At 40.9% G+C, this 211662-nt stretch overlaps 10 protein-coding genes across 18 annotated transcripts in view; 3 read left to right on the forward strand and 7 right to left on the reverse strand.

Moving 5' to 3' along the window:
* Positions 1 to 314: 314 nt before the first annotated feature.
* On the forward strand, positions 315 to 67030 carry phactr3b (phosphatase and actin regulator 3b). The gene is made up of 13 exons (XM_059328506.1): positions 315 to 531; positions 31373 to 31531; positions 31692 to 31766; positions 31917 to 32057; positions 34368 to 34592; positions 34674 to 34881; positions 35719 to 35909; positions 37630 to 37783; positions 61850 to 61905; positions 64473 to 64534; positions 64681 to 64821; positions 65994 to 66070; positions 66524 to 67030. The coding sequence occupies exons 1-13, from the start codon at positions 423 to 425 to the stop codon at positions 66537 to 66539; spliced, it is 1614 nt and encodes a 537-aa protein (XP_059184489.1). The 5' UTR covers positions 315 to 422; the 3' UTR covers positions 66540 to 67030.
* A 6619-nt stretch (positions 67031 to 73649) lies between these two features.
* Positions 73650 to 74841, reverse strand: ppp1r3db (protein phosphatase 1, regulatory subunit 3Db). The gene has a single exon (XM_059330029.1). It carries the CDS (start codon positions 74839 to 74841, stop codon positions 73945 to 73947), a length of 897 nt encoding a protein of 298 aa, XP_059186012.1. The 3' UTR covers positions 73650 to 73944.
* Positions 74842 to 81794: 6953 nt separating this feature from the next.
* Positions 81795 to 92913, forward strand: LOC131968342 (solute carrier family 41 member 3-like). 2 transcript variants are annotated; one of them, XM_059329174.1, is made up of 10 exons: positions 81795 to 82360; positions 82668 to 82775; positions 83522 to 83593; positions 84742 to 84886; positions 85030 to 85176; positions 85985 to 86129; positions 86253 to 86332; positions 89116 to 89250; positions 90667 to 90815; positions 90944 to 92913. In XM_059329174.1, the coding sequence occupies exons 1-10, from the start codon at positions 82166 to 82168 to the stop codon at positions 91121 to 91123; spliced, it is 1356 nt and encodes a 451-aa protein (XP_059185157.1). In that variant the 5' UTR covers positions 81795 to 82165; the 3' UTR covers positions 91124 to 92913. The 2 variants fall into 2 exon arrangements, with proteins under 2 accessions (XP_059185157.1, XP_059185158.1); XM_059329175.1 differs by lacking the exon at positions 83522 to 83593 and having other exon boundaries at positions 81796 to 82360.
* A 469-nt stretch (positions 92914 to 93382) lies between these two features.
* LOC131968344 (carbohydrate sulfotransferase 11-like) lies at positions 93383 to 115469 on the reverse strand. Its single transcript, XM_059329176.1, has 3 exons — positions 114989 to 115469; positions 102340 to 102419; positions 93383 to 94843 (listed from the first exon to the last, which is right to left on the reverse strand). The coding sequence occupies exons 1-3, from the start codon at positions 115080 to 115082 to the stop codon at positions 93998 to 94000; spliced, it is 1020 nt and encodes a 339-aa protein (XP_059185159.1). The 5' UTR covers positions 115083 to 115469; the 3' UTR covers positions 93383 to 93997.
* A 13910-nt stretch (positions 115470 to 129379) lies between these two features.
* khk (ketohexokinase) lies at positions 129380 to 141346 on the forward strand. Of its 2 annotated transcripts, none has more exons than XM_059328674.1 (8): positions 129380 to 129508; positions 129917 to 130033; positions 130682 to 130816; positions 134823 to 134895; positions 135929 to 136075; positions 136347 to 136435; positions 136637 to 136794; positions 140954 to 141346. In XM_059328674.1, the coding sequence occupies exons 1-8, from the start codon at positions 129414 to 129416 to the stop codon at positions 141043 to 141045; spliced, it is 906 nt and encodes a 301-aa protein (XP_059184657.1). In that variant the 5' UTR covers positions 129380 to 129413; the 3' UTR covers positions 141046 to 141346. The 2 variants fall into 2 exon arrangements, with proteins under 2 accessions (XP_059184657.1, XP_059184665.1); XM_059328682.1 differs by lacking the exons at positions 129380 to 129508; positions 130682 to 130816 and adding exons at positions 129510 to 129543; positions 130445 to 130502.
* On the reverse strand, positions 137365 to 138854 carry LOC131967743 (uncharacterized). Its single transcript, XM_059328687.1, has 2 exons — positions 138312 to 138854; positions 137365 to 137767 (listed from the first exon to the last, which is right to left on the reverse strand). Exons 1-2 carry the CDS (start codon positions 138672 to 138674, stop codon positions 137501 to 137503), a joined length of 630 nt encoding a protein of 209 aa, XP_059184670.1. The 5' UTR covers positions 138675 to 138854; the 3' UTR covers positions 137365 to 137500.
* A 1745-nt stretch (positions 141347 to 143091) lies between the features above and the next one.
* On the reverse strand, positions 143092 to 154756 carry pltp (phospholipid transfer protein). Of its 2 annotated transcripts, none has more exons than XM_059328664.1 (15): positions 154714 to 154756; positions 151880 to 152009; positions 151597 to 151696; positions 151387 to 151515; positions 151151 to 151306; positions 150437 to 150500; positions 149778 to 149933; positions 149527 to 149703; positions 148491 to 148550; positions 148131 to 148295; positions 147803 to 147870; positions 147585 to 147627; positions 147305 to 147368; positions 144207 to 144283; positions 143092 to 144105 (listed from the first exon to the last, which is right to left on the reverse strand). In XM_059328664.1, the coding sequence occupies exons 2-15, from the start codon at positions 151986 to 151988 to the stop codon at positions 144007 to 144009; spliced, it is 1467 nt and encodes a 488-aa protein (XP_059184647.1). In that variant the 5' UTR covers positions 151989 to 152009; positions 154714 to 154756; the 3' UTR covers positions 143092 to 144006. The 2 variants fall into 2 exon arrangements, with proteins under 2 accessions (XP_059184647.1, XP_059184650.1); XM_059328667.1 differs by having other exon boundaries at positions 154609 to 154742.
* A 3094-nt stretch (positions 154757 to 157850) lies between these two features.
* Positions 157851 to 168033, reverse strand: ddx27 (DEAD (Asp-Glu-Ala-Asp) box polypeptide 27). Of its 2 annotated transcripts, none has more exons than XM_059330273.1 (20): positions 167528 to 168033; positions 166689 to 166835; positions 166515 to 166574; positions 165651 to 165819; positions 164959 to 165011; positions 164788 to 164874; positions 164302 to 164407; positions 164039 to 164212; positions 163786 to 163936; positions 163602 to 163701; positions 163375 to 163516; positions 163132 to 163285; positions 162940 to 163021; positions 162531 to 162708; positions 161664 to 161770; positions 161253 to 161349; positions 161087 to 161178; positions 160834 to 160957; positions 158275 to 158368; positions 157851 to 158189 (listed from the first exon to the last, which is right to left on the reverse strand). In XM_059330273.1, the coding sequence occupies exons 1-20, from the start codon at positions 167609 to 167611 to the stop codon at positions 158126 to 158128; spliced, it is 2265 nt and encodes a 754-aa protein (XP_059186256.1). In that variant the 5' UTR covers positions 167612 to 168033; the 3' UTR covers positions 157851 to 158125. The 2 variants fall into 2 exon arrangements, with proteins under 2 accessions (XP_059186256.1, XP_059186254.1); XM_059330271.1 differs by having other exon boundaries at positions 157852 to 158189; positions 158275 to 158371.
* Positions 168034 to 172013: 3980 nt separating this feature from the next.
* On the reverse strand, positions 172014 to 194522 carry LOC131968158 (potassium voltage-gated channel subfamily KQT member 2-like). 3 transcript variants are annotated; one of them, XM_059328905.1, is made up of 19 exons: positions 193589 to 194522; positions 191512 to 191662; positions 190831 to 190921; positions 189719 to 189845; positions 188267 to 188442; positions 187862 to 187987; positions 187669 to 187779; positions 187157 to 187252; positions 186974 to 187068; positions 186803 to 186871; positions 186611 to 186640; positions 186294 to 186373; positions 183289 to 183501; positions 178715 to 178762; positions 177459 to 177564; positions 175771 to 175902; positions 175480 to 175600; positions 175224 to 175399; positions 172014 to 174492 (listed from the first exon to the last, which is right to left on the reverse strand). In XM_059328905.1, exons 1-19 carry the CDS (start codon positions 193719 to 193721, stop codon positions 173880 to 173882), a joined length of 2694 nt encoding a protein of 897 aa, XP_059184888.1. In that variant the 5' UTR covers positions 193722 to 194522; the 3' UTR covers positions 172014 to 173879. The 3 variants fall into 3 exon arrangements, with proteins under 3 accessions (XP_059184888.1, XP_059184890.1, XP_059184889.1); XM_059328907.1 differs by lacking the exon at positions 193589 to 194522 and adding an exon at positions 192595 to 192712; XM_059328906.1 differs by lacking the exon at positions 178715 to 178762.
* Positions 194523 to 209010: 14488 nt separating this feature from the next.
* ctsa (cathepsin A) overlaps positions 209011 to 211662 on the reverse strand; it is a 7274-nt gene continuing 4622 nt past the window's right edge. For 2 of the 3 annotated variants that reach the window (XM_059330275.1, XM_059330274.1), the window contains exons 8-14: positions 210515 to 210606; positions 210356 to 210434; positions 210128 to 210276; positions 209875 to 209950; positions 209580 to 209669; positions 209369 to 209470; positions 209011 to 209298 (exon numbers count right to left, since the gene is read on the reverse strand). In XM_059330275.1, coding sequence (XP_059186258.1) covers positions 209215 to 209298; positions 209369 to 209470; positions 209580 to 209669; positions 209875 to 209950; positions 210128 to 210276; positions 210356 to 210434; positions 210515 to 210606 — 672 coding nt within the window. In that variant the 3' untranslated portion in view covers positions 209011 to 209214. The remainder of the gene's footprint in view (positions 209299 to 209368; positions 209471 to 209579; positions 209670 to 209874; positions 209951 to 210127; positions 210277 to 210355; positions 210435 to 210514; positions 210607 to 211662) is intronic. The other variant, XM_059330276.1, reaches the window with a different exon arrangement.

Raw genomic sequence — 211662 nt, forward strand, 5'->3', positions numbered from 1 at the left:
ATATATATATATATATATATATATATATATATATATATATATATATATATATATATAAATATATATATGTCATCAGATTTTTTGTAATTCTAATACCAGATATTATTGATGTATATTTTACTCTGCCACACATATAACTGCTGTTTAATTGGCTGTTACACACTGACTGACAATTTCTTTCTTTTCTTTTTTTACCAAAAGAAAAGTGAAATCGAGAAAATGTTCGGGGTTTACGAGCAGCACTTGAAGGAGGCATGATGCTGCGCGCGTAATGGATTTCCCCAGCACTGCTGCTTATCGGGGAACAGAAGCTGCAGCTGCAGCAGTCCATCCACATTAAATCTGCTCCCCCACTTGATGCTGGTGACCTTGGCTAACGGTGATTCCTCCTCTCACTCTTTTATTTTGCTTTGCTTTTCACCATGGCATCATCGGACGGGCTGGACGAGGATTGCGTGTTGCAGCGGGGAAGATCTCAGAGTGACCCGAGCAGCATCACCGAGGTCCGCCTGGGTGAAGCGCACAGAGCAGGTAAGAGGAGAGTGAGCGAGGGAGGAGGGAGGTGGCCTTAACGCATGTTGGACGTCTGTCATCTGCTCATTAGTGCGCTTTTTGCCAGGTGGTTGGATAGGAATCACATCACGATGTCGGGGCTCACCTGCGGCCGATCACATCCGCGGTGATCCCTTAGAATTTGTATGCAACAGACGTAGGTTGTGTTGTAATCGTGCGTCATTTACTACATACACTCACTGCTGTGCTGTAGGCCTTGTATGTTAAATTGCTGTAATGATAATGTGAATAAATGAGGGGAAATTGTGTCATGCAACATGAGATGTTGTCCAACTGGTGTCACACCAGTTAAGTCAGTGTGTTGTCTTTTTATTGATTAATGTTTTGTAGACCCATATTCTTACTGGCAGTGGTGTATTACCTCATGTACCCCAGTTTATTCATCATTAAGCCGAATGCGAACCCTCATCAAACATAACTACCTTCAATAACCTGCAGTTGATGCCATTATTGCTATTAAATGAAATGCGTTTTTATTTGCAGCATGGAAAGATAGGATGTACAACCTGCCATCACACATGGACTGCAGTATGTTGAGTTGAAGCTGATGAGGTTGTGTATTTGGTTGTTTCCATGGTGATCCAAATGGCAGAAGGCAGCACTTGGCTCTCCAACTGTGAGTCGACATGGTGTTTGTCTGCTCCACTTACTGATCTTTTTCTTTTTTTTTGATGTAAAAGCAGCCAGCCATTCAAAGTGAAATGCCACTTAGACTGTGAATCGTGTTTATTTGCGAGATGGGATTCACATTTCCACTGGGAATCGCTGGGCAGCCGCTCACTGTTGCTCAACAGCTTCCCAACAGCAGTCGTTAAATATACTGTTCTGAAAGGTATTGAGCAGTGGAATCGATATGAAAGCGTGATAAATTACTCATTTTAACTTGCAGGCCCTTGACGCTGCTGTTTGGCAGCAGTCATCCCCCATGTACTGTAGATTTAACCGGACAGAGAAGTTTATACTGTATCTGTACAAATAAGGGGCTCATTTACTGAGAGTACATAGTGTACATAGACGTGTGGATGTTGCAGTCTAATGTATGAGACAGCTTGATATTATAGCACAGCTATACTTTGATTTCCACTTGTGTGTGATGTTACAGTCTGTTTGAACATCAGAGCATTTGACAGGGCTGGCTATCTTTAGATATGAGGGCCACAGCGATACCGCAGAAGGTTCTTCAAGTTCTCTTGCCAACGGCAGATATTGTTGTGTTCATGCCCTCCGTTTCGAATCCAGTGCTTGTCACGTTGTCGTGGTTGTTATGGTTACGTAACAGCGTTGGTGTATGTGCAACTCTGAGACAAACACTTGCAGGATTGTCCTGTGATATATATACAGTTCATTGCTGTTTGAAACAAAATTCACCCAGATCCCTCCCTACAGCGCCGCAGCAATTTTCAATGCAAAGCTGACTTTTCCTGTGCAGCGTCAGGCAGACAGGGCTCGGGCAATGCAGCAGTGGAAACCCGCCTGCCCTCCCCCACCCCTACATCCCCTCTTTCCTTGGTGCTAACCCTTTCGTAGCCCTGGCACCCCTACTGCGGCTCTGAGCCTGGCACTTAAAGACCGAACTCCAGTAAAAAGAGGAGAGAAAGGGGGAGTGACAGGTCTCTGATGGAGGCATTATCATGGCACCCAGCTGGGCAATGTCACAGTGAATCAGCTGCACAATAGACTGGACTTGCGATACAAATGATTTCCATCGTGATCCTTTGATAATAATGTAGGGAGAAAATTAAACATTTTTTCTACGGTTACAACCAAAACAGCAAAATCGCTTGTCATTTGTGCTGAGACTGAGAACTCACTTAATGCTTTCAAATTAGATTCTCATGCTGCTCATTTCAGTGCCATATAAAGCACACAGAGAACACTGAGGACTCTGATTTAACCTGAATACGTTTCGCAGAACTACCCGCCGGGTTGACAGTCTTTGCTGTACCAGCTAGAAATAGCAGACTGAGAAGAAACCAACATGCTACGGATTAAAATAAAATACTTGTGTAGTTTCATTTGGAGCCTGTGATAAGCAGGCACCTTGTTCAGCGCATGCAGGTTACATCACTAGCTATGTTAGAGATGATGCAGAACAGCTAGTGCAGCCAAAACATTTCAGCCCAAAGGTGGAACTCGTGCTGCATTCAAATCTTGGCAGTTGGCAAACTGGATATTTATTAAATTCATCAGAAGAGAGACGGCGCAGGTGCAATGTGACACTTAACGTGTCTTTAAACAGAACTTGGCAGACTTACTGAAACTTCTTCTGCTGGCAGTGAAGAAAAGTGTGATTTTTTTAAAAATGAAGCCAAAGTGAAGCCAAGTATAATCTTGGACCAACTTTGAAACTAAACTTAAAACTGCAATCAATATTTTTAATTTTACTTGTGATGTGAAATGGGTGGCTCTTGATGAAGTCACAGAACCATCACACAATTCTGCAGTCCCCACTCAACAGTTGTTGTTTTTTAACTTGTCTTGGTTTTATGACATAGGTATTGCTCTCATTTGCATTGTTCCCAACCACAGCAGTAAGCTGTTTTCAGTAAAACTGAACTACATTATTTGCCCAGCACCTAGGATTGTCACAATACCAAAAATGTAGTAGTTGATACCAATAAATTCCACAGTTCTCAACACCTAATTTGATACCACAGTAAAAAAAACAATGAAATATATCTTTATTCTTTCCAAACACCAGAGACGGTCTGAAATGTATGACAATGAAATCTGGCTGTCATTCAGAATTCATAGAACTTAAGTTACATCCGTAACCATTCAAGTCAGCACTGCAGCCACTGTAGAAAAACTAGTACCGTAGCATTTTCAGAATTTAGGCATCAACTTAGAACTCAAGTATCGGTTCTTGTCCCTACCAGCACCAAACAACAGACACAGTGCGTTTGAGTTAATTGTAACATTTTAGGTGGTTAAAAAGTCTTGTTTAGCATTCTGTTGGACGAAAAGACACTCTAAGCTGTTCATTTTGATTTTCAGAGACACCTTGCAACAAAGCTAGCGCTAGCATTAGCTGATAGCATAGCGTCCTTCCAGCTTCCAAATCTGTTCTGTGCATGTGCTGCTTCCATAAACCCAACATGGCCACGGCCAAAATGCTAATCTCCCTACAATGATAAAATAAACTGACTTACCTTTTGGCTATTTTACAACATGTATCATCAGCTGACTGCTCTTGTTTTTTGTCCTGTCAGACATTGTTGTAGTGACATCACCATGTTCCAGATCTGAACATTTGATAGGTGAGTAAGATGCTATCATAATCAGTAGAAATCATGGCCAAAACAACTACAAAATCAACTACTTAGTAGTTACTAGTAATTTGCCTTTCAAATTAATAGTACACATAGTATAATAGATGTGTTGTTATTGCCCTAATTATCTATTTATGGCACTTAAAAGTAGGCTTCCACAGTAACGTTATGGTGCTGACATACATCTTGGTGATGTTAGAGAGTTGCAAGAACACAGCATCAAACTGTGGGTATTTTTTATGATGCACATTAATAGAAAGGATGGAGGTGCCTGCAGGAGTCTCTTCTCTTCCTTCACTCATCTCCCTATTCGAGCTGGTGCTGTGGTACTAATCTGACATGCTGCTCTAACATGAAAGGCTTTCTCCACTGTCCTCAGACCGCTGCACCCCCCTGCCCCACCCGCACCTCTCAGCTACTGATAGGCCTCAGTTTAGTCCTCTTATTCAGTCGGAGGAGGCAGAAGGGGCCTGATGAGGAGATTAGGATTCCTTTTATTTGAAGGGTGCCTCATGTTTTATTAATCAGGAAGCCTATACATAAGCCAGTTTGTCTCATTCCATATTCAGAGCTGTGATTGAAGAGAGAGAATAGCAAACCTGGCACCTGGCAGCTCACTCCAACATGCATGTTCAGCCCAATATGGAACAAGTGCTAAATCTCTTCACAGCCACATGAGTCATTTCACAGCAACTGCAGTTAGAGATGAGATGGCTGAAGGGTGTGCATAACTGGTAATAGAAAAATAATAAAACAATGTCACTTCTATTGTACATGGTTTTCTTTATGGAAATGTCAGCTGAAAAGCATTTGGCTATCCGCCATGTCACAATGTTTACTAAATCCACAGCATAAACTGAGCTCACTGTAAATTTATTCTACTCATCCTTACAGTTTTTTTGCAGCCTTGCAGTGTCTGAAAGCACTGTGACAGAAGTGGTATGAAGCTAGAGATTTGAACCTGGGATACCTCAGAAATACAGAGAAAGGTCTAACTGCAGATATTTGTTAAAAAGTAGGATCCACATGCAGAAAGCGCGTTACTTGCTTTAGTGAAGCGATGTTCAAGTTTGTAGGATTTACAAGTTTAAAAGCTCATATGCAAACATGCTGATGCTAAGCAGGTAAAATGTTATTTATGTTCACCATCTTAGTTAAGACTGTAAGTATGCTAGCATTTGCAATGTAGCACCATCACCATTTTATCTGACGGTCAAATGAAAAGTCAAGAGGAGAACAAAGGGTTTGCAAGTCATCCTAAGATTGTCCGTACAAAATGCCATTTCATTCCATCCAATATACAGTCTTTCACTAAAAACTGTGTGAACCTCATGGTGGCACTGTGGGAGTCAGGGGATCACCTAAGTTAGAAATATTCATCTTTAGGGGAACATTAATGTCTGCCAGTTTTATTGCAATCCTTCCGATAGTTGAGATATTTCAGTTTGGAAGTGGTGGACTAAGTGTGGTTGATGTGATTTCCACCCACAAAGCAATGCTGGCTCAAATATGCTGCAGGTTAAATCAAAACCCAACCTGTAAGAAAACTGCACAGAAATGTAATGCTATTACTGGTAAAATATAACTTTATCTTCAGTTACAGTGAGTGTAAAAAAATAAACATAGGATCAAGCTTAATGCTAACATTAAACATCAGCTAATGTGCTGTTAAGGATTACTGTCTTATATAACTTTAAAGTAATATCAAGTGGCAACATCTGGCTCTGCAAAGTGAAGTCAATGGAAGTGCCTTAAACCTGTATTCTTTCTCATGGCCAGCAGGGGGCAACTCAACTCCAAAAGAAGTCTGATTTTACAAAAGTCTATGAGAAAATTACAGTACTCACTTGATTTATTACCTCAGTAAATATTTCTTCTCATGACTTTATGGTCTCAATCTCCACAGTAGTTTCAAATCATCTTCAATAGAGCATGCTGTTTGGTAAATTATGATCCCATTTGGAGTAAAATAGACAGGGAGGTTAACATCGCCTGCACTTTACCTAACAACAACCAAATTGGGCGGTATAAAAGTGTTACAGTATACCAGGGTATTTAGAAAGCCCAATAGGTAGACCACTTGAAAATGAAGGCGACTTATAGGACTATTATAACTACAATGCCTCTGTCCCTGTTTGGGGGCATTTTAGGTTTAGTCCTGATGATAAAGGTGAACTGGTCAACAAGGACCAAGGTATTTTGGGTGATTTTTTTCACTTTATTTTGCAAGTTTAATGGACGACCTCTGAAGAAGGAGAGAGAGCCACAACATCGCATTTCAGCGGACAGCTGATCAGCTGGCAACCAGGGTACAGCAGAGAAAGACAGCGGGGGTCCAAATCAGAGTTGGTGCTTATTTGAAAAGCACTTAGTTTGTTGGAAAAGAGAAAAATCAATTCATATGGTGTATGTTTGCATTTCTTTTTTTCAGTAAGTTAAAATTGGTGTAAGAATGTTTCCCTTATTCACAAAAAAGAAGAGTTGCATCGTTGCTAACTTGTCGCCACTTGAACACATCTCTGAGCTGATAAATACTGTCATAGCAGGGACGTCCCTCTCTACCTTTATAAAACTCCTGAAGACCCAGCTCTTCAGAGAGTACCTTCTCTTCTAGCACCACAACACAACTCTACTCCTTAAAGAATCCTCACTAGCACTTATTGCTGCACTAATGGCTCTTATTGCACTGTACCTTAATTGTTTCCCTTTTTCTGTAAGTCGCTTTGGATAAAAGCGTCTGCTAAATGTAAATGTACATATACAGTATACCATGGTGTCAGGAAGGTATGACTGTATGGAAAAACAGATATAGCCCAAGCTTATTAGGTAATTTAGTGTAGTATTTCTTTTGCACCCAGCACTACTACAAGAAAGCTGCTGTTATTTCATCTGAAACAGCATTACATTAAAGCTACTGGAGAAACTGTGAAGATCAGATAAAAGCCATGGAAGTGACCCTCCTGAAAACAGCAAGCAGAGTGAGACTGGAGATTTGTTGAAAGGCATCTTAAACACCTGCCCGGTAGAAGAGGTCTATAAATGCTGCTAAGTGGGATCAAGAGCAGTTGAAAGTGAATCAGTAGGTGAAACTGCCACAAGAGGGCTCTGCTTGTCACATAGATAAATGTTGCATAAATGAGGTAAGCTGTCACTGTCACAATGAATGCAGTGACTGCAGTCACCAGACCTCTCACATAGAATAGGGACAAATGGTCTGTCCAAGGTCGTGCTGCATATACAGCGGACACAGGATTACTCAGCACTTTATTGCAAGGTTTAAGATGAGTCGGAAAGTCTTACATTGAGATGTGCTTTAAATGAATAGTCACATTATGTTAAATCAACCTCAGACTGTGAGGCAGGGATGAACACTGTGCAGGCAGCAGCAGAATAAGCTTATAAATCTTGTGAAATTCAGTCACTCAGGAGGTTAAAATGGAAAAACTCCACATAGAAAATACAAACTCTCAACTTCATGGCCTTTTGTTGGTATTTTTAGAGCTGATACAACTCCTCATAGTGTTTTTGGATCTCACATCGCCTCATTTAAAAAATGGAGCATATGAAAGCAGTGATGAAGGATTAAGCATAGGCAGCATGGTGATGATTAATGTGGAGCATTGCAGAAGTGATGTGGCTAATCTAGGTCTATAGATGAAAATGTGACTTTGCTGAGACGGTATTAGGTTGTTCCATCACTGAGTTTTACCCTTGGCTCTTTGGTGCAACATTGATTCTTTTTTATTAGCTGGGCAAGACTCAGTGGTACAGTGGTTAATTCAAACACCCTTATTTTTTTGTGCCAAGTCATCTCACATGGCATTATGCACTAGGCTGAGATGTCCCTGGGTCCCACTGACTACAGGGCCCTGGGGAGCAGCGCAGAGGCAGGACAAAACATGACATCACCCTCCACCAATGTAATGAAAGGACACAAACACCACTATAGGGGACTCTAGTACTGTGGATACCGGGCTGTAGCAAGAATTTTAGAAATGCTGAGGTAACAAGTCCAAATTCTCCCAATGGAACCCATCAATCTTTTTTATAATTTTGCTTTTTTAATAATCACAAACGAAAATCTGAAAATCTAATTTATTAATTACTACAGATCTTTTTGTTTTTAGTTGGACAGTTAAGAATTATTAATTCTCCAGACCACTAGAAGGCAGCAAAGATAAGATAAGATATTCCTTTATTGATCCCCATGGGGGGAAATTCAGGTGTTGCAGTACAAAGTAAAACAGATTAAGATAATAACAATAGAATAGTTTAATAAAATAAGATAAGATAAAATAAAGATACAATAAAAATAAATAGTATAAAATAAAAATATAAATTATAACTATAAAACATAAACAAACAACAAAGACACTGCTTCCACTAGTGGTATGCCAAAGCTATAGTGCAAACATATGAAAGTGGCAGTGAAGTATAATAATATACAGTATATGTGCAAAAACTAGCGTTACTCCCTGTCAGCTGCAGTTGTATTGACTAGACTCTAGGCTTCAGTAAAAGGAGACCCAAAAAGATGCTATACATGCTAACCTCTCTCTCTCTCTCTCTCTCTCTCTCTCTCTCTCTCTCTCTCTCTCTCTCTCTCTCTCTCTCTGTATGTAATGTCAATGTCTCTCGCCCCTACCTGGTTGATGTGGATCAGAGTGCTGCACAGCAGCAACAGCTGAGAAACACAGCTACTGACACTACTGTAACTGACGTTACACTGGAATGTCCCAATCACAAAATTTTTTGTTCCTGATCCGGATCTGAGTAATTTAATTTGGAGTATCTCCAGATACCAAGTCCTGAACCGACAATCCTTGATAATACAGCTGCACTGTGCACATTTCAAGTGGGCCTACATTAAAATTATTAAAATCATCCAATGTAATATCCTCTGCTTTGCAATAAGAAAGAAATCCCTACATCTAAGACAATGTTTTGTCCCTATTTAATTCTTTTTTTCTTTTTTTTTTACAAAATAACAAGTAATCAGTTACTATCCCATTTAAATTTCAGTAATTGTGATTGCATCATTATTTTGAAGATTAGTTATATTTCTGAGCGATGTCACTTGAGTCAGCGTCAGTTGGGGCCATAGACTTATATAAATAATGGACATACAAACTTTCATGAAATGAAAATTGGATATTTGAAAGATTGCAGGCTTAAGGCACTTATCGGTTTGCTTCACTGTTCAGACTAGAAGGTTGCCACCTAGTTGGGGCTGAAAGCTACAGGTTTAAAAGTGGAACTACTGAGAAAAACGTGACTCTGTAGCTGCTTAATGCTACACTATGTTCAGCAGCTAGTCGGCAATTGTCTGTCTATAGTTTTACGTGTTTGAGTTTGATGACATCGGAGAGTAGCATGGGATTCTGAGAGTTGTTGTCTTCACCATCATGCAGCTTCTACCAGTTAGGAATCGTAATGTGGTCATAGTTTTGGAGTTTTTTTCTGGCAGCTGAATTATCAGCAGATGTCTCCTCCTCTTCAAAACAAACGAGCTGGGTGTAAAAGAAAATATCAGTAAATAAAGTCAAGTCAAATTTATTTATACAGCACATAAAACTTAAGTTGACCAAAGTAATGTACAGACAAGAACTGGTAGTTCAAGTTCAACAAAGCACTTTCACGTAAAACATTTGTGCTTGTCTGATGATTAAAATCCTTCATGCAGTCTAAACATATTAAATATGACAAACATAAAAAAAAAATGTGGCTAAAATTGGATTAAAAGTATGTTTACGACAGCGATGATGCATGTGCAAAGTGGATGATGGTGATGTCATTCAAGTTCAAGTTGATTGCCATTCCTTACAGTTTGTGCAAAAAGCAGGAAGGAAATACAGCATTCAGATTTTTAGTTTGGAATTGAAATCCTTAGAAACAGTTGCACTTTTCAAATAATGGCATTCGGCTAATAGGCTGGTACCAAAGCGTCCACAAAATGCTTTTTTTCAAAGCTCTGCAGTGATTTTGCCATCTGCAAGAATCAAGAATAAATTGTCTAAAATTATGGGATGCAATTAGCATCAAAGGAGTAAAGTGTACTAATATATTCATTCTTTCTCGAGGCGAATTTCCCTTTCAGAGAACTGATTAATATAGATAGTCTTTGTCTCCATGTGCAGACTTGATTGAACAACGGCACAAACAGAAATGGTGAACTGTACCCCCTCCCCCGCTACACACAAACAAACACACACACCGCCTCCCCTCCCCCAACAACCAAACAATCTGGGAAAAACAAGCATGTCAGTAGGACTTTAAAAACTGATGCTCTGCTGAGTTCAACTTCTCCACAATACAGGCAGATTAAAAAGAGAGTGGTGATGAAGCCATGGCCAAAGAGATGAAATGCTTGTGTTTACTCTTTTGCATGTTTTCCACAGCCAACTAGTTTTCTCTCCCAGCAGACCTTTGTGCTTTTATGCTCCATTGTGCTCTCTGTGTCCATGATTTGTACGTTAGTATTGCCTCTATGGAATTTAATTCATGTTGATATGCATGTCATGTTCATAGTAAATCCTGAAGGAGGGTGTGCACACACACAAAAAAGGCTGAGATCTACCCAGCGACTGGGCTAAGCATGTTGGGAAGAGCTACTTGACTTAAGCTGTCGGCCATTTACACATAATGTATCTTTTATGAATGTTTCATGTGCTGACCTAATTCCTTTCAGAGCCGAGTAAAAGCAATATGCTGCACACGAGAACACAGCGGAGCATCCAGCTGATCCTCATCCCACAACAAGGGCCAGGCAAATAGAAACAGAGTTGTGATATGATCACTTGGATGCCCTGGAAGAGCAGGAATAAAAAGGCTCTAGACCACCCCGGCTGAGTTATTTTCAGTTATTGAGTTATTTGGGTTTTTTTTTTTTACAAAATCTTCACTACATCCCAAAAAGATAGGGAATAGAAACAGCCTAGTGAAAGCTTTATCACAAAAAGAGATACTTTGCCCTCTGTGGCAGATGTAATTAAAGCAAACACTTAAGCCCAGAGTAGGAATGGAGAGCCTGATCACTGACAGACTTGAATCGCTCAGCAGTGTGGGAGGGGTGGGGTGGTGGGGGGCAGCAGCTGCAAAAATCTGCTCAAACTGGTTGCTGGATTTGAAGCTCTTAAAAGTAAAAATGAAAGCTACTAATCAGCAGCGGACTGCTGTTCTGATGTGACTTGAGCTAACCCAGCGAAATACATGCAATTAAAAAAGTATGGCAGTTTAGAAGGAGCCAAAACACAGACACAGGCCAGTTAGTTCTGCAAATAGACTGCTTATTCTCTAGTTTCCTTTCAACCCGCCTCAGTTGTTGTAAGGACTGGTACTACTACATGCTCATTTTCAGGAGCCAAGCGTGCCACTGTTGGAACCATAAACTGTATATAAAGATGGATGATGGGTCTCTACTTCCTCCTACTACACAAAAGTGAAGCCAAAGAATACGGCTGCTGCCATAATACACTGGTGGTGCTTTTGGAGCCTGAATCATCTGCACTGTAGTGGTCAGGCCATGCAGTGGCAGTATAGAGGTCCCATACACCTGCTAGACCAATCGTGAGTCAGTCACAGCTGTCAATCATGATAATACACCGATTTGTATGTCAAAATAACTACTTAAAGACTCAGGTTTAGGTTAGGGTCAATTCTATGTCATCTTACCCTGCTCTATTTGACAGTTTTCATTAAAGTATTTTAATTTTTGTTCTTCGGCAAATGCTTTATAAAAGCCATGTAAAGTATGTTTGTGAAGTCTTTTGATGTACTGTAACATAAGAAACCTCAGAAATATTGCCCGTCCATCCATCTCCCTTTCAGCTGCTGAAACCCCCACCCATGATTTCATCACATCCAGACTCAACTACTGCAATATTCTACTCTATTCTACTACTGAAGTTCTTTATAAAATCCAAAAATGGTTATCGCAATGGCATTGGCCATGAGTAGGAGTTAATTATAGATAATTGGTATCAAAAAAATCCATATCATACATTCATTCATTGTCCTTAACCGATTATCGATCCCAGCTGACATTGGGCGAGAGGCAGGGTAGCCAGGTCACCAGACTATTACAGGGCTGACACAGAAGCCCCTTTCATAGTGCGGTCCCGCAAATGTCCCGCTATATTGCCGGAAAGATCTGTGCCGGCTTTTCGCCTTAGGACGTTCATAGTGATCCCGTGAAGGCGTGATATTCATGCCCTTTCATAGTGCAGTCCAGCGTCACGTAACGAGGTGGAGGATAGTGGGAGGAGATGATAGGGACTTGCGACAGAGCAGCAGCAGTGCGGCACAGTAGCGCAGTGCTAATAGGCTAAACAGTTCACTCTGTAGCAGTACAGTGTGTATGTGCTGCAGCAGCATGTGTCCACTAGCGACCGCCGTTTACAACAAGCACCAGACACTGTACACAGTAAGCGATGCCAGTTTGTTTACAATAACTGCCGGGCGCCGTGCTAAGTTAGCGACTGCGGCTAAGTTAGCAACTGCGGCTGCAGTGAACAGTGATTCGATGACTGTCAGACCAAATGGGAGGTGTGTGTTAGACGTCACGCACAACGTCAAATATTCCGGTTTGCCGGGACAGCCCGTTCATAGTGTTCCCGCTTCCAGCAGTCCCACCTATTTTCCGCCTCTGTGACCTCTGGAGGCGGAAAATCGGTGGGATCATTTGATCCTAGAATCCCGCTTCGGGCTCGTTCATAGTGGAGGCGAGACGTTGCAGAGCCGTAAATGTCCCGGCATGAAACGGCTCTATGAAAAGGGCAATAGCTACAGACAATCACTCTCTCATTCACACCTACAAACAATTCAGAGTCACCAATTACACCTAAGTGCATGTTTTTGGACTGTGGGAGGAAGCCTGGTGAGAACCCACACTGACATGGCGAGAACATGCAAACTAACCCTCCACACAGAAGAGGCACAGGCCGGTGTCGAACCGGCGACCCACTTGCTGTGTGGCAAGAGTGTTAACCACTAATTAAATATTTCAAATGTGAGTATTTGCTGCCTTTTTCTGTTTTATGAATGTGTATGAATGTGTTTGTCTGTTTGGTATTTTTTAAAGGATATTCTGACATTCACATCAGCAGTGTATGCTCCTGCTATGTCGTGGCAGCACCAAGTCGGACCTGAGAAACCGGCCCTTCTCCCAACCTTGAAACATCCCCTCCAGAGGAATCCCACAGACTACTTTGTTTGCATCTCACACACACAGTTGAGGCAGTGTCTTCCCCACTGCTTCAGTCCCCTATCTGTCACTGTGACACAGCATTGGCTCGTAGGATGCTCAGGCTGTGGCTGTGCCTGATGAATGATTCAACAGATTTAAAGGGGAACAGTACTGAAGTGGAGCAGCTTCAGGGTTTTATGAACGTAAAAATTATGTTCTTAAACTGGCAGCACTGTCGCAATGCAATGCCTGCTTAGGAGTTAAATGTCAAACTCGTCATGAAAACACAGTCGCTCTCCCACTTGCTGCCTGTGGAGTGGCTCCGAGCCTTATGAGACATCCTAGGCTATACTTTTTTTTCTGACATAACAGAGTGCTCTGGCAAGAATAAAGGAGGAGGCATGTGCTTCATGGTGAATAATGTACCAGCTGAGGGAGCTGACGGGATTCCATTTCACTGTAGTTGTACCTTATACAGTTTCATGCGACAAATAAAATTGATTTATTGATTATAAATGTCTTTTGGCTGCTTGTGACTTACACTTGTTAGAAAAATTGCATGAGGAAACCTTGAAAATTGATAATCTGTCACCGACAGAAAAAACCTCACCATTTTTCTGCGCATTCTTTGATGGGGAAATGAAGAGCTGGAGACGTCCAAGTTTCTCAGTTTAACAAAAGTTTTATTACAATACGTCAAAAAATGTGCACTTTACAGAGATCTCCGGGTTCAAAATTAACTCATGTCCCTGAATACAAACAGACGTGTTTTCAGTTCGTGAAGTCTGAACCCCGTCTCCCTCCCTGGAACCCATTAAAATAACCTTACAATTGTTTACAAAACATGCTGGTTGATTTCTTCCAGGAAGTCCCGCCTTCCTGATCCGCTCATTCGCCAGTCTTCTTTCATACCGTCACACATCAGGCCACCTGGGCAATACAATCACTGCTACCCAGGACAAGGCCTTTTGGCCTGCTAACAAACTTGTTAGCACAAACATTTTTCCTTGTTATGACTTACAGACATTTTCACACGGGACTTTCACTTGGCCTTCTGTGGCCCTCCTCTCCAGACACACATACACACACAGCAAAAACTCTGCATCAATATATCTGGATGTCATTCTTTGTGAGTTATAGAATCTTAATCAGTTTAAGCAAATGGAATATATGTAATTAAAGTAATCATAGTTTTCTACATCAATATTAACACACAAACACAATCAGTGTATCAAATCATATTGTCTGACTTAATATAAATGCATAGAGATATTTATTACAGTCAAGGTTTGACCTTTGATAGTGACCTGCGTCAGAACAGAGAACAGAGACAGAGAACAGAGAAATAAAGCATAAAATCACATACCAATATAGAAAATAATCAATTATTTTAACAATTCCCTCTTTTGGCCTAACATTCATTAGGCCAACTCAAACAAAATTATGAATAGTAGCAATATCAGTGAGCAGCAAAGCATTTCAGAGTGGATTAATGTCATTTGATATGGGGAAAGGGTTTTACCTTGGTTACCATGGAGATGCAAAACACAGACAGAACAGATATGAGAAATACACACAACACACAACACCACTATGCTTGTGTCATCAATATGTCAATTTCTGTACATAATATAGTAATATTACCACCGTCCACTCTCCCCCTCGGCTCCAGGTGACACAGAACAGGAAGCACTATAAACAGAGATAGCAGAGCCAAACAGAACAACACAGCCGTACCCAAAACAATCTTTCTGTACCCATTTATCAAAAAAAAAATTTTGCAGTATATAATGTCAAAAACAATTGATTATATGAATATGATTTTTTTCATGAATGTATGATTCTCACAGCTCTTTTTTAACCTGATATGGACTTGCCCAACGTGGTTCTGTCCACTTCCTGTTGATGACCTTCAGCCACACACACTCAGAGAGTCTTACACTCTTACCCGAGCTTTTCTCTGTCTGGAGCTGTCATGTCTCCTGGACCTGTGTAGACAGGAGGCTTCCAGTGCAGTTAATGTACAGCAAAAGGACACATGATCCAACTGTGGTAAATCCAGGGGCACCCCCCTTTCACCCACAGTGGCTGGTCCTTTAAAACATTTACTGTAGAATAGTGAAGCACACTCAGTGGAAATGAAACCAAAATGTAACAAAATATCTCAGTACACTGATAACTGAATCAGTATCGGAGAATAAATTGCAAGAAATGTTGGGGCAAGAATATAAATTCAGGCAGATTGTGAGTTCAAACATCCAAAAAAAAAAATTTTTTTTTAAATTACATACAGTTCGTAGCAAGCAAGTTGCCCTTTTCTTTTCTTTTCTTTTCTTCTCTTGTCAACACATACTAATACCTTCTTTTTTGTCTCTCTTCCCTTACGTACTCTTTTCCATCTATTACACTCACTTGATTTCAACCACCTGTCATCTATCTTTTAGCAAGACATCACATCAACTTACACAGGAAGTTGAGCAACTTGCGTTAACAATCTATATCAGTTCCAAAACATAACTTTGACCAATGGGGTAAAAACAGACTGCATTTAAAACGGCTGCAATTTACTATATAAATATATATTTGCAATATAATGAATGGGCAAAATTTAAATATGCTGACGGGACTTCTGATAAATCCCCCCTCTTTTATTTTTTAATTTTTAATTTTTTTAACTGGCCTTCAAGACAAGTTTCACTCTGTCTTTTATAATTTTGTCACCAACGTCAAGGCCAAAATGTTGTGATATTTTTAACAGCTGCTTTTTTGTGCAGAAAGCCAATAAGCTCCACTGAAAGGAGAAATAAAAAATAAAGAACAAAATAAAAATAAAAAATAACTCATCAACACTTGTCATACTTGGGTGTGTGCAAAAAATCAATACACAACCAGCCAAACACTATGGCCTAGACAGTAAACAATGCTCCCCTCTAGCTGACTACCTGACCATTACTATCTAGCTAATCTCAACCCTAGTCTTCATGTGGATGACCAGCGGTGGGTATTTAAACACTGAAACTCATGGCGAGGTGAAGCAACCAGAACTGGCCACTTCCCCTTGACCATGATGTGCTCCCGAGACAAATGCTCTAACCAGAGCCACCACAGCACTAGTAAAACAAAAAATATGACGAAACCCAAAGGGGTAACGCCACTTGGCCTCACAGGGGAACATTTGTTTACATTACAATAACATTCTGCACACCAGTAAATTACAATTATACTACGCTTCCACACAGAGCAGGAAAAAAACAACCAAAAAAAAACCTCCTCCACCCAAAACATAACTCATAAAGGGGAAAAAAACATAAACCAAAGATAAAAGTCAGAATAGGTAAGTGAGTGTAACTGTTAATTTGAAAAGAAAAATGTTATGTCTCCATAAACAAAACAATCAGGCCTGAAGGAGAGAACACCAGGCAACCTTGGAGCCTCTGTCTCTCTGCCTGCTTCTCTCTTTTCTCTCTCCACACTGAAAATAACTCAAAAGATTTACTTAAAAAATATATTGTCAGTATTTGCACACAAATGATTTCAGTAAAATGTAATGCTGCAATATCAAGTAACACTCACTTGCAAGTATCAAGTAAATTTTACATTCCATAAAACATAACAGTTCTGAAGATATTAAGTAACATTTACTTAATTCCATCCAAGTTTAAGTTATATTTATTTAACCAAATTAAGTAAAGTCTATTTGTTTTTTCATAAACAAGAACATCATTTTACTCAAAAATGTAAGAACACTTTATATATCTGTACATTGTAAAAACAAAAAACAATAGCTACTCAATAAAAAATGAGGCAACAGTTTGCACGCAAGGAAGTGCCTGTCAATTAGAAACAGACAAAATTCTCTTGATTTAGAATTACATACACATAAAGATTATATTTAATATGATCAAAAATAAGTAGAATACTTCTCAAACATTTTTATATTTAAAGTTACTTAAACAACTGCCTCAAAATCAAGGACACATTTATATTGAATACATTTTATCAAATATATTAAGTAAAACAAAGTGACTACAGAACAAGTCAATCAATCACCTTTGACTTTGTAAAAATAAAATACAATAAAAACTGAGCAGGTAAAATTTTAACCAAAATAGAAACTGGCAAAGCTGTTTTACTGGACATAAATATTTCATTAGATTGTGCAGGTGTCCCAATTATTTTGTACTTATTACAGATCTGGAATAGTACTTTTTAAATATGTAGTGAAAACTTATCACCCTCTTTCAACATTCATTACAGAAATCACACACTCAGACACGCTCAAAAACGTTTCACTCACACAGACATGCTCAAAACAACTTCTGGGGGAAGGTCAAGACAGAAACAGTCTCTTAAACTTTGAGCAGTGGTGTAAGGATTATTCATACCCTTATTTAAATGGAAAAACAACCAAACAAACAAACAAAAACATTTTTTTTTTTTTTACACGTACTGCATTAAAATTTGTACTAACAGTAAATTAAAGATGTATCTCCAGCAAAAGGAATTTAAAGTAAGACTTAGTATATTTTTAAAAGAAAAATATCCAAATTTTAAGTACAAGCAGGGTAGTGACTGGCCTTGACCAGTGTGTGGATACTTCCACCTATATTTTTGTATGTATAACACATAGTAATGTAGTATTTAAACTTATTATCACCATTATTAACCTACACCACCTGATACCATCCCCCACACACACACCCACGCAGCACACACTTTTCATCTCACACACCTATTTTCATCCCTATATTGAGTGAAGACATGCTCTTTAAATTTGACTTTGAAGTGTTTAATTCTTCACACATCCCATTCCAAATTTTTACTCCACTGAATGAAATGCAGAACCTTTTTTTCTATGATATATATGTTCAGATAAATGACTTTGCAACCCATGCTGAGTCAGAGATTGTATTGGACGCATTGCCCCGTGTTATGAACCAGACTGAGAAGCTTCTACAACATTTAAAAGAAATGTTGCGCTCAGACACTTGGAGTTAACTCAGTTCGCACACAGTTTTAAATACAATCTTGACAGAGTCATCAATTATTAAAACAAACCTCCCACAATACCAACAGACAATTCTCAGAGTAGACACACAAGACGTGTAATCTTTAAATTCACTCTATGAGAAAAGACCCAGCCCATACATTTCAACCCTTCATTAATCACTCTGATTGATTATTATATAAACACACATGTTAATAAAACTTCTTGATTAGAACAGTCTTAATTCAAACATTTTGATTGGAATATTGATTGGAGAAATACAGCGAGACACTTTGCCTCCTGATTTTTGGCCGGATTTTCTAAAAAGAAAATCCCCCTTTAAAATCAACACAGAGAACCGTATTCTCTGTCTTCAGGCTGGATTAAAATCACGTAATCCACCTTTTCTGCAGTTTATACAGCGGACTCCAACCGCGGATCCCTGTTTTCGGCGAGACACCCCGGTCCCCCTTTACATCAAAAAGGCCTTACAGCGGGACCGTTATCCCCTGTCTTCGAGCTGGACAGTCGTATGCCCCCTCTTTCTTCTATTTTTATTTTATTCTATTTTAATTTTTAATTAAAATAAAATGTTTTATTTGTTTTATTTATTTTTTTATTATTTTTATTATTTTTTATAAGTCAATAAATCTTCTTGACGTATTGTATTTCTAACTATGACATCTGTTTTCTATTGACAACAACTCAATTTTGCAATTAGGCCAATTTGCACAGATTTTATTAAAAAGGTTTGTGCTCACCTTCCTTTTTTAGGGTACCCTGCTGTTGTCAACAAAGTCTGGATGTCAGTGGTATCAGCAATAATTCAGGCTGTTATCTATTTCCAAAGAGAATTACAGGTTAAATTTCAGATCAAGCATATATAAAAAATTAATTTTAATACTCACGTCCTCCAGCTTCCATTCCCCATCACGTCGGGGTCACCATTTGTTAGAAAAATTGCATGAGGAAACCTTGAAAATTGATAATCTGTCACCGACAGAAAAAACCTCACCATTTTTCTGCGCATTCTTTGATGGGGAAATGAAGAGCTGGAGACGTCCAAGTTTCTCAGTTTAACAAAAGTTTTATTACAATACGTCAAAAAATGTGCACTTTACAGAGATCTCCGGGTTCAAAATTAACTCATGTCCCTGAATACAAACAGACGTGTTTTCAGTTCGTGAAGTCTGAACCCCGTCTCCCTCCCTGGAACCCATTAAAATAACCTTACAATTGTTTACAAAACATGCTGGTTGATTTCTTCCAGGAAGTCCCGCCTTCCTGATCCGCTCATTCGCCAGTCTTCTTTCATACCGTCACACATCAGGCCACCTGGGCAATACAATCACTGCTACCCAGGACAAGGCCTTTTGGCCTGCTAACAAACTTGTTAGCACAAACATTTTTCCTTGTTATGACTTACAGACATTTTCACACGGGACTTTCACTTGGCCTTCTGTGGCCCTCCTCTCCAGACACACATACACACACAGCAAAAACTCTGCATCAATATATCTGGATGTCATTCTTTGTGAGTTATAGAATCTTAATCAGTTTAAGCAAATGGAATATATGTAATTAAAGTAATCATAGTTTTCTACATCAATATTAACACACAAACACAATCAGTGTATCAAATCATATTGTCTGACTTAATATAAATGCATAGAGATATTTATTACAGTCAAGGTTTGACCTTTGATAGTGACCTGCGTCAGAACAGAGAACAGAGACAGAGAACAGAGAAATAAAGCATAAAATCACATACCAATATAGAAAATAATCAATTATTTTAACACACTGTACTGTAAGCTTACTGATGATGTGATATTACCCCTCTATAACTGCCCCTCTGCGTCAGATATGGAAGATGTAGGTTCCCCTTTAGCGTGATAATGAAACGCATCAGGCTTTCCATTAAGGCCAATATTAAAACATCCCTGTTATTATTAGATGGTCATAGCATTGGACGTAGCTTAAAGAGCACGAAGGTGCTTTCAGGATGAGGAAAGTGGTCAAACACACCCTGGACAACAAGATCTCCAACCCAAACAACAGAATAAACGTTTGTCAATACCACCCATAACGACAAATGAGTAGACTACAAAACCACTGACCTAAGTTTAGGGCAAAAGACAGTTTAAACAGTAAATAAATGTACATAAATGCTAGTAGTGAAGTAGTTATGAGGGTGATGTGAGCTATGCAAGTTATGTAAAAACCGTAAGTTACGTACAAAACCGTAAGTTACGTACAAAACCGTAAGTTACGTAAAAAGTAAATCACACGGTACACAAACCCCATTCTCCTCTGTGAAAGTCCACCATTTGTTCGACATTTTTGAGGGGAGACCAGACTCCCCTGGACCCTAAACCCGTTGGTGTGTAACATGGGAAACTAAAAGTTTTGTTATTATTATTTTTTTTAATCAAAACTGTAAATGAACTTCCATAAGTAGTTACGTAACATTTTAAATTGTGTTATTTAAATATGGAAGTTTTAAAGCCCAACCCAGTTCCTTTTTCTTAACCTTAACGTTATACTAGGATTTTCCTTAAAAACACTGACTCATACTAAAGTAATCCCTCTCAATCATCACTTCTGACCCACTGGAAGTGTGTGCTGGCGTCTCGATCAGCAGAGATCCTGTCCTCTGCTTGGATTGCCTCTTTTGCTGTGTCCAGTGTTTTTCTAGGCATCACTCTCTGGGCATGAAATACGAAAATAGTGGAGACAGCACAGAAAAAAATGCCAAAATACTTTGCCGAAACTCCAGGCAGACAATGCTTGTTCTAAAACAAGAGTGACATTGGAATTATTTTTTTTTGAGCTGGGGAGGGGGCTAAGTTTAAATAAAGTGTTTCCAAAAAAACTGCATCGTATGCCTTTAACCAATAGTTTTATTGTCTAAATGTAACCATTTCCTGTTGAATGCAAATTGACATGCCATGTAGACTCGCTAAAGGGGTGGGGTCCTGACCAAATGTCCAAGTGTGACTAAGTTTAGATGCTCAGTATCTCAGAACATGATAATTACAAGCAGTGCTTTATGTGGCTTTTGATAGGTTTGACATAATGTGTATGGACATTTTCTGTATCTCACCTTTCTTTTATTAATGCATAGGACTGCAATTTGAACCACTTAGTTATACGTCTAATATTTATGAAGCATCTGCAAAGGAATTCCAGACTAAATGTTCAGTCATTATAACAGTTTTTGTTCACTCTGAACATTATGTCAGGCTATCAATAACTGCCTCTGATTCAGTTACTCTGTGGCTAATCTGAGAAACACAGAGGCTCTCTCTGCCATCACTGAGAATGTGACTACTTTGCGGTTGAGGTTTGCAATCAATTGTAAAGTGCTTTGGTGCAAATTGTCCCACAAATGGACACTCCATAACTGCAGGTTTGAGCTGTTTTACTGCTGATGGAAAGCATGTTTCTCAGTTTCCAGCGTCTCCCTTGTGACTGCACAACACTTAAATACCCCCACCCCTCATCCCTCATCTCCCCAGCCTTAGCACAAAGCTCACATTCCTGTATGTACATTGAAAGTGTTATTAGTTGCCTGTTGTTCCTCCTGTCCAAACTGGCCATAAAGAAAGCCCTTCTTTTTCCAAATATAATAGGGACTGCAGTCAGAGTTCATATAATTAAAGTGACTTAGATTCAGGTCAGTCATTTGTGACCAGGCCACCATGTTTCTTTTTGCTCGAAAGCGGTACAACACCCAAACTGTGTCACTCAGTGTTACTTCACACGTTTCACTGCTCTGATTGGTTGTGAGTCACATTTTGTTGCTCTAGTTGGTTGTGGGTTGCGTTTCGTTGTTATTATCGGTTGTAGGTTATGTTTTGCTGCTCTGACTGGTTGTTGGTCAGATTTTGTTGCTCTTTGAAGGGTTGTTAGTTGTAGGTAGGTCTGATAACTGACTGCTAATACCGCTATTTGCGAATCGCATGCAATGCATTTCTGAATTATTCTGGGGATGCCAGGCTACTGCTTAATGAGACTGTTGTACAAAACTCCCTATATGTTATCTGTACACTGTCAAATGTGCATACAATAGACTATCCATGGCCTGTACAGTACCTTTAGATAAAGATCCCACAGTGTGATACATTTATCCAATGTTGACAGAAAATGAAAAACAGGAAAGCCTCCTTTTTTCCAACTAGGAGCTTAATAGTTCAAGCCATTGTGAGCATTGTTGTCACTTGTCACATGATTTCATTTGAATTCACTGCAAACTGTTATGTATTACTGCAATGGCTTGTTGGTTAGCCTCAGGTCATGTGTCAGGGCTTTTATTAAGTGATTACAGTTTGTGTGCACACCCTTTTGGCATGCCCTCCATCATCTGCCATATTAGAGGAAGTCTTGTAAATTTTGAATGAGATCCATGTCCAGTGAGTAGCCTACACCACTGTTTACATTCTTTGCTTACTGCTTGTGTGTCCCTGAGGAGAAATCCAGCCGCTGACTTTTATTATCTCTGATGTAGCTCAGCCCTTCCTGCTGTGTGTGTGAGTGGCCCTCTAGATAATCGATCTGAAACCACAAAGACTTTGTTTACAGACCATGTGATGCTGTCTGAATTATTAATAATTACTCTCCTGTACCGATGAGTGTGTGCAATTAAAGGACAAATATATAAGAAAAAAACTACATTGAACCGTATAGAAATTGAAAGCAGTATTGCTGTATTATTGCAAGTGTATTAATGCTATATATGCATGCCTACCCTGAGTTGGTGAGTATGTCTTTTATCACTTGTGGCATTTTTTGTGTTATAATTTTCTGACCTAAAATAGCTGTCTGATATTTTCATATTAACATGCTCAGATATTTTCAGCCACCTTAGCAGAATGGCTGTATTAGTGCCAATAGCGGTCTACACTGAAAAATTTCAACAACTTTCGGATGGATTGCCTTTGACTTTGGTGATCTGCACTTTTCTTGAGTGCCCCTGAACTCGGCATCCTGGATTTTAGTGAAATGTCTCAACAAATATTGGATGGATTACCAGGAAATGTGGTACAGACATTCATATCCTCCCCAGTGCCATCAACAGGGCAAATGTAAACATGCCCAATACTTTAGTTTATGTCTAAATACCTGAAAAGCTAATGACACTCCATCATCCTCAGTTGCACTTTGTGTTTCGTGCTAATTAGCAAACATTTGTGTGCTTAAATAACGTGGTTAACATGGTTAACATACGTTCTATACATCAACATGTTAAATTAATTAATTATGTTATTTTCAATCTCATTGTTGTTGTTCATTGTTGTGTTGTGTTGGGAAGTTTAAACAATGGGCTGATTAATCAGTTAGTCAAATAACAAAAAAATAACTGGCAACTGCTTCCATCGCCTTCTCAAATGTGAAAATGATCTGCCTTGCTTTTTCTTATGTGAAAGTAAATTACAAATAATTGGGTTGCGTACAGTTGGATGTATACCATGATATAAAGATATCATCTTGGGTAACTGATTAGCTTTTTTCCATTAGGGTAGAAAGTGGGCACGCCCTCTCATGGACACATGGACCCCATTCAATGAAGAAAGCATTGTTTTTTACATTACATTACATGTCATTTAGCTGACGCTTTTGTCCAAAGCGACTTACAATAAGTGCATTCAACATGAAGGTACTAGACTTAGACCACAGGAATCAAATAAGTACATAACTTTAAGAGCCAACTGTAATCGTTAAAGGAGTGCTATATGTTAGAAGAAAAGAAGAGAAAAGAAGAAGAGCATTTTTTTTTTTTTAAATATGTATGTTAGGTGACCATGACTTAACCGAGGTATTGTTGGAAGAGATAGGTCTTCGGCCTGCGGCAGAAGTTACTATAATCACAGGAAAAAAAGTGCTGGAGCATGATGAACATGATGCCCCCTCATATATGCCTGCCTAGAACCGTCCCCGGGCAGGGTGTTGTTTTAAAAAAAAAGATACCTTAAAGAAATATTGATACCCATAAGATCCTTCATTCAATACCCATCATAGATGGAAGCATTCACTTGTGTAAAATGCTACCACCATCCCTCCCCATCCACACGTCCGTTGAGCTCCGCCCCGAATTGCACACTGCAGTCAGGGGTACTTGGTCGGTTTCTGTGGCCTCCTCCTCCTCCTCCTCCTCCTCCTCTTCCTCCCGGCCGGAGGGGCGGGGTCCACATGGCACATCAACACTAGCAGCCAGCGGCAGATGAAACCCTGCTGTCCGCTCACACTTTGTTTCCGCTCACTCGGAGCGCCGTTATATCAGCATTTTACATCTTTCTGAACAAGGCGCTGTTCAAGTTTTTTCATCCGTCTGTTTATTTTCTTAAACACACCGCGGCTGAGAAAGCACCAGTCTCCGTCAGCTGGAGCCTGTCGCCGGGAAACATGATGTAAACACCGAGAGCTGGAGGACGACTGGACAGCTGTGTGTCATATGATATGTACGTATGTGTTATTTGGCTCACTAATACAGTGATTTATTGTCAATTTGCCGCGAAGCTTCCTACGTATTTACCCTAAACATAAAAGTGTTGATGTAACGTGCCTGCTGGGACTTGTAGTGTTTCACTTTATGACCAAATGGTACTTAGTGGTGCTGTTTCCGCCTGTGATATCAATATCATTTACCCAAAGTGACTCGTGGCGCTCAGCAGCGAGTTTGTAGTGAAGAATACTTGAATGATACTTGATACTTGAATTTATTTTTTATATCACTGTGAGAACTTTCAACATGGACATGATGTTTTTTTCTTTAAAACTTTTCCTGGTTATATTAACTATTTCGTTTCAAAAACACTCAGGAGCAATAGCCATGGCGATGCCTGCCACAACATTTTATTTGCATTATCGATTAATCTACCGATTATTTTCGCAATTAATTGATTAATCGTTTGGTCTGCAAAATGTAAAATAAATAAAAATAGTCTGCCTTTTTTGAAAAACAAAAATTGTTTGTTTGAAAAGATGAGACAATTATGAAAAAAAACATGTTCATCCTAGTTTGTCCAAGTCCAAGGTGATGTCTTTGAATGTCTTGTTTTTTTTGTTGTTTTTTTTGCAAACCCCCAAAATATTCAGTTTAATATGATACAAAACAAAAAATCCAAAGAAATTTGAGAGGCTGACAACAAAATTTATGCCATTTTTTGTATTACAAAAATTACTGTAGATAATTAATCATGGGGCCACGTCCCATCCCACTTTTCAAGTCCAAGTTCATGTCTTTAAATGCTCACACGCTATCACCTGAATAAATATTTCAACATAACGTTCAAATTAAATATATAGTGGCTCCCTGACTTACATTATGCATTGTTACATGCTGGGCCGTGATTGGCTGCAGCCCTCCGTCTCTCTGTGTGGCAACAGCCTTCCCATCCACCCAGCAACTCCCTATTCCTCATGCTGTGGTGATTTTCTGCCTCCGAGGGCCTTTTCTGCAGCATCCAGAGTGGTAACCATGGCAACGGCAGCCTGACCCTGGGTGTGCTGCTACAGTTACTACAAGCTTGACCTGGATTCGTCATCCAAGGCAGGCACACACAACTGGGGCAACTGACCTGCTTCTCATTGTTGCCAGTCAAGCAGCTTCTAGTGTCAGTGAAAGCCAAGGCGTCAATAAGCTGCTGTTCCTGGATCAGTAATGATTGGCCTTGTGTTGTTAATGGAGTCTGTCTATGTTTTTAATGTTATCTCTTGTTCTTCAGTCACAGGTCTTTGTTGAGGTTATGTTGATTGGTATTAGTTGTAGCTTCTGTAGGCAGATGAGCTGGAACTTGCAACTTACTAGGTTCCATGAAGGTTTGTCTTGTGTCAAATGTTTAAGCAAAAATGCGAAAAATGCTCAGTTTTTACCTTCTCCAGTGTGAGGGAGGCCTAGGGTTGCAAAGGGGAAGTTAAGTTTGGGTTTTTCAGAAATATAATTTTTCATTGAACAACAAAAATATGAATGTTGAATTAAATATTACTTATCTTAGTTCGCTAAAGAATAGCCTTTCACTTCAGTCGGCTGCATTAACACTTGAAACAACATAAAAGTGGAGTTCATATATGAAGATGATCCTGCTGAACAAAACTTGTAAGCATTAGAAACGTGTGTTTGCCACAGAGCTTATTTTCTGCAATGATCCAAAATCCTATGCAAAAATCCCATTGGCAAATTGTCATAGACCCCATGAAGATGCTACTTCCAGGTTGGCCTTTAAAAATACATTGTCTTGTTTGCTTTGTAAAGTCTTGTGCTCTGGGCTCAAAAGTGTGGTAGGTGTTCTAGAAATCATCCGTGCACGTGATGGAGGAATGCACCGTGCGTGTAGGGGGCGTGGCCTGAGTAGCCCTGCAGTAAGCAGTGTGCTGTGTGCATGTGTTTGAGGGATAGCATAGATATTTAATGTACTTGCATGAAATCGGGTTGTTTCAGTCTATATATATGTAATATATTTCCACAACTATATTTGAGTTCCCTGTTAAGGGCCAGTATCATAAATTCCTCTTAATTCCAATGGAAAGTTTCCGACTTTGAAAATTCCCAGAATTTTGCAACCCTAGGGATGACTGCTTTTGTTAGCTTATTATGTGCTAGTTTGGGTTTTATATTTTTGGTCAGACAAAACATTCATAAACAACAATTTGGGCTTCAGTAAGTTGTGTATGAATAGGTTTATTGACTAAACCATTAATGGATTAATTGAGAAAATAGTTGGCAGATCATTTCATACTAAAAGTTATGTTTACTTCCAACACTGAACACTGTTCTTTTTATGTGTGATGATTACAAAAAACACTATTATGTTAAAGCGCCAAAACTCTTAACTACAAGACACTTTCTCCCCCAAAATAGGTTTTTCCAAAAACAGTGTAATACATTCTGTACCCAAATGACAAATGCAGAACAAAAGAGGACACAACAAACAAGACATGAAGACGCAGCAGGACGCTCTGAAAAATAGCAGTCTGTCAGCAGCAGCATGTAAGATTTGTTCAATTCTGCCACTATCCTCTGATGTGCTGTAGTTTTCTCTGCACTTCACCAAGAAAAGGATGCAGCCTAAAATAGTGGAAAAAATTGGGGACAAAAAAAAGATACCTTAAAGAAATATTGATACCAATAAGATACTTCATCCAATTCCCTTCATGAATGGAAGCATTCAGTTGTGTAATATGCTACCACCATTCCTCCCCATCCAAACGAGTTTTACATGAATACATTACACTAGGAGTGTCAGGATCTGATCTCAGTATCAATTACAGCAACTGATCGGTAGGGGCTGTTGAGCCATATTGAGCCCATCTGATCCTTTGTCATTACTTAGGATTTGTATTATTTTGTGTGATTTAGCATCCCTAATTCACTGATACACCACTGACCTACATATAAACAGCTGTACATGTGCATTTGTTATGATAACAATACTTGGGTAAAAAAACTACTAGATAGCTTTGCCAACACAGCCAAACATTAAGCAAGTGCAGCAAAATAAGACATAACAAGCCAGCTAATATTACCTACTAACATTTTATTTTTTATAAGGCCATTCTGAGATTTTCTCTTGAAATAGTTTTTTTATTTGATGAATATGAGCGCTGATAAGTGAAAAGAAATGAATTCAGTTTTGTTTCTATTATTAGAAAAGATGAGGTGCAGTGGGAGAGTAATGTATGTAATGTGTTTGCAATTTATTATGTAGGAAGATAATCGTGTCGGATTGGGTTTGTTTGGCAGATACTCAGTATTAAATGACTTCAAATACACTCCCCTTGACTTCACCACACCACACACTGCAGGGGCTGTAGCTGCTCCGGTAGTGGGCCAATCACATGTGGCATTAAACTGAAGAATACTTGAAGTGATCAGCTACGGGCAAATATTTTCTTGATAATGATATAATATCGCAATATAACATGTTCTCCAGTAAATACATCAATAAATAATTCATTTAAAAAACACACGGTAAAGCCTATTTCTGTACATTCCACACTAAATCAAAACAGAGCAAAACAGAATATTTTTTTTAATGCAGTTGAGGCAGTCGTGCTGAAGCTGATTTAATTTATTGTCTGTGTCTCTCTCTCTTTTTTTTTTTTTTTTTACAGCATTCTCTCATCTGCATTTTTGGGACCAGGAAGGCCTGGTTGCTCATCTGTGAACTTTTTGATGTCAAATGTGAATGGATACAGTGATGGCTTGCATCTGCACTGGGAGTGTTTAAATGTACCTAAAAGTTTGATTTTTACCTTTTTTTTGTCACATCATGATAATGTTGCTCTTTTTCTTTGGTTGCTGTTGAGTTGGCCGCCTTCCTCATGCTGGCACCACCATTACTAAATCCCTGCCAAACCCATCCTTACCTGTGGCATATCTCAGTGTGAATCACAACATGCTTCCTTTTGTCCTCTTATTATGTGACTGGGGTCTGTAATAAGTGTATGTAATTCAATTCTTAAGGGATATAAATGAGCAGATGTTGTGGATTTAGACACAGAAAATGAATGTGTTCATGGAGCGATCCCTGCACAGCCCACGGCTCAGCTGTAGGCTCCCTGAGGTGTCAGCTTTTTGTCGGAGCCAGACTGTGTAGGAGTGCCTATTTCTGTCCTTTCTCCAAGGAACCGCTCTCTCTCTCTCTGTCGCTGTCTGTCTCTTTCTCAGCCACTCGATGCAGAAGTCAGCTCAGTCAGCCTCTGTGCTTCTGTCTGTCTGTCAACGTTGTGATCCCTCCTCTGCAGCTTAGCCTGCAGACTTAAGAGCCCTTCAGAGTAGCACGTTGTACACGTTAAGTCCAGTAATTGATTCGTTAATCAATATTTGAGTCATTTGTCAAGCAACAAATGGGATTTGCCACTGTTCATTTTACTGACCAAACAGGTAATCAAGACAATAGCCTGAAGATGAATTTATAATAAAAACACTTGTGTTAAAGCTTTTGGTCATGCAGACCTTGGTTCCAGCCAAATGGCAACTTCCGGGCCTGAACAGTGACACCAATGTGTAGTACCTTAAACTCACATCATTTCTAATGACCAGCAGGGGGCGTCTCCACTGGTTGCAAAAAGAAGTTATATTGTATATAAATCAATAGAAATATGACCCTACTTCTCACTCGATGCATTACTTAATTAACATTTGCTTAATGAGTTTTTAATTATGGTCTTATTGAAAGTAAAATTGACAATAAAGCATGGCATGCTTTAGAGCGGGGCTACCTTATAACTGACAGTGCACTGTGTGTTTTCATCTTTGACCCTCTCACAGTATGTTTTCACGATATCAAAGGTAGCTGGAACATTATGATTGCTTATAAATGTCTTTTTCTGTGTTTGGTTGGACTTAAAGACACTCTAAGGAGTTCGCTGTTTATTAGGAATAACGATTGTCCCTTGCTAGCTATTGACTAAGCAAGGCCGATAGATAGATAGATAGAGAGAGAGAGAGAGAGAGAGAGAGAGAGAGATGCAAGCCACGAACAGGTGTTTCTACAGACCTTCCCTTGCTGATTCATTCATAAATTCACGTGCTACATTCTGATGTGAGTCCTCTATGAGCTTAGAACGCTGACATAAATCGCAGACACTCATAATGAGACCTGCACGCGCATATTGTTTTTTCGAGAGCTTTCAAGTAACTCACGAGCTATTATGTATCCTGCATCTCTGCTTCCTAGAGCAATATTGTTGCCTGCAAGGAGAAAAACACGCTTTGCGTGAACAGTCTGCTCGCAAAACTTTCACCTGCTCGCGAGAGTGTGTTTTTTTAGTGGGCGGTTTTTGTCAGTAAGGGGGTCTGGGGGGGCATGCCAATCACCATTGTCCCAAATATAATTGGTTGAGCGACTTCACTGATTAGACGAGCAAGCTGCTTGTGAGCGAGCAGAGGAAAGTTTTGTGAGCGGACTCTGCGCACACAAAGTGTGTTTTTCTCCTCGCAGGCTACAATATTGCTCTAGAAAGCAGAGATGCAGGATGCAAAATAGCTCGCGAGTGACAACATGAGTGTGCGCAGGTCTCATTACGAGTGTGTGATTTATGTCAGCGTTCTAATCCCATAGTGCACTGTTTAATAAATGTGTCCTTTGAGTTTTAAACGGTATCCTTATGTTGTTATTATTTAGACTTTTGAGGCCAAGGTGTTTCAATGGTCCCATACATTTGGGAAATGCAACTTAATCTACCATGGTGATTTATTTATGCACTAAGAAGACTGTCTGGAAGCACATTTATTTTTTAACAGTAATATTAGTTATATCTATACCAAAATACACTAAACATCATGACTTGTTGTCCGAAACCATAGATTAGTTGATAAAAAAATAATCGCCAAGTAATTTGACAATCGGGGAGCTGTTTGTCATTTTTAATGCAAAAATGTCAGGAAATCCTCTGTCCAGCTTTTCAGATGTCAGATTTCTTGCTTATATATTTATATTATAATAAGCAAAATATTTGTGGTTTCTGATTACATAAAAAGACATAACCTTGGACTTCGAGAGACTGGGACAGACATTCTTCATTATTTCTGACATTTTATAGACCGGGCGATTAATCTATTTATCTATAGAAGATACTTTGACTGTGAGATTGGCAGTCAAATCAGGCTCCTTAGATCCAATCATGGATCAATCAGCTCTTTGATGTCACTTCTAACATGGGTAAAAAAATGTCAGTTGCAGCCCTAGATTAAAACAGTTTGTTCCAACACTCACAGATGATAGTGTTAAAGCTGTCAGAGTCAAATACAGACAACACAGATTAACAATGAGCACATGGAGACGCAGCAGGATGCTCTGACTAATAGCAGTCTGTCAGCAGCAGCATGTACGATTTATGCAGTTCTGTCACCACTGTATGATGACAGATTGTGCGGTAGATGCTTGTGTACCTAACTGAGAAAAGGACGCAGCATATAGTAGTGTAAAAACATTTGGGATTACATGCTTGCAGATGTCAGCACTGACATCAGAAAAGGCAGCTGTGCTGAAGCTGATTTCTGTATTCTCTGTGTGTCTTTAAAAGCGCTCTATTGTCTGTTTTTGGGGCCAGGAAGGTCTGGCTGCCCTGCAACCATGTGAGTCACTCACAAACAATGCAATTCTGTGTCTTCGCCCCACCGCTCGCTTCTCCTCAGAAATTAGACCGGAATCAATAAGGCATTTACAGCCAGTGACCCACATTTCTCTCACATGATGATGACGGGTGTCCGTAGTGTTCAGCCAATTGTGTTAGAAGTGATTAAGGAAATACCTTCAGTCCTCACCACGTCTGATTGATGTCACTAACATGTGCGTTGCCAATGGTTTGCAGGCTTGCAGCCTGTTTAAGGCGGTTTGCTTTGTGTTGTAGATGTGATGGACCAGCAGAGGGCTCTACATTCAGGTTGCCTGGTCTCAGGGGTTCGTACGCCTCCCGTCCGCCGCAACAGCAAGCTGGCCAGCCTGGGACGCATCTTCAAGCCCTGGAAATGGAGGAAAAAGAAAAACGAGAAGCTGAAGCCCCCTGCAAGTAAGTAACTTGCTTCAATCAGTGGCGGTGACTGCTAGCTACTTCAGAATCCCTTCGGGAATAGGAACATGCAGGCTCTATTTTTGATATAAGCTGTTTCACAGGTTTTTAATGTTTGTGCAATCAGTGGAAAAGTTTCATTAATGTTTGTGTTGTTTAGCGGTGGAGAAGAAGGCAGCTGTTCGACAGAAGAGAGATGACCTCGTCAGGAGGAACCCGGGGGAGACGGAAACAGGTGCACAACGAGAGATGAACACACACACACACACACACACACACACACATGCACGCATATGACTCCAAGCTGTCACAGTTCACTTATTTCGCCACATGATGCCCAACAGCAGACTCATTCCTGTCCTCTTCCACTGTGCAACGTATGCAGAGTCAGATCTTGCTTGTGGGGGGAACAGTGAAGATCCAGACACCCCGACTCACTCTGATGCAGAGGACAGAGACGAGGAACCTGTGGCACCTCTGGCCAGCACTAATGAAGACCTGGGCAGCGATTTAGAGGCCTCAACAGGTAAAGTACAGTACTGTGGTCTGAAAATACACACAAATCACTTGATGTTATTTATGTTTAATGGGAAGTTAAGTTTTTATCCAGTGCAATTATATTCAAAGTCAATGCAAAGATGTCAACCATTCGGAATCCTGCAACGCAATTGACGCTAAGATGTGTGTTAAAATATTTCAATGTGGATGAAAAATTTGCTTGTGACAGGGTGTTGCGATATCCTATTAGCATTGAGATTCTCTGTTCAGAAAAGAAGCATTTTAAAAGTTGTTTGCTTGTCATCTTGCAGACAGAAGTGGCAAAGCATGAATTCAGACTTATTATACATTAACATCATGTTGTAGTTATTTCGGCATTGGTGGTGTAACAGTAAAGCAAACCCAAAAGTGCCTTAAGCCTGCAGACTTTCAAAATCAACAGGGGTTGCAGAAGAACTCCACTCCTATCTATCTCAATACAAAATGAGACTACTTCTCACTTAAAATATTACCTCAGAAAAAATCTTGTGGCAACATTAGGTTGCAATCACTAGTTTCAAGTCTTCTTCAAGACAATATGATGTTAATTGTGTAAATAATGGCCCCATTTAGAAGAAAAAAGATGATTAAGCAGGGTATGATTTGGTGCCTGGCTACCTTGTGATTGACAGGTCACTAACATAGCGAGCCATCATCAGGATAGAACCAAAACAATGTTTATCAACGGGACTGTGTTGATCTAAACAGCCGTGAAACTGTTTGCCGTGTTTTCGTCTCAGAACTTTGACCCTTTCAGCATGTGTTTTGATCTCATGAGAGTTTATTTGAATATTTTGTTCGTTTAAAGTTTCTTGTTCAGATTTCGGTTGTACTAAAAGACACTCCAAAGAGTCTGCAGTTAAATTAAATTTACTCAAGTACTGTACCCGAGGCATGTCTACTTAACTTGCATATTTCCATTTATAGAACTTTATTCTTTTACTTCACTACATTTTAGAGGCAAATATCGGATTTTTTTACTCCACTACATTTAGCTGACATTTTTAATTACTTTTCACATCAGGATTTCACATAAATAATGTGATTAAACATTTTTATAAATTAAACCACATAATAGTAAATTAAGTGTTTGGTGCTACCTTGTTGACAGTAAAATACTGCTTACATAAATGCATCAAAAATAATTATCCAACAGTATATATAGAAAATATATAAAAATCAAAGTGGGATCATTCTGCATAAAAAGTACTTTTGTTACTTTAAGTACATTTTGTTGTTGGTACTTGAGTTGACGCCACTATGTCATGAAGTAGGAATGTTGCCATTGTCGCAATATGCATTTTTCTTAATCATATATTATCATGAACGATATTATATGGCACACCCTTAATACCAAGAGTCTATAATTATGGTGCATGTGTGAAAAATAAAATATACATACTGTTATTCATAACAAATATCTATAGTAGTTAGTATTAACTCCTGTTTCTGCTGTCAACTCATATTGACAGCAGTTACCAGTGAAACTAAAGTACATGTGTTTGCACTGTGGGAGGAAGTCCAAGCAAACATGTGGAGAACATTCAAACAGCAGCTAGATTCAAACCACCTTGTTGCTTGTTGCTGCTATGAGGCACCAGTGCTAACCACTACACAACTATGCTGCAAAATGTTCAGTGAGAATTAGAGCACCCTGTATCGTGAACTGTAATTGTTCCATGGTGCATGATTTAAAAAAAGTGTTCCACCAAAGCTCACTGAGAGCTAACTTCCATCTTGCATTCAGCAGAATGGAAATACGATCAATTTGAAGTTATATCCTTTCTCTTTTTGTGTCAATTTCTTATCAGAGACCATGAAATGCTAGTTTTGCCATTTTTCCAATTTTATTTATTTTGTGTTTGAATGGCTAGAAAAAAGATTAAAATAAGTAAAAGTCTCAAATAAAGCGGTGTTTAAACACAACAACAATAACAATAAAACAACAATAAAATGATGAAAGTATTTGTGGCTGACAGCTTGTACATGCGTTTCATCAGTTGATGCTTTATATTTCAGAGGATATATTGTTCCTGTCAGAGAATCCATGCTTTTATTTTTCAACTAGCCCACGAATAAGGCTAAAATTCAACTTTTCCCTTTAAATGGGGAAGGGTTTCATTTAAGTTGATAAAATGATTGATAATTAGTAACAAAAAGGGTTATTTCGGTTGATTATAATAGCAAAACTTTTAGCTTTTGTTTGAAATGCCATGTATCTGATTGTCCACTAGGTGGAGACAGAGACTATCCAAACAAACAAAACCTTTGCCTCAACACTGCTTCTGTTTCATTTCAGTCCAAGACGTGACTGAAGATTCAAAGACAGGGGGAGACCCCGACCAGAGTGAAGATGGAGGAGATGAAAGCACCTCACTGAGCGAGCCCAGTGACGAGCAGTCCATGGGGAAGGTGGAGGCTGTTGAAGGGAAACAGGAGGTGACAGCGGCCCAGCCCAGAGCCAGCACCTCTCCTCCACCCAACCTGCAAGTCAAACTGCTCACCAGACTGGGCAGCCTAGACTGTGAGTGTACTGGGAGAGGCCTGATCAAACGCTGGCCTGCTGGTTTGCTGTAGTGTCTCATGTTGATGATTTCTGTCCCAGGTGCTCCTTCAGTGCCAGTTAAGAAGTCCCCAGCCACCTTACCCAGGAACTTCACTCTTCCCAAAGACCCTCATGGCTCCCTGTTGAGAGGCAGGATGTCCACACCTACTGGGTCCCCCCACCTGGGGGCACTACACTCACAACTGCCCCCTAGCTGCATTATTGAGGAACTGCACCGTGCTCTGGCCACCAAACACAGACAGGACAGGTCAGTGTTCAGTGCAGCACTTCTGATGCATGGACTTAAAATATTAAGTTGCCTTTGTTTGCATAGTTTCTGTTTTGCTATGAAAGCTATGACGTATGCAGAGTTTTTTTTACAAAATGAAAAACAAATCTATTAATAAAGGATATGATATTATTCCTGAAATTATCCCTGATTTCTTTTATAATTTATTTTACAAAAATTGAAATAGAATGTAATCTTAATGTACATTTTTTCCAAAATTTCTCAAACGTGTAACCACTATTGGAATAAAATCGGGAGCTTCATTTGCTAAACATATTGGACAACCTCTACTTCCAACCTCTCTTGTCCTCTGCTCTCTGCTCTGTGTAAACAACACGCAGTTCAGTTTCACTTAGTTTGTCACATGACTATTGGTCTCAGTCGTGGCCTCACAGAAGCGCAAAATTCAATGTTTTTTACAGGATCTGGTTAGTGCAAATAATTTATTTTTGGCAACAATTTAAAAAGAGACATGAAAAATAGAAAAAGAAAATGTCCCTAAAACTAAGTTTTTCATCTTTAGAATTTCATTAACTCACTGCTCACCCTTAAACGGCAGCAGAATCTGTTTTCAAAATGTGTGGTTTTATTTATTTTTATTTATTTATTATGAATGAAAATTCATGAGGAAATACACAAATAACCCTGGCACCTATAGCTCTTTTGCTCAAATTCACATTTTCTGTTTTTACCTGCAGTTTAATTGTGGCACATTATTTTAAGACTGCAAATTCCTCCAGCCAGTCAGAATTGAACACTCTCCACGATATCATAAAGTTGTTATTGACTGGCTTGTCTTGTTATGTGTGAGTTCAGTTTCCAGACAAAGGAGGCTCGCTCGTCTCTGAAGCGCCGGCTGGATGGTCGTCTGTCCCGCACGTCTAGCACAGAGAAGGAGCCTGCTGGGGAGACAGAGAGCAAGAAGGAGTCTGATGAGAACAAAGAGAACTGGCGTCTGGACGAGTACTTGAGTGACCAGGACAGCTGGAACGATTCTGTCATCTCTGGTAGGTGTGCTGACAGGAGACACGCGGTGTAATATTAACTCTATCTTTATCTGCTTAATGTACAAAGCCCACTAAATCTGGGTCCCTGTCAGTGGATAATGAAGCAGTATAATCTCTGCTGATGTTTGTTTACAGTCAGAGCATAACAGACAGATTTACAGCGTGACCAACGGCAGACTTACTGGTGTTAAGTTTCAGCAGACCGTCAACATCTGCTCTGGTGGCCTAAATCTGGGCCATTCATGTGGGTCATTGGTGCACAACTGCCTGCGGCGAACATGTCTGTGACCCTGCGGGGGAAATATAAAAATGATAAGACTTTCGAGTTATGATGGACATGATAGACGAGCTCACCAGCAGTACGCAGGTTACATGATGCAAATATCTGATGATATCCTGTAGAGAACGGCAATGTGATGCCAGTAGAAAAAAAGAGTTTCGACACATTTCTAAAGTTTGTTTATCCGTCAAAAATTTGCAAAATGAATTATTTAATTTAGTCGTGATTTTGTATACAAACCATGAAAAGGTCCTGTGGTGTAAATATATATGTATGATTCATGAATAACAGTAACCACTTACCATTGACCGAGATAGCCGGTCAGCAGTAGATGCCACATAAATCGTCTGAAATATAAGATTAATATGAGAAGCTCAGCAGAAATACAAACTTAATAAAGTAATTAATACAAATGGTGTATTATAGCTTACAACACTATGGTGAATATGAAGGCTATTCCCATGTGCACATATGTTTTATAACTTTTTGCAGTCATTTTGGGCTGATACCATTTGTTACACACATTTTGTGCTTAATTTTTACCCCCAAAAATTCCTCCAAAATACCACATAAAGACAATAAAGAAAAAACCCATGCTTGCAGATTTCTGCAAAAATTGCATTTTTCAGCAATTATACCTGGGATAGCCACACATCCCCTGAATGGACCTCTAGGTCTCTAGTTTGTGGTTGTAAAGTTTCGCAAGGCTGTGATTATCCTAGAGGTCACAGCAGCTCATTTAATATAGCGACTTTCCAAATTGAAAAAAATTCTCTCATTGCACTGAAATGCTACTAATGTCATCAAACATGAATATGATTGGGCTCATTGAATCCACAAGAGTCTCAGGTTTCCAGTCATACCCAATTTATGCAATTTCAAGACTGTTTGGTACCCCAGTATGCAGAAATGTTCAATTACAGTAGGTGAAAATCACACATCTGTAATACATGAAGAATACTGCATGGTTTATAGTATGCCCCAAACTGCATAAAGTGGGGTTAGCAAAAAGAGGGCACGTCTGTAAAGGGGAGGGTTCATTCAGATTGTGGGTTCATTCATTCAGATATCTTGAGGTCAGAGGTCAAGGGACCCCTTTTTTTCCCCTTCCTGATCAGATATCGCGACATGCTGGGGTCTTCTAGTTTTATTTAACACCGTTATGTACTTTATGTAGCATTAAGACTCAGTCTGCTACAGCCTCTGGAAAAGTCTGCTGGCATCCAAACTTAAAGAAGTTGAACACATTATGTAAGTAAGCTACAAGTATAACACTTAGTGCATACTTTAACATCTTAAAATAAGTATGTAGACTTGATTTGATTAGCAAGCTGTTAGGTCTTATGAGAAAGCACTGTGTGGTGATTAGCATCAATCAGCAGGTTGAGCTGGAAAACCACTGTGCCCTCATTGACCTTAATTTGTGCATGACCACGACAGGGACCCTGCCCCGCAGGATGAGGAAGGAGCTGCTGGCTGTGAAGCTTCGGAACCGTCCCAGCAAGCAGGAGCTGGAGGACCGCAACATCTTCCCCGTCCGCAGCGACCAGGAGCGGCAGGAGATCCGCCAGCAGATAGAGCTGAAGCTGGCCAAGTGAGTCGCTCTGTGCCGACCAAGATCAACCTGCCATCAACTCCCCCCCCCCACCCTCCTCTGCCCCATGTATGTCTGTTTCATCACTCAACATCACTGTTGTCCACACTATGGCTGCTTGTGTTTCCCTTCCACCATCCTGTGACAAATGCTCAGTCCTGAAACATGTCACAGAGATGCTCAGTTCAGGCTGAAGCTTTGGAATATAAATAAGTTGAAGTATATTCTGATGTGCAGAGATGCAGTGGAGGGTAAACCCACATAAACCCAGAAATTAATTGAATAGATCAACTGATACATGATCCAACTATTTCAATCAGTATCGACTCAATATCCCATCCCTGTAACACTGATGTTGTACAGCCTGTCCACCTGTGATAAATAGTCATTTTTTTCTTAGAAAAGTTTGTAACCTGGTGAAATGACCCAGGAGTATCTACCGTAAGTGGCAGCCATGGAAAGAGCTGGTCAAAGTCTCTAAAGGAACAGAGTTTCAGTGCTTCCTTATATACTGAACCATTCTTTACTAAAGAAAAGGAGATAATGCCGTCCCACAATTCTTTGCAGCAGCAGCAACATTTGAAGTGATGGATCCTTCAACTGTTACAGAAAACATGTTATGCCTATTTTTCAATCATATAACAGTTATTTTCATAAAATAATACTAATTTGGCTTCACATTGTTAAATTTGAGTGGACAGCCGAGTGGAAGTGCAGTCGTTGTCTTCTAGTCCTTATCAGCTGTCATTCGCATCATCCCTTGACTACATGAGGTTTTCAATTGAGGTCAAGGAAAACTTGTTAGGAAAGGATGAATTTATTTCTTTTAGACCTTTTCAACTGCAGCCAGTTTATGCTTCAAGCTCATAGAAAAAAATAAACTTTGCAAATGCTTAATGAGAAAGACATGCATTAAACACAATGCGTTTTAGAAATGGTAAACATAACTTTTGTTTGTTTACAAAGTCCACAGGGCACCTTTAATCAGTGAATATTGATTCAGTCTGTATTCTCGTTGTGCTGTTGAAATGTATTGCATTATAGTGATGCAGGATAAAGCACACCTAATCGCTGTATGGTAAAGTACATTGCAAGTAAGCAGTCACAGTGATGGTAATGTTACAAAGCATCATTGGGTCCTTACTATGACTTCTGTATCAGCTCACTGTGTGCATTATATCAGCCTCTGTCTCCCACACTTCATCTTGTCATCTTTAAACTCTCCATGCCTGACATGTAGCTTTCTCTCTTTCTCTCTTGATGCATCTCATCTAAATGCAATCACATGTTAACAACAGCCTTGAGTAATTTGTGGAATACTGCTGAAAATGTTACCTTGAATCAATGTAAATTGTCACAACAAAGGTTGTTTTTTTTTTTAATCAATAGTAGTTCCTCTCTGTTCCTTGGACGTAGCTTTTCTGGGTCAACTGGTCTACTTTTTGGAGTGTAGAACAGGATTTTCTGAAAGGCAGAGGAGGAATGCAACAGAGAACATAATCGCATTTGTCGTGTTATGTAAAAGGCCATAGGCTGTTATTATGGTGACTTTAATAGGATTAACAGTCAAATCAGGTTTGTTTTTGAGTGAATGATACAGTGACAGGGTGTGCTGGTAGGCTTATGAAGTGCTCAGGGTGGGAGGACAGTTCGTATTGTTTGGACATACAGTGATTTTATACAAAAATAATATGGCTGCCCTCTAATAGATGGCAAGTGTTGGTGTATTGGGCAGTATACCAGCAGCTCTGCTTATAATGAATTTACTTCTTGAACTTGAAAGTTGCAGCTGCTTTTGTCTAAATTTGAACTCCCCCCCTCTATTAACACATTTAGTTGTTTTTCATACCTTTGTTTAAACAGGCAGCTGTGATAGTAACCCGTTAGTGAAATGTCACACTTCACTGTGTGCCAAATATTGCTGAGTACTTTAATCTGAGCTCAACCTGCTTTCAGCTGTGAGTATTGCTTGAAAACAAACCACAAACTTCTCATCAGCGTTTTCAAATGCATCATTGACTTAAATGACACTAAGCTCAAAATAGCAGGTCGAACTTTTCACTGGATTCAGCTTGTTGAAAAGATATTGGCCAGAAGTTATCACAGTGGTAACATCTGTTTATATGCCAAGTTATATCAAAAGAATGTTATAAACACGTTATAATGTCACCATCATGTTAGTTCGTTGAAGTGTACCATGAACCTGTTTGTATGCTGTACATATGATTGTTACTATTGTGCTCCAAAAAATTGTTGCAATAGTTGGTAGATGGCAGCATCTTCCTTTGTTGTGGGTTTAACTATAGTGATGCTTGTTGTTAGATACTATTTGAGTTTTGCATTTTGGCCGTTGCCATCTTGGTTTAATGGAGCCAGAGGTGACCATATTTGGATGAGAGGTTGGAGCTGCAGAAAAGAATGTGAAGTCAGCTCATGCTAGCTTGGTAAGCAAGTGCACGTGTAATTCAAAATGAATAATCGCAGACTCCTTAAAGTGCCTTTCAGTTTAACCAAACGATGTATAAGACATTTCTAGGTGACTAAAAAGTTACAGTTTAATGAAGTGAAAACACACTGCCTATGGTTCAAATTTCTAAGATAAAAACACACAGTATACTGTGATAGCGTTTTGCCAATCACAATGTAGCCCCACCCTAAATGATACCCTGCTTTATTGTCTATTTTACTCAAAATGGGAACATAATTTACATAATAACCACTTGCTGTATTAAGGAAGACTTGAAACAAACAGTTGAGACCATAAACTCATTAAGAAAATATTTACTGAGGTAATAATCAAGTGAGGAATAGGATAATTTTCTCATAGACCTTCTATGCAATCAGACATGTTTTGATTTTTTTTTGACCAGTGGTTTTAGACCATTAGAAAGAATGTAGGTCTAAGGTTATTCCGCATTGGCTTCATTTTTCAGACCTGGAGGAGAATTATCACCCTACTCTGAAGTCCCCCTTAACATTTTTTTGAGTGTTTCAGTGTATTTCAGCTTATTGTTTTTAGTTTTACGGCCACTCGGGTTCAGTGAAAAGGTCCTAAAAGCTAAATAAAACAACCTGTATACTACCTGTCCAGCACCAGGCGGAGATATTTGAGCATTTTGAACATTGAACATAGTTGCCTAGTCTCTGCTTTATGTCCCCTGGAAATCAAATTTTTCGGATTCAACAATTGTGTCTTTTTTTGGTGTCTTCCATCGACTCTTAGGCCAGAGATATATTTGCATTTTGCTGGTAAAGCCAACTGTTTTTCTCTGGAGTTGGTGGAGACCAAAACAGAACTAAAATGAAAGTAAATATTGGTCTTGCATTTGCCAGGTGGCCTGACACCAAATTAATGTTAATTGTTCTGTGCGTGCTGATTGTGTAGTTCAGCCACTGTTTGCTTATAAGATTGTCATTATCTATTTTTTCAAGAAATAATATAGCTTCTTGCACTGCCCCCAGGTGGCCAAAAACATTAAAGACTGAAGGTTTAAGTTGGCTGCACATTGAAAACAATAAATAGTCAGCTACAGCATTACTTGTTTGCAGTATTTAAGCATTAGTAACTAACATAACTTGAAAAAGCATCCAGCATTTCAGCCACCTAAAGTGATTGCAGGCTCGTTTTCTCTGCTCAGGACCAGACCAGGCTTTAAAGGAAGACCATGTGCTGATGTTTACAATAGAGTCCGCCTGTGAACCAAATGCACCCACTGACTTGTGTAGTGTATTTGTAGTGCTAGTATGCAACAGTGGATGTCACTGAGAAATCAAAATCATTTAATTATAAAACAAGCATTCGTCACTTCGTATTTCATCAACCATGGAAAAGCTCCAGAAAGTGACTTAACACCACAGATGGTTTCCTTCATGCTCACACATATGTATTTTACTTTCAAGCTAAATTAAGAATGTCTGTAGAGTTGTAGTAGAACAAAAAGTACAGTGAAGTATGAGAACCTCATAACTCTGATTGAGAACTGTACTACAGTACAGTTGATGTAGTTAGTTTCTTTGAACCACTACATACAAGTAAAGTATCTTCAGGTTATAAGGTGTAAATATTCAATTTATGAATTGTAGAGCCCAACTAAATATGGTGGAAGATATCATGAATGTTTTTGCTGGAATGAAAACCCTTATCTTTAATTCTGAAACTGAACAGAGAAAATACAAAATAAAACACATAACTAAACATCACCGTCCAGTATCAGTCAGTTGCTGACCGTTTAAATGAAGAATAAATAAAAATACACGAATCAGCTAAATAAACATCAGTATGTTCAGCATCATAGTCCTAAATCACCTCGAGCATCGTTTTCTGCATGATAGTTTTCATAATGGCGCATATCAGAAAACATATGTGCTGTTACTGAGAGATAAAGAAATGTCGGGGAAACATGTCCAACAATATCGGCCAACTGATAAATCAATTGGGCTCTAATACATTTTATGATTCTTGTGTTATTCCACAAAAAAGTTGTTTCAATTAAATTTCAAGTTTAAAAATTAAGAATTGACTTAAATCAAATTTAAGTGTATGCAAATTTAGTTTATTAATTAATTTATAAATGTATCATAATTGAGCACAGTTAACCTGTGAATATTCTAATGGCAAACCCCAGGCTATAAAGTGTCGTCATCCTCTTCTACAGTTGAAATTTGAGAATTGTTGAGAATAAGAGGAGAGGAAGAGGAAACTAAACATGAGGATGTAAACAGGATGTAGTTTTATAACTACAAGCAGCTTCATTTTGGTATATTAATATCAGGAATAATATTCCCGAAGAAATAACTATTACATAATTTTTAACTCCAGGGAGTTGGTACCCCTGTGTGTTCTGGGTGTGGTGTCATTACATACCCGGTGACATCACAGGTCAAAGCAGTTAATTAGAGAGATGAAGGCTGAGAGAGAACAAGAACTGGCCCGACCACACTGAGAGAGCAGGGCAGTGAGTGTTTGATGAGGTCTAATTATTTAAAGCTAAGCCTTTCACTCCCCACTTTGTATCTGAACTGTGAGCGATGAGTAAGGCAGGGTGACATTCAGAGAGACTAAATAAATACTGTTCATGAGCTTCTTTGAGCCTGGCATCACGCTTCCCCATGTGTCTTTTTCCTACGCCCTCAACCAAGGCATTTCACAGCTGCGTGTCAATCTGGATAGTCAGAGTTGCTTTGCGTGTGTCTGATGTATGTGACGTTATCATAAACCAAGGCTGTTGCAAACACACCTCTCTCCACGTGAGCTTCTCTATGTGCACATGGACAAATTCCAGCAAGTAGTTGCAGAATGCAAAAGGCATAATGCAGCATGAACATAATTACTAAACTTGTGTTCAGAGAAAATGGTGGAAGCACTTTGGCCTGCAGTCTGCAGGGGGCATTATAATGGAACAAAGCTTCATCCCAAACACTACAAACTGCTTATGTAAACTGAACCCCTGACTAGGCTTGCATAATAACAACAGGAAGTGATCAATTATGTGTCATAAGGGGGGAAGTGTGACAGTGGGATGCTGGGTTAGGACAGTTTGTACACAGTGCTAGTTAAAGACAGAGGTCAGTGCAGAAGGTCTGATGTGAGCCTGGTTCCCTGCTGGTCATACGGTTCACTCAATGTGTGTTAACTTACTGCACTAATGAATTCTCTGACCAGAGCATCAATGCCAAACTGCACTTCAGTAATGAGATATCAATTAGAACTGCACGGCATTATCGAATGAGATGGACGCACAAGATCATATATTCTTCGAACAAATGCCATGAGAGGACCAAAGCCAACAATAAATGCATCTGACTAAAATGTACTGTGGGTATATCACAGCCTGATATTTATCAGTCCTCTATTGTTGTCCACAAACTTTAAAAACACAAAAGTGAGCCAAGCTGTTGGTCAGGGTGACATGTTGAATCATTACTGTAGCTAATTTTCACACACTGACACATACAGTGTTGCTCCAAATAAACTTTAGAGCACCAAATGTGTATTAATCTACCGCTGAAAATAGTCCTCAACTAAAAAAAGAGATCTCTGCCATGCTCAACATAGCTCTGATCCATCAGAAATCTGCTCAGAAAACAAGCATTTTAAAAGTTGTTTTTTTGTCGCCTTGCAGACAGACCTGATAAAAGCATGAATTCAGACTTTTTTCACATCATCATGTTTTGCCATGGTTTGATTCAGTTACTTGTAGTTAAATCACAGCAAAATCAGTTTATTTTGGGTACATACTGATGTGTTAGCACCATACCGGCAGTCATCCAGACACAGTTCCTAGGGAAGGCGAAGAAACCCACTGAGGTGTGTGTACCACCAGATGATGTTAATAACCTAGATTGATTTTCTGAAGTATTTGGGACTTCAACATGGGGTACAAAGCAGCAGTAGTGGTTATATATTGGCCATGGTTAATGACGGAATGTTACATTAATGGCGATGGTGTTTACACTGCTGCATGAGTGACATGAGTAATCACAAATGTTGAACTGAAAGCATGTACTACAAATGCACTGCACAAACACTGTATAGGCCAAAATGTAGCCTACAGGAGGTTGTTTTTAGCTTATTTGATTGCTGGAAATGCCTTTGCCATGTAACTGAAGCAGATGTTGATGACTTGTGGCCCATACTGGCCGGAGGAGTGAAGAGTCGGTTAAGAGTAGTGGGTAGTCAGCAGCCATGGATGATATAAATCAATCAATAGAACCTCTGCAACCATGAGAGGTTCTTCAGCAGACAGCCATAAATGTGAGGCTGATTGGTGCAGAAGTATGAGAGATTAGCTGCCAACATACAGACAGAAGGACGGAGTCATGCATAGTTTTTCCTTTTTTGGGCATTCAAAAAAAATCTTAGTAGGACTACTCTGGACCACTCATTAAACAAAAAGGTGAACCCAAAAAAAGCAATGGGTACTAACAAAATAAGAACAACTTGCTGATATGAACAAAAGTAAGAGTGCATTTGTATGAATATCACTTATGAGGCCCATTATGTGACAGAGAGGCACATGCACAGAGCAGTTTTATGTTAGTTTTTTTGCGTTTTACAAGAAAAACATCTCTTACGTTTTGCTTTCTCTTGTGAGAAGCAACCAGAGGAATTCACCTACATTTTCAGATAGTTGAATGAGTACATGTTTCTGTGCAACAAGTGCTCAAGGCTTTGGACATTTTTTTTGTGAAGGTCAGCTTAGGGCCAGGTCCTGGTCAGACGCTGTGTTTGCAGCCTGGCTCCGCTCTCCCAGGTGCTGCAGCTCTCAGCTCTGTCTGTGACTGACGGCAGGCATGGCTGGTCAACGAGAGTCCTGGAGATGAACAGACTGAGTTGCGGACAGCTGAGGCATGCTATTGTTTGGGGTGACGACACCATGTGCTCGTCTGCCAGCGTCTCTGTCCTGTTGACCACATGGTCAACAACAAAAGCTGAAGGGACTCTCCTCTCCCATGGCTGCTCTGAACATCCATCCTGTACCAGCGATTGTATACATGCTGAATGAATCATACTGAATCTGTCTCATTGAATAGGACGTGCTGAATGGAACAGAGCATTGTTTGTGGAGATGGTTAGCACGCTGTGTCCTGTCTGAAGCTTCTGTGGCAGTGTTTGAGTGCTGCAGGGGCCTTGGGCAGCGCAACTGTTTATACATCATGAGGAACAGAACAGCCGTCATCACAGACAGAGAACAATCAGTGTTTTCCACCTTAATGGAGAGCAGAAAACGTGCCAGGTGACATGATGCCGAGGCATTAGTCTGGAATCATTCAAAAACTGGAATGAATTACTTTCAAAAGCTTTTTACATTCTAAACTTTAATTTAAAGTAAAAAGTAAAAACCTTTACATGCATTACAGTGTTTTACACAGGTGCTTTTATTGTTGTTTTGAGACAGCAAAAATTGGGAAAACACACAATGTGTTTAACATCATAAAATGAAACATGATACATACTAAAATGAAGTATGTAATGTGTTTCAGCTGCTCAGTAAGTGGATTTTGCGTTCTCAAGAAATAACTTACTGGACATACTCAACTGTAGGGTTAAACAATTAATCAGATTATTATTGAAATTGCAATGTAGACCAGTGCAATATCCAAACTGCAAAAGGCGCAATATTTGTTAAAGTGGCTGAACATGGAATTTAGAGAATAACGATTGTCTGCACACGGCTCTCAACATGGTATTGGCTGAGCCAGCGGATATGCTAACAGTGCTAACACCACCGCAAACTGAACTAAAGTCAGAGAGTGAGTACAGAACTAACTGTAACCTAAGGGGATACACACAGAGGGAGCAGGACATTCTCTGGCCAGAACACCATTACTCCGCTACATCTTTACATAGTGAAGAGTTGGTTACTGCTGAATGTCAGGTACTGGCCCTTTGAAGACAAAATTTGTGTCAAATTACATATTGAAGTATGAAGGACTGCAGTGATCATATTCTACAGACCTTTAGTACAAATCATCATTAAAAAAAATGACACCAAGATCATTTTTGTTATATATTTCTTCAACAGAAGTCGTAAATAGACTCATTTTATAGACTTTTTTTTTTTTAACAGAATTATATTTTATGTTTAAATGTTTAGATTTTCAAAATCCCACATCAAATAACTAAATCAATAATACAAATAAATAAAATCTCTTCAAATAAACTCTCATCTGTTTCTAGTTTGGAATTTACAGCATATCAACATTTTCAGGCAGAAGCAGAGATCTCTGCACATTCAACCCTATTGGCTGTGAGCAAGCTAATCTTAGCTACTCGTTAGCAAGCTAATGCTAGCTGTCTGTTAGCAAGCTAATGTTAGCTAATATCCACTTTTGTCCTCTTAAAAGTTAATTTTTTCGGTTTGTCAGATTTTAAAATTTTGTTAATAGTACATTTCATCACACAGCAGCTTTTAGACATTATTCTGTTTGCTAGAGACGGAGGCTCCTTCTTTCAATACATAGCTTACAGACAACGATGGTTGTTTTCCCCTCCGGTGGGCTGAAACGCTCAAGTATAATAAAAAGTAGATTACACCCTGTGCTGTTGAAAAAGGGTATCACGATTTATATTTCATCTGAACCGAATTAAATCATCACACATTTGTATCGATTTTTAACTGTCCCTACTAAACAATCACACTCACACAGCAATGGTGCAGCACTATGAGACGGTTTAAATAGTTAACTGTTGGATAAAATAATTAGAATGATGGTGAGTGAAGTTTGGGAACTCACATATAATATACTTGAAAAATTAAACAGAATTAATAATGATAATACAAATTATTAAATAATAATGGAAATATTATCTTGAAATGAAGAGTGAATGTTGATTTGTGATAAACACATTTTAATTGATACAATCATGTGATAGAAGACATGAAGTCACTGGTAATGGCATACGAAATTCTTAATTAAGTATACATATAAGTTGTTTAGTATGCATACTAAAGTTAAATGCATACTAAATTTACTCAGTTATTAATATAGCAGTGTGCTGTGCATACTGATTGAGCTCCTGCATTGAGTCTTACTAATGTACATTTCTGCATTGCTGCATTGCAGTGACATTATTTGTATTGCATGGAATACACATCTAAAGTCCATTGGACACATAGATACAGAAGAGAAGGGAACATTAACCTTTATAAATTAAATAATAAGTTTAATGATTTAATCTAATGCAAGTAAAAACAATTTTCCCTTTCAATTTTGGTTAACCAGTTTTTCATGTTTTTGGATAGATTTGAATTTGTTACAAAATTATGTATTGTATTTTACACAGTCAGTACATGTAAACATTATTGTGCAGTGCTCTTTCCATTTGTGCTGTGATGCAACACATCCACTCATATATATTAAAGAACACATTGATTTGCATTGCTTAAGCGCAGTACTCTGCAGCAGAATGCAGAACAGTGGGCAGGCCCAGGCTAGCAGAAGGGAACCCTCTGTTTCTAAATATAGCTCTCATCGGCGAAAATGCTGCAGCGGTAGCCATAATCAATGGTCCATGTACGTCACAGAGCAGCTTCCCTTCGCCTGGCTGATGGAGAGATCACATTTTCTCTCCCCCGCTCCCCCGCGGGGCTTTTCTGGAGAGCAGGACACAGTTTACTGAAACAATCTCCATCCCTGTCCTCTGTTCCAGGCTGTTATGCAGACTTCCCCAGCTCGTCCCCTCAGCTGAGGACACAGTTATGTAAAAATGACAATGTGAAGACCTTCCTTTATAACACTGTGTAGAATTCGCAGCAGCCCGCCTGATCCTCTGTGAAGTTGTGAGAGGGTAGGGATCATGCATCTGATGACTTTGGATACATGCCTGAAGCATCAATGCTCTAAATTCCCAGTAGAAACATGTGGCTTCTATTTTCAGAATCCATTGCTTGTTACCTTCTACCTGTCATGTGATGGTCAGTAATATAAAAGGAGAATAGGCAGAAGGATATATTCTTTAATAGCCTTTCTGAGTAAATTGGAGGTTTAGCTCTCACTGCATGAATAGCCAACAAAACACCTAAAGGGGTAGTTTGGATTTTTTGTAGTGGGGTTGAATGAAAGACTTAATCACAGACAATTTACCTGTATTGGATTATGGTCTACGAGTTCCAAATTTGGAGAACCAGGAAACAAATGAATGTATTGCTGCAGATGGGGACTGACATAAAATATATTTTGTGTCAATCCCAGACACGAAATACAGTACAGTGAAATCAATGTGTCTTTGTGAAGTATTCTGGCGGGGCTAGTTGGTGAGCTGCTGTAGCTTATGGGCTAACCGGCTAGGCCAGGGATACTCAACTTGGTTTAACTTGGGCCACATTTGCAAAATGACAAGAGGTCAAAGGCCAGTTAACCATTCTGACCTTAGGGGTTTTAGTAGGAGATAGCACGTCAACAGTAGAAGCCACATAGAAATGGTGTAAACTATCTGAAAGCTGGGAACCTGAAGATTAATTTGAGATGCAGCTCAGCACTGTGTCAAGTTGTTTCACACCTGAATCTCTAATATTAATTAATTCATAAATCAATCAATCAATCAATCCATTTCATGACTAAAATGTATAAGGGTTTACAACGTTATAATATGAGTAGTCCATTTCCATGCTAAAGTATGTCTCATATGGTGTTGCAGCAATTTTTGGGTTGATACCATTTGTTACACAACATGGTCATAAATCCCTCCAATAGGTCACATCAAGACACCAAGATCTTGAGGAACACCATAGAAAACCCATGTTGTAATTTCTATGTAATGTTTAAAAAACTTTTGACGCTTCTGAAACAATTGCATTTTTTGGCGATTGGATGCCGAGCACTTGGTACCCACCTTGAAACTGTATCGATTGTACAAATCTTATATGCTGTTGGGTTTAACGTATGCCTAAATCATCCATTTTTCGGATTTTGAAGGTTCTTTGAAACAACGTCCATATCAGTAAGCATTATTTACTGGCTTCATATGAGTCTGGACAGACATGGATGTAAACTGCAACTTGGGTGGTTGGTGGAGGCAAACACACATTTATTAATTAGACTGATACCATTTCTACAATTTTCTTTCACTTACATTTCTACTACAGCTCTTTGCAATTCCAATTAGCTGTTAGCTTCCACTGTTAGCTAGTAGTTAGTTAACAAGACTTAAACTCCAGTAAGCAGTTAGTGACAGCAGCAATGGTGAAGGAAGAGGAAGAGACACCCAGCACTGATGGCGATGATGTCAGGAGCCTACTCAGCCATGGAGGAACCAATAATTAGATATTTGTGGCACATAGACCAATTTCTGCTGACACCACAACTCACTGTGTGATACAGGACAGAACAACCAACCTCATGCTAATATTGCCGTCTTGCAGTCAGCTGCTGTTGCAAGTTATTTATAGCAGTCGTAGACAGCAGCTGACTGCAAGGCGGCAATATTAGCATCTAGAAATCCCAATGGTTGGTCTTTAAGTCCAGCTTATTGCTGCAGTTTCAGTGGAGTGTTTGATCATTTCTTCAAAGTGTCGTTGAGGCCTGATCTTTAATCCCTTTGTATTCACTTTCCTTTAAAATTATATTTCTATGAACTGTATTCGACACAATAGCAGTTTCCAGGCAACCAGGGCTGGCAGATGGCAGCTGGCTGCTCTTCTTCATGGAACTGAAGCAAATATTTTCTGTTTTATAATCCCTTTCACCCGCGATAAAATATTAATGCATGCTCTGTTCGGGTACCCCCCCGCCCCCGAGTTAAAAAACTCAGCTAGGCTTGTGATCGCTCTGATAAAATCCAGAAATGTCTGAGTGCTCAGCTTCCATAACAGTCATGTGTGATGCAACAAAGACTTGGCCTACTTGGAGCAGTAAATTGAATTAATGAATGAATGTGTTTCAAGCTGAAAAAAAGGACAGACAGTGCCATCAGTTTCAGACCAGAAGTCTAAACTGTGCCACCTTGGCATTGGCAAGAAGAGTGACTTCAGCATCTTAGTAATAGTTTTAGCTGCTACCATTTTGACCCCTGCTTTTTTATTTTATGTAATGCTGTTTGCATGTTCCTGTATTTGAGTGTTTGTTTGACCTACAAGGGTTTTGTTAACTGGAGCATATTTTCTGCTGAGTGGTGCAGAGAGTCATCGGGTATCCTCTGCCCCCGCGGTTACTTTGGAGGCAAAAGAAAGATGGTAAACTACAGAAGTAGGTAGCTGCCACCATGACAAAAACTGCCTGGTTTCTTATTAATATATAACAGTTCACTGCAAAACAAGACAATATTCCTAACTTAACATATTTTTATGTACAAAATGATTCTGTTTTAACAAGAAACTTATCTTGTGATAGCAACAAATCAATATCTTGCCATATCACAAGAGACTTCTCATAATAGCAATATACTGAAGTTTGGGTCTTTTTGAAGTGTTGTTGTATGAGCTCAGTGTATTACCTACAGTAGATGGCTATCAGCACACCCCCAGTTTGGAGGAGTAGGCAGGGATACCAGCAGGGATGCTAAGTACTGTCATGCTGTGGACAGGGGTAGCAGCGCAATATATTTACACACAGAAAGAAAAAAAACAATATCAGTTAAAGTGAAGGCTATAATGTGTATTTAGAATATGTTCACAGCTTTACCTTGCTTTCAGAAAGCCCTGTTTAAGTTTATGGAGAACTGAAGCTGTTCTATGCTCACATCAAAGTTACCAAAATTATATTTATTATATTTAATTACTTAATTTGAGTAAAGTTTGTCAAATTGATTATGGTTATTATTGTTTAAAATGTATTTTTTTTGTTTATTATTGTTGTTATAATTCTTCTTCTAATTTCATTTTGTTTATGCTAACAGGTCTTATGTGAAGATTCCTACACACAAAAACAGCAGCATTAAAAAAAAGACTGCATTTATTGCCTAAAGTTGTTGTATCTTTTAAAACCCCAAAACAAAAATCAATATATCTGTAAGTCTGAACTGTTCCTGTTACTATTTCTTCTCTTTTTTATGGTTAGCCTAGTTTTATAGATGTGGTCCAACATTGACTGCCCCTCTCCCAGAATCTGCAGCCTACTAAATGTGAATCAGTGTGTTTGTGAGTCACAAGCTATTTATTTTAGCATGTAGATATTCAATAATTTGTATTTTGCACAGGCACCAATGATTGTCACAGCAGGATGCAGTTTTTTTAAACAAATGTAGCAATAAGTCCCTCTCATTTTCTCACTTTTACACCCCGACCACCCACACGCTTCCACCCACTGCTCTAGTTGGGAATGCATCTGAAGTCAGCTGAGGGTTAAAATAATGAAGACAGTGTGTAGTTTTCGTCTCTGTGGTTGCACATGAGGACGTTTCTCCCAGAATGTGCCTCTTCGCTTTCTATTTGTGCCTTTATAGCAGGCAGCATCACAGCCAGGCATCAATCCAATTACAGGACTTGAGTTGGCAGATATTGTGAAGCAGTTGGAGGGACGTAAGCACCGGATGTCACAGCCTGCACATATATGGCATGAAGTGAAATCTTCAGATTACATGTTGTCACCACTGTAGACCATCCCTGTCCCACACGTAGTAATTAGCGTTCTACAATGGCTTTTTTTCTCGGGATCTGGCTGTGACTACCCTCTAATTGAAATGTCAAAAGTCTTAAAGCCTCAGCACCCACTCACTGAACAATGGTTGTTTTTCCCTCCTTTCTAACCCCATGCCAAGACAGGGTTAGATCATCTGTGATCAGGAGACGTGACCCATGTTATATGTGACTTGATGTGTTTGCTTTTCACCCACTGCTACATTTGTCAGTCTATAAATAAAAACATATAATGGGTTGTGCATTTGCTCTCCCAGACTGGCACTGGTCCATTTCCACTGCTGATTTTGGCGTCCCAGTCGACAATAAGAGTGTTCGTTATGCAAACAGAATCAGAAATTGATTTTCAAATACGTTATATCTGCAATGTTGGCTAATGGATGTCCATTGTTGAAGGGAATCGATGTTTGTTCAGTTGTTTTAGGACAATTACTGTAATTTAAACAGATAGGAAACTCAACTCAGACTGTGCCATGCCAGTGTTGGTCTGTCCATGACATTTGGTAGTAGGCATGACATTAATTTTCCCCAGAATATGAATAGTGATGACTCTGTAGTATTGAGGAAAAGTCACCAATCATGACATTCACATTTTAGGTTATGGGTGAAATATCTTCAATACTGAATAGATTGCCATGACATTTGTAACATACCTTCATAATCACTTTAAGATAATTTTCAATTTGACAAGAATGGATGGATGGACTACCAGCAGGTCAACATTTTTGTCCAAAGATCAAATGTTTGCTTATCTAGTTGTACAGTCAGGTCCGGAAATATTTGGACAGTGACACAATTTTCATAATTGTGTCCCTGTACGCTACCACACAGATATTGAAATGAAATAATTGAGATGCAATTGAAGTGCAGAATTTCAGCTTTCATTTGAGAGTATTTACAGCAAAATTGGAGGAAGGGTTTAGGAAATGCAACAATTTTCATACATAGACCGCTCATTTCAAGGGACCTAAAGTAATTGGACAATTAACTCAAAGCGTTCTCATGAGCAGGTGTGGGCTATTCCCTCGTTATTTCATCATCAATTAAGCAGGCAAAAGGCCTGGAGTTGATTTCATGTGTGGCATTGTCATTTGGAAGTGTTTGCTGCGAATCCACAACATGCGGTCAAAGGAGCTCTCAATGCAAGTGAAACAGGCCATCCTCAGGCTGAGAAAAAAGAAGAAATCCATCAGAGAGATAGCAGAAACATTACGAGTGGCCAAATCAACAGTTTGGTACATTCTGAGAAAAAAGGAACGCACTGGTGAGCTCGGCAACCCAAAAAGGCCCGGACGTCCACGGAAGACAACAGCGGTTGATGACCGCAGGATCGTTTCAATGGTAAAGAAGAACCCCTTCACAACATCTACTGAGGTGAGACAGACTCTCCAGGAAGTTGGCGTATCATTATCCAAGTCTACCATAAAGAGAAGACTTCACAAGAGCAAATACAGAGGGTTCACAACAAGGTGCAAACCATTCATAAGCCTCAAGAATAGAAAGGCCAGATTAGAGTTCGCCAAAACACATCTAAAAAAGCCAGCCCAGTTCTGGAACAGTATTCTTTGGACAGATGAAACTAAGATCAACCTGTACCAGAATGATGGGAAGAGAAAAGTATGGAGAAGGCTTGGAACGGCTCATGAACCGAAGCACACCACATCATCTGTAAAACATGGTGGAGGCAGTGTGATGGCTTGGGCATGCATGGCTTTTAATGGCACTGGGTCATCAGTGTTTATTGATGATGTGACAGCAGACGGAAGCAGCCTCATGAATTCTGAAGTCTATAGGAACATTCTGTCTGCTCACATTCAGCCAAATTCAGCAAAGTTGATTGGACGGCGCTTCACCATACAGATGGACAATGACCCAAAACATACTACGAAAGCAACCCAGGAGTTTTACAAGGCAAAGAAGTGGAATATTCTACAATGGCCGAGTCAATCCGATCGAGAATGCATTCCACTTGCTTAAGACAAAACTTAAGGCAGAAAGACCTGCAAACAAACAACAACTGAAGACAGCTGCAGTCAAGGCCTGGGAAAGCATCACAAAGGAGGAAACCCGGCGTTTGGTGATGTCCATGGGTTCCAGACTTCAGGCAGTCATCGCCTGCAAAGGATTCTCAACAAAGTATTAAGAATGAACATTTTATTTATGATTATATTCATTTGTCCAATTACTTTAGGTCCTTTAAAATGAGGGGATTATGTTTGAAAATTGTTGCAATTCCTAAACCCTTCCTTCAATTTTGTTGTGAATACCCTCAAATTAAAGCTGGAATTCTGCACTTCAATTGCATCTCGATTATTTCATTTCAAATCCATTGTGGTAGGGTACAGAACCAAAATTATGAAAATTGTGTCACTGTCCAAATATTTCCGGACCTGACTGTATATAGAGACTATAAAGTCTGATGTCACACATAGGTTTCTATGAGCCATTGTGAAGCTCAGTGTGGTGGCTCTGACTGTCACATGTTTGGCAGTACCTGTCCCCACCTAAATCCCAGCTAATCAAAAAAATGGGCAAAGAGAGTGATGCAGGGGTCAGTTTACTTGGGGTGAATGAAGCCTCCTTGCTGAAACATTCCACCTGTGATAGCAGCCGCCTGTCACTCAAAGCGGCCATAACCTTAAGTATGCATAACTTCAGCCCTTAATTCAATTGAAATGGGTGACTTATATAAAAATGTTCCTCTGTATAGTTGTCATAATTGGGGAAATTAATTATAGACACTGAACCTGTTTTTTGTACCAGGCTGTAAACATATTTATTTCTGCTGTAGAGTTGGGAATTTTAACATGGGGGTCTACGGGGTTGCTGCATACAACCTGATCTCACAAAATTAGGTTAAATGACCACGACTCTTTAACACCCAATCCATGCTGGTAGCACGTAATGGGTGAAAATGACATGAAACAAAGGAGCGTTATAAAAATAGCATACACATCATTATACATACACATACTGTTTGCGGCTGTAAGAAGGCTGCAGTTTCTGTGAATTTAGGCTACAAAACCGCTGTCCTAGGTTTAGGGCAAAACACTTCCTGGTAAGGCATTAAAGACAGTTTAAAAAGTAAATAAATATACCGGAAATGCCGAAAGAGAAGCCACAGACGTTACGTAAAAATGGAAGTTATGCAAAAAAAAACATGATTTACAAACAGTGAGCCACAGAAGTTACGTAAAAAGTCGTTTACTTTTGTTTTCACACAGGACACGAACCCCGTTCTCCTGAGAGTCTGCCCTTTGTTTGGTCATCCTGCCCGAGTGTGATATCCATCATTTGAGCTCTGCATCATCGTCAATCACTACTACTTCCTCACTGAGTGAAGTTGTTAAACCAGAGAATATGTGTGCCCAGCATGAGAAAGGATCCCCATTGACTTTATATCGGCATTGTTTGCAAGCTGTTTTGTGCTAATTTATAAATATTAGCTTGCTAAAATGCTGAGTTAAGTTGGTGAACATGGTAAACTTTATACTTGCTTTACATCAGTATGTTAGCGTTGTCACTGTGAGCATGTTTGTATTCCAACATTTACTTCAAAGCATTGTAAGCTGAGTACAGCTTCACAGAGCTAGTGCTAGTGCTAGCATGGTTGTAAACTCTTGTGCTGTGTTCCAATACCCATACTTCCATGAGTACACTTAAACGCAGTACACTATCTGCACATACTAAGTACGCAGATTTCCGCAGGTGAGTGTTGTTCCAAATCTAATACTCCGTGGTGCACTTACCGGAAATTACGCAGCCGCTTCCGGCTTTGAATGGTGAAAAAATTACCCTTTCTGTTGTTTAATCTTTACTTATACAATCCGGCAATATGGCTCCATTAACGCAGCAAATGTGGAGAATGCGCCGGCGTCGTCAGCAACGTTACCTACCGCTCCGCTGTTGTTTTGGCCGCCATTACAAAAACATTTTTAGAGCTGAGCGGCTCTGCCTGGCTCCGCCTCTTCCTCAACGCAGACAAGATGGCGGCCGTTGAGTGCGTATACTGTACATCGTTCCACACTCAGCGTTTTGACAGTTATGAGGGCAACATCCAGGTCCTTTAGGTACACCTCTTTTCGCCGCGATCGGAATCGGAACACCCTGCGTACTCAAACTAAGTATGGTAAGTACAGGAAGTATGGGTATTGGAACACAGCGTTGGTCTGGTTTTATTGTTGGCAGGCTTGAATTCAAAACTCTGCACAGAATGGTGCACAGATTCTGGGGTTCTGGGGTCCAAACTGAATGTTGTGTAAACAGCAAGTGACAGTTCCTGCATAGAATGCCTTCAACAAATTGTAACCCCTATAGTGTCCAAAGCGTGATCATGCTATTTGAAGTTGCCTTTTCCACACTGTGCTCCCAGCTGGATGTTCAAGAGCCAGACATGATCCCCCGCTTGATCTGTAGACCTGCGCTACAGGGCAAAACCTCAGAGACAAACAACTGGCCAGATGAAGAACAGATTCTTGGTTTCATGTCAGAGTCTTTGAATGTGTCCCATTCATCTATCATCAATAGCACAGCAAGCTCTTGAACAGAGGGAGTTTTAAAGGGCAGTTGAGTGAGATACTGACTTTTTTCATAGCTTGAAATTAAGAAATGGGTGCAGTAGAGTGTTAGGTGATGTTGGAAAATATCCAAACAGCATTTTCCTCAAAGCCAGAGTCTTTTATATTCATGTGACCTAGTAACAGTGGGAGACATCCAGGTCAACACTTAAACACAACAAGTCATGAACCAAGTTACATAAATGCCAAGCTTCTGGTAGGCTACGATTAAAGAGGGTTCATATAATTATTCCTGGCAACTACCCCCCCTGTGCCCCCCGGGCGTCCCGGACTCACTCAGTCTCCACATCCGACCGTAGCTCTCCTGTCCTCGGGCTCTGCCACTGAGGGGAAGAGGCGCGGGATTAGGACACACCTCAGTGGGCAGTAGCAGGCCGCCGCCCGGCCCGTGGCGCCTGACTCATCCCATTCTCCTCCACTTTCCATGGGCTGACATTCCCATCAGCACCTGCTCTTACATGCAGCTCATTGCTTTGACATGCTGGTGAGTTCTCCAACAAACGAGGAACTTTTACCTCTGACCAAGAAGAGTGGGTGAGCACTTGTGAAGCACACATCGCTGCAGGAGGCTGTGAGTAAAGGCCCGTTAGGATTGTTTGGCAGAATATAAACAGGCTGACTCACTCTGGCTTTTAAGGTATTAGGTTTTTGTTTTTGTGTTCCACAGCACCTAAACTGTCTAATGTAACACACACACGATGCATCTTCTTTGGCTTGAGAGCGTGCCTGCAGCAGATTTGATTCGCTCTATGAACTGAGGCAAATGCTATTGACCTGAAATGTTTTCTCCTACAGACCACACATCCTGCTCTGTTCCATTTAGCACATCGACTCTTGTCAGCTTCCAATATTGCCATGTCTGTGGTCCTGTTTTGTAAGCTCTCAGTGGTCCTAGTTACAGCTGAAGCTGTCACAGGACAGGAGGCTTATTTTTGTTGTGCACTCTTGGTGCCATCTGCCCTGTCATTATTTTCAAGGTTGCTGACAAAATGTGTGGCTTATATAAAGGTTTTCCATTGTTTTGTCATTGTCATATTCTGAGCTCAACCGATATCAAGCCCTGATCCCGACTGGAGTCCTTTGATATTGAATATCTAGAATATCTAGTACCTAGAAGATCCAGCTGCCCAGTGCAAACTACAACTGAATGAACTGAATGATATCTGGTCATTTTCCATGATTTTCTTGATAATAACCAAAATCATTATCAAGAAAACCATGAAAAATGTCTAGATATCAGCTCTTAAATTAAACTCTTATGAGCTATTTTTGTTGTTATCATTATATTTGTCCAAACAAATGTACCTTTAGTTGTACCAGACATTAAAATGAACAAGAAAGCAAGGAGAAAACAAGGGTGATCTAATAATTTTTTCCATGACTGTAGTTGAAAAATGTAAGTTGTAGTGTAAGTTAAGTGTGTCTGTGAATTGTTTTGTTCTTTAAAAGATTATACTTAATTATCCAGCCTACGGAAAGTCATTCTTAAGCGTAGGTGGTAAAATCCTTGTAACTTTTATTGGAACTAAAAGAAGAGCAATTGCAGGGGAACAGAAAGTACTTCAGGGATCACTTTGACAATTTAAAGATGATGCCAGCATTCCCTGCTGTGAACCTAGACTCAAAAACTGTCCGTCCACCTCAGTAATTTGAGGATGGGGGGGTTGTCCTGCTCCAAAAAAGACACTGTGTTCCAAGTAAATGTAATGTCCCTTTCTCTGTCTGCACTTTAAGCTCCTGAGCTGGTCAGAACAACATCTGATCTCATTTTCTGCTCTCTGTACATTGTCCCTCCTGCTGATGTGAATCATGGTTTCATCTCCCAGCAGTTAGAATGTGAATACACTGTGGTCTGACCCTTTTGTGGTTGATTGTAAAAGAGGAGTTTATTAAGAGCTCACATCTTTTTCTCAAGTGAGTCGTGACTGGTTATCTTCATTGAACCTGTATATTCAGGGAGGGTTCGTACTGTGAACTGTCACTATGTTCAGCAACACTTAGCATCTGAACGTGGTTGGATCTGGGGGCTGCCCAGTAAAGCTACTTTTTTTGTCGTTGGGCAACCAGACAGCTTGTGAGTAATTCAGTCCTACAAGTAAAAAGGTATTAGTTTAGAAAAAAAGAGGAAAGTTTTGTGGCTGATTGGCTGGCAAACAATGTTACAGATAAAACAGTTGTAATGCCTTTATTTTATGCCCCTTATAGTGATTGTTTTTACTCCAAATATAATCAGATAAACCGTGGTATCTTCCAGCTCATGTTTTCCTCTCCATTTTAAGTTTGTTTGAGAAAAACACTAATTATTTATAGTCCAGAGCTGAATTAAATAAAGAATTAAATGTATCTCTGTTTTACTTTTTATTACGCAACAGTCAAAAGTTCCCATAGCAGCTACCTCAATCAATTCTATAGACAGATTCTGTAAACTGTATCATAACACAGCTAGGTCAAAACCTTGCATATGGCCGATCACGTATGGTGAAGGCAATTTTGCATTTTTGTGGGCAGTGTGTTAGAGGAATAGTTAATGGTAATGCCTATGATGTGAATATTTCGGATGATAGTAATTAGTATTCTTTTGTCACAGTAATTCAAACAAGTAATAATATGCTTAATGATATACTAAAGCTTACGGCCAAGATGCTTTTTTAGAAGCGTTTTTGACGTCCATCACTCATGCATCTCACAGATCAAATTAGATTCCATTATATTAAATGTGTCAATCTCTGCTGAGGACGTCAGACGTGCATCTCAAGGAGACATCCCATGTGCATTTTTTTACGTATCAAGTATTTTTTTGTTGTGGTTCATTTTTTTCTGCACAGTCAGCTGTTTACTGTAAATCACTCAAATATCTGCTGTCTGGGTTTTGAACTTACTTAGTGCTTATACATTCATTGATCAAGACTCCTGGTCTGTTTGTATTGCACTATCACTACACAGATTTCTGTGTCCTCCTCGGTCGCTACAGTGGGCGGGGAAGTTCAAATCAATCAATCAATAAATCAATACATACAAACATTGTCGATTTATTCCCATTAAGTCAACATGAAAACTAAGTCAATCAGTACATTTTTGCTGTCAGTCAGCCTGGTAAAGGCAGGTTAGCCAGCCACTGCTGACTGCCTCTGCACTAAATTAGTTCAAAACACATATACAGCAGGATATTTGTTTGATTTAAACAGCTGTCTATGCAGATTACAACAAAATATGATCACTCACTCACTTACTCACTCAGTCACATACACACCCGTGTGTAGGGTTGACCTTCGGCGGTCAGCAAAAAAACACGCTGCAAACAAAATTGGTTCTAAATTTTGTTTCATGGGTGACAAATTACATTCTATGGATTTTGATTATAAAAGTGGTATGAATGTGATATGCTGAGAATAAATTGAGAAACATATGTTTCTCTTGAAATGTAATCATGGTATTGTTGTATTTGAGCATATTTTTTAGGAGACCTTACTGAGGTCTGGAGTTGACCAGTTGTATTTGTGTTTTGCTTTTATAATGCAGAATGGTCAAGTGTCTTATTCACTGGTTTAGCATTACTTTGCCTGCTCACATTTCCCTTTTCCAGGGACCTAAACTAACCTTCCCGGTACATGTTTTGTCCATAACACCCATGTAACCTGAGGATAAAGTAAGGGATTTTATGTTTCCTACAAAATACACAGAGCCTTGTTTGGATAAATTAAATCATTAGGCTAAATATATATATTTCCCCTTAGGCTATATAGGAGTTTTCCTTTTGGAATCCAGTGCCGTCTTGACAGCTGTGTGGCAAATTTAGTGGCAGTGACTGTGTTGGGGGTGGGGCGGAGATTTATCTTGGAAAGTCATGCGAGGAATCCTGAAATTCAGGTGATGTGGAATGCTGAGCACAAATCAGCCATACTTGTTAAACACTTAGGCTGACAGAAATATGGCAGAAAATACGAATGGTTTTATCAGTAGCTTGTCTGTTTCCATGTCATATGTGTCACATGACTGCATTTATAACTCCATGTTACATATAAAACCTCTCCTAGTCCTCGTTAGTGCTGGACTGATTAGTTGATTAATCGATAAGTAATCAAGGTTTTATTTCAGCAAAAATGACAAACATTTGATGATTTAGGTTCTCAAATGTAAGGATGTTTTGCTTTTCTCTGTATTATGTCTAAATATAATATAATATATTATGAAATACATTTGAGTATTTTACATATATTTGGGGTTTTGTTTTTTGTTCAGACTGAGGAAGTAATGCTGAAATTTGGGAAATAGCGATTTTCACCATAAACTGAATAATGAAACAAAAAATAGACAGATTATGAAAAAAAGAAAAAGACATGGCGTCAATATTTAGGCTCCATGTTCTGCTGATGCTCCGCTCATTATGATACTTTTTTATTTATTTGTTTTCTCTGAAACCATTTTTAGTTTGCTATAACCAGTGGTGGAATGCAACTAAGTACACCTACTCAAGTACAGTGAATTTGCCCTACCTTGACAACATTAAAATTGCTTATATAATGCATCAGTAGGAATACTTCAATCATTTATACAGAATATATACAGCAATCTTAGTAGGGGCATTCTGCATAATGCTTTACTTTTGATCCTTTATTGCTGTTACTTAAGTAAGGTTTTTAATGCAGGACTTTTACTTGTAGTGGAGTATTTTCAGTTTGTTTTTAATACTTTGACTGAATTAAATGTATGAATATATACACTGGCTTTACCATACGACTGTGTGTTCATTTATTTAAACTGGTGGAATAGGGGAAAGTAAGTTTAGATGACATTTACTTCAATCCTGGCTGTCTTTTTTCTGATACATTTCTACCACAGTATTGAAGCTGCCATTGCTGCAGCAGGTGTGTATGTGAGTGTGAGTGCGCGCGTGTGTATGTGCGCGCGCAGGGGGAATCTCCTCCTCAGCCCCGCCCCTCACATGAGTACAGTGGATGTGGTATAAGGAGGCAGTCTGTGCTGCACCACTCAGTCCACTCAGAGCTCAGAGCGCTCCGCCGGGAATACCACAGCCAACGCTCCTCTCTCTAAACTTCCCGTCTCTTCACAACCAAGCCGATCTTTGAGGGAAGATCTCCCTTCTCTTTTTCTTTCCCTGAACTGGCTCTGACGCGTGATATTAAACGCGCAGCCTGACATTTTTCCTGATGTGGAGCTTTAAATGTTATAATACCAAACTAAGCCGCTTTTTGGACTCGAGGTGGGACGCGGTGTTTGCTTTTTGGATGTGCGGATCTTGGCGCTCTGCACACCGGCGCAAGCATCCAAAGTGCTAGCAGTGAATAGTGAAGAGACTGAAAAGACTTTGTAGCAGAGGGGGCGAGGACAGAGACCCCAGCAGCGTGAGGTGGGGGGACGATGGTCCAGAACGTAATTCTGGTGTTTTTCCGCAGGAGACTGAGCCAGAGGCCGGCGGTGGAGGAGCTGGAGAGCCGGAACATCTTAAAGCGTAAGTACAAAATCAAGAGAGCCTTCTATTGACAAACGCAACAATAATTACGCTAATGTTTATTTCTAATGACAAACCAGTAGTTTTATGTTTGTGGATTCATCTTGGAGGTTTTGAGTTTTATTTGAATCCCCCCAAAATACCTTTAATTTGAAAAACGTTTTACTCAGACATGATTTGTGTTTATTTCGAGTTTCAGGTTCAGGTTCCGTTTTTAAAAATAATTTCTAAACTTGATATTTATTGTCTCTATAGTGACTATTGTGACATGGCTTAAATGGGTATTTCAAACTAGACGTTCACACTATTTGTTACAAGCTAACCAATATTACTATTTTAAATTAGGATTATACTGTTTTTCATCTAAAACAACTTTACTATTTAAAAAATGGTCATTGATGGAAAATGATCAATTAGCTGGATAAATTGGATTTGGCTTTGGGAAACAGTGGTCGACTTTTTTTTATTATTTTTAGTATATTCTAATGTTATGAAGCATTTGAGAAAATAATGGGCAAATTAATTACCAGTAAAATAGATTTTTTTTTTGTTTACATATTTGCAGGAAGAATATTCAAATATTCTAATGGTTTGGGACGCCGTCTTAAAACATTCCTCAAGTGTATATTTTAATATCTCTGTAGTGACGATTGTGATGTGGGCTAAAAGGGTACATTTTCAAAATAAAAATTTTGAAATATGATGAAGCTGATTGTGTTGTTTTCAATGAAATTTAGTTTTATTAGTCAGTTGGTGGGTGATATCTTATTAGTTAATAGTTTGGTTCATTTTTCAAGCAGAAACTCAAAATATCTCCAACTTTTCAAATGTGAAGATTTGCTGCTTTGTTCTGTTTAAGATCTGAGTAAATTGATATTGATATTGTATCGGACAAAACAAGTCAATTGCAAACAAGACCTTTGGCTTTGACAAACTGTTATTGGCTTTATGTTATTATTTTCTTGCATTATCCAACAATAGAGAAAAGAATCCGCAGTTTCACTTTTCATTAATGTATTTTTACATATTTGCAGGAAGAATATTTAAATACTGACATTGTGAACAAATTACTTTTTGTCCAGCAAATTATATATTTTAGACCACAAATCTGCAATGTGATATTCCTCTACTATATCCACAGAGACTCTGTGGTTGTAGTTGAATCTGAATGCTTGGAATGACTTTAGCTCCCAGTTGGAGAGACGACACTGTTTTATTCAGAAGAGACGCTTTCATGTGATGGAGAGGGTGTCAGATTGAAGCACTCCAGACTGTGAAACTAGTCGTGCTGTCCTGACGATAGAGAACAATTATGAAACATCAATGCGAGGAATCAAGTCCTGTATTCGTTGTGAACTGTGTTTCCCAGTTGAGCGGGGCCACCTGTGAGCTCTGAGCAGCTGTCCCATTCGTCAGTGACCGAGTCTCTCTCTGCACAGGAACATGTGTTCAAGCTAAACGCAACCCTGTGACTTTGGTATAAATGCAGATAATTGAATAATATATTCAGACAGTCTCTAACAGTGCTGCAACTAATGACTGTTTTCATTATAAATTATTATATAACTGATTAAGAGTTTGGTCTATAGAACGTCAAAAAACAGTAAAAATTGTTCAAAATCTTTCAATGTATTGTTCAAAACCCAATATATTCAGTTGAACATCCTATAAAACAGGAATGTGGAAATCTTCACATTTGAGAGGCTTAAAACTGCATTTTCTTCCGTTTGTTTACATTAAAAAAATACTTAACAATTGTTTGATCTACAAAATGTCAGATAATCATTTTTAAAAATGTGCATCCCAGTTTGTCAAAGTCCAAGGTGATGTCGTTAAATGTCTAGTTTTGTTTTTTCAAAACCCCAAAATGTTCATTTTTATGTGACATAAAGCACGGAAAAGCATTTTCTGACATTTCAGCATGAAAAATGACTTTAACGATGAATCAATTGTCACAACAGTTGGCGGTTATTTTTCTGTCAATCAACTAGTCATTGAGTTGACTAGTCGTTGCCGTTCTAAACACAATCCCAGAGCCAGTCTCCTAGCCCCAAATTAAAAGACTTTAGTAAAAAAATGCACGTAATTGAATCATGTGTTCCTGTGCCACCCAGAGAGTGAATTCGCTCAAACAGTGACAGGTGCCAGCCTCATTTTAAGCTGCCAAACTAGTTCAACAGCTCAACATTTTTTATGGAATGAAAAAAGAGAGAGATTATAAATAAATGAAGTGACATCTAGTGATCTTTCTGCTGTATCTAATAAAGATGAATCCTATTAGTGCTCTAATCTGCCTGCGTCTCGCTCTCTAACTCGCATTCAACAATGATCCACAGCTGAAGTCACTCCACGTCTCCTCTCCTCAGCACAGTTAGTGTCAGACTCACTGAGGAGTATTGACTGTGAGGGGGTCACTCACATTAGCTGTTTATCACAGGCTGCATCAACTGTCCTATCCCATGAAATGTATTTATTGGACATTCTGTACAGTGACTGAGCATCTCCAAGAAGACTTAATGGAATGATACGCTTTTTGGTTTTAATATTTGACTTTTGTATGTCAACAGAAAGAAATGACCAGACAGAACAGGAGGAGAGAAGGGAAATCAAACAGCGGCTGAACAGAAAGGTAAGCAGCTGCAGTCATCTGAGCAGTTTGCCAAAATTGCTTCAATTTAATCCAACATTTGGTCAACACACAAGTCCTCCTGTGAACCGTCAATCAGTGATTGAATGCCCCGATAAGCTGATGAGAGCTGACTTTTTTTCCCCCAGCTGAACCAGCGGCCTACAGTGGACGAGCTGCGGGACAGAAAGATCCTGATTCGTTTCAGTGACTATGTGGAAGTGGCCAAAGCTCAGGACTACGACAGGCGAGCTGACAAGCCCTGGACCAGACTGTCAGCTGCTGACAAGGTAGCTAAAACACACCTGTACTTACTTTATAAATATTAAAAGTAGTGTAAAAAACTGTGTCAGCCTGTCTCCAGAGTTTCTGCAGGTCTGAAAAGTCTTGAAAAGTATTGAATTTCCTCAAAAAGACCATACCTATAAATTAAAAGTGGGACTGATGTTGCAGTGGATTGTGCTGCAGGAGAGTGTTTAGTCAGAGCAGATGAAGCTCATGGGAAGTGTCCATACTGCACTTAAACATGCAATCTGTTATTTTTTTCTCAATCAAAACAAAAACATAAGACATTGCAGTCATCTACGCCCTGATAGAATTCCTTCAAGGAGGTTTTTTAACCAGAAGCCAAATTATTCTCAGAGGTCTCCTCCTCTCAGAACCAAACAGACCAAGTGATAAAAACAAGTGTGTGCGTATCATGTTACGAATGAGTACACAACCAAGATCTAAAAAGTGTGACTTTAAACTGGATACAAAGTAAATTTATGACCGCTGACATCGCTGACACATGCACAAACAGGATATGACATCATTGACAGGCGACAGAAATGGGGTTAGGGGTTAAAATGAAATGAAAGATTTCTCTGGGTTTTAATATTGTTGGAAACATTTGCAATAATAGTATAACATTATATAGCATAGTTATAGAGACTTTTAGCCATTTTGTTGCAGAAATGTTACATATTAAACTTTTAAATCAACTTAGATGAATTAATAATTTTCATTATTTTTCCTGGTCAGGGGTCGCATCAATTTTCAACTGTTATTGAATGTATCATTACAAATAATTTTTAAATACTGCTGACATCTACTGGAAAGAAAGTGAAATAATAGATAATTCCGGGCCATATTTCCCCTTCTGGCTTTTCCTTATACTTTGGCTGGAATGATCATGAAGCAGATAGTAAATTACATTTTATGTTATTATAAAAGGATCTCACTTGATGGGACCTGCAGAAACTCATGATTAATATTTATAATATAACCTCCTGTTCAACATCATCATCACAACCTTTTCTTTGTCCTAAAACCCGATTTAGATTACGTAATCTGCACCTTATTAGCAGATGTTTCTCCACTTTCATAACATCCTCATTTGAGCTTCACCACCTGAGCGGCTGCACAGATCCACAGAGGGACACACCTGGGCTCACGCTTCATGTTGCTTTTGTTTCCGCAGGCGGCGATACGGAAGGAGCTGAACGAGTTCAAAAGTAATGAGATGGAAGTTCATTCTTCGAGCAAGCACCTGACGAGGTCAGTATGCACGCACATTATTCTTTTCTTCTGCTCTTTCTGTCTGTGATGTTAGCGCATGATATCTAAGAGGGTCAGTGTGACGTTGTGCAAAGATTCAAACGTGCATTATCCAACAGTTTCACATCAATGAGTGCACACCCTGCAGAGAAGGGCTTAAATTTAGCTGAACCCAGGCCCGTTGAGATGAGAGGGTTGCACCTTTTTGCACAACCTTTCCACTATAATAAATGTCTGTATATTTTTAGCTTACATTTTGCTTATTTCATGGCTCTCTGTAGCTTTAAAAAAACCTGAATTAGTCGGGGTAATGCTTACGCAAGACCCCTTTTTTTAGTAGAGGCCATTGGCAGCACTGCCCATTGGGCTAATAATAGAACTTTTGATTGATGAAACCATATATGTGAATATTTTAGCCCGCACTCACACTTTCCCCTCTTTCTCCCCTTGCAGATTCCACCGGCCATAGCAAGGTTTCTTCTGTGAAGAGTTGCTGATATGTGGTTCTGTCAGTGAAGACCTTGTCTTCCAGTGCCCCTGGCCCACAGTTAGTGGGTGTCCTGGTATTTGGGTCCAGCGTACCTTGGAGGCTATGTCTCTAGAAATGGAGCTGCCGGTAGATGGGGACGCATGCAGCAAGCTCCCCTTGCTCTCAGAGGAACATCTCTTTAACCCTCACTTCACCCTGTCAGAGGAGCAGGAAGAATCAAGGTCATGTATTCGCCATAGACGAGCAGAGACTTTTTTTTCTAAACAGACTCTTTTGGAAGACGTCCTTTATGATGCCACAGAGGGGAAATGTGCATGTGACCGAGTCGACCAGCCCCACTCCAGTATCAGTAGTCACATCCCCGAGCTGTGTCTGAGTCTCACTGATTCAGTTGATGATGCGTTTCATATCAACAGTGTAAACAGAAACCTTGTCTGTGTAAACAACAAAATTCCCTTTGTAAGCACTATTTATTGTCTGCACAATACAGGTTTTCAATTTCTAACAAATGTTGTCTTTCTTGTGATTTGGGTGTTTAAAAAACAAAAACATTTTAAAGGTGCAATGAGTAGGATTTATCTGTTGTGGTTTGCAAACATAACATTCCAAGTTGGCCCCTCCTGCCCGTCTCAGTGACACCAGCAGTGTTCACCTGCTGGTCACAGCGTCCTGCCAGCAGCATTAGCATTAACTTAAAGGAGATCCAGATGAAATAAATTATTGATATGGTACAGAACATGGTACAGAACCAAACCTAACCATCTAGGGGGGTCCAGAGTCATTACCCCCCCCCCCCCCCCCCCCCCCCCCCCCCCAGGAGAATTTTTTTTTGTACATTTTTAAGGAAAATACATCAATCTTGTGCACTTTAAGAGCTAATTGAGACCAAACACCTCACATAACAGTTTTCACAGTTAACAGGGCTTTCCACTAGGACATGGAGCAGCCAGCCAGTGTGGAAAAATAGCTGGTTAGGGGGGTCTGGGGGCATGCCCACTCGAGAATTTTTTCCCCATAAAAGCCCAAATTTAGTGGCCTCTCACTTATTCTAATGCGACTATTCCATCATACAGTATACACTGCATCTTCTCATTGCATATTTAATGCATTATCTAAAGGAGAATAAGGGTTCTTTTTTGTTTTATTTCAGGCATTTTATTTTTATAGTATTCTTGTAAATTCTGTGGTGGATTCTGTTAACACACTGTGCTCTTATTTTGAAAGCTGGCTCGCGGCTACCGAACTGCATCTGCAACAGTGTGTTTGGTCGTCTGACCGGCCCATATATATATATATAGATATAGATATGGATATAGATATATATAGATATATATCTAGGGGATCCTAGAGGGCACTCAGTCATTTTTTTCCACGTGTAAAGGGCAGCCAATAAGGCACCTCCTCTTGTTTTCACCACTCTTGAGGGCAGTTTTGCACATTTTTTCAACCATGGAGGCACAAGGGGGGGCGGACCCAAATCAAGTCCTGCACGAGATATGAGATTACAGCCTGAGACACTTTCTTACCAGCTGAAACACAACAGAAAAGTATGATGCTTGAATATTATGGCCTTTCTCTTAATATATTGCTGTTCTTTCACCTTTAGACTGGACACAACTTGGATGATAGATGTGGCTCTTTAAAAGAGGAGGCCAGATGACCTTATTGTTCAGTTAGCAGTGATGGTGTAGCTGCCAGCTGTAATGAACCTGAGACACTTCATGAATCCTTATCATTAAAAAAGGAGGATTAAAACTGGGTTAAATGTGCCAACTCTAGGCCTACTGGTACTTTTTCAGTTTGTGGGAAAGTGCTGTCCTGTAATGTCAGGAATAAGCCTGGTAAATGTCTTGGAAAAAAGAGCTTGGAAAATATTTCTTTAAAAGAGAAGCCTGCCTTGCATGTGTCGTTATAATCAGCGTTTTACAGAGTCCAGCCCTCACAAACTGTGAGCTGTGGCTGGGGACTACACACCAAACACCTACTCATTGTGCCTTTAATATCACAACACAAATGTGTGATATTTAAAGATGTTCCCTCAAAGGTTTGGCAGAATTAGGGTGATAATTGCTGAGTACACATTATGAGTACATTGTAATCCCTTCAGGTTTATCTACTCATTCTTGTTTTGATAAGCAGATAATAAAAGTGTAAAGTTCACCATCAGATCAGGCAGCAATTAGTTTACGAGTGCAGGCAGTGACCTGATTCTTCTCATCGTGCTGCGTGTTACTCTGATAAATGAGGACACGCATGATTTGAAAGGTATTAAGCAGGTTAGTTAGGTTCAATCCCTTCACAAAAACAAATCCACCTGACTGCTTTTGTCCAATTTGGAGTGAGTTGTTGGTCAAATATCTGTTTGTGCTGCTGCACCACACTGGCAGAGGAACAAGCCTTTGGTTCTGGATCACTGTGATGTGACGTCACATTTATCTCTGAGCTTCACAGACAAACACATTAAAATGATAAGTGCATGTTTAAAGCCTCTTTCAGCCGTTAGAAGCCTCTTACCTGATATTAAATATAGAACATATAAGAGCCACAGTAACTGGCACTGTAACATCTATGTCAGTAGCATTTTTTAGCTTCTTTTCTTACATCAACATGCACGTTGTGTGAGTCACAGCCTCCATGCTGGCACTTGTGGGGAACAGATGGCAGTTAAAATATCACTGTACTCCAGGACCACTCGCTGTCTGGAGTAACGAAATGAGCAGCCGCTGATAGTGGACTGTCCGGTCCAGAACAGGCCGGTAACCTGTGGAGCTGCGTGGGAGGAATAAGGGATGTTCTCGTGGTCATGAGGGGAATGCCCTGACTTCCGGGTGTCCCCCAGGTAGGTGAAGGCCAACACACACGCTGACCATATGTTCAGCAGTTTTTTAGCCAACTGTAAGCATGACAGCTTTCTGGTTCAAAACTAGGCTTTGGATTATAAATCACGTCATATTTTGGACCATTTCCTTTTTCCATATATTCCTGGAAAATGTTTTTCCTGTACTTTAGCTGCATTGCATAAGAACAACGTCACTATTGCTCAACACTAAGCACCCAGAGCTGTTTATTTGAACCACACATCAGCTAAAATTAAAATGTTATATATGCATTTTCATATAAGGAAATCAGTCCTATTAAGTGACACAGTTCTTTTATTCTCCAACACACAGGCCATAATGATGTTTTTAAGATGAAACACATAATGATGTATCCATTTTTATGTTTCAATCCCAGCCAGGCGGAGCAAACGTCACTATTGAGCATCATGTTTGCTCCTAATATGGTGGCCTCTTATATAACTACCGGCAACAAGCACAAGATGACAGCCCCAAATAAAGTCATAGCGCTGCAAGGCAGCATGAATGTATGCCCCAACAACACAACGGCATGACAGCCAAGACTGTCAGGGAAGAACATCCGCACAAACGAGCACCATGCCACAGCTATGAAACCCAGGCAGCCGGGAACAACTGGGGGGATGTTTGTTTTTGTTTCTGGTGCAACTTGCAACGGGTTTTTTTAAGCACAGAGGACACACTAAAGCCTCATGGCACCAGGAGCATCTCTGCTGTATTGTTGTGGCTGTACTAGTTTGCAAAATCATTTCTATGCACATGCCTTTATAGACTGTGCCTCACAGTAACTGCTACAGTGGAAACATAAGTCATCATCTTGAATTAAAGTATTAAAAGCAACCTGCAGAGGCTAAGTGAAAGAGATGGTAACCAAACGTTGTCAGGTTATTATTGGTGGGGCAGAGCACTATTTATGTGAGAAAACCATGTTTCACAAAATATTAATCATATCAGTATGTATTTTCTTTATACTTCATACATGTTTGGAGGACTTTAAGAATGAATGCAATCCATTAATAAGTTTTAAACTTTAGGAGAAATGTTTTTCTGCAATATATGCCCTATATGTTTTTATTCATGTCACAGTCATACACTGTCTTTAACTTTAGCAGTGAATTAAAAAGGCTAAAAAAAAGAAGATGTCCCACTGTACATGAGAGGAACATGTGTGAAAACACAGTGAAGTTGCATTTGAAATAGTGGCAGGTTTGAAGACAAACTGCTTTACTTTACAAATTTGAGTTGCACTTGACTTGTTACTTTCCATTTTTTTAAACTATATTTCAGAAGTTAATATTGTGACTAGTGATGGTACTTTTATTTGTATTTATTTACCATTCTAACCTAAACATTTAGATGGTTTTTACATGTAAAAAAAACTCTACTTTTTATTCAGATTTTCAATGCAGGTATTTTACACATAATACAGTGTACTAAAATAGTTTTATAGCTACTTTTTCTCAAGTTTATGGTCTAAATACTCCTTTCACCATTTGAAACAAAAATCAAATACTCCTTGACATTGACTGTATTTCAAATGGAACATGTAAGGTCTTACATTTGAGCAATGGTGCCATCTAGTGTCCCATTACTGCAACGTCTGACTCCCTCAACATTGCACACAAAGCTTCTGGAGTGAGTGGTTGATGAGTGTATGGTGTTAGTTAAATCATACCTAACAGGACCATCTCTGAAATCAAAAATACATATTTTCCTCTTACCTGTAGTGCTGTTTATGAATTTAGATTGTTTTGGTGTGATTGTAGTGATGGCTGTCTTCTTTCCAGAAATCATGACCCGGTTACTGAAGATAATTCACAGAACTTGTGAGAAGTTTCATGTAACTGTTTTCACTCTATTGAACTAAAGAATGCTAGCTAACATTACAGCTTAGCTGAGGAGGATGCCATATACATTGTGTGCTGTGACTTTGCTCCCCCCAAAATCCCAGTTTGTGTCGCTTGTACAGCAGTTTAAAACACCCATATGTACATCTGTAGTTAACAGCTCTCTCTAGTGGCCATAGTATTAACCAAGGGTGCCAAGGTGAAAAAAAACAACATAAGAGTGTAAAAGAAAAGGCGGAAGTGAGGATATGGACTATAAGGAACGACAATTTTTGGATTGTGGGAGTGGTGGAGGATGGGTCAAAAAACACAGAGCCAGACCCAGGAGGATGGTGTTTGTGTGTTTGTGTTAAACCAAAAGTCAGCGTTGGTATGAAAGTGTAGGCTTTTCAGCAACTTCACTATGTCCATTTATTTTCTTTTATTTAAACTATCCTTTGAAACACATAACCATGTAGTTTCCCCCAGAAACAAGTAGATGCCTAAACCTAATTAAACTACAACCATTTCACAATATTCATGTCATGAAAAGGTATGAGCATGTGTTATAGATGCACCTATTGGTCCTATTCGAAAGCAGGAACTAACATGTATATCGTATGATAGTCTAGACTGGTTATCATAATTGAAAATATTGTATGGGCCAGTGTTATTATCTATTTCTATTTAATGATCTAAACAAACTATTACTGGTATCAGAAAATGTTTTTGGGGATTAGTCATATATAAAGACCTGTGCATCAGTCATAGCAGGTATTATTTCATGTGCTGTTTCATCTCTTTATTAACATTTGAATCACAGACAATACCTTTACATAGCAATCCTTTTATTTTAGTTTCCTCTGATTGATGGATTATTTTTAAAAGGCTTGACTTGCTCAGCAATGTTTTGGATCTTCAGATAGCAGTGATCATGTTTAAAGCATGCCATACAGCTGCAGTGACTAATGGCGATGGAAGAATGTCCTCCTATGAGCCAAGCGCTGCAGCCTGCCAAAACGTTCTCTGGAATCTGGCCTCTCATATCAGTGGAAACTTTTTAGTTAAAGGTCAGGACTGTCGGGGATCTAAAATACTGGGTCACAGTGCAACAGAGGAGCAAACACTGCTCCGTGTAATCCTCCTCCAAAACAAAGCAAGCTACAGAAGAATGGGGTCAAATCCTGTTGGTTGTTGAAGAAAGTACACAGAAACAAAAAAACAAGCTGCTCAGGTCTTCAGTAGGTCAGTAAGCCCTGTTTATTGGTGGGATATCAGCAAAGAATATGGATTTGTCTCCTTGTGCAATTTCTGTGTTGAGAAACAACAATAGTACAATAGTCCTGTCTATCATTAAATTGGGTCACCAGACTTGCTGTGTGAGTGCAGAGTGAGTAGATTTTCAAAGGTGGCGAGGATTTAATCATAATGAAAGCCCAGCAGGAGCACGGGAATACTCCATGACTTGAACCAGACTGGAATTTTTTAATTCCATGGCTTCAGACTTAAAAATGTAATCAGTAAGCCAGCACTCTAAACTAGAGGTGTGGGTTGTGATGTGCTTATGAGCTGCACTGTGGGTAATGTGGGATCCAGTATTTATGGAGGTAGACCATAGACTGTATAAAAGAGGACAAATAGACTACTTTTAGAAGTAGAAGTAGACTTTTGAAGCATCAAATTTGGCATTTTGGCCGTCGCCATCTTGGTTTTGGAGGACAAAAGCATGGCACTAGCTAGTTAGCTAAGTTAGCAAGGTGCATCTATAATCCATAATAAACAGCTGACTCCTTAGAGTGTCCTTTATTTCAACTGAGCGCCATAAGATATATGTAGGCGACCAAAATGTTACAATTAATTTTCCTGAACTGAAAACAGGTTACTAAACTGTGAAAGGGTTAAAGTTCTAAGATGAAAACACGGAAATGTATTTAGTGCACAAGGAGCCCCACTGCTTTATCATGTACTTTATTCTAAATGAGAACACAATTAATTAAAATATACATAATGCCATATTGGAGAGGACTTGTTTACTGAGGATATAATTAAAGTGAAGTAGGGTCATTTTCTTATAGACTGCTATACAATTGGACTTTCCAATTCCAATGGAATCAACCAGTGCTGGCCATTAATTAAGAATTAAACGTCAGGATTTTGACCGTTTCGTATTTAATCTTTCTCTTGTGAGTTCCACAACTTTGTGAAAATTCCTTACTAAATTAAGAGTACAACCTTTTAAGCGTAAACTACAAACCTGATTCCAAAAAAGTTGGGACATAAAATGTAAATAAAACAGAATGCAATCATTTGCTAATCCTTTGTTACATATATTTAATTGAAAACTTTACAAAGACAATATATTTAACCTCTTTCAAACCCACATGACTACCTATGGTTAGGGGTGGGCTAGGGTTGGACCAAAAAACTTTTTTTTTCTTCTTTTTACTGAGCTAGAAGATGTTACCCTTTAAGGAAGCCTCATACATGCATTTTGGGCTTACAGTTCTTCTTTTATATATTTGTTATGTAGTTCAGTAAAATACAGTATAAAGTGGAAAGGTACCTTAAAAATGTTATAAAGTTACATCCTACCTCTTCTTGTAAGAAGTGAAATGAAACATTGGTAATAGTTATTATTGTAAAGCATGTTGCTGGTTTTTGTCATATCTGTTTACAGGTGTTACAGCTCCTCCATGTGGACACTCAGGTAAAATGCAACATGCTGTCCTCACACTCCCTTGGCACAGTCACATTGTAACTGTGGCATGACAGTTTGTAATTATGTCCATTGTTGTTGTCCCAATAATTAGATCCTTTTACATGGTAGCAGAGGGCAAATTCTAAAATGGCTCCTGGCTGCAAAATGAACGGTGGGACAGGCAGACGGAATCTGAAGATATCAGTTTCTGGAGCATCAATTTCTCCACGGTGCCCACTTGAAATCCAGGATGCTGTTGTTTGAGTTTGTGTTCTCCAGTTGGTGAAAGAGTAGTGCACTGTGATATGCTTCTCATAAGCTAAATTAAGTACTTGTATAGTGCCTGTAATCCCCTGCTCTGAACACAGGACCTGCTCCAGACACACACTCTGAGCATAGAGACGCTTCAGGAAGTCTGGTTGAGCCCTCATATTTTCAGGGAAACAAGGTTTGAAGTAAGGCAGGGACAGCTCCAATGACTTCCCGAAAGCCAGTTCAGAGCTCATCAGTAGTCTGAACATAACATGTTGGGGTATCAGGGGATGCTCTTGAACTTTAAAGACCTTTACATCTTCTAACTCGATGCCCAACGAGTCCACAAAGCGCACCTGCAGGCTCCTAAGCTCCTTTTTCCTTTCTGCAGTCGACGGAAGAGACTTAGCTCGTCTTCTCATGATCGTCTTGACTGGTGGATCACTGGACAAGCTGGGCTTTAAATTGAGTTCCTTCACTGAGGGAGTTCTTGGACCTGGAGGGCGTATCCGGACTGGGGCTTTGGCAGCAGGAGGCTTAGGATCATAAATGTCCCGAAGACGAATGGTGGTGTTTCTAGTGCTGCATACGTTACTGGAGCCGCGGATGAACTGAGGCTGGGTCCCACTCTTTTCACCAGAGCTGGCCATTTTTGTCACATTAAACACACCTTGAGAAACAAACCAGTCATTGTATGCAAATATCCTTTTACCAGTAAAACCAAAACTTAACAACAATACAAATGATACTGTATGTTAAATATGTCCAAGAAGGACCAAACCTTTACAGCAGAGACTCGTTGTGTTCTGTTGTTGAGGCTGCTTCTTCTGCATTGGCCTTGCCCACTCTCTGCAAGCAAAGTTGCTATGACCCCAACTGCCACCAGATGACAGACAACCTGCATCTGCCAGCAAATGCTGGTAACTCTCCACAGGAAACCGAACACAACATCTTGAGCAAAAAATAAATAAATAAAGCTATGGCAAGCCAGCAGTAGATGTAGTAAGAAGACTTAATGACCAACACAATCTGCCTACGAGACTGCAAAGAAAACCTGATCCGAATACCACACTATAATCTATGGCTCCCACCCTTTGACTCACCACTTGACATATAAACATGAGACCTTAACTGGAGATGGGAGGTGTACAGTGAATATTTATAGAAGGTAGTGGGCTGTGTCCTTTTTCTGAAGATGCCTTTCTTTATAGTTACTGACAAAACAAACCTACTGTCAGAATACCAACCATTTTGCTTTACAGTGTCGACCTTGAAAATGACGACCTTTGTGAAATGAAGATTTTTTTTTTTAAAATAATAATAATGACAATGTGTCACTGTATGGTAAAGTGTAAGTGTTTTGCAATAAATTGTGAGATTAATATATATTGTGAGATATACCATTTGTGACACAGTTTCTAGAAATTCAATACGCACTTCTTAGCAGAACTTTGTTAAGTAGGCAACCAAACTACTTACACAGGACATGACATATCTGTACAAAAGCTAATTTACAAGTTAAGTTAAAAAAAGACAACAATGACTAATAGGGGGCACAGAAGACCAGTCTGAAATCATGCTGTCCATACATTTTTTTTGAACGGCTAACATATGTTAGAAAGTGGCCATTGTTACATTAATAAAAATAGCAATAATCTGCACTGTGACCTTTAGTAAAATGCTGCTTAGAAATGTATTTAGCAAAGAATAAAACACACGTCTTATATGCCAGGCACAGCACACAGAAATAAGGAGTATCAACAGAAAGGACCAACCCGTTCTCATTCCCGAAGCGTAAAATACCGACGATTTGTCACGCCCCTGAACGTATCATACTGACGAAAAGGGTACCCTTCCACGTGTGTGGGGAACGCTCTGGGTTCTCAATTGACTCCAATATAAACCCGCTCGCGCTGCTGAGAAACGCTTAGAGCAGAGGCTTACAGCCGTCTATTCACTCCAATAATATCCCGACCACGGCCCTCCATTACGCTGCCAGCGACAATCTGAATGGAGAACCGAGGACCCTGTGCACGGAAGTATTTTTCTCCCTATTTTAAGGATTTCTTTTAATGACATCGTCAACATTTCTCAACACAAACACATCAAAGTCTCACTGATAATTCAACAATAAAATAGCTTCATGTTGTGGCTCTCAGTATAATTTTTTTCTCCTTCGATTCTGAGAAATAAACTTTTATTCGTTTGTTTTACGGCATTCTACTGGCGGACATTTCTCTCATTTTTAGTGAAAAAAAATAAATATTTTGACTTTGTTTCTGCATAAAAATGGATTTTGATTACATTTCTAGCGAGAAATATATGTTTTATGTTCTTAATATTCACTCAGTGAATGTACATAATCACTTTGTGGCGAAGACCTCGCCAGAAAAAGACGATCCGCTGTGTTTTATTTTGAAATCTGTTTTATTTTGTAATCTACCGCGATCATACCGGATGTGGTCCGATCCTCGCGGATGTGCTGTGCGATCTCATTGAATCGCGCTTCACTGTAAATGGCCCCGACTCTGCTCTCCTGTTTTAGTTAAAATATCTTCATTAAACAAACATTGTTGTCTTTTTTTTTGCATAGATAATATACATACAGTATAATTATTTATTAGACAGTGTGTGATATTCGATATATTGGGTAGAAATAGGTTTTCACAGCACTAATAGGGAAGAACTACAAAACGAGAGGTCTAGGGAGTTGTAGTTTTTTTAATAAAACAGGTTTTTCCCTCAAATTGGAAGTTGGAAATACTTAATTAGTGGCTTTCCAGGGGTTTGAGGGGATGTCAATCACATTTTTGGCATCAGAATTTAAATATTGTCTTGTTCAATGGGGGATTTGTTGTTTTTTCAGCATATCCTAAAGCCCCCCCACTCCCACCCCTTAGTGACTATGCTCACATTATAGTCCATGTCAACACCTTTCTATAACAGTAGGTCTCATGTCTGTAACCCTTTTTGTCTCTTAGTTATAATCATTTAAATATGCCCCAGGGTTAAGGTTCAAAGGTCAATATCTCAAAGCAAGAATATTATAGAACCTTGAAATTGATATATGTCCATAAACATACATATCCTACATAAACGTACATAAACGTACATATCCATAAATGGTATGAACTGTAAAACATACATAGCCACCGTGAGTCATTTTTGTGGAACAATGTTATTGTTTTGAGGCATTTTGCTGTCTTCATATTCTTTTTTGGAGCCAGAACGGACCATATTTGAAGGAGAGGGCGGAGCTGGAAAGGTTACACTTAAGTTTACCAGCAGGGCAGGGCAGGAACTGCTAGCATAGCATATTCTTTCGCAAGCTAGCAAGTAAGGTTAGCTAGACATGCATTATTTGGAGGCTAATTTTGGCTGGATAAAAACATGCTTCAAACTAAATATAGCCTTCTTACCTAAAAAAAAACAGTTGACTTCTTAAAGTGCCTTTTAGTACAACTAAATGCTGAAGACATTTGTAGGTGGCCAAAATGTTACAGGTCATTTTAATGAACTGAAAACACACTGACAAAAACACAGACAATAGTTCACAGCTGACACAGACATAGACTGACTTGCGTTGCTAGGTCTCTATTCTGATTGACAGTCACAATGGTAGCCACTTGTCAGCCGCACGTCTATTTTACTCTAATGGTGTATGCTGTATTGAGAAAAGACATAAAACTAGTGATTGGGACCATTAATGAGGTAATACTGTTTAATGAGAAGAATAATCATTTTCTTATTGAATACTATACAATCACACTTATTTTTGCAGTTACTGGAGTTGCTGCCTGCTGGACATTATAAAGAATACAGGTTTAAGGCACATCATTGGCTACACTTTTCAGACCAGGAGGTTGCTATTGCTCCAGCTGGGCATCGAGGTGTGTTTTCTGTTATGCATTTGCTATGTAACAACCTACACAGTTACAAGCAATAATTCTTGTCTGCTCTGTGATGTTAACATTTATCTTTTAATAACTGCGAACACATAACAGCAAAATGCCCTTAAACTACTGTGTAGCTTAAGAGAAGACCGGGCAATTAGTTGTACCAATCTGCAGTAGGAGTCATAATCGATATAGAAATGTAAAGGCTATGAAATTGTTACACTCTGTCAGATAGTGAGAAGGCTAGAGATATTCAAAAACACATAACAGTCCTGAACTGTCACCAGTAGTCAAATGCATAACAGAGATATTTGTCTTAGACATATTAAACACACCAAGGAGGTACTTGGAACAGGACAGGGCAGGTTGACAGGCTGAAAGATAAACAGTATTTGGCTCCCGTTGTTGGCAGCAGTTTGGCTTGAATGAGTACAGAAAGTTGGCAGCTGTGTAGAGCAGACATGGATCTCAGCTGCATTAGTTGTCCTGACAGGATGGAGGAGGAGAAGCTCCACACTTCCTCCAGGGAGTCATCCAGGGTAATCTGTCTTCAGGTGCTGCCTTCGTACCTGCTGGCTGGGCTAGGCATGGTGACTGCCGGCATGCTGCTGGACCAGGTGCAGGTCAGTGACACAGTCTATGAGTGACACACTGGTGTTGAATCACACTGCTTTGACACAAGTATAAATCATATGTGGTCTCTGTAGTATCTACAGCAAGAAACACATACAAATAATCTTTGATTCAAGTATTTTACATTATACTGTGTGTAATAATTGCTGTGAGATAGAGTCCTTAGATTTTTTCCAATGATTCTAACTTGGAAAAAACTTGTAATACCATGCATATGATCTTATATCCAAAAACCACATCTGTCCATCCACATCATCCCCTCTGACTCTACATGAGTCCCTGAGGTGAATGGACTGAGCAGTGAGCTGGTCGTGAAATCCAGTTTGGAGGTCACAGTGACCCAGTGTGGTTCATAAGGTGACCTTGCCCCAGGGGAAAAAATGGGTACAAACAGGTTTAGTCAATAACCAGTCCAATTTAAACAGGGACTTGGGATAGAAAAAATCATCTTATTATTGGATTTTAAATTTCATATTGAACTGTGTCTGCGGAACCTATGTGTACAACATTAGCATACATTTAAAATAAAATAAAGTAAATAGTTATAAATGTAAGAGTAATTTGTGAAATTAGCTGTATGTAGGAAGTATTATTAGCCAACTAGAAAGGAATTTCATCATTCGTACCTGCTTAATACAACATTTGCTTCCTTTACTCAACAACAGCTATCAAGTTTAGCCAGTTTACATCTGTTAGCTAGAGCAAAACCAATGCTAAAGTTATTGTGAATCCAACAACTAGAGACCACTGCTGTAATACAGTACACAGACCATAGACTGTATAATAATAGTGGACATACTGTAGTTACCATGACATTGTGAACTCTGTTGTGACACATTTGGGGAACCTTAAGAGAGTGCTTAGGGCAGCAGCTAATGCTAGCTGGTTAATTCAGAGTTACTGCAAGCCAGGGGTATAAAAGGGGAGATTAGAGTCACCATACATTAACAGCACTGCTTTAATTTTGATGCTGAGTAATACATAAAGCTCACAACTGCAGAGAAGCCAACAACAGACGATAGCTTGTTAGCATGTCTTGTTAAGATAAAACAAACTAAAGAAAAATTCTACTTTCAGTGTCTGTTTTTAAAAAAAATTATTTCAGCAGATAGATACTTGACATTGATATAGCACAATTTAGTCCCGTCCACCAGAGGGGAAAACAATTATTAAGGTTATGTGTGCAGCAAACATTTTGTCACAAAATTAACTGTCACTTAAGATAACTATATTTCTTTCTAGCCAAAGCTGTAATGTGCTCTTTATTGTTGCCTACTGGCTACATTAAAATAAAAAAAATTACATTATGAAATAAAAAAATGTCATTCATTAATTTCATAAAATATGTTATTTTACACAATTTATTGATTACTTATTTATAATTCAGTTATGTAAAATCTCTTCCATTTTTATTTGTAATTTGTAATTTACAATTTACTTAAGGTTGAGCTGCAGTGAATCAGCACCGACATTGGGATGTGTTGACAGAAGTTGTAGCTACAACTGTATTTGGACAGAGGCCAGCAAAGGGTTTAGGAATTAGAAAAAGCTGGATTGTCTCACTAACTGCAGGCCTGAGTTCACATTTTGCCGGTATATCATCCTCTGGTTTTCTTGCCATTTTTTAACTGTTAATTTCCAAAAATACAACCAAAAGTTATCTTCAAGAAGAGATCCTGTATTCCCATTTGACTCCTTATGTGGGGATACACACCATAAACCTCCAGTTACTTAGTCTTTAGCAGCTGTTGCTTCACAATTCCAATTACAGCCAGAAGTCAGAAGAGGGAGCTGCAGAGAGTACAGCGCCCACTCCAAGTCATGTCTCAAGGACACTTTTCAGCTGAGTCACTGTAGATGTATGCGTGTGTGTCTGTGTGTGTGTGTGTGTGTGTGTGTGTGTGTGTGTGTGTGTGTGTGTGTGAGAGAGAGAGGGACAGAGAGAGAGAGAAAGAGACAGAGAGAGAGAGGACATGGTCTTACTAAGTGTGAACAAATAAACAAGAGTGTCAGAGCTGGATTTATGTCTGTCTTTCTATAGACACTATTGATTTTTATCTCTGTGCCAGACATTGGTAAATGCTTATGTGATCTGTAATTGCAAATGATATGAGAAAGACAGAAAGACCTTAAGAAAACAACAACAAGCGAGTGACATAATGTATTCTGACAAGCTGAAGCAGTCCAGCTGCTGACAGTTAGTGGCAGCCTGAGTATTTCCTCCAATCAAGGAGGATAGACTGTGTCCTTTCCAGGCAGCAGCAGCACCACGTGTTGGTGACAGGTACAGCACCTGCTGCTGCTCAGAGTGCGTCACACACTTATAGTGAGGACATCGAAAGCAGGGAGAGGAGGAGCTATCAAAGAGGGGGAGAGCACAACTGCAGTATCCTCTGAACTGATCTACAAAGGAGAAAGAGGAACAAAGAAGAGTCCTGATACAGTCCGGTCACCTTGCTTATACACAGACATCTCCAGCATCATCCACCCTCACACACTGTCCTCCGTCTTGTCCCTCCCTCCATCACAGAGCGCCGTCACGACTCATCTATCCGTCTGGAATCGGAGGGAAGCCCTGGCAACTGCACGACACTCACCGTGTCTCTTCAGACTAGCCTTGGGCATCACTCCGTCCGTCACTGTCCCTTCACACAGCCCGCAGCCGGGACAGACATCCCGTGATCAAAATGAGGAAGGGGCTCCAGCAAGCTCACATGGGGCATCAGCACAGCGGCGAGGAAAAAGAAGTGTGGAGGGAGAAGGAGGAGAAGGAGGAGAAGGAGGAGAAGGAGGAGAAGGAGCGTCAGCACAGGAGGGCGGAGAAGAAGCTGCTGGCCTTCTGGATGTCCTTGTCCCACAGGACCTGGACACTCTTCAGGCCCCGCGAGAGGCCGGGTTTCCATCGCTCCCCCTCAGCTGCCCGGCTGCTGAAGAGTGAGGCATGAGGGGAGAAAGTGTGTGGCTGTAGTGTGTGTGTGTGTGTGTGTGTGTGTGTGTGCGTGTGTGTGTGTGGAGGTCTGTCAGTGGCAGAGTGTCAGAGGAGGCCTCACAGACCTGCTGTCAAGAAGACCCATGTGTGTGTGTGTGCGTGTCTAAATATGTATGTGTATGTGCTCCATTCAAGTGGGTGAAAGCAGCTTTCTCCAACTAGGCCAACATTTGTTAAAGTGCTTTGTGTTGCTGCCCTGTCAGTGCTCGAGTGACAGGTGAAGCGCAAGCTTGTTGAATCCATGTGTGTCACATTTATTTGCAAAACTACTTTGAGGAAACCAGTTTTCAACAAAGAACCATCAGCTGTGACTTTCGAAAGAGCCTGTAGAGAGGTGAAAACAACTTGGGAACAGTCTGTGGAAATGGATCACTACGTCTTTCTCAACACAGCTTGAAGAACTGTCCTTCCCTACCAACACTAAAACAGACAGGGATGGGTTAACAGGGACCAGCCATGGTGGTGACCCATCTTGCTCTGGAGCTGCGATTCCAAGGGAAGAAGCTGAGAGGCTTCAGGTGCAAACTGACCCGCTCGGCCCACGGCTTACTGCCAGAGAGCTCGTGGACCATCGCAGCCCAGATCCTGCTGCCGTACTTGGTGTCCGGTCTGGGCATGGTGGCAGCTGGGATAGTCATGGATATAGTGCAAGTATGGAAAAAAGTGCTCCAAAGTGTGTCTGTGCATGTGAGACTGCATGATAGTACTGTTGCTTGTTTTATGTGAAATGCATGAATGAAAAGTGAATACCTGAGAGGTATATTTGAGACACAGAGACAGAGACACAGTTGAAATGGCACAAAGTTGAAGATATTAAAAACCTAAAAGTTTTGGGACTTTGTAAATAAGCCTCCATCACAACAAAACACAAAATATCAATACACACACACACACACACACACACACACACACATATAGTATATATAGTATATTGAAATACCACTGTGGTGTTTTTCAGCACTGGGAGGTGTTCAAGGAGATCTCAGAAGTGTTTATCTTGGTGCCAGCCCTGGTGGGACTGAAGGGGAATCTGGAGATGACATTGGCATCCAGACTGTCAACAGCAGTAAGTGGAAAAACACTCAAAGCCAGTCACTCCAACTCGTAAGATACTGACACTTTGTCATGGCCCATGGCATGCGATAGCTTCAGGAAGGGCACCATTCAGCATGTCAAAATTTTCCCGATACAGGTGCTGCCATCATGCACCTGTGACGTCATTTGGAACCAGAGTTTGCGCAGTACTGACAAAAATGGAGCTTGCAGTGTCAAGTTCCTCGATTAAAACAGTCAGTCACGAATGTTATGGTTTTATAGAATAAAACATCTAATTAAAACTACACTCAAAAAAAAGAAACACTTTAACAAACATCATGATAAGGACTTGAAAATGACAGAAACCATCTTTGGGAAAATATTTAATTGGCTCATGTACCATTCACTAACATGGAGGGGGCGGGGTTTACAACCTCTTCTGCAGCCCGCCAGATGGCTCATTGTGTACATAGGTAGCAGGCATCGGGCACCATGTACTTTTAAGTTTGTGACTCATTCTTAAAATTGTGAGGCTACCATTCTGTCTCCCAGCTTCCTAACATCAGCACATTAAAAGCCAATTACAAACAAAGCATGGAAAACCATATGCTTTGTGCTGAAAAGAAAAATCACAGCATCTGTAGATAATAATTCATTCATTCATTTCATCAGTCACTTAGCTGACATTACATGATAATAACTCATTAGTTGACATGCAGTGCAATTTAATTTCCACAGTGACACTTGAAAACAACTAGCATGTGATTCCATCCACAGGCTAACACAGGGCAGATGGATGAGGCTCAGCAGCAGTGGAGGATGGTGTTCTGTAATCTCGCTCTCATTCAGGTGACACACAGCTCTACCGCACACTCTCCATCCTATTTATAACACATCCATCACCCGGCTGTCTCAAAGACAATTCAATTTATTTCAAGAACCTTTGTTGCCGCCATAACATCATCCTCACACTTCACTAATGCATCTCAGCCTATTAAATAAGAGATTAAGATTGTTTCAAATGTTAGCGATGAAAAGAAATTGGAGCATAAAATAAAGAAAAAATTAGCTGATACTTCCATTACTTAAAAAAAGTATTCTCTTTATTAGCTGTTTATTGCATAAATTATTGCCTTACGTTATTAAATGGTCTAATGTGTTTTTATTGCCTAAATTAGCTTGCATTGTATTGCTTTACTGCTTATACTTTATATATATGAGTTATTTTATAACTCATACGTTTCTATTATATTAAGGCTTATAGTAATGCATAATTAGGTGTGGCCGCTTTGAGTAACAGGAGAGTGCTACCAGGCTTCATTCTGCCCACCTCAGCTTAACCCACGCTCCACGTCTCCATGTGACCCATTATTTTGGATTATTAGGAGGAGTCAGACACGGCTAAAATGGAAACATCCAGAGCCACCACACAATGGGCGACGTTAAAGAGACAATGTATTTGTTTTAAAGTTTATGTCAGCCTTGGACTTGTAATTCCAAGTTGGCAGTATCAGGAATTTTCTCCTGCTTGGTGAACTACAGACATGTCAGCAGACCGTTGGCAGAATGGCTGCAAAGGCTCCCCCTGGCAGTTACAATAGAATAAAATCCAATATTAACAATACTAAAATAGATTCAATTTTTATAGGTGCTATACAGTGTTTGTTTGTGTATTGTTTAATTTCACTTACAAACTGCCACAAATGCATAAAACATCAAAGGAAGCTAATTTAGCCTATTTATTTGTGTTCTGATGACACTGCATAAATGCAGTATAATATAAAAGCTAAAGAGGTTAGGTTACTGTGACTATACACTGTTTGTTTTAATGACATCAGGAAATGAACACAACCTTTTGATAAGGGGTATTATGATAAAAAAAAAATCTTGCTTTTTATTCTCTCTGAGGTCTTTATATAAACACATAGACATATAATGAGGCATAGACCAGGGATTGATGAATAAGACTCATGTCCCTCTGTCCTGTCCTTCCCCAGGTCCAGGCCACAGTTGTGGGCTTCCTTGCAGCTGTTGGAGCAGTGGGTCTCGGGGCTCTGACCAGAGGGAGAGTGGATGTTATCCAGGCTGCTGTCCTCTGTGCCAGCAGCGTCACCACTGCTTTTATCGCTGCACTGTCTCTAGGTCAGACAAAGGCACAGAGTGCTGCAGAGAAATGCATGGCTAAGAATATAGTATAAACACAGAGTACAACATAAAGGAGAGTCGAGTTTATGAGCCTAGTGTGTGGTTTTCTTTGTCAAGAGTTCATCTTTGTGGTTTTTCAGGTCTGGTGATGGTGACAGTGATTATTGGATCCAGGAAAGTGGGCATCAATCCAGACAATGTGGCCACACCCATCGCTGCCAGCCTCGGAGACCTCATCACTCTGTCTCTGCTTGCTGGCGTCAGCAGCCTCTTCTACTGTTACAGAGGTCAGAGGTCACACATTCCATACACCACTTTCGGTCCGCTTTTTTTTATAGTTTGTTGAGTAAAGCAGGTGAAACCTTATTCAAATAAGTTTTGGTCATTTAAAATGGCAGATAAAACAGATAAAGAGCAATGAGCAATGCAGATGATCAAAATTCAGGCAAATGCATGGTGACAGTATTGTGGTGCTGAAGGAGTGTTTTGGCCAGGCGAGGGCAGCACAGTCCTCCTCTGACACCAGACAGCAGAAGAAAATCTCAAAGACTTACATCATTTCTGTCATAGTCAGAATTGTCCATGTCTTGTCCACTGTTTGTCCAAATTAGTATGAAAACACTAATTTTGATATTATATGAAGTGTTCAATCAAAGCTTTTATTTACATATAAGATAAGATAAGACTTTAGTTATCCCACAGTGGAGAAATATAATCATCACAGTAGATCAAGATACAGACAGGGAAGTTTACAAAAATAAAAAACAGAATAAAGAGTAAAAAATAGCACATACATAGACATTATATACACCTTATATACATTCAATACTTACATGGCTGTTGTTATTAATGTTGCACATAGATTTTTTTATTAATTTATTTTGTATTTCACAGATATTGCACATTGGAGAAAAGTAGATTGAGCATGTTATATTTAAAGTATAAAGTATTCTATTTAGAATGATAAGTATAAATGTTATAATATAAGTATGATAATATTACAATTTATGTATAATAATACCGTATAAAAACACAGAATAATATATAATATTATATACTTCCTGTAAGCAGATGTATTCTTATGTTGCTCCTCAGACTTGTGGTACCTGCCTCCTGTGGTGTGTGGCTTCTTCCTGCTCCTTATCCCACTGTGGGTCATTATTGCCTGTCGCTCTCCACCAATCAGCGAAGTCCTAAAGTCAGGCTGGCAACCCGTCATTTTGGCCATGTCCATTAGCAGGTGAACTAATGAGCGACTTCAGAACTGTTTCTGCTCCGATAAGGTGTTTTAGAATTTAAATATGTATGTATTTTAGTTTAAGTTAGCTATTTTACACAAGTGTCCTTGTTGTCTCCTTCCCAGTATTGGTGGTTTGATTCTGGATAAAACAGTGAGCAATCCAAACTTTGAAGGTATGGCAGTGTTCACTCCAGTCATCAATGGTGAGTGGAAGACTCTCCACTGAACACTAAACTTTAACCCCCCGATATATCACATATACAAAAGCAGTATATAAACACTTTATAAAACACTTTTATAAAACATTTAGTGTAGTTATAAGCAGATATGAAGACATTTTATTTAATTTATTTTTACATTATTTATTTCAATCATTTTACAGTGTGTCATAAAACATGTATTTATTCTTTATACACATGTACAAATTATTTACTGGAAGGTTTGAAAAATTAAAAAAAAACATGATGTACCATGTAGATTCTTACAAATAAACACTAACAAATGCCCTTATATGTGCTTACAACTGCAATATAGAGCAGGAGTCAGCAACCTTAGAGGCACGGGTACCACGATTGGCACGAAGTAGCTTAACCAATGGCACACTAGCTATATCTGTGCAAGAGAGTTTTTTGAAAATGTTGAACTTCCCTCTCATCTGCATGCCAAATGACCTCTCAGATAAGGATGGCACCATTCTTGTATTTTTTTTTTTGTTTCTTTTAATTCTCCCTTTTTGACATTTGCTTCTATTGCAACATTTTGTAAATGAGGGGATGTCATTTAAAGCAGCTGAAATGGGAACTGTGCATATCATTTGTAAGCAAAGTAGGTGTAAAAAAGTACAACTATTTGTTAAGTTTTTTCCTGATGAACAAGATTTCTGGAAGGTTGGTAGGGTTAATGATTTCAACTCTGATATTGTCTGATATTATTATTGTTATTGTTTTAGTAGCCTTTAAAATAACCAGATGGACTAATTACCTGGTACTTTCTTGGTCAAAATGCAGCTTCAGGGTCAAAGCCCTATTGACCCCCTGTAAAGCTTTGGCGACCCCTAGTGGGGGTTGGGACTCTCAGGTTGGAAACCAGTTTCCTATAGGGATTGAATAAATAGGCTAAATAAAACAACTGATCTGTTAGATATTTACATTTTGATGAGGTGTCATAATTAAAACTAATTGTTTTAATGAAAACTAATGTTTGTTAAATGTTGACCCTTGCTGTAAACAATGAAGAGGGCCCAGATATCCATAATCAGGATAACAACTGGCTATACTTCAGTAATCACTTGACACTGTCTCGAAACAGAAGACTTATTTTAGAGGTCTTGAGATTGATTAATTTAGCCTAAAATAAACATTATTATTATATTATTGTGGATATGATCCCCTTTACTGAAGCGGAAACAATTTACGAAATTTCTTCCACATTCTGTAAGAAATTAAATGAACACTGACATGTTTTCCTGAAGGAATAAGCAGCACAGGGATTTGGGGTTATGGTGTTTCAACAGACCTTATCTTGAAGAATGACATTTTAGCTTCATAATTTGCTAAATTAGTATCAATAATGTGGAAGTTGTTGGGTCATGCAGACGCCCAGCAGCAAATCCCATTATTATTTAAAAGAGCCTCAGATTTGAGCTATTAATCAATCATGAGGTATTAAAGTGCTGCTGAAGTTGAGCAGTCAAAAGAACCTCAGAGAGGCGTGTAGGGCCAGATCTTTACTGACAGAAGTTTGTTGCCCACAAAGCAGCATACTAAGTAGAGATGAATAACAATGGTCTTTACATAACCCACAAGCCTGATCAGAATCCCAACTATGCATTCACTGGCTCCTGTTTATGCAGCATCCCTGCCAGCCTCAGTGCTACCAAAGACTCCTGCATGTATTGCCACCCCATTACAGGAAGTGCATTTGCATTCCAATTCAGACCTCTTCCCTCTTGGCCTGTTGACCAGAAACCAGTGGAGGATAAAATATTCAGATCCTCTACTAAAGTAAAAGTAGAAATACTATTGAAATAGTCCCTTATAAGAAAAAGTACTTAATATTTTCAACTTTTTACTTCAGCAAAAATAAAAAATTAAAGTACCCATTATGCAGAATCTTCTTTCAGGGTGTTATATTATTCTACTATGTTCTATCACTAATGATCACTACTTGTAGCATTTTAGTGATGTAATTCATCAATGTGGAGGAAATTTTAGATACTTTATATACTACAGTGTAGATGGTAGTATGTAGTATATATATATATATATATATATATATATATATATATATATATATATATATATATATATATATATATATCATATCATATCATATCATATCATATCATCATCATCATCATATCATCACTTTTACATAAAATGTTAATCAGCAAAGTGACCAGATGTCAGATAAATGAAGTCCAGTAAAAAGTACATTTCCCTCTAATATGTAGTGTTGTAGTAGTCTAAAGTATCAGAATTTACTCTTGTGCAATACTTCAGTAAATGTACTCACTCAAGTATCACCACTGCCAGAAGCACTCCTTCTGTTTTGTCTAAATGATCCATGTGTTTCAAAGCTCTGCAAGCCAGGAGGTTTTGTTGTGCTCCTAATGAAATGAGCCTGAGGGCAGAACAGTGTTACAATGAATATAGAACAACATCCCGACTGCCTTTTCCAAGCTTTTAGAGAAAAAGGTCCCCTAGGACTCTGTGATTAGGGACAACTGCTGAATAGATTTCAAGCAAAATTACTATTTGGACAGTGAACCATTTTTCCAGAGAGTGTTTACTCTCCAAGACAACACATTAGCTAGTATCAAAATATACTGTCAAACAAAATTAAAATGTTTTTTTTTTTCACATTCCACATTGTCATGTTCAGTTCCATCTTGAAATGCACTTTTATTTTTTAATGGTCTTATTTCTAGTTGTATCAAATGTGTATTATGGAATTGATCATTGCTAGACTTTTCATGTCCATGCAGGTGTAGGCGGAAATCTGGTGGCCATCCAGGCGAGCAGGATGTCCACCTATCTCCACTCCTGGAGTGTTCCTGGAGCTCTTCCATTTATAATGAGTGTGAGGTGTCCAGGACCCTGTGCTACCCTCTGCTCCTCAGGTCAGGGAGAATTAATTGTCGTCTTACATTTATCAGGAGGCCAGAAACAGCTCTAAATAAATGATAATGCTGTTCTGTGTTGTACACATACGCTAACATGTACAACAAGCTTTAAAGCTAATAATAAGGCATGGCTATTTCAACTTGTTTCAGATTTCTTCTCTGTCTGAGTGCCCCAAAATCATCATTCCGCTTTAATTTAAAGACAACAGACCTCAACAGTGACCAATGTTTGATCAGCAAGACGATTTTTCATTCATTATCTCCATAATTTGGAAAATCCTTCTATAAAGAGTTTTAAGTCTGTTACCAAACCTAACAACTATGAGATGAATTGTGATCATGAAACATTTCATTTGGAGGGTGTGGGGTTGGTGGACATTCTTTGGCCTCATCTCTAAAAAACACATCACAAAAAAGAGCTACCAATCAAAGCTGTCATTTTTACACTAGATTTGTGGGTAGGACTTGTGGATCTTACAGGATCATATACTAAAGATCAAAAATCAACATCATGACTAATAATCAAATCATGATTTGAGAATATGAATGGGATTTTCAATTCGGGAACTTTGTTGTTGAGCTCTATTGTCATGAACATGTCTCTGACATCTATACTGTAATGACCTGGTGTTCCATCAGGTTTGAGTTGTAGAATATCTTGCGAATTGCTAGTAGCATAAAATAGGAGAATATGTGTTTTTTGAACAACATGCAGATGAAAAACTCTAAAAAAATAAATAAAAATAAAAATAATAATAATAAAATAAATAAATAAAAATACATTTTTTAAAAAAACAAGCAATAGAACATGGTGGAAGGAGTAAAAGGATTGAAAATGTGGTGATGATATGTACAGCCAGCAGCCACTAGGCTTAGCATGACGACTGGAAACTCGGAAGCAAATAGCCAAGCTCTTTCCTACTACAGTTTGTTAGTTTGTTTAATCTGTTCAACAACCAACTTTAAGAATTTGAAATCAAGATATGTGAACTTAAAAGCTATTGGTAGGCATACTTTGTGAACTTCAGACAAAGCCTGGTTACTTGTTTCCCAGTCTTATGCTAAGCTAAGCTAATGCAAACAATTCTCTGCAAGAACGTGCACACATAAAAAAGTTGTTAAAGTCTTCTTTGTACCAGAATCAAGAACTTTTAAATGTTAATTTAATAATGTCCCTGCTTTCTTTCAATCATTTCTACAAGAGTCTGCATAATTGTTCATGGGGCCTTAAACTAGTAGATCATTCAATTCATAGAAAAAATAAAAGCATTAATGATTTAAAATGCGACAGAACAGACACAAGAAATAGCATAAATCTGTAGAAATAAAGAAAGCAGAAAGAAATTAGATATTTTTTTCAAACTGGACACATTAGTACACACAGTTTTTATTAATCTTTCTATGTTTATCTAGATGTAAACTCCAAATCAGCCAGAGTCCTGGTTCTTCTGGTAGTCCCAGGTCACCTCCTCTTCCTGTACACCATCCATCTCTTGCAGGGAGGCCATACTGCAATGACACCCATGTTCATCATCTGCTACCTGTCTGCAGCTCTGCTTCAGGTCTGAGATTTATTGCTCACTGCCAGAGAGATTTACACGACTTAATGATAATTGAGTGTTACATGTGTGTATGTTTCACAAATTTCAGATAATCATTTCAAACATATCCATCAATTGTTTTTATCCAGGTGCTGATTTTGCTTCACATGGCCAGCCTAATGGTGCGATGGCTGTGGCAAAGGGGACTGGATCCAGACAACTTCTCCATCCCCTACCTCACAGCTCTGGGTGACCTGTTGGGGACTGGTTTCTTGGCTTTGTGCTTCAGACTGATTCTGATCGTCAGTTCTATTCGGACTGGAGTTTGACAGGGACATGTGGTCCTGTAGGCCTACTTTTCTCTATATGCAAGTGGCTGAAACACCTGCAGAGCTAATTGGATGTAAAGACTTTGAGGATAAAAGAGGACATGAGGTAAGTATGGTGTTATGTGTGCCTCAATACTGAGCATCAAAATGGGACAGGAAAATGTATTGTTTTTGCAAGGACATTCATCTATTTTTATTCTTACAAATTAATACTCAAAGAATAATTTAACTTGAACAAACATATCTATTATATGCTCAATAATTAATTCACTTATTTTCTATTATCCATATAAGTGCACATTAAAAACATTTTACTAATTTTTCTCTCTAATTCCCTGCTCTGTATGACTTGCCCATGGACACCAGCTCACTGTGTCTCTCATGCATGACCTGACACAGTGTTACTGATTTTTCCAACGCAGAGCAAAGATAATTTTGAGGCAGTCCTATTGCATACAAAGTCAATAGAAAGACTTGAGCAAGTTGTTTTTGTATCCTTCTGGAATCTGCTTCATAAACATACACAGACAAGAGAGACCTGAGGGAAATCTAAGAAAGGACTAGACCCTAAATTTAGTCAGAGGCTGAACTCTCCCACGGACACGGTGAGCTTGTGGTTGCTAGCTTACAGTTGGTTGGGCCAAAAAAACAAAACATGTTTCAGAGGTCAACTTTGCTGCCAATACATTTTTTAGTGTGCTACAATTTCACCCAAAAAATGTAAAAAGCATGGGAACACTATAGGGAGATGTTAAGTAGGGACAGCTAAACAAAAGTAGTTTATGCAATTTTGGTACAAACTTAGTTTTATGAACATTAATAAAATTCCATTTGTATGTGAATCTCTACTAATCTGTCCTGATAAGTAGCCAGCTGACAGATAGTTGTCAGATAAGCAGTGGCAAACTAAGCTAGCTGGCTGATTACCAGCTACTTAGCCAAGTCATTATTAGTTTGTTTGTTTTGGATAAAAACTGCCATAAATGGAGCACAATTGCTTGTGAAAAATGTAAGTGTAGACCCTTGAGTTGAATATAATATTTATATAGCTAGCTAACTTGACTACTAACCACCTAGCATGCCATTAAAATGAGATGAAGCACACTGTCCAACAATGTCATATGCTTTATTGTTTCAATATAAAGGCAAAGTTTTAGGTTTTTCTTTTATTTATTTAACAAACATTGACATTTATAATGTGTAAACTGGATAGGGGAGATATTCAATAATTATTCTGTTAATCTGGCAGCGCAGAGAATTACATAGGAAATTAGTGACTTTAATGTGTTCGAGAAAAAGCTTTCTGTGCTCAAAATATCCCTTTGTGGTCATTATTGAGGCACAAAAGATAAGGCTCTTAAAACAAAATAGAAAGAATAAGGTGAATTATTTTGCACTTTGGTCTCCATATTTGCCAGCTCACTTTGTCAATAGTTATAGTACCCGGCTCCCTGGAGTTGCACTGGTCACAATTGCACTGGTTACCTACCACTCTGGCTCTGTAGAAACAACACCCATCTCAAATGGATCCAAGTGGGAATGCTGTAGAACCACTGTAATGTTAACTGTCGACACATCTGTACACCTATTGTCAGCTCTTAGTGTTAGATGGCAAATGATTGTATTAAGGCAATAACTATATATATAATGAGTGTAAATGTATATTAACATAAATCAGATGCTGCACCGTATTGATGAAAGATATATTTTATCTTGTTTATTTTATGTAGGTTTGTGCCTTTGAACCGTGATAAGCCTTCAGTTCTCTTCTGTGTTTCTATGAACTCTGAGTTTGGTGTTGCAAAATTTCTACTGGTATTTTATTTTTTTGTGCGGCACAGTGCCACTGACTATAGCCTGTTTTACTAAACTGTCTCTCTGTTTGTATGCCTTCCAGATATTGACTGATCAGATATTTCTTTGTGCTATTTTTGTGAACAAATAATTTAGTATGCACCTCTCTGTATGAGGTATTTTCAATTGTTTGATATGCACTTTTAGAAAAATGCTTGTCTTTACTGATTTGAAAATAGCATCTGAAGATGGTATCCTATTTTCACAGTGACATCAAGCTTGACTGGACTCTCACAGTAAAAACTACTAGATGACATCTTTGCAACCTTGATTTGTCATTGAAATAAAAGACTCACATTAAAATTGTGACTGCTGTATTCTGAAGGATATCTGCATCTGCATAGCTGTCTTAAAAACCTCTAAACAGCAATATTGAAGCCAATATTCAAACCAATACACAAACTCTTGCTGAAATGCATTTATTTGAAAATTGTGAGAGAAACTATATATCTACTTTGGTTCGTCTTCTGACTTTGTGGACACAGTAATAACACAATAAATAAAGACAATATTATTGTTACACAAAAATCTCTTCCTACAGCACAAAAAATAGTCACAGTTGTCATTGTCTGCGATCAGAGGCACGTTTGGAGACATTCACTGTCTGAAGATTTTAGTACTTTCATTAAGGTACTGCAGATAACATTTGTCGTGCCCACTGACTCCCTTGAGCAGCAGATTACAACCCAAATTAAATTAAACCAAAAGTTTAATGGTATTTCACACTTTCAAATGCAGTGACCGACATCCACTGGATCACTCTTTACAGTAAAATGTAGTTTGTCTTTCTGTAGGCAGCAACTGTCACTTTGTGATTGAGCATCCTACTTGTATCCTGTGTGCAAAGAAGTTCTTCAGTCTGTAAAATGACTTCATTTTGGAGCTCTCATCAGGACACATTTTTAAGAGTACTCGCGGTGTCTGTAATAAGGCCTACACAGAGATAAACATCTCAATAACAGACTTTAAGTCCAAGCTCCGCATGTTCAAATTATGCCATGGATAAGTGATGTCCCAGCCTCATCTAAACTTGAGGTAGGCTGGTATTGAGTAGTTGAAGAGCAGGAAATCCATGCGATAGAGGTTGTACAGTTTCTTCTGGTAGAAGGGGCTGATGTTGTGGAAGAACTGGGCAGCCATGTCTCCTGTAGTTCTGGTGCTCTTGGATGAGGCGGGGAAGCTGACCTGGTCCTCCACCCCGGCCAGCTGAAGCACATAGCGGGAGTCCTGCTCCAGCGTCTCGTATTTACCCACCACATCGTAGTGGATGAGGCAGGGGTGGCACAGTGAGTGCACCCGCTCCCAGTGCTCGTTGAAGGGCTCTTCTCGCTGGGTTGCCGGGTCCACAAGGTAATACACAAACTCCTCAAAGGAGACATCGTTGCCCCTCTCCAGAGCTTCCGGCTGCGGGTCTGGCCTGTGCCGCTGCACTATCTTTGTGCCGTATCGTTTATGAAAAGCAGTATTGTAGCTCCGTGTGAATTTGTTGCGGTATGCAGACACCAGCCGCTCAAAGGGCTCGCGTACAAAGACGAATTTAAGGTAGGAGCGCAGGCGCTGATTAATCTGTGAGGTGGAATACTCCGAAAGGGTGCGGAGGTTCCCTGGGATGTGGGCCTCGTTGGCAGGGATCGCCAGTGGATCTTGTAGGGACCCGGCTGCTCCTGTCAGAACCATGAGTACCCGCTTCCAGTTGGTGCAGGCAACTTTGGGCACGTAGCAGTACAGCAAGCCGTGCTGGTCATCCACAATAACATGCTTCAGGTCCTCGGGGATGAGGACTCTGCGTTTGCGGGTGTAGGAGCGGCAGGCTTCTTCTAACACTTCCCGTCTGCCCTGATGGATCGCCTGTACTGCTGTCTCAACCTACATGGAACAGAGAAAGAAGAAATTAACAGTTAGAAAATGTTTATCTATATGAAAATCTAAAGCTATTACTAGTCTGCTTGGATTTATTTTCATAGTTTTGGCCATTATTCTAAGGTTATGATTATTATTTACATTGTGAGACTATGACAACCAGGCAAAACAGCATTAAAATAATACACAATTACACTGTTTCTTTGCCAACAATACTGATTGCTGATCGTCAATGACATGTTGACGAATATTTTTGCTTTGTTTTGTTACAGCAGCTGGTGGAGCTGTCTTTAAACAGGTCAGTGTCAGTAAATTGTAAAATGTTTTATGGGGATCGTCACTGGGTGGACGCGCAACCTAGGTTATAGTTATAAGTATTTCTATGGCTATAGAGAATGGGCAAAAATTTCAACCAATCACCAAGACTGAACCCAGCCTCAGAAACTGATGGAGGCCAGTTGGCATGCAAAGTTCTATGGTGTTGTTTATTGTATAGTGTGGTTGTGGAGAAGAGGCCCAATTTGGAAACCTTTGCACCCTGTCCATAATTCCAAATGGTGGGCCTGGTTCTAGTCAAGCAGGGTAATAGCACAACCCTTCTTAAAAGTACTACACCCATTTAGCATCGCATTAGAATCAAGAGATTTTTACATGTTTTTTTTCCTTAAAAAACCATTACATTACCCTCAACCAGTGACAGTTCAGTCAGAGATTCTGATGTGTTGTGCTTGTAGCAGTTATGTAGTCATGAGCCCTTCTTTTAAACCTAATTTTTTTTCTTTTCCAAATTTGTAGTCTTCAGCCACTGACTCAAGTGACATCACTTAGGGCAATTTAGCAGACTTACACTAATGGCTTTATACAACTTTTGAATATAGTGTACATGCAATAGCACTCCCTGACATATGTAAGCAGTGATATTAGTGGATTAGGGTTGGTGTCGTTTTTGTGTCAGTTTTAAGGTCAGCCCTTGGAGGCCATATTGAAAATAAACCAAATTCTAGCCAAATGGAGCAGATACCCAGCATTAAACTACAGATAGTTCTCCTCTGGAGGTCTTAATCATGGTCCATCCCTGATATCCGCATATCGCCTGAATAAAATTATGGGTCAGAGAGTTCAGCTTGGCCTCCTCGTGGCACAAACGCCTTATTTACTTCTTTCATTTACTCAGCCTGGCTCACCACTGCAGCGGTCGGAGCCCTGAGTCTCTCAGTTTGACTCAGTGCCTGACACTATGTGTGGCTCTGTGTTTACTGGCAGACATTAGAACATCAAGGATTTGGACTTGCCAGAGAGTCTAGAGCCAACACTGACCCTTCTGACACTCAGCACATGTTTGTGTACATCTTTCCACCTTGGACTTCCCTTCATGTGAACCATATGCATGATTCAGATCATTCTTCTGAGGATGTTAAAATAGTCACCAGGATGCACCACAGGACAAACATGCCTTTCAAAGAGAATACCAAGGGCTTCTTAAGTGTGTTGAGTATGTATACACACGTGTCAAATGTAGAAAAAAGCTGCCAAGATTAATAAGCTAACAATATTCATATGTCGCGCTTTTCATCAAACCAAATGCTTTATAATCTAATAAAGATCCTGCAGATGAAGAGAAAGAGAAGTTTAGACAAAAGCAAATCAGGAAATCTGTTTTATCCTACAATTGGAAATTTGATTAGAACTCTCAACAAAATTAAATTTGAAATTTATAAGTAAGGAGTTATTTGCTTTTCTAGCATGTTTTAAGGTTATATAAAATCCCTCCTTATAGAAGTGTTTAAAGTTGCACTCATCAATATTTTCATATTGCTAACAAATCAAATAACTATGTGTAATCTGAAAGGGTTCATTTGAAGTGACAAAAACCGTGGGGGATTTTCACCCACCTCAGTTCCCCTCCGCTCTACGGTGCATTTTAGCATCCTTCAGCTGATTGTTTTGGTTTAACAGAAACGTTTCCATTCTGGTTAATTTTCACTGTTCTCATCAACATTGTTTTTAGCTGTAGCAGCAGAAAGATGTAATAAGTCCACTGTACACAACCTGCCCATCACCAAACACAAATATACAACATTAGTGGAACATTTTTCTCAGGAGACAAAGCGAATGTTGCTTCCTGTCGACTGGATAAATGAATAGATAAATAATAATAATATGTTCAGTAAATTTACACCTTGTTCCACTGCCCCAAAGTTTCAACAGAGAAAATAATAATGCACCTTTTCAATTAGATATCACTATCAATATTCAATATCAATGTAAGGACCTATGCCATTTTTCCTCAAAAGGACACAGATGATTCATCTTTTATTCCTTTTCATGAGTTATATTAAACTTTCCATCCCTCTCCTCACTCAGTATGTGAAAACTCAATATTTTGGTCCGTTAACTTAAATGACCAGTTGCTCACTCAGTTTTCCTCCTTTTGGGACAATGAACTATTGAAGATACAAGTTAAGTGTCCACTCTGTGAAGACCATGTCAGCGTTGGGGGATGTTTGACCACCAAGGAGAATCTCAGGTCGTATATGGCTGTGTTTTTATGATTAATGGGTTGATGATGATTTAGGAGTAACTATCATTTGATTTTTAAGATGGTCAGATACATTTTTAGTTAAATCTTTGTTATTAACAGCAAAACACCTTGTCATCTACACCAGCATCAAACCTATGATTCAGTTCATCCCTGAGTGACAAGTGATAGTGACAAATATTTTCTGTCTTTGTTTTTCTTTTTCTTTCTCTTTCTTTCTTTCTTTCTTTCTTTCTTTCTGATCCTAGTTTAGTAAATAAATGTACAAAATCTTGTCGTTGTCTGAAATTCAATTTTCCTGCAGAAATAAATGGTCACACAAATGGAGACATAAAATTGAATAATAATGTTTTAACTTTTCAGTCAAAGTTAAACATAAGCCTACGTCAAGTTTAACTATTACTACTATTAACCTCTTTTTTATTAATGAGGAATTTTAAGATTTAATGATTAATCTTAATTTATTTACTTAATGAATTAACTAACTAGCATAATGTTCTCCTACATCAACAAATGTGTTATTGCACTTAAAAAAAATGCCTTTAAATTGAAAGAAAATACGTTCTTTTTAAAAAATCTAACCACTATCCAATTTTCATCATTAATGAAAACCACTGATAAAAGGTCAAAACATTTTTTCAATAATATCTACAGTGGTCCATAGAGCTGCATTTGCTTTATTTAACTGAGTAGGGTAGTAGTAGGGAGGCCATTATCCTCCATTTCTAGCACTTAGCTTTTCACCTATTACCAAGTGCACATCAGAAAAAATACAACATGCATGAGTAAAGGAACAAATTTCATACTGTATTTACATATTAAACATAAACAAATCTATCTCATATAATTTTCCGATCTTTCCTGTTGGGGAAGCATTTAAGTGGAAAGGAACTAAGAAAGTCTCACCAGCAATTAAATGTAAATGATGTCAACTGGAGCTGGTTTGTTTTCTGGCATGCACACCTTCCTTCTCCTCACAGGGAGATTTAACTGGGAACAGCTGCCTTACAGCACTGTGCTCTACGGAGTTACAGAAAGATACAGTGATAATTCAGAGCCCCACCCAGGCACATTTATTAGAGAAAATCCCTGTTCATTTTTCAAAGTAACCTTGCAATAAATTCACCACAACAACCATTCTGTGAGGACACACTATTTTTTAAAAGGCATGTTGAGTTATCTGTGTTTATGAAATATGATATTATTTGATTCAGTGGCGCGATTGTTGTTTTTAAAGTGAGAAACACAGATGCAGACAAACCAAGTGAAATAGGATGATGAATTCAGGGTGGAGGAACAGTTCTCTGCTCCAAACAAGTTCCTCATTAGTCACTGATTTTTCCCTTGAAATGTCAGTGCTATTTAAACACACCCACTGGTATCAGTCTCTAGTTCTTTGCTGGACAGCTGTCCATCAACACTCAGTCAAGAGGCATTACTAATGTTAAATCTTCTTCATCTAACAGTAGATCAGAAGCTTTAAACTGATCTAACAAAGATTTCTAACTTGATTTTTTTTAAATGAAAACATTACTGACTACATAATATATGCATTACTGTAGTTTAAGATAAGCTGAAAGTGATCAGACTGTATTAAATTTCACTTTTAGTGCAAGAAAAAAGTTACCCAAAACATTTTGTTGACATGTTAAGACATTAGGCTTTACAAATGTGTCAACAGTCAGTGCATTACCTCCTGTAGCTGCTGCCCCCGTACTCTTGTCTGCTTCTCCAAGCTCGGGGCATGCTGACCATCATCTACTGTAGGTAATACACGGACTAAAGGATAAGTACCTTATATAATACCAATGAAGAAAATCTGAACAATCCCTATAGACCACACCTGGGCATTGGGCATCCGGCCTGTTGGCTGTCCCTGTCCGGCCTGCATGAGGTTACCCCGAAAATAAGAAATCAATACAACTGCAGTGCTTTTACTTTGAAGGCGATTTACGTATGTGCATGCATGAGTATGCACAGAAATGCATTCAACATAAACACTGAGTTACCTTGTTACCTTGTGAAAAACACTAATTTCTTTTTGCATAAAGTTAATAAACTACTGGTTTACTGTAAACATACATGCTCTATATTGTTTTTGTGGTTTGAATGTATGTTGTGTTTAAAATAAATGCAAAAGTGAGATAACGATTGGAGATTTTACTATTTTTTACTGCTATATTTGAGTTACTCCACATTAACATAGTCTTATCATAACATGTATTCTTGCCAGTAGCAGCTGAAAACCAGATAATTTACTGCATTTTTTAAATGAAGAAATTAATATTGAGCAGCATTTAGTTCAGAGTATTGGTCCGGCCCTCTACAACCTTCACAATATCTCATGTGGCCCCTTGGAAAAAATGAATTGCCCACCCCTGCTATAGACCAATAAAACCTCCCTTCCTTTAAAAATTCCTATCTCCTCCTCTCCAATTAAATGTGTTTTTTCTCTCTGATAGTCTGACAGTTTACACTACTAAATACTGTGTCAACACATTATACCACACCCCAACATCTATTTTCTTTTTTGATAAACAACATTATATAGGACAGTATCCAATAATAATTTGCTTGACACTTTATTGATACTAAGGCTTACTGCAATAATTACTATGTCAACATAGTCTTTTATGGGCATTTGATTATTGTTGTTTGTTGCGTTGAGCCTTGAACAGCAGAGGATAATGAGACTGCCCTTCCCTGTTAAAAACAAGACTAAAGGCGCCAGTACACTGCGTGTCACACAGTCATATAACACTAATATCCCTCTAATACACTTACACTGTAGGAGGCCACTTGGTAATCTTTTCCTTGTGTGCTCACAGTAGACTTTTTAAAGTAGTATTTAAAATACTGCCTCATACTGACTGTTATCAATACATGAAAAATACCTAAAAAATCATGATTTCTCTCTTGCGCTCATCAAATACAGTTCTTAAGTTACTGAGCTCTTAACTGTCAAAAGTCTGACAGTGTCTGTACAAACCTATAAATCCTCCTCAATAAATGTCCCCGGTGTAATTCAACAAAGATGGCTGACCTTTTTTCTGCTGAGTAAAGCTACATCAAAGCAATTGTACTTGACATGAAAAATATCACAAGTATTAAGCCATCACAAAGATCAAAGATGACTGGTGTATCAGCCACTTAGTTACTAAGAGCAGGAGATACTTTTTTAGGGTTCAACTGAGATGGGTTAGATGGTAAGTGCTGCTGATGGATGGACAGATGGATTTAATCTTATTGAATTCAAGGTTCTGATTAGTGAAAGTCATCGATTTATTCCTCTCAAAACTCTATTTACTCAGGTTAATACATGGTGGCTGAGTATATTCCATACATAGTGATCTGGACAGATTTTAAGGGATTTTAAGGTGGCTCGATTAAAAAAACGGGACTAATGGCCGGGCCACATTAACTGCGTGAGCATCATTTTTGCGTGTCATGGAACCAGCTTTTAACTCAACACCTCCTGTTTCACTTTAAAAATAAAACCCTGTAGCAAAGAGGTGGGAATCACCAGAGGCTCCATGATACGATTTTATTGCGATGCCTGAGTCACAATACAGTATTATTGTGATTTTAAGCACTTTGCGATATACATTATATATTGTGATTTAACTGTTAACTGCATTTTGTGTCCACAAAATTTAATTCAATAAAGAATTGTTTTGTCAAATAAGAGAAAAATTCTCAGTGTATTCATCTCACTTCAGTCTTTTTATTTCTCCACAATGAGAGTCAAACCCACAGACTGACCAACAAAGTATTCAGTCAAACTGAACTGAACTGATATCAAACATTAAGCTTCACTGTATTTTTTTGTATGAAACATGAAAAAACTCTGCAAAGTTATTTTTTTAATATTATACCTGTACCTCCGGTATATTCCTCAAACTGAGCCCACTACGGCCTCCAGAAAAAAAAGGCAACAGAATGCTAAATATCGATACTTGAATCAATATAGTATTACTGCGCAAAATATCGGGATACTATGCTGTATTGACTTATTCCCCCACCTACCTCTACTGTAGCAATTCTGAGAAACAGAATCTCTACATTTGTTAACACAGTTTTTTTAAACTGAAATATATGCATGTAGATGGCAGGCTATGCCATAGAAGCTAGCAGCAGAAACACTGTCTGTGTGGACACTGCTTTTGTGCCTGTGACATATTCTACACATATAGGCATTGAAACCACAATGAAATATGTAATTTTGCTAGTAAGATGTCAGTCTTACTTCATTTCACTGTAAAAATAAGTGAGACTCCGAATCTGCTCTAACCAGTTGGCTGCTGAAATAAAAATCTATCAGGTCAGGGGACCACCACATATTTCAGCCACGTCCATGGTAAATCAACACAGTGCAATACCAGAAGTTACATTTGCGCTCCATTAATGCTTTCAAAAATATATATTCTGAAACACTGAATTGTGGTCACATGTTTTCTACCCCTCTGCTGTATGCACATCCTGGACTGTGTGTAAATAAGAAACCTTTCCATAGATTAGACATTTTAACTTCAGTTCCAAGTTAATTTGTAAGGCTCCAGCTTCCTTAAGCAGTAGCATATTAGACCTGCACACAATGTTACAAAAGGCTCTACAACTTGATCAAAATTAAATAGCTGAAATTTCCATAATAGGAAAACAATTTTTGAAAATCTTTAAAATCACCCTACTTAACATTAAACATTTGGCCAAGCTTGCCTGCAGTTTATGCAGTGTGCCTGTTATTGTTTGAGCCTTTCCACGTCTGTTCTACATAACCAGCAGCAGCACCAGGAACACATAAGGAATCAGAATCATACATTGTCCGTCCAAGTACCTTAGGCATGTGTGTCTAATAATCACTTAGAGCTCAAATTGAATTTGCCTACTAAAATATGTACATACTTTCAGCAATAGTTCAGGCTAGGCAAAAAACGAAGAAATACAGTAGTTAGAGAGGACTGACCTGGTCCCCGTCATAAAGCGTCTGCAGAGGACTCCTTCTTGACTTCTGCCCACTGCTTCTTTCACTGACCGGCTCTGAGGCTGAGGAAGCAGAACACATCTGTCATGAAATCTGACTGAAACAGCCTCCAAAGCAAATATATGTTAAGTAAGGCAACAATCAAACACTTACTGTACATTCAACAATGTATATTTAACAATGCACACAGAACCAAAATACAAGAAAAAGAATAAAAGTTGGAGGACAAGAGAATAAATGATAATAAAAATAAGCACTAACTGACCATCACGCCAAATATTATAAATGCAGTTTGGGGAATTAACTAAATGATATTTAATGAATAGATCAACTTGGTCAAACAAGTCCTCTTACAACAATACCAAAAGTCTATCTTTTTAATATCCAACACCCCCTGTAGGTGTGGAAGATGGCTGTAAGATGCATGCACCTATTAATAATGAACACGACAGGGTCACAAAGATTGACTATGCTACTATTTTCACACCACAAATGCAGGTCAGGATTGGAATCTGAGTGACATAAATGAAAACAACACATTTTGAAAATCCTCCTATCAAGTCTTTAGGTAGCAGAGATAGATACTGTGTGGTGTACCACTTTAACACTAGAAAAGAGTAGATGTAGAACAGTAGAAACTGCTGTAACACAGAGAATAAACCTTTTCCTGGGAACAATAATGACAATTTTATTGGTTTGTTATTGCCACAGTTTTGTCTGCTCCAGTGCTCTTGAAATGGTAGATAAAAACAGGCTGTGGCAGGCCAGCACATATCATTTTCTATATTTAAATAGTAACTTTTGTCAGACTCTGTGGCTTTGACAGAAACAGAAAGAGAAGCCCAAGGACCTAGATAACGTCTGGGTATGTTGAGAAGTATTGTTAGATGAACTTTCACACCAGCATCAGACTGCACAACTTTGTAACTGAATGCAGTGGAAACTTCCCTTCAGTAGAGTTAGGTTTACCTTAAATGTAATTTACAACATAATGTGACATGACCTTTATAAAAAAGTTGGTATCTACCAACGTTTTTAGGGTTGCTTACCATTTAAAGAAGGTTTGCAACTGACTTCTGGAAAAAATAAAATGCACTGGTAATATTTTGTTTGCTGTTGCAGAACAGAAGAAATGACTTGTGTATATCATTTTAAATTAAATTAATAATTCACCATTTGGGGTGCTTATTTGTTTCCTTAAAGTCTCAGACAGAATGGTCTTGATTTTTTTCATGTGGCTCCCAATAAGAACGTTTTTAAATGTATTGGTATATTTCCCTAAAATGCAGACCTATTCTTTTTACTTAACGTTTTATTGTAGCATTCAGGTTTCCTTAGAGCAGCACAAATGTTTCCTCTGGCAGATTTGCCAATATCAGAGACACATTGCCTTACATTATCAGTCAAAAATGGGAGACTGCCTCATTGATTCAGCAACTTCTTTCAATGCTTGATTATTTTACAGAGACTGATAATGTGACCAAGATGCCAGAAACTGCATTTATTAATAATTTTACACACAGCAGAGTTTGCCTCCAAACATGAACATCCCCTGTGTGAGGATTTAACGAATCTAATCCATTTTAAACTAGAATTTATAATTTAATATAGTTTTAATCTAATACTGAACGTTACCTCATTGTGTTTTTATATCTTTATTAAAGCAACACTTGATTGATAAGAGATAACCCAGCACCAACAAGAAAGCTATTCAGGAAATTGTCTGGCTCTGTCCCGAAGGTCTACTGCTGCCATTTACAATAAATTAAATATGACTCATTTTCCTGAAATCCTACCTTTTCCTATTATCTTCTGTGTGTATTACTGAACAGAGGCAGTACAGCCCAAGCCAATTATAGATGAACATGTGAGTCTTGGACAGACAGGCAAAAATCCTGTGCTTGAGGCGAAATACTTGAAAAGTAAAAAACACGTTTCTGAGTATGCCTTACCACTGTGTAAATAATACAACCCCAATTCCAAAAAAGTAAGGACACTGTGTACTACCTAAAAAAGACAATGTCAACAGAAAGTGTCCCCGATTGAGCATTAGATATCTTCAATGATATTTAAATTAAATTTATGTTGCAAAGGATTTGCAAATCACTGCACTCTGTTTTTATTACATTTTTTAGAATCAGGGTGGTAAAATGCAGTAAATATGTTCAAAGAGCTGCATGTTGGGAATCAGCAAGCACCTCAATGCTGAGTCAAGGAGCAAAACTTATGACTGTCATTCTGCAGTGTCATTAAAAAGCTAATATAAAGTCTCATTAACTTCAGTATGTTTTTAATGCTTTAATGCTGTTTTTAATCCATATTTTCTCTGTACTTAACGCGGCCATTAAAAGTCATATGTGATCTGTATGCAACTGAATTTACAAGTACATGGGACTTAATGCTAATTAGTAGCATTAATTCAATTGCCTAATCACATTAAGAAAAAGATGAGCTGACACAATACTGAAACTACAGGAAGACTCAGCTGAGTGAATAGTAGTGTGTGTGTGTGTGTGTGTGTGTGTGTGTGTGTGTGTGTGTGTGTGTGTGTGTGTGTGTGTGTGTGTGATTTCACACTGTGGTGTGATCGGGCCAGTCATGTGTGCCAAGCAGCTTATGAGCTGTAAACCCACTGACACACTCATGGTGGAGACAGCCAGTAATACATGTACAGTACTGAACGTGTAGTTATGACCAAACTCCAAAGGCATAAATAATATGTGAGGGATATAAAGTTGCTTTGGAACAGTCTCCCTCCCTCACTGCGCTCAGTAGATTCTATTGTCACTTTTAGAAGCCAACTGACGACATTTTTATTTGTTCAGGCTTTTGATTAATTGTTTCGGGACTGCTATGGTTGTTTAAATTGCTGTTGTTTCAGTCTTTTAAAACTTGTATGTACATTTTTATGTTATGTGTATGATTTTTATGTGAAGCACTTTGTGACTTCTGTCTGTGAAAGGTGCTATATAAATAAAGTTTACTTACTTACTTACTTACTTACAACATACGTAAAATGTATGAGTGTTAATGAACCAACCCCACCAACTACATATCATACACTGTGGGCAAATCAATTATTGCCAACTGTTTTTGTATCCATCAAAGTAGTCACCTTGGTGCTATGCAATCCAATAATTAACCCATTTAAGCCGGGAAAACATTACCGCATTTCTACCATTAAAAAAAAAAGTGAGTGAGTGCTATTGTAGAGAACTGCTAACATGCTAAACAGTTAACACTAGCTCCTGGGGTGTCTCTTTTCTTCTATCTGGGCTTCTTCTAGTACAACATTTTATTCAATATAAAGAAATTGAAAAGGAAACTACAGCCCCCCAAGCTAGCAAGCTTGCTACAACATGTGAGTCTTGAACAGACAGGCAAAAATAGAGCTAGCAAGCTTTCTAACGGTCAGTTAGGCTAACCAAATCAGCTTAGCTTGGTCACTAACAAAATACTAAGTTCACACAGTTCATACAAAAGATAAAGGAAATTGAGGAGCTTTATACTTCGACGTTATACTCTGACTGAAATGTATTAACAGAGAAAGATGACACACAGCTAATAAGCTTTGATGGCTTCCCCGATTTTGAACTTTCCAGCCAATCCTTGAAGGTCAGGACCTACACAATAGTTGGCTATTAATCAATGGCACAAATTCACAAGTCAAAGTTCACAAAAGTTGAACTTCGGACATATTTACGCAAACAAATTCAGTATTTGTTGAAATGTAGTTTATTCAAGGGCTCTATTGCTGCTTGGATTGCTGGTGTGTCTCTGCCTTTATGTTAATCATTCAACGTGTGAATGCGATCCAAAATTAAGCCTTATTACTGAAATGGACAGAGATAGAGATGCTGCTGCCAAAGGAAGTTTTTGTGCTCTGTCTAAAGCTGCCACAGTGAGGGGAGCATTCTGCTACAGTACACTGATTTATTGACCTGTTTTCTAAACACATCACCACTTCCTTCTGGAAAACTACCAGTGATTCACCAACACATTTACAACATGACCACTCCCAAAGCCATATTTTCTACCCATTTTAAATGAAACACCAGTCTGCAGAGGTAATGTCTGAAATTATTTTGGAACTGACAAATGCCTGGCCGACTGTGAGTGTTTCTGCAACAAGCTGAGATGGCACATTGACTGGGCTGAAAGAGTGCATTGTGTGTCATCTCTCATATGGCATTACTCAGCATGACTGAACATTTATAATCCAAATTTTGTTAAGTTTTTTTTCTAAAAAAAAGAGTCAGCTCCAAAATATCAATGAATAAAGTGATTGTCTTGGGGAAAAAAAGCTGGATATCGGGCAAAACAGAATGAGCATTGTGAAGAAGTGGGAGAGAAAAAAACTTGTATTTCTGATGCTTGAAGCAGAGAAGAAGTATCTCCAAATGTGACAAAATGCTGCAAACTTTTACAGCTATGGACTCAAAGAATGGGCTTTTCTCACCAAACACTGTCCCAGCTGTAAGCCTAAATTCCTCCACTGAGGAGATTCACCAACCCCACCTAAAGCCCAATCAAAGGAAGGAGTACTCCTGTTGGTTTAACCCTGTCTAGACCCAAAACCCTGCAGCATTCCTCCTGGTTTGCACAGAACCGAGGGCTTCGGAAATGCAAAATATAGAAAGGCTGATGTGTGTTCCTCCTGTCCAGGCCATAAACGGAGCTCTGTGTTTAGGTCCCACTGGGAAATCTGGGGCCCCCTCCCCCCTCCTTGGCCTCTCCTGCCAAAGAGCAGCTTTACTGAGAGACACACTGTACAAGGGAAAGCCTGATCCTTTTAGGCCACAAATGTGTGTCTAAAGGGTGTTAGTGAGGAGGCATGTGGGTGGTGTAGTGTCTGTTTATGGAGTCTTCGAATAATGTATGAGTTATGAGTATTTCTGTTTTTGTTCAGAGACAAAGGAAATGTTAAGTTGGCTAACTTTAGTATCCAGTTGCATGTTGCAGCAAACCTGCATTTAAATAGTTGCAAGTGCGAAAATCTCTCTGCAAGCTGACAGGGTGATGATAAAAACTAGCATATTCAGCTGTTAGATAAGTGGCACAAGCTGTCTCCTTTGCTCTTTTCAGATCCTCTCCAATGTTGAAATTATGAACTAAAGAGTTGATTGACCGCCACACTCTGCTCTACACTGTCAAGAGTCATATGCCCATTCCTATTTCTGTTCACTGAAAACCAGGACGTTGCACACTGCAGACTAAGAGAGTCTACAGCCATGCTAGCAGCTCTGTAAGGACGTACTCAGGCACAGTGGTGCTTTGAGCTAAACGCTAATGTCAACATGCTTAAGTTTAGGATGTCCCTTATGTCCCCAAGACTCAGTAATGGGTAGTGATGTAAAGTTTCATCACAATACAATCTGTTCTTTTTTTAAAAACAAGAATACATTTAAAGTGGCAATTGTAAAATAAAGGTGTATCTTCAAAATTATGATATCTCTTCATATTTTTACTTTGATAATGGATCATTTTTAATTCATTGATATCAGGGGATAAAGGTTTTTTTGGTATGGGCTGTTTTGCTATATTGAGCTTAAGTTGATCCTTTTTGTTGGTGTTTGTACGCTTTCACGCACAACTCTCCACTATCTGTCTCTCCTCGACTCTGCTGAGCTTGTGTGTGTAAGAGCAGGGCTGAGCTGCACCCGCTAAGAAACACTAAACATCATAAATGAGAAGAACGCAGTATGACACTGTTATTTAGATTATTTACCTAATTTATGTGCACTTGTTTCATTTCAGCCCAATCTCTTGCATTTTGCTGTCATCTATGGTGATTGCACATATGTATATGTATTTTGTAAGATATACAAAAATAGTTTTAAAACAAACAAATATTGAAGCTTCAGTATGCAATTCTGGAGTCATTCCCAGGTCATCAAATATCAGTGCTTATCAACCTAAATCGATGATATTTCACGGATGAGAATTAGATTCAATCTTGCATACTGTATCTTTAAGGAACAGCTTTGATGCATTCATTCTTTTCGTAATGAAATAATGTCAAGCATATTGATTTAAGTGTACTTGAAGAATGCACTGTGAAGCTGTATTATCTAGTATTGGATCAGGTTTCAGTATTGATAGATACACAGTATAAAAGAAATGTGTGGCAAAAACAATCTTGCCAGTGGCTTTGTAGCCCCTTTGCCATCTGTAAATTGACTCGTGTAGTGATTTTCATCAAGTGGGAGATATTGTGGGTGAGATCTCCAAAACGGAAGTACAAGGAGGATGACTTAAAGTGTGGTTTTAAGAGAAGCCACAGCTAGGAAACTGTACAAAGACAAGTTGCTACATAAGTACAGCTGAGGCTGATGGGTATGGCATTACTTGTGAAGGTATTTGGTCATAAACCAATGTAGTGGACCAACTGAAATGGCTGGTGGCACTAGATGACAAATTAGAGGATCATCAAAGCTATCCTGAATGGAAAATAAATATTTCTGTCAAACTTGAAAGCAATCTAGTGGACATTTGTCCATACTTACTGTCCTTACTTTGCAAACAGTGTGTATATAAAGCATAAACTAAGCTGGTCAACATAGTCAATTTCAATATCACCAAATTCACTGGTTGTATCTGGGAACAATGAATATCTGTAACCAATGTATCAAGCAGTTATTGGAACGGACAATTCCATACTTTGCCCTAATGGTGGAACTAGAAAGAGTGAGAGGATCACCATTAGTCATTAGGATTCATCCCCTGGGGACCTTGACTGTCTGTATCAAGCTTCATTGCAATCTATCTGAGATTTGTCAAGATATATTTCAGTCTGGACCAAAGTTTTGGATTGATTGACTGCTGTTAGTGTGGCTAACCATGCAGCAGAGCAGCCAACAGACTTTAGTAAAACAACAGAATTCTGGAGAGTGGAGGTCTCATGTGGCTATATCAACAGTGAAGGGACACAACCGCAAATCAAGTCACTTGAGGATTTCAGCTCTGAAAGCAGATGGTTTCAGGAAATGTAGAGCAAAAACATGCTCCGGGGTAGTTGTTGAATCATCAGCTCCTGCAGCTCTGCGTCATTAATATGCAGCTGGCTGGAGGGGAACAAGTTGGAACAGCAGGGCCACAATGACCTGTCATAAGATGGCCCCAGATCGCTGAGCATCTGACAGCAGTTAGGACACTGAACAGACTTCAGCTGGCAACTGCAGGATATAAAGATAATGTCACACTGTTCCTTTGTGGATGTTCTGTTTTTAATTAGACAGTGTTGCATCCACAAGTCTTCATAAGACTTTAGGGACCAAGACTGATGCCAAGTCTGAATTATGTCAAAAAAAGCCCTGGAGCACATTTGGTTAGTGCGCTGCAGGTGCTCCAATAAAGCTAAAGTGCTGAACAGATCATTTTTTAAGACTCCTTTAGGGCTTAAAGTCAAGCCTAGACATGGAAGGTATGAAGTGGGGGTACCTCTGCAGGACAGGTATAATGACTGTAGCCCAAGGACCAAAACAAAAGTTTCAGGTACAGCTTGTAATTAAATGCAAGAACTAGATACCTGATAACCATCAGCTCACATCTGTATCTGCACATGTTACCTGGCAACATATAAGTGTTCATGGGTTTTCTTTTCAAGGGGCTGTACAGGGGAAGATCCTGGCAATGCTATAAAACATACCGCATTCCAGACCTTGCTCCCCCACACAGCTTTCTCCCTGCTCAGTCTTTCTGTCTTTGTACTTTATAGAGAAACAGCTGCCCTTGTAGTAAAGATACCACACTTACGAAGAAATGCTCATCTGAAAGAGTCGTGTCTTGTGGAACAGAGTCAATTTTCAAAGACTGGCAAAAATCTCCCAGAGAAAACCAATATCTCTTGTAAAAGGGCGGATCACTCTATAAATACCAAGATGCACTGTCTTGAGGCAAGAAATGGATCTGAATTGGAAACAAGTGAAATGATGCCAGACCAATGGGCAGATTTTGTACTTTTTGAGTAAAACTGACATATGGGGTAAAAAAAAAAACATATCATGCCTGGTTAAAATGGTCAGTTTTTGCAATGTGGGAGGCATCTCATGTTCTCTTAAACTACTGTTTCCATTTTGTGTCTATGACAGTGCAGCATGTACAGTAAGCCCAATTTGTATATATGTAATTATCCTAAATTTAGATTTGTGCTGTCAATTCTGTGTGCAAAAGGACTACAATTCAATCACATTATAGTTTGACATGGTGTAACTGTGACTTGGCAGTGCATTCCTTTGTTGTGTGGCTGCTCTCTTGCAGCTTTATATAGTCTTTGAACAAACAATATGACCTTTACCCCAGATGGAGCAACAGAGGGAAGGTGAAGGTGTTCTAAATGCAAATAGAACAGACAGGCAGCATATCTGAAACCAATTTAAACTGACTTAAAACTGACTTCTAAACTAACAGGCAGATTTAATGCCTGAAACATGAGATGTATTCCATGTACATTCAAGCTTCTCAACACCATAAACCAGAGGGAAAATAATATATTTCAGATGTTTTACCCTTCACTTACAGTCATGGAAAAAATATTAGACCATTGTTTTATTTAATTTCTTGTTCATTTTAATGCCTGGTACAACTAAAGGTACATTTGTTTGGACAAATATAATGATAACAACAAAAATAGTTTGTAAGAGTTTAATTTAAATGCTGATATCTAGACATTTTAAATGGTTTTCTTGGTAATAACCAAAATCATTATATAGGAAAAAAAACATGGAAAACGGAGATGAGTTTTTATGGTTCCTTTGTGCAAAATCAGAGGTTCTCGAGGGACAAATTCTGGTATCGACCACGGGTGATTTGGACATAACGAGTCTTTTGGTGGATATTCTTTATAATCCTCCAGGTATGTATAAAATAAACAGTATATTATGTGAAAATGCTGCTCATATAACAGCCACAAATATTGTCATAGACCTTGGTAAAAGCATGTAAAAAATAAAAAGTCTTAATTAGGGCCCTACTTGAGAATATTTTCTACTGAATAATTGCTAATTATCTTGTGATTCCTGACATTAAACCTGCAATAGTTGATTTTTTGGGCCACAAGCTGAAATGCAACATTGACATGACATATGAAATATGACCTTTTAAGATGATATGGAAATCTATTTACCAGTGGCGGGCGGTGCATTTCACACTTAGGCCTTCAGTGATGTCCAACTTAGTCAATAAATACCTTTCATTATGCCAGCATTTATAACACCAGGACTGGAGAGTAGTTAGAAACACACTGAAGCACTACTAGGCATTGCATCACCTCAGTTGTGTACAAAATGGGCTGTTATCCGGCGCATTTTAAAAGTCAACAATAGCCTACCGCATCAGCAATTAAAACATATCTGATATGCTACTGTCAAAACTTGAAAATAAAAGGGTCTTTAAAATTATCTTTCCAAAAAGTTTTATTAAATGAGTCCACAAAGAATATGCAAGCTTTAACAAGATTGCACAATACATTGCAAAATCGCAGTTTAATATCAGAAAGACACTAACAAGACGGCCATACTTTGGCGACAGCGACACAATAAACAAGTCTCTTTGTGAAAAAACTTTTTCATGTCAAAACGTGACATATCACGACTTTCTGTGACCTGTTGCTTTGAGTACAACCACACAGCTGCGCCAATGCGCCAGATTATTTACATACCGCTAACAGTCCCGGGTGTGACTCTGTTGATCTGCATAGCCCTGCCGTGGCTCAAACTAGTAAGTATCCATATCCAATCACAGGACGCGTAAATGTCACGTTCAACGTGAGGCCAGCTAGAGGGCCTTACTGACACAACTCGTGATCTGATTGGCTATCGCAACTATCTATCAACTGTATTTGCCCGTTCACTTACAGTGCACAGACGCCCGCATTGTTGATTCTGAAGGCCCGGGCAGATTTCATACAGCCTGGCAACATAAGATAGCTAAATTCTGATTGGATAAAAACTCTAACCTAAAAACAACAGCACTGGAAGGAGCATAATATGACATGAGGAGAATATGAATACTTTTAGATATTTAGGGAAAGTAAATGAAAAATTAAATTAACCTTTATCATAATCATGATCATGATTTCTGGTTATGTTAGGCCAGCAGAGAAGGCCTTGCTGGCCCTGACGGCCCACCACTGCTATTTACACATCCAGCAGTTACGGCACAACATTATCATTCATTTAGAGCTCTGTCTCTGGCACCTGGTGAATTAGTGTGTCTACACAGGAGATGTTTCAGCAAGTTTTCAGTCTCACATGCTTCTGACGGAACAGATACATTCTATTTCAATGAAGATGTCCAGAAAGCTTGCATTTTACTCACTAATAATCAATAATCGTAAATGCAACCCAGTAACTACAGTGATCGTGTGTTGAACTCTAAGCACTGCCAAAACGCAGGTGACCTACACTCAGTACTGTGAATGAATCCTGTGTGGACACAGATGGAGGACTGAAGCTGCTGCTCTGGTAGTGTGCTGCTTGTGCTCCACTATGTTCACCAGCTAGTTTAGCTAACAGCCAAACATGGAGCTTTGCCAACATTGAGAATGAACCACACAGTAAAGAGTCTGACTATACTGTATATAAGCAAGCTTCCACTTATTTTGTAAGGATATGCAAATGAATGCTCTCCCTCTGTCTTATGGGAATCTCCTGTGCCACAGACCTTTTTACAACACACACTTTGACTTGTCATAGCAGGAAAAGCACAGGTGTGAGTAATAAGTCCCATTTAGTGATGATAGCCGCAAACATGCACATCCAGGCCTGAAAGCTGCAGCCGCTGGAAATGGCATTAATTACACCTGGGTTTTTCCTGCCATTATATTTAATAATTTCTTCTGTGAAAAGGGCATTTTCTTATGAGCTGCAAAGAATGGCCAAATACTGACAACAGTAGGCCACGTTTCAATATTTCCATTGCAAATATAATAGAGTATAATATAACATTAAGGCAGGATTTTCCTATAAAAATCAATGTAGAGAATAATTCAAAAGTAATACTGGGGTAATAATGGGGTTTGTTTTCAGTTCCATTGAGTCGTGGAGGAGGGGCCATGTTTGATGTTTTGTTTACAAACAGTACAAAAATTCCTGCATAGTATGCCTTTAAATTCTGATCTAAAACTTTTAAAGTTCCTCCATCAAAAGCAAAGAGAAAGTGATGTGCTAAATCCATGTATAAAACAGAGGAGGACAATTCAGGTAGCCACACTGAACCAGCTACTTAAAATTAAACATCTTCTCAAAAAAAAAAAAAAACACACACAGATGAGCAGTGTACAACCATCCCACGGATTGAAGGTGTTTTATTTAATCTTGAGTGCTTCTAATCGCCCTTAAACTTACTTTAGAGGTGTAACAGCACATTTCAAGCAAATCATTTTCAGGAGTATGATAGGATGGACTCTGTCTCCATAAGAGGCTGGTCTAGCATAGATTCCCAATTACTCTAAGCAGTCTTTGCCATGTCATGTCTTACATCACACATATAGCCAGAACTGACTGACCTCTCTTAAAAACCCAAATTCCCCTCACAGTATGGGCTATATAAGCTTTTTTGGCCCACGATATAGCTTGGCATGTCTGAATAGGCCATTGTATGTGGCAGAGAGGGACCTGAAGCGGTGGAAACAGATCTCTGTGAGGGCCAACTCCGCTACCAGCCAGCTGCAGCCTCTCCCAGCCTTCCTCCACGTAGCGGAGGAAATACTCCACTAATCAGTTTGGTAATTAATTTGTTCCCCCACCAAGGTTTGTGGTTCACGGGGAAGTCCAGACACTGTGAGTGTACAAAGATGAGCATGATGGTAGGCAGAGAGGACATACTGTACTAAAAATGAGTAACACACAGACACAGAAATTCCTTGATTATGATATGAATGGCTAAAAATACTTCTTTGATTTTCTCCTTTCAGGCACACTTGCAACAGATTATTGCAGTGCCTTAGAGTACTGACAGTGCATGACATGAATGGATTCCATTATGACATATGGACATAACATGAGTGAGCCAGCAAGCCTGCTGCACCGTGTACTACTGAGTTCAGACCAACAGTCCACACTCTGTTAGACAACATTGACATATGATACCCCCTTTTTTACCATACAAATAATATTTTTCAAATGTCCAAAATATGCTCTAAATGATTGCAATCTATGTAGATAATTATAGTCCCTGAAAAATAAAGGCTACAATACCTCATGGGACCTTCCTTCGCATTTAGATCCTATAACTATTACTTTAACAATCTATTGTTTTAGTAAAGTTTGGATATGTCTACTATTCTTACATGCAGGCTATGTTAATAAACTCTGAAAAAGATATATTTACTTGTGAATAACTTGCAGACTTGACCGAATTTCCCTTCGGGGATGAATAAAGTAATCTATCTATCTATCTTATTGATGGAGGTGTGGTTATAAACTGATGGAATTAACAGTAAAAAAAGAAAAAAAATACATAGCTTAGACTACATGACTTTCTTCACTACTGCGGAGCATTACATTTGCATTGTTTTATTTTAGAAGAAGAAAATAAATGATTTAAAGAAAATAGCCTAAAATACTGAAGCTCCAGATGTAGGCTGTTTTTTGCTCAGTTGTAAAGCTGATAAAGAAGAATTTGTGCTCACCTGGCTTTAGACTGCTGTTAAAGTAGAGGATGACCATAATGAAACATCCCAGGCATAAGGCAAAACCCGTCCGAGTCACTTTGGGTTTCCTCATCCTGAGTATTTGCAAACGACCAAGAAGCCGAGCCAAGCCCTTGTTCTGACGGCGGTGTCTACTTTATCACCGATAAGAGCATCGATCCGGCTCGCTCACCTCTGCTGCTGCTTATCTTCCTGTACATCCTTGGATGTCCAGTATGGAAGACGCAGCGGTTGAGAAAGGAAAAGGCAGAAACAACCGAGCCAGGCTGCAGCCAGGCTGCAGACTCCGCTGCTCTGCCGTATCGCACAGTTACCGTAACGTGAATGTGCGCCGGTTCAGGGAAACTGGAACAGACTGCATTACTGTCAGTGTAGTCCGAGCAGGGGCCGCCGGTCTGTTTGTGTAAGGGGGGTAACAGCGTCTTTCCAAACGTTTGGTTTACATGTTAACCCCTTTCTCCCCAAACACAAGCAGCGCCTTGACAAATCTGGTCGAGCTGTAGGCTACGTTTAAAAAAGACTGAAAGTTCCGGTTCGACCTTTCAAGGTAAAACTCTATAGGACTCATACTTATCGTCACCCTGTTAAAATAATCGCCTAACTCGTTTTTTAAAGTTTTGCAGGAAACACAAAAAACTTCACCAAAAGTGTAACATATGACATTTATTGATCATTTCACTCAAAAAGGATGTAACAAAGGATGGCTATTGGCATAGTAATAACACTGTGTGTAAATTATGTAACTTAAGAGAAATAAATGACTTAGGCTATTTTTAGAACATGCCTTTGTGACTTAAGCAAGATATGGTAACACTTTATTTTGAAGGTGTCTACATAAGAGTCACACAAGCCTGTCAGAAACATGACATGACAAGTATCATGAGCATTAATGTTACTTCAAAGTGTCATTTATGTTCATGACACATCCCATGTCATGTTTATGTCACTCTTATGTAGACACCTTAGAGTAAAGTGTTACCAATATTAGTGTGACCAATAAAACACTGATAAACTAAACTGATAACTAAACAATCTCCCTCTAGCTCTTCTTTGCTGGGTTCTTATCTGATGCCTGTGAATGTGGCAAATTGTCAAAGAAGTGATGATCTTAAAGGGGTAAACTCACATGATCTGATCAACTGAAGATGTAGGCGATTTTACCATAGGTGGCCGGCGTCATGAGGACATGATTTAGGCAAAAAAAAACAATTTTGACAAAAAATGACTTAGGCGATTATTTTACCAATAAATAAATAATAATAATAATAATAATAATAATAATAATAATAATAATAATAATAAATTAATAAATAATAAAAGAATAATAACTAATTCCTGAGAATGTATTTCTTTTTAAGAAATATTTAAAATAATTAACAGAGCTAGTCTGTCTGATCACCACGCACCAAATAAAAACAGGTCAAAGTCGAATCAAATTTTTTAGAATCTAATTTTTTTAATATTTAATATTTTTATTTGAGTAAGTATGATTGATTGTTTATTAAATTTAAGTTTGTAGTAAAATAAAACACCCAGATTTCTGTTCTGGGTCCTGATCCAGTCACATACAGTCCATACGTACCTGATAGACCATGCAACACAACTCTTGGTACAGGCCTATATGCTATACTGCAACTCTCTACTGGCAGGTCTCCTTACATCCACTTTCAGAGCCGTCACCATGTGGCTCAGATCTCTCTACTGGCTCCCAGTTGCTGTCAGCATCAAATTCAAAACTGACAAAACAAGCAACTAAAAACAGCTCCCGCTTACTCATTGTTGTCTTCTTAAGAGATCCTTGCTTTTTTTGTCTGAAGTCTGAGGTGTATGTCAGAAGAATTTGTGGGATGAAAGCACCTGCTAAATTAAAATGTAACATTGTTATATGTATAGAACCTAAGTGAGAAGAGGAATACTTAGTGGACGGGTCTAGATCTATGATAATGGCTTTTAATTCATCTGAGTTTAACAGAATAAATTTTGGAGGGAATTAATTTTCTAACAGATATTGGAGGTGGATGACAAGTTTATGATATAATTGATATATTACCAAGTGCCCTCATACTCACAGGGACCCAAAAGCCCCAAGGACATTTGTATTTGAAGATGCACCATTAAATTACATTATCAGTATAGACAAGGCTCTTTTAATAGGATACAGGATAGGATACATGCATAAAGTGTGGTGGGCTTCATAAGAGAGTCTTACTACTTTATAATAAGAGCTTAGTTCTCCATAACTAGTTATGGAAAACCAAGCTGTTATACAATATATTTATAAATTACAAAATGCAGACACTTAAAAATTGTATAGACTTAAAATAGTTTAGATGGGAGTACCTTGGTAGCCGAATGGTTACACATGCCGCATACCGCATCAGTCTCGGTTTGGATACATCCATGGGAGCTTTGTTGTATGTCATGCACCTCTCTTTTTTCCTGTTTCCAGTAGGCCACTACACTTAAATCTGACAGATAAAGGCAAAACATGCAACAATAAAAAATAAAAATAAACAGTTCAGTGTGCCCAAAAGCCATATGCTATGTTGTGATGTTTGTTGGGAGTAATTGTTTTTCTAAAACTCCCTTTTATCCAAAATGTAACAGTAATGACAGTATTCATAGACCCACAATTTTCTCTGATTGATTTGGGAGTCATCAATAAACCTTATTTATTATGTAAAATTATATTGGAGATAAAGATTATAGAAAATACAACTAAAGAGCCAAATTATGTAAAATACAATGTAAAAGTGGTCAAACTTATCACACAATTATGTGAATTATGAAAATGTAGGCTCATGACCTCAGCATTTTTACAATCTTAGCTATGGTCCTGGACACTTGAGCAATAAGGGATGAGTGTTAAGCAGTTTCATGCTTTTATTTTGAAGCCAAAATGAACAGATATCCCTTGGTATTCTGTTTGACTTTGGTTGTCTTTACACAGCTTTAGTTCTGCAAACAGCCACATATGTTAGTCCAAAATGTGGACAAACTGATCGATCACTCTGTAGTGAGTCATCTGCTGTTGATTTCTCTCCTCAACTTCTCAACATCATGTTATTAGTCTTCAAGCCATATCTTGAAGTCTCATCCTCCCAGGTTTAATCATTGGCCGGATTCTCCACCAGTAATTTGTGATACTGCAGTGACATCCCACCACACTAAAACACAAGCAAAAGGTAGCACAAAGGTCAGGTCACTATAAACCCATTTATACGCACTGTAACAGAGCTATATCCCCATTGAAACATTGCGGGACTATTAGAATTATAAGTACCCTTATGAGGGCAATATGTAGATAATTTGTTTTACTTGGAGATGTTAGTGATTCCCCTGAAAAATAAAGTGATAAATCTGATTGCACTTTCATGCTGATGCAATTCTGCTGCAATTTATAACCACATTTTTGCCAGTGGAAAGAAAGAAGATCAGTTCACAGGATGAGTCTGATGGAACAAATTTCAGCCAAACCCTAATCTCTTGATGCACTTTGGAACTTTGGCTCTTGCATAGTGTTTCAAGCATCAATTAATCTAAGACTAGGAATACAAAAAACAGAGAGGCATCATTGGGAATTTAACCTTTACAGGAGAGAGCACATGACTGTGACAAGACTTTCAGTGACTTAAATCAACAAATGATACGTAGCCCATTCTAAATCTTCAGGCCCAGAGTGGGTGAACCACATGTCCTCTTGTAGCTCCATCCATCGCAGGGCAGGAACTGATGTTTACCTTATTAAAGCAGGGAGGACTTCCTGCAGAGCTGCTTTTGGCCTCTGACCTTTTACACATTCCTCATGTCGATCTTCCCAGATATCATGGATCAGATCCCTGGGAGAAGTCAGAATGGGTTAGGAGTCACAGGACTGATCAAACCCCAGGCCTGATGGCAAGACGGTGTGAAGCCTGTCAGTGTTTACTGTGGAATGGAATGATGGGTAATTGTCGGTGGGTTAGGGCTGGTTAGATGTCAGCACCAGCATATATTCCCTCAGTGGCTGACCAATCAGATGAGAGGTGTCATGCAGAATAAATACATGGTCAAATTGCTTGAATCTGATCTGTGAGGAAAGTCATAATTGAGAATAACTGACTTACTCTTACAAAATGTCCTGTCTCGACAATCTTGGATGGATTACCTAACAGGCCTACCTGGTGTTTTTCTTGCAAAATTACTTAATAAATACAAAAAAATGACTACAAAGAGGTGCAAAAAAAACACAAATAGAAGAGAAAACTACCAAAGAGATGCAAAACAATTACAAGGAGAAGCAAAATGACTACAAAAATGTGGAAAAAGTCACAATTTGACTACAAAGACACACAAAACAGAGAGATGCAAAAAACACAAACAAACAACATTGCTTCAGAGAGTCATAAAGCAAACACAAAGAGATGAAAAACAAACAAAAAAACACAAAACAATGTCAAAGAGAGGGGAGAGAGAGTTCAGTCTGGGTGTCATGCTCCTGTATGAGTGGAGCCTTAACATGTCGGTGCCCAGGGGCTCACTGTCTCATGATCTGTCTATGCCTCCAAAGCTACTGTTAATGAGCTCGAGCAAACCATTACAGTCCAAACTGCTTATCAGTAGAGGATTGGAGGAAAACAGAATGCAGAATATTCTGCTGATTGATAGATGAGGGTGTAAAATCTCATGACACTCAGCATTAACTTGGCTCAAACGCTACCTGGAGCTTCTGACTGATGTGGGAGTTTACATTCAAAGCAAAATATTCCTCCATTTGACCAAGTGAAGAAATGTTGCTCCTATTTGGGCAGGAGAATCATTTGGAAATAAATAATTGATGACTAACATGGGAGTTAGGTTGGAAACTTCTCAGGTATTTCCGTTTAGTAAAGAGTTTCATTATATGTTGTTAAATTAACCTTAATAATGATTATTATAAAAATGCAAAGGAAAAAATAATAAAGGATGTAGCTTGCGTGGGTGTGTGTTTGTAAGTCGAGTTTCTTGACAACCATTCAACTGATCAGTGCCACATCTGTCAGGTGTGTTGCTGAGGACCCAATGAAGTGCAATGCTTAGGATAAGCTCACATTGTGGCTTTAAGATTGTTAATAGTTTTCCTGTTCGGCTATTCAACTGAATCAAAACCTACTAGAGAGCAAAGATGCAAAGCAACATTCTGCAAATGTTTCAGTCTGTTAAACGGATGCTATCTTCAGTAAATACTGTCCCATCTTCCATTGAACTATTTAACATTAGTCTGCAAAGTTTGCCTGCAAGTCAGCCCGCCTGAAGTGCCTCCCCTCCAGCCCTAGCTTTTGCCAATGGCCCCTGAAAAGCCTGGAGCTTCTTTTTTTTCATATTTTGGCTTTAATTGACACACGCGTAATAAATCACAGCTGGGAGTCAATAAGAGTCACTTTTACACATTCCCTGCATTAGAAAAGTGTTTCCCATGATACCTCAATAAAAGTGATAACTGTTTATAGGTCAAATGTACAAAATATTTGTGTCCCACCAGAGTAACTACTATTTGAAAAGCAATACATCACAGCAGGCAGTCAATATCGGTCACAATTACAGGTTTCCTGCATAGAAATTAGTTTCCTACTCTATCTCTTTAAAAGTTAAAACTGTTTATAGGTCAAATGTCCAAAACAGTGTTTTCTCGTCGAGAAAAGCACTTAGTGTCATCAGCGAAACTACTGATGGAAAATCAATAAATCAAAGCAGGGAGTCAATAGGAGTCACATTTACACATTCCCTGCATATAAATTAGTTTTCTGCCGCATCTTGAAAAGATTTATGCATGTTTTGGGTCCACAATATCTAAGTTAACGGATAAACACTGTGTGGTGCTGATTGATTGGTTCGGTACTAAGGACAGCGCCAGAAAAAAAATGTAAAAAAATGTAAAAAATGTAAAAAAAAAAATGTAAAAAATGTAAAAAAAAAAAAAAAAATGCAAAAAATGTAATTGTCTGTCCGAAAAGTCTGCCTATAGATGACTTACTGCCCTGAGCAACAGGCAAATTACTGATGAAAAGAATTAAATCACAGTGGTTTTTCAATAAGAGTCACACTTAGATGTTTCCTGCATAGACATTTATTCATTGAGTCAATAAGAGTCACTTTTACACATTTCCTGCGTAGAAATTTGTTTTCCACCGCTTCTGGAAAAGAGTTATGCATGTTTTGGGTCAACAATCTCCAGGTTAAGGGAAAAACACTGTCCTTTATGCTGATCAATTGATTCACCACACCGGAAAGCGCCAGAAATGCTGCAATTTAATTGTCTGTCACAAAAGTCCACCTATACGCGACTTGCCGCTCTGAGCTGAAATTACTGATGAAATGGAATTAAATCACAGTGAGGATTCAAAAAGAGTCCCTTTCATATTTTCCTTCCTTATCTCGCCAACATTATCACGTGATAAGTACCCTTCCCTTATATAGCTTGTCGAGTTGTTGGCGACAACACTATGAAGAAGAATTCATCCCATTCACTGTGATGCCTGTCTCCACCAACCTGTTCACCTGTTCTATTTTTTCTAGGAACAGGACCACGGCACTGTTTATACGGGCAGCGGACTTTACGGAGCCATGCCCGATGATTTGGTCGACTGCCAGTGCTACCTCTTCCACGCTGCACAGAAACCGGCTCCGGTTTTAATGCTGTGCTTCCGTTTCAGCCTGGAGAAAACGCTGCTGGACGCCATACCAGCGTCTTAGACACCTCAGCTCCTCCAAGTGTGGCTGACAAAACAAGTGACAAACAAGCACTATCCTTACCAAAAACCAACCAAACTTAACACCACACCAACAGAACTACATTCACGAACCCAATACAACGAAAAAACACAGAAAAATTTAACAAAAATAGAGAAAAAAACTCAACTTCACTCAGCTCTTTCACTCAAACTCCTCCCACACAGAAGAAGAAGAAGAAGAAGAAGAAGAAGAAGAAGAAGAAGATTTTTATAAACACTTTATTAACATAAAATTAAACAGGCAGACATTTGATTTCAAAAATGTATGTTTCATTCAGATAAAACAACTCAGCCAAGACAAATGTTGAAACTCAGCTCTCCCTCAATCAAACACATGGCATGAAACGCCCTTGTATCCCCACAGCTGTAGGAACGTCACCATGTTCCCATTGGCCCTGTGGAAGCAGAACTCCAGCCTCAGTCTGGCTTTGATGTTGCACCTCCATATGGCCACAACATCAACCTGAGGCATATCTTGCAGTCTGTCCCTTCCAGTCAAATAAATAGCTAATTTCGCCTCTCCAATTAAAAAGTTTAAAAGTTGGCATTTAAATTCATCAGCTTTGTTGTGTTTGATTCCACTGATTTAAAAAAAAGTGGGAGGGGAGACAGAGAAAACAACACTAAAACGATTAAAGAAGCTAAAAAAGCTAAAAAAAATTAAATAAAATTAGTCTTTTTCACTCGCTAAAAACATGAAAAACACTCTCAGACAGACCACAAAACGGACACTCATTTTTAACAGTGGGATTAATAACATAAAAGGATAAAAAAGCATTGGCAGCAATAGCGCCATGTAAAATTCTCCACTGAAGGTCACCAGTTCTTTTTTTTATGGGTGGTTTGTACAGGTTCTTCCACTGGGGGGTCTGTCCCCTGAGTCTGTCCACACAGAGGCAGCTCTGTTGCACAGGTTCTTTTTGTTTATCATTTTTACACAGTTCATAAACAATGTCTTTTGGTCCTTGCTGTGCAGGTTTAAAATACCGGTTGCCAGGAGTGGACCACTGAGCTCTGGAGACCCCGGGGTCAGGCTGACGTCGGGGAAAGTGTCCATTGGGTCTGGTTGAACCCCTCCCTTGCTGTACTGCAGTAGAAGGCTTTTCTCTTTAACAGAGAGCTTCTGCCTCCAGAGCGCCAGGCTTCTCTGCACCAGCCGAGCAGAACGCACCTTCAGCATAGAGCTTACAGCCTCGGTACCGGAGAGATCTGGTCCTGCAGAGTCCATCAGCTGCTTCAGTGTTATAGTCTTTGTGCTGCACAGCGCCCCCATCTGTCCTGGTATGGAGCTGCAACAAACATCCATTCTGGCACCACAAATTAGCAGCTCCATTAAAAGCCAGTGCAGAGGGTTACATATCTGAGTCATTTTCCAATCAAACAACATGCATGATTTAAAAACGCTTTGATAAAAATGGGGTAACCCAGTTACCTTTAAAACCTTAAAATTGGTTACAAACAGAGCAGCATCCACCCCCAGATTATTGACAAGCTTGAATATGCAGCTGGCACACTAAGTCAGGAGGTCCTGTCAGGTACCTCTGGACAAACTGAGGTCTGAAGGTGGCCGTTCTACTGGCGAAGAACAGCCACTGCCCCCTGACACCCCTATTTGACTGTCTATGTGATGTCAAAGCTTGGTTAGCCCAGAATTTTTTTAAACTCAACAGGAAAAAAACGGAGGTTATGGTAACTTGGCAGTGCCCTCATCGACCTGGGACCCCTCACAGAGTATAAGCGTCCTAAAGTCACCAGCCTTGGCATCACCATAGACAGCGATTTTAAATTTGATAAACAGATTAACATCGTTTAAAATCGTGTTTTTATCATCTTCGTCTTTTATCAAAAGTAAAATGGTTTTAACTTTTACCCTCTTAACAGATCATGCACACTTTTATCTCAAGTCAACTGGACTACTGCAACACACTTTACTCAGGTGTAAGCCACAAAGCCCTCTCTCGTCTGCAGCATGACTTTTAACAGGGGCCAAGAGCGGGAACACATTACCCCAATCCTTGCGTCTTTGCACTGGCTCCCTGTTAATTTTTGTATTGATTTTTAAGATTTTATTGTTTGTTTTTAAAGCTTTGATGGACTGGCCCCACAGTACATCAAGGACCTCATCCAAATCTATACTCCAGCGCGCAAATCGAGGTCCGAGGGTCAGCTCCAGCTCGTGGTGCCTAGGGCGAGACTTAAAACCAGGGGGGACAGGGCTTTCTCTGTGGTGGGCCCCAGACTCTGGAATGCCCTCCGCGTCCCAACAGCCCCCAAGGTGAAGTGTTTTAAGTCTCGTCTTAAGACCCATTTTTTTTCCCTGGCTTTTTAAATTTGCGTGACTTTTCTGGTCCACTGTCTTTTATTTATTTTATTACGTCTTTTATTCATTTTACTATGTTTATCGGTTTGATTTTATTGTTTTATTTATAGCATAATTTTAGATTTATGCACTTATTTGATTATTTATTGCTTATTGTTATATGAAAATGTTTGTTTTATTGTTTTTATGATTCTATGTACTTTCGAGACGTTTTTATTGTTTAAATGTGCTATACAAATAAATTGGATTGGACAAAAGTCTGCCTATACGCAACTTGCCGCTCTGAGATGCAGGGAAATTACTGATGAAATGGAATTGAATCACGGTGAGGATTCAAAAGGAGTCCCTTTTATAGTTTCCTTCCTTATCTCGCCAACATTAGCATGAGATATGCGTCCTTACCTTACATAGCTTGTAGCATTGTTGGCGAATACACCGTCAACCCCATCAGCTTTATCTTGATGAGGAGGGTGGTTGTTTACCCAGCAGCAAGAAGAAGAAGCAGCCATGTCTCAGACCAAAAGACTTAGTGTGGGCATCTCTGGAGCCTGGCCTGCTGCCCGATACGAGCAGCGCAGGTAAGAGGCAAAACACAGGTAAGAGGCAAAACGCGCCCAAATAGGACTACCGGGGGCGCGGTAGCTCATGAAGCAAACGTCCTGAAGCACTGTGCCAAAGCGTGGTTTGGTCACTTGACTCGTGAGATAGATTAGATTAGATAGATGGAACCATCCAGGAAAAGATCCCGTGCATGGGACGCTTTCCAATTGCTGACGGACAATAAGGTAATTACAAGTGTCTTTTATTTTACCTGTATTTCATTTGAAAACTCCTTAGGGTAAGACCTCAAGTAAAATGATATTGCTATAGAAAACATAATTACACAATTGTTGTCCTTGATGTGCATTCCTGTTGTACCCAATGCCCAATTTCACTGGAATGGAAAATTACATGAATACATTCAAATTATGATTGACTTTGCTAATTGATTGTGTCACAGGTCCAGTGTATGCTATGTGATGCGAGGCTGTCATACAGCATTTAAGGGCCAAGCATGGAAGAGAGATGGAACCTGCACCAGAGGACAGGTAGCAGCCAGCTATTGCCATTAAGCCCGGTAGGCCTATACATGACAGTTACAAAGGACTACTTGTGCCTGTCAGTTTGGTTTATATTGCCCAGTGATACATTTCAGTAACACTTAGTATTTTTTATGTAACCTCATGCATTGTATTGAATACATTATCTTTTTCAGGCAATAGAAAGCGAGAACTTGATGATGTTATGGTGAACTTGGTGTGGAGGAGGAAAAGGAGCAGGCCAAAGCTGACATCTAGGGTGTTGAGACTGTGAGCCTCACCTCAGATATGTGGACCTCCATTAACAAGGACGCATATCTGGTTGTAACCTGCCACTTCATCAACAGGAATGACCAGTTGTCCACTCTTCTTCTGGGGGCCAAGCCTTTTCCTAGGACCCACAACAGAACAATTCTACTCACAAATCACTACCCCCATGGTACAACACCTGGCACAGAACCTTGTGAGATGCGTGGTCGACAGATTGCAAGATAAGGCAAATGACACTGGCGGTCGCTGCACTTGTGGATCCACGCCTCAAAACATTCGGATTCAGCGGTCCGAGAGTGGCAGCCAGTGTCAAGGACCGTCTTATAATTGAATGTACAAAGGTCATTAACATAAACAATGCCCAGCAGCAGCAGCCTCACAAGCACCATCTCAGCCTCGTCCTCCAGCAGCAGCAGCCTCCACAGGTATTTATTTTTTCTTCTATTATGAATAGGGAAGGCCTAATGACATTTCTGGTGATGATGATCTTCAATATTTTTCAGGAGCTCATCTGTGGAGCCTATTGGATGAACACTCAAACAGAGCCTGTCAAATGCAAAGCACCACGGCCAACGCTATTGTGGAAGTGAACTACTACCTTGCTCATCCTGCAATAGAAAGAACTGCAGACCTGCTCACATACTGGGCAAACCACAAAAATGTTTATCCCAATCTTTATCAAGTTGCTAAACATTTCTTATGCACCCCAGCTTCATCTGTGCCATGTGAAGAGGTTTTTCCAAGTCGGGGAATTTGTATCAAAAAGAAGAAACCGATCGAATCCCGAAACTGTGGAAAACTGTTGTTTCTAAATAAAAATTCATAACAAGTTACACAAGCACACCCACTGCCCAGTTTTTCAAGCACAATCTCTTTACCCACCCACCCATGAACCTCTTTACCAATGAACCCCAAAACATTCTTTGCCAAAATCCATAATATAATCTGTATTTGCACCAGCCCCATGTGAAAATTACATCAGTCTGTATTTCTAGAGCACATCTCATGAATGTAGCAGCACCATTTAAATGTTTCATAACCCAAAAGTGAAGAGTATATAGGGTTACAGACATGTCAAATAAGAAATGGTCTTCAATAATTATAGTCTTTATTTTTACTAGTAATATTATTATTGTTGTATTCAATCGAAACATACAGTCATCTGGTGTAGTTGAAAACGAATCCATGAACCAATCAGTGACACGTCTCGATTGCACTTCATTTTACTGACCACTAGATGTCCTACTCGACCACTGTGTGTCATTGAAGCCCCGAGTAATGAACCATGTTTTGTATAAAGTGTCGAAGTTTCAACAAAGCCTCGGTCAGCCATCACTACTTATACCTACCAAACTCACTATTAAAAAAAAACAAACACTGATGCTAAACTGTCATGTGTTAAAATAATTTGTCTGTCTCTGTTCTCTGTCTCTGTGCATGACGCAGGTCACTGTCACGTGTTTGTGTGTGTGCCCTCTCTCTATGCATTTACATATTAATCATACAATAGGATATTGATACAATGATTATGTTTGTGTGTTATTATTGGTCTAGAAACTGTGATTACTTTAAATACATATATTCCATTTGGTTAAATTGATTAAGATTCTATAATCTGTGTCTCCAAATTATATCTCTGTAAGTCATAACAAGGCAGAACGTTTGTCTTAACAAGTTTTGATAGCAGGTCAGGACACAGTGTGCCGGGCAAAGAAGATTGTTGCCCGGTGACATGACGTGTCCCTGTATTGATTAAAACTGACGAATCAGCGGATCCAGAAGGCGGCACTTCCTGGAAGAAATCTACCTTCATGTCTGAGTAAACAATTGTGAGGATAAATAATGGGTTCGAGGGAAAGGAGAGGGGTTCAGACTTCATGACCTGAGACCTGTCTGTTTGTATCAGGGAAATGTAGAGTGAACCCAGAGATCTCTGTAACTGTACATTTCTTGAGGTATTGTAATAAAATTATGTTGGATGTCTCCTGCTCATCATTCCCCATCTAACGATCTGCGCAGAGAAATAGGTGAGGATTTTCGGTTGGTGTCAGATAATTCAATTTTAAAGGTTTCCTCAAGTGATTTCTCTAACAAATGGCAACGCTAAATAAGACTCACAGGAAAGTTGTGGATAAAAACATAACTTTACAGGCTGTGAAGTCAGTTATCAGTGTGTAGTGGGGTGAGGGATGCATTGTGTGCAATTTATGTTGTATGCTGCAAACAAACAAATCAAACATTACCTCAGGTCTGACTGTTCAGGGAAAGAGACAGTTCAGTGAGAAAGCCTGGCTTTTAATGTCTGGCTTTTTCCCCAAGTGCAGACAGTTACCAATCAGGGGGAGGCAAAGCTCCCTCAGCACACAGGATGACAGACAGACAGGTGGGCGGGCTCAGCACCTGCTGCACAAACAAAGACAAAGGAGAGAGCCTTACCTGTGTCTGTGTGCTCTGGTGGCACACCTGGTTGAGTGAACACCACAGGGGCTTAGTTCTTGAAAGCAGGTGGTTCAGGTTCAAGTCTGGCTTCGAGCCTTTTTCTGCATGTCTCCCCCTTTCACTCTGGACCTCTCCACTATCAATAAAGCTGAAAAAATAACTTTTAAATAAGGCTTGCCAATTTCTGAGAATATTGAGGGTTCCTGTTGATGTCTCTATAAATGTTGTCTGTTGTGAAGAAAAATAAATTAATAAATATATGGATATAAATATACATACATGTATCCACATACACACATATACACCTATATATGCCTACAAATGCCAAAAATAGCCCAATTATAAGAAAAAAGAGGTCATTATTTAAAAAGCCTATATCTGTACCCTGCTGCACAATAATACCTGTGACGGCTACGGCTAGTGATAAAATTATAGGTAATTTCACATCTGGATAATGACATATAATCCTAATAAAGCATGTTTTCAATCAATCAATAGTCTTTGAAATAGATAAAAAAAATGTATCATGATTAATTACAATATGATAAATAATCATGTAATTATGGCCTGGCCGTATATCATAGCTTAGAAAAACAACAACACAAACAGTGTCCTGAGCCTGAACACTGCAGGAGCTCAGCTTTCCTTCTCAGGGACTCAGCAGCCGACAAACTGCCTCAGAAAACAAGTTCTGACTTTGTAAGGTTGAGAAGCAGGCCTCATCACTGATGTACTGATTCACATAAAGTTTCTTTGTGCTATTTTAATTTAACCAGATAAACATTTGTTATAAATTAAATACATGTGTGGTCTTGTTTTGTCATGAACTATGAGCAGGTTCATGACACCCTAAGACATTCCTTTATTGATCGCCCATGGGGGAAATTCAGGTACAGAGTAAAACAGATAAGGTAATACAAATATAATAATAATAAAATGGAAAAGAATAAAGATACAAAATAAATAAATAGTATAAAATAAAAATACAAAGAAGCAACCAAGACCAAACTAAAAAACTCCATCACCTGAAGTTACCAACACATTCCATTTCTAAATATGGAACTATTGTACATTTAAATGATTACAGATTCTAAGACATATACATTTGTTAGATTACATGTACATCTATTCATCTATGAAACTATTGTACATTTTACAATAAGAAAGACTATATAAATAAATGAGGTTTTTTCAAAGCTTGAACGACGAAGTTTAACTCTCTTATTATCTCTTATAATAATAATAATAATAATTATTATTATTATTATTATTATTATTAATAACAATAATAATAATAATACTTTATTTAACAATCACACAGCAGAAAGACAACAACAGCAGTTACTTACTCTCTTCTAGAAAAAACAAGACTCTTATTCTGTCAACTCCCTGACAGGAAGTGGTGTGTGTGTGTGTGTGTGTGTGTGTGTGTGTGTGTGTGTGTGTGTGTGTGTGTGTGTGTGTGTGTGTGTGTGTGTGTGTGTGTGTGTGTGTGTGTGTCAAAGTCCAGACTGCAGCTGCAACAGTCAGTGTGTGTGTGTGTCAACATGGAGGAGCAGAAGAAGATTCTGTGTTTGGGTCTGGTGTGTCTCGACATCATCAACGTGGTCGACAAATATCCAGAAGAAGACACAGACAGCAGGTTAGCTAAAGGCTAAATGCTAACACAGACAGCAGGTTAGCTAAAGGCTAATGCTAACACAGACAGTAGGTTAGCTACAGGCTAATGCTAACACAGACAGAATGTCAGCTACAGGCTAATGCTAACACAGACAGCAGGTTAGCTAAAGGCTAATGCTAACACAGACAGCAGGTTAGCTACAGGCTAATGCTAACACAGACAGCAGGATAGCTAAAGGCTAATGCTAACACAGACAGCAGGTTAGCTACAGGCTAATGCTAACACTGACAGCAGAGTTTCAGTCCAAGAGGACTAATATCAGTGATTATATGTATGTATATGTTTGTATATACAGTATATATGTTTATATCTATATATACAGTACATAGTGACACAGATTGGTTCTGAGCTGATGACATCACTCTGCAGGTGTGTGTCGCAGCGTTGGCAGCGAGGAGGAAACGCTTCCAACTTGTGTACAGTTCTGTCGCTGCTCGGAGCGCCGAGCGCCTTCATGGGCTCGCTGTCTGCCGGACCGGTGGCCGAGTGAGTCACAATCAATAATCAATAATCACTGCCTGAGTTTATATTGATACTCCTCATCTCCTATCTCCTCTCACGTCTCCTCTCTCATCTCCTCTCTCCTCTCACGTCTCCTCTCTCGCCTCCTCTCACGTCTCCTCTCTCATCTCCTCTCTCCTTGTTTGCTCTCTCATCTCCTCTCTCCTCTCACGATTCCTCTCTCCTCGTCTCCTATCTCGTCCCCTCTCTCCTCTCTCGTCCCCTCTCTCCTCTCACGTCTCCTCTCTCGTCTCCTCCCTCGTCTCAGATGTCCTCAATAACCTAATCAGTGTGAGAAAAAAACGTTTCCTGTGTGTAGTTTTATTTTGGAGGATTTTCAGAAGTTCCATATCGATGTGTCTCTGGTTTCTGAGCACGCTCAGTGTGTCCTTCCAGCCTCTGTTGTCATCAGCAACATCAGCACAGGAAGCCGGACCATCCTGCACATGAACAGGTGTGAACAGGTGTGAACAGGTGTGTGTTTGTCACTAATGGCATCTATTACAGGATTTCTCCAGAGTCTCCATCGTCTCCATCATGGTCACAGAGCAGCCCTCTCCTGTTCCTGCGTTTAGGACTCAGTGGTTTCATTTTTGAAGGGTTGAAGCAGTTTCCTGTCTCTCTCTCTGTCAGTTTCATCATGGCGGACTTCTCGCGGTACGCCGTCGACGTCTCATCTGTGGTTTGGCAGGTCGAAGGTCAAACTCCATCTGCGTGTTGTGTTGTTTGTCCGCCCAGCGGATCTCGAACCGTCGTTCTCTCCGACACGTAAGACGACCCGGCGACCTGACGACCGGTCGGCGGCACACAGCGTTCACTAAATACCTTTTTACCAAAGAGATAATATAATATAATATAAATGTATATATAAATATAATCCATCCGTCAGCAGGAAAACCTCACTGAAAAATAAGATGATTACATTGCTTACTCGCATCAATAGGAACAGCAGCTAGTTTTGGAATTTGGAATTAACATTGTGTTCAACTGCAGCTTTAGAAAAATTATAATAATCAATAATTAGAATATATAATATATAAAATATGTCACTAGTTTAGTTCACACTAAACAATATGTTTGACTTAAGGTTTATCTGACTTAACTGCCGGAAAGCCCGAACTAACCAAAATAATGTCACAGGAAATTACATTTCCACTGTTTGTGGCCTATCTCAGTGAAAAACATTACCACTAACAAAAGACTAATGGCTAAAAATAGCTAACAATTGTCCGTTGGTGTGAATGAGAGTGTAATTGTCTGTCTCTATGTTAGCCCTGCGATAGTCTGGCGACCTGTCCAGGGTGTACCCTGCCTCTCGCCCAATGTCAGCTGGGATAGGCTCCAGCCCCCCGCACCCCGATGGCGGATAAGCGGTTAAGGATAATATAATGAATGAATGAATAATCACATTCTCAAAAGGTGTGTCAGCTGGGACAAGGCAACCTTAACCTGCAGTGAGCGGTGAAACTGCCAGTGAATAAGCTTTTATCAGACAGATGAAACTGTATAGATGCCTTTCGGTCTGACGCCGTCTGTTGTTGTCGCTGTCATATTGGCCACTGAAAATAACCAGACTTGTATTAAAAAACCATGTTAAGTTAATGCTATTGCTTTTTATCACCAACGTCTCTCATTTCACACCTAAAAAGCAAAGAGAAAACAAAGAAGGTATGCAGAGAAAATATCAACAATTGGATAGTCCTTAGGGAATCTCTCCATCCGCCGCTGGAGAACATCTGCAAGACGATAAGACAATAACAGACCTGTATCAGGGGTTATTGTAAGTAAACTGGGCACATTACTTAGTCGTGTTTAAAAGCCGGTACCCAATAAGGCAGCGACCAACTGTAAAAAAACAAAATGCTTGACATGTTTGTGACGTCAGCTGCAAGGCATCCATCCACAAACACAGTGTGGAAAATGTTAGAAATTAGTTGTTAGCTCAAGAGTTATCTTTAACAATGTGACAAAGAGGATATTTATATGTAACTGCCAAGTTACTTATGTTTTTTTTTTAAGCTTACATTTGTGGAGGTAATGTTGGTGTGTTTCTAACTTTAAAGTAAACTGAGCTTTCTAATAGATGTTATGAATGTTTCACGAGGCCAAACATCAAATACAACCAACAGATCAACCACATGGAGCTGCAGGCCGATAAAACAAACATACAAAGGTCTTTTGTGAACGCTGTTTGATCCGCCTGAAGGAAGCATGAAAACCTGATCCTGATCCTGATCCTGTTGTAATGAACAACTGCAAAGTGACATGCTGAGGTCCTGAACCTGAATGGATCCACCGATTAGGGTTATGTTGGATTAGTTTAGGTTAAATTAGGCTGAATTAGTGGGGTTAGGGTAGGTTACATTAGGTTACATCAGGGTATGTTAGGGTTAGAGTCTTTTAAGGTTAATAGGGGGTTAGGGTTAGAGTCTGTTTGGGTTAGGGTCTGTTAGGGTTAGAGTGTTTTAAGGTTAGTAGGGGGTTAGGGTTAGTGTCTGTTAGGGTTAGCGTCTGTTAGGGTTAGAGTATTTTAAGGTTAGTAGGGGGTTAGGGTTAGTGTCTGTTAGGGTTAGAGTCTTTTAAGGTTAGTAGGGGGTTAGGGTTAGAGTCTGTTAGGGTTAGTGTCTGTTAGGGTTACAGTTTGTTAGGGTTAGGGTCTGTTAGGGTTAGGGTCTGTAAGAATTAGGGTCTGTTATGGTTAGAGTCTGCTAGGGTTAGGGTCTGTTAGGGTTAGAGTCTTGTAGGGTTAGAGTCTGTTTGGGTTAAAGTCTGTTAGGGTTACGGTCTGTTAGGATTAGGGTTTGTTAGGGTTAGAGTCTTTTAGGGTTAGGGTCTGTTAGGGTTAGAGTCTTTTAGGGTCAGGGTCTGTTAGGGTTAAGGTCTGTTAGGTTTAGAGTATGTTAGGGTTACAGTTTGATAGGGTTAGGGTCTGTTAGGATTAGGGTTTGTTAGGGTTAGAGTCTGTTAGGGTTAGGGTCTGTTAGGGTTAGAGTCTGTTAGGGTTAGGGTCTGTTAAGATTAGTCTGTTAGGGCTAGAGTCTGTTAGGGTTAGGGTCTGTTAGGATTAGAGTCTGTTAGGGCTAGGGTCTGTTAGGGTTAGGGTCTGTTAAGATTAGAGTCTGTTAGGGCTAGAGTCTGTTAGGGTTAGGGTCTGTTAGGATTAGAGTCTGTTAGGGCTAGGGTCTGTTAGGGTTAGAGTCTGTTAGGGTTTGGGTCTGTTAGGATTAGGGTCAGGGTCTGTTAGGGTCTCGGGTTAGGGTTAGGGTAAAATGTAGAACTGTTCTTTTAAATCTGCAACAGAAATGTTTGTTCATCGCAAAGTAGTGGCTTCCATTCAGGTCAGCTTGGTCTCTGCAGTGTTTTTTGGTTAATTCATTGTCATCAATTCATTTAATATCTTTGAGTAATAAAACGGCATCATTCAAACTGATATATGATTAAAAATGTTCACTAATCAAACCATCTGTTTGCAGTGAGGGGTTACCTTCCAAAATGATCACATCAAATTTAATAAATATACCTGGACAGGTGTTTCAGTCATAAACTTAATCCAAGACTAAAGAAAAAGTAAAAAACAATTAAATGTTTTCTACACACATATGTTTTGTAGAGAATGAAGGTTTATTATTTCTGTTGGTCAGCTTGGAATGAAACTCTTCACCAGTCTGTCAGCGTCTCAATATGTCAATTTTTTATAGTGTTTCATGGTGATTGTCGGACATAGTCAGAACCAATGATCAAACGTATGTATAGCAAAACTTTGAGATCCACTGTCTGAATGTCATTAATCAGCCTGACGGATCGCTAATCAGCCTGACGGATCGTTAATCGGCCTGACGAATCATTAATCGGCATGACGGATCGTTAATCGGCCTGACGGATCGTTAATCGGCCTGACGGATCGTTAATCGGCCTGACAGATCGTTATTCGGCCTGACGAATCATTAATCGGCATGACGGATCGTTAATCGGCCTGACGGAACGTTAATCGGCCTGACGGAACGTTAATCGGCCTGACGGATCGTTAATCGGCCTGACGGATCGTTAATCAGCCTGACGCATCATTAATCGGCCTGACGGATCATTAATCGGCCTGACGGATCATTAATCGGCCTGACGGATCATTAATCTGCATGACAGATCGTTAATCAGCCTGAACTGTCACATGACAAATTAAATTCAGTGCAAAAACTTAAATATCTTCACTATACACATGAATTCATCAAGTCTAATTTGAAATCTTTCAAATGTTTTGATTCATGAAATTGTTTGACTGATTATTGAAGTGTACAGAAGAAACTCCTCCATGAAATACAATGAGAAGCTCAACAGAACGACCCTGTCTCCTAGAAATTACATTCCCATACAACCGGACTGCATTGTCAATAACATTTCCAGGAACATATATTTTCTCCCAAATTACAGTTTCAACACATGTATAACGTTGTGAAATGGTCGCAGTCTGGTTAGGGTTGAAATTAGTAACTGTAATACATAAATAATGTTGACTTTTGGTTTCACATGGATGCAAACTGCGGCCTTCCAGTGAAAGTCCCACCCGTCCATCTACGCCAAGCGTCTTTAAAATGTAGTTTTGTTGAATCAGAAGGTTATTGTTCTCCAACCAAACTGAATAGGAAGTTCAGATTGTCCATGTTTAAGGTTAATTTATTTGTTTTGCAAAAAGTTTTAGTTCACATTCCATTCCACTTTGACTGAGTTATGAAGAGACAGAAGTGTTTCTATAGACTCTGACAACACTTCTGTCTGTCAGGAACCTTCCTGATGTCACAGCGGAGGATTTCTCCAAAGTCGACCTCCGTAAGTTCAAGTGGATACACTGGGAGGTGAGCGACACTGAAACAGCAAGACTAATCATACTAACCAGATTAAATCTGACTAACCCGAACTACTCTGACGAACCAGACCAGACTAAACCTGAATAATCTTACTAATCTGCTGCCTCGGGGGGTAATTCAGCAAAAGACTGCTGATTAAGTTACCATCACAAGTCTGAAGTGGACACACCGTCACTTTCCCTGTTCAGTGCAAAAACAAAATTACATAAAATCCCTTGTCCAGCAATATTTGATTTTATTGCCAGCAGGAGACATTACTCTTTGATATGGGAGTTATCTTCAGTACATGTCCTTCAAAAGAGCACTTGAAAAAGGCATGTAGGAAAAAGGTCAGCAGAATCAATTACTTGTATGGAACAATTCACTCGAGTCCTCTGTTCTCAAAGCAGCTCATTGGAAGAATATCAAGATTTTAAAAAGGAAGAAGAAACACTAACACTAACTCTTGACAGAGGAGAAAGAGTTTTGCTCCTGCTGCTCCTGTGCAGAAACAGGAGTCAAGACTACTTCATGTTTACAAGAGATACACAACCAACAGCAGGTGTCTGGGTATGAGACCAGCCTCTTCTAAAAACTCTCAGAATCCTTACCCAGATAAATTACCTGTGACTACAGACAAACACTGAAGATTTAGCAAAGTGGCTTTAACTGTCAAAGGTACAAATTCCAGGATAAAGGGTAACGTTGGCCTGATGACTGGAAGCAAATCTCCAAAGATGTTGGAAAATTGGTAGATTATGTATTACTATAAGAACAGCACACAGACTAGTCATTATGGCCATTTGCAAGGAAATAATCTAATAAATCTGATGGCACAAACCCAACTGACCATTCTGTCTCCTTCTTATTTGTTTGATCCAAAACTGTGTAAAATAAGTGTTAAAGCAATATTCAGTAATGAAACAAACAAAATACTTTTACCACAAAAAGTAAACCTTACTACTTTACAGGATAAACAGAGAATATTGCAGCATAGCAGTATTATCTGTGATTCCAGTCTGTAAATGTTTCTTTCCTACAGGGACGAAACGCTGACGAGCAGGTGAAGATGATCCATCAGGTGGAGATGTTTAACAGCACGCTGCCACAACAGCAGAGAATCACCATCTCTGTGGAGATAGAGAAGACCAGAGAGCCGCTGTACCAGTTGTTTCCTCACGGCGATGTGGTACGAGTCTACACACATTACTTTAACTTTTATATATCTGACAGAAAGTTTGTGACGGGTTCTGTCAGTCTTCAGGTGTTCTTGTGTCTACAGGTGTTCTTGTGTCTACAGGTGTTCTTGTGTCTTCAGGTGTTCTTGTGTCTTCTTGGTTCAAGTGTCTACAGGTGTTCAAGTGTCTACAGGTGTTCTTGTGTCTTCAGGTGTTCTTGTGTCTACAGGTGTTCTTGTGTCTATAGACATCTTGTGTCTTCAGGTGTTCTTGTGTCTTCAGGTGTTTGTCAGTAAGGACGTGGCTCGTCACTTTGGCTTCCTGTCAGCTGAAGCTGCTGTGAAAGGACTCTACAGCCGGGTCAAACGGGGGTAAGTGAGGGTCAAAGGTCATCAGTTATGAGAACATTTCCTCTGAGATGATCAATTATGCTGAAACAGCCAAAAAAATAACTAAAAACAAACAAATAAACATAAAAAGATTAAAGACCCTGCTTGAAGTAAGGCACAAAAAAAAGAAACCTGTCTCTCTCTCTGACCTGTCTGTCTGTTTCTGACCTGTCTGTCTCTCAGGGCTGTCCTGGTCTGTGCCTGGGCAGAGAAAGGAGCGGACGCCTTGGGTCCCAACGGTTTAGTCATTCATTCAAAAGCTTTTCCTCCTGAAACTCTCGTCGATACTCTCGGAGCTGGAGACACTTTCAACTCTGCTGTCATCTACACACTGTCCAACGGTGAGACATTCCTCTGTCTAACGGTGAGACGTTACACTGTCCAACGGTGGGACGTTACACTGTCCTACGGTGGGACGTTACACTGTCCAACGGTGGAAGGAACACTCTCGGACCTGTCTGTCTGTATCGGACCTGTCTGTCTCGTCTGTATGTATCTGACCTGTCTGTCTCTCGGAGGCAGTGTTGTTTTTGACAACCATCTTAGATTTAGTCTTAGTCTTAGTCTTTTGGACTAAAATGCTTATTAGTTTAAGTCAAATTTTAGTCACTTCTATATGTGATAGTTTTAGTCCAGTTTTAGCCGACAAAAAGTCAAAAGGTTTTTTGTCAAGTTTTAGTCGACGAAAAATCAAAAAGGTTTTAGTCTAGAAAAGAAAGAAGTATAGTCTTTTAACAAATTAATGTAGGTCAATAAGTATTGTAGATTGCGGTTGGGCAGTGTCACACAAGTTGTGAAAATAGCAGCAGATCTATAAGTTCAACACATTGCGATCTTGCAGATCGGCTATTTTCACCAATAATTACAATAATAAAGGAATGGTTTTAGACATATAAGGTTTCCACCCAACTGCAAATACTTTCTGATCTAAGGATTGTGCATTACACACAGAAAGTGGTAACTGTGGAATCAATGTTAATTACTCCAAAAAAGCCAAAAACAAAAACATTCTACTTCGGCAATTGTGGCTTTATTTCTCAGAATTTGCTAAAGTACAATGAACATACACATGTCCAAAATATGAGTGATGGATGAAGAACACATATGCTCAACTTGGCCTTCTTCATCCTCAACTGTGCAAGCAGGTAGACCAGTACGTCCAATCCAAAGAGCGATCGCCTGTTCTTTGGCACCTTGTTCCAGGGAGCCTGACTTATATTTGGATGCTGCGGCGAAGGCTACTGGGATAGATGACTGTGCCCTGTTGTTTTTTGGACCACCAGGTTTCTCTTTAGGAGTGCTGTTCTCTGGGATCTGGTTGAGGAAAAAACAAAGAAGGGATACAATTACTCTATCTCTATACAACGTACACCTCCTGTAAAGGTTTACAGTTGAATACAAAACAATCAAATGTAGGTATACCATTAAAAATACTATGAAAGTCAATAGTCAAAATACTACCATGTTAAGAAAATAGAATGGTCTTAACTATCAAACAAGCAAAACAAAAATACATAGCTTATTAACTGACCCTGTACTAAAGCTTTCTGATCTTTAATTCTGAGCAACGGCCAAATTATAATGCATCTGTACTTTACTGTACTGCACTACTGTACTGCACAACAACTGCTTTTAGGCTAAAGCTAGCAGACTCTACGTATAACAGTAACTCGACCTGTTTAACATATGAAGTTACGTGCTGACAGAACATAAACACACAAAGAGATGACCACGTCGGGAGTATGTGGAAAACTTACTAATTTATAAGCTTACTATGAAATTTATCATGAGCCGATTGTCGAGTAACATTGTAACGTTAAGTAGGCTATATGATATGTTAACAGCACTTGTAACTTACCTTTGAAAAAATATCCTTGTGGCGAGCCTTCAGGTGCTGCTTAAGGTTGGTCGTATTTTTTCCGCCTACTTTGTGGCCACATTTGTCACCGTCTTCCTTCACAATACACTCCATTTTATTTTCTGCTGGGTAATATTTAAAATACACCCATATGTCGTCTCTACGTTTGCGACCACCAAGCCCCTGTGTTGAAACTGCCGCCATCATGGTCCATTGTCTGTGATGAATGAAAACAGTGTGAAGTGTTGAGCACGTTGTGCGCTGCATGCCAGGTGGTGGGCGTACCCAAACAAGGACAGAATGCAGCAGCAGATACTTTTTAGGTTTTAATTGACAGGCACAATAAGCAGAGATGTCATGCATTTTAAACGTCTGACAAACCACCCGCTAACATTTTCGTCCATTCTCGTCTCGTCAACGAAAACTCACACAAGTCTCGTCATGTTTTAGTCATCAAAGAGCCATGTTTATCTCGTCACCGTCTTGTTATCGTCATGAAAAAAAGTGGCGTCAACAAAATGATTTCGTCATCGTCATCGTTGACGAAAACAATACTGCTCGGAGGCACTGCACTGAAGGGAATTAAGGATGCCTCTTTTATGAATAAATGATACTTTGCACAGGGTGTCAAATATGTAAATAAAAGGGCGTTATCATGCTATCCCTCCCATAAGGATACCAAATATGTAAGGATGAACCTGAGCGACACTTGTGTTGATCTCATGGTTCAAAAGTCTGGTTAGATGGCTATGAGAATTATTAATAATTATCATAAATAATTATTAATCATAATAAAATATAATTGACTTGAAAATGATATGACTTGATTTGCTCTAAGTCATAGCTCATTGGGGGCACCACTCTGTAAACCAGAGAAAAATATAGCCAATTCAATTCACCTAAATCAGTCCCATAAAGTTACTAAATTATGAATATAATTATAATCAAATAACCATATTTATATTTAGCAGTGGTTGAATGAATCGTGAATTCTTGACACCGAGATGATGGAATATCGTTCATAGTGTACAACATTAAATAGACAGCATTTGTAATCAAAAGGTATTTATTCTAAATAACAAGTAAAGCAAGTGAAAGCACACATCTATAAAATATAGAGTTCTACAAAGAGTCGAATCTAGTGTGGGTCTACAAAAGAGAGGAAAGGTGTGTGTGTGTGGGGGGGGGGGGGGGGGGGGATGAAGCTCATCACACAAGGGGTAATAAAACTCAAGCTGTGAAGCGATGCCTAGCCTTTTGGCCGTGTGCTGCTCTGCAAAACTGTGTCTTTGTTACAGCCAATTTAAAGTACATTATGTGGAAATCAGTGTGTGAGCAAATCAAATTTTAGTAAAGTTAGTTTGCATATAAGACTGACAGTCTGTAGAAAGCAAGGTTAACATACAACTTAAAATGATGTAGCTACACGAATATCACAACAAATATACTTAAAAACACACATATAAACCAAATCATTAATTACAGGTCAAATCCTTTGTACTTAAAGTCCTTGCTGATTGCTTATCTATGTCCAGTTACGTTACCACAGTCCAGTTGGGAAAGTTGGAAATCCTTTTTGATGGAGGGCGTGGAAGGAAGATGGATTTCAGGTTGAGTTTCAATAATTTGCTGCCTTGTGAATTAAGCAGCTGGTTTGTCCTTGTTGTTGAGGTGAAGCTTTCTCTGGCAGTTGCAATGACATTTTTCATTCATTAATGCAACTTTGGTGCATATGGAAGATCAGAGTTGCAGTTCTTCAGAATTACTTCTGGAAAAGAGATTTCTGAGGAGAAGGCCTCACCCTGAGATAGGATCAGGGGGGGAGGAGGGGGCTGGAATCCAGGCCTCTGGATGTCAAAGCTGTACCCCTCTGGCTGGTCAGTGGAGAAAGAGACAGATCAGGGTTCTCTGATCCGTTTTACCAGTGGACCACCTACATTGTGAAAGATCCCTTGACCAATGAGGTTGCATGTAGGTGTCGTAAACGCACCCTGGGAATGTTTTTTTATCAGAGAACTCAAAATGGAGGTGAAATACCATTTTGTGAGTTGACTCAGGATACTGTTGCATTTTAGTCCACAAATGAACCAAAACAAAACGACAGTGTTGTAAGTTGTTTTGGCGACGACACACATCAGTCACATTTACAAAGAATTCTATGAAGACAGCCCTAATTTTCAATTTCTGCTGCTCCGCCACAGGGATTGAAGGACTTTTCTGATGGACAGGAAGCTAACTGCTGCTAATTTTTTTTAATTAAGATATTTTTTGGCCATTTTGAGGCTTTATTGACAGTGGGATAGAGACAGACAGAGGGCCTCGGTGGTGTAGACCGAGAGGCCCCCCTTATTGCTAAGTTTTCAAAGTTGTCGCCTTTTCTGATCATTTGAAACGTGTACAGGTGTTTATATTTACTGCAGAATTATGTTTTAAAAAAAAACTAATTTAATTATAATGATTTGATGACTTACCAAAAGAAGTTTGAAGCGGTCATCAGTTCCAGTGATAACACACTGAGCCTTCACTTAAACTGGCTGATTTATTTGAATGTGTTCAGGTTTTATCTAATTCTCTTTTCTTAAAACCATTTTTCTTTCTTTCTGTCTGTATTTTACTAAGATAAGAAATATTTCCCTCTGCAGGTGGAAGTCTCCAGGACGCTTTGACCTTCGCCTGCAGAGTCGCCGGCAGGAAGTGTGGTTTCCATGGTTACGATGGCATTGCTCAAATATAATAATTGACGTATTCAGAGAACCGTGGTTACAGTATGAGGTTACTCACACTGTGAATGTAGAAATTAACATAATAATAATAATTCTATTTAATTTGTTTGTTACAAACTGTGTCTGATCTGCATGTTTCCTAATGATAATTTACTGTTATTAATCTTTAGCTAACTGTTAATAAGCTACTAATTTAATGTTACATGTTAATTAACGTCAACTGTGATGCATTGAGTTGCAATTTAAATATCTTGTTAAAATGACTATTGCTTTTTATTATCTGATAAGAATAAAATCTGCTACAAATATCAATTAATGATGTCTTTGATTTGACTGACTGGACAGCATTAGCATTAGTAGAGAAACTAAAACAAGTTGAATCTTATTTGAAGGAAAGTTTTGATGTTGGCAGAAAAGATGGCCCACTGAAAGTAATGTTCCTTTTTATAAAGTCTGCTGGTGTGTTTGCCTGTGACCACAAAGCATTCCTGAGACCAGAGCCACCACAAAGCATTCCTGAGACCAGAGCGACAAGGAAGCATTCCTGAGACTAGAACACCACAAAGCATTCCTGAGACCAGAACGACCACAAAGCATTCCTGAGACCAGAGCGACCACAAAGAATTCCTGAGACTAGAACGACCACAAAGCATTCCTGAGACCAGAGCGAACACGAAGCATTCCTGAGACCAGAACGACCACAAAGCATTCCTGAGACCAGAACGACCACGAAGCATTCCTGAGACCAGAACGACCACAATCATTCCTGAGACCAGAGTGACCACGAAGCATTCCTGAGACCAGATCGACCACGAAGCATTCCTGAGACCAGAGCAACCACAAAGCATTCCTGAGACCAGAACGACCACGAAGCATTCCTGAGACCAGAACGACCACAAAGCATTCCTGAGACCAGAACGACCACGAAGCATTCCTGAGACCAGAGCGACCACAAAGCATTTCTGAGACCAGAACGACCACGAAGCATTCCTGAGACTGGAACAGCGACAATGAAGCATTCCTTGATCTGGATCTAGGACCATCTGGGAATCTGGAACAGGAGTATTTTTGAGAACTAATTAAACTCTTTGAAATCTGTTGTGTGAAAACTTGTGACAACCTGGATCTCAATTTACCTGCACACAGCCCAGGAAACCCAGCTGTCTTACAACTGTTTAAACCCCCCAGTTCATGGTAACATACAAACCACTTCCTATATCTGTCATGCAATCGTATTCAGGAGGAGAGAGTCGAGGAGCAGCATGCTCATAACCTGAACAAAAGTAAGGTCCTTAATCCTTTTAATTCCGTTCATTCATCTGCCAGCATCAGCCAAAAACAAAACTCTGTCAAACTCCTGGATCTCTCACTTCCACACACTGCTCAACTGTTTAGAGAAGCCAGTCTCCCACCACCAACCAGCAGCTGACCGACCGACCGTCCGACTGATTGACTTACTGTCTTACTGACTAATTGACTTACTGTCTTACTGACTAATTGACTTACTGTCTTACTGACTGATTGACTGACTGACTGACTGACTGACTGAAGCCTATGCGCTGAGTGAGTACTATTGTTTTTGTTTAATGTTTCTTTCTGAAGGTCTCTCTTTTTTAGTTTGATTTTGCTTAAGGAAACTGGTGAGAACTGAACTTGGTGGAATTTTGAGTTGGACTTGCTTTGGTTTTGTGGACTATTGTTTGGACTGAGGGATACATACTTTTTTGTTTTGAAACTGAGCTTGTGGTCGTTTTATTTTTGTGTTTAATGTGCAGGGTGTGTTTAATTGTGATATATAATTATGATGTGCATGCATCCTTTGTGGGGTTTGTTTAAAAAGCAAACAAACAAACAACTAAAAGACAAACAAAAAACCTTATTAAATGTCAGGAGAGAGACCTGGCTGACAAAATAAATTAATACAATTATTTTTTGGGCCATAAAACGCCGTCAGCAGCAGACTGAACAAGAATTTTAAGTATTTGAAGATTCAGATCTTTGAATGTTTTAAGGTCTTATATTCCATGGTTGTTTTTTCAGAAAAAAAAGTCCTGACACTTTGTTAAAAAGAGATTTAATCACAACTTTCACACAAAACAACAAAAATGTAAATGTTACTTTCCTCATGAGTTAAACTGGTTATTACGAGCCAATCACAGCACAGCAGGGCGGGATTAATGTACGGTGTAACAGTGTTGTCTTGGATAGGCTCGTTTACCTACACGTTGTGGTTTAGTGTTTAATGTTAGATTTTCAGTGTCTATACATATACACATACATATTTACATACATATATGTATATACACACATATAAATACGTGTGTGTATCTGTGATCTCGTTAACACAATTATCTAATGAGCCAATCACAGAGCAGCAGCTCACGTAGACATGGTGAAGACGAGAAGTTCACAGCGAGCATCAGAACGAAGAGGAAAGGTATAATAAGAGACTGAACATCTGTTACATCTGACAAACTGCTGATGGGACAACATCTCGAACAACATCTAGAATAACATCTGGGACAACATCTAGAACAACATCTGGAGTGTTAGCAGAGGAGAACTGCTAAACAGCCTGAGGACAGACGACAGGACAGAAGACAGAGGCGGGACAGAGGACACAGGTCAGAGGTCAGAGGACAGGACAGGGGACAGATGTCAGGATAGACGAAATGTTTTCGTTTTAAACAAGCTTTTGTTTGAGGTGGTCTAATAAACTTGTTAAGCACTGTAAATATATATATATATATAGTATAGTATATGTGTTAAAGTGTGTGTGTGTGTGTGTGTGTGTGTGTGTGCGTGTATATAATATATTTACATTATGTTATTTATGGTCACACAGTGTATTATGTGTGACCGTGTGTTATATGTGTTTTTACAGTATACAGTGCGTGTATAGTGTGTATTTATAGTGTGTGTACATATAGTGTGTATTTATAGTGTGTGTTTAAAGTGTGTATATCGTGAGTTTAGACGCTGTTGGATTCTGCTGCTGTCTGATTGGTTGCTGTGATCATTTCTCGCAGCCCTTTGCTGAAGTGAAGATTTGCTCCAATCACAATGAAACCCTGCAGAGACAGAACAATGTATGACATCGCATAGTTTACAGAGTAAGGACCAATCAGAATAGAGCATTCACTGATAAGACTTAACGTGTAAACAGACTCACATTGTGATATTCAACCACCTCCTCAATGAAATCCATCCCATCAGCCAGAGGGATCCGAACTCCTCTCTTAGTCCAGTCTGAACACACACACACACACACACACACACACAGTCAGCCAGGGAACACACTGTGATACATTAAATTACATTACACAATCAGATTCTTTCTTCTTCAAGAATCGCCACCTTAACGCGGTGGAGGGGTTTGTGTGCCCCAGTGACCCTGGGAGCTGTATTGTCGGAAGCAATAGCTTCTGGTAGGGTCTCCCAAGGCAAAGTGGTCCCAGGGGAGGGGCCAGACAAAGAGCAATTCAAAGACCCTTATGAAGTGGATCCGGAAAAATCAGTAAACCGGGGCCCCCTCCAGGAACCAGACCCGGGAGGGGAGCATGCAGGCGATTGTCTGGTGGCCGGGCTCAGCCCGAACAAGCTACATGGATCCGCCGACCTGTGGTCCCACCCCCGCTGAGTAGGGTATAAGGGTCGGGTGCGATGTGAGCCGGGCAGCAAGCGAAGGTGGGTACCTGGGCGTGCTGATCCCCGGCTTCAAGCTTGCGCAGGAGGTGGAGCGTCACCAACTAGAAATAGTCGGGCTCACCTGACCTTCTCCCAGAGGAACTGCAAGTCGCAAGAAGGTCTCTGACTGTTGTCTGTGCTTATGCACTGAACAGCAGTTCGGAGTATCTGGCCTTCTTAGAGTCTGGGTGGTACCCCTTCCAGGACACCACCCGGGGACTATATAGTTCTTCTGGGAGACTTCAAGGCTCACGATGGGTAACAATGATGGTACCTGGAAGGGGTGATTGGGAGGAATGGCCTGTCTGATCTAAACCTGAGTGGTGTTTTGTTATTGGACTTCTGTGTTAGTCATGGATTGTCCATAACAAACACCATGTTCGAACATAGAGCTGCTCATAAGTGTACTTGGTACCAGAGGAGTCTAGGCCAAAGATCGATGATCAATTTCATTATTGTATCATCACATCTGCGGCTGCATGTTCTCGACACTTGGGTGAGAGTGATCACCACCTGGTGGTGAGTTGGATCAGGTGGCAGGGGAGGCTCCTGGACAGAACTGGGAAACCCAAACGTGTAGTGAGGGTGAACTGGGAACGTCTGGAGGAGGCCCCTGTCTGCTGGATCTTCAACTCACACCTCCGGAAGAATTTCTCCAGCAACCCGGGTGAGGTTGGGGACATGGAGTCCGAATGGGCCATATTCAAAGCCTCAATTGTTGATGCGGCTGGTAGGAGCTGTGGCCTGAAGGCGTCGGTGTCTGTCGTGGTGGCAACCCAGGTACCCGCTGGTGGACAGAGGCTGTATGGGAGGCTGTCAAGCTGAAGAAGGAGGCCTTTCAGGCCGAGGGGTCTCCGAAAGCAGCAGACAGGTACCGTTCAGCCAGAAGGTCGCTGAAGCAAAAACTCAGGTATTGGAGTAATTCGGAGAGACTATGGAGGAGGACTTTCAGTCGGCCTCAAAGAGGTTCTGGAAAACCGTCGGGTGACTCAGGAAGGGAAAGCAGGGCTTGGCCCAAGCTGTGTTCAGCGGGGGAGGAGACCTGCTGACCAGACCTGGGGATGTTGTCGGTTAATCCAGCCAACATGTCCTCTGTGGGGGAGGCAGAGTCTGAAGACTCAGGGGAAGACCCATCAGTATCCCTGGCAGAAGTCGCCGAGGTAGTTAAGAAGCTGCCTGGCAGCAAGGCACCAGGGTTGGATGAGAAAAAGGCTCTGGACACTGTTGGGCTGTCATGGTTTACACGCCTCTTCAGTGTCGCATGGAGGTCTGGGACAGTGCCAGTGGAGTGGCTGACCGGGGTGGTGGTCCCCATTTTCAAAAAGGGGGACTGGAGGGTGTGTTCCAATTACCGTGGAATCACACTGCTCAACAATGCAGCTTCCGTCCTGGCCGTGGAACAGTGGACCAGCTCTTTACCCTTGCGAGACGTTTGCTCATCCAGTCTACATGTGTTTTGTGGACATGGAGAAGGCTTATGACCGTGTCCCTCGGGGAGTCTTGTGGGGGGTACTACAAGAATATGGGGTACCGGGCTCGTTGCTACGAGTTACCTGGTTCCTATATGACCAAAGTGAGAGCTGTGTCCACATACTCGGCACAACGTCAAATTTGTTCCCAGCGGGTGTTGGCCTCCACCAGGGTTGCCCCTCTCCGATTCTGTTCATGGTATTCATGGACAGGATCTCAAGGCACAGTCGAGGGGAGGAAGGGATCTGGTTTGGGGACCGTAGAATTGCATCTCTGCTTTTTTGCGGATGATGTGGTTCTTTTGGCTTCATCAGACCGAGACCTCCAGCACTCATTGGGGCAGTTTGCAGCCAAGTGCGAAGCGGTTGGGAAGAAAGTCAGCACCTCCAAGTCTGAGGCCATGGTTCTCTTCCGGAAAACGGTGGACTGCCCCCTCTGGGTGGAGAGAGAGGTACTGCCTCATACAGAGGAGTTCAAGTATCTCGGGTCTTGTTAAGGAGTGAGGGTAGAACGGAGCGTGAGATGGATAGGCGGTTTGCAGCAGTGATGCAGGCGTTGTACCGGACCGTTGTGGTGAAGAAGGACCTGAGCCAGAAGGCAAAGCCCTTGATTTACCGGTCCATCTATGTTCCAATCCTCACCTATGCTCATGAGCTTTGGGTAGTGACCGAAAGAACGAGATTGCGGATACAAGCGACTGAAATGAGTTTCCTCCGTAGGGTGGCATGGCTCAGCCTTAGAGATAGGGTAAGGAGCTCAGACATCCGGAGGGAGCTTGGAGTAGAGCCGCTGCTCCTTCACGTTGAAAGGAGGTGGTTTGGGCATCTGGTAAGGATGCCTCCCGGGCGCCCCCCGTTAGAGGTGTTCCGACTGGTTCCGACATGTCCAACTGGTAGGAGGCCCGGGGAAGACCCAGAATATGGTGGAGGGATTATATCTCTCGCCTGGCCTGAGAACGCCTCGGGGTCCCCCAGGAAGAGCTGGACGTTGTGGTTGGGACGTGGGACGTGTGAGAGGGACGTCTGGAATGGCCTGCTTAACCTGCTGCCCCTGCGACCTGGCGCCGGATAAGCAGAGAAAATGGATGGATGGATGGATAAATCAGATTCTTACTGTTGATTAGAGGAACAACTGACATCTGCAACATCGTCTTCAGAGGAGCCTGCAGAGGAATCAGCTGACAGACAGGTAGAGAGAGACAGGTTACTGTTTATTCCTCCAGTATCGTTGTCAGTCAAATTAACTGTGGAAACTTGTAGTAATAATATATATAATATAACTTGTAGAGGAAATTTACTGCCAGAGATTTTATATATACACATAATTATATATATATATATATATATATATATATATATATATATATATATATATAAATAAAGATTACACTTACTGCCAGAGATTCCAGAGCCGACTGATTGGAGTAGATTTTAAACCTAAAAGAGGAAAGTTATTGTGTCAATCTGTAAAACTTCAGATCCTTTTTCTGCAGACCACACAGAGACAGAAATGTCCAACACTGAGACAGACATGTCCAACACAGAGACAGACACGTCCAACACAGAGAGACAGTGTGTGTGTCTGTGTGTGTGTGTGTGTCTGTGTGTGTACCTGCGGAGGTCAGCATGAACAGCCAGGCGTTTTCCCTTCATAGAAACCTTGGCGTTGAACTTTGATTCCTGCAGAACATCAGAAACACGGAACAATCATATGACTGTGTGGTACCTGACTTAGACCACCTGTGGGGACATGTGAGACTAAAGTCTGGATCTTTAGGGTTGGCTTAGCCCTAACCCTGACCCTTCAACATGTCCAACCAACAGCTTTGTGTTTTTAAATATGAAATACTGGAACAGTAATGTTACTGTGAATCATCAGAACGTTTTCGTTACTGCATGTGTGTGTGTGTGTGTGTGTGTGTGTGTGTGTGTGTGTGTACCATGGTCATGCTGCTCAGTTGGACCGGAGGCTGACCTGGAGGCAGCACCATCACTTTGACGATGGCCGTCATGACGACAGTCGCTCCAGAGGTCTTTATGGAGGTTTTTGGTGGCGAGTTAACGGCAAGCTGGAGAGAGAGTGGAGCATCCACCAGAGCCGGGTTCTACCAGGAACACGGGGAGAACATGAGGTAAAGTAGTAATACACAGTACTGCAGTACTACACGGGGTTCTACCCAGTACACAGGGAGAACATGAGGTAAAGTAGTAATACACAGTACTGCAGTACTACACAGGGTTCTACCAGGGACACAGAGAGAACATGAGATAAAGTAGTAAAACACAGTGATTCTGCTCACAAGCATCATGATGGCTCCGAAGTAGGTGGTTCTCAACAACATCTCCAGGTCTTTTGGCATCTGGGAGACACAAACAGAACCGTGAAGGTCTTGATGAGATTAGTAACTTCTCAGTAAGTTTGCTTCAGTGGTTTCAGGATTAGATGGGGCTTCAGAGGTCTGCGGTGGTTTTGGTGTATTTGATAATATTCACGTCTTTGGGGGTTTGGACGCCACAGGTTTTGTGGCTGGAACTCTCTTGTTTTGGTGATCTTTGCTGTTGTTGAAGGTTTTGCTGTGCTGTTGTGGTTTTGAGGTGCTGTGGTGGTTTTTTAATCCTGTGATGGTTTTAGTGCTGTGGTGGTTTTGGTGATGTGGTGGTTTTATAGTGCTGTGGTGGTTTTATAGTGCTGTGGTGGTTTTAGAGTGCTTTGGTTGTTTTAGCGATGTGGTGGATTTAGTGATGTGGTGGTTTCGATACTGTGGTGGTTTTAGTGATGTGGTGGTTTCGGTGCTGTGGTGGTTTCGGTGCTGTGGTGGTTTTAGAGTGCTGTGGTGGTTTTGATGCTCTGGTGGTTTTGGTGATGTGGTGGTTTTATAATGCTGTGGTGGTTTGAGAGTGCTGTGGTGGCTTTAGTTCTGTGATAGTTTTAGTTTTAGTGATGTGGTGGTTTCGGTGATGTGGTGGTTTTAGAGGTTTTAGAGTGCTGTGGTCTTTTTAGCGCTGTGGTGGTTTTAGTGCTATGGTGGTTTTGGTGCTGTGATGGTTTGGTGCTGTGGTGGTTTTGGTGATGTGGTGGTGTTATAGTGCTGTGGTGGTTTTAGTGATCTGGTGGTTTTAGTGATGTGGTAGTTTTGGTGATGTGATGGTTTTAGAGTGCTGTGGTGGTTTTAGTGGTGTGTTGGTTTTAGTAATGTGGTGGTTTTAGTGATGTGGTAGTTTTAGTGATGTGGTGGTTTCAGTGATGTCGTGGTTTCGGTGATGTGGTGGTTCCGGTGATGTGATGGTTTCGGTGATGTGGTAGTTTTGGTGTTGTGGTGGTTCTGGTGCTGGGACCTTCTCATTGACGATGTGCATCTGGAAGACTCCGGCCCTGTAGTAAGAGAACATCCCGCTGTCGAAGAAGAACTCGGACAGAGCGAGATAAACCATCCTGTCGTACTCTCTGATGATGGGGTTGACGGCGTAGTTGGCCAGTGTTTCGTTTGGATGGGACAGGTCGAAGAACATCCCCTACAGACACAACATCATTAAAATTCACATTCCACCATACATGGTAATAATGTATCATCAGAGGAACGTCTGACCCTGAAGTGCATGTCGAGGCTCCGGGACGTCACCACCGGATCATCGATCAGAGAATAATCGATCCCAATATAATCATCGACCTCCGACCTCACGGGGATCGTCTCCAACATCGAGTTCACATGAACCAGAGCGGCGTGATTCAGGGCGGGACAGATCTGAGAGTCAGACAGGGGAGAGAAGGACAGACAGGTCAGAGAGACAGACAGGTTAGAGAGGGAGAGACAGGTGAGAGAGAGAGACAGGTCAGAGAGGGACAGACAGATGAGAGACAGACAGGTGAGAGAGGGACAGACAAGTCACAGAGAGAGACAGGTGAGAGACAGACAGGTGTGTGTGTGTGTGTGTGTGTGAGAGAGAGAGAGAGAGAGAGAGAGAGAGAGAGAGAACAGACAGGTAAGAGAGGGACAGGTCACAGACATACTGTTCAAAGTGACAGATAGGTGAGAGAGAGACAGACAGGTGAGAGAGGGAGACAGGTCAGAGAGAGACAGGTGAGAGAGAGACAGGGCAGACAGACAGGTGAGAGAGGGACAGACAGGTCAGAGAGAGAGGCTGGTGAGAGACAGACAAACAGGTGAGAGACAGACAGGGCAGACAGACAGGTCAAAGTGACAGACAGGTGAGAGAGAGAGAGACAGGTGAGAGACAGACAGGTTACCTGCTGGTTCAGGAGGAAACGCATCCCGGTTGTCAGAAAACCGACGAGGAAATCGTAAACTCTCCTGAAAGATGAGAGAGTTTCTGATTGGACGATATTGATCGCTGATCAGCATTATTAACAGTAATCAATCATTATAGATCACTGATCAGCATTATTAACAGTAATCAGTCACTATATATCACTGATCAGCATTATTAACAGTAATCAATCAATATTGATCACTGATCAGCATTATTAACAGTAATCAATCATTATGGATCACTGATCAGCATTATTAAGAGTAATCAATCATTATTGATCACTGATCAGCATTATTAACAGTAATCAATCATTATTGATCACTGATCAGCATTATTAACAGTAATCATTATGGATCACTGATCAGCATTATTAACTGTAATCAATCATTATTGATCACTGACCAGCATTATTAACAGTAATTTATCATTATTGATCACTGATCAGTATTATTAACAGTAATCAATCATTATGGATCACTGATCAGCATTATTAAGAGTAATCAATCATTATAGATCACTGGTCAGCATTATTAACAGTAATCATTATGGATCACTGATCAGCATTGTTAACAGTAATCAATCTTTATTGATCACTGATCAGCATTATTAACAGTAATCAATCATTAGTGATCACTGATCAGCATTATCAACAGTAATCAATCATTATTGATCGATGTATCAGTGTATTTACCCGAGCGTTCCGCTGAACTTCGCCCTCATTTTGGAGATTTTGGCGTCGCAGGTTATGTTATTGATCTTCAGTCGTCCTTCTTCGTCTCTGATTAGATTTACGACTGTGTTGATGTTGACGCCGTCGGCCGACGCATTGATGTGTCCTGTATCATAACTGTGAGGGAACACCTTGAGTTCTAACAGGAACAATTGGTTATATGTTGTGTTCAGTCAGTGTTTTGGAGAAGAACTTACAAGAACCAGTAGAGGATCCGTCGGTGGAAACTCAGCGAGATCGATGAATTCTGAACATCGAACAACAAACCGACTTCAGGGACAAACTGCAGCTCAGCGTGAGTCAGATTCAACTCAGTTATTTTCACGCTGATGACGGACAGAGAGAAGTATTAGTACACATCCAACATTCAGTTTCAGAGTATTACTTTAAACACGTAATATTTGTACTCTGTGATGGTGTACTGGAAGCGTCCTTCTTTGCCCTTCATCTCCGGCATGCTGATGTTACTGAGCTCCTCTTCAACAAACCTCTGAGTCTCAGACCTCACTGAGGACACAAAACAAATACTGTCAGTGCTTTCACAAATACCTCTTGTACTACACAGTACTTATATTAGTTAGTTACAGTACAAGCTTGTAGTGGCACCAAATGTTTAAATCTTGATTGAATTTTAAAAAGGGATATATATCTAAATGTGGGTGATGGTTGAATCCACCGGGCGGTACGTACACATATCCAGTCCTTTGTCGGTGATGCGGATCTTACAGCCAGCGGGTTGAGACGCCGCCATGATGGAGGACACAGACATGAAGAGACAGAACCACAGACAGGAAGTCATCCTGAGACACAACCTGTCAACCTGAAACACAAAAGAACAAGATTCACATCCTGGACCCCAGACTGTGTCTCTGTCTTGGTCAGCTCAGGTTCTGTCTGTCCACAAACTGTCCACAAACAAACTGCCCACACACTGTCCACAAACTGTCCACAAACTGCCCACACACTGTCCACAAACTGCCCACACACTGTCCACAAACTATCCACAAACAAACTGCCCACACACTGTCCATTAACAGGTACAGGTCTGTCAGAGACACACTGTCCACTAACAGGTCTGTCAGAGACACACTGTCAACTAACAGGTCTGTCAGAGACACACTGTCCACTAACAGGTCTGTCAGAGACACACTGTCAACTAACAGGTCTGTCAGAGACACACTGTCCACTAACAGGTCTGTCAGAGACACACTGTCCACTAACAGGCCTGTCAGAGACACACTGTCCACTAACAGGCCTGTCAGAGACACACTGTCCACTAGGTTAGGTTAGGTTCTTTAATGTCCCCAAAGGGATAATTGTTTTCACATAGTCAGGTTGTTTCAGGACAGCATACATTTAAAAAAGGCACAGCACAGTGTAGGAACACTGTGTAGCACAAAAGTACCAGATACACTCTCTTCCCACATATACAACAGATAACAGATAGCCCCTCTTCCCACATATATCACAGAAAAACATATAAAAACATAGACAGCAGCAATCATGACATCCATTCATGACCCCCCACATGACAGATAACAACCCTCTCACCACAGAAAAACATCTAGACAAGAATAAACATGACATGGACAATATACAGTGATACCAGTGAAATCTACATATTCTTGTTCAGTGCTATGATGGCTGTGGGGACAAAACTTTTTTTGAAAAAAAAAACAGGTCTGTCAGAGACACACTGTCCACTAACAGGTCTGTCAGAGACACACTGTCCCCCAGTATAAAGGGTAAGTTGGTCAGAGGTCGTGATGAAGACAGATCTGAGGGGTTTTGTCCCTCCTGTTGCTGCATAACTCAGCTGAGCACATTCTTAGACCGCCGTCCATAAAAACACAGAGACGTGAACTGCAGTAACCTCAGTTTCACAACACCCTCCTCCTCCTCCTCCTCCTCTTGCTTCTCCTCACAGAAACGGTCTGATGAGATTGACGGAACATTTTTCGAGGTTTCTCTGAATTTTGTTTCACAGAAATGACGACTGTCTGAGGGGGCGGGGCTTACAGTTCATCTGTGCTCTTCAGATATTGATACAGACTTTGGATCAGTTGTGTTAAATATTTCTAATTCAAAAGCTAAATGTCATTAGAACATGAGTGTGTACACATATCTTAAAATACACAGGAAATAAAAGTTAAATAACACAGATAATAGATATTAAAGAACACAGGTAATAAATATTAAAGAACAGTAACTGTGGTGTGAGTGTGAACAGCTGACTAGACGTGTCAGGAAAAGGTGAACGAGAACAATAAAGTCTAAAGAAGTTCAGTGAGGAGCTGACTGGATTAAAGGAAAAGTGCTGAGTCATGGCTGATACAACACAATAGTAGTATGAAGAGACAGAGGTCTCAAACAGCTGAGATATATGAACCAATCAGAAACAGGGAGAAGTGAGAAGTGATGAGTCATGTTTCTACTGTTGATACAGAATTACTTTAATTAATACTTTAAAAAGACATTAAATATTTGAATAATCGTGTGTGTGTCTCTGTGTGCGTGTGTGTAGTGTTTAAATTGTGTTTCTAATCTTTTTTGAATGTTCTGGCTGAAAGAGAAAAATAATAACTAAATATTTTATTGTTTGAATGAAGTTTGAAGGACATTAACCTCCATCATTCCACCAATAAATATTTCAGTATTTTATGTTTGAGTTCAGCACGACATAAACTCAATTCTTGGGGAAAAAACAGATTTGAAAGAGGTTTAAAAGCACAAAAACAGACAATAAATACAATATTTAAATAAGAACTTCTGTGAAACTTTGTCATGTTAGAGCCAAAAGTTTATTCTAAAGATTCTAAACATTTTCAGAGAAGTTTAAAATAAATCAACTTTAACTGCAGCTGGAAGAGTTTATCATCTGCAGAGATTAACAACGCCGACCACACACACACACACACACACACACACACACACACAGAGTAATCAGCAGTCTGAAGCTTCAAACAGTCTTTGAAGTCCTCACAAGGACAGACAGACGTGACCACACACACTCTTTAATCTGTCACCACCATCGACGGCCAATCAGCTTCCAGCTGCTGCAGCACTCACATCTGGACGGCTAACTGCTAACCGCTAACTGCTAACCTTTAATTAAAAATCTTCAAAGAAGAGCAGAGGATTTGCACAGAGCCTGACATCTGACCTCTGACGTGTTCCTGTCTTCACAGTCGAGACATTTTCACAATAAAAGTCAAATTTCACTCTGAGTTGATAAACAAACAGAAATCCATTTTAAACAGGAAGTCAGAGTCCACAACAGAAATATAAATATAACATTATAAATATAACTTAATAACTTATATGATTACAATAAATAATATATAATTACATAAACAGTATAACTATTTATTTTTTTTAACTAGAACTTTATTGAACTGAATTAAACCGACACAACTCACCTGTCCATGATGAGGCTGTCTGTCTGTCTGTCTCTTTGTCTGTCTGTCTGTCTGTCTCTATGTCTGTCCGTCTGTCTGTCTGTCTCTCTGAATGATGAAACTTACTGTTCAGCCTGTGGAGGAGGAGCTTCTGGTGCTGATGTCTCTGTTCACACTGACCGTCTCTGTGTGAGCCAACACTTTTATATCCCAAGGGACTCCTCCTCCTCTCCTCCTCCTCTCCCTCCTCCTCGTCGGAGACAGTGTGTTTTCTAGTCCTTTTATCTTTGTTAGAAAGTGTGTAGCTTGGTTTAAGTGTAGACACACACACAGACTGAAGGAGATAACAGCCTTTATGAGGACGGTTAGTTCCGCTTCACTCCTTCGAGGGTTTGTCTAACGGTCATCTGTCTATTTTTATTTTCTCCCCAGCAGTCTCCCAGGTCCTCCTGGCCCAGAGGGGTTCCCAGACCAGATGAGAGCTCAGTTCCAGAGCCGGTTTGGAAGCGGTGCCCAATCTTTAACCAGTTCTTCACTTTTTGACTGCCAAAGAACCGGCTCAGGGTAATCTGACCAACAAGACCAACTAAAACATGTATCATTCAGGTTAAGAGACGGTTCGCCAGTTAAACCAACCAGAACCAGCTCTACCACCAGTTGGTCGAAAAGAGTAGAGGATTCTGGATGGACCTCCAGGCTTCAAACAGCAGCATCCTGATCAACAGGATGTCTCTGAGCCCCTACAGAAGAAACCCAGTTCATCTCATTCTTCCAGTCACAAAGCTCAAGACTAGAGGTTAGGGTCTGACCAGTGGGGTGTTCCATCGACGTGGCTAAACAAACGGCGGCTTCATTGTAAAAGCCTGGTTAGAATTAACACCGACTTTCACTTCAGGCTAAAGCCGTTCCACTAACGCCGCTCAGCCGCATCTAGTCAACGCTAACTCAACGCAGGCTATACAAGCCGGCATTGGAGTATATAAGCAGCCCGTATTAATCAATCCTGGAACAGCCGGGATCAGCCAATGAGATGCTGCAAAAAGTGGTGAAAAACAGCACTGAAGGAGCTTTATGAAGAATATCAAGTGACGGTCACAAAAAGAGGTTAAAAACAGCGCTGCTTTTTCCTCGGAGGCCGAGCAAATGATGCTGTTGGAGCTTTATAAAGAATATAAAGTGACGGTTACAATAACAGACAATACTGCTCCATTAACAGAGCCAGGGAGATGGCATGCCAAAAAAATTGCAGACTTATAAAATGTACGAATAATTCAATCCTGCTTATTGTGTTATTTGTTGTTGTTGTTAATGACTTAACAATTAGATCACTAGATACAATAAGAGTGGTTAAATTATCAGTAGGCTGGATATTAACACCTGTAGCTATGTTAGGTGTAGGCCCAGTCCAGAGCACTCACAACTAAAATAAATTTACTGTTAATTGGCCTAACTGGGCAAAGTTACCCTGCCCTATATTAATTATTCTGTTACATCTCAACAGGAGAAATCTGAACAGCCAAAAAAGGACTTGGACAAGTGAAAGCGTAATAATGTTAGGGCTGTACCTTCATTCTTCAGATTGTGTATAACCATGCACCTTGCTGCAGGACACGGCTGGAACAACTACAGCAACAGGGAATGATGAAACTGAGAAATTAAATAATAATTGGCATCTACATAATCAGCTAAGCCTACTCTTTGACACGTTTTCTTTTACAGGATGTCGGCGCGATCTGCAAGTGTCATATGCTAATGGGAACTGAAAACCAAAAACTCGATATTGAGACAAAAAGCTAAAAATGTAATAATTAAATTGGAGCTAAAGTAACTAGATAATGATGAGTATACATTTTACCACAGCAGAAGCTCCTGGTTTAGACTGCATTTAATGTTTTTTTGTCTTAACAGCAAGAACAAAATGAAAGAATAAAGGACTACTAAAACTTTTGCACACTTTTCTTAAATTATACATGTTTAGCTTTAAATTAAAGGGTTCACAAAAGTTGCATGAATTAAACAGATTGACTGAAATAGGTATATAAATTCATGCCTCGTCACATTGTGAGAAAAAAGGTCTAAACTAGACTATAAAAAAACGTCTACCAGGGACCTGGTCCTAAGCCTTCCATGACCCCTCCAGCAGCCCTGCAGGTCCTGTTTCAGGACCAGGGCAGAATGCACATCGCTTCTTCTGGATCTGAGGTTCGATAGTTGGTCCTCTCCAGCACCCTGCAGCAAACTTTAACCCTAACCTGGGAGGCTGAGCAGTGATTCCGGATAATTGGAGCACACCCTCTGCTCCTTGCCACTAGGGACCTCTTTGACCCCTCAGCGACCTCTTTGCCCCCCTCAGTGGCTGTGGATCAGTTGTTAGAGCGGTCACCCACTGATCAGAGGGCCGGTGGTTCGATCCCTGACTGTGGCAACCTACATGTTGAAGTATCCTTGAGCAAGATACTGAACTCAAAATGGCTCCCGATGCTGCATTCATCGGTGTGAGAATTAATTCCCCAATTGTGGCAGGTGGCAGGTGGCACTGTTTGGGGCAGCCTCTGACACCAGTATGAATGTGTGTGTGAATGTGTGTGTGAATGGGTGATTGAGCGCAGTCTGTAGTGTAAAGCGCTTTGACTGGTTGCAAAGTGACTATAAAAGCTATAAAAGTGCAGGTCCATTTACCATTTACACAGCGACCTCTCTAACCCCTCAGTGACCCTTCAGCGACCTCTTTGAGCCCTCAGCGACCTCTTTGAGCCCTCAGCAACCTCTTTAGCCCTTCAGTGACCTCTTTAGCCCTTCAGTGACCTCTTTGACCCCCTCAGTGACCCTTCAGCGACCTCTTTGACCCCTCAGCAACCTCTTTGACCCCCTCAGTGACCCTTCAGCGACCTTTTTCCCTCAGTGACCTCTTTGATCCCTCAGCAACCTCTTTGATCCCTCAGCGACCTCTTTGACCCCTCAGTGACCCTTCAGTGACCTCTTTGACCCCTCAGTGACCTCTTTATCCCTCAGCGACCTCTTTGACCCCTCAGCGACCCTTCAGCGACCTCTTTATCCCTCAGTGACCCTTCAGCGACCTCTTTATCCCTCAGTGACCTCTTAGTCCCCTCATTGACCCCTCTTTGACCTCTGCCAGTGACGTGTGGTGGTCCTCTCCTCAGGGTCAGGGCTCTGCCTGGTCAACCTGGATCACACTGGTTTACAAGGTCGTCAATGTCCATTTGAAAAGAAACGTTTGTTTTTTACTTGAACTTTATTTAAAACGTTTAATAAACAGATTTACAGTGAATCAAAGACGAGGTGGACAATGAAACTGCTGATGTCATCACTTCTTCTTCTTGAACCTGAAGGAAAAAACAGCGTCAGACACAATAATCTGCTAGAAAACACCTGTTATATAAAAACCTGATATGTTAAAATAAATATAAACCTTTTAAATATAAACCTGAGTCTGACAGGTGTAGGAGACCCGTCCTGTCTCTCATGTTCCCAGGTGACAACAGAACAAACACCTGTTACACACTGAGACAGGTAAAACTCACCTGGAGCCGCCACCCCGCTTCCTGTCCAAACCCAGACGCTTCCTGTCTGCAAAGGACGGTCTGTAAGCAGACAGACAGACAGGTCAGACAGGTGAGACAGACAGGTGAACAGACAGACAGACAAACAGACAGACAGATGTCTCACCCCGCTCTGAACTGTCTCACGCTCTTGCTGCAGGTGTTGGTCAGCTCTTTATCGAACACAGACTTCTTTCCTCCTTTTCCTGCTTTCTGATTGACTGCTGAAGACACACTTAATGTTAGTACATTTTAAATTACTGTTACATTACATGACATGTAATTTAGCTGACGCTTTTGTCCAAAGCAACTTACAATAAGTGATTCAACCTGAGGGTACTAGACTTAGACCACAGGAACCAAGTAAGAACAGAACTTTAAGAGCCAACTGTAATTGCTACAGGAGTGCTATATTAGTGTAATGCAAAGTGCCAAAGAAAAGGAGCAAAGGAAGAAGACAGTTGTTTAAAAAAATGTTTATTAGCGACCATGACATAACCAAGTATTGTTGGAAGAGGTAGGTCTTCCGCCTGCGGTGGAAGATGTCTAGGCTGTCTGAGGTCCTGATGTCGGTGGGGAGCTCATTCCACCATCTGGGAGCCAGGACAGAGAAAAGTCTGGCAGAGGTTTTGAGGCGAGTTGACCCACGTTGGGTGGGAGTCGCCAGCTGTTTGGCTGATGCAGATTGAAGACGGGCAGGAGTGTAGGGTTGGACCAGATCCTGGATGTAAGCTGGGCCTGAACCATTAGCAGCAGAGTACACCAGAGCTAGAATCTTGAAGCGTATCAGCCACTGGTTACCAGTGAAGGGAGGGAGGAGGGGTGTTGATTGAAGACCAACCGAGTAGCTGCATTCTGGATGAGCTGCAGAGGTCGGATGGCTTTGGCAGGCAGACCTGCCATGAGGGAGTTGCAGTAATCCAAGCGTGAGATGACCAGTGTGTGGACCAGGACCTGAGCTGCCTTCTGAGTGAAAAACAGATGTGGATTCTCCTGATGTTATGCAGCAAGAATCTGCAGGATCTGGTGGTCATGGTAATGTTCACAGTGAGGGACAGTTGGTTGTCAAGAGTCACACCAAGGTTTTTAGCGTCTCAGTGGAGGTAACCACTGTGTTCTGGACAGTGATGTGGAGGTCAGTGGTGGGAGAGCCCTTCCCTGGGAGGTACAGTAGCTCAGTCTTTCCCAGGTTGAGTTTGAGGTGGTGTAAGGAGAGCCGAGCGGGTTGGTGTGCACCAAGAAAAGGAGCAGACCAAGGACAGAGCCTTGAGGGACCCCGGTGGTGAGTGGACAGGGTACTGTGGTACTTAAGATAGGACTTGAGTAGAGAGAGGGCAGAACCAGATACTCCAAGGTGATGGAGGGTGGAGATGAGGATCTGATGGTCGACAGGAAGGTCCAGTAGGACCACCACAGATGAGAGAGAGGCCGCTTTCGCATTGTGAAGCTGTTCAGTCACAGCGAGAAGGGCAGTCTGTTGAGTGGCCCTAACCAGACTGGTGAGGGTCAAGGTTTCACGTTCCAGAGTTTTGGAGAGGAACGGCAGGAGAGAGACGGGTCTGTAGTTGCCCACCAGTGGCGTGAATGCTGAGAGAGTGAGAGACGATAACGAGGAGGAAACAGAGGCAAGTTGCAAAGCTGGATGGGTAAATGAGGAGCGCATGTCCTCAATCCTTTCCAAGAAGTGGTTGATGAAATGGCTCGGTAGGAGGAGGGGGGTTGGCGGGACCAAGAGGTTCGTAAAGATGGAGTAGAGCTTCTTCAGGTTGGAAAATGAGGATTGGCTCTTGGTCTGATGGAAAGAACTTTTTTCAGCGGTGATCAAGGACGAGAAGGCAGCAAGAAGCGATTGGTAGTTGCATAGGTCCTCAAGATGTTTAGATTTCTGCCGTTTCCTTTCTGATGCCCGAAGAGAAGCTCTGGTGGCATGCACCGAGTCTGACAACCAAGGGACAGGGGAGGACTTGCGTACTTTCCGAGGAGTGAGAGGACAGAGCGAGTCAAGAGAGGAGCAGAGGGTAGATTGCAGGTTGCAGAGTTGGGCTGTAGAAGTGAGAATGAGTCGGATGAAGGAAGGGAGGAAAGAACAGGAGAGGCCAGAGCAGGGGGAGAGAGAGAGGGAATGTTACGACGAATTCTGATTGCGAGAGTGGGATCGAGAAGTACATGAAGTAGTGATCAGAGACATGAAGTGGGGTTACAGAGAGGTTAGTGGTAGAGCAGCTCCTGGTGAATATTAGATCAAGGTGGTTGCCGGCTTTATGAGGAGGTGGTGATGGCTTGAGAAAAAGAGCAAGGAGGAGAGTAGAAGAAATAAGTCTGGTGACTTCTCGAGCTGGATGTTGAAGTCGAGAAGAACCAGTGGTGGGCCATCTTCAGGGAAGTTTGACAGGAGGACGTCAAGCTCCTCCAGAAATTCTCCCAAAGGACCAGGTGGGCGGTAGGGAACAACAATGGTTAATGGTGAGGGAGAAGTTATGGTTACAGCATGGAATTCAAAAAACCATGGGGAAAACTGTGGCAGTGGATGGAGGGAGAACTTCCAATCACAGTTGATGAGAAGACCTGTCCCCCCACCCCTACCCGTGGGTCTAGGTCGGTGAGAAAAGGAGAGGCTGCAGAAAGAGTTGCGGGAGTGTGTGTAGTGTGTAGTGCTTGTGTGCAATACTTGTGTGCAGTATCTGACCTGTCCGTGGCGGTGGTTCGTCCTCCGGTAACGCTCTCGCTCTCTTCGGGCGCCGTTCTCGTTTTGCCGCTCGCTCAGCGAACATCTGAGCCTTCAGGAGCTCGAACTGAGCTCGCTCCTCAGACTGGAACACAAATCCTCGTTAGGACGAGAGCGCTCACTCTGATTGATCAGTTAGTCACAATGATTGATCACTGATTGATTAGTTAGTCACAAAGATTGATCACTGATTGATCAGTTAGTCAGTTCTTACCGTCAGCTCTTTCTTCCTGCCGTCCTTCACAAACTTTTCTCTCTTCTTCTTTCCCCTCAGAGCGAGATCGAACTCCTGCAGAGCCTTCGACACTGACAAGACAGGAAGCAGTATAAGTACCTCAGATTACTGCAGGGTACCTGTATTTATGTGTATTCATACTCACTGCGACTCTGTTTTCGTTCCTGTTGAGTTTGAAACCAAACTCTCTGTGACTGACTGGAGGAGGCGGAGCCATCGAGACGCTTCTGAGCTACACTCAACTACACACACACGGACGCACACAGACAGACACACACGACAGGTGAAGCTGACAGGTTAATAAAAATCAGGTGTGTTTCTGTCAGCTGGGTAAATAAAGGCTGTACAGGTGTACAGCTGATCAATTGTGCAGGTGTGTAGGTATACAGGTGTACCAGTGCTCAGGTGTGTGGGTGTTCAGGTGTACGGGTGTTCAGGTGTACAGGTGTGTAGATGCTCAGGTGTACAGGTGTGTAGGTGCGTAGGTGTACAGGTGCTCAGGTGTACAGGTGTGTGCTGTGTGTCAGTGCTCAGGTGTGTAGGTGCTCAGGTGTACCTTGGCCTCAGACGCAGCCAGCTCTCTCTCTTCTCTCTCCAGCTTCATCACAGCGTCAACGTCCTTCTCCAGTTTGTTGATCAGATCTCTGAACTTCAGAATGACATCTGGACGAGAGAAACAGGTTCGTTAAACACACCTAAACAGGTGACGTCTTCCTGTTCAGAGTGCTGCCCCCTCTACTGTAACACTCATGGAACAGCCTTCAAGTGTGTGTCAGTGTGTAAAAGGACGTCCTGACGTGGTTTTGGCCTCAGAACTCTTCATGTTTGTGGAAGAAGATGCTTTAAAGTTGGATCTCCACTATTTAACCAGTTAAAGCCACAGAGTGATGAATCTGAATATTCACTGATCCTGCAGCAGAACTCCCCAAGGAGAAGTTTCACAGGTGAATAACAGTTATTAATAAATAACAGTCGATCCCTGTTAATAACACAATAAACACATGTATAACTCTCTGAATGTCAAAGCTGCGTATACGTTACACATTTCATCATCAGACTGATGAAATATGAATTAACATTAATAACTTTAGCAACTGAGACGCATCAATTAACTGGAAATGTATCAACATGATGTTTATTAACTTCAAATATTCTGGCATTTCTTTGTGCATGTTCTGCTTGACTTTGAACACAAGTTTTGTAAGTTGTGTGATAATAAATATTCAGTGTAAACTGAAAAAAAATATATATATATATATTTAAATTCATATTGCCGGTGAGGTGAGGCTCTATGGGTACGCAGGGCGCGGAGGAAACACACAAGCATCCGAATTAAGGACTCTGTCCTCCGGACCTCCAGGATCCTTGACATGGGGACAGTCCTTCAGACTTCCAGGTGTCCGTCTCTCTCAGGTGAGCTTACCTGGCGGCAGGACTCGTGCCTTCACGCTGTTCTTGGCCGACTTCACCACGTCTTTCAGCATCTTCCTCTCAGACTCTCCAACCAGAGACACAGAGCGTCCCGACCGGCCCGCTCTAGCCGTCCGTCCCACGCGGTGGACATAATGCTTCGGTGTGGACGGCATGGTGAAGTTTATGACCTGAGAGACAGACGTAACAGAGACAGACACATCTTCAGACTTGTTGGGGATCTGACAAACCTGTTCTTTGTTAAAGATAAAGCTCCGCCCCCTCCAAGTCAGTGTTACTTGTCCCTACTTGTGTTCTGTTTAAAATTCAAACACAAAATTATTTGTCAGAAATATCTGTGGAACCCTGTGGGTCACCTCAAGATAAATACATTCAAAGCCGTTCTGCAGGAGCTGACTCACCGTTTTAACTCCGTCGATGTCCAACCCTCTGGCTGCCACATCTGTCGCCACCAAGATATCGATTTGATCATCTTTAAAACGCCTGGAGAACAACCAGAACAAGAAGAACATCAAGAACATCCAGACCATGGCAGTCTCTGTCAGTGTGTGTACCTGAGGTTCTCCAGTCTCTGGTTCTGTCAGTGTGTGTACCTGAGGTTCTCCAGTCTCTGGCTCTGGCTCAGTTCTCCGTGCAGTTCTCCGACCTTCAGGCCCATCAGGCCCAGCAGGATGTGCAGTCTGTGGGCCTGTTTCCTTGTCTGAGTGAAACACATCACGTGGTCCTGGAAGGTCCGAGTCAGCAGCGCTATCAAAGAACAGAACAGGTGAGGTCAGAACGCAGAACAAGGAGAACCATCTTGATAGTACTGGTACTGCAGCTGTATCAGAGCCTACCGGCCACCACGGCCTCTCTGTCTCCCTCTCGGTTTTGTCGGATTCGGACGAACTCTTGTCGCAGAAACGGAGCAACATCAGTGTTGCTGTTAACGAAGATCCTGATTGGCTGCTTTAACGAGACTGCCGCCAGGTCCTTCACCTGGAAACAGAAGTCACATGACACAGACTGAGACACAGGTCATGTGACGGAGGGCACACCTGGAGACACAGGTCATAAGACACACCTCCTCTGTCATGGTGGCGGAGAACAACATGGTCTGTCTGTTGTAGGAACACAACCTGATGATCTCCTTCATCTGTTCCTCAAAGTACTCGTCCAGCATCCTGAGAGGACAGAACAAGGAGAGTTCAGGTGAGTTCAGGTTAGTCTTTGAGGACTGTCACGCCCCCTCGACTGCAGGTGTTTACCTGTCAGCTTCGTCCAGGATCAGGATCTCAATGTGAGTCAGCTCAAAGCTCGGCGTATTGTGGAGGTGATCGATCAGCCGACCAGGTGTCGCAATTAGAACGTCCGGCCCCGCCCTCAACGCCGCCTCCTGAGACTTTAGGTCCAACCCACCTGGAAACACAAGACACGTTACCAGAGGACCAGGGTTCAGAGTCAGACCAAGTCCAGGCCCCCAAACACATATTTAACCGTTAACAGTAAAACTCTTCATACCGACAGCCAGGCAGGTGGTGATGGAGGTGAACTGGGCGAGCTGACGCGCCACGGAGTGAACCTGGATCCCCAACTCTCTTGTGGGAACCAGAACCAAGACGCGGGTCACTTGGGACGTCCTGGGCTTATAAACCAAGCGCTCCAACACAGGCAACATGAAGGCTGCTGTCTTCCCTGAGGAGAGAAAATGCTTTATCAATCTATCAGCTCCAGTGTTGAATCAGTCCCAGTATGTAGAACTGGTCCCAGTACACCAGCGGTACCTGTCCCAGTTGCGGCGCAGGCGCACAGGTCTCTGCCCAGCAGGCCGACAGGAACACACGCCTTCTGGATGGGAGTCGGCTGCTTGAAGCCAAGAGCTGTGATGGCCTGCAGGGAGACAACCAACAACAAATAAAACAGGGTTCCCCCCTGGAAACGGCACCTGGAGACTCAACCAACGAAGCTAGATGGACACGCTATCAGGACCAGGTAGGGGTCTGTTCTAGTCCTGAGGATGTCCATCATCCTGCCGGTACAGAGTCATCTCCCCAGCAGGAACCAGCTCTGGACCCTGGACCACTGAAGTTGAAGAAGGTTTGGTCAATCTGCAAACTCGTTATCAGAGGGACATCTGTGACGTTAGTTTGGATTTCCTGGACCTCAATGAGATCCAGCGGGGGGAGACACAGACCCAGTCTTGACCGAGTCCAGACTGGTTTCACTTAATATCATCAGTCAACAGAAGTGATTTAAAAGGTTGTGTTTACCTTGAGGATGGGTCGGGACAGGTTCATGTCATCAAACATCAGCTGGTCGTCGTACTGAGACGCGTCTTCGTAAAACGAGTCAGCAGCCTGAAAACACACCCAGTCGTTACCACAGCAACCAATGACAAACTGCTGATGAGCCTTACTCTTTCTCTCTCTTCCTCTCCTTACCTCCTCTCCAGTCTTCCTCTTCTTTCCGCGGCGCTCCTTGTCCCTCAGGGTGTCTGACAGGAAACAGGAAGTCAACAGTTACAACAAAACACAAAATTATCTGTTTGACAAATAAAGTTCAGTTTTTATGAGGTTCTCCCTCACACACAATTCCCAAAAAGTTGGGACACTGTAAAACATAAATAAAAAACAGAATGCTTTAAATTCAGAATTAATGTATATTATAATATTTTTTTCGTATGTCAAAAACTATCACAATCTGTTTTATTTACGTTTTACGTGTCCCAGCCAAAGGAGGGAGGTGAAATAACGATCAAAGCTCGGTTAAATTATAGCGAGAGATATCTGATAACCAACCTCCAGATACCTGAATAAAATGTGTTCCATGTTCTGACTGACATGCCCACTTTATGTTGATAACCCACGCGTCTCCTCTTTACTCTGCAGTTTGAGGTAAAAACCACATAATTTCCCTCATGCATTATTGTGTCCTCCTGTGTGTGAATCTTTGTGCATCCTGGGGTCCCTAAACAGTCTGTGAGCTGCATAAATGGGGTCTGACTGGAAAGCTCTTCATGTGTGATGATGTTAGTGAGTGAAACTTTAGCTTAGTGTATAAAATGAGCTGCTGTGACCTCTAGGATAATCACAGCCTCATGAAACTTTACAATGAGAGCCTCAGCTGGACTCACCAGATTTGGTCAGAATCTCTTCATCACTTGAATCAAACTCATCTTCATCTTCTTCATCATCTTCATCATCATCATCTCCTCCAGCAGCGTCTCCTACAGCAGGCTTCACCTCCTCCTGCTCCTCCTGCCCTGCAGAACCTCCTGTAGCATCGCTCTCAGACGATTTCTCCTGACGATCAAAACAATCGTAAACACAGGAAGTGGAATCCATCCAGACAGGAAGTGACATTAGGCTTGTCATGATAACACATTTTAGGACGATATATTTTCCCAGAAACGATCACGATAAACAATAGCATCATTGATGTAATTTTGAGGACCATTTAATGCCACTGATTTAATGATATTAGAGCAGAATAATCCAAGTACATCCTTTCAACAGCAATTAACTTTTAAATCTCAAGAACATTAAACACTGGAACTGAACTGTGGAAAAGAAATATTAAAAAATTCTCGATAAATAAAACATAAATAAATAAACTACAATCAAAATAAAGACAATAGACTCACAGGCTCCATTAACAAAAAAATGCACTGAGATAAATATTTTGAATTATATATTTTTTTATAAATAACAAACAGCTGGAACTGCTGCCTGTCAAACATTAGAAGCATCACTTTAAATAATTTAATTTAATTAAACACAACACAAAGACACACAAAAAGTCTGTTACAACTACAACACGAGGCAGGCCAGTCTGTGTGTGTGTGTGTGTGTGTCTGTCTGTCCAGCTGACTGAAGCAGTGCAACTGGTGAAAATATTAAAGGTTTTGTAAACAAACAGGCATGTAAACAACAACATGTGGAGTCCCTGTGGAGTTTTATATTGACGATGTCAATGTAACGATGGAGAACTAACTTACCTCAGCTTTCCTCTTCTTCCTGATCTTTTCTATTTTCTGGTCGAGTGTGGTCGCCGTTCTCTGAAACACAACAGAACCAAGAACCGTTTTCTTTACCTGAAGTTCTACAAACAAAGTTAAATATTAAATATAACTGCGGGACAGAAATCCCTGAGCGGTTCTACAGGGTTCTACCTTGTTCTTTAGCTGTTTGAGCACGTCGGCCATCACCCAGTCGTCATCATCCGGTCCGTCTCGCTCGCCAAACTCAAATCCGGCGTTAAAGTCAGACGCACCACGAGCGCCCAGCTTCTTCTTCCTGTTCAGAACGATCGGCTGGTCCTGGAACACAACAACACTTCATTCAGAACATGTAGAGGGGGGTGGGTCCCAGGAACCAGGACCAGAACCAGATCCAGGCCGTCCAATCACTGAATAGCTTTAAAGACAAATAATAAAATCCGTCCGCTAATGTCCCACTACACTGCTGTAAAGATCTGAGCCGGCTTTTTCTCCTCAGAACGTTCACAGTGATCCTGTGGAGGCGAAGTGATCTTCTGTCCTTTCATAGCAGTCTGGCGTCAGGAACCAGGTGGAGGAGACGAAAGTCAGAGCAGCAGCAGAGCTTACAGTAGCACAGTGCTATCAGTTAGCTCTGTAGCGGTAAAGTGTGTATGTGCTGCAGCAGCATGTGTTCACTTAGCGACCTTTGTTCGTTTAAAACAAGCACCAGACACTGGGACCAGTCAACGAAGCCGGCTGCAGCTGCTGATCAGTGACTGGATGAGTGTCGGACAGGTGGAGGTGTGTGTTGGATACCGGATGTTCCGTTCATAGTGGTCCCGCTCCATCAGTCCACCAGGGATCCTCTCTGAGACTCTGGAGGTTCATTGGTGGATCATTGATCAGCTGATCAGCTGCTGGTTTATAGAGACGATAGACTAAACGTCCCAAACAGACTCAGACTGATCCATAACACACAGTTACTGAGTCTAAATGTGTGTGTGTGTGTGTGTGTGTGTGTGTGTACGTACCTCTGTCTCGGACTCGGTCTCCGGCTCCTCTGGACTCTGATCCTCGTCCCGGATCGTCCCGATCAGACCGAGCTGCTCCAGCATCACTGCGGCTACAGCGGGTTCTAACGGGTTCTGTCTTTGGAGGTTCTAGCGGGTTGTATCTGGTTCTTTCTGGTTCTGTACTCTGCCGTCCTCTCGACACACACATATGCACGTGTTGACGGAAACAGGAAGTGACGGCGGCGTGCTTCCGGTTCATGGGGCCGTCTTCTTCTTCTTCATCTTCTTCTTTATTTATTTGTAGCGCCTCCAGCAGCTGGAGGACCAGAGAGGTGTTCCATCAATGCAGCTAGACAAACCGCGGCTTCATTGAAAAAGCCTGGTTAGAATAAACACCAACTTTCACTTCAGGCTAAAGCCGTTCCACGAAAGCCGCTCAGTGTGTCTAGTCAACGCTAACTCAACCCAGGCTAGACCATAGACTGTATAAATATAGACAAGCCGGTGTTACATCCCTACTGGTTTCCACACCAACTGGTTTCCGTACGCGTGCGTGCGTCAACATCAGCAGCTGTGGCCCCGCTCTGTCGGCAGATTCGTCACATATTTATAAACATAATACCTGGCGTTTTACGAGTCGCATCTCCTATCTACTGGGGGAACATCGTTTAATAAGTGAACACTACATCACAGCTGCCTATAAAAAAAAGAAATGTATGAAAATAAAATGTTTGAGAGATCGCTAAGAGCTGGATTCGAACTCACCTAAGCAAAAGTAAATAGCACATTATCCATCAGCTATACAGGTTGAGCCATTCGTCTTCTTTTGGTTTCCGTGACTTCAATTATGTATCCTTCAAGTTGCTTACGTCAGTGTCCAGGTAACATTTTGTTTCGGTTCGATCTAAACCAACTGGTTTCCTTGAGCCGAACATAAACAAATACCGAACGTATTTATCACGTTTCTCCCTCTCTCTCTCTCACTGCCCGTGTCTCGACCGAGGCCATGTCATATTAACCACTTTATGAACCCCATATGAAACATATTGTGACAAATAAATACTTTTAAAAAGTGACGATCTAATTCAGACAATACTTCTCTGGTCAAAATACTCGAACTTGTGTATGTCCATGCTTTTCAAATGCACAATGTCCACGCACACGTCTTGTAATTATGTTCCGACTGTACATCATAATCCGGATGGAGCAGTAAAGTAGCTAATCAACATTTAGCACAGAAAACTAGTTTAAAAGATAGATTCGAACTCGCCACAGAAAAAAATAAAAAGCTTGCGAGACTGACGCTACACGGTGTAAGCCACTTGGGCTCCTCAATATTTCTGAGCTTCAATAATATATTCATGAAATTGCCTACCTCAGTGTCCAGGTAACATTTTGTTTTGGCTCGACCTAAAACAACGAGTTACCTTGAGCTGAACAGAGAAAATTACCGAACATATTTATCAAGTTCCTCCCTCGCTCACTCACTGCCCCTGTCTTGACCGAGGCTACTGTCCAATTAACCACTTTATGAGCCACATATGAAACATATTGTGGCATATAAATACTTTTAAAAGTGAGGATCTAACTAGCCAATTTTAAAAGTAATACTTTTAAATACTTGTAAAAGTATTTATATGCCACAATATGTTTCATATGTGGCTCATAAAGTGGTTAATTGGACAGTAGCCTCGGTCAAGACAGGGGCAGTGAGTGAGCGAGGGAGGAACTTGATAAATATGTTCGGTAATTTTCTCTGTTCAGCTCAAGGTAACCAGTTGTTTTAGGTCGAGTCAAAACAAAATGAGGATGAATATTGAGGAGCCCAAGTGGCTTACACCGTGTAGCGTCAGTCTCGCAAGCTTTTTATTTTTTTCTGTGGCGAGTTCGAATCTATCTTTTAAACTAGTTTTCTGTGCTAAATGTTGATTAGCTACTTTACTGCTCCATCCGGATTATGATGTACAGTCGGAACATAATTACAAGACGTGTGCGTGGACATTGTGCATTTGAAAAGCATGGACATACACAAGTTCGAGTATTTTGACCAGAGAAGTATTGTCTGAATTAGATCGTCACTTTTTAAAAGTATTTATTTGTCACAATATGTTTCATATGGGGTTCATAAAGTGGTTAATATGACATGGCCTCGGTCGAGACACGGGCAGTGAGAGAGAGAGAGGGAGAAACGTGATAAATACGTTCGGTATTTGTTTATGTTCGGCTCAAGGAAACCAGTTGGTTTAGATCGGGCCGAAACAAAATGTTACCTGGACACTGACGTAAGCAACTTGAAGGATACATAATTGAAGTCACGGAGGCCAAAAGAAGACGAATGGCTCAACCTGTATAGCTGATGGATAATGTGCTATTTAATTTTGCTTAGGTGAGTTCGAATCCAGCTCTTAGCGATCTCTCAAACATTTTATTTTCATACATTTCTTTTTTTTATAGGCAGCTGTGATGTAGTGTTCACTTATTAAACGATGTTCCCCCAGTAGATAGGAGATGCGACTCGTAAAACGCCAGGTATTATGTTTATAAATATGTGACGAATCTGCCGACAGAGGGGGGGCCACAGCTGCGGATGTTGACGCACGCACGCGTACGGAAACCAGTTGGTGTGGAAACCAGTAGGGATGTAACACCGGCATTGGAGTATATAAGCAGCCCGTATTAATCGATCGTGGAATAGCCGGGAGCAGCCAATGAGATGTCACAAAAGGTGGTGAAAAGCAGCGCTGAAGGAGCTTTATGAAGAATATAAAGTGACGGTCACAATAACAGACAATACTGCTGCTATTAACAGAGCCAGGGAGATGGCATGGCAAAAAAATTTGCAGACTGATAAAATGCACGAGTAATTCAATCCTACTTATTGTGTTATTTGTAGTCGTTAATAAATTATCAATTAGATCACTAGATCAATAAGACTGGTTATATTATCAGTAGGCTGGATAATAACAGCTGTATGTTCACAGTTAGGTGCAGGCTAAGTCCAGAGAACACACAACTAAAATGAATTTACTGTTAATTGGCCTAACTGGGCGAAGTTACCCTGCCCTATATTAATTATTCTGTTACATCTCAACAGGAGAAATCTGAACAGCCAAAAAAGGACTTGGACAAATGAAAACGTAATAATGTTTGGGCTGTATCTTCATTCTACAGATTGTCTATAACAATGCACCTTGCTGCAGGACACTGCTGGAACAACTGCAGCAAGCAATGATGAAACTGAGACATTAAATAATTGGGAACTGCATAATCAGTTATTCTTTGATGCGTTTTCTTTCACAGGACGTCGGCTCGATCTACAAGCATCATGTGCTTATGGGAACTGAAAACCAAAAACTCCATATGGAGACAAAATGCTAAAAATAATAAATAAATAAAATAAATTGGAGATAAAGAAACTAGAGAATGATGTCAGTATACATTTTACGACAGCAGCAGCAGAAGGTCCTGGTTTAGACTGGATTTAATGTGTTTTTTTGTCTTCACAGCTAGAACAAAACGAATGAATAAAGGACTACAAAACTTTTGCACACTTTTCTTAAATTATACATGTTTAGCTTTGAAATAAAGGGTTCACTCCAAAACAAAAGTTACATGAATTAAAAAATGGATTAACTGAAATAGGTGTGTTAATTCATGCCAAAGGTCTAAACCATACTGTAACATAAAAACTAAACAAAAAAAAGTCTAAACTTTCAGCACAAACAAACTTACAAACTTACTTTTGTGTTTTTGTTTCTGCCAGTCAGAAATAAATTGACACACAGCTTAAGTTAGCTTGTCAGTTAGTCTGCCCCAGAGCAGGCTAGTTCGGTGGTATAAGTTACCATGGTTACTGAGCTGTAACAGTTACCATGGTTACACAGGGGTATCAGTTACCATGGTTACTGAGCAGTGAGTCACATAAACCACTTGGATGGAATGCATCTCTCACTTAAATTAGCGAGACTCAAAATAAGACAGGCTTTTCCTTAATCCCCCTTGATGGAACACCCCTCAGGATCAGGAACAGGGACCAGGATCAGGACAAGAACCAGGACCAGAGACCAGGACCTGGACAAGAAATTTGGGACCAGGATCAGGACCAAGACCAGTACCAGGGACCAGGACAATAACCAGAGCCAGAGACCAGGACCAGGACAAGAACCTGGGAGCAGGAGCAGGATCAGGACCAGGGCCAAGACCATAACCAGGACCAAGAACAGGACCAGGACAAGAACCAGGATCAGAACCACGACCAGGACAAGAATCAGGACCAAAGATCAGGATCAGCTCCATGACAATCACAAGGTGTTGGAAAATAAAACAATTGATTTTTCTAGACTTCCTCTAGAAGAGGTCAGAAATCGGAAACCTGGTCCAGGAAAACTAAGTCAAATATTTAAAGTCTGATTTTTAGTAGTTACTTTCAGTTTATGAACTCTAGAAATTACATCAAATCATATTTATTTATTTCTAACATTTAAACACGTCTGTAACTAACTGGAACAGAGTGAAAAGGGTTTATTGTGGTTAAAGGTTTTTAATCAATACTGAAATACAATCAAACAGGCAAAGTTCTGCACAAACATACAGTCTGTGTCAAAAGATCAACATTTAGTCGTACCGCTTCTTCTCTGGAACATTTATAGGATTTAACTTAAACAACTGACAGACGTCTCTGTGGAAACAAATATTATCATGTGGTTTGGATGTTCAAGTAAAATTATGTTTCAATGTTTGGACAAACAGGCGGACAGACCACTGACAGACAGTCTACAGATGGTCAGACGTCTGACAGTCAGACGACTGACAGTCAGACGACAGACGGTCAGACGACTGAGTCAGATGACAGACAGACAGACAGACAGACGACTGACAGACAGTCTACAGATGGTCAGACGACTGACAGTCAGACGACTGACAGTCAGACGACAGACGGTCAGATGACAGACAGACAGACGACTGACAGACAGACAGACAGACAGATGACTGACAGACGACTGACAGGCAGACGATGAAAATTCTTAACAAAAACTTTAATTCTTTAAATTATTTTAGTTTCACTTCATTAATGACGACAAAGGCGCTGTGGTCTCCATGGGAACAGTAACAGGTCGCTTTCATGAACCAATCAAAGGAGAACTGATTGATCAGCTGATTGATCAGATGTTTCTGAGGGCGGGGCTGAACGATGACGCCGCTGCTGGTCAGGAATTGAACACTTTGTTCAGAGGCAGTAAGAGACTCTTATTTTGGTAGGTTTATCTTATTTCCTGAAGTGAGACTGATCCTCCTGACTGCCTTAAGTATTATCGTTTACATTCCTGTCGCTGGGTTATATAAGCAATATTAATACCATGAATATTAATTATGAAATAATTAACAGTTTAAATTTAAAAGTCCTTCAAACCGTACAACCTCATATATTGTTTGTTTTTTTTGCCAGACTTTCATCCCGTCCAAGTACAGAAAACGTAACGATCGCAGGACGAAGGTTAGGCGTCATAAAAGATCGTTTAAAAAGTCAAATAAATGCATGTAACTACCGGAAGTCACATAGCTACGCTAGTTATGTAAAAACAAGACGCCTGGAGGTTAAGTGACGTGATTCAATCCACATTGTTTACTTTTGTTTTCACACAGGACACGAACGCCATTTGCCCCTCTGGATTCCCGCCTTCGCTGTCACATGGCGTAACGCCTCTGCATCGGTCATCATCACTACAGCCAACAGAGGGCGCCACTAACTATCTTTTTTTATGACGTCATGTGGGATTATCTAATCACAGTTTAGCTGCTGTAACCAGGCAAGAGCTCCACTGATATTTAGAAACTTTCCAAAAGAAAAGTTAAAGATTCAGAACAACACTGGAGCATCCTCCAGGAACGACGAGTTCCTAGACGAGTTCTGTTGGGTTACAGGTAATCACAGGTGATTACAGGTAATTACAGGTGATTACAGGTAATTACAGGTAATTAAGGGTGACTGTGTGGGAGGCGGTGGCAATAAAAAATGATTCTGCAGCAGAAAAAGTCTGTCAGCTGCCTGTAGCAAGCAGAATAAACTTCCATCACAGTTTTACAGGACGACTCCGACAAACAAAAAAACATTTTGTCATAAGGATGTTTTTGCTTATGATGTTTGAGTTTTTTTAAAACAATAAATGTGACGGTGAAGTACGGTCATGTGATGCAGATAATAGTGTATACAAGCAACCAATCAGGTGTGAGCATGTCCTAGCTGTGAACCAATCAGGTGTGAGCGTGTCAGAGTCACATGTCACTCGCTAAGTTCCCATGATGCTTCACTCTCCAGCTCCAGCTGGTGTTTCAAGTCTCTGCAGGTTCTGGTTCTGTTCTGGTTCAGTCTCTACTTGGTTCCAGTCCAGGCCCTGTCCGAGTGTGGCGAAGGCGCACAGAGCTCTGAGTCAGAGTCCGACTCGCCCTGAGCGATGTACGGCCGGACGGCAGCGCGGCGGGTGGCGCCCCCTCCTCCTCGGTGGTCTCCCAGAGCTCCGGCGGTGTAGAAGCTGTTGTTGAGGAAGTCCAGATTCTCTCTGGACTGCGAGATGGAGAACCCGCTGAAGGAGCGTTCCAGCTCCTCATGGTCCACGGACGGGATGGAGACGGAGGCGTCGCTGTCCGGCTTCGCCTCCTCACTGCCTCCTCCCCCGCTCCCATTGGCCCTCTCAGGTCTCTCCGCTCCAGTGCTGTGGCGGTTCGATCGGTTCCCGCCGTGTCTCTCTCCGGCCGGAGGCGGCGGGAGTCGAACCAGCGATCCGTCCCCCACTGGACTCGGAGTGGTGCCGTGGCTATGATGGGGAGGGGGTGGGGCTTGCTGGTGGAGCTGGGAACTGATTGGCTGCCAGGAGGTGGAGGGCGGGCAACTCGGGGCGCTGCAGGTCCTGTGTCCGGTGGAGCTGCTGGAGCGCACCATCTTCACCATGTGACGACTCTTCTCAGGGTGGTCAGCCGGCAACACCCTGTAAACATCAGGGAAACAACAGGTAAACAATGTGGAAACAACAAGGAAAAAACAGGGAAACAATGTGGAAACAACGGGGAAACAACAGGGAAACAACGGGGAAACAACAGGTAAACAACAAGTAAACAATGTGAGTTGATTTAGTCTCAGATTGGAAATTTCTGGTTTCTGGTTCCAGAAAAGCTGCTCTGAGTGAGTTTGGCGCGTGCACCACTACTAAAAGAAGGCAGAGTCACTATGGCAACAGCTAAAACAAACGGTTGAACTGTTAATCCTCATGTGAACGTACGGGGAGTTAGAACATGTTCAGGTTGCAGCTGCAGAGAGAATCAGCTGCTTTGAATTTAGTTTATTTATCTCAGATTTAATCACAGGTATAATATTCCAGGTGTAAACTAGTGAAACGGTTTTGAAGTTAAACTTCATTTAGTTGTGATTCTGAACATGAAACATCAAAACAGAGTCAGACAGCAGCACTGAGGTGGATCAGACTCAGGGCTCATTTCATTTATTCATATTTGAGTGATTTCAGGAAATATAATTCAGCTGTTTCAGTGCCAGGGTCACTTTCCTTTCCACTCTGCAGACTAGAGCTTCTCTGATCTGCTCTGCATCGAGTAATACAACTAGTAACGACCAGAAAATACTGGTCGTTACTGGTTCTGGTCAGGTACAGGTTCTGGTCTGGTACAGGTTCTGGTCTGGTACAGGTTCTGGTCTGATACTGACTGGTGGATCTTGGAGATGGACTGGCTCTTCTCCAGTTGGTCGACTGGACTGTGGTACGGCGGGGCCGGTTCCGGCTCCTTTGACCCGAAGTAGGCGTCGGTCTCTGCCTGAGGAATCCCCATCCGCTGGACGTAGATGTTCACCAGGAAGTCCAACTTCCTCTCCATGGACAGGACCTGAAGGACAGCAGAGGACTGATCAGAGGACCAATCAGAGGACCGATCAGAGGACCAATCAGAGCCCAGGTCCAGGTTACCTGTTTCTCCACCTTCCCCAGCCGTCCCATCATGCTCGGGTCCTCAGGAAGCTCCTCATTGGCTGCTTTGGGACGATCCTTGTCAGTGATTGGTGTTCCCCTGCCGACGATCTGATCGACCCTGCCAATCAGGAGTGAGATCACACTGAGCAACAACCAATCAGGAGTGAGATCACACTGAGCAACAACCGATCAGGAGACTCCGTTCAGTGAATCTGAAGTCTGGTGTCCTTCAGGAGGGGTCAGGAGTCAGAGGTCAGAGGTCGTACCTGCAGGGGTCAGAGGTTATACCTGCACTGGAGGTTCTTGATGCGAGCCAGCATGTCCAGGTGTCCGGCGGAGTACTGCTCGATGACGTCCATCACATCATACGGACGAAGACTCTCCTTGAACTTCCTCTTGGACACCATGAAACGCATGATACTGAGGAAAGGAGACAGGAAGTTAGCCCTCACCTCTGACCTCTGACCCCATGTCTCACCCTGCCGTCTGAAGACGCTCAGCAAAACAACCAAAACCTTCATTTCAACACGACCAAAACCTTCAAAACAATACGACCAAAACCTTCATTTCATATCTTCGTTTGTTTTCTTATACTTCCATAAATACATAATCTAGAGAGAGCAAAGAACCTCTGGATACCATCAGGACCAGGTCTGGATACCATCAGGACCAGATCTAGATACCATCAGCACCAGGTCTGGATACCATCAGGACCAGGTCTAGATATCATCAGGACCAGGTCTGGATACCATCAGGACCAGGTCTGATTCCATCAGGACCAGGTCTGGATACCATCAGGACCAGGTCTAGATACCATCAGCACCAGGTCTGGATACCATCAGGACCAGGTCTAGATACCATCAGGACCAGGTCTGGAGGTCAGGGGGAAACAGCTGATCCAGAATCTGGTTCTGATTCCAGACTGTATACTGAACTTCAGAGCCCTGTACTAGGAATAGTTGAACAGGATACCTTGTGGTTATCTCTTTACTCAGCCTAACAACCAGTCAGATCAGTGGTGTCACCTCTCTGAGTTAACCCTTTCCTCTTCAGCTCAGTGTTCACATAAAGGAGCTGGGAGGGTCATCTGAAATGACATTGTGTTCTGAAGGATTATACAGCATTTCAAGTAAACGTCACGCTGATTAATAATATAGTGCAGCAATAATGGAAAAACTGATTAATAAAATAGTGCAGTAATAATGGAAAAACTGATTAATAATACAGTGCAGTATTAATGTAAACAGTGATTCTGTTCCCTGACATTAATGTAACATTGCGACACGTTTATATTTATATTTTATTCTCCAGCTGAGAATCTGTATGGATCATAGATTGTTTATAAAGGAGAATCTGTATGGATCATAGATTGTTTATAAAGCAGAAACTGTATGGATCACAGATTGCTTATAAAGGAGAAACTCAGAACAAAACGTGGTCCTGCCAGAGTTACCATGGTGATGTAGCCGCAGCATGAGTTACCATGGTGATGTAGCCGCAGCATGAGTTACCATTGTGATGTAGCCAGGTTAAAGAGAAGCACCTTCAGAAGTGTCCTGCTAACCCTGATACAGCTCCCTGGTTCAGGGTCAGGGTTCACCCTGATCCAGATCCCTAGTTCAGGGCTCAGGTTTGTGTAGGACACCAGCAACACCAACAGGGACAGAAACAATAACAATATAGAATGTCTACCACAGCATGACAGAAGAGCTTTAGTGGCAGACAACAGAAAACAGTGAAACAACAGAAATGTGAAGCTAACTGGAGGTCAGACTGACTGGTCTTACCCAACAGCTGATGGTGACCTTTGACCCTGGGGTGAGCACAAATAAAACAAAAGAAACAAAAACAAAAATAACGTGAATAAAAAGCAGAATGAGTCCAGTGCATAAACAATGGGTAAAGCCATGAATGATGAGAAGAGAAAGTGATAAAAAAAATATTTTTCTGAATGAAAACAAACAAACAGTTCGTACCAGATGGCTCTGATGGTGACCTTTAACCCCGGCGTCAGATCCTGAGGCACAAACTCACAGTGGCAGCTTTTGTCATCGGCCATGTCTTCTCCTGGCAGGCTGGCATCTAAAAAACAACAACACAGTGAGAGGAGCGTTCAGCCCCCACTTGAAACATTAATTACCTGATGATTCTTAAAGGGCCAGCGTGTAATTACACCTATATAATCAAACATTAGAATTGTTTGTTTATAAAGGTGTAACAGCAGCGAGGGTTCAGATTGTGTTACGTTACGGTGAGAAACACAACAAACCTCAAACACCAACAGAAAACCTCACAAACTTAAATTAAGACCCGACATGAGCTGAGATCCTGAGAGACTGCTGCAGTCTGCTAACTGCTGACAGCTAACTCTCGGACAGAATGCAGCGACTCGCTGCTGCCTCCACAGGTCACAGGTGGTATTACAGAACAGGCAGCGGCTAGCTGGTTAGCATGCAAACGTCAATAGATATCTCTGCTTCACTCTGATGATGTTTGTTTTTGAAATATTATCTCACACAATGCAGCTCCAAACATCCATTGTTGGTAAACTAGTCATGAAGCTATCTAGTCATTGAGCTAGTTATCGACATAGTTAGTTAGGTAGGTAGGTAGGTAGTTAGTTAGTTAGTTAGGTTACAAGTAGTTAGTTAGTTAGCTTACAAGTAGTTGGTTAGTTAGTTAGATAAGTAGGCAGCTTGCAAGAAGTTAGTTGGTTGGTTGTTTTTTTCGCGATGACGGAGCTCCAGCTTTGACGGAGCTTCAGGGATTACAGAGCTCCAGTGAAGACAGAGCTTCAGGGATGACGGAGCTTCAGTGAAGATGGAGCTCCAGGGAAGACGGCGCTTCAGGGAAGACCGAGCTGTGGCAAGGATGGTTCCCCCCAGAAAGTTTGAGCTTTGAAGTTGACAGGTAACCACTGAAACAGTCATGTCACTGATAATGTTACTCCTTGGTGAGCTCAGTGAAAAAGATTTTCGTGCAATGACTGATGGGTAATCTTCTGGCGAACTGATGAACTGTTGTTCAGTTATTCTCTCTTCCTCCCAACGATCAGAGCCACCTTAACTCACAGATGTATTACTACTGGATACCTGACACAAAGAGAGCCCATTTTCCACATAATGGACGTCTTTGGGGAATATGTCTTTGACCACAGCGGTCTTGGTGTGTGTTTTAGAGTGTTTTAGTGTGTGTTATAGCGTTTTAGTGTGATAGGTGTGTGTGTGCTGACCTGGGGAGCTCTTCTGTCTGAACTCTTCGTCCTGCATCTCTATCAGCACTGCAGGAGGAGAGAGGAGACAAACATCATCAGAGGAAGAGGAAACTCGACTCATCACCATCATCTTTAAGATAAATCCAGACACACCGTCCAGGATTGTAACTCATCTATACTCCGGCGTTTATTGCCAAGATATCAACATGTTTTTTTCACATTAATTTGCTGTAAAACTGCAACAACAGCAGGTACACCGGGACAGGAATCAGCTGGACCCAGTGATCATATCCAGCCTGTTCCTGATCAGTCTGTACATCATTCCTGTCTTCAGTATATACAGCTGTGTTTTACAGTACAGGCCAAAAGTTTGGACACACCTTCTCATTCAATGCGTTTTCTTTATTTTCATGACTATTTAAATTGTAGATTATCACTGAAGGCACCAAAACTATGAATGAACACATATGGAATTATGTACTTAACAAAAAAGTGTGAAATAACTGAAAACATGTCCTGTATTTTAGATTCCTCAAAGTAGCCACCCTTTGCTTTTTTGATAGCGCTGAAAACCCTTGGTGTTCTTTCAATGAGCTTCATGAGGTAGTCACCTGAAATGGTTTCACTTCACAGGTGTGCCTTATCAGGGTTAATTAGTGGAAATTTTTCCCTTATTAATGGGGTTGGGACCGTCAGTTGTGTTGTGCAGAAGTCAGGTTGATACACAGCTGACAGCCCTATTGGACAACTGTTAGAATTCATATTATGGCAAGAACCAATCAGCTAAGTAAAGAGAAACGAGTGGCCATCATTACTTTCAGAAATGAAGGTCAGTCAGTCCGGAAAATTGCGAAAACTTTGAATGTGTCCCCAAGTGCAGTCACAAAAACCATCAAGCGATACAACGAAACTGGCTCACATGAGGACCGCCCCAGGAAAGGAAGACCAAGAGTCACCTCTGCTGCTGAGGATAAGTTCATTTGAGTCACCAGCCTCAGAAATCGCAAGTTAACAGCAGCTCAGATTAGAGACCAGATGAATGCCACACAGAGTTCTAGCAGCAGACACATCTCTAGAACAACTGTTGAGGAGAGGAGACTGCGTGAATCAGGCCTTCATGGTCAAGTAGCTGCTAGGAAACCACTGCTAAGGAGAGGCAACAAGCAGAAAAGATTTGTTTGGGCCAAGAAACACAAGGAATTGACATTAGACCAGTGGAAATCTGTGCTTTGGTCTGATGAGTCCAAATTTGAGATCTTTGGTTCCAACCGCTGTGTCTTAGTGCGACGCAGAAAAGGTGAACGGATGGATTCTACATGCCTGGTTCCCACCGTGAAGCATGGAGGAGGAGGTGTAATGGTGTGGGGGTGCTTTGCTGGTGACACTGTTGGGGATTTATTAAAAATTGAAAGCATACTGAACCAGCATGGCTACCACAGCATCCTGCAGCGACATACCATCCCATCCGGTTTGCGTTTAGTTGGACAATCATTTATTTTTCAACAGGACAATGACCCCAAACACACCTCCAGGCTGTGTACGGGCTATTTGACCAAGAAGGAGAGTGATGGAGTGCTGTGCCAGATGACTTGACCTCCACAGTCACCAGACCTGAACCCAATCGAGATGGTTGGGGTGAGCTGGACCGCAGAGTGAAGGCAAAAGGGCCTACAAGTGCTAAGCATCTCTGGGAACTCCTTCAAGACTGTTGGAAAACCATTTCAGGTGACTACCTCTTGAAGCTCATCAAGAGAATGCCAAGAGTGTGCAAAGCAGTAATCAGAGCAAAGGGTGGCTACTTTGAAGAAACTAGAATATAAGACATGTTTTCAGTTATTTCACACTTTTTTGTTAAGTACATAATTCCATATGTGTTCATTAATAGTTTTGATGAATCTACAATGTAAATAGTCATGAAAATAAAGGAAACACTTCGAATGAGAAGGTGTGTCTATGGGATTAGAACACTGACATAAATCGTGCACTCGTAATGAGACCCGCGCACGCGCATATTGTTTTTTCAAGCACTTTCAAATCACTCGCAAGCTATTTTGTATCCTGCATCTCTGCTCCCTAGAGCAATATTTTAGCCTGCAAGGAGAAAACATGCTTTGCGCGCGCGTGCGGGTCCGCTCTCCTCTGCTCGCTCGCGACACTTTCACCTGCTCCCGCGCGCCCAGAGTCTGCTCGCGAAACTTTCCTCTGCTCGTGCGCGAGTGTGTTTTCTTTAGTGGGCGGTTGTTGTCAGTAAGGGGGCGGGCCTGGGCGGGCATGCCAATCACCATTGTACCGAATATGATGTGTCACACAGAGCATGTGTGCAACAGGATCCAAGTTACAAAAATCAGAGCGTTTTATCAGATTAATGTCAACGATGGAGGAAACAAAAGACAGCGCTCAGACAAGCATATTGAAGTACCCACCCACCCCTTACTGACAAAAACCGCCCACTAAAAAAAACACACTACAGAGGAGAGCGGACCCGCACGCGCGCAATGCGTGTTTTTCTCCTCGCAGGCTACAATATTGCTCTAGGGGGCAGAGATGCAGGATACAAAATAGGTCGCGAGTGATTTGAAAGAGCTTGAAAAAACAATATGCGCGCGCGGATGTTTGATTTGCGCGCACACGGGTCTCATTACGAGTGCGCGATTTATGTCAGTGTTCTAATCCCATATGTGTCCAAACTTTTGGCCTGTACTGTATCTTATAAACAGTAAAGTGTACAAACTATCCTCAACATGTCTCTCGGTTTTAGGCAGCATGAGCAAAAATGTTCCCTCTGAATGAGACACGAAGCATTCAGATGTTCTCTTGTCTGGTTTTAGTTATCCTTACTGTTTCCTTCCTCTGACAGACTGACAAAAGACACGAGCAGCATCTGACTTCAAAAATACAGAAAAAGCAACAGAAACACACTCATTCAGCCCAAAAGAAAAGGACATCAGCTGATCTGAACAGTATTAACCAATAACTTATACTGGAATCACTTATATTAATAACACAATACCAGGACCCGACGGCTTCCTGCAGCAACCCATCTCACCAATCTGGGTGCAAAAAACCCTTTACATTTATATGCAATACAGATGCCAAACTCCATCCTGCTGCATCTGATCCACAGTGTCTCTAACAAAGTGAGCCAACCATCTGATCCAGTGTCTCTAACAGTGACCCTACCATTGGATCCACAGTGTCTCTAACAGTGACCCTACCATCTGATCCAGTGGCTCCAACAGTGACCCTACTATCATATCCACAGTGTCTCTAACAGTGACCCTACCATCTGATCCACAGTGTCTCTAACGGTGACCCTACCATCTGATCCAAAGTGTCTCTAACAAAGTGAGCCTACCATCTGATCCAGTGTCTCTAACAGTGACCCTACCATCTGATCCTCAGTGTCTCTAACAGTGACCCTACCATCTGATCCAGTGTCTCTAACACAGTCACCCTACCATCTGATCCAGTGTCTCTAACAGTGACCCTACCATCATATCCACAGTGTCTCAAACAGTGACCCTACCATCTGATCCAGTGTCACTAACAGTGACCCTACCATCTGATCCTCAGTGTCTCTAACAGTGACCCAACCATCTGATCCAGTGTCTTTAACATAGTGACCCTACAAACTGATCCAGTGTCTCTAACATAGTGACCCTACAAACTGATCCAGTGTCTCTAACACAGTGACCCTACCATCTGATCCAGTGTCTCTAACACAGTGACCCTACCATCTGATCCTCAGTGTCTCTAACAGTGACCTTACCATCTGATCCAGTGTCTCTAACAGTGACCCTACCATCATATCTACAGTGTCTCAAACAGTGACCCTACCATCTGATCCAGTGTCACTAACAGTGACCCTACCATCTGATCCTCAGTGTCTCTAACAGTGACCCTACCATCTGATCCAGTGTCTCTAACATGGTGACCCTACAAACTGATCCAGTGTCTTTAACATAGTGACCCTACAAACTGATCCAGTGTCTCTAACACAGTGACCCTACCATCTGATCCAGTGTCTCTAACACAGTGACCCTACCATCTGATCCTCAGTGTCTCTAACAGTGACCCTACTATCTGATCCTCAGTGTCTCTAACAGTGACCTTACCATCTGATCCACAGTGTCTCTAACAGTGACCCTACCAGCTGATTCAGTGTCTCTTATAGTGACCCTACCATTGGATCCTCAGTGTCTCTAACAGTGACCCTACCATCTGATCCAGTGTCTATAACAGTGACCCTACCATCTGATCCAGTGTGTTACACAGTGACCCTACCATCTGATCCAGTGTCTATAACAGTGACCCTACCATCTGATCCTCAGTGTCTCTAACAGTGACCCTACCATCTGATCCACAGTGTCTCTACCACAGACTCCTATCAGACTCTCAAACACAGATCCCTAACGGCTGCAGGACATCTTAAGGTTCACTGCTGGAACAAAAAGCTGCAGTTTGACTGAATTTGTGCTCCGTCCAAGTCCCACATCTGATTGGTCGGACTCGAGTTATTACAGCTGACTGTTCTATTTGGTTGGACTCGAGATATTACAGCAGACTATTCTGATTGGTAGGACTCCTCTCACCTTCAGAGTTCTGGCGGGAGGCCGCTCCTCGGATCTTGAAGGCCTGTCTGGTTCTGCTACGTTCTCCGAAGCTCCAGCTCTTAGGAACCTTACTGGGACTCTCCTCCAGACTGGGTTCCATGCTGGGGGACCGTCGCAGGGCCTGGACAGTCCCCATGCCTCCAGGAACTCCAGGACCTCCAGGACTCACACCAGGAGCAACTGTGGGGACCACTAAAGACAAGAAGTCAGGAAGGAAGACAGAGGTCAAGAATGGGACACGCCAGAATCTGGTTTATGGTTGTTCAGGTCAACAGTCAGAGCAGTTCCTACACTGTCCAAGGAACAGAACCAGAGACGTGATCTGTGTCTGATATCTGCGGAGGGCGCGCTGCATTGTCAAGGACAGCTCTCACCCCCGCCACAGACTGTTAGCCCTCCTCCCCTCTGGGAGGCGCTACAGGGTCCTACATACCTGGACCAGCAGGTTCAGGAACAGCTTTTTCCTGGAGCTGTCACCGCGGTGACACCCCCCACATCCCCCCTCAGTGACTGCACGTCCCCCTCTACCTGGACTGCCACCGCCCCCCCTCTAGCAATCCAATCCAATCCAATCCCTTTTATATGTATAGCACATTTAAACAACACAAACGTCTCCAAAGTGCTGTACATAATCAACAATAAAACAAACAATTCCATATACCAATCAGCAATAAAAAACAAGTGTATAAATCTAAAATGATGCCATAAATAAAACAATACAATCAAACAGACAAACATAGTAAAATAAAATAAAAGACGTAGTTAAAAGTAGTAAAATAAATAAAAGACACAGAGGACCACAAAACTCACGCAGTGTTAAAAAGCCAAGGAATAAAAATGGGTCTTGAGACGAGACTTAAAACATTCCACTGTGGGGGCTGTTCGGACATGGAGGGGGAGGGCGTTCCAGAGTCTGGGGCCCACCACAGAGAAAGCCCTGTCCCCCCTTGTTTTAAGTCTCGCTCTAGGGATCACGAGCTGGAGCTGGCCCTCGGACCTCAATTCACGCGCTGGATTATAAATTTGGATGAGGTCCTTGATGTACTGTGGGGCCAGTCCATTCAAAGCTTTAAAAACAAACAATAAAATCTTAAAATCAATCCGAAAATTAACAGGAAGCCAGTGCAAAGAAGCAAGGATCGGGGTAATGTGTTCCCGCTTTTTGGCCCCTGTTAAAAGTCGTGCCACGGCGTTCTGGACTAACTGCAAACGAGAGAGGGCTTTGTGGCTGATGCCCGAGTACAGAGCATTGCAGTAGTCCAGTCGACTTGAAATAAAAGCGTGCACGATCTGTTCAAAGAGGTTAAAAGATAAAAACGGTTTCACTTTTGATAAAAGACGAAGATGATAAAAACAAGATTTTAAAACACTATTAATCTGTTTATCAAATTTAAAATCGCTGTCTATGGTGATGCCAAGGCTGGTGACTTTAAGACGTGCATACTCTGTGAGGGGTCCCAGGTCGATGAGGGCACTGCCAAACATCATAACCTCCGTTTTTTCCCCGTTGAGTTTTAAAAAATTCTGGGCTAACCAAGCCTTGACATCACATAGACAGTCGAATAGGGGTGTCAGGGGGCAGTGGCTCTCCTTAGACAATGGCATATAAATTTGGCAGTCATCAGCGTAGAGATGGTAAGAAATGCCATGTCTATGAAAAATCTCTCCAAGGGGGAGGAGATACACTGCGAACAGGATAGGTCCCAGGATAGATCCCTGGGGGACCCCACAATGAAGTGTGGTGGAGGACGAAGTGGAGTCCCCCAGCCTGACAGAGAAAGACCTCTCTGACAGGTAGGACCTGAACCACTCCAAGGCGGTCCCCCTGACACCCACACAGTCCCTAAGGCGGTCTAAAAGAATTTTGTGGTCGACTGTGTCAAAGGCAGCTGTCAAGTCTAAAAGCACTAAAATGGCTGAACTACCCGAATCAGTCATTAAAAAGAGATCATTAAAAACCTTCAAAAGTGCAGACTCAGTGCTGTGAAATGCCTTATAACCAGACTGAAACGGGTCCAAAGTGCCATTACCATCCAGAAAAGGCTGAAATTGCGCAAACACACATTTCTCTAGAAGTTTAGCCACAAAAGGTAATTTGGAAATTGGCCGGTAATTTGCCATAAGTGTCGGATCAAGACCAGGTTTTTTAATCAAGGCCTCAACAACAGCTTTTTTACAAAAGGAGGGAACAATGCCAGAAACCAAGCTGCTGTTGACGATCTCCCTGACAGAAGAAGCAGTAGTGCTCCAGACCTCCTTAAAGAAGCGAGGAGGGACTGGGTCTGTGGGACAGGAGGAGGGTTTTAATTTGTTCACTATCCCCGTGACCTCAGATAATGACACAGGCTCAAAACAACTAAAAACAGCAGAGCACTGAGTGGCTACTGTAAGAGACAGTACAGAAGGGGGTATAGTGGCTCTAATAGCAGCAACCTTATCATTAAAAAAGGTGATGAATTTCTCACAGGTTTTAGATGAAATCTGTAGTGAAGTGGAAGGAATTGGATTAAAAACAGAACTAATAGTTTTAAAAAGAACGCGAGGCTTGCTGACATTATTTAAAACCAAGTCTGAAAAATACTTTGCTTTTGCGCTTTTAACGACACTGAACATCTGAACACTTGCCCTGATCTGTTTAGCACTGTATTTATCCCTTAAAGCGTATTCATATACTGTCACTGCACTTTATTTATACTGATCTATTTGCACTACCTACTGCTATCTGCTGCTAAAACCTGTTGTATTTATTTATATTACAATAATTTAAATTACTGTACATATGCACTTTACTGCCTTTTTGCACTTCTGGTTAGATGCTAAACTGCATTTCGTTGTCTTAGTCGTTGTACTCTGTGCAATGACAACAAAGTTTAATCTAATCCAATCTGACGCACATTAAAATGTCCAAACCACAGAAGCCACAGAAACCACAGAAACCACAGAAACGTTTCTGTGAACTGATCAACAGCTGTAGAATCTCTCACCGTGCTGAGGAGAACCTTTCCCTTTGGTGCCCGAACTCCGCGGAGACGAGAAGACTCGCTCTTTCAGACTGACCTTCTGACTGCAGGGAGAGAGAGACAGGCAGTCAGGGAGACATACAGGCAGGGAGACATACAGGCAGGGAGAGAGACAGAAAGACGGGCAGGGAGAGAGACAGGCAGGAAGAGAGACAGACAGGCAGGGAGAGAGAGACAGGCATTCAGAGAGGCAGGCAGACAGACAGACAGGTGCGGGGTCAGTCTCCCCTGAGGACGTCACTGTTTTTACTGTCTGTTTAACTGAAGAAGTGGACACTGACCTGGGAGACGGTTCAGGCTGGACATCCTTCCTGCAGACAGACAGACAGACAGACAGACAGACAGACAGACAGGTGGAGAGACAGACAGGTTCTTATTATTAACTACTGAAGACTTATTAATGATTATTCAGCTGTTCACTCAGTAGTACTGCAGTATTGTAGTACTCTGGTTACTTGTATTTGCTGTCAGACCTGAAGGAGAGTCCTGATTTGTTCTTGAGGTTTCTCAGCAGGTCGAGCTGGTTCAGAGGAGGAATCAACCTGCAGACACACAAACACTGAGTCTTCATCTGTGGTGGACAGGTCTGTCCCACCGGTACGGGGGACGGAGACCGTCCTCTGGTAATAATGAGTCCGTCTCACCTGTACATGGGTACGGAGACCGTCCTCTCGTAATAATCCCAGGTTGAAGTCAGATCAGTTCGGCTAAGGTTGGTGGCGTAAACCCTCCACGCCGCCTGCAGAGACAGAGAAGATAAACCTGTTTAGGTCACAGCTACACCTGTTCACTACGGTATGAACCACAGAAGAAGAAGAATGACTCACCTGGACGAGTCCAGCCGCTGGGTTTCTCCTCTTCTCGAAGTGTTTCTGTCGGTGCTGCTCCTGAACCTTCAGAGCAAAACCAGAACCCAGGATTCCCTGAGAGACAGACAGGCAGACAGAGAGACAGACAGATGAGCTGTGATGAACCAGGTAGAGGCTCACCTGTGCCAGGTAAACTCAGAAACTAGAGATCCAGCATCCGCTTCGAGTTCCCTTTGTCCACTTAGGTCCCTTAAACGTCCACAGAGGAACTCTGTCCAAGGGGACACACTTAAACAGATGGTCCTGAAACGGGTCTTTCCACTGGACAGCACCTTTAGATCCACTAGACCACTAGGCCACGACCCTTCATAGAACCACGGTTACACATGGATAACCTTTGTCCACTTCCAATACATTAATACCAGCACTAAGGTCCTCGAAGTGGATAGAAAAAACCCAGGTGAACCCAGGTAAACACAGGTGAACACAGGTGAACTCAAGTGAACTCAGGTGAACTCAGGTGAACTCACAGCAGGCAGAGCGAAGAATGAAACTCCGATCAGCGTGAAGGTCGCTGCCAGCAGGCGTCCATTCCAGGTGATGGGGAACTTGTCGCCATAACCGATGGTCGTCAAGGTGATCTGACAGAGACACACACGGACCAATCAGATACACCTGTCAGTGTGTGTGTGTGTGTGTGTGTGTTTGTGTGTGTTGTCTCACCAGTCCCCACCAGAGGGCATCTGCGTATGTCTCAAACTGCTCGTTGTCCTCTTTTTCTGCCAGATAAACGAGGAAACTCGCCAGAATGAGACACAAGAAGCCGATATACCACGCCGTGATCAACTCCTGCAGAGACAGACATGAGACAGAGAGACATGAGACAGAGACATGAGACAGAGACTGAGACATGAGACAGAGACTGAGACATGACAGAGACATGAGATTGAGACATGAGACAGAGACTGAGACATGACAGAGACATGAGATTGAGACATGAGACGTGAGACAGAGACAGACACAGAGAGATGAGACAGAGACAGAAACATGAGACAGACAGACAGACAGACAGACATAGACATAGACATAGACATAGACATAGACACAGAGACGGAGGCAGGGACAGACCTTGCTGTGGGCGTAGACCACTGATCCTAACAGTTTCCAGGTTCCTCCGCGGCGGTCCATCCGGATCATCCTCAGAATTTGCAAGAAACGAAGCGACCGGATGGCTGAAGTGGCAAAGACATTCCCCTGAGTCCCCGCCGCCAACACGGAGATGGACGCTATCAGCACCATGATGTCTACAGACAGACAGGTGAGAGAGACAGACAGGTGACTATAATGTCTCACAACATTCAATTTTCCTTCAGTCCTTCCCTCCTGCTGAGCTGTCATCAGACACCTGTCTGAGTGTTAATGAAGAGTTGTTTAAGTCATCAGACTCACCTGTCTGAGTGTTAATAGTGTTGTTAGTCATCAGACTCACCCATCTGAGTGTTAATGAAGTGTTGTTAAAGTCATCAGACCCACCTGTCTGAGTGTTAATGAAGTGTTTTTTTTTTTTTTTGTAATATATTTTATTGATTTCACAAGAACAAACAACGAACCATACAGCACAGACATATTTAACCAAACTGCAAAATGAAAAATACACTAATTCACATATATGAATTGCACATCATACAACATACAAAAAATTCACATGGGGACTATACTGAAAAGGGAGAAGAGAGAAAGAAGAGAGAAAAAAAAAAAAAAAAAAAGTATTCTATGACTTATTGATGAAGTTAAAATATGGTCGCCCTTTCTGCAGCAGGTCAACGAGGTCACCGGGAAGGTGATTCAACAGAGGTTGCCAGATACCATAAAATAAGTTGTCATTGCCCTTTAACGAGGCACTGAGGTGTTCCATAGGAAAAACCTTGAATATTTCCCTGTACCACTGTGTAACTGAAGGGGGTTTGTCTTTAATCCATTGAAACAAAACACATCTCCTCGCCAAAAGAAGCAGCTTGCCCATTAATATAAGCTGTCCAGCGGGTAAAGAGAGCTGCCCCTTATGTATATTCAAAAGAAATAAGATTGGTTCCAGCTTTACTGTTTTGTGAAAGATTGAGCTGAGTTCCTTAGCAATATTTTTCCAATATCTGGCTATCAAGGGACATTGCCAAATGCAGTGGTAGTATGTCCCTACCTCTTTTTTACACTTCCCACACAAAGGGGAGATCTGGGGATTTATTTTGTTTAGAAGGTGAGGGGTGCATTGTAGCCTGTGTAGAATTCTGTACTGGCTTTCTCTGAGTCTATTACAAGTAAAAGTTTTCTTTATAGATTCAAATGAAGTGTTTTTAAAGTCATCAGACTCACCTGTCTGAGTGTTAAAAGTGTTGTTAAAGTAATCAGACTCACCTATCTGAGTGTTAATGAAGTGTTGTTAAAGTCATCAGACTCACCTGTCTGAGTGTTAATAAAGTGTTGTTAAATTCGTCAGACTCACCTGTTTGTTAATGGAGTGTTGTTAAAGTCATCAGACTCACCTGTCTGTTAATGAAGTGTTGTTAAAGTCATCAGACTCACCAATGACACAGAAAGGTTTTCTGGCGAACTTGAGTCGTCCTCTCCATCCTCTGTAGCGACAACAGCAACCTGCAGCCCAGATTCTCACCATATACTCGACCCCAAACACCACAATGGTCACCACTTCCTGTTACACAACAACAAGAACAACAACAACACGTAATAATCTAAATAACCCTTTAGGGTCGGTCAACATTTTATGTACACTTGTACTGCTTACCGCATAAAATGCATTCTTTAAAATCAATCTATCTAATATTATACATTATTATATTATACTTTCATTGTACTGATTTTTTTCAATATACTACATGCAAAGTAAAAAAAGTTGAATTATTGCAGCCTGGAATTGGTCAATAATTAGCAGCAACACTGATTTTGTTGCAATATTATTTTTTGTGCAGTGTCAAATACTCCTAAAAAACAAGCCATAAAAAATTATACATTATTATATTCTACTTTCATTGGACTGATTTTTCCCCTACATCTGACCTAATTATTGATATCAAACACTTATTGATTTTTGAATATTTTAACCCTTTATATGCCAGGTTTGTGTCATGATGCCACCATGTTTATAGACCTGCTGCAGTCAGCTGTGTTAATAATCTTTTTGTTCTGAGTTTGTCATGTCTCATCTTTGATGTGATTCAGATGATCAATGTTTAGATTTATTTGAAGCAGTTCATACTTGTGTGTGTGGATTGTGTGTATAAATCACGTTTTTTCTCTTTATGCTGAATATGGTCAAAATGAGGCAATCTGGTGGAAAGTCGTAAAAATGATCCATTCCAAGGCCAAAGCCCAGATTGACACCAGATTTACCAAATGCATGTATTATTATTTATTATAATGTCTTATGCTTTAACGTGAGTGAGATCAGAAACATAATTTTAATGTGTTTCAAAGGCTCAACCTGAAGAGTAACTATTGTTTGTCCTGATCTGGAAATAACAATAGCAAAGAAAAATACACAATCTGGCCAAAATTCATGCCAAATGCATGAACACATGAAGAATGAAAAGCTCAACCTGCCCTGGCTGAACTAATGGATCAAGCTGAATTTTATAAAATAATAAGAGATATTGTGCAGGTAAACAGTGAATCTTTACCAAGATGTAGAGAGCGTCCTCTGAACTCTTCTCATACTCTTTGATGGTGGAGAACACGGACAGAACCAGGCAGGAGAACACCAGCAGGAACCTGAACAAAGAACTCTGTTTCAGGGGGAAGACTGACACTGTGACACCTGAACACTTCATCTACCTGGAACCCTGAATCCTGAAAACATCATCTACCTGGAACCCTGAACCCTTCATCTACCTGGAACCCTGAACCCTGAACAGCTGATCCGAGTTCAGTCAGTGTTGGTTCCAGCACGACGACAATAAAAAGCAGATGCTTCGATTCACCATTGCAATCAGTGAAAAAAAGATCCGCAGCTGATCAATCAGCTCAATATCCATCAATAACCACATTGATCCTGCTGCAACAAAAACACTGACATGTGAATGGACAGGTAAACAGACAGGTGTATGGACAGGTAAACAGACAGGTGTATGGACAGGTAGACAGACAGGTGTATGGACATGTAGACAGACAGGTGTATGGACAGGTAAACAGACAGGTGTATGGACATGTAGACAGACAGGTGTATGGACAATTAGACAGACAGGTGTAGGACAGGTAGACAGACAGGTGCTCAGGTAGAAAGACAGGTGTATGGACAATTAGACAGACAGGTGTAGGACAGGTAGACAGACAGGTGCTCAGGTAGACAGACAGGTATTTACACGTAGGCGTGGTAGATGAAGGCCCATCCTCGCGGTCTCTCCAACACGTTGTACAGAAAGTTCTGCAGTCGTCTGTAGAGAGCGTTTCTCTTTGGAGGTTTCTTTCCTCCAGAGACGCTGCTGCGCTGCCGCCGGGGACCCTCCTCCACACCTGCACACAGGTAAACATTAACACACCCACACACAGGTTGACATTAACACACCCACACACAGGTTGACATTAACATACCCACACACAGGTAGACATTAACACACCTACACACAGGTAGACATTAACACACCTGCACACAGGTAGACAGTAACACACCTGCACACAGGTAGACAGTAACACACCTGCACACAGGTAGACAGTAACACACCTACACACAGGTAGACATTAACACACCTGCACACAGGTAGACATTTACACACCTGCATACAGGTAGACATTAACACACCTGCACACAGGTAGACATTAACACACCTGCACACAGGTAGACATTAACACACCTACACATAGGTAGACATTAACGCACCTGCACACAGGTAGACATTAACACACCTGCACACAGGTAGACATTAACACCTGCAGACAGGTAGACAGTAACATACCTGCACACAGGTAGAAATAAACACACCTGCACACAGGTAGACATTAACACACCTGCACACAGGTAGACATTAACACACCTGCACACAGGTAGACATTAACACACCTACACACAGGTAGACATTAACACACCTGCACACAGGTAGACATTAACACACCTGCACACAGGTAGACAGTAACATACCTGCACACAGGTAGAAATAAACACACCTGCACACAGGTAGACATTAACACACCTGCACACAGGTAGACATTAACACCTGCAGACAGGTAGACAGTAACATACCTGCACACAGGTAGAAATAAACACACCTGCACACAGGTAGACATTAACACACCTGCACACAGGTAGACATTAACACACCTGCACACAGGTAGACATTAACACACCTACACCCAGGTAGACATTAACACACCTGCACACAGGTAGACATTAACACACCTACACACAGGTAGACATTAACACATCTACACCCAGGTAGACATTAACACACCTACACACAGGTAGACATTAACAACAACTTGTTGTCGAGGTTTCATGTCTGTAATCTGTAGTGAGAAAGACGGCAGCTTAGAAAAGTCTGGTCCCAGTTCTCATTGGTCTCTATGGGAGGAGGACATCTGTTTCTAAAAATGACTGATGAGTGACAGGTTTTTTCAGCCTCTCAGTATAAAACACCTGAGAGCCATCAGCCAATCACAGCTCTCAGCTCTCAGCTGCTGAAGATGAAAAATGAATTGTGCTACCGTTTTCAACAGCAGAGGGCGTCCCCCCATGAAAAATTTAATATAATTTCAGTTGCAGTTTTAAAGGACATGTGAAATAATAATAATATAATAATATAATAATAATCTTTTTAAAGTTCAGAGAAAATATATTTAGTACTTTTTATATATTTACACCGTGACTCAGAAATGTGAATAAATCTAATAATCTTTTCAGTCATATCATATTCATTTCCTATTTAACCAGAGAAGAAGAAGAAGAAGATCAATCAGAAGGTTCAGGTGTCTGATCTCATGTTACCATGACATCATCAGAACAACCTGCTGACACACACACACACACACACACACACGCACGCACGTTTATATTATAAAATAAATGTTCAGAATATTCAGAATATTGAACAATTTCTTCTGCTATTAAACACAAAGCAACAAAGAAACGTGCTTTTATGTGTCAGGAGAGAAAATGATGCTGAACACACACACACACACACACACACACACAAACATACATAACATACATAAATACATACATACATACATACATACATACACACACACTTATATAATAAAATAAATGTAATAACTGAAAAATATTCAGAATATTGAACACTTTGTTCTGCTATGAAACACAAAGAAACAAAGAAATATGTTTTTATGGTTCAGGAGAGAAAATTATGCTCAACACACACACAAACACGCGCGCGCGCACACACACACACACGCACATACACACACACGCCCCGGCAGGTTGTTTACCTGCTATCAGCAGAGCTCCGTCCCTGCTGGACTCGGTCCCCCCGGCCTCCAGACCCACGAAGCCGACCTTCAGCTTCTTCTGGTCGGCCGGAGCTCCGGGGAACACTCCGCCGTTCCTGGACTTCTGCACCATGACGGAGAGCTCTAGAGTCCGGCAGACAGAGCGCCTTGGCCGGCCAGGCCCACCGGGAGCATCACTGCGGAGGAGGAGGTGGAGGAGGAGGAGAAAACCCGCAAAGCGACACACCAGCAGCTTCCGGTCTGACAGGAAGCGGAGTGACGTCACGGACGGTTATTAATCAGGTCAAAGATAAAAGAAGAGAGACTGATCAGCTGATCGATCAGAGCCGTTAGTGATCGTTACTGAGCAGAACAGTAATCTGTAAGTCACCATGGTAACCGGATCATCTCAAGGTGGTAACCATGGCAACGCAGAAGGACTGTGACGTCCCACAGAGAGGCCGCTGTGATTGGCAGTGAGTCGACCCTCCCCCAAAACGGATCAATAAAGAGGTTTCAGCTGCGCTGCAGCACAGACCTCAGACCAGATCAGATCATCTTTCATAGATTAGATTCATAACTTTATTAACCCCACATCCTTCAGTGAACATTAGAGAACAGCACATGACTGCCCGGGGTGCTGTGGGGGGCTCGGTTCAGTCCTGGACTGATGAGTCCAGCACCGATGAGTCCGGCACCGATGAATCCTGGACAGGTGAGTCCTGGACCTGCTAGTCCTAGACCGATGAATCCTGGACAGGTGAGTCCTGGACCTGTTAGTCCTAGACCGATGAGTCCTGGACAGGTGAGTCCTGGGATTCTACAAGTCAATCCTAATCTCTAGGCCACTAACTGACCAAATCACTTCATCACCTGTCAACAACAACAACAAAGCAACAACACAGTTGAAAGATCCCAGAAAGGTGGAGGACAAAGACACCGAGGACCTGGAGCCAATAGTATGTCTCTGCAGACCCAAAGACTGCAGATTCAGACCTGCAGTTCTAGACCCCTTGTATTTCTCGACAGCGCCCCTTACTGTACGGCTGTAAAACTGCAACTAAATCAGCATCTTACCCATAGACTGTATTTATTTATTTTTTTACAATCTTTATTGTCAATAATATTGGGTACAACGGCAGTTATTAACATACAAACAATAAAACTAACAACAGCCACGGGGGTTATTTAAACAAATACATTAAATAACGAGCACAAATTATACGTTTTAATAGCTTTCATTATTATTATAGTAATTATTAAATTTATGATATAGTTATTTCTGTTTCCTCCGCCTACATCATGAACACCAAAAAGCACATTGCTTCACTCCAAAGAAAAGACCGTATCCTGAATTTGATAAAATCTATAACTTCTTTCCAGAAGGTGGCAGTGGAGTTACATTGCCAGAAGTTAAAATCCAGTTCAAATCATCAACCATATTAGACCAGTACTGAGCAAAAGATGGGGTAGTAGTGATATCTGTCTGAAACAATGACCTGAAGAGCTTATTATTAATTTTATTAGATTTCACTGAGAAGCATGGTGTTAAAGTGTAAACCCACTGGTGTTAAAGTGGGGTTTAACAGAGGACAGACTGGTTTTCCAACACCTCATAACAGAGATAGGATACCAGACGGAATGGCATCCATTACAATTGCAAATTCTTTTGGGGTAACAGGAAGACCATATGTTTGAAGGAATTCAGTGTAATTTAGCAGATTTCCATTATCATTGAGTAGCTGGGTATAAAATGATGTTATTATTAAACCACAAATTAAGAAATAGAGATTTATTTTTATACTTTATATGCTGATTGTTCCAAATAAAACATCTATGTGTAGAGAAGTTGTGTTAGGACCATGCCAACAACATTTGCTTATGGAACTTTGACAAAATTAGGGGAAGTTTTTCTATTTTATAATCACATAAGTGTGTATATTCAAGGCCTCCAATGGTAGAAAAAAATATATTTAGGTATAAAATTCCAAGTGGATGTAGGATTATGCAAAAACTGCTCCAAAAGTTTAAAAAATCCAATTAATTTTAAAGGTATTGTTGAGGGTCGTAAAGTCAAGAAAGTCAAGACCACCAGTGTTGTAAGTGTTCATAGTAACAGATTTTTTTTTTAACATAATGCGTCTTGTTTTTCCATATTAAATTAAATAATAACTTGTAACAAACTCTGTTTGTCGACAGAGAGGGAATTGAGTGATGTTACTCAGAGAATTGAAAAATGGAGGTGCTGACTGATGACAGTATTTGGTTTATATAGCTCGCTGTAAAAACTTGAGCAAAAGTCTGCAATTTTGCTTGGATCATCAGTTAGAACACCGTTTATGTTGAGCTGTTGGATTAAATTGAGCTTCCCGTGATGTCTTCCTAGGTTAAAGAAATAGGCCATATTCTGTTCTAGATAGGCACCTTTAGCCTTACGTAAATAGATCTCATTTAGTTTAATTCGTTCTGAGATCAAGTCTGATCGTTCCCTTTCTTACATGTCAGCAGGGTTCCTCTGTGATAAAGAAATTATTTTAGAAACTACATTCTCTTCTTCCAATCTTTGATTTTTGGCAAAGGTACTGCCATAGCTCCCTAATTATTGGGCAGCTTTTTAAGTTCCCAGTTGCTACCAAAAGACTTTTGCTTTATTCCAGAATTCTGCTATTTTCCTCTTAATGCCTGATTTAACTGTTTCATGTTTTAAAAGAGAACTGTTTAACTTCCAGTAAGTGTTTCTATATGCCTCAGTGGATGCAGAATGCAAAGGGATAAAAATAAAGACTGCATTATGATCAGTTAATGGTGTTGTAATAATATCAACTGATATTTTATCAACCTTCAGATTATCAGAGACTAACCAGAAGTCTAGACGTGATTTCAAGGTGGCATTTCTCCATGTAAAGGCATTGGTACTACGATGTTGGTGTCTCCATACATCAATTAAGTTAAATTTTTGCATAAAGACTTTCAGTTTTTCATTAACTGCGGTAGAGTTGCGAGGAGGCCAACAGTCCAGATTGTGATCAAGTACCATGTTAAAATCTCCCCCTACTACAATACCTGAGATAGGAAAGTTATTAGAAGTATTTTGAATATGATTTTCTAATGTTTCTAGCAGCGTATCATTATCACTGTGCGAGTTATATCTGTAAATGTTAGCAATTACCAATATGAAGTTTTCAATGTTTACCACTGGAGGATAAAATGGCCTGAGGAAGTAGTTAATAACAAGGACCCTGAAAAATTAAGCTTCAATGTGGTGATACCTGCAGAATGTTCAGATCCATGAGCCTGCCACAACTCATTACCCCATTGGGATCTCCAAAATGTTCCATCATCAGGCACTGAATGTGACTCTTGGATAAAACAAAAATCAGTTTTGTGCTTCCTGGCAAAGACAAATAGCGCCTTACGCTTAATATTATTTCTTAACCCTCTGGCATTGAAGGTAACAATGGATAAAGACATAAATAACGATGAATAGAACAATATATGAGACAAAGATAGAATAAACTTAGCGAGTATTATCCTCCTTATCAGGATCTAACATTCTGCATAAAATGTGCAGTTAAACATATTAAAACTGTAAAAATGGAAAGGTACCTAGGGTTTCACTGGGCAATTTAGGACTCATTAAGCCGTATAAAACGTAAGTTCCCAAGTTAACATATATAAAAAATGACCTGGTAAAAAAAAAACACACAAAAAGAAAGGAGATTCCCTGAGTAAAAATGTCTGAGCTTATCAACACTTCAGCATATCAATGTGTATCTCACAGCAGTAAACTTGCATAATAAAGAACCACGAGCACCAGGTCTCAGCCTTTCTCATTCAACAGTACAAACCTTGTAGACATGTGATGTGTTTATCAACATCAGATATTTGGAATCAGTTCAGTTCCTTCAACAAAAGCTCTTCCTCCGATGAAGTATTCCGTTTTTCCTTGTTCACACGCCTTGGCCACCAGTGGCTACAGTTGCCTCTGTCTCTCTCTGGCGGGTGGTGACAGATCCTAAGCGGAGTGCAGGTTCTTGTTCTGCAGAAACGTAGACTTTTTTGCAGCTTTCCAGACTTGGCTGACCGAGTCGATGAACTGATCAATGACGTCTGGAAGCTTTGCTTTATACTCTGGCAGGATTGCTTGGCAGATTTTGATCTCAGCACAGGCGAAGTCTGCTGTTTTTTTGAGCCCCTTAATCTTTAGTGTATTGCCAGTAATCAGTCTCTCCATATGTTTTTCCAGCCTATCCAGTCTGGTGTTTAAGAGGTGAGATATTTGTTGCACTATGCCCCTGTCATTCATATCCAGGTGTGACCGGGTGAACCATTACCTTCCTGGTCACTCCATGACGCTGTGCCAGCTGGGTGCAGGTTAATTGGGGCGGGGCGGTGTGTGTGTGTGATTAAAACAGATGTGTTGGTCACCACTCTCCCTTTTCTGATTCTACACTGCGGCGCGTCTGGTGTGTCAGGTCGCCGTGCATGTCCGTGTCTCCTCGGCGCAACATTAAGGTAGGCATCCCGTCCTAACTGCCGTCTTGTTACTTTTATTTGGCCCTGGGGCTTCATCCTCCCGCTCCGTTGCAGAGGCATGGAGCGACGGTGAGCCGGAGGGGGCAAGCAGTTTGGTCGGAGCGCGTGCTTGGGTGCAGTAGAGCTCAGAGGTAGGCTGCTCTTAATTGTCTGCTGTTGCAGTTTGCCTCTCAGTGCACTAGTTGTGACACTCTCTCTCTTTGTCGCAGTACAGCGGGGCGCTGTGGCCAGCGTCTCCCACTCTCCTAGTTCTGCACTTATCCGTTTGGCGTCCTGGTGTGTATCCGGTCATCGGCCACCACCACGAGGTCTGCTGCTGTCCTGGCTCTGCTAAGTGTGGACTGAGAAGCTCCACTGTCTCGGGTCACTCCACGTGTCCACAGTTTTGGTCCTTTGTGGACGAGATTCAGACAAATTAAAGCCAAGTTTGGCTCGCCTGTCGCCTGTCTTTTTAATTAGTTTTTATAAGTCAATCTTAATTTCAAAGAGTAAATATTTCGTTTGTTTAATTAAGCTTGTTTCTGTTTAGGGTTTGATTAATAATAGTTTGGGTTATTTTTTTCATTATATTAGGTTGATAATTATATTCTTTTGTTTAATTTTTGATTTGTTTCTATCTAGTCTAAGTTGGGTTATATTAGGATTGTGTTTCTTTTGTTCATTTGTTTAGAGTTGTCGATATTTCTATTCTGTTAATTGTGTTTCTGTTTGATTAATAATAGTTTGGGTTATTTTGCTCATTATAGTAGGTTGATAAGTATATTCTTTTGTTTAATTTTAAATAAAATTAATTTACTGTGAAACCACGACCTCTGGCCCGTGTGTGTGATTCCGGACCTGTGTTGGCCTTTGTAGGGCAATTTCCTGGGTTAGAATCCCAGGTGGCGTTGTTGACAACTCACATTACATATATACACGCATACACAAACACACTCACACCCGCTCCCGCCACACAGGGGTCGATTTGACTTCATTTTCTTTGGTGCAGGGAGTTTGGATGGCGTAGATGATGGTGTAATGGGAAGAGGAGGAAACTCTGTATCCACAAGGGAGATCACAGGCTTTTCTGTCAAGCAGTAGTTGTGCAGGTTGTGTATAAGCGGGTTCTCCTTTGCTAACGCTACCTCCATGTGTTGAGGGGAAGACCTAGCTTAACGATTCACTTAGTAATTTTTTTTTTTCTTGACGTAAGTCCTTAAACGATAACAGTTCTCCACAAAATAAAGTTGTTGCCAGTTTAACATGGTGTACTCACTAACAAGTTACCTCAAGTAGTAGGCTAGTAGTAGAAATATGTTAAATATGTATGTAACTAAAATATATATTTGTGCTCAGCTCCCGAACATGTATACACTCGCCATCTTGGCTCCGCACCCCATAGACTGTATATAAATAATTGACATAGTGACCGTGATGCCACCCAATGGTTTGTAGACTGCTCGTTGGAAGCATCAAGTTCATTGTTACACTCATCGCCATCTTGCGTCGCCATCTTGTTTCAGATATGGGGAGCAGATCATATTTGGACTGTGGAGGAGGAGAGGGACCTGATCACTGACTACACGCCTCTCTACACCGGCAACCTGACTGATTCATGTTAGCATTAACTGGAGCATTAACTGATGTTAGTTTAAATGTTGTCCTGAACTCTGAACAGCGATTCCTTGGAGTGTCTGTTAGTCCAACCAAACGCTTAACAAGACATTTTTAATAAACAAAACGTTCAAATAAAGTCATTAAGTGAAAATACAGTGTGAAAGGGTCAAAGTTATGAGACCAAACCGATAAACGTCCTTTTTTATATCTATATAACTATTGACAAGTTGCAGTGGATACGCATTGCTCTGCTTCTCTCTTGATGACATCACATCTTGTTAGTGACCTATCAATGAAAAGGTAGTCACGCCCCAAATCATACGATTCTTTATCTTCTATTTTCTTGTAATTGGGGCCATTATTAGAACTATTAACATCAGATTGTCTTGAAGATTTTTTACTAGTGATTGAGACTATAGTGTTGTCCTAAAAAACATTTCTGAGGTAATAAATCAAGTGAGAAGTTTTCTCATTTTGCAATTAAATGGATGGACAGAAATGTTTTTGCAGCCACACTTAGCACCCCCTGCCAGAATTTTCGGTAGAATGCAGGTATAAGGCACCTCCTGGTTTGCCTCCCTGCTCAGACTCTGAGGTTGCCGTCTGATCTCACCCAAACACCACTTTTTGAAACAAGTTAAACTTGTATTACAATTTTAAAATTTTACTACACCAGAATAAAAACACCAAGATTTAATTTTTGACAAAGCATGAAGCTTCGAACTAAAGAATTTCCCTCCAGATATCAGTTTGATTCTGATGAAGCTATAAGTCTCTCTTCTAACAAGTTTAAAGGTTTATTAACACCATCAATTCTAACAGTTTAAAGGTTTATTTACACCATCAGTTCTAACAGTTTAAAGGTTTAGTACACCCCAATACTAAAAGGTTGGAAGGGTGATTACTGATTACACCAGAATACAACATACTAACAAATGATTAAAGGTTTGTTAGACCTATGTTTTCCGCATGTTTAATCACACCCAAATGTGTATTTTGTAACCATATATAATTTACACATGTTGTTTGATCCAACTATTTCAGTTTTTTATTTCTTAATATTCATCAGAGCACAAAACTTGCACTGCACTGATCAAACCTGCTACAGCATATAACAGGAAATGTCTGGTCTTGGGTGTCCAGTCCTCACAAAAGCTGTGAAATACTGAAATGGTTTAACATGTTTTATTGAATGAACGTCTAGAACTGCAGGTCCAGAACGGGTCTGAATCAGCAGTCTCCGGGTCTGCAGACACACCCTCCTCCCTGGAGCAACCAATGAGCCAGCAGGGGGCGCTCAGCATCAGGAGATGAACCAGCAGAAACAACAGAATGAGGACATGAGAGAAAAGAAAGCAGATAGAGGCAAATATGGCTGGAGTGGGGGTGGTCCGTAGCGTAGTGGGTTACACAGGCGCCCCATGTATAGAGGCTACAGTCCTCGGTTCGAATCCGGCCTGAGCTCCCTTTGCCGCATGTCCTCCCCTCTGTCACCCCCTTTCTATCTGTCTCTCACTTTCAATAAAGCATGTAAAATGCCAAAAAAATAATCTTAAAAAAAAAAATATATGGCTGAAGTGCAGGAAGACATAAAGAGAAGTCAGGTTGCCGTTTGAAGCAATGATGAAACATAGAAAAGGCTCACATCACCTTTTAAGGTGAGGTTAGATTATTTTACCTTATCTTATCAAATCAATCAATCAAATCAATTTTATTTATATAGCCCAAAATCACAAATCACAGATTTGCCTCAAAGGGCTTCACAGACTGTACATGGTACGACATCCTCTGTCCTTAGACCCTCACATCGGCCAGGGAAAAACTCCTTTAAAAAACCCTTTTAGCAGGGGAAAAAAGAAGAAGAAACCTCAGGGAGAGCGACAGAGGAGGGATCCATCTCCCAGGACGGACAGACGTGCAATAGATGTCGTTGTACAGGGCAGGTCAACAGAGTAGAGTAGAGTAGATACAGGTTGGGGGGGGGGGGGGGTGATGCGCCACCATTGGCCAGTAGTGATGGTGAGTGGACCAGGAGAGGAACATTCCCATCTGGGGCCGGACCAGATCCACAGCAGTGAGACCAGCAGGAGTGATGGAGCAGGACCACAGCTCCACACCCTGTGAAGAGAGAGCAGAGAAAAGTGCGAGTATTCTGGGAAAATAAAAGCTTGTGTCATGTATTATTGGGACAGAGAGAAAGAGGGCCCCGGTGTATCGTGTCCCCCGACACATTGGGCCTATAGCGGCATAACTAGGGGCTGGTCCAAGGCAGGCCTCGGCCAGCCCTAACTATAGGCTTTGTCAAAGAGGAAAGTTTTAAGTTTACTCTTGAATAAAGAGAGGGTGTCTGCCTCCCGAACTGAGACTGGGAGATGATTCCACAAGAGAGGAGCTTGAGAACTGAAGGCTCTGGCTCCCAATCTAGTTTTAAGGACTTTAGGAACCACAAGTAACATAGAATTTTGGGAGCGTAGTGCTCTAGAAGGGTAACATGGCATTATGAGGTCTTTAAGATATGATGGTGCCTGACCATTTAGAGCTTTGTAAGTAAGAAGAAGGATTTTGAACTCAATTCTGGATTTTACAGGGAGCCAGTGCAGCGAAGCTAGAACAGGAGAAATATGATCTCTTTTCTTGGTTCTTGTTAGTACACGAGCCGCAGCATTTTGGACTAACTGAAGAGTTTTAAGGGATTTATTGGAGCAGCCTGACAGTAAGGAATTACAGTAATCTAACCTTGAAGTAACAAAAGCATGAACTAATTTTTCTGCATCCTTTTGAGACAGGATGTATCTAATTTTTGTAATATTACGTAGGTGAAAAAATGCAGTCCTTGAAGTTTGTTTTATATGGGAGTTAAATGACAGATCCTGATCAAAGATAACTCCGAGATTCCTTATGGTGGTATTGGAGGCCAGGGTAATGCCATCGATGCTAATTAAGACTTTAGATAATGAGTTTCGGAGGTGTTCGGGTCCCAGTACAATCACTTCCGTTTTTTCCGAGTTTAACATTAGGAAGTTGTGGACCATCCAGGTTTTTATGTCTTTAAGGCATGCATTTAGTTTGGCTAGCTGATCAGTTTCACCTGGCTTGATTGATATATATAACTGAGTGTCATCAGCATAACAATGAAAGTTAATTGAATGTTTTCTAATTATATTACCTAGAGGGAGCATATAAAGGGTGAATAAAATTGGTCCAAGCACAGAACCCTGTGGAACACCGTGGTTAACATCAGTGCGCACGGAGGATTCATTATTCACATGAACAAACTGGAAACGGTCTAATAAGTACGATTTAAACCAGCCCAGTGCCGTTCCTCTAATGCCAATTACATGTTCCAGTCTCTGTAATAGGATACGATGGTCAATTGTATCAAATGCAGCACTCAGATCTAGTAAGACAAGGACTGAGACAAGTCCATTATCAGAAGAAATTAAAAGGTCATTTGTAATTTTTACCAATGCTGTTTCTGTGCTATGATGAGTTCTAAATCCTGACTGGAAGTCCTCATATAGACTATTGTGTTGAAGAAAATCACAAAGTTGATTTTTGACTGCTTTCTCCAGGATCTTAGAGATGAAGGGGAGGTTAGATATTGGTCTATAGTTTGCTAAAACGCCAGGATCTAAATTAACCTTTTTGAGAAGAGGTTTAATTACAGCTACTTTAAATGATTGTGGCACGTAGCCTGTTAATAATGACAAGTTGATTGCATCTAAGAAAGAAGTACCCGTTAAAGGTAGAACCTCTTTAAGCAGCCTTGTTGGTATGGGGTCTAGGAGACAGGTTGACGGTTTAGATGAGGAAATCATTGAGGTTAGTTGTTGGAAAGTGATGGGAGCGAAGCGATCTAAATATTTATCAGGGTTTGTACCCGTTTCTAAGGCTCCAGGGTTTAAGGATGCCTCAGTACCAGTTAATGGCAGGAGGTAGTGAATTTTATTTCTAATAGTTATAATTTTCTCATTGAAAAAGCTCATAAAATCATTACTAGTGAGTGCAATAGGAATACATGGTTCAATAGAGCTGTGACTCTCTGTCAGCCTGGCTACAGTGCTGAAAAGGAATCTTGGGTTGTTCTTATTTTTCTCAATTAATGAGGAATAATAGGCTGATCTGGCTTTACGGAGGATTTTCTTATATGTTGTAAGACTGTCCTGCCAGGTTAAAAGAAATTCATCCAGCTTAGTTGAACGCCATTTGCTTTCGTGAAATTTGCTTCAGTTCACGGGTTTGAGAATTGTACCATGGAGTTAACTTTTTCTGTTTTATTATTTTCTTTTTTAGTGGGGCAATAAAATCTAGCGTTGTTCGCAGTGAATCTGCAGTACTGTCAACAAAGTTATCAATTAGGGAGGGACTGAAGTTAACATAGTCCTCTATTATGTTGGAGCACGACAAAGAGTTAAAGACAGGTGGAATCACTTCCTTGAACTTAGCTACAGCACTATCAGATAGACATCTAGTGTAGAAACTCTTGCTTATTAGCGAGTAGTCCAATAGCAGGACTTCAAAAGTTATTAAATAATGGTCTGATAACACAGGATTTTGTGGGAAAACTATTAAATGTTCAATTTCAATCCCATACGTCAACACAAGGTCGAGGGTGTGGTTAAAAGAGTGAGTGGCTTCATGAACTTTATGATTAAAGCCAATCGATTCTAGTAAGGAGATAAAAGCAGTACTAAGGCTATCATTATCAACGTCAACATGAATATTAAAATCACCTACAATAATTACCTTATCTGTAATTAGTACTAGGCTTGATAAAAACTCAGAGAATTGTGATAAAAATTCTTAATATGGACCGGGAGGCCGGTAAACTATGACAAATAGGATTGGCTGTTGGTTTTTCCAGGTTGGGTGTGAAAGACTGAGAACAAGGCTTTCAAATGAGTTATAGTTTAGTTTAGGTTTTGGGGTAATTAGAAGGTTTGACTCATATATCGCTGCAACTCCTCCTCCTCGGCCTGTGCCACAATGGATATGAGTATTAATATGACTAGGAGGAGTAGATTCATTTAGGCTGACATATTCTTCATCACGCAGCCAGGTTTCAGTTAGACAAAGTAAGTCAATATTGCAGTCTGATATTAACTCATTTACTAATAAAGCTTTAGATGATAAGGATCTAATGTTTAAGAGTCCACATTTAATTATTTTGGGTTTTTGTTTATTTGCAGTTGAAGTTTCAATTTTTATTAGGTTATTTTGGGTAACTCCTCTTCTGTTAGAACCTGGTTTAATTAACTTAACTTTGGGAGGACGGGGGACAGACACAGTCTCTATGGGATTTTGGGTGGATGACTGCTCAAAGGGAAAGGCAGAGAAGTGTTTTACACTGCGACTCTGCCTCCTGGTCTCAACTCTGACTTGTCACGGGTTTGGACCGCTAATAAACTTGGTCAGGTTGCTAGATATGAGAGCGGCTCCATCCAAAGTGGGATGAACACCATCTCTCCTAATAAGACCAGGTCTCCTCCAGAAAGTTTGCCAATGATTAACGAAGCCCACGTTGTTTGCTGGACACCACCTCGACAACCAGCGCTGGAGCGATGAAATGCGGCTACACATATCATCGCTGGTCAAATTTGGCAGGGGACCAGAGAAAACTACGGAGTCCGACATTGTTTTGGCATATGCACACACCGATTCCACATTATTTTTTGTGACCTCCGATTGACGTAACCGGGTGTCATTACTGCCGACGTGAATAACAACTTTACTGTATTTACGTTTATCCTTAGCCAGCAGTTTCAAAAAGGATTCAATGTCGCCCGCTCTGGCCCCCGGGATGCACTTAACTATGGTGCCTGGTTTCGCTAACTTCACGTTCCGAAGAATGGAGTCGCCAATGATCAGAGTTGGCTTCTCAGTAGGTGTGTTACTGAGTGGGGAGAATCTGTTGGAGACGTGAAGCGGTTGGTGGTTAACCATCGTGGGCCTCGGCTTCTGACTATTCCCCCTTCGGACATTCACCCAGCCGTCCGGCCGCTCGGGAGGTGTCGGGGAACGGCTAGCTACGCTATGTCGGCTCGCACCAGCTAAGGGCGACTGGCTAACTGCTGCAGTTAACTTTACCGAATTAGTTTCCATGGTGCGGAGCCGCACTTCTAGTTCACTAAGCCTCGCCTCCAACACAGCTAAAGCACTACACTTATTACAGGTACCATTATCATTAAAGGAGGCTAAGCAGTAACTAAACATTTGACACACCGGGCAAGAGAGAGCAGGAGAGTGAGGGGGAGAAGACATGGTTAGCAGCTAGGCTAGGTAGCTAACACAACTGAGTAGTATCAGACAGATAAGATTAGCGACAAGTCGCTACAAGGAGCAGATAGATATGGGTGCTTAAGTAAAACTAGCGTATGTATAAATGAAGCGGACAGGTATCCGTTATAGTGTGTAGCGTTTAACAGAGTTAACTGTATTTAGCAAGAGCAGCAAACAAGCACAGCACTACACTACGAGCACACACAGAAACACCGGAAGTGACACAATACGCTCACCTTAGCACGTCAGCACGTTGGTTGAAAAAGGTTATCTTACCTTACCTTAGGGTTAGGTTATCTTACCTTATCTTATCTTAACTTAGGGTTAGGTTAGGTTATCTTATCATCTGACCTTATCTTATCTTAGGGTTAGGTTATCTTATCTTATCATCTGACCTTATCTTATCTTACCTTAGGGTTAGGTTAGGTTATCTTATCATCTTACATTTACATTTAGTCATTTAGCAGATGCTTTTATCCAAAGCGACTTTAGTGCAGTATAAGTGCTAGTGACATTTCTTTAAGGAGTAGAATTGTCGTGAGATGCTAGGACTGGAAAATGTGAGTTGGTCATCAATCATCACTCCTAAGTTTATAACCACCCTAGGGACAAGACACAGGAAGTCAATGTTGATGTTGATGTCGTGGTGTATTGTAGGTTTAGCGCGGAGGACCAGCAGTTCAGTTTTTGAAAGGTTCAGTTAGAGGTGATGTGCCTTCATCCATGTGTTGATGTCTGAGAGGCAGTCAAGTGACCCGAGCAGAGACAGAGGCGTCATCGGGAGGAAATGACAGATAGAGCTGAGGTTCATCAGCATAGCAGTGATAGGAAAAGCCATGTGAGCGGATAATCTGACCCAGAGAGGTGGTGTAGGTAGTGAATAGCAGGGGCCCCAGCACTGAGCCTTGGGGGACCCCTGTGGTGAGGCCATGTTGACAACTGTCCACGCCAGGATACACTGAATGAGCGTCCAGTCAGGTAGGAATCAAACCAGGACAGAGCCAAGCCAGATATGCCCATTTTGGAGACAGTAGAGAGGAGGATGCTGGTGAACTGTGTCAAACGCAGCTGACAAGTCAAGTAGAATGAGAACTGAGGACTGCTGCTCTTGCTTCTTTTAAAGCTCCTGTCACAGATAACAGAGCAGTTTCAGTCGAGTGACCGCTCTTAAAACCGGATTGATTTGGATCAAGAAAATTGTTCTGTAGGAAGAATTCTGAGAGTTGTTTAGCGACCGCCCGTTCAATAGTTTTGGATAAGAATGGAAAAAGTGAGACAGGGCGATAGTTCTCGACTTCAGCACGGTTGAGAGAGGATTTCTTGAGTAGAGGTGTTACCAGAGCTGCTTTGAATGCAGTGGGAAAAGTGCTGGAAGACAGTGATGCGTTAATCACGTGTGATAGCTGCCGTGATGGTAGGGCTAATGGATTGAACATGTCAACAGTTTGGATACCTCACTCTCAGAGGGGTGTAAAGCCAGAAAATGAGGTGCTAGCAAGTGATTCAGTGCCGCCCAGCTGAGATATGGAGAGACATGTAGTAGGACTTCTAAATCTTCTATGTCACAGTGTTAGGAGGCGGGTGGGGAGTGAGCTGGTCAGTGAATTGGCTGCTGATTGCTGCCACTTTGCCTGTAAAGAATGATGCAAATGTGTCCGCGGTGAGGCAGGTAGGAGGGGGAGGAGGCGGAGGGTTGAGTAGTGTATTGAAGGTGGAGAAGAGTTTCCGAATGTCAGTGACACTGTTGACTTTGTCGTTGTAAAAAGCAATCTTTGCAGCAGTGATGCTGGTTGAGAAGGAGGATAAGAGTGTCTGGTAGCTTATGAGATCATCGGCAAGTTTGGATTTGAGCCATTTTCTTTCGGCAGCTCTGATCGGAGGGCATCATTCAACCATGGGTGGGATTGGTTGGGTAAAGAAGGACTTGTAGATAAAGGACATAGCTTGTTCAGACATGAATTCAGAGTAGAGCAGAGTGAGTCAGTGGCATCATTAATCTTCAGGTAGGAGAATGTGCTGAGCGGAGGTAGGGCAGAGGCGACAATAGAGGAGAAGTGGGCTGGGGATAAGTTCTGGAGGTTACGGTGGAATGTAACCATTGATAGAGTGACATTGAACTGGATAAAAAAGTGATCTGACGGGTGGAGAGGCGTTACCACCAGTGCATCTGTGGCACAGTTATGGATGAGAATTAAGTCGAGGTTTTTGCCAGCTTTGTGAGTGGACCAGCTGGAGGTCAAAGGAATGAATTAACAACATAAAGTTATTAGAGTCTGGACTGTCTAAGTGGATGTTCATGTCACCCAGGACAAGCAGTGGACAGTCATGATCAGGTATGGAAGAGAGCAGGGTATCTTTGTCTGTAAAGTCACCCAGTTGGCCTGGTGGATGGTAAATGACAACGTAGGCTTTAACAGGAGCAGTTACTGCAATGGCACGGTATTCGAAAATGTCATATCTGATGGAATGTAGCAGTGGGGTGAAATTCCATTTGTTCGAAATTAGCAGGCCAGTCCCACCTCCTCACCCAGAAGGACGGGGTTGTGGGTGAGGGTGTAATTAGTAGAGAGTGCAGCTGGGGTGGCTGTGTTTTCAGGTCTGATTCAGGTCTCAGTGAGAGCAAGGAGCTGAAGAGAAAGGTGGTTGGTGTAAGCCGTAATAAATAAGCTTTGGTTTACTGCAGATTGGCAGTTCCACAGGTCCATGGAGAAGGAGGTGACAGTGTGTGAGTGTATGACTGTTTTAGAGGCCGAAGGTTAGTTAGATTTCTGCAAGATGTTTTCTGTGTGGACCAGAGACAACAGCAGGAATGGAGTGGCACATATTGTAAGACTAGGGAGGGAACCTGTCTCCCTGTCACTGAGCCTGTCTTACTGAACCCATCTCACTGTCACTTAGCCCGTCTTACTGAACCGGTCTCACTTTCACTGAACCTGTCTCACTGTCACTCTGCCTGTCTCACTGTCTTCTGTTAAACTGGTAAAGAGGGGCACAATTTTTTTCTCTCGGAGTCGAGTTAAAGATCAGATTTTATTTTCAGAATCTTTAAAAACAGAAACAGATTTCACATTACAACAGATGGATAAGTGAAGCGACGTGATTGGCTGAGGTTTAATTTCCTGTTTCCAGGCAATACAGAGCAGAAGATGCTGATCAGCTGGCAGTGATGATCAGAGGTCAGAGGGAGGATCAGAGGTCAGAGGGAGGGTCAGAGGTCAGTAGGGTTGTCTCTTGATGAATCTGGAGAACATGGCGAAGGCAGCAATTGGTTTATCTGATGGAACCATGTGACCAGAACCCTGCAAGATCAGAGGTCAAAGGTCAGCAGCAGGGACAGATAGATGAAATCACAGGTTAGCTGATGTTTACCTTGACGGTGAGGAAGGCGATGTTATCAAACTCTTTGACGAAGCCGCCGACCTGCCGACCGTCGTCATCGTCGTAGAGCCACGGACGCCGCTGCACCTCCACCTGACGGACACAAAGGACAGTGCGTGGTTAACGAGCCGCCGGACTGATTCTATCGATCGATCGATCAATCATTCATTAGGGTTAGGGTCGTTAGGGTCAGGGTCGTTACCTGCTGCTGCAGAGACTCCACGAACCACTCGTCCCCCAGGAAGTTACAGGCCATGTCCACGTCCCCGTTATACACCAGGACCCGGTACTTCTGTAGAGAACACATACACCTGGTCACCACACACACACCTGGACACCTCCAATCACAGCAGAGCTCCTTCAGTCCAACTCATTCTTGGTTTTCTATCAATTTATGTGATACCTCCTGATCTCACCTCTCCTCCAGGTGTTCTTTAAGGAGTCTGTTAAAGTGTGAATGAGGTGTGTTGCACAGGAGAACAGGTGTTTTCACTGACCAGAGCAGAGAGCAGCTTCAGGTACTGTTTCCTGACGTCTAGGTAGAGACGCCCGTAGTTCAGGTTCACCTCAGCGCTGCAACATGAGACAGAGGTCACACACCTGGTTTCACCGTCGGAACAGGTAAATACATACTAAATAAAAGTTCACACTTCCATGGTCATTCTGACCCACGCTACCTGAGAAATTAACAAGGTGAACAGGTGTACAGGTGTGCAAGTAAACAGGTGTGTAGGTGTTCAAGTGCATTACCTGCAGATGACCCAGTCCAGGGCCTTGGGGCTGATGTGTAGAGCAGCTCTGACATACGGGTTGTTCAGGTAGAGGGTGGAGGGGGTGGAGTTAGTGCAGGGGGGGTCCAGTCGCACCGACAGGTGAAGAGATGCCAGACCTCGCAACTTCTACGCAGTGTCAGATACACCTAGTTTTTAATCATCTGTCAGGTGAAGGACCTTAAAGATCAGCTGACTTCATACACACCTGGTTCCACAGATGAGTCGAGGGATGGTTGATGAAAGAGTTCCCCAGGTCTCTGATCACCAGCTTGCCTCCATCAACACTGGATCAATAACAGGAAGTCAGCTGGTCAGACTACACCTGCTGCAGGTGAGCCGTCAACATGATGAGGTCACAGCTTACCTGACTCTGTGGCGGACTCCGCCTGGACACGTAGCGTACAGGTTGTACATATTCAGTCCTGAACTGTAGACGATGTCCTGAACCTCGGCCAGCTGCAGGACAGAAAACACCTGAGACAAACTGGTTTCACCTGAGACCAGTATATAACCACCAGAATATAACCACCAGTATATAACCACCACTCTATAACATCAGCATATAACCACCAGTATACAAACACCTACACATATATACACAACAGAATATATACACACCAGTATATATAACACCGGTATACACAATGGCCCTCATTTATCAAACGAGCATACATCAGAAAGTGAGCGTAAAGTGGGCGTAAGATGATTTCTACGCAAGCCTCGGCATTAATCAATTTCGACGTGAGCGGACGGTACGATCAGATCTCACGTCTGCTCTCAGCTCGTGTACGCAAATCTGAGTCAGCGTGAAGTCCACACATCTGAGTCAGAGAATTGATCTTGACTATTGTATTGATGCCTGGAGCTGATAAAACTCTGTGGTGTTTTGATTTTTAATAGTGACAAAGCAAAACATGTTTAGATTACATAATTTATCATTAAAACATAATCCAAAAATAAATACACCCTGCGATCGTGAAATACAGAATACCAGCTGAGGATATTAAATGTTGTTGTCTTCTGCTGTTTACGGTTATTATTATTATTATTATTATTATTATTATCATCCAGCTCCAAGACCGGAGCGTCAGCGTCTCTTTTACCAGCGGTGCTGCCCGAATAGAAACATTTCCAATCAGCGCTGCCACACGCTCCTCTGACTAGGACATCATTATTAGTAAATGTAAAGAGGTGAAGAATATATCTCCATCATAATAATAGCAATATTCGGATATTATATAGATTATTAGGCTTTATATATCACCATGTAATTACTCAAACTTCGCCGGGAGTTTAATAGTCCTCTACTCTGCTGACAGTACCACTGATTTCCTTCTTTTTCACTCTTTTTGCTGCCGAACAATACCAGTTTGTTGTGTTGCTGCTGTTGGACATCAGCGTTTCACTTTCTGACTCTGAGAAATTCCTTTTCTTTTTAAAATAAAACTTACTTTAAAACATTGTTTACCTCCTTTAACCAAAAAGCTGAAAACTTCTAAGTCCGTGCTCCAA

Source organism: Centropristis striata, chromosome 3, assembly GCF_030273125.1.
Source record: "Centropristis striata isolate RG_2023a ecotype Rhode Island chromosome 3, C.striata_1.0, whole genome shotgun sequence".
NCBI classification, from domain to species: domain Eukaryota; kingdom Metazoa; phylum Chordata; class Actinopteri; order Perciformes; family Serranidae; genus Centropristis; species Centropristis striata.

What these genes read in the sequence shown, in the direction of transcription:
- phactr3b (XM_059328506.1), top strand. Translation starts at nt 423, where the DNA reads ATGGCATCATCGGACGGGCTGGACGAGGATTGCGTGTTGCAGCGGGGA. An exon ending in AACAGCGGCTGAACAGAAAG is followed by an intron (nt 64,535 to 64,680) that starts GTAAGCAGCTGC and finishes TTTTTCCCCCAG; the next exon opens with CTGAACCAGCGGCCTACAGT. An exon ending in GACTGTCAGCTGCTGACAAG is followed by an intron (nt 64,822 to 65,993) that starts GTAGCTAAAACA and finishes TTGTTTCCGCAG; the next exon opens with GCGGCGATACGGAAGGAGCT.
- ppp1r3db (XM_059330029.1), bottom strand. Translation starts at nt 74,841, where the DNA reads ATGGCCAGCTCTGGTGAAAAGAGTGGGACCCAGCCTCAGTTCATCCGC.
- LOC131968342 (XM_059329174.1), top strand. Translation starts at nt 82,166, where the DNA reads ATGGTGGTGACCCATCTTGCTCTGGAGCTGCGATTCCAAGGGAAGAAG. An exon ending in CATCCAGACTGTCAACAGCA is followed by an intron (nt 82,776 to 83,521) that starts GTAAGTGGAAAA and finishes TTCCATCCACAG; the next exon opens with GCTAACACAGGGCAGATGGA. An exon ending in TATCGCTGCACTGTCTCTAG is followed by an intron (nt 84,887 to 85,029) that starts GTCAGACAAAGG and finishes GTGGTTTTTCAG; the next exon opens with GTCTGGTGATGGTGACAGTG.
- LOC131968344 (XM_059329176.1), bottom strand. Translation starts at nt 115,082, where the DNA reads ATGAGGAAACCCAAAGTGACTCGGACGGGTTTTGCCTTATGCCTGGGA. An exon ending in TAACAGCAGTCTAAAGCCAG is followed by an intron (nt 102,420 to 114,988) that starts GTGAGCACAAAT and finishes CTGCTTCCTCAG; the next exon opens with CCTCAGAGCCGGTCAGTGAA. An exon ending in CGCTTTATGACGGGGACCAG is followed by an intron (nt 94,844 to 102,339) that starts GTCAGTCCTCTC and finishes TGTTCCATGTAG; the next exon opens with GTTGAGACAGCAGTACAGGC.
- khk (XM_059328674.1), top strand. Translation starts at nt 129,414, where the DNA reads ATGGAGGAGCAGAAGAAGATTCTGTGTTTGGGTCTGGTGTGTCTCGAC. An exon ending in ACCGTCGTTCTCTCCGACAC is followed by an intron (nt 130,817 to 134,822) that starts GTAAGACGACCC and finishes TCTGTCTGTCAG; the next exon opens with GAACCTTCCTGATGTCACAG. An exon ending in TCAAGTGGATACACTGGGAG is followed by an intron (nt 134,896 to 135,928) that starts GTGAGCGACACT and finishes TCTTTCCTACAG; the next exon opens with GGACGAAACGCTGACGAGCA.
- LOC131967743 (XM_059328687.1), bottom strand. Translation starts at nt 138,674, where the DNA reads ATGCATGACATCTCTGCTTATTGTGCCTGTCAATTAAAACCTAAAAAG. An exon ending in ACAAGGATATTTTTTCAAAG is followed by an intron (nt 137,768 to 138,311) that starts GTAAGTTACAAG and finishes TTCCTCAACCAG; the next exon opens with ATCCCAGAGAACAGCACTCC.
- pltp (XM_059328664.1), bottom strand. Translation starts at nt 151,988, where the DNA reads ATGACTTCCTGTCTGTGGTTCTGTCTCTTCATGTCTGTGTCCTCCATC. An exon ending in GTTTCCTCCTGAACCAGCAG is followed by an intron (nt 149,934 to 150,436) that starts GTAACCTGTCTG and finishes TCTGACTCTCAG; the next exon opens with ATCTGTCCCGCCCTGAATCA. An exon ending in GCCTCGACATGCACTTCAGG is followed by an intron (nt 149,704 to 149,777) that starts GTCAGACGTTCC and finishes TTGTGTCTGTAG; the next exon opens with GGGATGTTCTTCGACCTGTC.
- ddx27 (XM_059330271.1), bottom strand. Translation starts at nt 167,611, where the DNA reads ATGCTGGAGCAGCTCGGTCTGATCGGGACGATCCGGGACGAGGATCAG. An exon ending in AGAGGAAGACTGGAGAGGAG is followed by an intron (nt 164,875 to 164,958) that starts GTAAGGAGAGGA and finishes GTGTGTTTTCAG; the next exon opens with GCTGCTGACTCGTTTTACGA. An exon ending in ACATCGACGGAGTTAAAACG is followed by an intron (nt 162,709 to 162,939) that starts GTGAGTCAGCTC and finishes TCTGTCTCTCAG; the next exon opens with GTCATAAACTTCACCATGCC.
- LOC131968158 (XM_059328905.1), bottom strand. Translation starts at nt 193,721, where the DNA reads ATGGTGCAGAAGTCCAGGAACGGCGGAGTGTTCCCCGGAGCTCCGGCC. An exon ending in CAGCGGCTGGACTCGTCCAG is followed by an intron (nt 187,069 to 187,156) that starts GTGAGTCATTCT and finishes CTGTCTCTGCAG; the next exon opens with GCGGCGTGGAGGGTTTACGC. An exon ending in CAGCCTGAACCGTCTCCCAG is followed by an intron (nt 186,374 to 186,610) that starts GTCAGTGTCCAC and finishes CTCTCCCTGCAG; the next exon opens with TCAGAAGGTCAGTCTGAAAG.